At 46.0% G+C, this 249,731-nt stretch overlaps 1 protein-coding gene across 1 annotated transcript; it reads right to left on the bottom strand.

The window, feature by feature from the left end:
• Positions 1 to 56,993: 56,993 nt before the first annotated feature.
• Positions 56,994 to 217,394, bottom strand: MTA1 (metastasis associated 1). Its single transcript, XM_065409048.1, has 20 exons — positions 217,358 to 217,394; positions 170,904 to 170,971; positions 163,719 to 163,812; positions 148,933 to 149,059; positions 148,698 to 148,761; positions 137,395 to 137,512; positions 134,239 to 134,341; positions 128,539 to 128,638; positions 126,163 to 126,351; positions 125,720 to 125,794; positions 123,095 to 123,153; positions 102,031 to 102,146; positions 100,835 to 100,986; positions 99,491 to 99,680; positions 98,983 to 99,072; positions 94,995 to 95,147; positions 93,802 to 93,837; positions 70,075 to 70,106; positions 66,861 to 67,012; positions 56,994 to 57,132 (listed from the first exon to the last, which is right to left on the bottom strand). The coding sequence occupies exons 1-20, from the start codon at positions 217,383 to 217,385 to the stop codon at positions 56,994 to 56,996; spliced, it is 2,085 nt and encodes a 694-aa protein (XP_065265120.1). The 5' UTR covers positions 217,386 to 217,394.
• Between the last annotated feature and the right edge of the window lie 32,337 nt (positions 217,395 to 249,731).

Here is a 249,731-nt window from a genome sequence, read left to right as displayed (position 1 = left end):
GACCCACTGATCATTTCATACAATTTAAAACAAATACAAGTTGTTTAATTAACAATTAATCTAAAGAAAAGAATAAGGAAAAATGGGAAAGGTTAAAGGAAAACACATCACCCTGCTTTGTGGCAGGGAACATCACAAACAGTGTCTCTGGACATCAGGGCACTTCGCAGTCTGTTCCTTGTAGGTCCCAGATTTCCTTCTCAGGCCCTGGCTGTGCTGCAGGTATGCTGCGGGTTGGACACTTGCAATGGTGGTGGCCACACACCTCCGGGCTTTGAGTGGTGGGACCCTTCTTCCCAGCGTCAGCCCCCTGTCAGGTTAAGGTCCCCCTCCCGGTCTGGCCTGCAAGGGCCCTTGTCTGGGGGTGTCTTTCTGTGCTGGGCCCTTTGCCCAAGGTCCCCCCTTGGCTGGCCCCACTTGCTCACCACACCTGGCTCTGTGGCTGCAGCTCTGCTCCCAGCACAGGATCTGCTCTCCCTGGGCTGCGTCTCTGGCTCTGTGGCTGTGGCTCTGCTCCCAGCACACGATCTGCTCTCCCTGGGCTGCGTCTCTGGCTCTGTGGCTGCGTCTCTGCTCCCAGCACTGGATCTGCTCTCCCTGGGCTGCGTCTCTGGCTCTGTGGCTGCGGCTCTGCTCCTAGCACAGGATCTGCTCTCCCTGGGCTGCGTCTCTGGCTCTGTGGCTGCGTCTCTGGCCCCTCTGGATCTGGCACGGTTCTGCTCTCCGGCTCAGCTTGGGCCCCTGCTTTCTCCTTAGCTCGGCCCCACTCAGTCTGACCCAGGCAATTCCAGCTCATACGGAGGACGGGATCTCCCTGGCCTCCTGACCCTCTGATTAGCCTGTCAATCAGGCTGATCTGGAGCACTGGCCTCTTCCCATTGTTCCTGGGGACTGTCAGTCTCAGGCTCCTGATTTGCCATCGACCCTTCCCCTTTTAGTGCTGGGAGCTAGCCAACCAAAACACCCCCACTGAATGTTAGTAAGGGGGCAACAGTCCCCTTACACAAAGCTCATTGGTCCCAATGAAGGAAAATCAATATATAAACAGGGTGCCTTGTCATGAAACTTTGGGTTCATCCTGCCAAGACTTCCCTGGAGCAACATGTCGCGACCAACGGATCCCGGCTCCTCCCTACCCATGATCAACCTAGCTGCCCACTGGGTTGATCCAGACTCTGGACTGATAACTATAACATCGACTGGCGGGACAGTGTGTGTGTGTGTGTGTGTGTGTGTGTGTGTGTGTGGTGTGATTGAATGCATATGCTAATTGTTGTATCTTCAATAAACGCGGCATATTGCCTTTTCCCCTGAAAAAGATCCCGTGTGCTTCTTATAAGCATAACAGCCATGCTACCTCTAATTGGCCCATGAGGAACCTAGTCCAAAGGAATCCAGAAAACGAGCCAGCCCAGGTTCAGTGAAAGGGGCTAGCCTGAGTGTCCTGACAAAATGTCCCCCTGAAACCCAACCTGAGCTCCTGACAGGAATGCACACCGGTTCCCGTCAAGTGGCACAGCATCTACAAGTACAAATCCTGGGTCATCCCCAACCACTTCCTCCACCACAAGCCCTTATCGATTCAGGCGCAGCAGACAACTGTATCGATGCAGAGGCAGCCCAGCCACTACATATTCCCCTGTGGCCCAAACCAGATCTATCTGGATCTGATAGAGATGATCAACAGTTCCCTCTTATCCTCTGGCTCAGTGGCTACAGAAACCATTCCTCTCAAAGTCACTATCCAAGGGCATCTAAGGGCCATCCATTCCCCACATTTCCCTCTGATCCTGGAGTTGAACTTCTCTCAGAATTCTGCCAGCTGCACTGCTTGACCCCAGGAAGTGCGCAGTAGTTCCCCAGAGGTCGCATGCCAGGGTAGCTGGCCCTGCAGAGCCACCTGCTGAATCTGGTCTTTGACTTCCATCCAAATACAGTGACTACAAAGATGTCATCTAAAAAACAGAAAGCAGAGACTTTGCTGCCACACAAGGACTATGATTGGCCAATCGAGCTACACCCAGGGGCAGACATTCTGGCCAGCCTTATATACGCCATGTCAGAGCCTGAACTAGCTGCACTATGCACATACCTTCAGGAGAACCTAACCAAGGGCTTTATACGTAAATCCACTTTGCCTAAAAACTTTGCCTTTATATGTAAATCCACATCAGTCCTCTTTGCTTAAAAAAAGATGGAAGCCTCTGATTAAGTGTGGACTATCGGGACCCAAGTCATGTCACCATTAGAAACCGATACCCGTTACCACTAATCCCTGAGCTACTGGACCATGTGAGCACTCCCCTGCTATACACAAAGCTACCCCTGCGAGGTCATACAACCTGGTACGTATTAGAACTGGGGACAAATGGCAGGCCACCTTTTGAACATGTTATGGTCACTTTGACTATCTCGTGATGCCCTTCACTTTGACAACTGCAGCCACAATGTTCCAGAAGTCTATTAATGATGTACTCAGGGACATCCTGGACCAGAATGTGGTAGCATACCTGGGTGACATGCTTATTCCTTTTGGCCAACACCAAACACCACAGGATGCATGTCCATTCCCTCCCAAAGAGGCTGCACCAACATGGCCTCTATGTGAAGGTAGAAAAATGTGCCTTTGATAAGTCCTCCCTAGAACTCCTGGGTTCATACATTCTCCCACTGGTATTTGAGGTTTTCCCAGCCTCAGAAACCTGGCCAACTACCACATCAGGGTGCAATGTGAGGGAGCACGGGGCCCACGGCAGTACTCAGATCACAGCCACCACCCAGCAGCTCACCTGAACAACTGACGGAGAGGGCCAACAAAGCTCTAGCTCCCAAAGGGCGCTTGTGACAGATTTTTGTTACCAATCTGCCTGAGGCGTTAGGTGATTAGGCTGAAGCCATAGGATCTTTAGGGGAGGAGATGATGAAACACACCAAGGGTCTAATTTAAAGCTTTAGTAATAAAATAACAGCGGAGAGTGAGGGGTGCTCCCCACGTTACTTAGAGGAAGGAAGAAAGCATTAGTGCCCCAAGCCCTAACCCACTTTTATACACACGCTTTACCCTAGGCTGGCTAAGCCTGGGTGTAACGTACGAAGAAGAGGGAGAAGGGTGGACGGGAGTTTTGTTTTGGGCCCAGGTTGTTTGGGGGTACGCTGCGATTTTCGAATTGCTCCAGCTTTTAGGAGGGTTTTAAAGTTTAGGGTGCCTTTGGGGGTGTTTTGCTTCGTGACCTTTGTGTTTGGTGTTTTTTGTACCAGTTTAAACCGGCTTTTTGTGGTTTTTAAAAAAAAATTTAAATATACCAGCTAGTCTTTGTTGGGTTTTTTTGTTTGTTTTTTTTGTGCTGGCCTTTACTTGTTTTGCTTGTTATGGGCTGCCTTTGCAGGTTTGCTTAGCTGCCCTTTTTTTTTTTAATGGCTGATTGGTGAATTCCGGGCCCCCCTCTTTTTTGGCAGGCAAACGAGAGTTAGATGTTTGTTGTGGCCTTGAGAGGGCAGGAGTTAGCATTTTATTTTTGGGCCTAGCAGGAGTTCAGAGTTAACCCGTTTTTTGCCTTTTTTTTTTTTTTTGGTTTTACGTGACCTGCAAAGGAATTTATTATTTTACATTTATTTACACCTTTGACCCTTCCCGAAATGCCCTGCGATGCTTGCAATAGCCTTAGCAATATACAATGCTGATTTGCCTTCCCCAGGGGACCCCTTGGGCCATTGGGGTGTGACAGTCCCCTCCTTGACCCCGAATCAACATTTTGTTGGGAGGGGTTACCACTTAGGTTTTTAATTTTTTTAATATTTTTTTGAGACGGTGGCAAGGGTTACTGTTGGTTTTGTACATAAAGAGCAATATAGCATGCACAAAATTATTAGGGCAGCAACAATTGCATACACAAGCCAATAATGATTTTTGGCTTTATTAGTAACATAGCATAACATTGACATAGATGCCCCCTCCAGATGGCTGTTGCAAAGGCAGCTTTTTTAAAGTTGAATGTGTGTTGCAACACCATGAAGGAGGAGGCATTTGTCTGGAATACGGAAAGTTGCTTTTGGGTGTGCGTTAACGGGAGGAACACATTGGGCATTATTTATGAAAAATTAAACATAACATAATTAGAAACATTGACAGTTTGATGCATAACGGCGGGCCAATGCACTGACAAATTTTGTGTTTGTGATTTTAACAGCAAGTTGAGAGGCACCCTGGGGTCGGTGGTTCTCCAAACACACGCTGAGGAATTGGTAAACAGATGTGTTGCAGTGGGGGCATATTTTGATGCCTCCCCTTTTCAACAGATGTACTGACCCACCTTATAAAAGCAGCTTGGCACTGCCTTTTTTTTACACACCATTTGAGGGGGGTTATAGGCCAGAGTTGCCAGGTGTTACCCTTTGCAAATTATATGTGCTGATAGTTCGGGGACGTAGTCAGCACATACCGCTTGGCCGTGTTATTTGGGGGAGCCACCACTTTTTACCCGTTGCGATGGACTACCAAGTCCCAGAGGCAACCTTCCCAAAGGCCTGGTTGGATTTTTATAGCAGGGGCCCATACTTTTTTTATGGGGCTGAAGGCCGTGAAGGAGCAGGCAGAGGTGAGCACCCGCTCTATTTCCTGCTGGGACAAACAAGCAACCCCTCTCCCTGCAAGTCGGCCACCGCGGTTTTTATGGTGGAGGCCAGCTTCGGGCTGGCAGAGGTGAGCACCCGCTCTATTTCCTGCTGGGACAAACTATTTACATGTATGATGTTCCAGAGGGAAAGGAACCAGGTAGCGGCCTTTTCCGTTTTGAAGGGGCCAAGCTTGCGAGCCAGCATGGAGATGTCCGCCAGGCCCAGCAGACTCTGAATTCTGGCTGTAACACGCTGAGTCTGGACCCAAGTCCCCGCCTGAAGTTGTTTAGTGGACCTCTCCTTGGTCTTAATGAGGGCTGCTATGGGGGTGCAACAAGAATCCACCCACCCTTGGGGATCCTCGCAAAGGGAGAAATCAAAGCCCTCACATGGGTCACCTGAATCATCCCCCGTGAGGCTCACCACCTGGACCAAACGCACGGTCAACTGACGTTTTAACTGCTCAATTTCCTTTTCATGACGAGCACACCGGTAGGCTGCTACATTGGCCCTGCCTCCCAGCCTGTTCCTGATTTCTGTCCTCCTTATCCCAGACCCTAGTTTATTCCCAGTTCCTGTCTCACTCCAGGCCCCTGCTCCTACATCCTGCCCCCAATGTTGACTCTATCTCTGATCCTGGCTTGGTACCTGACTGTCTCCAGTTCAGAACTTTGGCTTGGCAATCTGCCTCTGACCCAGCTCCATTTCCAAGTGCCTGACCCTAACCATTAGACATGACCACCCATCCCCCGGTCCCTACAGGTCCCTTCCCTCCAGTCCTGGTGTTGCAGGGAAGGCGGGGTGGGGGGGGGTGGGCAGGCACAGAGCAGAGTGACCCATTGCTTCCGAGAGGGAGGGGCAGGAGGGAGCACAGGGCAGACTGATGCATTGCTCACGGGGGGGTGGGGTGGGGGGCAGGACTGACCCATTGCTCATGGGGGTGGGGGAAGAGGAGCGGGCTCTTTCTGCTCTCTCCTTTCCCCTCCCATCCTGTGAGAATGGTATCTGCTTCTCCTTCCCCCTTCCTGACCCAAAATTTCTCTGGGCTGCCACCCCAGGCAGGGCAGGTTAGGGCTGAAATGCCCAAGAGAGCAGGTGCTCCTGGTGTCACTGCAAGATGGGCAGAATTCCCCCATGTTGGTTAGAAATAGATAATGGTTAGAAATTCCAAGGGTGTTTTAGTCCTCCAGCACATGTCGCTCAGTTTGAAGTCCCCCATGATCACACAGTTTTTCTCCCTACACACTGTAGATAGGGGCACAAGGAGATGGTCATCCTGTTCCCTAGCACAGTGGTTTTCAAACTTTTTTCATTTGCTGACCCCTAAAATATTTCGATGGAAGTGCGAACCCCTTTGGAAATCTTAGGCATAGTCTGAGGACCCCCAGGGGTCAACAGAATCACAGGTTGAAAACCGCTGTTCTATGCTAATGACAACCTTTTGCAGACCCCTTAGACATAGTCTGGGGCGATCCCAGGGGTCAGCGGACCACAGGTTGAAAACCATTGCCTTAGCATGATTTTGTAGTCTGTAGCAGATACCAATTAATGCCCCATCTTGTGCTTTAGCTGCGAGGACACAGATCCATACGCATTCAAGATAGTTTTCTTCCAAGTTATCAGAGACTCAGAAACAGGTAATGCCATTTTTGACAGAGTGTCACTCCCTCTCCCCTTTTGCCCACTCAATCCTTCCTAAATAGGTTATAACCATTGATTTTAACATTCCAGTCATGCAAATCATCCCACCAGGTTTCACTAATAGCAACTAGAGCGAATTTATGCTCATTAATGAGCAATTCCAATTCCTCTCATTTGTTACCCAGGCTCCAAGCATTGGTGTACAGGCTATTCAATAATTTCTTCTCCATATCCTTTAATTTCTCTGTCAAGTTTGTTCTCAACATCTCAATTTTGTGCTGAGTGCTCATATCTTCCCTCTTTTTACCCTCTCCTTTTACTATTAGTTTAATTGTAAGGTTAAAGGGCCACAGATTCTGTGCGAGACATCCAGACTGTGTGGAAAAGAGGGACTGCTAGATTGTCGTGGGAGAAGGGGGCTGACCCAAAGAAATGGGGGTTGAGGCTGTATATAATTTCCTAAAGTGAGATCAAGATATACATCCCTTGTGGAGTTTGGGGCTAACACAGATACACATGGCAAATGGTGCCAAAATCATGCATGTTATGAGCTACTGAGGTATACCCATGCAGTGTGAAACCCTCTCTGGTAAGAGGCAAAGGGACCTTGTGCAGTAGCTACAGCCAAACAGTCATTAAGGGGATTGTCTGCAGATGCCTCAGATCTTTCTGTGGCTTCTTTTTGGTGCAGAACAGCTGCATGAAAGTTAATGCCCAGGCACCTCTGGCGTCCTGGGAGAACAGCTTTGGACTAGGGCTTTCCCAGGTGAGGGGCACTAGCCACACAGAATTAACAGTGTTTTTAAGCAGACAGGATCAGGAGAGTGGTGACAGCTTGAGGTCTCTGCAAAAGGGACCTGACAACGTTTGTGACCACTTCTGGTCCAGGTAAACAGAGCATGTGTCTATCCGGTAAGTAAATATGAAAACATCCTGACTGTGCAACCCATTTCTCCTCCAACAGGAAACTCACCTCCTGCCAGGCCCCCAAATCTGCCACCACTTGGCAACTGGACAGCAATGCATCTCATTGTCTATAGGTGCACTAGAACCGCTCGGAAGAACCAACCACTCTAAGACCAAAGATCAGGTAGAAAAACCTTTCTGCATCCTTAAACAAATGACAGGTACCGCTGCATATTAAAACCAACAGTTAGGCAATTGATTCTGTCTTCTCTTACCTGCCAAGACCTGAGTGAGAAGTCTGGGTTGCCCTAGCAACAGCAATTGATGTTACATCACAACTGCTCTTTCGGGCCTTTTTTTCCTTCACATGCAGAGCAAATTCCAAAACTGGCATCCTAGGCCACAAAGTAAAGAATAGAAAGAGGCATCTTCAGCAACACCTCAGCCCACCACCCCTGCTCACAGGACTGGGAAGGAAAGTACAACACTGTTCAAGGGACATGGATCTAGCATAGCGTTTCTCAAATGCAGCCACTGGGGCCTTTCGTACGATCACAGCCTCCTGGGCGGTGATTGGGGGGGGGGGGGGAGGGGAGCAGTGTTAACAAACATACAAATATCACTTTTCACAGAAACAGACTCACTAGCTAGCAAGTCTTTTAAAAAAGCAACCAAAAATAAATAAATAAAAGAAAAGAAATAACAAAAAAAGACAAGAACATACAAAGCACCTTATTTGTTTCTGTTCTGTTTAGGTCCAGTAAAGAATAGAGACAACTGAACATTATTTTTATTATTGAGTCTGTAATAAAAACCTACATAAATAAATGACAATGATCTGGACATGGATCTGTGCATATGTATTTTTTTTTCCTAAAGTTAATTAACTATTTTAGGAAAAATTGTCAGAGTGGCCACCAGCAAGAGTTGGTGGCTGCACTCTGAGGCCGCCAAAAATTTTCCTGTGATCCCCCCTGATCTAACACATCCTCCTGATGGCTCTCCAGTCTACCAGTCCTAGCATGAGCTTTCCTAGCACATGTATCCTCTATGGCAAGTCAGTGGGAAAGTGAATTATTCCCCTGATAGCTAAGTGACCCATTTTCCACCAATTATACAGCACGATAGCCTGTCAGTTCAGCCTCTTCTCATTAGAAGATCCACCATGAACAGCAGCCAGATTTTCTGAGCAGCTTCCACTTTACAGCTTTGCTGGCTGAATAAATATGACAGCATGAGGCATTAATATTTGATATTTATTGATTTCTGTATTCCCAGAATTACCCAATTACACATGCGCACCAAAACAAGGGGGTATTCTTTATGAGCTGCAGCCTGCATAACTTCTGCACAAAGCAGCAGAGTGGGCGAGTTTGCATTGTTTTTCAGGCTGTGTGTTCAACAACATAAATGGCTGCACAAGGATTTTCACATGTTAATTTTAATATTTTAAATACTGAAATATAAAAGACATCAGACAGGGTGGAAAGGGAAATGGCAGCCAGGGTTGGAGCAGAGTCCTGGGTTCTAATCTTGGGCAGCTCCTGATTTACTATCAGACTTTGGGCAAGTTACCCAGCCTGTATCTGCCTCAGTTTCCCCACCTGTAATATTTACCGGCTTCATGTGCGAAGGTTAATGTTTCCAAGGCACCTTGAAACCCTTGGATAAAGAGACTCTATAAATAGAGTATTATTATTAAGGATTGCAAATTAAATAACAAACCAGCCAGCCCTACTCAGCCAGCCAAATCGTAATCAGCCAATAGTCAGATTTCCTATATTTGGGAGCACAAATGTCAAAGCACAAATGCCAAGTCTCCTTAAGAGCATTGCAGCTGTTATGCTGGCAGCAGACAGAGAAGTTAGAATAGTTTGTTTTTATCTTTCTGGAAGGTTGTGTTGGTGTCATTAGGCATAACCCTAGGTAACTCGGGAGGGTGGAAGACCACGAGTGTCGATGAAGCCTTCCTGCAATAGGCCTAAATGAACCAAAGTCCTTCCATGTTTAAACTCTAATCGACCTCAAAAGCCAGATGCAGAAATTGGAATGTGTAACAGGCAGTTATCAGGTGCAGCACCGCTCATACCGGTGCCAAGCGGTAATAATGAGGCCTGCATACTTCTGGCTGAAAGGCAAAATAACAAATCAAAGGAAAGGGACAAGATAATAATTCAAAGAGAAGTTACTAACAAGCTGGACTTATAGCCGCCAAGATGATTTAACTGCTTAAATGTAATTGCTTGCTACTTGCTTAATGTAAACTATTACGGGGGGGGGGAAGGCGGGGAGAAGGAAAAAGCTTAGCTGCAAAATGTATAAAAAGAGAAAAGCTGCTTATGATGGTGAGCTTGATCTGAGACATGCCAGTCTCCTTGCACCGCTTTGAGATCTCAAATAAACCTTGATTGCTTCTCCACCCTGGTGTGTTCATTGGCGTGAAGCACACCGGGCAACGAACTCCGCTGTTGCTTTCCTCGGGCACTCTGTGCCGGCAACAGTTGCATTAAAATCCAGAACGTTAACACAGAGAGAGAAACAGGCTGCTCCCTAAGGAGTGAGACACAACTCAGCCCACCTCATTCTCGGCTGGCTCTTTGCAGGCTGTCTGCTGAAAGAGACACAGGCCACACACTTCCTTACAAAGCCCCTTAGTCTGCAAACTGGACCAGGAAACCCCCTGAGAATTTCAAGTGATAGCTTACAATTTTAACAGAGTTTTCAATACACCACACTTACCAGTCAGTCACGTGATCATCTCAGAGTCACTCTTTGAGTCTTGGCCATTGGGGTACTTGTGGCTAGTATTTCACTGTGTACTTAGCATCACCTAGAGCAGAAGCTGGAACTGCTCTGGAAAGTGACTGTAAAAAATAGCATCTAGGGTTTCATATTTTTTGCCCCTCAGAAACACCAGAGCAAAATGTGCTCAGTTTACACCTAAAAGATGTTTTTTGCTGACAAACATGGGAGTTGCCAGCCGAGCTGGGTTCTTTCTGGCTTATACATCAGCAGAAACACAAGACTCCGCATTCAGAAATTTATTAACAAACTTATTGATGGTGCATGAGCCAGAGTAAAACTATTGCTGTGCAGGCTAGGCTGAGCTAACTGGAGCAAAACAACAGGGAGACTTTTTAATCACTGAAGTAAGTAGGTGGGACTCTGAAGACACACCGGAGCAGGTTTGTGGAGTAAAAAGGGTCATTTTTGTGTAATTTTTCAGACACCAGAATCTCAATCAATGATTTGTGTTGTCTGATGATGACAAAAATCTTCCTTGTGTAGTCATGTGTTCTGTCCGGCCACAAGAAGAGGGCTTCTCGGTGATTCAAATATTGGTCTTTGTGGCCAGGCCCCATTGATAGCAATTATGGCTGCTTGTCATGTAAGTGGCTCGTGAGTGGCAAGGGCTGGATGATAGTCTGTTCAACCATTTGCACATTTGCTTGTTCAATAAAGAATTTGAGGTTTGTTTTCTTTAACCAAACTCTTGCCTGTGCGGTCACCTGCAGCCTTCTGGCTCTGGAGAGTCTAGTTGGCTGCTCAGGCTGGAGGGTGACGGGGAACCAATTGCAGATAAAGTCACAGCTCTCGGGAGCTGGTGATTTATGTGCCCACATTCTCTTCCTCAAAAACCGAGATGTATCACCGGGTGACCTGGCCCTTAAAGGGGGGTGGGGCTCAGCCTCACCTGGGCCAGGTTTAGCCCACCTCCTCAGGGCAAGGCAATGAGAGTTCAGGGTCACATCTGACTAAGAACCAGGGCTGCTGGGATGGACAGCCTGTCCTGCAGGAGAGAGACTCCAGGGACAGCAGATCCAGGAGCGCTACTGAAGTGCCATGGAACAACAAAGAAAAGGCTACTAGGAAGGCCTCGGCTAGGGGTGTAGGGAGTTGTCTTGGGAAGGAAAAACAGGCTGGTTTGGGGTGTGGGTTAAGCAGTCAAGTTATTGAGAGTCCTAGGGCTGGAGACCTGTAGTAGAGGGTGGGTGTGAGCCCTACTTCCCACCATCAGCCTGCTCCCCCTGTTACCAAGGGGACGAAGGAATTAGCAGGAGCCCACCAGGGCAGCTAAAGATTGTTAAAAAGAATGGCGCCACAAGGAAAGGATGTGCCGGGTGAGAGCCTGGGGTAAAAGGCTACTCTTGTTTCCCATAAGACTCTGATTTACTTTGGAAGGGGTGAGATCGCTGACCGTGCTGGAGAACTCATAGTTGTACCATAGAATCATAGAAGATTAGGGTTGGAAGAGACCTCAGGAGGTCATCTAGTCCAATCCCCTGCTCAAAGCAGGACCAACACCAACTAAATCATCCCAGCCAGGGCTTTGTCAAGCCTGACCTTAAAAACCTCTAAGGAAGGAGTTTCCACCACCTCCCTAGGTAACCCATTCCAGTGCTTCACCACCCTCCTAGTGAAATAATGTTTCCTAATATCCAACCTAGACCCCCCCCCCCCCCACTGCGACTTGAGACCATTGCTCCTTGTTCTGTCATCTGACACCACTGAGAATAGCCTAGCTCCATCCACTTTGGAACCACCCCTTCAGGTAGTTGAAGGCTGCTATCAAACCCCGCCTCACTCTTCTCTTCTGCAGACTAAATAACCCCAGTTCCCTCAGCCTCTCCTTGTAAGTCATGTGCCCCAGCCTCCTAATCATTTTCATTGCCCTCCGCTGGACTCTCTCCAATTTGTCCACATCTCTTCTGTAGTGGGGGGACCAAAACTGGACGCAATACTCCAGGTGTGGCCTCACCGGTGTCGAATAGAGGGGAATAATCACTCCCCTCAATCTGCTGGCAATGCTCCTAATAATACAGCCCAATATGCCATTGGCCTTCTTGGCAACGAGGGCACACTGCTGACTCATATCCAGCTTCTCGTCCAATGTAATCCTCAGGTCCTTTTCTGCAGAACTGCTGCTTAGCCAGTCGGTTCCCAGCCTGTAGCGGTTCATGGGATTCTTCCTTCCTAAGTGCAGGACTCTGCACTTGTCCTTGTTGAACCTCAGATTTCTTTTGGCCCAATCCTCCAATTTGTCTAGGTCACTCTGGACCCTATCCCTACTCTCCAGCATATCTACCTCTCCCCCCAGCTTAGTGTCATTTGCGAACTTGCTGAGGGTGCAATTCATCCCATCATCCAGATCATTAATAAAGATGTTGAACAAAACCGGCCCCAGGACCAACCCCTGGGGCACTCCACTTGATACCGGCTGCCAACTAGACATCAACCCGTTGATCACTACCCGTTGAGCCCGACAATCTATCCAGCTTTCTATCCATCTTATAATGTATTCATCCAATACATACTTTTTTAACTTGCTGGCAAGAATATTGTGGGAGACCGTATCGAAAGCTTTGCTAAAGTCAAGATTTATCACATCCACCGCTTTCCCCATATCCACAGAGCCAGTTATCTCATCACAGAAGGCAATCAGGTTGGTCAGGCATGACTTGCCCTTGGTGAATCCATGTTGACTGTTCCTGATCACCTTCCTCTCCTCCAAGTGCTTCAAATTGGATTCCTTGAGGACCTGCTCCATAATTTTGCTGGGGACTGAAGTGAGGCTGACCAGTCTGTAGTTCCCCAGGTTCTCTTTCTTCCCTTTTTTAAATATGGGCACTATATTTGCCCTTTTCCAATCATCTGGGACCTCCCCCGATCGCCACAAATTTTCAAATATAATGGCCACTGGCTCTGCAATCACGTCAGCCAACTCCCTCAGCACCCTTGGATGCATTAGATCTGGACCTATGGACTTGTGCATGTGCAGCTTTTCTAAATAGTCCTTAACCTGTTCTTTCACTACTGAGGGCTGTTCATCTCCTCCCCATACTGTGTTGCCCAGTGCAGCAGTCTGGGAACTGACCTTGTCTGTGAAGACCGAGGCAAAAAAAGCATTGAATACTTCAGCTTTTTCCACATCATCTGTCACTAGGTTGCCTCCCCCATTCAGTAAGGGTCCCACACTTTCCCTGACCTTCTTGTTGCTAACATACCTGTAGAAACCCTTCTTGTTACCCTTCACATCCCTTGCTAGCTGCAACTCCAATTGTGCCTTGGCCTTCCTGATTACACCCCTGCATGCTCGAGCAATATTTTTATACTCCTCCCTAGACATCTGTCCAAATTTCCACTTCTTGTAAGATTCCTTTTTGAGTTTAAGCACACCGAAGATTTCACTGTTAAGCCAAGCTGGTCACCTGCCATATTTGCTATTCTTTCTGCACTTTGGGATGGTTTGTTCCAGCGCCCTCAATAAGTCTTCTTTAAAATACAGCTAGCTCTTCTGGACTGGTCCTGTGATGCACTGAAGGCTCATGCATAAGGATGCTCCAAAGGCCAATCAGCCTAGGACAAGCACAGTATGTGAAGCAGTGGCGAGGCCTGGAGGCAGAGTGAGTGCAGGGTGTGTCTGAGCAGGGCCGTAGCAACAAAGAACGTGGCCCCCTCCGAACGGTGGCCCCCTCCGAACATATGTCCGGGCGGGGCCCCTTACAATGCAGAAACTGGAATGCGGTATTTATTTTGCCACTTTTAGGGGCCCCCTTCCTTGCGGGGCCCCCTCCGGTCGGAGGGTACGGAGGGCGCTCGCTACGCCTCTGTGTCTGAGTTAACTTTTCCAGTGATAACCGAGTAGCATGAATGCAGGATCGGTTTCCAGTGGAATCCTGGCACGGAGGAGGTGATGGTGTCCGTCACTTACAGAATCTGCTCAGTGTCTTTGAAGTCCTGGCTCTCCAATCACACAGGGCTGTCCTCTCCATTCACCTAGCTCTGATTTTGCAAAGAAAACTGAAGGTTAAATGTAGGCCTTGATAATAAAGGGTCTTGGTACACTTGGGGCCAACCACACTACTTCAGCTGTGTAAGCGTGTATCCTCACCTTTAGAGGCGTGTGTACCCCCCTCATGCGCAGATGCAGCGTTGCAGGGGACTTCACTTCTTTCATCCCCCCTCTGGCCAGTTCCTTGACCCACAACAGCCTTTCACAGACTACATCTTCTCCCAGCTCCCCGTCAGGGTGTTCTGTGGCTGGGCCCTGCGGCCAAGTCACATGAAAGTCTAAACACCTTCTGGGGCAGCACAGACAAATCCCAAATGAAAGTCCAAACAAATCTGCAAACTAACAGCCCTTTGCTGTAGCTCCCTTACCAGCCCTCCCTCAGGGCTTCCCCTGCAGCCTCCTATCTTGCTCCTGTGGGGTTCTTACTCTATTGTATTCAGCCTGTTAAAGCTTATCCCAGGGCTCCTCTTCACCAGAGAGACCTGTCGCCTCTGCAGCCTCAACTCTTTCTCCAAGTAAGCCCCCCTGACTACTTATAGCTCTACCCCCTCTAACCAGGAGACTATGGCTCACCCCTCAGGTGCAGAGCATGACTAACTGGGTTCCTGCCCTTGCCTGGCAGGTGATGGGGGGTTATGCCCCGTCACAAGCTGATATTGCAAAGGAGCACAGAGTTTCATCACTTAAGCAAAACTAGAAATAAACTTATAACAAGCACCATAAGACTACTTAGAGACGTTCAGAGAAATAGGAGTGTTTTAACTACCCAGCACTTCCCATACTGGTAAAAGATGTTCTGTTCTGTATGGGTATTCATACCACCCTCATCACTACAGTAGCTGAGTACCTGCCAATCATGCATTGTACGACGTGACTGACATCTGCCTATGGTTCGTTCTCTTGTTCACTCTCTCCATAGGCCGGAGAATTTTATTTTTGGTAGGGTTTTTTAAATGTACACGTGGTGTTTTTATTGGAGAAAGAAACCAAAGAAATGTGCCTTGCACTTGGTGCTCAAATGTTGAGATTTGTGATGGTCCTTGGTTATTGTGGGATTCTGTTCCACAGTCTCGGTCCAGCCCCCAGGAAAGCTCTGGCATCCACACAGATGAGCTGCACCCTTGTGGTAGAGCTCCAGGGGGCCAGAAAATGGAGCTGTTGACCCAGGCTTCATTCCAGAGCCTTAGGCTATTTTAGATATCATGGGCCCAGGCCATTGAGAGAGAGAGAGACCTTCAACTCACCTCAGTATTCAAGGGGAAGCCAGTGTAGAGCTCAGAGAAGGTGTGATGGGCTCATGGTAGCCCACATGAGGGAGAAGATGTGTTATAATATTTTATAGAGAGAAGTTTTCCTAAGTGCCGAAGGTTTCGCAGCCAGGTATATCATATGGCTGTAGTCCAGTTGGGAAGCGACAAACATGCGCATAACGAGGCCAGTTGATTGTCTTTCGGGATGGGACGGAGTTTCTTAGCCAGCCAGAGATGGTAGAAAGCATTGGTGGATGCTGCTATGTGAGAGCTCAGCGTCAGTGTGGAACCCAGGAGCACTCCTAGACTACAGACTGAACTGACCAATTGCAGGTATGAGCCTCCCACCACAGGAGGCTGCACTATGGTTGCAAACTCGTCAAAACACTTTCCTCTGCCCACCAACATGGCCTTTCTCTAGTTCAGGTTCAGCTTAAGTCAGCTGCTCTGCTTCTTGTCCGCTCTTATAAAATGGGTCAACACATCTGTTGGGAAGGGGAGGCATTAAAATATGCCCCCACTGCAGCACATGTGTTTACCAATACCGCTGCGGGTGTTTGGAGAACCACCAACCCCAAAGTGCCTTTCAATTTGCTGTTAAAATCACAAACACAAAATTTTTCAGTGCATTGGTCCGTCATTATGCAACAAACTATTAATGTTTCTAAGTATGTTGTGTTTAATTTTTCATAAATAACACCCAATCTGTTTCTGCCATTAGCGCACATCCAAAAACAGCTTTCAGTATTCCGGACAGATGCCTCCTCCTTCATGGTGTTACAACACATGTTTAACCAGGAGAAAGCTGCGTTTGCCACCACCATTCGAGTGGGGCATCTATACCAACAAAAAAATGTGTCATGCTATGTTACTAATAAAGCCAAAAGTCATTACTGGCTGGTGTATGCAATTATTGCTGTCCTAACAATTTGATGCATGCTATATTGCTGTGTAGGTAAAAGACCAACAGTAACCCTTGCCACCGTAGCGGGGGGAGGGGGAAACCTAAGTGGTGACCCCTCCCAACAAAATGTTGATTTGGGGTCAAGAGGGGGAATGTCACAACCCAATGGCCCCCTCCCTCAGGGAGCCCCCAGGGAAGGCAGATCAGCATTGTATGTGGCTAACGCTGTTGCAAGCATCACAAAGCATTTTGGGGCAGGTCAAAGTTGTGTGAGTGGGGAGTGGAAGTTTTCTCAGCAGGTATGAGAGGCCGAGAGGGGAGGGAGAAAGAAGAGAGCAGAGAACGAATCAATTCAACACTCCAGCTAGCTGAATCCGAAAATAAGAGCTGGCCCCAGCCAGCCCAAGGACACAGCTCAGACCAAGGCTTGGCTGCGAGCCAAGAAAGACGGGGGCTTAAACACTTTCTGAGCAGCTGTAAAAAAGAAAAATCCTACTGCCCAGACCTGCAAACCGGCAAGGTCAACTAAAAAAAATTACCAGCAAAGTGTAAAAACACAGACGAGACGACAAGAGGGGGGCACCGAGCCAGGCTTCCCTGAAGCCAGGATGTTTTTAAAAAGTTGAAGAGACCACTGAAAGCCAGTTTGGACTGGCACAAAGAGCACCAGAAACAGAGGTCATGGAATGAAACACCCCCAAAGGAGCCCAGGACTTAAAACCCTCCTGAGAGCTGGAGCAATTCAGAGAACAGATTCTTGGACGACCTGGGCCCAGGACAGCACTCCCCGTCCACACCCCCACCCCCACCCCCACACCCCTTCTTCTAATGTTACACCTAGACTTGGCCAGTCTGGGTCATGCGTGGTGTGAGTATAAAAGTGGGTTAGGGCTTGGGGCTCTAATGCTTTCTTTCTTCCCCTAAGTGACGTGGGAATGGTCCCAGCACTCTCTGCTGTATTTTATTATTTTATCAATAAAGCTTTAAAATTTAGACACTTGGTGTGTTTCATCATCTTCCCCCAACGATCCTGCGGTGTCAGCCTAATCACCTGACACAAGGGATAGATTGGTAACAGAAATCTGTCACACTGGGCCATCTTGGGGGTAGTACTTCATATATGGTGAAAGATAAGTGGAGATCTGTCATGTTCTGAGCGAGTGCCTAGGAGAACAGACCGGGTGGGATGTATTAATATGCTACTACTGCTGAGGTGGCTAAAGTTGGGAAACTGCCTAGTGCAATGAATAGAGAACTAGAAGGGGGAGTCAGGAGACCTGGGTTCCATTCTGGGCTCTGCTGGGTGATCTTGCACAGGTTACTTTTCCTCTCCCAGCCTCAGTTTCCCTATCTGTAAAGTGTGAATGATACAGACCTTCCTTTGTAAAGTACTCTACTGTCATCATATGGACTGTGCTATATAATAGCTAGGTACCATTCAAGTTATTGCTCTACATATTCCAGGTTATGGTGCCTAATGAAACATTCAGAGATTTGCCAGAACATAAGCATACGTAATTCCATGCCTCTGGGTGGGTTGTTGGTAGCAGGAATCCAACCTGGGACCTTGGGATCTTAATCCATGAGTCTCTGTTGCCTGAGCTAAAAGACCCTGCTCTCGCTCACCCAAGGCTGGAGCAGGCTCATCAACAGCAAGTTGATCTAGTCACCAGCAGCAGGGCACAGAGCAACACCCCAAGTGGGCATGACTTACCCAAATACATTTGAAATTCTGCGAAACTTAGAGCAACAGAGATTCCAAGGCCAGCAGGGACCACTGTGATCATCCAGTCTGCGCTCCTGTGTAACACAGCCACAGACCTGCCCCACAATAATTCCTAGAGCAGATCTGTTCAAGAATCTATAAAGGAAACAGAACAATGAGCTGGAAGCTCTTGGCTTCACACTGTATTCCTTAGCTGCTCCTGAATGGAAAAGAATGTAGTAGAAAAGTGTTCTATTGGGTCAATGAATTACCTTACAAATTTTAACAGGAAATAACATTCCCTGCTATATAGTTATCTAGGAGGTTTTTTAAAACAAAACAAAAAAACAAAACACCAGGAAGTCTATCTAACATTCCCTCTTAAATCCTCTCCTGGCTAGCGTAATTTAATAGGGCTCTATGGAAGTTACACTAGAACACAACTGGTTTCACTCCTCTAAAGTTGAGGAGGACACTTCCCAAAAGGGCAGAGATGGCGGAAGGGAATGGAATACAGGCTACCCTGACAGTTAAGCACTGGATATTTTTAATACATCTCTATTAGTTTTAAGCAGCGAATTTTATTGGGTTAAGTGAACTAACAAATCTGACAATAACCTCATCATACAGATACGCTGGGAGATGGCAGATAATGCGTCTTCAGTGGCATGGATCTTTTCTCTCAGACAGCAACAGGTAGCTGCAGGCAAATGCTCCTCCCAAAGAGCTGCCAGTGTGGGGTACCACAGGATGTCATGCTCCACTGGTACTTCTGAGACATCTCTCTCATCACCCTAACCAGTTCCCATAACCCATTACTTCTCACCATCTGCTGGCCCTGACTCCCTTCCTAAACTCTTTCCTACCCTTTCTCTCTCCACCCTGCCTCTGTTCCCTCTCTATTCAAGCATGCTCTGTCCTATCTCGAACAAGCCTTCCCTCAGTCCTACTTGTCTTTCCAACCACTGTCCACTCTCCGTTCCTGCCTCCCTGTCTCTGAAATCATGGTGAGGCTCTTGGCTCCTGCTACCTAGAATTCCCCTCTCCTGTCTGGCTTCCATCCTCCCACGCTGTGAAGTAGCCTCCCAGGTATTAAACTAAGGTCCTGTAGACTAACATGTTCTGAGTAAAGTAAATATTACAGTAAAGCACAACTGTTTTTGTCAGTAAATTCAGAAACTGACAGTATATATTTGGAGGTTGGCAAATGCCTGTTAAATGGCTTCATCACCTCTTGAATGGCCCTTTAACAGTTTCAATGTTGTGCTAATAGGTCTGGCAGGCTGGAGGCTTTTTCACTTTTAAGTACTAGATCCCCTCTGGAGGAAGACTCATCAGGCTGCAGCAGCCAGCTGTGGTGGGAGCCTGCAGGAAGGGTCAGAACAGGGATAGGAAGAGGCGGAAAGGTGGACACTAAGACCCAGGGGTGCCCCAAATTTCCAGGTGTTCTACACAGCCTTTTATGCTGCATATACCTAAACATGGCCCTAATCCCGGGGGAGGAGGGTGGTGACCACAGCCAGCCCAGAGCTGCTATGCCAGGCTCTTCCTACTTCTCCTCTCCCTATGACGTGTCAGCCTAGGAGAGTTCCTCCCTCCCACAGTCTCCTCACTCTGGGATGCAACTTGGCTCCTCCCCTCTCATCCCCCTGAGAAGCTGCAGCAGTGACACAGTTGGAGAGGAAAGGGGAGAGCCACATTCACCGTGTACTGGGGTGAGGATGGGGTGTCAGCTAGCCCTGGAGGCCTGGTTTAATTGTGTATGTGGGGGGGTGTAACTAATTGGTGGGCAGCCTGGAGAGACCCCAGTCACTCAAAAGTTGGGAAGCGACCTGCATTATGACAGTGTTTAATTACATGAGCGCATGCTAATTTTTCCACAGGACCCCTGCCTCATTTAGTGCATGGGATGGGGGGCATTCTGGGGTGAATCAGGGGGGCACTATTGTCTGTAGGACCCCTGCCTCATTTGTTGCAAGTGTTGGAAGGTGTGTAGTGAACAAGGCAGGGAGAGTATCTCCCCTGGTCTCAGATCTTGTGCCTGGCACCATGGTGGCCCACCAGTTATGCATAGGCAGAATTGCAGGAAAAGTCCTACTCCAGCCCTGCAGCTCTGGAAAGGATGTACGCTCTCTTCCTCGGTGTAGATGACATATAGCCTGGGTGGCACATAGAAGTCGTGCAGGGACTGAGCATGCTCAGTGCGGATGAAACCTTCAAAGAACAATGCTTCCAGCCTCTAACTACGCATATATGAGCTGTGACTTTCAGAGGCTTATAACTTGGTCAAATTTGGATAGATTTTCATAGGGGAAGGAAAAGGCGCAGCTTGATATCAGGACAATACCGCACCCCAAAATTAACTTTCATGTCAATAGTGGATGGATCACTCGATAATTGCTCTGTTCTATTCAGTCTCTGTGAAGCACATGGCATTGGCAACAGTCAGAAGCCAAGACACTGGGCTAGATGGACCATTGGTTTGACCCAGTATGGCCATTATGGTCTTATGTCCCTCTTCCAGAGCATGGAGCCTCTAGAGCAGGGGTTCTCAAACCCTCCCCCTCCCCCTCACATGCTATAAAAACTCCATGGCCCACCGGTGCCACAACAACCGGTTTTCTGCATATAAAAGCCAGGGCCGGCGTTAGGGGGTAGCAAGCAGGGCAATTGCCTGGGGCCCCATGCCACAAGGGCCCCCACAAAGCTACATTCAGCCCTGGGTGATGGGGCTCAGGGCCGAGGGCTTCAGCTGTGTGGGGCCCCAGGCTTCCCCCCCCCCACCAGGGTCTGGGAGGGAGGAGCTGTGGGGGGGCCACTTTTGGGTGCCCACAGGCCCAGAGTGGCCCAGGGGATTAGCATGGGGCTGGGAGCAGCCCGTTCCGCTTCCCTCACCCCGACCCCAGCTCAGTGGAGGGGGCTTGGGGGAAGGGACCCCTCCACCCCACTCATCAGCAGTGGCGAGAAGCGGAGCAGCCTGGCCCCAGCCCGCTCTACTCTACCAGCTCCCAGCCGGTGGCGGTCCTTTCCCCAATCCGAGCGACATGGCTGGGGCCAAGGCAAGGGAAGCGGAGCGGGCTGGGGCCACGTCTCTCCGCTTCCCACCGTCGGTGAGTGCGGGGGGCGATCCTTTCCCCGCCTCACCGGCGGCAGGAAGCGGAGCACCGTGGCTGGGAGCTGGCGGAGTAGAGCGGGCTGGGGCCGGGTTGCTCCGCTTCCCGCCACTGCCGGTGAGTGCGGGGTCGCTGGGGGAAGAGGTGGAATGGGAGCGGGCCGGGGCGGAGCAGGGGGGAAGGGTAAGAGGCAGGGTGGAGGGAGTTGTCCGGGGCCCCACACCCCCCTAGGATGGCCCTGCTCCTTGCAGGGGGGGCCAGCCGAGGGATAGGGCTGGACTTCACCGGGGCTGGTGCTGCTGCATATGCAGCAGGCAGCTGCCTAGGGCACCATGAAATTGGGGGCAATTTGGTGTCCCAAATTTCATGGTGCCCTACGCAGTTGCGTATGCCTAAGGATGCCCCCGCCCAGACCCCTGGTTGAGAACCACTGCTCTAGAGCTTTTCAGTTGAATGGCTATAAGAATTTAGCCCGGGGTAAACAAACGTTTTCCTTATCCTTATTCTCAGAAATGGCTGAACCATTTAATCTGAAACTTTCCAAAAACGTTCAGCTTGAGACAGAAACCCGCTCTATACAACTTCAACCCAACTGGTTAAAGCTTGGCAAAGTTTATAGGTAACTGAAAACAGGGTCTTATAAGTGTCAGACAATCTTAACTTTAGATAATGCTCCCAAGTACTGCCTATAATCTCTCTGAACTCTTCAGTGTGCTCTCCCCACTTTTCCGCCTTTAATCTAGTTATTTCCTCCTCTTCTGCCCCCTTCCCCCTCAATCCACTCATACAGTCAGTCATCAATTGCTTCCATCCCCTCCTGACTAGAATGTTCAAGACCCTTCTGACCTCACCTCCAGCAACTCCAGACCCCTACAAACACACATCTCTATCCACCCAAGCTTCTCTTCAGAGCTAAACTTTCCATAGCTCAGATCCACTGCCTCTGCTCTGAACCCTCTCCCGACCTACACCGCCTGGCTTGGAAGAACTCCACCTCCCTGCAACCCACACAATCCTCTGTGCTCAAACTCTTCCCCCTCCTACCTGACACCCACCAGCAGGCCTGCCTAGGGAATCTGTATGATCTGATTGCATTAAAAATAAAAATCTCCCCTTAAGGCCTTTTTGAGAAGCCTCACATGAATAAGGCAGGCAGCCGAGCCCAGGAGAGAGATACCATGTATTACACAAGGCTACTGTTCCTTCCAGCCTATGAGGACTTAGAGAGGTCCAGGGCTATTGCTGAAGGAAAGGGTTTAGTTTTCTGCCTTGCATAGACGGAGAGTAAAAATTAGTAACTACTTCTTGCAGCTGCAGCCACCCCAGCCACCCTCTGAAGAGGCTGCAAGCTGAGCTGGGGTAGATGGGACAGAGTGGAGTCACTCCCAGCTGGAATCTGTCATGAAGCACATGCCACAATTTGTCAGCTGTTTCCAGGCCCAGGAAGGGGCAGGGGGAGAAATATGTCATTGATTTATCACTTCACTACTTATATTCAGAGTTACAGAAAGCTGCTTGTAGCTTGTTTCCTTTAAAGGCATCTGTGTCCGAGTTGTTATCGAGGTAGGCAGCGACAGCAAACCTATCACCCTCTGGCCAGAGGTGGGTAATGTGTCAACAGCTGGGGCAGGGGGAAGATGGAGGGGAAAATGGCCAATAGGATGGAATAAATAGATCTGAGTTAGAGGCCTATGACAAATGCCTCCTAAGTTGTTTGAATAAATTTCCTGGGTCTGGTTAACCAAGAAATTGTGTTCTGGTCCAATTACTGGCAGCGATGGAGGGCTGGATTAGCTTCTAAATGCACAGCTTTGGAGTCTCCTGCTTCTAATTCACTTGCTATCCAAACACAGAGGAACTGCAGCTAAATCCAGAGCCAGTTTGGTACAACAGACTGGCAGAGATGCCACAGAGCGCATCCAGGCATGAGCCCGCACTCTTCTGAACTCTAACCTGCTTGGTGAGGGGGACACTACCCCCCACTGGGCTCCCTACAGCACATCCATATTGGGAAAGGGGGGGAAACGCGCTCTCGTCTGGGCCCTGCGCTGCGCCTGGCTGTGCGGAATGTATTTGATAAGAGCGCACTTATAGCCGGATGCCTGTGCTCATGCTATCGCTGCCTCGTGAGTGAGATTTACAGCTCCAGTCACCACCGTAATCTCCCCTTCAGCTCCGAGGTCACGATGATGATGATGAGAGAGGAGAACCAGGAACAGCGATAAGGAGGGAAGAAAAGGCCAGAGGTAACAGCTCTGCCAGGAGTCTAGAACATTGAAGATTTACTGCTGCAAACAGAGCTGTGCCCTGTGCCTGGGAAGGCAGGAGGGAGCTATTGATCCCTGGGCAAGTGCCATATCTTAAATACTGGAGCTGCTCCCAGGTGTCCTGGCCATCTATTGAAGATGAGTTCCAGAAAGCCACATGAAAGCTATGGGAGCAGGAGCTGAAGCTGGTGCACAGCTCAAGCATCACAAGCATCAGTGATATTCAAATTTGGCCACATACCAGGGACCACATACAAGAGCAGCAGGGTGGGGGAGTGCAGGTCTTGGAGCATCACTGGGTCTTGCAAGAACTGCCTAGTCAATCAGTATCTGGAGTTCAAGGGTTAGACTGAGGCAGATGGCCGAGGAGAGCCCCATTGGCATGACAGCTGATGCACAGACTACCTATGAGGAGTGTGGGCGCGTGCTGGGCACGGTAAGGAGAGGACTTCCATGATCAGCACCTTCTTTCTGCTTTCTAAACAGGACAAGGGCCTTGTCTCGCTTCGTCTGAGGACACAAACAGCCCCAGGCTGGGGCCTGGACCTAAAGTGGAGGGGTGGGGGACGGGAAGGGCAGAGTCACAATGTTGTCAACTCCTGTGATTAATGGGAGTCTTGTGATTTGGACGCATTGTTAAACTTCTTAGGAGTTTCCAATTTCTTCCTCGGTCTGTGGAAGTTTTGCCATTGGACACAATGGCCACCTCCTCCCTTTGCTGGCAGTAGGCCTGGAGCCACAGGCTGCCCTCAGCAAGATGGCTGCCATAGTCCTTGGTAGAAGAAATGGAGGCTACACTACCAAAAATGGATGCCATTTCCCATTGTTCCCAGTGGGGCTAAGGCCAGCTGCCCTGAGGGAAGATGACAGCCCTTTACTCATTATGTGGGGCCAGGCAGGGCACAAGGGAAGGTGGAGGTGCTAGAATGGGATGGTGAGGGCAGCAGAAAAGAGGAAGGGCTGGGGCACAGGATGGGCAACTGAGGAGTCAGGGGAAGAGAGGGTGGACAGACCGATGGGAGGGTGTGGCAGGGAGAACATGATGGGCAGGAAGCTGAGGGGAAATATAGGGGGGGTAAGTGAAGGTAGGGGGTTGGTGGTGGATGGGGAATATGGAAGGAGACTGTGTGAGGCAGCTGCCTGTCCTGCCTTGGTGGGGAGGGCAATAAATAGGAGGACAACTCCCCTGACCCTAGTGAAGGCCCCTCTGAGCAGTGACCAAGGAGTGTACTGGTGCACGTGTTAAAGGCTGAATTTTGACCCTGATCCCACACAAGCTGAGGTGTGGCTGCCCCAAAGGTAAATACAGGAGAAAAATCTATGACTGCCTCAAGAGTTCTCAGTCCAGAGCAAATGCATCTTCTGTTCTGGCACTCAGCAAGTTTGCCAACTGCAGTACCTGCATTGCACAGTCTGAGCTTGTTTAGCTCAGACGTGAGCCGGAGCATGGCAGCAGCAGCTCTTTTGGGACAGTGGCAATCATTTTCTAGGTTTGTGAGAGCCTAGTTCACTGGGGCCCTGATCTGCCTGGGTTCCAGGCATCACTGTGGTATAAATATTTTATAATCATGGCAGGCCTCTGAGTATAGCACATTAGCATAATTTTTGACTGTCTGCTCCAGTGCTGCTCAGTCCCACATGCAAGCGGAGCAGCAAAGGTGCAACTGGCAAGAACTCTGACGTGTTCCTCTACCCACGTAAGACAATGAGCTGGTGTGGATTCTATTGTGGGCTCCATGTATGGCGACTGCTGTCCAGACAGCACCTCCTGAAGGTGGGTGGATGTAAGTGGCTCTTCTCATGCCTGCTGCTTGGTGTGTTCATGTTGACAAAACAGGCCATGGCTTGGAAAAGTTCTGGTTGGTGACCTGTAGGAGGAGGATCTCAGCCTCAACTAGGAAAGGAATAGGACTCTGTTGGAGTTAAAGTGTTGCTGCTCGATAGTAATGGAATGGACAGTTCCTCTGAATGTTAAATCCCATCCCTACAGCTAGCCCATGCTAGAAAGCACTGCCGGTGTCTTTGGTCCCAATGCTTAGGGTCATGCATTCAAAGGAGACATATATCTGGCTTTGGTGGATGGTACGAGGACAGAGGAAGTTGGGCTGGTCACTGAAACACTATATCAAATGGTTTCAGAATAGCAGCCGTGTTAGTCTGTATCTGCAAAAAGAACATGAGTACTTGTGGCACCTTAGAGACTATCAAATTTATTTGAGCATAAGCTTTTGTGGGCTACAGCCCACTTCATCGGATGCATGCAGTGGAAAATACAGTAGTAAGTTTTTATATATATATATATATATATATATATATATATATATATATATATACACACACACACACACACACACACAGAGAGAGAGAACATGAAACAATGGGTGTTACCATACACACTATAAGGAGAGTGATCAGTTAAAGTATCATATAATAAAAGCTCACCTTAACTGATCACTCTCCTTATAATGCACTTCAGCAATCCCTCCAAAAGTCTGTGCTCCCCCGCGCCTTGGCTCTCACAATACTCCTTAGCTGTACGAATTACACAACCCAGGGTGGGGAAGAATCCGGCCCCACTATGGGGATTAGCATCTAAAGTATTAGTAAGGCTTTAAGTTGTGGAGAAGGGCAGGGCTGATCATTCTGGGAAGGACAGATGCTTTCACAACCCTCTCTTCAGATGGCTAAATGCTTGGCACAGAGTGCACATTCTCTGCATGCCATTCCCCAAACCCTTTGTGGTACTTGGGTTAACCCTTTCACCATCCCCCCTCACTACCCTGAGCTTTTCAGCATGGAACTGGGCACAGCGGCATGAAGCCAACCCCCCTTGTTAGCCCTCCTGGCAGGAAGGCTAACCCAGTGCTTCCCCATGGTGCTGAGCAAGTGCCTCCTCCTGGTTCCTGGGAGGGAGCCAAGAACCCCTGAGCGGCTGTCACCATCATTATCTGCAGTGGCAGAGCCTTGGGTGAACCTGTGGCATGACATGAACACAGGCCTGCCATTGCATCTGCTTCGGCATGTGCTCAGCAGCATGGGGCCGAGTGACACTAGAGCAGTGACCTTTTAAGTGTCATGGGCTGCTGCTGCTGCTGACACTCTGGTGGTAGTCCTGGGCCGGGCTGGAGCGCTGTGAGGAAGAATCCCACTTCCTTTCTGAGGCTGAAGGCTAGCTGTGACGTTATTGATATAATCTGGGACCATATAGACCATTGTTGCAACCAAGGTCCTGTAGTGGCACCCAAATCTTGTATAAAGGGGGTCAAATGGGGTGTCTAAGACAAGGTTATGGTTTACTGGTTATGATTATGCTGTCTATATGTGTGTATCAATTTTGTAGTTGAAGTTATGAATATTGGCTCTATACTGTCTGTATTTCAAACTTATGCTATGCTGCTGGGTGACATCCCAGACAAACTGGTGTTAGCTCTGCCTAGCCTGCTTGATGGCCCATTAAGGACCATCAGCTATACAATGGACCCATTGAGAGAAGGCAAATATGCCTTGAGACTCAGCAAAGTATGCAGGAACTTGCCCATGTGACTCCAGACTCCATTTTGCTGTAATTTTCCACAGTAAGAACAAAGGTGTTCTTACACCTGGAAATAGGGTGACCAGATGTCCCGATTTTATAGGGACAGTCCCGATTTTTGGGTCTTTTTCTTATATAGGATCCTATTACCCCCCACCCCCCGTCCCGATTTTTCACACTTGTTGTCTGGTCACCCTACCTGGAAAAGACTATATAAGGCTGATGCCTCATCTCCATCTTGTCTTCAATCCTGCTTCATACCTCTAGAGGAACTTTGCTACAAGCTGAAGCTTTGAACAAAGGACTGAGGACCCATCCCAGCGGGGGATGTATTCCAGAGACTTGATTTGAACCTGCAGTTTATTCTATCGCTGCTGCAAGCCTGAACCAAGAACTTTGCCATTACTGTATGTAATTGATTCCATTTAACCAATTCTAACTCTCATCTCTATCTTTTTCCTGTTATGAATAAACCTTTAGATTTTAGATTCTAAAGGATTGGCAACAGCGTGATTTGTGGGTAAGATCTGATTTGTATATTGACCTGGGTCTGGGGCTTGGTCCTTTGGGATCAGGAGAACCTTTTTCTTTTACTTGGGTATTGGTTTTCATAACCATTTGTCCCCATAACGAGTGGCACTGGTGGTAATATTGGGAAACTGGAGTGTCTAAGGAGATTGCTTGTGAGACTTGCGGTTAGCCAGTGGGGTGAGACCGAAGTCCTCTTAGTCTGGCTGGTTTGGTTTGCCTTAGAGGTGGAAAAAAACCCAGCCTTGGGCTGTAACTGCCCTGTTTGAGCAATTTGTCCTGAGTTGGCACTCTCAGTTGGGTTCCGCCAGAACCGCATCATCACAGTGGCGTAGTCATGCTTGGATCCACAGAACCAGGTCAATTAAGCTTTGGGTCAGAACCCCACGCTATCCAAATTTAAATTTTGGGATTGAGAGTTTGTTGGTTAAAGATCAGTGACCATAAGCCCTGATGGACAGCCTGCAATTTAAACATGAGCAAAAACTGGCAGAAATTCGAAGGAAAGAGAAACAAGCCTTGGCCCAGCTGGAGAAAGAGGCTGAGGAGAGAAAAGAAAAAGCACGTAAGGGGCGTCTGGAGCTTCTGGCAGCTGAGAAGGAGATGGCTAGACTCCAGCTCCAAGTCAAAAAAGCAATGGAAGAACAGCAGAAACTGTATCCTCTTGAAAATCCAGTTTATAACTATGTTGATATGTGGTATTACTCTGGGCAGTTTTCTGTACTTAACCAATTTTGCTATGACCATGGAGAGGGGGATTCTAACCTGGTGGGTAATAGCTGTTTGTCTGTGCAAGAAAGCAGTGGGTCTGTAAAGGGAGTTTCTGAATGTCTGTCTAATGTCTCAGAAGTGAATCTGGAATTAGATCAAGCACAGAAAGATCTCATTGGTCAGGAAAATGTTTCTCAGGAGCAGATTAAAGTAAATGGTCAGGTTAAAGCCCTAACTGAGGAAGGAAAGGGCAAGGTTTTGATGGGTAATGAATTGTTTGCTAGTACAGCGTGTAACAGTGAACCTGAAAAAGGTAACTTGGGCTGTAACTGCCCTGTTTGAGCAATTTGTCCTGAGTTGGCACTCTCAGTTGGGTTCCGCCAGAACCGCATTGTCACACTAGCTCATGCACTCCCTGAGAGGCAGGGATGGAGTGGCTACTTCTCTAAAAAGGGGTGCTAACGTATTAGAGGAAGGAGGGACCAGCACTGCCACAGACTCCGTGAGACCTTGGGCAAGTCACTTAGGGTACGGCTACCCTGCCAAAAAACCTGACGGCCACACGTCTCAGAGTCCAGGCCACCTGACTCAGGCTCCTGCTAATTTTAGCCCCATAGCACTGGCGACATTTCGCCTTGGGCTCTTAGATTCACCCCTTTGCCAGGGTTCAGAGCCCAGGCTCCAATCCAAGCAGGAACATCTACGATGCTACTTTTAGCATGAGCCTCCCTGCCACGGGTTTTACTTTGCAGTGTAGACCAGGGGTCAGCAACCTTTCAGAAGTGGTTTGCCGAGTCTTCATTTATTCACTCTAATTTAAGGTTCCGCGTGCCAGTAATACATTTCAACATTTTTAGAAGGTCTCTTTCTAGAAGTCTATAATACATAACTAAACTATTGTTGTATGTAAAGTTAATAAGGTTTCAAAATGTTTAAGAAGCTTCATTTAAAATTAAATTAAAATGCAGAGCCCCCCGGACTGGTGGCCAGGACCCGGGCAGCGTGAGTGCCACTGAAAATCAGCTCGCGTGCCGCCTTCGGCACCTGTGCCATAGGTTGCCTGTTGTCTACCCCTGTTGTAGACAAACCCTCTGCCGCTCTCTGCCACACTTCCCATCTCTACAATGGGGATAACAGTGCTGCCCTGCCTCCCTGGGAGTGGGGAGGATACATCCATTGACAATTCAGAGGTGCTCAGATAATACAGTAATGGAGGGTGTATAAGTGCCATAGATAGAGAGGCAAGGGGAAGAGTCACACTGAGAATACACATGTCTCTGGAAACTGTATAAAGGCAGGGAACTTTCCAGACAGGGCACACAAGCATGCTCTGTGTCTGAGAGATCAGCCCTTGGGCAGCCAGGCTCCTTTGTAGGAGTATGGCAGCCTCTAGCAGCCAGTCACTTCTGCTATGCCAGTTTAGAGGCTGGCTGCGTGGCTTTGGTGGGAACGAGCCATCGTATCATCCTGTGCTCTGGTGCAAAGCTCCCGGCTGGCTTGCAGGGCTGCGAAAGTCCTCACAGGTGCTGGAGGCAGATGAACATGAGCCAAGGCAATGCAGAAGGAATTCCCCCCCCCCCACCCTTGTCCCTCTGCAAGCCCTGCTCAGCTGCCATTCAGCAATGAGCCCCAAGAAGTGGCACTGGCCAAGACATGACTGGCACCTGGGCATCAGACACCTGCTTTTCTTGTTCAATTTATCTGCACATTTTCCAGCTGACAAAATGTAAGGCATGGATCCAAGTCCACTCAAACAGATCAGCGCCTCCTGATATGGTCTTGCGTGCACGAAGACAAGTGGGAGTAAGGAGGAATCCATCTCGCCAGAACAAGCTGAAATTGTTTTCTGGTTTGACTTGCAATTTGACTTTGGCTTGGTTTTGACCCTTCCAGTGGCTGTCGTTAGGCCCAGCATGGGCTTTGCTGGACTGGGGAAGGGAGGAGCAGCCTCAGCAGGGTAGACCCTCTACATACTGGCCAGGGAAAGGCTGGGGAAACAGCTCTAAAACAACAAGAGCACCAATAACGACTGCTCTGCAGCTGCACTGCACAGGAACCATCCCCACCCCAATCCTACAAGGTCCCCATTCAATACTGCAGAGCCAGGAAGGAGGAAATAGCTAAAAATGCCTACAAAACACCCTTGAAAGGATTTCCTTCCTGCCCCCAATCTGATCAACATGACCCACAGCAACTGCCATAATTAAGCATTAAGGACCCAATGCTGCAAGGTACTGCTCATCCCCTAACCACATGGAGCCTGGGGGGAAGGGGTACTGCTCTGCTCAGGGATGTTTACAAGATTGCCCAGCAGACCAGAGAGGAGGCTGGTGTCAATATTCCTTTTCCTTATGTCAGTAACATGGATCGTCAGCACATCCGAGGTCCAGAAAACTGGACTGGCACGGTGCCCACTCATCACAGGTGGTGCAGCCTCCAGGCCGCTCTGGGGATTAGCACTTTCCAGGCCCAAGGTGCCCCCTTCTGCTGCTCGCTCTCCGAGACTCAGCCCTCCAGCCAGGTCACTGTGTGATTCCCGCTTCTGGGGTATCAAAGTCTTTCCTTACCAGCAGTCTTCCCATTCACTGCCCCTATGGTGCCACTTCCCCCATGGCTGGTAGAGGAACCTGGACCCACCCTCTACTCCGGGTTCCAGCTCAGGGACTCTCTAGTCAGCAACCAAGCTCTTTTCCATCCCAAACCTTTTCCCAGCTCTTCCTACCTACTCCTTCCGGCTCTCCCTCCTTCTCTGGGGTCGTCAGCCCCACAACTCCATCCTCCCAGAGAGTAACTGTAAGCTACTTGCCTCTGCAGTACCTCCCTTCCCCCAGGGAGGTACTGCAGACTCCTTCCCTGCAGCCCCTCTCTGCTATCACTTCCCTGGCTTCAGAGAAGCCCCCCCACTTGTTCTGGCACAGGTGAGCTTCCCCTAATCAGTGCCTTCCTCTCAGCCTTAATTCCCCCAGCTTGCAGCCTAATCGGTTAATTGGCCCATCTGTCCTCCATTAACCCCTTTGAGGTGAGTATGGGGTGAACTCCCACTCACACAGACACCGTTACCTTTGGGGGGAGGGAAGCACATGATGCTAACATTTTTAATTTCCAGAAGTGCCCTCCCTGTGTAGTTCAAATGGGGGTCTCCTCCATGACCCCCGTTGGCTTCTATGAGTTACTAAAAGGCTGTAACTAAAGGATGGTAACACAGTTAACGGGGGGAGGGATAGCTCAGTGGTTTGAGCATTGGCCTGCTAAACCCAGGGTTGTGAGTTCAATCCTTAAGGGGGCCATTTAGGGATCTGGGATAAAAATCTGTCTGGGGATTGGTCCTGCTTTGAACAGGGGGTTGGACTAGATGACCTCCTGAGGTCCCTTCCAACCCAGAGATTCTATGATGAATGCCAAGCAGCATGGGTTTACAGAAAACCAATCTTGTCAAACTTTTTACCCTTTTGGATAAGATTAGAAGTTTAGTTGATAAAGGAACTGATGTAACATACCTAGACTTCTGGAAGATGTTTTACTTTGTGTTGCAGGACATTCTGATTTTACACAGTGCTAATTTTTAATCACTGTCAAATATTCAAAACTAAAACTATCTTAAAACATTACTGTAAACTGGGAATTCTCTCCCTTTAGTGGAGTCCCCCAGGAATCTGTTGACGACATAATGCTAGTCAATATTTTTACCAGCAACAATTTTACATTTCCTTCCAAATCCTTGATAAAGTTTGGTGGAGTGGCAAACGACGTGTCAGTTCTACAGAGTGATCTGAATCAGTTGGGAAATTGGGCTCATTTGAACAAGATACATTTTAATACAGCAACATGCAAGGTCATGGATCTAGGAACGAAAAATTTAAGTCATACTTGCAGGATGTATAACTGTATCCTGGAAAGTTGTGACTCTGAATAGAAGTGTCATGGTGTATAACCAACTGAATATGAGCTCCCAGGGTGATGCTATCCTGGGATGTATGAGCAAGGGAATGTCAAGTAGAATTTGGGATGACATATTGCCTCTGTCTATGGCATTGGTGAGACTATTATTGGGAAAACGGTGTCTGGTTGTGATGTCAAAATTTCAAAAAGGATGTTGACAAATTGGAGAGAAGTTCCGGAAAGAGCTACAGGAATTACTTATGTTCTGGAAAACCTGCCTTACAGTGAAAGACTTTAGCCTTCACTTGGATAAACTAAATAGACTGAGCTCCTTAGGGACTTGATCAGTCTAGAAATATTTACATGGGGAAAACTTTCTGTGAGAGCTCTCCAGTCTAGCAGACAAAGGCGTAACCAGACCCAATCGCTGGAATCAAAGGCAGACAAATTCCGGCTGGAAACAGGGAGTGTAAGTAACTGTTGGAACAATTTATACAGGAATGTGGTGGATTCTCAATCACTTGAAGTCTTTAAATTAGGATTGGATGTCTCTTTCTAATACAGATGCTGGAGCTCATCCAAAAGATATGGACTTGATCCAGGATTTGCTAGATTAAATTCTCTGCTCTGTGTTATACAGGAGGTCAGAAGATATGATTATAATGGTTCCTTCTGGCCTTAATATCTATGAATTAAAATACCTTATAGCATCCTCTTTCCCAAATTGTCCAGTCTTTAACCCAAGCCTAGCCAATCATCATAGCCAAGATCTCTTATACCTTTGAGCAGTTGAGTAGCTTTTTTTAGATACAAAATATTGACAATTTACTAATTATTTTCCTGTAATAGACATTTCCTAACCAAAACCTCATTAATTTTAAGCAACCTACTGCTGCACTGTAGCAAAATGCAGTAGCACTGAGTAGTGTCAGGTGCTGACAATTAAACCAGCAGCAAGAGCTCTTTCAGTAACCACAGCATGCTGTTTTCATGAAGAGAGAGCAATATAAACATCTTTCTGGCTCCAATCTGTCAGTGCTTATCCAGTCCAAACTCCCATCTGACTTCAAAGAACTGCATGATTCAACTACTATTAATGTACTGTTCAATACAAAGAAATAAACATTTAAAAACACACATAACTTCTGTCCTTAATCAGAAAAAAGCTAGTTTTCATGTCAGTTTAACTGTTAAATCCAGAAATAGATTTAACTAGAATCAATTATGGGAGGGATAAACAAGGGCACAACAAATCATATGAAACCATTTGTTTTACCATATTCTAACTACATCCAGTACTCACAGAATCACATACATATCTAGATATAAGACATAAGGCCAAATCCCCACAGGATAAACTGGAACAGCTGCCACTGAAGTCAACGCTGACTTACACCTAGCCCACTGGAAAGCAAACAGGATTAGAATACCCATCCTGCTAATGCAACTCTATAGGACTGGTGTGCTCATTTAACAGAACTTCATCCATCTAACTTCAGTGGAGTTCTTTTGTAAATCCAGTGTGAGTTAGAGGCAAAACAAGCTCTGGGAGTATTTCTCTGAGCAACATTCAGAGTGAAACTGGACCCTCCTGCTGACCTCCGGCACAGGCATGAATTTCACCCTTAGTAAACCATTACACCAATTAGTAAAATACTGCTCAGAGTAGCTGCTGCACCCAAAGAGGGGAAGGGGAAATTATGATCAGGTGAGTAAGTCGCATTGCACAAAATTTAAATACACTTAATACGAAAAGGTCTTGTTGTCTATTATGTATATAAGGGCCTGATCCAAAGTCCATAGAAGTCACCAGGGCCGGCTCCAGGCACCAGCGGAGGAAGCACGTGCCTGGGGCAGCACATGCTAAGGGGCGGCATTCCGTCCATTGCTGGGGCGGCACAGTCCGGGCAGCTTTTTTTTTGCTTGGGGCAGCAAAAATGGTAGAGCCGGCCCTGGAAGTCACTAAATTGGGCTTTAAGTCATTAAAGATTACCATTGTGCATAAGGATGACACAAATAATAGTAGATCCTACATGTACATAGAAGAGACTACTACTTACAGTATAGTATGTAAAGACTGAGTAATGAGACATAGGCAAACTTCAGGTTGTGCGTTCATCCTTAACATTGGCACTTCTTTACTTTTGGAGTGCTTCTCTGGGCAATCTCCATATTGTATCAAGGGGGGATTTTTTGTATGCGACTTTTATTGTATTAAGCTACTTTCAATCAAGAAATTTTTATATAATTTAACACAATTTCTTGAGGTCGCTTCCAGCCCTACATTTCTATGATTCTAAATTCTGAACTTACTTTATTACAATAATTATAGGTCGAGCTAACAGTGGCTCCTACAGTTAAGGTTGCCTACTACTTTTTATTCTAGGACTGTTTTCAGTTGCTTATAACTTGGCCTAACTTTAAGCATTTGCTGGGATTTAACCCATGCTGGGTTTCTGCTAATAGAGCAAAGTTTTAGCTAAACTGGTACAGCCATTTCCAAGAATGAGATTAGGGAAAAATATTTTGCTTTGTTAAATTTTCTCAGGGGTTCCATTGGAGGCACTAGAACTGTTCGTGCTTTGGCGCAGGGACTCAGTTTGGCAGTGGGAAGGGAAGGGGTGCCCTGGAGTTGATGTGTCTTTTGATGGCCTGTGAAAGTCTGGCCAAGTCAAACTTCTGATAATAGTTTGCATATGCGCTACGGAGGTTTGCATGAGTTTGGTAGCATTGTTCATTCAATCAATCTGCACTGAGTGCCGAAGTCTAGGGCTACAGGGGACAAGTCAGACTTACCCTGGAATTGCTGAGCCCAATAGCCAGGAGAAACTGTGATGCAAGGCACAGAAATTAAGTGCAGGGAGACGCTCCACTTAGGGTTGAGAATGGGGGTGGGAAGGAGAAGAAATTGAGGGACATAACTGAGGAAGAGCGAAAGCGATGCTGGGGAGAAGTTTTTATAATCACTAGAGGACTCTCTCCTCTAGAACCTAGAAAACAATCCAGGATTTCAGAGTCCAACATCCCTCTGCTGGTCAGCAAGCAGCTGTGAAACCCACTGGCAAAGTTTGGGTGTCTTAACCTCTGTGAACAGACCACTAGCAGTGGATAACAGCCTACTACTGCTACCAGTTACTGTTAACTCAATAGGTAGATGTTTGTGCTGTGGATCTAAACATTCCAATCCTGCTAATTACCTATGTGAGATCAATATGCTGGATTTTTTTTTAAGTTTGCTTTTCTAAAAGCTTAGGAAATGACATAAATAATTGTTAAAACATGAAGATTGCAAAGTCAAGCACTCAAAAGTCAGGAAATGCCAGAATTAAGCACGCCCAAGTAACATTCACTGTACCCCTTTGTGCATATGTTAGTCTTTAATTACATGATCATACGGGGGCTGTACATAACAGAATCTGGTTTTATCTTTTTTCCTCTTTAAAACCTAAGAAATTACACACAAAAAGGTATGCTAAAAGAATGTTTGCTTGTTTAGGTTGCAAGTGAAGCAGTCAAACGTTGGAGTACTTAGCATTTTTATATAGCAACTGTGAGTACCCAGCACTCTGACAGATCTGGCACTCTCAAGCCAGGCACCCAGAAAATGAGGAACACAATTAGTGTGAAAAGTCTAGTTTAAATGACTTCCCTGGCATCATACAGTAACATTGCAATAGTCTCTAATTAAATGATCACATAGCATTTTTAGACAACTGCAGACCACTGCCTCATTCACTGCACAGGGTCGACAGTGTACAGAGGCTGGATCAGGGTTAGGCAGAGAAGGGGATTGTAAGATTTCTCCCTCATTTGTTGCAGAAGGCATGTGATGAACGAGGCAGGGGGTTTCCGGAAGAGAAAGGATAGGGCAGTCGAATGTTGCCCTGGAGAATTGGATTCTCTCCCTGCCTCTGCCACAGAGTTCCTGTATGATGCCAGGGAAGTCATTTAAACTAGACTTTTCACACTAATTGTGTTCCTCATTTTCTGGGTGCCTGGCTTGAGAGTGCCAGATCTGTCAGAGTGCTGGGTACTCACAGTTGCTATATAAAAATGCTAAGTACTCTAAAAAAATCAGGAGCTAGGTGTCTCACCCGAAATTAGCATACACTTGACAATTTTGGCTTCAATCTCCCCGACTCAGTTCCACAGCTGTCCAAGAGGGACCCACCACCACACAAGGGTGTGGTGAAGATAAATTAGTAGTTTTAGAGCACTCAGATGTTTTGAGACCACCAGGAAACTAAAAACTGCATATCCAGTGCAGGGTTTGGATGGTGTGTGCGGCAACACAAGCTCTGATGGTGTAGGAGCTACCAAACTCCATGAGATGGGAACCGCAGGTAATCTCTGCTGAGCAGGTCAGCTTTCCAAGTGGTGCCCTATAGCTGAATGGCCATGCCCTGAGGCACCCAGCCCCCACCCCAGTACCAATTTGACTTCTTAGGGAATCATGGAGCAGCCTCAGACGTTTATGAAATCCAATTCTGACCTTTGTGGATCTGACCCAGGCAGGCTCACTCACTGCTCTCTGTCTCAATCACATGGCCAGCCACACCCTGCTCTTAAAGGGGCAACTCCCATTAACCACCTACAAATAATAAAAGTGCAACAAAGAAATATTAGCCCAACACCCAGATTCAGTCTAATTAAAGTGGCTAGTGACATACACCATTCCAATAATCACACCAGGGTCCTTACAGTAACATTAATACGCAGTTTGGTTTTCACCCCCCATGGGCCATCAGCACTGGGTATGAACCCACACCCTTGAAATTCACAGTGTAGACTTTTCCCACATCAGCTAGTGAACTAAATGTTGAGGTGAGAGTGTGCTGTCTATAGCATGTAGTTTCTATGCTACATCTGCAGCACAATAGTCCCCAGGCTACACACTTACTACAGTAATTCTTTTCTTCTGGAATTTTCCATATGGATCCTCATTCTTGGGGAAGTAATAAGCAGTGAGCCATTGAAAAAGGTCTGGGGTATACTGGAAGGGATTCAAGATAGCTGATTCCAATGGACATCTGCCCTAGAGGCCAAGCTGTGTAAAAAAGTGCCAGAGCTCCATGTAATGGCCTTACACATACTGGTAATGTGCACAGTGCAACAGCATACTGTGGAGGCAGACATAGACCTACTTGAGTGGGCTGTAATATCACTAGGTGGCTGAAAACCTGCTAGACCATGAAAACCATGTGGACTTAGTCTGATCCATTTGGACAGCTTTTGAGCTGAGATGGGCCAATCCCTGCTCTTACCCTGGCTGAGGTTTGGGGTAATTGTGGACAGGTGTGGTCCTATATCAACAACGTCATAAGGCCCTGTGCATTCCGTGAAGTACGGGGATCCTTGGAAGCAAATGAGGCTGAGAGGAAGAGAGGCAGCTAGTGGACTGATTTCTGATGGAAACTGGAGACAACTTAGCCAAGAAGTTGGGGTGAGGACACAGGACCATCTTTTCCTTTTAGATCACAGTGTGGGGAGGATCAGCCATTGGGCCTGTTTCTCTCCAACTCTCTGGTGGCAGCTATTGTATGTTTTCACAGACAAGGTGTAGAGAACAGTGGAAGCTCTACAAGCTTATCCAGAACAAGGGGACAGTCTCTTAGAGATGGCTCACACAAGAAGGAATCATGAAACAAGCCTTTCAGAAACATAGCTGCTGTCAGGTAAGTAGAGACCATCGGCCTGTGCAGCAAAATGGAAGAGTCACCATTGGACCCTGATAAATGGTTTTAACAGTCCAAGGCAAAGGCAGAGGCAGAATATCTCAGATCTGCTCCCTTTAGAGCTGCCCAGATGCAAAGTCTGCCAATGTACTGAACAGGTAGGTGTGGCTGAAATCCTCTCGTTTCCCAAATAGGATCTGCAGGCTTTCAGTAGAGAACCCCCAGCCTAATGCTCCCTGCACATTAGGAGAATGCGGTCAGCCTGAGATGCTTTGGGTCTGGGTGAAGAATCTCAATCCAACCCAAAGAGGGCAGAGCGGGTGTGGATGGGAAGCAGAACTACTGGTTCTGACATTCGTTCCAGGAGTTTGGAAACTGTAAAGTCTGAGCCATGGCTATCAACTGCATCTTGGCTCTGTCTTTGCCTGACTTTGTAGATCAACAGAATCTGAGGGTATGCAAAGACCTTCCAACTCCTGTCCAGCATCAGTAGCAGCTGCTTCTCTGCTGAGCCCACCAAGAGCAGAAGCAGAGGCCTTCGGTGCTTTTCTGTGGCTGAGCACACTAAATGCAATGCTAGCTTGCTGCATGCCAACCATCAGATGGAATTGGAGGGTGACTGGAGCCATGACCCCACTCATCCAGTGTGATGGGAAAGACTACAGAGGTGAGCGACCCAATGTGGACACAGGAGCCCCACACTTGAGATGAGCACAAACGAAGCACAACAAGCTCAAACTGGCTGTTTTCCAAGGGGGAGTTGAACTGATGAAGCCACACACGGGCCAATGGGAGCTGCTGGGTGCTTGCCACCTATCAACCTATCAGAAGTGGACACTTCTTTAAGGGCCTGAATTCAGGCCAAAACTTTCAACCCTGAGTTAAGTCCTGAGGGCTGGAAAGCTATGCCCAAGAATGAAAATCGCCGCCATCAGAAGACGCTAGTTATGATAGAATCCAGAACCTGCACAACCCAGCCAGAAACCTCTCTGGATTCAGTGAGAGCAGACTGGACAAAACCATTGTCATGAGGCAAATGAATAAACCTCATCTGTAGGGCCAGCTCCGTTCAACCTGGTGAGCTCTTCAGAAGTAGTGGAAAATTGGATCCTTCTGAGCAATGCAAGCCCAGGCTCCAAGGACCAGAAAAATGCTAAACATTTGTTCAGAGAAAACACCAACTGCCTCTGCAGATATGCGGCTGGTGGACAATAAAAGAGAAGAGCACTCTGGAACCAGAGTTAGCTTCCACGCCCCCTCATCTGCATTCCTGGGGACATGTCCAGCCAGTATAGGCTTCTGTGCACTTCAACTGGCTGGTGCCGAGATTTCCACTTTTCCTCCAAGCTAGATGGTCAAAGCTCCCATTAAAGGACAGGGCTGCTCGCACTCTTGGATTTCAGGGTATGGAGACTGCTGCTGGTATGTGGGCTAGCTACCAGCAAGTGTTGCTGTAAATTGGTATCCTAATACCAGTAGCCTTGCAGCTGCTGCAACAGAGCAGCAGCATTTTATTTGCCTTTTGAAGGGGATACCACTTGTTAAGACTCATGCAAGCTTCCAACCAACCTGTGCTTGAAGAAGGGAGGATGATCTGAACTAGGCTAATTTATACCCACCAAGGACCTAGCACAGCATCTCTAATCTGGGCGTTCCTGAGGCAATGCTGAACGAGGCCAGGGTGCAGAACTCAGCTGGTGGATGAGCCAAACCTCGCTACGATCCCTGCTCCTGGAATTCTGAGAACTAGTGCAACGCACCGTTGGAAAAATAACTCTCAACACTCTGCAGAGAACATAGGGCCAGATCTTCAGATGATGCAAATCAATTCAGCTCAATTAAAGTCAGCTGAGAGGCTGACTTCTACTGGCTGAAGTCTTGGGCATTGTGTCTTTATCTTGGGTCTGAACCATCTACTCACAAAACAAATCTGACTCCAATTATTTTCCCTGCTCTACATTTCACAACCAATGTCTTGTGCAACCAAATTTACAGCAATGGATTGCCAGCAAACAGCCTGCTGCAAGTGCTCCTTCACGTGTTCAGTATTCACAATTCCACTAGTGGAGCCATGTGAATAGTCACCAGAATTCTCCTCGGTCCTCTTCCCTGACTGTGCAGCCTCGCCTTCAGAAAGCCCTTCCTCCCAAATTAAACTGAGTTTCGTCATCAAGTGCATTTGAGTTGTGCAACTGAATCTCTCCGGGAACTGCGGTTCCCATGCTACCTTTTTTATACATATGCAAAACACAGCCGGAGTGAAAAATCGATTTAGAAATCACAGCAGCTTTTATGAACACCCCCCCCCCCCCCCACTGTTCACCCTGCCCTGGTACTATGTAATTGCAAGCTCTCTGCACTGGCTGCAAACCCAAAACAAGGCTAGGTCTACACTGGGGGGGGGGGGGGGGAGGGAGGTCAATTTAAGATACGCAAATTCAGCTACATGAATAGCGTAGCTGAATTCGACGTATCCGATCCGACTTACCCTGCTGTGAGGACGGCGGCAAATCGACCGCCACGGCTCCTCCGTCGACGGCGCTTACTCCTACCTGGGCTGGTGGAGTACGCGCGTCAATTCGGGGATCGATTGTCGCGTCCCGACGAGACGCGATAATTCGATCCCCAAGAGATCGATTTCTACCCGCCAATCCAGGCGGGTAGTGAAGACAAGCCCCAAGATCAGACTCCCTGCAAAGCAATATACAGAAAAAGAAACCAGTTACTAGGACTTGATCAAAGTAATAGAGACCCTTTCCCCCACAAAGCACCAAACGATCTGGTACATTAAAACAAAAGTCTGATTTATCACATACTCCACTCCCACATGGCCACATTTCCCAGAAGTCAAAACCTGAAATTAGTACAAATAACCCTATTCAAAAGCCGTGCTCAAGATACTGGACTTAACCCTAGAAAGACTTCATTCTGCCTACATGCTGAAGAATGCAGCAATTACTACATAGAAGTGTCTTGCTAGTAAATCTCCTGTTGCCATCAAATATACAAAACAAGCAACAGTCTGTTACCAAATGCAGAATGAGTGAGGCTATACTGGGAGGCACAGGGGGATCCCAGGAAGGGCAGTACAGCCATCATGACTGGAGAAAAATGAAATGCAGACAGACGCACTTTCTGCTTTAGGGTATAAAATGAGTCTTAACCACCCAGAAAGGATAAATAAAACTCTGCATAACTTGGGGTGGGAGGATGGGGTGACTGGAAACTGCCCCCGTATCAGAAAGTGATAACAGTGATTTTGGGGAAGAGAGGGAATGAGTTGTATACACTGTGCCAAACTTCTCGCAAGTCTCTAAACGTGTGCAGGCACAAATCCACAGGTGTATATACAAACTGGTTAATTGTGCATGCAGATAGGTAGTTGCATATGCCAATGTACATTGTGAGAGAAAATGCAGATTTTTATGCACACAGACACACCCATGAATAGCATAGGTGCCTTTTTGAGAGGCTCGTTTACAGTACAGGCCAATGTACACAACCCATTGTCTTTTGCTGCTACTCTGAAATCTGTCCCATCCAGAGACATTCGATGCACTACCATTAGCAACAGCTGAATGCCTCGTCATGTCAACATCTCTCTTTTTTTCCCCTCTCTCTCTAAACTGGGTGAGCTAGAAATGCACAAGGGTCATCTTCAAAATCCGACAGCTGTCGTAAAAGGGGAGACTAAGGGTGCGTCTACATGGCAAAAAAACCCTGCAGCAGCAAGTCTCAGAGCCCTGGGGGAACTGACTCAGGCCTGTGCTGCAGGGATAAAAACAGCAGTGTAGATACTCAGGCTCAGAGACCCCCGCACTCCCTGGATCTCAGAGCCCAGGCTCCAGCACGAGCCTGAACCGTTACAATACTATTTTTAGCTCTGCAGCGCAAGACCCAAGGCCCCGAGTCAGTTGACCTGGGCTCTGACTTACTGCGCAGGCCTTTGTTTGCTGTGCAGACATACCCTTATTCGTGTTTTCCTAATATTCCTTCTGCAGAGTCAGTATTGGCTATGGAAGAGGCACCTGGAATTTATTTCCTCTTGTGCATCATCTTACTGAATTTGATTGGGAGTCAAACACACCTGTGAAGAACCACTGAGAAAGGTGCCAATAAAGGAAGAAATAGATTTGCAGGGGTGGGGCAGAAGGCAGAATTCAGGGGATCCATACGCAGCAAAGAATCCTGGCGTGACCCGATCCTCAGATCCCAGCTTGAGACTTCAGGGCTGGAAGTTAGAAGAAACCATGTTTTATTTGCAGATGGAGCCTGTTGTGTCTCAGTGAATCTAGCGCAGTGATTTTCAACCTGTGGTCCACGGACCACTGGGGCTCCACAGACTATTTCTCAGGTTTCCAAAAGGGTCCACACCTCCATTCAAAAAAAATGTTAGGGGTCCGCAAATGGTTGAAAACCACTGCTCTAGATGCAAGCTGGTAGGTCTTTGCTGACATTTTTCAGGGCAGAACAGCAAGCCAAGCAGGGTCCTCATCCAACGGCCATGTTCTCTTTCTGAGGGCAGCAGGGGCTCTCTACTGCCTGTATGCTTTGGGTGAGGGGGGCCATTTTCCTATAGGGATGATCTTGCCCATTTCCAGTTGCTTGGGCCACATGATGCAGTTTTCCTTCTGCTTCCTGCCCCACTCTGCCAACTCACACACATGCCTACCATATTGTTGTCTCTTTCTTTTCCCATAGTGTGTTCAGTCTCTCTTTACTCTTGCTTATTTTAGCTTCCTCCCCATGTTTTTCGCTTATTTCTATTTTTTCAAATTGTCTCTAGTTTTGTCCTTTTAGTTTTCTTCCCTTCCTGTTTTCCATTGTCTGGATTTGCCAGACTATCCAACTTCTCTCTATAAACTAATGAATATTTCAATATTTTCCTTTCATCAACTTTTATCCCCTCCCCTTTAAAAGCAGCCGGTGCCCCTCAGCACAGTATAATATAAAGAGAACACACTTTGATCTGTAGTCTTTAAATTTATTAGGACCAAAAAGAATCTTGACATTGGCATTGGTCCCTTACTAGATAGAAATGTTAGAATCATCATTAATAATGCAGAAAAGGTAATTACTCAATATTTCTGTTCTGTATTTGTGGGGGAGGAAAGATGATGAAGTCTCATCATATGGTGATAACACTCTTAACATCCAACTAGCATCTCTGGAGGATGTTAAGCAGAAGTTACCAAAGTCAGACATTTTTAAATCGGCAGGTCCAGATACCTTGCATCCATAAGTTTTAAAAGAGCTGGCTGAGGAGTTTGCTGGACCAGTAATGTTGATTTTTCAGTAAGTCTTGGAGCACTGGGGAAGTTCCAGAAGACTGTAAGAAAACTAATGTGTCAATTTTTAAAAAGGGTAAACAGGGATGACCCTGGTAATTATAGGCCTGCCGGTCTGACATTGATAGTAGGCAAGATAATGGAGTGGCTGATACGTGACTCAACTACTAAAGAACTAAAGGAGGATAATGTAATTAATGCATATCAATATGGGTTTATGGAAAATAGATCCGGTCAAACTAACTTGATTTTTTTTTTTGATGAGATTACAAGTTTGGTTGATAAAGGTAACAGTGCTGCCATAATAGACTTCTGTAAGGCGTTTGACATGGTATTGTGAGGCATTTTGATTAAAAAAGGAAAAAGGTATAAAAATAACATGGCACATATTAAATGGTTTAAAAATTGGCTAACTGATAGGTCTCAAAATATAACTAAACGAGGAAACATGAAATGAGTGAGTTTTCAGTGGTGTGTTGCAGGGACTGGTTCTTGGCTCTATGCCATTTACATCTTTATCAATGACCTGGTCGAAAACAAAATCATCACTGATAAAGTTTGCAGAATACATGAAAATTGGGGAGAGTGGTAAATAATGAAGAGAACAGGTCATTGATTCACAGCAATCTAGACTGTTTGCTTGTACCCAGTTTATCAAGCAATGTGTTTTAATACAGCTAAATGCAAATGTGTACATCTAGGACCCAAAAATACAGGCCATACTTACAGGGGAAGCAGGTACTCTGAAAAGGATTTGGGGGTTGTGGCAGATAATGAACTGAACATGAGCTCCCACTGTGATGCTGTGGCCAAAAGAGCTAATGCAATCCTGGGATGCATCAATAGGGGAATCTTGAGTAGGAGCAAAGATGTTATTTTACCCTCTGTATTTGGCACCTGTGCGACCACTGCTGGAATCCTGTGTCCAGGTCTGGTGCTCACAATTCAAGAAGGATGTTGATAAACTGGAGAGGGTTCAGAGAAGAGCCACGAGAATGATTAAAGAATCAGAAAACCTGACTTATAGTGATAGATGCAAGGAGCTCAATCTATTTAGCTGAACAAAGAGAAAGTTGAGGGGTGACTTTGATTACACAAGTCTATAGATATCTACACAGGGAGCAAGTATTTAATAATGGGCTCTCCAGTATAGCAGAGAAGGTCTAATACCATCCAATGGCTAGAAGTTGAAGCTAAACATTCAGACTGGAAACAAGTATGATCTTTTAACGGTCAGAGTAATTAACCATTGGAACAACTTACCAACGGTCGTGGTGAATTCTCCATCACTGACGATTTTTAAATCAAGATTGTTGCTTTTCTAAAAGACCTGCTGCCTGTGCTATGCAGGAGGTCAGACTAGATCACAGTGGTCCCTTCTGGCCTTGGAATCGATTCATCTATGGCTGGGAGGTAGCAATTTGTATGAGGGTGCATTTAAAACCACCTCCATTGCATGAGCATGTGTAGTAGGAGAAAGGGTTTCATGCTGTGTAGCTAAGGGTAGAAGAAAAGAGACGATCTGAACTTAGTGTCTTCTTGTAACAGTGGAGGGACTTTTCGAGCCAAAGAACCAGGGCCAGTAAGGGTGCTCAGAATTGCCCTCTATGGCTTGATCTTCCTGATGACTGTGGAGAGGTAGGGGGCCATCAGACAGTCTGAGCAGCGGAATGAGGAGGCAGGACACCTAGAAGCCGGATTCTTCCTGTCTGAACCTGAATGCTTCCAATGCCGCAAGATGTCATTTAGGGCATGGATTCTCCCTGTGCCTGCAGCAAAAAAAAAAAAAAAAAAAAAAAAAATCTAATTTTTTAGATTCTGTGGGAAGTGAACAGGCTGACTGGGGCAGCACCCATCTGAAGAATCTCATGAGAATGCTTTGCTGTTCCAATCCTATTCCACTGGCACAGCAGCAGAGACAACTGGCTCCTACTATACATTTGCCTGAGTTGTCGCCTTGGCAGCAAGTGAGCCTTCCCTTCCCAGGGGGTGGAAATCCAGGGTGATCCCTATCACTGCAGGCTCCGATAGCTTTCCCACAGGTGAGCTGGGAGCTGGAAAATTTTGATTTGCTTACGAGCCCCTGGAAGGACCTATGTTAAAAAAAAACAATTAACAAGGTAAAATCCTTCTGTTTGTGCCAGATCTGAGCTTGCCTAAATAGTGGAAACATCTTTCCTTCTCATTGTTTATGCTGTTATTTTGTTACAAGAGTTAGTGATAGCATGTTTACCTTTCATTCACTTACTGATAGAACTCTCAAGAAATCAGCACAGGCCTGCTGGGCTCCACTTGTCACAACAGGCACCCAAAAGATGCTTCCCTCAATCCGAGGATTTGCTACAAGAGACCGTATTCATCCTGATGTTCTTAAATGCCATGGTCTTAATACACTTCGACTATTAATGGTCTAAGTGTAAGATGCAGCGTATCCGCAGCATTTTCTCATGCTCCCTATTCAATAGACTAATGGAATTCTCCTCCTCCAGCACTCTAGCTCAGAGATGAGTCTAAGCTGCTGAAGCTGGGCCGATCACCATGTAAAACTGACTCACCTGCTTATTGATGTTTGACCTACACAACATCGCTGCACTGGCTAAACAAATACTTTGAGGCTGCTTGTCCTATTACAGTGTGAAACAAGTTTTGAGCCTGACATGCTCCACTGAAGGCGAAGTGAGGCAGTTAAGGGAGTCTGAGCCCCCCACACTTTGGCTGAAGTTTCAAGCCCACTGCATGCCTCCCTCCTTGCTCTCAGGAGTAAAAGGTAAAACAGGCAGAGTACGGGCAAAGAAAGGGCACTCCGCCAAAAGCTAGCAGTGACCTGATGGCTGCACAGCAGCACTCAGGGCAGGACAGAATCACATTGTAGATGTGTGTGCATGAACACACACCATCAGTCTGAGCGTAAGTTGGTGCTACTTGTGCAGAGGGGCCTGTAGAGGATTGTAGCAGGGAAAGAAACTAACTAACCTCACATTTTAATGGTTTGTTCCTACTCCATCCCCCAATGCCCGTTCCTTGGCATCAAGTTAGACTGCAAGTAACCACCAAGCTCCTACAACAACGTGACATTAGCCAACATCCTGGATGCCTAACAATCAGGGCCCAGACCAGGCACTGTACAGAGACAGCTGTAGTGGCACGAAGAATCTGCTCAGGGCCATGGACTCAGGTAAGATCCCTGTGCTCACGCTGCTGGGCCTCTCTGCAGACTTGACACAATGGACCACAGGGTACTACTCACCCACCTCAAGACACAGCGAGTGCATGGCCCAGCTCTACAACAGCTCCATTCATTTCTCTCCCGCAGGGCCCACAGTGGTGATGGGTAACCACGCCTGCTCTCGCAAGGCCCTCACCTGCAGGGTTCCAAGGGATCTATACTATCCCCGCAATATCTACTTGAGACCAATGATGAACAGACTCCAACTGGTACAGAACATAGCTGCCTACCTTCTCCATGGCTGAGAGCATCAGGCCTGTATTCAAGTCCCTCCATGGCTCCTAATCAGCTTCCAATGCCGGTTTAAGCCTTGGTCCTGAGCTTCAAAGCAATTAATGGATCAAGCCCCAGCTACATCAAAGACAGAATTTAGATCTATTATCTGTCTGCTTCCCTGGGGCAATGCATCACACAAAGCAACTGAGAGCTGAGACCAAAGCTTTCTCAATCAAGGGGACACAAGTATGGGACAATTTCCAGAGGAGATCAGGTTAATCCAGAGTCTGACCAGCTTTAGGAAATGCTGCCAAGCCTTCCTCTTTGAGACAGCCTTTCCACCATAACTGACACTCAAGTCAAACATCCTTTTTATTTCCAAACCCCTCCCAACTCTAAAAACAACCTACCCCCAATGAGAATGCTGCTGACCTCATCAAGGGAGAAATGCTAGAGACTCCATAAACTCCACTAGGGACTTTGCTATTGATTTACATGGAAGGTGCTCAGATACTATGGTAATAGGCAGCAAAATAAAATTTAGAGCAGTGGCTCTCAACCTTTCCAGACTACTGTACCCCTTTCAGGAGTCTGATTTGTCTTGAATACCCCCAAGTTTCACCCCACTTAAAAACTACTTGCTTACAAAATCGGACAAAAATACAAAAGTGTCACAGCACACTGTTACTGAAAAATTGTTTACTGCCTCGTTTTTACCATATAATTATAAAATAAATCAGCTGGAATATAAATATTGTACTTACATTTCAGTGTATAGTATGTAGAAACAAGTCATTGTATGAAATTTTAGTTTGTACTGATTTCATTAGTGCTTTTTATGTAGCCCAGGGGTCGGCAACCTATGGCACGCGTGAGCAGGGCCGGCGGCTGGGACCCCAGCAGGCAGCAGTGTGCCATTAAAAATCCTGCCCAGCCCGGCCTGCTCTTCTCCGCCCCTCCCGCTGGCATTTGCACATGCTTTGCTGACCTCTGTCACTTCCGGCGGGAGGTTGTGTTTCCAGATTAGTGTGTCTGGGAAGCAGCCCCGCCGGCGGGGACAAGAAGAGGGACCCTGCCCCACAGGAGTCGCAGCGCCCGTGAGGCCTGTAAGTGGGGAAGGGTCTTGGGTCCCAGCTGCGCCGTGCACCTGCCCCGAGCACGGCCGGCCCCGCTCCCTGGACTCAGGCAGGCTGCCCCGGGGTTGGAGCCCCGGTGCCGGGATGAGCTCAGCTCTGTACTGGAGCAGGCCGCATCCCACAGCCCGAACCCGAGCCCAGGGGCTGCAGCTCACCACCTGCTGGACTCTGGGAACAGCTGGGTCGCGCCTCTTTCGCTACCCCAGGTCACTGGACCCCACTCCCCTCCGGCATTGAGGGCAGAACCCAGGAGTCCGGAGCCCTAGTCTCCATCTACCCCCCCACCCCCTCGAACAACTAGAGCCCAGCTGGAAACCTAGGAATCCAGAGTCCTCGCTCCCAGCACTCCTCCCCCGAGCGTCAGACACCAGCCCCTTCCCAGAGCCCAGGAGTCCCAACTCCCACCCCGCTCCCCGCCCTACCCCCCCTCACACACCCCCAGCCCTCTACCCTGACCCCTGCACCCCCTCACACACCCCCAGCCCCCTGCCCTGACCCCTGCACCCCCCACAATCCCAGCCCTGACTCCAGCCCCCCCACACATACCCAGCCCCCCCACACCCCATGCCCTGACTCCTGCACCCCCTCATATGCCCCCAGCCATCTGCCCTGACTCCTGCACCCTCCTCACACACCCCCAGCACCCTGCCCTGACTCCTGAACCCCCCCACATCCCCAGCCCCACCCCCAGCACCAAATGGGAGCTCCTGCACACACCCCCACATTCCCACCTGCACCCCTCACACCAAATGGGAGCTGCCCAGGTAAGTACACCACACCCAATCTTTCTGCCCCAATCCTGAGCCCCCTCCTTCATTCTAGCTCCTGGCCAGACCCTACACCCCAACCCTGTGCTTAGTGCACTCCCACCCTCAGCTCAGTGCAGAGAGGAAGAAAATGGGCTAAAACCAGGGAGAAGGTAGGTACCCACTCTATGTGGGCAGGGCCGGGACCCCAGACCGGCAGCGGGCTGAGCAGCAGCGGGCTCAGCTGCTCAGCCCACTGCTGGACTGGGGTCCCGGCCACCGTCCCCACTCAGCCCGCTACCGGTCTGGGGTTCTGGCTGCTGGCCCCTTGCCAGCCGGGGTTCTGGCCGCCGGTCCTACTCAGCGCCCGCTGCCAGCCTAGGTGAACGGAACCCCAGGCTGGCAGCGGACTGAGCGGGCTGGCGGCATAAGATCAGCATTTTAATTTAATTGAAGCTTCTTAAACAGTTTGAAAACCTTGTTTACTTTACATATGACAATAGTTTAGTTATATAATATATAGAGAGAGAGACCTTCTAAAAGAACGTTAAAATGTATTACCGGCACGGGAAACCTTAAATTAGAGTGGATAAATGAAGACTCGGCACACCACTTCTGAAAGGTTGCCGACCCCTGATGTAGCCTCTTGTAAAACTAGGCAAATATCTAGATGAGTTGATGTACCCCTGGAAGACCTCTGAGTACCCCCAGGGGCACACGTACCCCTGGTTGAGACCCACTGACTTAGAGGGTGCCAATCACAGAGATATGACATCATCTCTAAATGGTTGAGTCTAATTAGGTCATGTGATGTAATTTGCAGCTAGCTCCCTTAAGAGTCTCTTTAGAACTTGACCTTAAGAACATAGCTCAGGAAGGCATCTGGACAGCAGTCCCAGTGGCTGATTAGGGAAGTGGCCAAAGTCCAGCAGCTGATTGGGGTAGGGTACGGACAGGACTCCAGTGATGAATCACTTCCCCTGCTTACGAGGCCCTGACAAGAACCACTGCCCTGCATAACTACTTCTGGGGAAGAATGGTTTTCAAAGCCCCCTTCGAAGGGGAGAGAGAGACGTTGGCGAGATGCGGGAAGTGGATCACAATGGGAGATGGCCTGACAGGGTTTTGGTAAGGGCAATCAGGCTGTTAAGGAGCGCTAGAGCTGAGGATGCAGACTGTGAGATCTGCCCCTCATGAATCTCAGCATAGTTCACTTACTGGGATAGAGCATGACCCACCAGGTGCTAAATTAAAATCTTATTCTGCCCTCTCCCAAGACCAGGCTAAATGCAGTCTGCCACAGGAGAGCAAAGATTACAGAAAAGCCCTATTAAGCAGCAGCCATGTGATCCCCAGAGGCCAGTATACTATGGGATATCCTCCAGGAGACTGACCAGTCTGATTTTAAATAATCAGAGTAACATTCTAGTAGTCACATTAATGTGTTCACACTGTTCCAGTTACTGAAACTGCAGACTTGGCGCCCTCAAGTGGTCACTTTAAGCTACTTCATATGTGGTATCAGAGGGGTAGCCGAGTTAGTCTGTATCCACAAAAACAACAAGGAGTCCGGTGCAGGGGCGGCTCTATGTCTTTTGCCGCCCCAAGCACAGCAGTCAGGCGGCTTTCGGCGGCGCACCTGCAGGCGGTCCGCTGGTCATGTGGATTTGGCAGCATGCCTGCGGGAGGTCCGCCAGTGCCGCGCCATCGGCGTCCCCGCCGCTGAATTGCTGCCTAAGCTGCGGGACCGGTAGACCTCCCGCAGGCAAGCCGCCAAAGGCGGCCTGCCTGCCACCCTCACAGCGACCGGCTGGCCGCCCCCCCACGGCTTGCCGCCCCAGGCACTTGCTTGCTGCGCTGGTGCCTGGAGCCGCCCCTGGTCCGGTGGCATCTTAAAGACTAACCAATTTATTTGGGCATTAGCTTTCATGGGTAAAAAACCCCACTTCTTCAGATGCTTGGAGTGAAAATTACAGATACAGGCATAAATATACTGGCACATGAAGAGAAGGGAGTTACCTTACAAGTGGAGAACCAGTGTTGACAAGGCCAATTCAGTCAGGGTGGATGTGGTCCACTCCCAAACAGCATCACTTGCCCCATAACCTCAGCCGTATAGTACACAATGCCATCCACAGCCTCAGAAACAACTCTGACATTATAATCAAAGGGGCTGACAAAGGAGTTGATGTAGTCATCATGAACAGGTCGGATTATGAACAGGAGGCTGCCAGGCAACTCTCCAACACCACATGCTACAGGCCACTATCCTCCGATCCCACTGAGGAGTACCAAAAGAAACTACACCATCTGCTCAAGAAACTCCCTGACGTGTGGAGGGCCGTCTGCTTTCCAGGAGGACGCGCTGAACCCCTTCCGAGCAAGTCCTCCCGGCCTAACCATTGAGCAGCCATGCCGTGAGGTGGAGTGCTGCTAGGTTGGGGTGGATGTGGCGGCCCTGGTCCTGGGAGAGCAAGTCTGGGCGGGATGGTAACAGCCGGGCGACTGCCAGGCTCATGAGAGTCCCATACCAATGTTGCCTGGGCCATGCTGGGCGATCAGGAGGACCCGGGCCCTGTCCGTTTTTATCTTCTCCAAGACCTTGCTGATCAGCGGGATCGGGGGGGAAGGCATAGAGAACCTGGCCCGACCAGAATAGGAGGAAGGCATCGGAGACGGCACCTGTGCCCAGCCCCCCCTTGGAGCAGAAGTGGGGACACCAGTGGTTCTGCTGTGTCATGAAGATGTCCACCTGGGGAGTGCCCCACTTTTGGAAAATCCTGTGCACCACCTCTGGGTGTAGCGACCACTCGTGCTGAGAGGAGAAGTCTCGGCTCAGGCGATCCGCCCACGAGTTCCGGGCACCCAGTAAGTGGTGGGCTTGTAGGCAAATATCGTAGGCTATACAGAAGTCCCACAGCCTGAGGGCTTCCTGGCAGAGAAGCGGGCCCTACCTTGCCTGTTGATGTAAAACATTGAGGCAGTGTTGTCTGTGAGAACCGTGACCACTCATACTAGAATCAATTATGGTAGGCAGACTAATCAGACACCTGGTTTAAAAAAAAAAAAGGACCTCCCATCAGTTAGTGGAGGACGAGCAAGGAGTGAGACGGCGTGCTGCTGGAGGACTGAGGAGTACAAGCATGATCAGGCTTCAGAGGGAAGATCCTGCAGTGAGGATAAAGAAGGTGCTGGGAGGAGGCCATGGGGAAGTAGCCCAGGGAGTTGTAGCTGTAACGCAGCTGATACAGGGGACAATGTAGACAGCTGCTATCCACAGGGCCCTGGGCTGGAACCCGGTGTAGAGGGCGGGCCCGGGTTCCCCCCAACTCCTGATCGGATACAGGAGGAGTTGACCTGGTCTGTGAGCAACACCAGAAGGGAAGGTCTAATTTGGAAAGGGATCTGGCCTGTCCCCGACCCACTAGGTGGAACACAGAGACTGCAGGGATTGTTCTCCATTTCCCCCATTTGCACAGAAAAGGGCTAGAAAAGCATTTGTTAAATAAAAAAATATTCAAATTATGTTTCACTTTTTTTGGTGCCTTATTTTGTTTTCGTGTGTCATTTTTTATTATGGCTGGGACCTCAAAAGCTGGGGACATCTAGCCCAGTATCCTGTCTTCAGGATCAATACCAGTGGTCAATACCAGATGCTCCAGAGGGAATGAACAGAACAGGTAATCAATCATCAAGTGATCCATCCCTTGTTGCCCCTCCCCTGCTTCTGGCAAACAGAGGCTAGGGACACCAACCCTGCCCATCCTGGCTAATAGCCATTGATGGACCTATCCTCCATGAATTTATCTAGTTCTTTTTTTAACCTTGTTATGGTCTTGGCCTTCACAACATCCTCTAGCAAGGAGTTCTACGGGTTGACTGTGTGTTGTATAAAATAAAATAAAATTTTAAAAAAGCCCTTTTCTTTGTTTTAAACCTGCTTTTTCATTTGGTGACCCCAGTTCTTGTGTTATGAGGAGTAAATAACACTTCCTTATTTACTTTCTCCACACCAGTCATGATTTTATAGACCTCTATCATATCCCCCCTTAGTCGTCTCTTTTCCAAGCTGAAAAGTCCCAGTTTTATTAATCTCTCCTCATATGGAAGCCGTTCCATACCCCTAATCATTTTTCAATTCCAATATATCTTTTTTGAGATGGGCTGACCACACCTGCACACAGTATTCAAGATGTGGGTATACTATGGATTTATACAGCAGTAATATGATATTGTCTGTCTTACCTATGGATTTATACAGCGGCAATATGATATTGTCTGTCTTACTATCTATCCCTTTCTTAATGATTCCCAACATTCTGTTTGCTTTTTTGACTGCCGCTGCACATTGAGTGGATGTTTTCAGAGAATTATATCCCCAATCTCTCTTTGAGTGGTAACAGCGAATTTAGACCCATCATTTGATTATGTTTTTCACTGTGCATTACTTTGCATTTATGAACATGGAATTTCATCTGCCATTTTGTTGCCCAGTCACACAGTTTTGAGAGATCCTTTAGTAGCTCCTTGCAGTCTGCTTGGGACTTAACTATTTTGAGTAGTTTTGTATCATCTGCAAATTTTGCCACCTCACTATTTACTCCTTTTTCCAGATCATTTATGAATATGTTGAATAGGACTGGTCCCGGTACAGACCCCTGGGGGACACCACTATTTACCACTCTCCATTCTGAAAACTGACCCTTTATTCCTACCCTTTGTTTCCTGTCTTTTAACCAGTTACCAATCCATGAGAGGACCTTCCCTCTTGATCCCATGACAGCTTACTTTGCTTAAAAGCCATTAGTGAGGAACCTTGGCAGAGGCTTTCTGAAAATCTAAGAACACTATAGCCACTGGATTCCCTTGTCCACATGCTTGTTGACACCCTCAAAAAATTCTAGTAGATTGGTGAGGCATGATTTCCCTTTACAAAAACCATGTTGACTCTTCCCCAACAAATTATGTCATTTATGTGTCTGACAATTTTGTTCTTTACTATAGTTTCAACCAGTTTGCCCGGTACTCAAGTCAGGCTTACTGGCCTGTAACTGCTGGGATCACCTCCGGAGCCCTTTTTAAAAATTGGTGTCACATTAGCTATGCTCCAGTCATTTGGTACAGAAGCTGATTTAAATGATAGGTTACGGACTACAGTTAGTAGTTCTGCAATTTCAGATTGGAGCTCCTTCAGAACTCTTGGGTGAATACCATCTGGTCCTGGTGACTTATTACTGTTGAGCTTATCAATTTGTTCCAAAACCTCCTCTAATGACACCTCAATCTGGGACAGTTCCTCAGATTTGTCACCTAAAAGGAATGGCTCAGGTTTGGAAATCTCCCTCAGGCGTGAAGCCAATGAAAAGAATTAATTTAGTTTCATTTAGTTATCATCCTTGAGTGCTCCTTTAGCATCTCAATCGTCCCCACTGGTTGCGTAGCAGGCTTCCTGCTTCCGATGTTCCTAAAAATTTTTTTGCTATTACTTTGAGTCTTTGGCTAGCTGTTCTTCAAATTCTTTTTTGGCCCTCCTAATGATAGTTTTACACTTAATTTGCCAGAGTTTATGCTCCTTTCTATTTTCCTCACTAGGATTTAACTTCCACTTTTTAAAGGATGCCTTTTTTGCCTTTCACTGCTCCTTTTACTTTGTTAAGCCAAGCTACAGTGGCACTATTTTTGGTCTCTATGTTTTTTAATTGGAGTTATACATGTAAGTTGAGCCTCTATTATGGTGTCTTTAAAAAGTTTCCATGCAGCTTGCAGGGATTTTATTTTTGGCATTGTACCTTTTAATGTCTGTTTAACTAACTTCCTCATTTTTGTGTAGTGTCCCTTTCTGAAACTAAATGCTACAGTATTGGCCTGCTGTGGTGTTTTCCCCACCACAAGGATGTTAAATTTAATTACATCATGGTCACTATTACCAAGGGGCCCAGCTATATTCATCTCTTGGACCAGAGCTTGTGCTCCACTTAGGACTAAATCAAGAATTGCCTCTCCTCTTGTGGGTTCCAGGACTAGCTGCTCCAAGAAGCAGCCATTTAAGGTGTCAAGAAACTTTATCTCTGCATCCCGTCCTGCGGTGACAAAATGAAAATAAGGAGTATTTTCAAAGCGGCCTGCAAGGACTAAATTTTGCAACTTCCAGAGTAGTCCCTTCAGGCTGTTCTCCTCCTCCTAGAGGAAAGTCACATGCCACTGGACTTGAGGCCTTCCTGTAGCGAACAGCCTGAGGCAGTCTCTCTCATCACATCTCACATGCAAAGGGTGGAGTTGTGCCATATGTTCATGAGAAACAAAGGAAAACTGTTAGTGCAGGACGTGGTACTGCAGGCACAAATCCGCATTACTACACCAACACTCCACCATGGCCTAGGACATACAGTGCTACTGGACATGGCTGCCTTGCAAATCTGACGTTTCTTTCAGCCCCTGCCTGTCCGTTCTGGTTTTTCAAGTTGGGGGTCAGCAGTAAAGGGAGAATATAAACTGTGTGGCAGCAGCACAAATAGTACAAGCTACAGGAATCAGTTTGTCCCCACTCTAAAGCACTGCAGCTGAACTAACTTTGCTTGTCTTGGTAGTGAGTTAATGCGGAAGGGAAATATTTAAATGGCCACATATTCAGAAGTTAACCCACTGGGATTCTATCCTGCCATGTCACACTTGCACCCCTGCTTTGTGTGATGGTATGGGTCACACATACAATAGGCTCATTCAAAAGCTTCAGTGTCAAATCTATTGTTTGCATGCAGGGCAGTTTTCAGAGTCCTGTACTCTCATCCCTAAAAGAGCCATGGTGCAGTAGAGAAAAATAATTTAACCTTTCAGACTCTAAAAGGTTAGCAGTAGCTCAGACTATGCCTATACTGCATTTTAAAACCCCCGGCAGCGAGTCTCAGAGCCTGGGTTAATGCTACGGCACTAAAAACAGCTGTGTAGATGTTCAGGCTCAGGCTCTGAAGGCCGGGGAGCAGGGTGAGTTTCAGAACCCAAGCCCGAATGTCTACATATCTGTTTTTAGCGCCGCAGCGCAACCCTAAGTCTTTAGAGCTGGATTCTGAGTTGCTGCTGCAGGTTTTAAAACGTAGTTAGACATATACTGAGTATATTGGTGGGATCAAACTATGAATTAGGTTTGCCCAAAATAACAGACTGACAGGCCAAACACACGTGAAGAAGTTATAGTTCACAGCAGCACAGTTATCCAAGCACTTTTCAATCAAAGCAATTTCTAGGAAGCAGGTGCAGCTCCACATTCTACAGACAGATGGTGCCTTGGCAAAGGTCAAGTTTGAGTTAACATTTCAGAACAGACAAAAAACAGCAGTTTCACAAAAGCTCAGGTTCCAGGTTTATTAAGTAAAGTTAACTGAACTGTTTTTGTTCTATGGAGATTCCTTTCGACCTCACCCAGAGGGGTAGCAGTGTTGCACAGAATCACGGCTGGACTGTGATAACCCAAATACAACTTTGGCTCATCTCACTGCTGACACATATGGAATGACTTGGGGATTATTACGTGCTGTGTCTGCTTGAGGCAGGTACATGTACAGATCAATACAAGTTGCAAATGATAGTTTACAACCTGTCAAAACAAAGCAGGGCATTTTGCAAATGCACTGCCATGAGAAGACCTATGAAAAAAATTACATACTTGCTAATACATAATATGTTCAGTAGATGCAAAAAAAGAAAAACCTCAAACACAAAGATGTCAAGGGGAAAACACAATTTCAGACACAGTCTGTTCTAATTAAAACCCAGTTGTAATTTAACTTTAAATTCCCTTCAAGATGGGAGATGTACAGTAATGTAATTTAACAGAAACCAGGCTTCCCGTGGAGAGGTGTGTCCAAAAACACTGATGCACAAACAGATTTAGAATTCAAAGCAAAATGTCCCTGGGCATTGGTGGACTTGACTCTTGGAGCCGGAGCAAAGCAATTCATTACACTAGTTGCACTAGAGGGCCTACTGCTGGTCCTTGTTGTTATAATAGCACGTAGGATTCCAGAAGCAGACAGAAGGCAGCACACAAAATTCTGGTTACTGTAAAAAACGCCACAGGCCAGATCTCCCTGGGACTGACTGGAATAAAACAGCCAGTTCCAGTAACCTGGCTTCAGTTCTTCAGTGTTAATGTAATGTTCTGCAAGATTCTTCAGTTCTTAGCTCACTCCTTTTTCAGCCTGAGTTGTTTCTGTCTTGTGCCTGAGCACAAGCAAAATTGGCCATGCCAAATTATCCAAAAAACACAAGGGACAGGACCAAGAAAACTAGCTGAACCTGTAGCTGGCTTTCAAATCCTCTATTTCCAAATATCTGAGTTACAGATCAGAACTTTATCTACAAAAGAAATAACAAAAATGAAATAAAAATGGCACCGTCCACAAAAGAAAAAAAAAATCTTACAACACAGCCTCGTAAAAACGGTTCGCAACAAGAGCTCAGTCACAAAACATAGGATTCTAGCTCTTCAAAGGTCAGAGGAAACAAAGCTAAAAATTACTATTCCATGTTCTCTTAATAAGTTAAACTGATCTTCCCTCCCACATGTCTACAAAAAGGCAGTAATCTACAAGCAAGAGGGGAAAATAGGCTACCAAAAATAAAAAAGGGAGAGGAGAGGAGAGGAGAGGAAAGAGCATGCGCAAGAGAGAGCGCGCAGTCTGTGGTCATCAGGGCTCAGATGGGGCTGAGTTCCTTTTAGGGGTTTAAAAGATGCAAAACAGTTCCTTACAGGTTTCCAATCTTCAGCAGTTAGTTCAACACTGTAGCCATAAAAACTCAAGTATGTATCAGAGGAGAGATTCTTTCAGGCAGACCCACTGGCATTGTGAGGGCTGCTCAGTTTGTTTTAATCCTCAATTATGATGGGTTCATCGTTCATAGGTTGTCGTAACTGGACTGCCTGGACTGGCTGGAGGATAATGGGCTTGTAAGGGCGTCTGGCGGCTCGCTTCGCTTCAGAAGATGAAAGCAGCTTGCGAATTTTCCTACAAAAAGTGAAAATAAAAAGGAGTTTGTCACAAAGACAGAAAATCCTGGCATTTATTTCCTATTTTGCGAAGTGCTCTCAGGAGGCCGTACACATTAATAGGCTGGGCTGATTATGTTTATTTCAGCTAAATCTTCTCAGTTTGTTCTTTTATTAACCCATCAAAAAGAGCATTACCATTTCTATATCTTCTCTTCTCCAAAGAGCCCAAAGCTTTCTATTCTGACTTCAGTGGGCTATTTGCATATGGAAGTGTTTGCAGGATCAAAGCCTCTATTGTAGCAGATGTACGGAATGTCTGCAATAGTTACAGAAACCCAACATTTTCCATTATAAACTTGTGTATACACCCACACCCCCAGCAATAATAGCCACTGATAAATTTCAGAGCCATGTTACAAATAAATCATCATTGGCCACCTCACCTGCCTACAAAGCCAACTCCCTCCGACTTATTCTAACATTTCAAACTTCGGAACAGGTTCAAACAGCTGCCAGTTAAAAAAAAAAAAAAAAAAAAAAAAGCCAAAGAGATTCTCTTTTCCCCTCAAATGTGGAATTTCTCTGCCAAAATTACACAGGCCCAAGCCCAAGAATGGGTAATATTTAATCTTGTGTTTGTAACAGCTTTCCTATGTGTAAAAATGTCATTACCTGGATATTTGGTATCTTGTGCTCTGCTAGAACTAGAAACAAGAGGTGAAAACCTGATCAACTCCAACAGAAGTTTTGCCATTGACTGCAATGAAGCCAAGAATTTTATCCCATTGGAAAAGGGAGATTCCCACATTTTTATGTATAGAAATGTTTTTATAAAGTTGGTCACACACACATTTTCTTCCTAAAAAAAATTTCTAATGAAAAATTTCGATTTGAATAATTTTGAATTCAAGTTTTCATTCCAAATCAATAATTTTTATTTAGTATTCAAAACCTGGTATTTCTGAAGTTTCAATTTTTGTTTTTCTCCCTTCTGGCCATGCAATACAACAGCATGAATATTACAGAAAGAGCTTCCACTGAAGATGATCCCCTGCCTCAGCTGCCCCCACAATCAGGTGCTTCCACAAGGCAGCAGATTTGACGCCAATGTGGAGAGCCTGACAGAACCACCCAAGGATATTTTCCTTTCTACCTCTCCTCCTTTGGTAACCCCTCATGTTTTCAGGAAACCTGAACTGCAATCACCTCGGACCACTGAGTCCTGGTGCTTGTGAAGAAGCAGTATTCTATTCAGTTCCAGTCCCTTCATACCCTTTCTCCTCCTACCTTCCCTCTTCCTTCTCAGGGACCCTTACAAGATACTGTTAAAGCAAGAAATGGACTTCCTTCAACACCTGAGAGCAGTAGAGGAGGTGCCCAGAGAGTTCAGGGTCAGGGGATTTTATTCCTGTTATTTTTTCATTCCAATGAAGAAAGGAGGCTGTCCCCCATTTTGGATCTTCAACATTTCAGGTTCATCCATTGTTTCAAACTCAGGATGGTGACTCTAGCCTCCACAATTCCCCTAAAGCCTCAAGACTGGTTTGTGGCTTTCTACCTGCAAAATGCCTATTTCAAGTATCCATTTAGCCAGTCCACAGGAAACTCCTCAGATTCTTGCCGGCAAGTTAAAGAAGTATGGGCTGGATGAATGGACTGTAAGGTGGATAGAAAGCTGGCTAGATCGTCGGGCTCAACGGGTAGTGATCAATAGCTCCATGTCTAGTTGGCAGCCGGTTTCAAGCGGAGTGCCCCAAGGGTCGGTCCTGGGGCCGGTTTTGTTCAATATCCTCATTAATGATCTGAAGGATGGCGTGGACTGCACTCTCAGCAAGTTTGCAGATGACACTAAACTGGGAGGAGTGGTAGATACGCTGGAGGGTAGGGATAGGATACAGAGGGATCTAGACAAATTAGAGGATTGGGCCAAAAGAAACCTGATGAGGTTCAACAAGGACAAGTGCAGAGTCCTGCACTTAGGACAGAAGAATCCTATTCACTGTTACAGACTAGGGACCGAATGGCTAGGCAGCAGTTCTGCAGAAAAGGACCTAGGGGTTACAGTGAACGAGAAGCTGGATATGAGTCAACAGTGTGCCCTTGTTGCCAAGAAGGCTAACGGCATTTTGGGCTGTATAAGTAGGGGTATTGCCAGCAGATCGAGCGACGTGATCATTCCCCTCTATTCGACATTGGTGAGGCCTGATCTGGAGTACTGTGTCCAGTTTTGGGCCCCACACAACAAGGAGAATGTGGAAAAACTGGAAAGAGTCCAGCAGAGGGCAACAAAAATGATTAGGGGGCTGGCGCACATGACTTATGAAAAGAGGCTCAAGGAACTGGGATTGTTTAGTCTGCAGAAGAGAAGAATGAGGGGGGATTTGATAGCTGCTTTCAACTAGCTGAAAGGGGGTTCCAAAGAGGATGAATCTAGACTGTTCTCAGTGGTGGCAGATGACAGAACAAGGAGTAATGGTCTCAAGTTGCAGTGGGGGAGGTTTAGGTTGGATATTAGGAAAAACTTGTTCACTAGGAGGGTGGTAAAGCACCGGAATGGGTTACCTAGGGAGGTGGTGGAATCTCCTTCCTTAGAGGTTTTTAAGGTCAGGCTTGACAAAGCCCTGGCTGGGATGATTTAGTTGGGAATTGGTCCTGCTTTGAGCAGGGGGTTGGATTAGATGACCTCCTGAGGTCCCTTCCAACCCTGATATTCTATGATTCTATGATTCTGGTAGGAAAAGACAGTTACCTTTTCCGTAACTGGTGTTCTTCAAGATGTGTTGCTCATGTGTATTCCACAATAGGTGTGCGTGCTCGCCACGTGCACCAGTGCCAGAAGTTTTCCCCCTAGAGTACCCATAGGGGGGCGCGCTGCCCACAGCCCCTGGAGTGGCACCTGCCTGGCACGGTATAAGGGGCACTGCACGCTCCCCCCACCCTCAGTTCCTTCTTGCCAGACAACTCCAACAGAGGGGAAGGAGGGCAGGATGTGGAATGGACATGAGCAACAGATGTCGAAGAACACCAGTTACGGAAAAGGTAACTGTCTTTTCTTCTTCGAGTGATTGCTCATGTCTATTCCACAATAGGTGATTCCAAGCTATATCTGTTGGAGGTGGGTAGGAGCTCACAAGTTCCCAGGATGGAGGACAGCCCTGCCAAACCTAGCATCATCCCTAGTCTGGGGGACGATCGCATAGTGCGAGGTGAACGTGTGAACCGAAGACCACGTGGCAGCCCTATAAATGTCCTGGATGGGGACATGGGCCACGAAGGCAGCCGACGAGGCCTGCACCCGAATCGAGTGTGCCCTCACAATGGGTGGCGGGGGAACACCCGCCAGTTCATAACAGGAACGGATGAATGAAGTGATCCAGTTGGAAAGCTGCTGAGTGGAAATCGGCTGGCCCCTCGCACGCTCAGCCGAGGCGATGAACAGTTGCTAGGACTTTCTGAAAGGCTTAGTCTGCTCGAGGTAGAAAGCCAGAGCCCACCGCACACAGGGGCGGCTCCAGGCATCAGTGCAGCAAGTGCGTGCCTGGGGTGGCAAGCTGGTCGCCATGAGGGCGGCAGTCAGGCAGCCTTCGGCGGCATGCCTGCGGGAGGTCCGACGGTCCTGCAGCTTCAGCAGTAATTCAGTGGCGGGTACGCCGAAGGTGCGGGACCGGCAGATCACCTGCAGAAACGCCGCGGAATCCGCGTGACCAGCGGACCACCTGCAAGCGTGCCGCCGAAGGCCGCCTGACTGCCGTGCTTGGGGTGACAAAAAACAGAGCCGCTCCTGGCCAAACATCGAGCGTGTGGAGACGGCACTCCTCACTGGATGCGTGAGGCTTGAGGCAAAGGACCGATAGAAAAGTGTCTGACCCATGTGGTAGGCAGAGACCACCTTCGGGAGGAACACGGGGTATGGGCGGAGCTGGACCTTGTCCTTATGAAAGACCGTGTACGGTGGCTCGGCGGTCAGGGCCTCAGCTCCAAGAGTCACCTGGCCGACATGATTGCAACCAGGAAGGCCACCTTCCACGAGAGGTGAGGCCAGAAGCACGGGGCCAGTTGTTCAAATGGGGGCCCCGTGAGACGAGCCAACACCAGGTTTAGGTCCCACTGTGGGACCAGGTATCTAGAATACGGAAAAAGATGGTCCAAACCCTTAAGGAACCGGCCAGTCCTAGCATGGGAAAATACCATGTGCCCTCGCACCGGTGGATGGAAGGCCGATATGGCTGCCAGGTGCACCTTACCTGATGAGGGCGCCAGGTGGCCCTCAGGTGGAGGAGGTAATCAAGGATAAGCTAGATCAGCGCGGTCACCGGGGAGACACCCAGGTCTGCCGCCCACCTAGAAAACTGGGACCACTTTGCCAAATAAGCACAGCGAGTGGAGGGCCGTCTACTTTCGAGGAGGACGCGTTTAACCTGCTCTGAGCACGTCCTTTCCTCTCCACCTAACCACTGAGCAGCCACGCCGTGAGGTGAAGAGCCGCTAGGTTGGGATGTAGGAGGCGGCCCTGGTCCTGAGAGAGCAGGTCCAGGCAGAGGGGCAACGGCCACGGCGGAGCTACTGCCAGGCCCATGAGGGTCCCGTACCAATACTGCCTGGGCCATGCCGGGGCAATCAGGAGGACCCAGGCCTTGTCCAACTTTATCTTTTCCAGGACCCTGCTGATTAGGGGGAACGGGGAAAAGGCATAGAGAAGCCGACCTGACCAGGACAGGAGAAAGGCATCAGAGATAGCGCCCCTCCTCAGACTCCCCCGGAGCAGAACCGGGGACATCGCCGGTTCTGCCAAATAGCGAATAGGTCCACCTGGGGAGTTCCCCACCTTTGGAAGAGCCGGTGGGCCACTTCTGGGTGGAGGGGCCACTCATGTTGCGAGGAAAAGTCCCTGCTCAAGCGATCCGCGCTCTCGTTCTGGGAGCCCAGTAGGTGGAAGGCCTTCAGGTGGATGTGTGGGCTATACAGAAGTCCCACAGCCTGAGGGCTTTGTGGTAGAGAGCAGAGAATCGGGCCTCGCCTTGCCTGTTGATATACAACATCGAGGCCGTATTGTCTGCGAGGACCCTGACTACCTTGCCCTCCAGGTGTGAGCGGAAGGCCGTACATGCCGGCCGCACCACTCTGAGCAACTTGACGTTTATATGTAGGGTCAGGTGTTGAGCCAACCACAGACCTTGGGTCTGAAAGTTCCCACATGGGCCCCCCAACCCAGGTCCGACACATCGGACACCAGCTCCAACAACGGGGCCCTGTCCCTGAACGGGAACCCTTGGAGCATGTTGTTTGGGGCGGACCACCAACGTAGGGAGGCGATCACAGAGTCCGGCACGGTGAGGACCTTGTCTATCCTGTCCATGGCCTGGGAGAACTTCGAGGCCAACCAGAGCTGGAGGGGCCTCATCCTGAGTCTGGCGTGACGGACCACGTACGTGCACGCCGACATGTGACCCAAGAGTTGTACGCAAACCCTGGCTGTTGTCACCGGGACCCTTGTGACTGAGTCTATGAGACCTTTCAGGGTCTCGAACCTATCTGGCGGGAGAGAGGCCCTGGCCGATTCTGCGTCCAGGAGCACCCCAATAAACTCTATGCGTTGGACCGGGACTAATGTAGACTTGGTGTTGTTTACCAACAGGCCCAAGGCGGTGCACGTGGACAGGAGGAGCACCACGTGATCCCTCACCCGCGACCGGGAGGTGCCCTTGACAAGCCAATTGTCCAGATAGGGGAATATCTGGACCCCCCGCCGTCTGAGGTAGGCCGCTACCACTGACATGCATTTTGTAAACACCCAGGGGGCAGTGGACAGACCAAACGGAAGGACCGTGAATTGGTAATGATTCTGTCCCACCACGAAACGGAGGAAGCGTCTGTGCCCCTCAAATATGTGGATGTGGAAGTACGCATCCTGTAGATCGAGGGCAGCGTACCAGTCCCCGGGATCCAGGGAGGGGATGATGGAGACCAGAGAGACCATGTGGAACTTGAGCTTCACCATGTACTGGTTCAGACCTCAGAGGTCCAGGATGGGCCTGAGCCCCCCTTTGGCCTTCAGGATAAGGAAATAACGGGAGTAGTACCCCTTGCCCATGAACTCCTCGGGTACTGCCTCTATCGCTCCTAGTCCTAGGAGCTGCCCCACCTCCTGCTCGAGCAGAGCTTCATGTGAGGGGTCCCCCAAGAAGAACGGGGGCACGGGGTAGTTGGGCAGGGAGGAAGTAAACTGGAGGGTGTAACCTCAGGAAATGGCGTTGAGGACCCATCGGTCCAAGGTTAGCCGCGACCATTCCAGGAGGAAAGCACACAACTTGTTAGAGAAGGGAAGCTTTATTGGGGGTGGATCCCTGATGAGGACTGGTGGGGTGCCCCCAAGCGTCCCGTCAAAAATGCCTTTTCCCCGTCTGCTTGCCCTTGGAGGACCCAGTCTGGGGGGCAGGCTGAGACTGCCTCTGAGTGCGTCTCTTATAATCCCGCTGCTTCTTATGGGCGGCCTCGTACTTCAGGAGGGCGGCTTGGGCGGGAGTCTTGAATTTAGGTTTTGCCGGAACTGGGACATAGAGGCCCAGAGTCTGGAGGGTTGTGCGGGAGTCTTTCATGCCATGCAGCCTTGTATCTGTTTCCTCTGCAAACAGAGCTTTCCCATCAAACAGGAGATCCTGCATGGAAGACTGCGCCTTGCTGGACAGCCCAGAGAGTAGGAGCCACGACGCCTGTCTGGACACTGCGGAGGCCATCGATCGTGCGGCCGTGTCCGCGGCATCCGAAGCTGCCTGCAGGGACGCCCTAGCAGCCCCTGTCCTTCCTCCACTAGCGCCTTAAACCCCTTCCTATCGCGCTCCTGGAGGGAGTCCTCAAACTTAGGCAGGGAGCCCCACAGATTGAATTCGTACCGGCCCAGGAGAGCCTGATGGTTCGCCACTCGTAACTGGAAGCTCGAAGATTAATACATTTTCCTTCCGAAAGAGTCCAGGCTCCGAGAGTTTTGTTCTTTGGGGTCGGGGCTGACTGACCCTGCTGTTCGCTATGGTTGACCGACTCGACCACCAAGGAGTTGGGTGCCGGGTGGGTATACAAGTACTCGTGCCCTTTAGTGGGTACAAAATACTTACGTTCCACCTTTTTAGAGATGGGGGCCAACAAGGCTGGTGTTTGCCACAGGGCATTTGAAATTTTAGCCACCCTACCCGGTGCCAATGGGGATAACACGTTAAAAAGAGAGTCTGAGGGCTCCTCCATCTCCTCTGCCTGGAGGTGTAGGCTCGCTGCCACCCTCTTTAAGAGTTCTTAGTGGGCCCTAGAGTCCTCCTGCGGGATATGGGGTGTGGTGGGGCCGCAATTGCCTCCTCCGGGCAGAGCAAAAAGGCTGGTGCTGTGCTCTGGGTGTCGGCCGGCAGCAGAGGGTTCACCACCTGGTCGGACTCTGGGTACGGTGCCAAGGACGTACGTCCCACCGACTCCTTCCTCGGGGGTCTAGAGAGGGAGGCCGACGGTGCCCACTGGTACCATTCAGCCGGCCATGACGCTCGGTGCCACTGCACCTGATGTGGCACCAGCGGGACCGACTGTCCGGGTTGGCCAGCCTGACCCATCGAGGGACGGCTACAGATGGAGACCGGGCTGGCGTAAGATCTGCTGCTGTCCTTGGACCGGGAGGAGTGGCGGTGCCGGGATCTATGATGGCCACGAGACCGCGATTTCGACGTGGAGGACTACTACCGACAGTAATGGCTGCTCTGCGAATGGCCTCAACGGGCAGACCCGTGATGGCGAGACGCCCGCAATCGACATCCGGGGCTGCGATGTCTTGGCGGAGACTTGGAGCGGGAGGCCGAGCGGGAACTGCGTCAACGATCGTGTCATGACCGACTGCGGTACCCTCTCCGAGACAAGGACCAACAGCGACGCCCGCCGCGGTCCCGTTGATATTCGCTCCTTGAGGACGAGTGGTCCCGCGAGTCTCGGACGGACGGAACCCAGCCAGACAGTCTGGTTGGCGTCGAGGGTGATCCACCTGGACGCTGCCCTGAGCGGTCGCTGGGCAGTGATCGGCGTAGTGAACGTTCCCTCGACCGAGACCGGTACCAGGCCAGAGGCGGCTGCGGGGATCCCAGCGGCGGCTTGCCTCTGGAGCACGGGGCCAACATCAGCGGCGCTCCAGGCATGAACATGACATCCCGGGTTGCCTGGAGGGCTTCAGGCGTGGAAGACATCCGGACATCTGGAGAGGCCTGTTCCGAAGGGGCCGGGCTACTCCACTCAGCTTGAGTGGGAGGCCAGGGGTCCGGTGGGGATCGAAGACTGCCCAACATGGGCCTAGCCTCTGTCGCAGATTTCCCTCGGTGCCGCTGCAAAGAGGGAGTCTTCTTGGCCCTCTTGGCGTGCCCCGTGGATGGGGAGCGGTGCCGACTGGTCGATGATACTGGAGGGTCGCCGCGTACCGACGCTGTGGTGCCGGGTACCGGTTTGGAGCGGCGTGCCGGGGTCGGGGTCAGCGCCGACTCCATCAGGATGGCCCGGAGCCTAATGTCCCTTTCTCTTTTGGTCCGAGGCTTAAACGACTTGCAAATCTTGCACCTTTTGCTGTTATGGGTTTCTCCCAAGCAGCGCAAACAGTCTGCGTTCGGGTTGCTCCTTGGCATAGAACACCTGCAAGAGCCGCACGACTTAAACCCCGGGGCACGGTGCATGCCCTGTCCCAGGCTCATTGACTAACTAAACTAACTAAACAGCTAACTAACGACAGGTACTAAAATTAAACGAACGAACAGTTCTGGGGACAAGCTACAGCAAAGCTGGAGCTGAGCAGTTCTGACGCACCTTCACTGGCGGCAAAAAGGAACTGAAGGTGGGGGGAGAGCGCAGCTCCCCTTATACCGCGGCAGGCAGGCGCCACTCCAGGGGTCGCTCCCCCCTACGGATACTGCTAGGGAAAAAACTTCCGGCACTGGTGCACGTGGCGAGCACGCACACCTATTGTGGAATACACATGAGCAATCACTCGAAGAAGAACATGTCACTCCCAGTACAGGCTTCTACACCCTTTGCTCTTTCCACAGCACCAAAGATATCCACCAAAACCTTGGCAATCATGGCAGTTCCTTAAAGAAGGCAGAGAACCCAGGTGAACCCTTGCCTCAACTACTGGCTGATTCAGGGAAGATCACCTCAGCAGGTGACCAAGTCGATCCAAGTAACCACAACGCTCTTCACTGCACTGGGCCTCAAAGTCAGAGAGAAATCCACACCTGCTCCAAATCAAATCAAAAGCATTCATAGGAGCAGTGTTCAGTTCCAGGGAGAAGGTGGTTTCTAACCATCAGAGGAGTGAGCTTCTGGAAAAGCTTCCCAATAGGAGGAGGAGCAAACAGCTTAACTAGTTTTGAGATGCAGCTTGATAAATTTATGACCAGGATTATATAATGAGTTGCCTGTGACAGCAAGGGACTGACTTGATGACCCAGGAGGTCTCTTCCAGTCTTATGTCCCTATGAATCCATTTTCCGTTGAGTGCTGCAGTGGCACACAGTCAGCCAGAGACCCACTCTATTGAAACATCTTAGGCAGCTGTTTGAGTTTTAAATATGCAACACCAGGCTTGGTGAAGAGACTTTCTGAGCAGTCATACAAATGTCATCAGTGTGCATGAACAGTGCTAGGGGTGATAAATGCAAAGTAGAAACCAAAAGGAGTTACACACAGGCAGCCTCCCCAGTGAGAATCAATTGATTGGCATATATTCCCTACCTGGTTTCCTCAGTGGCCATATAAAACACATCATCCGGAGCATCAATCCAATTCATCCTCCTCCTTTTCACTGGAGGCATGGATCCACCACGAATTAATCGGACTTTTGTTGGGTATGATTTCCCATTGAGCAGCAAGTTTCGGCTTGGTCCCTAACAATATATAAAGAAGTAAAATTATGGACTGCAGCTAATCCATGGTGGCATGTGACAAACAATCAAACAAGAGGAGAGAAGGATTTAAAGCTGCCAAATCAGATATTAAAGTTCATTGCAAGTTCTCCCCCTCCTGCCCATGAGTGAATGTAAATTTCATGAAAAAGCAACTGGCCACTAGTACTAGAAGTTGAGGCCCTCTTAAAATTACAATAGGACAAGATTGTAGTTTAAAAAAAAAAAAAAAAAAAAAAAGGAACAAGTCGTATGGCCAGTAAACCTACATTTGTACACAAAAGGATCACATCAAGTTTGGAAGACCGAGTGCAAGATGCAGCTCTCAGTCACACTACTGTAAATGTAGAGTAATTCCATTAAATTTCAGAAGGAAATCTGGATTTACTCCTAGCAAAATTTAAAAATCTGACTCTAAGGTTATACCGAGCTCGCGCACTCACCCGCATCCCTTTTGCTTTAAGGATGTTCATTTTTAAGAAGGGCAATATATAGTTAAAAATTCTTTTAGAAAACCTAAAATCACAGACCTTAAGGTGGACATCAGAAGGTCTCGCTGTGATATTTGTCTTATTCTGATGCCCCCATGTATACTGAACTTGCTTCATGAAGTTAGCCCCTGCCACTCCATTGAAATTTATAGTTCTACCTTTATAAAGATGCAGGTGTGGGCATGCAAGGAATTAAACTACTCAAGTATGGTTGTCCTGAATCACTTGGGGCCCAGTTCAGCCACCTGTACTCATGATAAATACTATTTAGAAAAATCCCACAGAAATTAACAGTGCTCATAACAGACTGAAGTTGCAGAATCAGGCACTGAAAGTTTGAGGTGTGCAAATTAGAACTGTTCAGAAAGTTTTCTATACGGGTAAAGAAAATTTTGATGAAAGTGAAAATAAGTTTGTGAAAACTAAGTTGTCCATAGAAAATTTTGATTTGGGGGGGAAAATTGGAATCCTGAAAAATTGTAGCCAAAAAACAAAAATTCTGATTAGGAAATTCAGCCCCAGTGCCTCACGGAGGACAACATCTCCCATAAGGCATGATGATCATCCCTCTTGGAGAGGGGAGATGGTGTATCATGGGAGTCCCCGGCCATGGTGCACCATAGGAGATGTAGTCTGACTGGGAAGCCCACCCTGTACAGGAGAATGCGAACATGAAGCACCTAAATTACAACTCCCAAGAGGTACTCTGCCAGCATACCCAAGTTGAAATATTGGGCAAGGGGAGGGAATCTAAGGGTTTTTCTTGACAATTAAAATTTTCTGCAGAAACCAGATACTCTGTGAAAATTTCATTTAGTCAAAAACCCAATTTTTCTCAAAAAAAGGTTTGACAATATATCCTAGCAGCCCTAGTATAAATGCCTTTGGCTGCTGTAGAGTCGGATGCATTTTCCTATTTTTCTCTCTCAGCCAATACAAGTCTATAAAAGAGCTAAATCTTTTTTTCTTAACTCCTTGAAAACTGGAAGCAGGTGCTACACTTATATTATATAAATGGCATAGACAATTTATTTTCTCAAAATTTTTCTGCCTCCTTTGTATTTCAGACAATTTCAGCACCAAAACAAGCCATCAAAATACATTAAGAAATTCAGCTTTTACTTTTGTGGTGTGGGGAACAATGTTTGAAATATGGTGTTGCCAGATTTCTGAAGGAGAGTCCTTTTCATTGCTGCATGAAGACTATTTTCTCCATTGTGTTAAGTGTCAGGAAAACAACGGCAGTGAAAGTTCTCAGAAATGCTTGGGCGAGAGTAGGAACTGTGTTTGGAGTCTAGCTTTTCTCTCCCCAAACAGAGCAATCACTTCAACTGTTACATCCTGAAACATGGACCTTTCATTTTCAGTAGAACATTTTATCAAGCAAGCAGAGCAGCGAGACATTTCAGCGTTTTTATCCCTGCAGGTGATTGGGGTTTGGCCATTTCTTATTTTTCTCCCACTACACTGTGAGTTTGTTTACACAGCAGACACAAACAAGTAGCCAGTCTCCTCTGCAGTAAGAGGTGAAACTGAATTCAATTAAAAATACAATTCACCACTTCTTATCAAATGCTAATGTGACAAACAAAGTGATCTGCTTCGTTATTACAACTAAAATAGCATGACAAAATGAAATCCTGGCCATAAGATATACTCTACCCAAGACAGAAGCATTAGATTTGATAATACTAAATCATTATTCAATAGCTGTCATTCAGACCTGCTGCAGATTTACTAATTTCTGAGTGCCTCCATTCACACCAGTACATTGTGGCAATTTACCAAACAGGGCAAATTCCACTATAGCAATACCATGAAAGGGTGCTTTGTGGCAAAAATTCCAGGGTGCAAAATTCTTCCCACTGAAGAGGCCTAGAACAAGGACCATGTGCTATTAAATCCCATTTTGATGGCTTAAAGTGGCGCTTCACCCTTGTGCTGTCCCTCTGAAAGGGGGCGAATTGCACCCCAGGAGCACTCCATGAAAAGCACTTTGCCAGAAACCCATCAATTAGACTGGCTATTTGCTTCTGTCACCTGATAAAGCTCTCAGCATAATGGATGAAAGGCTAAGATGATTTTTTACTTTTAAAAACGCACACATTCTCAGCAGACAACTTTCACGCCAACTGTCTAAAAAATAAGAAACCATTTGCCAAACAAAAACCCTTCCGTCATGTCATCCCTTCCTCCTTCAATGAAACAGACTCCACCTAAAACACATTTCATCAGGGCTTTGCTGTAAACAGCCACGCTCTTGACTTCTGTATGAGTGGACACACCAAATGTTCCATTCAAAACAGAATTTCACTGATACACATTGCACTGTGTCTTTTTTCATTTAAACACCCAGATCTGTTTTTTATACACAAAACCATCCTGGCTAATTGGAAAAAAAAAGTGATAAAGTATGAATAGCTGTGAACAGCAAAAGCAAAAAAACCAAGATTGCCCTTTTAAAACCTATCTAGAGAGTTACGGTTTGGGGTTTTTTTTCCCTTCTCTCCTCCTCCCCCGACCCCTTTTTGGTTTAAATGAACATTCTCTTACCATTTGTCTGGTTTGTCCGTGGTTAGGCAGACCTAACAAACAGGAAAGAGAATAGAGCTCGTAAGACAGCAGTGATTTTCCAAGACAGAAAAAATACAAAATCAAACAAACACAGCTATGTTTGCATTTGGGTTGATTTTCTGATGTGGCAGTTTTCCATCACCCTAATCTCTCCCCTCCTTGAGGGATAACTGAGAAGATAGCATCCCTAACAACGCGATCTAAAAAACCAAGGCCAAAAAGCTTAAATATGCTACCCACTTTATTCTCCAGTCACTCATGCCTTACTGGACAATACATGGGAAACCATCACCAAAATCAAATCCCCTCTTTCAGATCTGGAAACTACTTCTCAATAGCTTGGGAACAGCTCCAGTTTTCAGATTTTATGATGGACTTAAGGAAAAGGACAGTATTGCACTATCAAAGGAGCAAAGAGTAAAATCTTTACTATCACCTGGGAAAATCCAAGGAGCTATTTTATCTCCTGGATGTACAATCAGATTGCATCTACTGAACTGCTCAGTCCATAAAACCCTGTCACAAGTAAAGACTTCCAATATCTTAGCTCCGACAGCCATAGAGCTCAGCAATCTCTCCATCACACAAGGTGATACTCCTGTAACACAAATATTACAGGCACAATGATCTGATGTAGTAAATGGTAGTCTAGTAACAGTATTAGATATTCCATTGCATTGCGAAAGGTCCATGTTTTAAGTGCAGAGCAAGTCTGTAAACTGAACCAGGGCTCTAAACAAACAGGAATACTACTGGACACATACAAGTATCAGTATGTAAGAGAATGAAGTCCTGGTATAGAGCTGCAGCAAAGGTATGGCAGGGAATGGCCTAGATAATCCAATACATTTTTTCCATCACCACCTTTTTACTATTTTATGGTCAGTTCAAATGATTTTTTTTAATATTACCTACATCAGTTAATTTGTACCAGCATGCACATTCCCAAAACTTTAATCACATTTCATCAACTGCAGTGCACATGAGCATCATTGGGCCCCTTTTTGGCCCAGAAAGGAATTGTTCTAGACATAGAGAGAATATGTATTATAACAGGCAGCTACTGACTGCAAAATGGATTTCCATTATAACCTTGCTTTCACACACACATAACTTTTCTAAACATTATCCTTTTAGCCTGAAATTTTCCTTGTTTGGTCTTTGACCAAAGATGAACTTTTATTTAAAAATATATGTTTGAGCAAAGTCCCTGCTGCTATTTGAGAATTCAGCAACAATTTTCTCTCTCACACACACACCCACACCCACCCCTCCTGTTTTAAAAGATTCTAACCGTAATACTCAGATAGATGCCTACTTCAAAACTGGCTACATCTGAAGATTCCTTTGTATACTGTAAACCCTAAAATACTTAGTAAGTACACCGGTAAAACATATAGGATATAAAACAAGGCCAAGTTAATGTTTCAGGAAAAAAATACAACTGTTGGACTTTCCTATTTTTGAGTGCTTGGGTGGTCTTAACTGTAATATTGCCGTAAAATCAGTAGTTTGCATCATTCATGGTAACAGTGCACCTTTCTGCAAAAGGGCAGATATAAGATAATGTTTTCACCCCTCGGCCAAAACTACCAACATATGAAGACAAACGCACACATTCACACATGCAGGGGTGCTGTGCTGGAACAATTTGTATCGGGGGATGCTGAGAGCCACTGAACCAAACTGTAAACCCTGTAGATGATGGAACCCACTTCAAACCAAGGGGTGTGGCAGTACTCCCAGCACTCCCAGTTCCAGCACCTATGCACACATGGCTTCATTTTCTGGCACTTCAGTGCTCAAACATCCACCTTCAGAGCTGGAGATCACCTAATGATTGTTTGCAGTATTGTTGCAGCTGTGTTGGTCCCATGGTATTAGAGAGAGACAAGGTAGGTGACCCCAGACCTGAAGAAGAGCTCTGTTTAGCTCGAAAGAGTGTACCTTCCACCAACAGAAGTTGGTCTAATAAAAAAATATTACCTCATCCACCTTGTCTCTCTAATGAAGGAGATGTCAACCAATGATACATCCAGTATCAGGAAGGAGCTTGGTTGGTGAAGGGAATGTAAGTCTCCACCTAAGCAGCAGTCACATTCAAAAGGCAGGAGCAGGAATGGCTAGTTGATGTAGACAAAGAGCTTGACACAGCTGTTGGGAGGAGCATGGTCATTAGGTTGCAAGTTGGGACTGGAAGTCAGGAGACCGAGTTCTAGTCACTGCTCTGCAATTTTATCCATTATGTGACTGTGGGTAAGTCACTTTATCACCTCGTACTTAGGTTTCCCTTTCTACAAAATGAGGATAATACTGTCCTTGCTCACAGGGATATTGAGAGGTTTAACCAACTGATCTTTGTGAAAAACTTTGAGCTCTGTGGATGGAAGGCACAGGGCTCAATACGCTTGATGCCAAGGAAGACAGGGCCATAGGGGCAGCTGGTGTCAAAGGATTTCCATTCAGCGAGGAGAGGTAGCTACTGGGGCAAGGAGGATGTTGGTGTACAGGTAGTAGTCAGTAGCAAGGCTACTCCCAAGTTCCAAGATCAGTAGTAACTCAGATCCTCCATGGTGAGAAGACACAGATGTCACATGTTGAGAGTGACAAAAGCAAGACTCAGAGGTGAACGCTACTGGTTCCAAGAGTTTGTGCTTCAGGTCCATAGACAACAGCAAAAAAAACCCAACAACCACCCCAAAACCTGTTAATCACCCAGCATATGGACTCAGCCTCAAAAATAAGCTGCTCCTTCCAGGAAAAAGTGAGCCACATTATATAATTGATTATGTCACTGATCCAGTAATCAGCAACATAAAATAGATACATTTTTCAAAGCAATTTTTATAGCCTTGCTATTACACTATGTTTGATGTTAAGATATCTGTAGGCAATACACCAATACTTAACTATTTGAGATTGTTCCCTTTCAACAAATTTATATACCTGGAATGTAGAAGACAAGAAATAATACAGCAATAGCCATTTAAAAAAACTAATTGTGTTATGACAGAAAATTACATTGGAAATAATGGCTGGCCATTTAAAATACACCATTTATCAATAGTTATTGCTTCACAGTAGCAGAGATACAGTACCACAGCTATAACATATTCCAAATATAATTTCAGAGCTGCTGTTCAACTTTTCAGGGGTTGAGAATGGAACAGACACCCTTCTCCCCTAAACACACACACAATGAGGCAGTGAGGGGGAGACACACACACACAAGTCTTAGACCTAAGTATATATTAGGGACAAAAATGCAGAGGGCTCTGGCAGCCCTTCTACAGCCCTCTATATTTAAAAGGAGACTTTTTCTCTTAACAGTGTCTCATTACAGGGATCCGAGAAAAGGGACAGGGAAGGGGGTCTGGGATAACCCTTTTCTAAAATCCAACTGTCTGAAGGTATAGACTTCCATGCCTGAAAACATGGCATTGACTGCTACCAAAAGCAGAGAAACCTAGGAAAATACAGGGATTTATTTCAAGTTCCTCTGGCATACCGTCAAGCTGCGTGCTTCTAAGGGATATTCAGTGACAATACAAAACTGAGGAGGAAGGCTGTTGATGACCATAAGTTTTCCCCTGACTAACCAGATTTTCCCTCTTTTTAGAGATGAAAGCTACAAGGCAGATGGCTACAGAAACTAAGATGCTTTCAGAAATCTCAAAGATTAGGATTTATTTCCACAGAACAATAAGAAAAAACTCATCGCCCTGGAGAGTGATCTGCTGTCTTTAAATTTTTCTAAAGCCTCAGAGTGAGATAAATATGACCACCACAGGAACTTCAAGAGGTCAAATTAATTCAAGAACTTGACTGCACATCTGCAGGTAACCTAGAGTTCCTTAGCCACAAATGACCCTGGAATGTTACTGAAATGGCTATAGAACAAGCCGCCATATTATAGACAGTGCATGAAGCCCTCAAAGTATGTCTCAGCTCTTGAACAGTGCACAGGCATCAAAACCTTTGATCTCTAGCACAAGATATATTCTGCAGGACAGCTTGCTTCACAGGGAGTAGTCACAATCGGTTATAATGATCTTATGACTGGCCTTTCTTAGAGTGTCAGAGCTGCAAGGGGATATATTTCCAAGATGATCGAGGAGTCAATGAATTTCTATTTCACTGCAGCTAAATTCCAATTCTATTTAATTTACTCCAATGAAATAAAGGCAAGTTTAAAGCCTAGATTAGATCTCATTAAAAAAGAGCCACCACACTAAAACATTGCCCTCTTTGCACCAACCCTATCCCTCCTTTTTTTAATTAATCTAATAGATACCTGACCTGAGGGAGTTAATGACTCCAGGGAACACTCAACTCAATCTCCTGCAGTGCTTCTGGGGCCAAGGAGTAGTTGGCACTCACCACTACACCCACCTGACTGCACAGCATCAGAGTGAGATGTCTAGCTTCTGTCATACTACAGAGAAACCTGCTAGCATGGCTGATTTCCTGAGGAAATCTGCAAGAGCACATAAGTGCACGCTCTATTTGACACAATCCCTATTTGTATGGAGTCCAGCAAGCCCTTATCGTGCCACAGTGGTGGCATCACAACTCCCCCAAATTGCCTACCAGTTGCAGAAGTGCAAACTCCTTCCGCAGCACCTCTACAAAATGCACTCCTGTCACTGCCAAAGGTGGGAGAGCCAAATCCCCTAATCTAATCTCTGAAGTATTCATTCACACCTGGGTGTCTAACAAATGGAGAACCTTCCAACATATCACAAAGCCAAAAGTCAGGAAGCGGCAGAATAGAAAATGAGCACCTCTCCTTCTGCTAGTCACCTTTTCATCTAACTAGAAATCTCTAAGCCCCTTTCTGTTCCTCTTTTCTTACCCTCATTTTAGATAAACTTTACCTCAGCACCACAAAATCTTTGCCTAAATCCCTCTCCTCCACCAGCAGATAGCATGCAGCTCCCCACAAGCAACCCCTGAAGCACTGACTTAGTCCCAAGGAAAACCACAGTCCAACACCAAACCATTTAGGGCATGCCTTAGTGTAAGGGGACTGTTGCCCCTTACTAACATTCAGTGGGGGTGTTTTGGTTGGCTAGCTCCCAGCACTAAAAGGGGAGGGGTCGATGGGAAATCAGGACACTGAGACTGACAGTCCCCAGGAACAATGGCGAGAGGCCAATGCTCCAGGTCAGCCTGATTGACAGGGCGGGCAGGCTAATCAGCATGACAGGAGGCCAGGGTGGGTCCCGTCCTCCGTGTGAGTTGGAATTGCCTGGGTCAGACTGAGTGGGGCCGAGCTAAGGAGAAAGCAGGGGCCCAAGCTGAGCTGGAGAGCAGAACCGTGCCAGATCCAGAGGGGCCAGAGCCGCAGCCACAGAGCCAGAGACGCAGCCCAGGGAGAGCAGATCCTGTGCTGGGAGCAGAGCCGCAGCCACAGAGCCAGGTGTGGTGAGCAAGTGGGGCCAGCCAAGGGGGGACCTTGGGCAAAGGGCCCAGCACAGAAAGACACCCCTAGCCAAGGGCCCTTGCAGGCCAGACCGGGAGGGGGACCGTAACTTGACGGGGGGCTGACGCTGGGAAGAAGGGTCCCACCACTCAAAGCCCAGAGGTGTGTGGCCACCACCATTGCAAGTGTCCAACCCGCAGCATACCTGCAGCACAGCCAGGGCCTGAGAAGGAAATCTGGGACCTACAAGGAACAGACTGTGAACTGCCCTGACGTTCCAAAGACACTGTTTGTGATGTTCCCTGCCACAGAGCAGGGTGATGTGTTTTCCTTTAACCTTTCCCATTTTTCCTCATTCTTTTTTTAAAATTAATTGTTAATTAAACAACTTGTATTTGCTTTAAATTGTATGAAATGATCAGTGGGTCAGGGAGGTGCCCAGTGCAGAGAGAGTACCCCGGAGTGGGGACACCCTAGCCCCTGTCCTGGGTGACCACAGCAGGGTTGGGGGTCGAGCCCCCCAGGAATCCTGGGCCCAGCCTTGTCGGGGTTTACGAGGACTCTGCCAGACAGGAGAGTGGAAGGGGAGTCCTCAAGGGCAGGGAGGCCTCTGGGTAAAGGAAGTGGGAGTGAGGACTCAGATCCTTTCGCTAGCCCACTTCACCGGGGTAGTGCAGAAGCCAGGAAAGTTCCCCACAATAGCGGGACCATTCCCCCGCTTACATTAGGATGGCCTAATTTATAACATAGAACTTTTAACTCCCTCCCCTACACTTTGGCATGGCCAACCACATAATGCACCCACTAAAGTTTGCTCCCCCAAAATGCACATCCACTTCGCGTAGGCCCAAGTCCTCTTTTTGTCAATCAGCACAGCAAACAGTTAATCTTCATATTTATTTCTCTTTGCTGAAGAGAACTATCATGCAATACATGCAGTGTGAAAAGTCATTCAGAAATGTTGCTGTGATAAACTGCAATGTACATAGAAAACTGAAAGGTACATTGTCAAGACTACAAAAACAACAAGGAGTCTGGTGCATCCGAAGAAGTGAGGTTTTTACCCACGAAAGCTTATGCCCAAATAAATCTGTTAGTCTTTAAGGTGCCACCAGACTCCTTGTTGTTTTTGTAGATACAGACTAACACGGCTACCCCCTGACACTGTCAAGACTAGTTAGTTTAAAATCTAAGCTACCTTTTAAAATACATAGATTTGTTTTCAAAGTCCATGTAATATTTTTACACACATTTTCTCCCTCTTCCTGCCCCCCTCCAAAAACAGAACCAAACCCAAAAAACAAATGCCTTTCCCGGGATCTTGTTCTTCTCAACAACAACAAAAACATCAGCAGTCCCACATTCGTGAGCGAACCATAACAAACCAGTGTGTGCACATGACCGAATAAGTATTTTCTGATAAGGAAACAGACTTCATTTTCAAGTTGCGAAACGAGTTTCAAGCTTAACTTTAAATAGTGAAAGGGGGAGAGGGAGAGTGGGTATGTGTATAAATAAATAATGGAAATTATATCGATAACTCCTTTAATTGTTGAGAAAATAGTGCCAGTATTTTACATAGTTGGAGCTGTGAGCAGATTGTTAGATGTCTATCACCTTAAAAGTGCAGTGGGTGAACTTGCAGGAGTGTAAGTACAGAAGTGCAACTAGCAGAACAGTATGTAGACTAGACTAATGGTTTCTTATAAAAATCTGTTGTGAATACCATGTTAAAATTGTAAGTTACTTACCTAAATAAGTTCCTACCAAGATTGGCAAAGGAGAAGGGGGAAAAAAAAAAAGATTTAAAGTTAAAAAAGGAAAGATTATGTGAAATAAAAGCAGAAAAACAAAGTAACTATTTTGATTGTAATGGAGAGCAAGAGTGACTGAGTTTCTAGAATGTCTGATATTACACTAAATGAGGCAAGATTAAAACAGAAATTAATTTTCTCCAAATACGTGATAAAGCAAAGGCCAGACTGGATTCTCTCGACAAAAAAATAGTTGTTTTTTACCCACATCCATTCACTATCCTTGCATATTATGTATTTATTGGCCTTGTACACTAGATCCTGAAATGCTCAGTTCTACAGCTGTTTACACTGAATCAGTTTGCTACCAATACACTACATGGTCATGTTCCGATGCCCTCGCTCATACTGGGTCACACCCTGCTCCACAAGTAGTCCCACTGACTCTGATGGAACTCTTTGTGAAGTAAGGTCCTATTCCACATGAGAAAGGCCACTGGTGATTAGATGAGATTAGTCCATAATGGGTCAGCAGTAGTCAGCTTCATCCCTAAAATATCATTCTTATACTCTGTCTAGATGTGAGGTCCTGGAGGAAGAGAAAAGTTCACTTTAAAACCTTGTTTCTTTAGGAGCTGTCAAATCTGGATGACAGAAACTGTAAGCAGCTCAGTTACCTGCTACTCTCCAACCTGGGACAAACATATGGAACCCCATATAACAAATATGAGTCCAAGCTACCTGTTGTCATCTTCAAGGCCATTCACAACTTTGTCCCTTCCCTACTGTTCACTCATCTCTTATACTGTCATTACCCTGCTCCTTAATTGCGTCAATTATGCCAGCCCGTCTTCTAGATATGGTCTAAAGCAGGGGTCGGCAACCTACGGCATGTGTGCCAAATACGGCACGCGAGCCGATTTTGAGTGGCACGCTGCCTGCCCGGTGAGAAGAGGAGGAGGAGGGGCGGAGGGGCCGGAAAGTGCTACACTGGGGGAAGAAGCGGGGGAGGAGGGAAGCTTGGCTGCCACAGGACCAAGCTTCTGCCTCCTGCCCCCGCAGGGGAGAGCAGTGGGGGGGGGGGTGACCTGCCCCCCCACTGCTCCCCCGCCCACCGCTCTCCCCTGCAGGGGCAGGAGGCAGAAGCTTGGTCCTGCGGCAGCCAAGCTTCCCCCCTTCCCCACTTCTTCCCCCAGCATGGTGCATTCCGGCCCCTCCTTCTCCCCCTCCCTCTCGGCGATGGCCCTTGCGAGGGGGAGGGGGAGCGGAGCAGAGCCGAGCGTGCTCCCTGCTCCATAGAGCAGGCAGAGAGGTAGGGACGGGCCTTGGGGAAGGGGGTGGAACAGGGCATATCCCTCCCAGCCCCCTGCCCTGAGCCGCTCAGGGCAGGGAGCACCCCCACGAGTCGAGCACCACAGCCTTCTGCCCTGCACCCCCACACCTCCCCCAGCCCTCTGCCCTGATCCTCCCCACACACACCCAGCCTTCTGCCCTGCACCTCCACACACCCCAGCCCTCTGCCCTGACCTCCCCCCAACACCCAGCCTTCTGCCCTGCACCTCCACACACACCCCAGCCCTCTGCCCTGACCTCCCCCCAACACCCAGCCTTCTGCCCTGCACCTCCACACCCCCCCCAGCCCTCTGCCCTGGCCTCCCCCCAACACCCAGCCTTCTGCCCTGCACCTCCCTCCAACACCCAGCCTTCTGCCCTGCACCTCCACGCACACCCCAGCGCTCTGCCCTGACCTCGAGTCGCCCCCAACACCCAGCCTTCTGCCCTGCACCTCCACACACACACCCCAGCCCTCTGCCCTGACCTCGAGTCCCCCCAACACCCAGCCTTCTGCCCTGCACCTCCATACGCCCCCCAGACTTAGAGAGAGACCTTCTAAAAAACGTTAACATGTATTACCGGCACGCGAAACCTTAAATTAAAGTGAATAAATGAAGACTCAGCACACCACTTCTGAAAGGTTGCCTACCCCTGGTCTAAAGAATACTTAGTCTTGCCATGAGTGGAGGGGACTGGACTAGATGACCTCTTGAGGTCCCTTCCAGTCGTATGATTCTATGATTCTCTTCAAACAAATCTAGGGCAAGTATACATCCCAATGTTATTGGGACCGTCATGAAAGGCTTTGTTTTATATAGTCAACTAGACTCCCCCTCCCAATTTTTCACACTTGCTATCTGGTCACTCTAAACAAACCTCTCTGTGCCTTTCTCCACGCTGTCCCTTATATGCATGGAGTGCCCTCCCTGAATAGATCCTTGAAATTTGGAGGAGAAGGTGGCAGTCTCTCTCCAGACCTACTTTTACCACACTACCAGTAAAAACCTAATCAGCGTACAATGGCTAGGCTGAGGGCAGGTGGGAAAATTCATCTATATATCTCACCATTTGCTATAAATATAAAAATGATATACTTGTCTCCACTGCCCCTGATCTTTTTAGACTAAGCTCTCCAGGACAAGGCTTATGCTTAACTTTGTACAGAGTCTAGCACAACAAATCTGATCAGGGCCTCTGTGCACTACTGAAATATAAATATTGTACCTTGAGGACATGCAGTTCAACTTGCTTCTCACAAAGTGGCTTATCTCCTAAGTGCAGATGTGCAGAGGAGAGAAGAGGCTTCTAAAGGATAGACTGTGCTTTTAGCATGCAACTCACAGCAAGGGGTGGTGCATAGGCTCATCTCCCAGCAGGAAGCACTGGGAGGCAGCATGAACAATGCTGCCTGGATCGCCCCAGTTGTGCTGGTGGCAATATTCACTACATCCCTTTAGAAGGGTATAGAATACTTGCCCTCATGAAGCCAGCCAGCTCCACTAACCCATGTGCAAGCGGGTGAAGCTATGGCTCCACCCATTCTCCCCACAGTAGCTCCTTGAGGAGAAGCATCTGGGATGCAGTCCTTGTGCTCCCATGAGCACACAGGCTGCTATTGTGGCTAGACCCTTACTTTCTCCTATGCCCCTGCATGGCTACATAAGGGCACAGCCCAAGCTATCCCTCAGTGAGTAAGAGTTTTCCACCTCTCATGGGAGTTCTGCTTTGGGCACAATAGTCTTCAGGGCTCATTCAAAAACCAGATCTAGAACAAACAAATGAGATCTACCAATATTCTTAAGAGCAACCACAAACTCTATTCCTCATACTAATTTGAGAATAATTAGATGATTTTAAATAACTATAGCTACACTGGCTTTATCTGGTTAGCATATGTAAATCCATCTCCTCAGTAATACTGAAGTTACATTTTGAAAGATTTCCTATGGTTCAGAACTGCATTTCAGTAAGAGAGAATGCCAGTGGAATCCAGAATCAGAGAACACTTGTATCCCACTGCTATCTAACTACCAAGACTTGCTGAGTAGTTTATTTTCAAGGCTGGGGAAATTTGCCCTGAAACAATGTTCTACTCTCTTCAATGTTTGCTTTATTTCTACTTGGCCAAATAGAACATGCTCTTTTCTGAGGATGAAAATGCTTCTTTCTATTCCCCCCTGCACAGACTCAGCCCTGCTGTGCAAATGCAGCTCACTAATCTCCACTGAGTAGAACATTAGGGGGGGGGGGGGGCGGGGGGGGAGAGAGAGAGAATGGGAACCCAGCATGCTGACTTCCTTTATGTTTTTGAATCTGCCTGACCTTCATTTCAAACTGTGCTCTGTGCAGCTGAACAGTCTTTTTACCAAGCCATTATTACATCTAACTGATCATGTAAGCTTTTCACAGTATTCAATATTCTCCTCCATCCAACTGATCCCTTCCCCCAACTAATTTTCCATCCTAATTAAATCTCACCTTTCAATCTTTCCACAGTATTGCATATTTGCGGAGTTTCCAAGATTTTTAGTTTATCTACAGAATTACCGAGCTGCATAATCACTGCCCAAGGCTGCTCATTACTAGCACTCTGAGCCCAGTCTAGATTCAGCCCTCCAGTGTCTACACATCAGGCCAAGCTTCCCAGTTTCAAAAAGAATAGGGAGCTCTCCTCCTTTGTCTTCTGGAGGCCTCACTGTGGGGAAGGGATTTCTTCCATTTCTCTTCGTGCATCTGAATGCCTTTTCCCTATTTCTTCTGATTTTCTTTCCAGTTGCTGCAATCTCTTGTGAACTCACAGACATTCATCTTCAAGGAAAGAAGTCTTCATTCAGTCCCCCACCACTTTCCATGCACTTATTTTGCTTGCTAGCAACTGTATTCACCATTATGGACACTGCAGAGATTTTAGGGTCAATGGCTGTAAGCCACTGCTGCAGGGATTTTTGAACCCAGATCTTTGACCAGAGTCAGATCTGTTTAATAATTAATTCTTGGCATATAGCTATGTCTCCAAGACCTGCCATTTCCTCCTTTTGTTCGGGGTCTGAATCTTTTTCTACTTCTCTGTGTGGTTTTACACCACTGACAGCTTCAACTAAGGGTTCTCTCATGTAGGCATGCCGTCGTGTACCACCAATGCTGTTATGGCCATCAGGGTCAATATCTGCACTAAGGTATCTGCAAACCTTGGAGGACCACTGCATCCAGGCTCCTGTCCGGCAGCAGGAAGGTTTGGAATGAAGTGGCAGCGAGCAGGGCTCTGGTTTATTTAAATTGTTTCTGGATGGACAAACTGAGACTTTGGGTAGTTCATCTTGAATGACTGTGTTTTTGGCAGCCCAACGGTGGCTGACTGCCCTTCCAAACTTCTCTCTTTGATCCAGATAAGCACATGGCCATATCTTTCTGTAAGATATATGCTGCACAAAAGCCAACCCAAAAGGCAATACATGTAGTTCATAGATTTTTGGGGGGCCAGAAAGAACCATTAATCACAGAATCATAGAAGAACAGGGATGGAAGAGACCTCAGGAGGTCATCTAGTCCAACCCCCTGCTCAAAGCAGGACCAACACCAACTAAATCATCCCAGCCAGGGCTTTGTCAAGCTTGGCCTTAAAAACCTTTAAGGATGGAGATTCCACCACCTCCTTAGGTAACCCATTCCAGTGCTTCACCACCCTCCTAGTGAAATAGTGTTTCCTAATATCCAACCTAGACTTGCCCCACTGCAACTTGAGACCATTACTCCTTGTTCTGTTATCTGCCACCACTGAGACCAGTCTAGCTCCATCCTCTTTGGAACCCCCCTTCAGGTAGTTGAAGGCTATCAAATCCCCACCCCCCTCACTCTTCTCTTCTGCAGACTAAGATTAAGATCTACACTGACTTCCTGCATAACAGAGGCCACAGGACTTCCCTGAATTAATTCCTGCTTCAAGTCCCACAGCTGAGGTTGAACTATGGCATATCCATTAGAAAAACATCCAATCTCGATTGAAAGATTTCCTGTGATGGAGAATCCATATAACCCTTGGTAAATTGTTCCAAGGGTTAATTACTATCACTGTGCCTTATTTCTAGTCTCGATTTGTTTAGCTTCAACTTCCAGCCATTGGATCTAGTTATACCTTTGTTTGACAGATCAAACACCCCTATATTATCAAATATCTGTTCCCCATGTAGGTACTTATAGACTAAGCAAGCCCCCCCCCCCCCTTTAACCTTCTCTTTAGCTTAACGAACAGATTGAGCTTCTTGGGTCTTTCACTTTAAGACATGTTTTTCTATTTTTAAATCACAACTTTTTTCTGAATTTTCTCCAATTTTTCAACATTGTTCTTGAATTGTGGACACCAGAACTGGACACAGTGTTCCAATACTAGTCACACCAGTACCAAATACAGAGGAAATATAACTTCTTACTCCTACTCAATATTCCCATTTATATCTCTCAGGATTACATTAGCCCTTCTGGCCATAGCACTGCACTGGGAACCCACATTCAGTTGATTATCCTAGGAAGCAGTGACTCTGGAAAAACAGTTGGGGGTCATGGGGGATGGAGTCCCCATCTAGGGAACTGTTAACATTGTTCAGTTATTAGAAATCTGCAAAGCAGACATCTTCAAGGTAGAGAGCCCAAAGTCAGTTTTCTTCCTGTAAGAGAGGTAGGATCCCCCCCCAGAAATACTAAAGTCTCGGAGATCCAGGCTGGGCATAAAGCCTCCATCTTTTGGGGTATCAGAAAGAGCAAATTCCATGTAGACCCACTGGAAAATGATCAGGACATGTGTCTAAGGTACCCTAACAGCCTGTAGTTAAGGGGCCTTCATCTTTCTCAGTGGGGAGTTTTACTTGCAGTAGATATTGGCAGGCTATTTATTCCAGAACATTAAAAAAAGCTACTAAAAGCAAAAGATAGATGACAAGTTAATAAATTTGTAAATACCCTAGTGAACCTGGGGCATCTCAGACTCCGAGTACTTTAAAATGCTGAAAACAGTGGGATCTGCAGAGTGATTCCAGGCCCTGTGCTAACGAACAGGGAGCTGGGAAGGTCTCCTATGCTCAGAAGTTGCCTCCAGTAGGATCCGAGGGAGAACAGGTTTCCCAGAAACCACTCCTGGAAATAGAACCACTAAGCTTCTCCCACAAGCTAAGGGTACGTCTATACTTACCTCCGGGTCCGGCGGTAAGCAATCGATCTTCTGGGATCGATTTATCGCATCTTGTCTAGACGCGATAAATCGATCCCGGAAGTGCTCGTCGTCGACGCCGGTACTCCTGCTCCGCGAGAGGAGTACGCGGAGTTGACGGGGGAGCCTGCCTGCCGCGTGTGGACCCGCGGTAAGTTTGAACTAAGATAGTTCGACTTCAGCTACGTGAATAACGTAGCTGAAGTTGCGTATCTTGGTTCGAAGTGGGGGGTTAGTGTGGACCAGCCCTAAGAGTATTGAAGGTGGCAGTGGAACAGGTTAGCCAAGGCCTGTGGGTGAAGAGTGGGAGTGTTGTGTGGGGAAGGGGAGTGAACTGCATTGTAGTGCTTCTAGAAGGTTTCCTATAATTTCAGTGGCAACTAGTTTTTGATGCTTAATCAGGTGAATCCATATTCTGAACTTTACAAAGTTTGGCTGTAACTAAGACAGAGATGCTGGCTAGATTGCTAAACTGCATCTTTTCCCCCATTTAAAGACTCAGGTGAAATTTCAGTATTACGAGGTTGACTCTCTAATTCTTAAATGTCTAGAGTTAAATTATCCCATCAGGTTTGAGGGGCAGAGCTGAGATAAAAGTAAAAGAATATAAATTTAATTAAATTGCAAGTAAACCCAACATTAGATTTGCTGATGTGGAAATGATATTGCTACCACCAATCATATTATTAAATGTAGACCTAAGCCTTCAATAAACGTATCAAAAGGATTCTGGTCCTGAAAAATCCAAAGTGCTATTACCACCTCATACTATGAGGGATTTATTAGTTGAGGTTAATACAAATTTACATTCATTTCCAGGGGCCAACTGAAGCAGCTTTGCCTGTCCACAGTGGCTGGAAATACATTTCACAAATGGCCCCTTAAAGAGTATGTTAAATGGGGAGAGATAGGTGATTTCACTAATATGAATGTAGGTGGCTCTAAGTACATATCTCACTGAAAAGCACTAACCCAGAGACCAACGTAACAGGTAATTTGGAAGCAAGTATTAGTTATGTTAGCCCCACTACTTCTGCAGTACTGTTGTTACAGCATCTGAAAATGCCATCTGTTTCTTTCTGTGCCTCTTTCTAGCACAGACCCAAGACATAAAAGTCTGAACCAGCCTAGCAATCTATATAATGGACCATTAGAAAAAAGGGACTGCCAATAGTAAGATGTTCACAGTTCCAGTATGTCTCTTTATTTACAAGGGATATCCTGCCTGTCTGTTTCTGATAATACAGGATTTGCAGTAACCCTATCTTCACTTTCCTAAAACCTTTTCCAATGTTTTCTTTTTGGGAGTGGCCTCAGTGTAAAAGTGATTCCTTTTTTAACTTTGGGCCTATCCCAGTCCCCGGCTGCTCTAAATTACACTGGGACCAGCTCACAGAATCAGGGAACCATGGTTGGCTCCATGATGCCACCAGCCCTCAATCTCCTATGCCAAGCAGATCTGGTCCACATTGTTTAGACCCTGTTTTCTTACTGGGGTTGAGGCGTCCATTGTCCTAAAAATCAGAAAATCAAAATTTATAAATTGGAAAGTCTCCAAAATATTTGTCCTATGAAAACTAAGTCTAAACCAACAACGTTAAACTACTTTTAACTAGACCACAAGATATATAAGCTAACAGAATGCAGAAAGGGTGCAGGCAGGTTCCAGGAGCGAATCATTGAGCTACTTAGAAGCTGCAGATAAAAAATGATACGAAATTAAATGATGGCTTGTGGGCATGCAAGGTGCACATCTGCTAAAATTTTAATAGCATCTAATCTCAACGCAGCCCAGTGGACATCACAATGGGGGAAAAAAGAACCACAAAACACTCTTTTGGTCCAGCCTGACCAGGGACTTCGCTGCTGGGGCAATTTGCAAAAGGGAGATTTTAAGTGTCATTGAAATACACACAGTAAAATCTTCAAACCAAAAAGGGGACACTTTGGAACCCTACCTCAGGGACTCTCCACCTCTAATAGCAAAACATTATCAGAGGCCGCACCTTATAGGAGGAGGAATTGATTCTCTCTTCTTCCACTTCCCACCCTGAGGCCAGACAACCTTGGTCAGGGTTTCTGAAGTTTTTCAGCTGCTGAGTGACTCAGCAGTTCCCTCACTGATGATCAGCTGTTTAGCAGGGAGTGGAAATCATGACCACAACCATCTTATCAACAGGAGCTGTAGAAAGTCAGCAAGCTACTCAGCACGCTGGAGCTCCCCTGGACATCCCTTAGTTCTGGCATGGAGAGTGAGGAGGCCCAGGAGGAGGAGGAGACTTAATGGGTGAATGGGGAGAGTTTTCTTTATTACTTTATTTAAATTCACCCTCAAATCCAAGAACATTAAAAATGACATTGACGGCTACGTTAGTGCACAGTTAAGAATCAGAAAATAGATTCTTATGCTAACTCTAATGTACCCACACTGCATGTTTATATTTTCAATTATGAACTAGGCTGCTAACGTAACCTTAATATTCAAGGGATGTGCAGTGTGGCTGAGTTAATATTTATTGTGCAAACCTTCACTTTTGCATTGCCTGATTTGTGTTGAACATAACCTAAACTTGCATTAATAGGCTGGTTTCACTGCACTGTCTACAGCAGATGCCAGTCACTCTTACGAAATATAGTTTTTCAAATTATTCCAAAACAAAAACAAAAAAACAAAAAAACCTCTCCATGGTTGGTTTCTCACCAAAGGAGATGAGTTTTTTCTCAATCTTTAACGTCGGGGGGGAGGGGGAGGCAACGACATTTTCCACCTGCTATGACCAGGGCGGAAGTGAGAATCTTCCCATGCTTTTTTAAAAACAGCTTCAGTAAGAAATGGAAGTGTGAAACTTGAGACCTGGCACAGACAGTCTTTAGAACTTTTGCTTAGTAGGAAAAATGTTTTTATTTAATAAAGTCAAGATCCTTTGAAAATCCTGTTCTGTACATGCACAGTAGAACATGTTGTTGTCTACATGAGCAATGTGGTGTCATGGCAGGGACAACAGACTGGGAGTCAGGATACCTGGGTTCTATTCCCAGCTCTTACGTTTTCTTGGTGTGTAGGCACATCACTTAAGACCAATTTGGCTCAGTTTCTCCATTTGCAAAATTGTGACAAGAAGTTACTTACCTTATAGTAACTGAAGGTTCTTTCAGATCTATAGTACCTGTAAGTATTCCATTGTGGATTTGCATGTGCTCCACACACCCAGAACCAGCGAATTCTTGCAAGCAGTATCTGCTGGTCCATGCATGAATCCTTGCCCTCCTCATGATTCCAACCGAGAGCATAAAGAGCCAAATGGACTGATTACCTCTCCAGTTCCTGCTCTATTGTGAATCCAGTAAAGATCCAAAGCAGAGAGGAAGGAGGGTGGGTTGTGGAACACAGATATGGACCACACATCACAAAGAACTTCATTGTGGTATAAGGTAAGTAACTTCCTCTCCTTCAAGTGCTGGTCCCTTTGCGTATTCCAGCGTGGATGACTGACCAGCAGTACTTTGCGTAGGAGGAGGGTGCAAAGATGCAGACTGCAGAGCCGTCTGGAGGACTGCTGTCCCAATGGATGCATCAGTGGAGATATTCTGCACTAGACCATAATGCCTTGCAAATGTGTGGCTGGAACGCCATGTAGTTGCCCTGCAAACATCAAGTAACGCCACTTCCTGAAGTGATGCCACTGAAGTTGCTTGCAGTCTTGCAGAATGAGCCCTCACCCCATGAATGGGAGGAAGATGCAACTGTTAAGAGAGCAGGATACAGCCCAAGATCCATATAGAGAATCTCTGGGATAGCTTGACCTTGGATTAGTTCTGATATAGAGACCCCTCTAGGTCTGGGGTAGGCAAACTACAGCCCCTCAAGGCTTTGGATCCGGCCCGTGGGATTGCCCCCCATGGTGCGGTGGGCCCCGCGCCGCTCTCAGAAGCGGCTGGCATCATGTCCCTGCAGCCCCCAGGTGGGGGGGCAGAGGGCTCCGTGCATTGCCCTTGCCTGCAGGCCCTGCCCCCCGCAGCTCCCACTGGCGGGGAACACGGAACCGCGGCCAATGGGAGCTTTGGGGGAGATACCTAGAGGCGCAGCAAGGGCAATGCACACGGAGCCCTCTGCCTCCCGGGGCCGCAGCGCTTCCTGGAGCGGCGCGGGGCCGGGGACACGGCAGGCAGGCTGGGAGCCTGCCCTGGCCCCAGTGCGCGCCGCTGCCACCCCTGGAGCCACTTTAGATAAGCGGTGCTGGGCCGGAGCCCAAACCCCTCCTGCACCCCGCCCCCCAACTCCCTTCCCTAAGCCCCCTGCCTGCACCTCGCACCCCCGCTGCACCCCAACACCCTGCCCGGAGCCCCCTCGTATGCCCCGCACCTCTCCTGCACCCCAACCCCCTGCCGTGAGCCCCCTCCCGCAGTCTGCACCCCTGCCCTGAGCCCCCTCCTGCACTCCACACCCCTCCTACACCCCAACCCCCTTCCCTGAGCCCCCCATACACCCCGCACCCCTCCTCTGCCCCAATCCCTTGCCCTGAGCCCCTTCCTGCACCCCAACCCCCTGCCCCGGCCCTGCATACAATTTCCCCACCCAGATGTGGCCCTCAGCCCAAAAAGTTTGCTCACCCCTGCTCTAGGTGATTTTCTGATTGGTTTCATCTTTTGCGGGTAGAAAGTGAGAGCTGGGGGAAATTAAGTTTCCTCTCCTCCTTTGGGGGAGGGGGAATTTCCGATATAAATGCAATTAAATTTTGTCCTTTCAGAATACAGCGTATGGCAAACCTGCCATTAGAGCTCCCAGCTCACCTACCCTTCTGGCTGTGGCGATGGCCACAACGAATGCAACTTTCATTTATACCTACTCCTTTGATGTCTCACCTTATGGTTTGAAGGAAGGCTTTGAGAGTGCCAAAAGTACAAGATTTAAGCCCCATTGAGGAGTAGGTTACTCTACTAGTGAGAAGGTTCTAATTAGGCCCTTCAAGAATCTGCCAGTCAATGGGTTATTGAATAACCATCTGATGGTGGATGGCACGCACCGATTGCTGCCATGGGGACTCTCATAGAACTGAGGGAAAGAAGACATTCCCCTTATTTTGGAATATCTGCTGACTCAGGAGATATGTGTTTCTGCTGTGTCCCGATGGGAAAATGCTTCCACTTGGTGAAACAGCATTTCCCAGTGGAATCTTTTCTGCTGTTAAGGCTGATTTGTAAGGATTCACAGCAGCAATGTTCTAAGTGATGTCCATCCGAAAACCAAGCCATGAGATGGAGTGTTTCAGGGCTAGAATGCTTGATCCTGCCCTTCTCATGGGTCAAAAGATTGGGAAAGGACTGGAAGCTAATCAGAGGGCAAGTTGACATTAGAAGGAGATTTGGGAACCAAAACTGTCTGGGCCAATAGTAGTTGATGAGGATGATATGTACCCTGTCCTGTCAAATCTTCCTTAAGACTTGAGGCAGGAATAGTAAGAGAGTAAAGACATAGGTAAGATGTTCCGACCAGGGGAAGGAGAGCATTTCCTCGAAAATGTAGACCCAGAGCTCCTCTGGAACAGTAGACGTTTCATTCCCTTTTCGTTTGGGGGAAATGTCCTGACCAAGGGAAGGAGAACATTTCCTCGAAAATGTAGACCCAGAACGCCTCTGGAACAGTAGATGTTGCATTCCCTGTTTGTTTGGGAAGAGAACAGATCTGAGGTGGGGGTCCCCCATTGAGCGAAGATTCTGTTAACCACTGAATTATGCAATCGCCACTCATGATTGACCACAAAAGGCCTACTGAGGGTGTCCACCAACACATTCCGAGTTCCTGGAAGGTAAGCTGCTGACAGGATGATTCGATTCCTGACACACCAATTCCCTAAGGTGACTGCTTCTACACAGGGAGGTGGATCTCACCTTTCCCTGCTTATTGATGTAAGAGGTGGTTGTCATGTCTGACATTATGAGGACATGGTGGGACTGGATAAATTGCAGAAAAACCTTTGAAGCTGCTCTGACTGCTCAAAGTTCCAGAAGGTTGGTGTGCATCCTGGTTTCCAAGTGCTCTGTGCCATATGACTGTCCACGTGGGCTCCCCAGCCTAAGAGAGAGATGCCTGAAATGATCATCTTGTCTGGTAAGGAAGGTAGGAAGGGGATGCCCACACATACCTGATGAGGATCTTCCACCATGTTACTCGAAGGAATTGTTACCATGGTAATTATGCTGCATTTGGTTGGTGAATACACTGTGTGGAGCCACATCTGAAGGAAACATAGGTGGATTCTGGCAAATGGGGTAATGTAAGTGCATGAAGCCATGTGCCGCAGGAGGGAAAGAAAAGTTCTCACTGGAGCTTGAGGTTTGCGCATAACCTGGTCTATCAAGTTGCTCATAGTGTAAAACCTGTCCCTTGGTAAATAATCTCTCACTGTGAGTGCATCTAGAAGTGGTCCCCATGAAGTCTATAGTCTGCATTGGAGCAAGGATAGACTTTTCCAGGTTCAGACAGACTCCTAAAAAAGCGGCTGAAGCATTAATGAGGTCAACTCATAGGCTTCTTGACACGTCCTAGCAACAAGAAGCCAGTCATTGAGATAGGAGAAGATGGTGAAGCTGTTCCGTCTGAAATGAGCTGCTACTACCAGAGAGACCTGTGCTGGAAGTGGTCAGTGACCACCATGAATCTGAGAAAACACTTGTGGGCAGGGTGAACATTCAAGTGAAAGTAGGCATTTTTCATATCGAGAGCTGTAAACCAAATATCCTTTTCCAGGGATGGGATTATTGATGTCAGAGTGACTATTCGCAGGCTAGAATTTCATGTGAAGTGGTTGAGATTGTGGAGATTGAAGATAGGTCTCCAGCTTCTCTTCTTTTTGGGGACTAGGAGGTACATTTCCTGGTGCTGAAGTACCACCCGCTCTATTGCTCCTGGATGGAGGAGGGATTCCACTTTCTGCCTGAGAATCCCCTAATAAAAATAGTCCCTGAAGAAGGATAGCGGTTTTGGAGACATAGGGAAGTAAACTCAATTGCATAGCCAGACTGGATATCTAATACCCACTTGTCTGTTGTTATAGAATTCCAGTTGTGAAAATGGTGCTAAATGACCTCTGAAGGATATGAGGGGATGGGATCGAGGTGGTTTCATTAATGGTTTGCAGCTATCTAACTCCTATCAAAAATATCTTTTAGCTGGGGGAGGGGGTTGAGATGGTGCTGTAGACATAGAAGGTTCAGGAAAATTAGACTTCTATATCCTTTGTCTCTTATCAGGAGTGATAAAACTGTCAACTCGCCAGTCTAGGTTTGTAAGATCACTTGTGATACTTCCTTTTTGGGGCAGGTGTATATATTCCCAAGGAGTGAGGGTGGCCCTGGAGTACTTTAAAGTACATAAGGACTCATCTATCTTTTCAGTGAAAAGGTGAGCTCCACTGAAGGGCAAGTCCTCCATGGTGTTATGGATCTCCCTGAGAAATTCTGAAGCATATAGTCATGACTCTCAGGGCATCACAATGGCTATTCCATCAATCTAGAAGCTGTCTCTGCTGCATTAACTGCTGATTGAAGTGCAGTTCTGCAGAGCCCTGCAAAGCCACAAATATCTGCAGACCGTTTTTTTGGATTGGATGCGGATACAAATTTAGTATCCACACGGGGCTCTACAGTTCTGCCCTCAGCTTACCCTCTTCAATAAGAGCATGGAAGCAAGCTGTCTTGCTGAGGTAGTTTGTCTACAAAGTCTGTGAATAGCTAGTTGACTGGACCCGGTCATTTGCAAGATATCCAGGTGTTTGTTTTGAGAGTCCTGGATCTCATCTAGGGAGCTCTGTAGTTCCTCTGTCACCCTACACAATAAATCTTGTAATTGTTTATGGTCGTCCAGAGAGGATGGAGATGCCGGGTGACTGCTTCATCAGGAATGAAGAAGGCAAGCTTATCAGTAATGGAGAACTCGTTCACAGTCCTTCTCTTTTGTGGGATAAGGAGGAAACTCTCACGGTTCCCTCAGAGGAGAATGGTGAAGTGATTCCCTGGCAAAACACATGGGCTCTTTATATCTGGCATATGGGTCCCATGGTCCCCAGTATGGACAGTAAGCTGGGTCAGGAGGAGGTTGTGGGGGTCCCCAAGGCATCAGGTACCAATGCTGCCAAGGTAAATGTTGAGGTGGAGGTTGGTACCAGGAAGCTCTGAATAACATTTCTTGTAGGATAAGATGATGGCTCCTCTAGTGGTTCAGATTCTCCTAAGGAAGAGAAAAATGGGTCCAGATCCAATGGTGGTAACGACGGTTCCAAAGGAGGAAAGGCACAGCCAGTAGATGGAAGAGGATATAGGCTTCTGTCATTGGTAACACCCTCTAGTGGAGTCACAATCTCCCTAGTGAGAGAAGGTTCTGATGTTGGGGGAAACTGAGGCTCAGGAAGAGCAAAGTTATCCTCCGATGTAGTACAAGTCTCTGACCTCTCTAGAATGCGTAGGGTCCAATCTGCTCTCATTGATAGGGTCAGAGAAGGGAGGCTCCATGTGAGAGACAGAACCAATGGTACGGACGGTGGTTGAACCGATGGATCCTGACTTTTTGACTTGCATGGTAGCAGTTGAATTGGTGTCACTGGTACGGGGCCAAGTACTGATACAACTCTGGCTTTAGGGGTTTAGGGTCATGGCCCTGAGATTTAGTACATCCTAAGTCCTTAGGGGTTGAATGAGCAGACCTGCTCGATTTAGGCAGAGCTGTGTTTGACATCTTTGAAGCAGACTTACTCTTATGTTTCTATCAGAGGGGTAGCCATGTTAGTCTGGATCTGTAAAAAGCGACAAAGAGTCCTGTGGCACCTTACAGACTAACAGATGTATTGGAGCATAAGCTTTCGTGGGTGAATACCCACTTCGTCAGATGAATGTAGTGGAAATTTCCAGAGGCAGGTATAAATATGCAGGCAAGAATCAGTCTAGAGATAACAAGGTTAGTTCAATCAGGGAGGATGAGGCCCTCTTCTAGCAGTTGAGGTGTGAACACCAAGGGTGGAGAAACTGCTTTTGTAGTTGGCTAGCCATTCACAGTCTTTGTTTAATCCTGAGCTGATGGTGTCAAATTTGCAAATGAACTGAAGCTCAGCAGTTTCTCTTTGAAGTCTGGCCCTGAAGTTTTTTTGCCATCCCAGGCCATGCAGCAGTAAGAAGGAATTGGAGAGGCAGCCGGTCCGTTTCACCCTTTTATGCCTTCAGTTGGAAACACAAGGCGGAAAAGGGCGCACGTGAAGATAAATGGTTGCTGCTTGCAAGAATTCTGACTCCAGGTGCATGGAGCACATGCATATGCAGAGTGGAATATGCATAGGACCAGCACTGGAAGAAGAATAATTCTTACTAACCTTGTAAAGCACTTGGAGATCTATGAATTAAAAGTGCTATGTACGAGCAAAGTATTATAATTACAGGTGCTTGCTTGCTAAAGATGGATATGCACAGCAGCGCTGGCTAATCAAACAGCTAGCAGTGTCGCTGACATTATGAAGGGTCATGACTAAAAGGCAGAGTATATCCTACTAGATTTTGCTTCTTTTTTGATCTGTATGTGTTTGATATTTAAATTCATATAGAATATTTGAAGCCTACATTTCCTAAGGTTAAATAGTGAAATCAAAAACCCACCCAAGCTATCGTTACATTCCTAAACTTTCAATAGCTTTTACAAAACTGCTAGAACAATGTTGGATAATTTGGGGATTTTAGTAGCATAAAGTGAATATTTCATTTCATTACCACTTCCATGCAACAACTATGGTTGTACCATTACTAGCCCCACACGTGAAAAAGGCTGAAAAATAATTAGCAGTGCATAGACCATGGATACAGAGGTTATCCAAAGAACATTTAGACACCAACACAAAATTTACACACAGCATTAGTAGCCACAAAGCAGACAAGCAAACTAGAGAAGCCAACAGATGAAACTAAAAATCACAGTCTCCTAGCATAAGCTGAGCGCAGCTTTGAGGTCTTACCCCTGCTAGGCATCAATAGGCGCTTCTTCACGTTGCCTGACAGAGCACGAGTGAACAGAAAAGAGAAAAAACACCATATCAGCAATCTGAACAGTAGCATTTTTTTAAAAGCTAAATATTAAACACAAACAGCAAGATGTCCATTGCTGCTTGTGTAATTTGCATTCAATATAAATGCTAATTTAATCTAAGAATAAATGTGAAGGGGAAAAACCCCGGTGTGGCTGTATTGAAATGCAATGGCTAGATAAATTTACTGTGCTGTATTAAAGCTATGGGGTTGGAGCAGAATGGGAGACAATCTAGTCTCACTCCCAAAGGAGGTCTTTGAAGGCATGACAGTCAGTTTTGCTCACCTCTGGGAAAGTTGGAAGCTACTACGTTTTTCTCCTCACCCTGTCACAATCACTGTTAAGTGCCATGCTGCAGATGCTCCTTCTTTTAATTGAGCCATTCCCCACCTTCCTATTCCTGTTAAGGCCATTTGAATAGGCCATCTCATTCTTGACTGAGGAGCCAGTGGCACTTTCCCTGCTTTGCCGTTCTCAGCTGATGGCTAGCTCTTCAAGACAGAGCCCTGGACTCCATGCCAGGAGAACCGTACCTCCATCTCCTGCTGCAAGCACATGCTGCCTTTACCCATGCTGTTTACTGGGCTGAAGGAAGGGGTGAGACCCATCAACAGTGAGAGGAGGACTCTCAATGAGAGGGCCAACCAGGGAAGAAACAGTAAATTCTTAATGAAAGAGGAAAAAACATTTGGGAAATTTTCTGTAGTAATTCCCATGGTAGTAATAGTAATAAAAAAAAAAAAAAGAGGTTTGTCTTATTCTCTCATGTTTGCCAGGCTGAGACCAGCCTGACATCAAGACATGGTCAAAGTAGACAGAGTTCCACTAGCCTAGCAGCTCTGTATCAATGTACTACTCAGACCGTACACATCCATGCCTGCACAAGCAAAATCAAATCAGCCTTTGCCAGAAGAGAAAAATAAACCATAACATTTCTTGTTCAAAACTATCAAGGCCCCTAAAATAAAAAAAGCAATCTCCCCTGGAATAAGGACTGATGCTCTCCATCTGGCAATACTCTTTACAAAATACTGAAATGGAAGTAATTAACAGGAGCACTTTGCTTGACGACACAAGAAACACCCGACAGATGACAATGTACATGTAATAGAAAATATTTACCATCCATCCCATTGTGTTGCTCATAGCTTCTTTTTCCCAAGATAGTTGGGGATCCATTGTTTATGACAGGTGTAAACTTGGCAGGAGTCAGATTGTTAAGAGAACTGGACAAGCTCTTTACGGGGTCTGGTTTCGGAGGACATGGATGAGATTCTGTTGTAAAACAGCAGTGTGTTATTTTTATTAGTAGATACATGGAGACTATAAACCCAAACACAAAGGGCAAAATTCAGAGATAATGTAAGGCGCACCCCTCTTATATTAACAGAAACCCTTACATTCAAACTGCCTTATACTGACTTAAGCCTACTCTACTGATATGCAAAGGAATCTGAATGAGTGAAAAGAGGTCTGAAAACAAATTGCCACATATATCACTTCTGAATTTGGCCCCAAGTCTAACAGAAGATTGCTACTTATATAAAGCATTGTAAATATACTGCTGAATTCAACAAGGATGTTTAACCTGTGCTGTAATATACACTGCAATATAATCCTAAAATAGGTGCTAGAAGGCTGTTTTGTATCCTTTTCTAAAACTATGTTTTCCACTGATTATGGATAATTTCTAGGCTGCTCTATATTAGAAGCCATCTTCAAGAAGTCATGCAACACCCACAGGCTACCCAGAAGTTACAACTTTGCCAATTTCATCAGTATTCAATAAATGCAGTTCCTAAACTGGCCAAGCCATTGAGGACTTAAAACAAAACTATCAAGAACATGCACATAATTTAAATCTAACCTTTTGGCTGAGGCAGAGATCAAGCATGGCGTGCCGAAGGAAAAGATGTTGAGAAAGTTACAAGCAACTGAAAACAGGGGTTTAAAATGAGTTGCTTTTTCTCAGCCCTAACTATGGATTCACAGCTTTGACTCTGTAATAGCAAGAAGTAGCACAACACTCCTGAAGATAGTTACATCAAAAGGAGAGTGGCCCTGTTTTCCAGTTTAAGAGCCACACTGAAATCTGTCACACCACTGAAGCATTTGCTTTCAAATGAGACATTAAAAACCAAGGTCCTATTCTGTGTGAACATTAAAGATCCTATGGTACTCTTCATAAAAAGTGACAGGTTTCAGAGTAGCAGCCGTGTTAGTCTGTGTCTGCAAAAAGAACAGGAGTACTTGTGGCACCTTAGAGACTGAGCATAAGCTTTCGTGGGCTACAACCCACTTCTTCGGATGCATCCGAAAGCTTATGCTCTAATAAATTTGTTAGTCTCTAAGGTGCCACAAGTACTCCTGTTCTTTTTTCATAAAAAGTGTTTTTTTCACTAGGATTCCATAGCAAAATTTCCTCTCCCTTTAGTGGCTACATTTTGGTTGTGCTGCATGCATACAGTTTGGGGATTTTTTGGGGATATTTATTATTACAGAATATTTTAATTGTTAAGTACTGTACCTAGAACAAAAGCAGACAAACCATATTTAATGAGTATTCAGACAATAGACACACAGAAGCTTATCTTTTATAAATAAAAATATTCAAAGAAACAAAACTGACTTCACAATTTCTTATCAAAGTTAACAGATAATTAGTTTAATTGCTGAAATGGGAGCCTTAAAGTAACTCCCAAATCAACTCTCTGGAATTTAGAAGCAGTTGAACAGTGCTCTAGATACTAAAGCCAATCTCCACTTCCCCATCCCTATCACTCAGCAAGACTAGAGAAGTGGCCAGAGGATGCTTTTAACATTAGAGCGCTGTTCTGGGTGCTCATTTAAGGCTCCTAAATTCAGTATTTAAACTAACCAGGCAAGTTTGAAGGAGGCTGTGTAGTGTCTGTTGGAGGAGGAGACCAGGAAGAAGCATGACAGTTTTACAACTGCCCCTGACCCCACCTGCACAACCTGCCAGTCCCTCAGGAGCAGTTTGTGGTCTCTGGTCCCTTTAAACTCAATGGTTATTTAATTACAAAATTGGGAGTCTTCAATTTCAACTTCAACAAAAAGTGAGTTGACAGTGGCTGTCTGGCCACAGACTGCAGTGAAGAGAGAGCTAGTTCATAGGACACTAGAGAGGGTAGCAGGGTCAAGGAGTTCAGTTACCTACAAAAACAAACATTAAGTACACCTCTACCCAGATATAACGCTGTCCTCGGGAGCCAAAAAAAATCTTACCACATTATAGGTGAAACCGCGTTATATTGAACTTGCTTTGATCCGCTGGAGCGCGCAGCCCCGCGCCCCTGGAGCACTGCTTTACCGCGTAATATCCGAATTCATGTTATATCGGGTCGCGTTATATCGGGGTGGAGGTGTAATAAGAGAAGAGGAAGTTAAAATAACTGATATAAAAAAAATCTACATAAAAAATATTACAAGAAGCGCTTTTGTAGCCTTTCCCCCATTATTCCTCTTATCCTTATATTTTGAATAGGAGAAGGATGCAATACATTAAGCACCGTATTTTTTTTAAATACAAAAGAAACAGTTAATAAGCCACTCTGATGCCAGCACGGGCTGTGGTAAAGTCATAGAGCCTTCACCATTCTGCCCCATAACACACTCAAGGCATGCACCAATAGCCAATTAATGCACAAATATCATGGGTTACTGCAATATTCATTTGACAGCATTCCCAGATATGGGATCTTTCTTTAAGGCAATGTATGGTTCAGGTGTGATTATATAACAACTTGCAGAGAGCAATATATTTATAGGAAACAGCAACAGATCAAATTAAGCACAATTTTAGTTCTATTAACTGAAATACTTGGATAAAAGGTGCTAATAAAATATCAGCCATTTGTTTCAAAGATCCCAAAGCACTTTTCACATTGCAAACTATACACACCTGAAATCATGCCATCCACTCTTAAGGAAGACTGTGTCGGATGTTTAACAGCACAAAACAATGCTAAACTACTTAGGACAGGAGGAGAAGAATGCTGTATCCAAACAAAACTGCAGAAGGAATTTTTGGACAGGATACAAGAATTAATTCCCCTACTTTTGTAAAAGAGGGAAGCAGTCTGGGGTTTTGTTTGGCTGCTTTAAAATGGTCAGAAGTGATTAAGACCTTTCTTTTATGTGCAATCTGAAAGACAGAACCTCCAGCAGCACAATACATACTAACTTCACCCTGGGATCATGATTCAAACTCACTCGTGAGGAAGAGGACTACCTACTGAACCCCTCTGGCACCTAAATGTTTTTTTGAGATCAGTAGTTGGATGCAAGAACTAACAATCTAGGAATTATTTTGGGGAAGTTCTGTGGCCTGTGTTATGCACGAAGTCTGACTAGATGATCACAATGGTCCCTACTGGCCTTGAAATCTATGAATCTTTCACTGACCATAATTTCTGCACTTAAACCTCTTCCACTACAGAATCTTTACCCTCAAAGGCATGAAAGGTCAAGCAAGCAAATGCCAACTCATTTTCTGTTAAACTCTAGTGACATCCTTCTCAGACGTTTGCCTACTGTGCAGTAATTATGATGCTAAGGAGAGGCCCAAAGCAGAGCTGCATAACACTTACTATAAGCACTTCATGGAGAAAGCTCTGTATCCTTAGGCCTTTTAGACTTGAGAAGAGGCTGCACAGTGGATCCCATTGTAGGAGTTACATTAAGACTGTACCAGAGTGGGATTGTGGACCAGCCAACTGCATCCCACCAATCACATTTATGGATTGTAAGCAGAAGGTCTCTCACCCAGACACCGGAGGCTGCCTCATGACTGCTAAAGAGGATTTTCGCATATAGGATGGAGGGTGGGTAGTAGGCTGCTGAGCCACCACACCTCTACATAGTGTGAAGAGGAGAAAGGCTGCAGGGGCCATTTTGAACTTTCCTCTGTTCCAGAGAAGGACACAATAGTCTATAAACTGAACGTTTCAGGACCTTACCAAAGGTTATTAATTTATTTCTAGAGATGGGCAACATTTTGGGGGAAGCGGATCCTATTTTTCCAGATCAGTTTACCCAGCAGTATGAAAATACGCAAGCAGTTAGGAGAATTAGCCTGTAGCATATTTACCTAAATACCGGAGTACTGCTTCTAAAGGCTTTCGAACAACTTGCTTTAACAACAATGGATTTTCTGATGCTTCTGGTAAGCGTGCTGTGCCTGTGAAGACAATATCGGGATTTGGGAAAACATTTATTTTCTTATTAAAAATGAATGGAGTCTTGGACATTAACTTAGTCTAAAACAACTTTTCTCTGGAGAGCTTTCTAGTAAAAAAGGATGTTTACAGAGTAGGTGCATGTTTTGGCAAGTGTACACACAGGCAAGGGAATGTGCTGCATACTGGCAAACAAGTGACACAAAAAAAAAAAAAGCTGAGCAATTTCAAATGTGTTATTTGATAATAGTGTGATGAGTTAAGGCCATTTCTGTAAAGGAAATAAGTAACAGCAGGTCATCTGTGCTTAGCCACAGTACCTCTGAAAGATTTAACTCAAGTCTTTCCCAAAGGAATTAATCTCAAATTCTGGTTTCCCAATTTCATAGTAAGTAGCTGGATGTCTGGATAAATACTCACATTCTGCTTTGATTGCTGCACTGTTGATGGGCAGGTGGGGATGTCTTGCTGCATGCCAAGGACGCAAGATCTCTCGACACAAGCGTCTGGCAATCCTTGTCAGTTTTGTTGTATGCAGATAGAAAGCTTGTCGTGTTTTCATGGCAAATTTGGGGCTCCCACTGTTTCGCACTGGCACACCATGAAGACTCTGGGAAAAGGGAAAAAGCACAAGCACTTTTATTGTTCACAACTGATTTTTATTAGAAATTTGCAGAACACCAGAAACCAGCATCAGTTAACACCACATACATAGTCCATTCTAAAAGTCATTTCCACCTACACCCTCCTATCCAACCCCCGCTTTCCTAAATTTTTAAAGGATGCTCACTCAAAGTAAAGTATTTGCTTCTACTCAGTTTCTGAAAGGCTCCTGGGGACAGAGATAGGAGCTTGGAGTTGATACAGGCTGAAGGAAAACCACAGATATAGAGGTAAGGACAAGAGTGGGAGGCAGAGATTAGGAGGGAAGTCTCAACAAGCTAAGAACACAACACAACCTACTATCTTCTCCCATCTGCACTGCTGCTGCTCTTCCCTAGCCACTATTCGTTTTTGAAAACTTTGGCCCTATACTTTAATGTGGACCAATTTAAGCATTCAATATCTTGGAAGGTTGGCCTTGGGCTAAGGTTTACATACTTAACTACATGTGGACAAAGATGACTTATCAATTATTGCACAGGCCAGACCCTTACCATGTCATAAAAAAGCCAAGTTCTGACTAATAATTCTGTTGGTTTAGGCTTTAAACAGTTGTACAGTAGAACCTCAGAGCTATGAACACCCGAGAATGGAGGCTGTTTGTAACTCTGAACAAAACGTTATGGTAGTTTTCAAAAGTTTACAACTGAACATTGACTTAATACATCTTTGAAACTTTAGTATGCAGAAAATAAAATGCTGCTTTTAACCATCTTAATTTAAATGAAACAAGCACAGAAACAGTTTCCTTACCTTGTCTGTTTTTTTTGTTTTTGTTTTTAAACATTCCCTTTTTTAGTAGTTTATGTTTAACACAGTACTGTACTGTATTTGCTTTTTTGTGTGTGTGTCTCTGCTGCTGACTGATTGCGTACTTCCGGTTCCAAATGAAGCATGTGGTTGACCAGTCAGTTTGTAACTCTGGTGTTCATAACTCTGAGGTTCTACTGTATATTATTTGATGTGGTTGTGTGTGGCAGGAATAAGGGATACTTTTTCCATTACTGTTCATTGGAATGAGCATTCGGTTCCCTGACCTGCAGTACTGAGCCTCCTGCAATGGATGTACATACCATATTATTTTACGCTGGATGCACATACCATATTATTGCGGTTTGGTCCTGGTCTCTCTCCATCTAATCGCGTCGGCATTTTCAAGCCACCATATTTCTTCCAGTATGTCCAACAGGATGCACAGAGGCGACACTGCATGTTAGGGGGACCCCAAGAATACCACTGGTAAGACTGTGTGGCTAGGGATAATAAAGGTGGAAATATATATATATATTCTTAAACAGAATTGATTTTCAAAGTTTATAGCCTTTACAACCATCTTTACAATCTCAAAGGAGAAAAAGACCTTTCAGCTTCACAAGGTAACAAAACTAGATCATAAGCCTGTTGTATCAAAAATGAGGCAAATTCCATTATCATTAAATGTTTTATAATGGCATTATGCAGTGTTGTTATAGCCGTGGTGGTCCCAGGATATTAGAAAGACAAGGTAGTGAGGTAAATTTTTTTATTGAACCAACTTCTGTTGGTGAGAGAGAGAGAAGCTTTCGAGCTACACAGAAGAAAAGCTCTGTATAAATTCAGAAGCTTGTTTCTCTCACCAACAGAAGTTGGTCCAATAAAAGATATTACCTCCCCCACCTTGTCTCTTATAATGGCCTTAGCTCAAGTAATTATATTCTGTAGTATATCATTTGAAACAGTAAAATGAGTAAGAGTCATTAGGATGGGGAAACTTCCTGGTAATGCCTTTGAGATATTTTATGCTGTAACTCCGAAACACAACCACCCCTTTTGCATAGGTGGGGGGAACTGTAACTTTTCCCCTCTATTTTAGAAATCCCCTCCCCAACTTTACTTAGGGAAGAGAAAGAGAGTCAGTCATTTTGACTCTCCATACAGTCCTATGTTTTAGCACATCTAAAAGGCTCTCCATAAAGGAGAGGGAAGCCTATCAGACCAAGACATATTAGCCGATAAGACCATAGTGAATACAAGGATGTAACCATGCTCTTTGGACTTTCCACTACCATTATAAAGCTGTGAAAACATTATAAAGCTCTCCAATGAATTAAATACTTGTCTTCACTCAGGAGCCATCTATTATTTCACAGGAAACATCAGCTCTTACAGCTATTTACAATAAAATCCACCCACTCTAAAAACTTAGAAACATTTATGTAAAGAAAAACCCTGCCTATTTCACCCACCCCATTAAAGCTTTACTTTAGTCTTAGTGCTAGAGTACTTCTGCTGCTCTTGCACAATTGCAAATCACTTACTATAGCAGCTTTCACAGGCCCGTCCTGCTCCCGTGTTCTGTGCCTGTCCTCCTGTACCATTTACCACTCCTGGTTTGACATTATTTACATTGATCTGGTTGGGGTTTGGCTTGTTACTTAAAACACAAAGCAAAAAAAGGGAAAAATTAATTGATTGTGACATGTAACTTTCCTATGTGACAAAAAACGTGGCCCAGAAGATTAAAACTGAAGACGTACATTTCTCACATATTTATGAATTCCAAAACAAGAAACATTACTTACCAGTACATAGAGTTTTCTGAATACATTTCCTCTGCAGATCATACTGTAGAAGTCACATGCCATTTCTCAGGAGTCCCAGAACCACTTAAAAGCAGTTAACCATTCTGGTCATGAGTACACCTTAATTACTGATCTGAAAACATTCTAATCTAGGTGACAAAAGGGCCATATCAACAGACATCCCTCTGCTCCGCTCTGCCTGAACAATATTCTGCTTAAGCCTCTAAAGAGGTGAGGAAGGAGGGCAAGTCAAGGTGGATCTGCAAGGGCAATAGATTCACAGAATTCCATGGTAAAGTAGCCTTCCTTTCTCCTTCAGAAAATTGCCTCTTCAAATCCCGTCTCTCTGTAGTAAACTGGCAAGCTTACAGGCAAGAGCTCAGAAGTACTAATTCAGATTCAAAGTTTGCCCTCCTGAAACAAGCACCTACTGCCACTGCAGTATTAAAGAACTGCAGAGAAAAAGGTGTAAACTGAATCCTCAGATAACCCAAATGGGAACACCTTGTACAGACAGCAGTCTTCCCCTTCTGATTCAGAGGTATTTCCTGTGCAATTTCCTAAGAGAGATGTGAAAGGAAGCATCTTAAAAGGTCAAGAGCGCCATCCCATCCCATTTAGCATAGAGATTATGGCACTCCAAGCCAACATGTAGAATCAGATTTATTTACAGACCTTATTTTACCACTCCCTTCAACAAAACCACAACAGAATTAGTTAAAGTACCAGACTGCAACACAGGGGATCTGGGTTCAATTCCAAGACTTCCTGTGTGACTTTTGGCTAGTCATTTAGGGCTTGCATCAACAGTAGGAGAAGACACTCTACTGGGATGCGATTTCTAAAGCACACTCGTGCTGTGCGTTAATGTGCCTGTGTAGACCATTGAGCTGCATACCTTTTTATACAGCAGTACTGCTCTGTATATTCAGCACTTCATCGGCTGACTTCAGTGATACAGTTTACCACATTTCACTAAGTGAAAGCCAACACAGCAGAGAGCCAGATTCTATTCCTTCTGATGCAGCATCAACAAAGATTTAGTAAATTCCAATCAGTTATATCTGTATAAACCCATCAAAGGCAAAGAGGTTGCATATGAAATTATTCTTGAGACAATGGCATTGGGCAGGCATAAATAAGATAACAATTTGGCCTAGAGAATCTTTAAGACAAGTGGGGATATGAGGGAAAGAAAGAAAACTCCCCAGTCACTGTGTTTCCAGGGCTGTTAGAAAAACGCATCTTTTTACTTGGAACCAATTACATGTGATTGGGAGTCACTGAGAGACAGAGAGAGCCCAGACAATCTTTTTTTTTTTTTTTTTTTAAATAAACAAAAAGTGTTACATGCAGATTCTGCTACAGTGGCACACAAGGACCATAAAGGCTCCACAAGTGGCCAGGGGAGCCTTTTCCAAGAGCAGGAGAAGCTTCAGACTGACCTGTGTTGCTCTCTTTTATATAACATGGTGGGCTTATTGAGAGGAAGAAGTGTGGGTGAGGGGGAAGGTCTGTGTACTGCTAAGTGCTACAGACATTCTGGACTTCTCTGGTCTGCAGGGCTCCCCAGGCAAGGCAGAAAAAAAAGAATAAATAACTGGGGCCTTTTTACAATCGTGGTTCAATTGTTCTGTTCTTCAGCTGATGCACTGTCATGGCCCTAATGATTGATTATTAATGGATTTGAAATGGCTCTAGGATTTGTAAGTCACTGCATGACGTTCCAACTCAGGGAGACTTGCAAAGGCAATTTTGCGAAGGAGAAGAATGGAATACGGTACCTTTGCATGAGACCGCATTTTGTTGATTGCTGCCATATTAAAAATTACCTCCAAGTAGCTTCTACTTCACCAAAAATTCATTTTGTGCAAATATAACTAGATTACTTAAGGTAGCTGGGGTTCTCCAAAAGTATTCTCTCTACAGAGTTACACTACTGGCAGGCAATGCTGCATAGTGGATAGAGCTCTGGACTAGGGCAAAGAGACCTGGGTTTCTATTTCCAGCTCTGCCACCCGGCCTGCTGGGTGACCTTGGGCAAGTCATTCACCTCTGTGCCTCGGTTTCCCCCTCTATAAAATATGATCCTTTCTAAAGCCCTTTTAGAACTTCTGATGAAAAGCACTACAAGAGCTTGGTGATATTATTATATTACTATTACTACTGTAGAATGCTATACTGCATAGTTCCAGAAATCACATATAATTAACTAGGAACAAGACTACACGCCTTGATATATGCATCCCACAGTGCTAAGATCACATTTAGAAAGGGAAACATGATGGCCAAACTCCTTCACTCCTGGCTGTCTTTGCGAAACTGACCTACTGAAAAAAAAACATGGGGACGATCTGAACATCTCTCTCTCAACTCCACTTACGGTAAATAACGTAACTTTTTCTTCATAAGCATGCTACCTCAGGCATCTGAATAATAAAATCAATTGTGACTTAAGTACTCTACCTTAAGCACTTAACCCTTATATTTCTTCAAAGACTGGTACAAACAGTCTAAGTTAACTTGTTAATCAATTTATTAGTTACTTAATGAAGATGAAGTCAGCAAAGTTCAAACTGCAAATAAGATGCACATTTTACACAGATTACCAATAAGTATGGTAAGCTTTCCCAACACTTGGAGTCTTTAAATCAGAACTGGATGCCTTTCTAAAAGATCTGTGGTTGAATTGGAGTATGTGTATTAGATGCAAGAATCCTTGGGTGAAATTCTCTGGCCTGTGTTATACAGGAAATCAGACCAGGTGATCATAATATAGTCTCTTCTGACATTTGAACCTACTAAAGTGACAAGATCCTTGTAAGAAGTGTTGGCTCCCAGCTTCCCTTAGATCATGAATTGACAAACAGCTCACAAAACACTGACATTTTTCCAATGTGTGACCAACCTTATGCACTTGGTTGACAGCACTAAATTAACATGGGAGCAGGAACTGAAGTCTTACTTTTCTGAAAGGAGAAACTTGTGTGCCCAAGACATACGGTAGCTAAAGATTAAACTGGTTTTATTGGTTAGAAGACTGAGTATAATACCACCAATGTACACTGGAATGGTTCCAGTCATCCAGGTACGTACAGCCAGATGTTCTGGTCCTGTCATGAGAAACGCATTTTGGAATAACATTGTGATAAAAGAGAACGGCACTTCTCCCCTTACTGCACGTAAAGCTTTGTCAGGCCATTACTTCGTGTATCTGAAAACATGTGCCTAAAACTATTTTGTGCCCACTTTTGGGGAGGGGGGGGGGGAAGTCTAATGTTTGTTAAAAGGATCCTTAGGTATTGGTAAGATCCTTCTCCACCAACATTAAAAGTATAGATCACTGTTTTAACATACTTATAAAAAGGGACAGAATATACTCATGCATGGACATTTTTCTAGCCTATACTGAATCTCCAAATAGTCCTATCTAAATGGGAGGAAGACGGTCTTGGGGTTAAGGCGCAAAATGATGAGTCAAGATACAGAGGGTCTATTTTCAGCTATGCCACAAAGAAATTTTACTTGCCCTGTGCTGTGACTATGGCTCTTCAAGATGTGTCCCCCTATGGGTGCTCCACTTCAAGTGTGTATGCACCTCTTGAGCCCTTGATGGGAGATTTCTAGCTCTAACAGTTTGATGTGGAGACTGGTTTTGTGGGCTGTCCATCTGCCTTGAACCATGAGGGTGTCGAGGTGGGTCCCGCATCCTAACAGGGAAGCGTCAGAGTTAGTCACTGTTGGGGTTGGGTGACAGAAAGGGATAAACGCACAAACGCTGCGTTGCTCCTACCACCAGTCTAGGGAGTTTTTTAAGTGCAAGGGGACCGTCACCTACCTGTCCAAAGTGACCCTGTTCAGAGAATAGGGAGTTTTTAGCCAACCCTGGAAGCAGCAGAGGTGTAGCCTTGTGTGATTGGTCACAAAGATACAAGCTGCCACACAGCCCACGCATTGAAGACGGTACTTTATTGTGACCCAAGGGCTTCCCTGAATTGTCCCTACCAGACCAAACAAGGTCACTAATCTGTCCAAAGGGAGGTACAAGTACACTCTTATAAACTGTATCCTTTGTACATGTACCAGCATGGATTTCTTTACATTCAGCTGTAGGCCCAACTCTTGGAACAGAGCGAGGGTCATCTGGGTGGCAATAACACAGCCTCGAAGGTGTTGCTCTTGAGTAGCCAGTCGTGGAAGTACAGGAAGACCAATATCACTTCCTGCCTAAGGTAAGCTGCCACTACTACTAGAACCTTTGAAAATACTCTTGGAGCTCAGGATAGGCCGAAGGAGAGCACGCAATACTGAAAATGATCTTGACCTATGATGAATCGTCAGTATTTCCTGTGTGATGGGTGTATAGTTATATGAAAGTAGGCATCTTGTAGGTTGAAGGACAAAAGCCAATCCCCATTCTCTAGTAAAGGAAGAGAAGGTTACTCACTTTGCAGTAACGGAGGTTCTTCGAGATGTGTGTCCCCGTGGGTGTTCTACTCCAGGCGACTGTGCATCCCAGCGCCATTGATCGGAGAGCTTCGGTAGCAGTGCCTGGTCGGGACGCATGCACTCAGCTGCTGTTTCACGGCATCGTTAGGGTCTGCCTGAGCGTGCGCATTCCGCACCCCCCCCCGTCAGTTCCTTCTCTACCTTAGAGTTGTCTGATTAGTACTCCAAAGTAGAGGGAGCACCCACAGGGGGACACACCTCGAAGAACCTCAGTTACTGCAAGGTGAGTAACCTTCTCTTCTTCGAGTGCTGTTCCTGTGGGTTCTCCACTCCAGGTGAATGTGAAGCAGTACCCACTATGGTTGGTGGGATTTTGGAGTTGCAGCAGTGATAATGGTAGACAGTACAGTGTGGCCTACTATGGTGTCTGCTGTGGTATCCTGTGTGGTAGCATAATGTTTGGCGAATGTGTGGTCAGATATCCACGTGACCGCCTTGCATATACTGGTAATAGGTACGTTGTGGAGGAATGCAACGGATGTTGATATCACCCGAGTAGAGTGAGTTCTGATGCCCTTGGGTGGTTGAGCATTCTGAGTCTGGTAGCAGGATCTGATGCAGTCAGAGATCCACTTGGAGAGTCATTGCTTAGAAATAGCAGCACCCTTTGATCTCTCGATAGTGGACACAAATAGCTTAAGGGATTTACGGAATGCCTTAGTTCTGTCTAGATAAAATGCAATTGCCCGTCTGACGTCGAGGTAGGGTGACCAGACAGCAAGTGTGAAAAATCGGAACAGAGGATGGTGGGGTAATAGGAGCCTATATAAGAAAAAGCCCCAAATATCGGGACTGTCCCTATAAAATCGGGACATCTGGTCACCCTACGTCCAGGGTACATAATGCCACTTCCTGTGGAGTCTTGTGAGGTTTGGGATAGAATGCAGGTAAGTGTATTGGCTGGTTAAGGTGGAAAGTAGACACCACCTTGGGGAGGAATTTGGGGTGGGGTCGCATTGTAACCTTGTCTTTAGAGAAAATCGTGTCGGGAGGGTAGGCCATCAGGGTGCTTATTTCACCGACCCCTCTCACTGACGTTATGGCAACGAAGAAAACTACTTTCATAGACATGTGGAGCATGGATGAGGAAGCCAGGGGCTTTAAGGGAGGCCTCGGAGAACTAGGGTGAGATTCCAGGAGGCTGCTGGTGGGTGAATCTCAGGGTAGGGATTTTGAAGGCCCGTGAGGAAGTGTGTTATGGTGGGGTGGGCAAAAAGTGAATATCCGTTCAGCGGATCATGGAAGGTGGTGAGAGCCGCAAGGTGTACAGAGCTGAGCGAGAGCTCGTCCTGTTTTAGTTTTAAAAGGTAGTCTAAGATGTCAGGGAGGGTCAGGGTCTGGGGTGTCAAGCATCTGTGGAAGCACCATATGGAGAACCACTTTTGCAGGTAAGTCTTACAAGTAGAGTCTCTTCTACTGTGCAGGACAACGTACTGGACCTGCTCTGAACAAGCTAATTCGTGGGTTTGAAACCATGAAGGAACCACGCCGTCAGTTGGAGTTTCTGGAGCTGCGGATGGAGAAGCCGACCGTTATCCTGGGAGAGCAGGTTTTCTGGTTTTGTCCACCATTGTAGGATGGCCAATACGTTTGCTAGAAGAGTTAGTGTCATGCAGAAGCTGTGTCTGCTGGGTTTATAGTTGGAGTTGAGCCAACCCTGAAGACATTTCATGTGCAGTCTGGCATATTTGACCACAAAGGTGGTGGCTGCCATGTGGTCAAGAAGCTGTAGGCAGGTTCGTGCCCATATTCTGGAGCGAACAGAGAGCGTGTGTATGAGATGCGTAATAGCGAGGAATCTGTTGTGTGGGAGCAAGGCTCTGGTTCGAATTGAGTCCAGGTGAGCTCCAATGAACTCGATCTGCTGTGTGGGTATCAAGGTGGATTTTTGGAAGTTTATTTGCAGGCCTAGACTGTGGAAGAGGGAGATGATAAAACGCGTCGCCTTTAATGTCTTGTCGTATGAGCCACCTTTGATAAGGCAGTCGTCTAGGTAGGGGAAAAGTATAATCCCGTGTTTGCAGAGGTGGGCCGCAACTACAGCTAGGGTCTTGGAGAATACTCTCGGTGCTGTGGAGAGTCTGAATGGAAGCACTCTGTATTGAAAATGGTTGTGTCCGATTGTGAATCGCAGGAAGTGTCTGTGTGCTGGATATGTGAAAATAGGCATCTTGTAGGTCGAGGGCTGTAAACCAGTCCCCTTGTTCTAGCGCGGGTATTATTGTGTCCAATGTGACCATCTTGAATTTCTGTACACGTACAAATCTGTTCACTCGGCGTAGGTCCAGTATAGGTCTCCATCCCCCACTTTTCTTTTGGGTCAGAAAGTAGTGGGAGTAGAAGCCTTCTCCCCGACGTTGCATTGGTACAGGTTCCACTGCACCTAGCTGTAAAAGATGAGCCACTTCTACGCGAAGTAGGTGCTTGTGAGCACCCTGAAGAGGGACAGGGAAGGGTGTGCGGGCAGGATATGAAAGGGATGGAGTAACCTGATTGAACTATTTCCAGGACCCAGCGGTCCTGTGTGACCTGTTGCCAGACATAGCGGAAAAACTGGAGGTGGTGGCCAAATAAGCGGCAGAGTCAATGGGCGGTTTCGAAGACCCCCGACAAACACTTCAAAATTGCTGTTTGTTTCTCGCTGAGTGGGAGGTAGCTGGTTGCGCATGGTTTTGTCTGCGCCTACAAGGTCTGTTGTGGTGCTTCCCATCATCATATGGTCTGGACTGGGGCCGGTGATATTGTTGTGCGCAAGGCCTCTAATAAGGTTAATGATGTTGTCTCCTGGGGAGGGACGGGTATATGCCCAGTGTGCGCAGGGTGTGTCTAGAGTCTTTCATAGTGTGAAGGACTTAGTCAGTTTTTTTAGAAAAAAGTTTATCTTTGTCAAAGGGCCGGTCCTCCACTTTGGTCTGCAGATCTTTGGGGACACCGGATGCAGACAGCCAGGAAGACCTGTGCATCACCACCGCAGTTCCAGTAGTGTGGGCTGATGTGTCTGCCATGTCCAGGGATGCTTGTAGTGCCGTCCTGGACACCAATTGACCTTCGACAAGGACTGACTTAAAGTCCGCTCTCCTGTCCTCCAGGATATGATAGGTAAAATCAAAGAGCTTGTTGTAATTGTCATAGTCATAGCTTGCAAGGAGGGCAAAGTAATTTGCAATTCTAAATTGCAAAGTGGAGGAGGTATAAACCTTGCGGCCAAGAGGTCAAGCCGTTTGAGGTCCTTGTCTTGCGGAGTGGGCCGGTATTGTGGCTGTTTTGTTCTGTGTCACTACATCCACTACAAGAGAGTTTGGTTGTGGGTGGTGAAAAAAAGTTATCTACACATCCTTAGTGGGAACATAGTATTTACGTTCAGCCTTTTTCCTTGTTGGTGGGATGGAGGCAGGGGTCTGCCAGAGAGTGTCAGCTGGTTCTAAGAGGGCTTTGTTTATGGGTAGCACGATCTTTGAGGGCGCAGAGGGTTGGAGGATTTTGAGGAGTCTGTGTTGTGTCTCCTGGACTTCCTCCAAAAGGAATGTCCTGGCTGAGTGCCACCTGCTTGAAAAGTTCCTGGAATTGCTTAAAGTCCTCCACATTTTGTGGCGGTGGAGGCATGAGGACTCCATCTGCAGCTGATGGAGAGTTAGGAGCTGGTGAATCAGGGAAGGGTTCATAGCCCACCTCTTCAAGAGGGGGTCCAGGAGCTCTAGATGTAGATGGAGCTGGAGATAGAGGCGCAGAATGGGCTTGCGGTCTGGTGGAAGGGCCGCAAGGAGGAGTGGCAGCAGGAGCCGACCAAGGGTACCACTGAGGCCAAAGCACAGGGTAAGAAAAGTGAGGCCCTGCCCACGGGGGAACAAAGTAGGGAAACTGAGGCTGGTTCTTGTGAGGTGCCATGCCTTGAGATAGATATGGCTCTGGTGGAGGAGGAGAATCAGGCGGGGAGAACTCTGCCTGCTGCTGCATGTCACTCTGTCAGTGGGGGTAGCCAGGTTGGGTGGCGAGAATGGCTGTTCAAACACTGAGCGCTGTGTGTCAAGGAGCAGAGAGTCAGGCTCAGGGGCCACGGAGATGTCATCTTGATGCAAAAATTGCTGCTGCTCCATGGGCTGTGGTCTGCAGGGCATGGAGCGTGAGCGGAAGCCCGCAGCGACTTTTGTTTAGCTTTCATGGGTGCCGTGGGCCGTTTATAGGCACCCTGCATGGGGTCTGCATCTGCTGTGGGGGTGATGGGCAGACTCGGTGCCAGGGTAGAATGCGCTGCCAGTACCGGGTCCATCTTCAGTGCCGACAGGACCGGTGCCAAGGAGAGCTTCCCTCTGTGGGAAGTCGGGTCCCTGCTTTTGCGCCCCGTGTAAGCCATGGCTGAGGTGCTGGGGCGGTTGGAGGTGCCTGCTTTTGGCGCTGTCAGCACCGAGGGTAAAGATCTCGCCGGAGACCCTTTACCCTTTTGAAAGTCTCTGTGCGGAGACATTGGGGCTTCCTGCCTCCTCACTTGAGAGGGTGAAGCCGCGCTCCTGATCGGTTCCGACCTACCAGGGGCGCGTGAGGGAGAGGGTTTACTTGTGCCCATCTCCATAGACAGCTGCAGAGATTTCTCTATCAGGAGCATTTTTAGCCACAAGTCCCTGTCACGACGAGCCCTGGTTTTCAGGCTGGTACAATGGATACACTTAGCAGGCACGTGTATCTTGCCGAGGCACTTCACATACCGTGAGTGTCCGTCAGACCGCAGTATAGGTTCCTTGCAGGAGTCGCATTTCTTAAAGCCCGGGGACCCCAGCATCATTGACTATGATTGCCTGGGGGAGAGTCTCAACGGGAGTCGAACGGGAGAGAAAACGTTTTTTTTCTTTCTTTTTTTTTTTTTTTTTTAAACTAACGAACTATTCTAAAAGAAGGGAGAGAACTGGGATATTTCTGTCTAACTATTTCTATTTCTTTTTACTTATTTCCTTCAGTGACCAGGGAAGAGATTCAGCACTGCCCCGAGTCTCATCTTCAGCCGAGGACGGCTGAGAAGGAACTGAGGGGGGTGCGGGACGCATGCGCTCAGGCAGACCCTAACGCCGCCGTGAGACAGCAGCTGAGTGCGTGCGTCTCACGTCTCACCAGGCACTGCTACCGAAGATCTCCGATCAACGGTGCCGGGACGCACCGACACCTGGAGTAGAGCACCCACAGGGACAGCACTCGAAGAAGAATTAAAGTGCTAGAGTCACCATCCTGAACTTTTGAGGCTTCACGAATTTGTTGATCAGTCTCAGATCCAAAATCAACCTCCAACCTCTGTCCTCCTTTGGCCCTAGGAAATATTTTGAGTAGAAGCCCCTAACCCTAGAGGAAGGGTTCTATCGTTCCTAGTCAGAGGAGAAAGTCTACTTCTTGCCTCAGTATAAATTTGTGAGGGGGGTCCCTGAAGACAGATGGGAAAGGGGCGGGGTGGAAGGGAGGAGTGACACACTGGATAGTATATCCCGATGTTATGACCTTCAAGAATCATCAGTCCATGGTGATTCACTCCCAAGCCTGGTCAGAATGGACAAGACAGTCCCCAAAGGCAGGGAGGTAGGCTAGAGCACAGAAACTGTAAATCCAGAGTCATCGTCGAACCCTAGACCAACCCATCAAAACTGTTTAGATGAAGCCTGGGTGGTCATGGAGGGCAGCTGTGCAGCCCTCTTCCTCTGAAACCTGTCTCTCTCTCTGGGAGGTTCTGGGGTTCTATGGTATTCCAAGACCTGAGCAGGGCATGACCTCTGGGCAGCCTGAGACCTACTAAAACATTTCTTGCTCGTAGGTGTGTAAATGCCCAAGGAATGTACGGTAGCCCCAGAGCCCTTCAACGTGTGCAGGGAGTCATTTGTGTCTCCAAGAAAAGCTTATGACCATCAAAAGGAGGCCCTCTACTGTTTTCTGAACCTCTTTAGAAATTCCAAAAGTTGGAGCCATGATACCCTATGCATAACTACTGCAATGGAGATGGATGTGGCAGCACTATCTGCAGCAACTAGAGACTCTCGGAGAGCTGTTCTGGCCAACAGCTGACCCTCGGCAACGACAGACTGGAACTGCTCCCTGCAGATGTTATAATTAGTAAAAGTTGTATGTTGACCATACTTGGTATGGTATCTTGCGATCCAGAACTTCTGCAACCCTGCCAAGTAAGACTTTTGTCCAAAGAGATCCAGCCACCTTTGTGGCTTGTCATAAGGGGTAGATCTTGAAAAATGCTGCCTACCCCTTTCATTCACCACATCCACTACTAGGAAGTTAGGAGGGGATGGGAAAATAAAAAGACAGAATCCTTAAGGGGCACATCGTACTTATCAATCCTTTTGCACCTTGATGGAATAGTGGCAGGCGCCAGATAGTTTTCGCCAGATCCAGAAAAGCCTCATTAATAGGTAGCATCACTCTGGAGGGTGTTGCAGACTGCAAAATATCTAGCAGCTTGTGTTGTGGATCTTTGGCCTCCTCCAGAGGGATCTGCAAGGTGTCTGCTTCCATTCTAAGGAGGCCCTGAGACTGCCTAAAGTCAGCTGCCATAGAATGTGGTGAAGGCTTCTGGCAAGCAGAGGCTAGGGACACCATCCCTGCCCATCCTGGCTAATAGCCATTGATGGACCTATCCTCCATGAATTTATCTAGTTCTTTTTTGAACCCTATTAGGGTCTTGTCCTTCAAAACATCGTGTGGCAAGGAGTTCCACAGGTTGACTGTGCACTGTGTGAAAAAATACTTCCTTTTGTATTTTGTACTTCCTGCTGCCTGTTAATTTCATTTGGTGATCCCTAGTTCGTGTGTTATGAGAAGGAGTAAATAATACTTCCTTATTTACTTTCTCCACACCAGTCATGATTTTATAGACCTCTATCATATCCCCCTTTAGTCGTTTCTTTTCCCAGCTGAAAATTCCCAGTCTTATTAATTGCTCCTCACGTGGATAACCCTAATCATTTTTGTCATGCTTTTCTGAACCTTTTCCAATTCCAATACATCTTTTTTGGAGATGAGGCAGCCACATCTGCACGCAGTAATCAAGCTGTGGGCGTACCATGGATTTATATAGAGGCAATATGATATTGTCTGTCTTATTATCTATCCCTTTCTTAACGATTCCCAACATTCTGTTTGCTTTTTTGACTGCTGCTGCACATTGAGTGGATGTTTTCAGAGAACTATAGCTCCAATATCTCTTTCTTGGGTGCTAACAGCTAATTTAGACCCCATCATTTTACATGTATAGTTGGGATTATGTTTTCCAATGTGCATTACTTTGCATTTATCAACGTTGAATTTCATCTGCCACTTTATTGCCCAGTCACCCAGTTTTGAGAGATCCTTTAATAGCTCCTTGCAGTCTGCTTGGGACTTAACTATCTTGAGTAGTTTTGTATCATCTGCAAATTTTGCCACCTCACTATTTACTCCTTTTTCCAGATTATTTATGAATATGTTGAATAGGACTAGGCCCACTACAGTCCGCAAGGGGACACCACTATTTACCACTCTCCAGTCTGAAAACTGACCCTTTATTCCTACCCTTTGTTTCCTATCTTTTAACCAGTTACCGATCCATGAGAGGACCTTCCCTCTTGATCCCATGACAGCTTACTTTGCTTAAGAGCCTTTGGTGAGGGACCTTGTCAAAGGCTTTCTGAAAATCTAAGTACACATAACCACTGGATCCCCCTTGTCCACATGCTTTGCCCCCTCAAAGAATTCTAGTAGGTTGGTGAGGCATGATTTCCCTTTACAAAAACCATGTTGACTCTTCCCCAACAAATTATGTTCATCTATGTGTCTGACAATTTTGTTCTTTACTATAGTTTCAACCAGTTTGCCTGGTACTGAAGTCAGGCCTGTAATTGCAGGGATCACCTCCAGAGCCCTTTTTAAAAATGTGTGTCACATTAGCTACCCCCCAGTCATTTAGTACAGAAACTGATTTAAATGATAGGTTACAGACTAGAGTTAGTAGTTCTGCAATTTCACATTTGAGTTCCTTCAGAACTCTTGGGTGAATACCAACTAGTCCTGGTGACTTATTACTGTTGAGTTTATAAATTTGTTCCAAAACCTCCTCTAATGACACCTCAATCTGGGACAGTTCCTCAGATTTGCCACCTAAAAAGAATGGCTCAGGTTTGGGAATCTCCCTCACATCCTCAGCTGTGAAAACTGATGCAAAGAATTCATTTAGTTTCTTCGCAATGGCCTTATCGTCTTTGAGTGCTCCTTTAGCATCTTGATCGTCCAGTGGCCCCACTGGTTGTTTAGCAGGCTTCCTGCTTCTGATGTACTTAAAACATTTTTTGCTATTACTATATCAATATCCTCATGTAATACGAGGCACTCTAGTTCACCCATATTATTTAGACTTTGGCTAGCTGTTCTTCAAATTCTTGCTGGCTGGAGCACCCAGGGAAAAAAATTAGTGGAGGAGGCAAACCGCCGCTCCGGTGCTACATTCACGAGCAGCCGGTTCTACAAAGAGCTGGACGTGATACTCGATGGTGACCCGACCTCCACTGCGAAGTCCCCTGTGGATACTTCGTTGGCTCCATTGCCAGTTGAGAGTAGCAGGAGGAGCCAATCTTGGATGAAGAGGGGGAGGTGGAACCAGAGGCAGAGGATGACTCGGAGGCCAGAGATGCATACAGTTGGGAGCTCTTTTCTACCCTGGAGGAGCCTAGCCAGTCACAGCAGTCAGATATTGGCGAACCGCAGACAGGAGAGGAGGCCCCTGGTAAGTGGATGTGATTTTGGGAATTGCTGAAGCGAGTTGTTGGGGTCAGGAAGGTTGCAGACAGCAGGCTTGTGTCCCACCTCATGCCTAGTTTGAGCGGCAGAACAGGCTGTTGATACACTCCCTCACTTCACGGGAATCTCCCTCAGAAGATTTCCAGGAAACTCTCATGGCGATACTGGGCAATCCGCTCCCGCAGGTTCCTTGGCAGAGCTGCTTTGTTTCTTGCCCCATTAATTAACTTTCCCACGCCACTGTGCCGTCACGGGCGGGGGGGAACCATAGCTGCACATAGGCTAGCAGCATAGGGGCCAGGGCAGAAGCCGCAGGCTTGGAGAAGACCCTCCCTTTGATTCTCTACTCACCCTCAGCAGCGAAATATCTTCCATAATGATCACATCCTGTGGAAAGTGTGGGGACAGGAATGATTATCAGGCTCCCCCTACAGTGCTGGCTCTCCCCAAGTGCCCAAGAGCCATGTGCCCAGTGTACAGGAGGGTCCAGGAACAGTGATTTACCCTGCCCCTGCAGCTACTCACCATTTTGGGGGTCTTGTGGCTTATGTGTGCTTGCCTGGGGTCAGCCAGTTAGTGTCAGGTGTGTGAGTACTGGCTGTGTTTTAAAGCACTGAAACAGTGTTGTTTGTGTTGCAAACAATACTGCTTCTGTAAAATGTTACATTTAAACTTCTCAGAGATGACCTTGGGAGGCCAGCCTCCCCTATCGGCGGCAGAACGGTTGCGAAGAATTCAAAAGCAGCCAAGAAGAACTAAGGAGGACTTTATGCGTGAGGTTATAATGCACTCTGCCGCCGAGAAAAAGGAATTGAAGGAGTGGCGGGACAGCGAGAAGAGGGAACGAAAGGAGAATGCGGCACACCAGAAAGAAGCCACCGAGCGGCTCTTAACAGTTATGGAGTGCCAAGCGGACATGCTCCAGGCGATACTAGCTCTTCAAACCAAGCAGCTCCACGTCCACCCTCTTCTGCAGCCACTGTCGCAAAACTCTTTCCCATGCACTCCGCCCCTCTGCCAGACACACACATATAGTCAACACACTCTTATCAACCTCCTGGCTCCACTCTTTACCCGCATCATTCCACTCCTCCCTCCTCAGAGTCCAGCAGTTTGGACTCTCAATACCCACTGCACTCAACACCCATCCATCTGCAGTTTGGCCCTGCTGAAGTACAGCACCCACCGCATCATACTCCAAAGGAGAAGGTTGGGTATGATCCCTGGACATACACAAATCTGTAGCCATCCCGGGACCCCTCCTCCTCTTGAGACCTTCCATTTCCCCCTTTCCCCCATCCCTGCTGATGATTTTTTCGTTTGACTCTCTCCTCTGATTGTTGTGTTTCAATAAAAGAATTGTGTTTGTTTGAAAGCAATCTTTATTTTATTAAGTGAAAGCAAAAAGAGCACTGCAAAGCAACATACATAAAGCTATGTTAAGGCCCCTTCTTGCATCATGTGCACCAATCACCTCCTAGCATTACAAGCACTGCAATCCCGAGGATAGCAACAAATATTACTGGCTTTCAGCTTCAAATTGCTGCCTCAAAGCATCCCTGATCCTTATGGCCCCATGCTGGGCCCCTCTAATAGCCCTGGTCTCCAGCTGTTCAAACTCAGCCTCCAGGTGCTAAGCCTCTGCGGTCCAGCCCTGAGTGAAGCTTTCACCCTTCCCTTCACAAATATTATGGAGCGCACAGCACGCGGCTATAAGCATAGGAATATCATCATTGGCCCTGTCCAGCTTCCCATACAGGCATCACCAGCGGGCTTTTAAACAGCTGAATGCACACTCCACAGTCATTCTGCACTTGCTCAGCCTGTTGTTGAACCACTCCTTGCTGCTGTCAAGTTGCCCTGTGTATGGCTTCATGAACCACGGCATTAAGGGGTAGGCGGGGTCTCCCAGGATCACAATGGGCATTTCAACTTCCCCCAGGGTGATCTTCTTGTCCGGGAAGAAAGTCCCTGCTTGCAGCTTCTTGAACAAGCCAATGTTCCAAAAGATGCGCGAGTCATGCACCTTTCCGGACCAGCCTGCGTTAATGTCTGTGAAACGCCCACAGTGATTCACAAGCGCCTGAAGAACCATTGAAAAATACCCCTTGCGATTAGTGTACTCGGTGGCTAGGTGGTCTGGTGCCAGAATTGGAATATGCGTGCCATCTATCACCCCTCTGCAGTTAGGGAAGCCCATTTGTGCAAAGCCATCCACAATCTCATGCACGTTGCCCAGAATCATGGCCTTTCTGAGCAGGATGCGATTAATGGCCCTGCACACTTGGTAGCCAGCTTCCACAGTGCAAATTGCTATGCGCTTCTCCAACGGCAGGGCCGCTCTCATTCTTGTGTCCTTGTGCCGCAGGGCTGGTGCGCGCTCATCACACAGTCCCATGAATGTGGCTTTCCTCATGCAAAATTTCTGCACCCACTGCTTGTCATCCCAGACGTGCATCACGATGTGATCCCAGCACTCAGTGCTTGTTTCCTGAGCCCAAAAGGGGCGTTCCACAGTGGTCAGAACCTCCATGAATGCCACAAGAAATCTCATGTCGTAGCTACTACGCGTGGCGAGATCAACGTCGCACTCCTCTTGACTTTGTAGTTTAAGGAATAACTCCACTGCCACTCATGACGTGTTGGTTAGTGCAAACAGCATTCTTGTCAACAGCTCGGGATCCATTCCTGCAGCCAGAAAGAGGCAGGGCAGGGCGCACAGTACACAAACCGTTGAAAGATGGCGTCAAATGCGGATGGAAGCACAGGGATTGCCGGGATGCGAAGCAATGCTTCACAGGGCATTGGGACAGGACCCAGGATGGCCTGTGATCCCTTCCGCCTTCCCACAAGTCTTAGCAGCAAGAGAAAGAGGTGCTCTGTGGGAATAGCTGCCCAGAGCGCACCGCTCCGAACAGCGCCGCAAGTGTGAACACGCTATTGCGCAGGCAGCTGTCAGTATAAACACACAATAAGGGTTTTCCTTTGGCGCTCTCTGAGCGGCGCTGTAACTGCTGGCACTGTAACTTTGCCAGTGTAGACATGCCTTAAGAGGCACCTCTGCCTATTACTTTGGTAATGGGGGCCATATAAGAACCACAGATAGTTAACAACACACCACAGCTTTGGCTCTATTTTCTCTTCCTACCATCTCTCAAGTGCCTTTCCCACTATCAGCACAAGAGGAAACTAGGGTTCCATCAGCTGAAGCTCCCAGAGACCAAGAGAAAAGTGTCCTGAATTAACTTAGGGTACCATGCACTCAGTGCAAACAAGCAAGCAAACAAAACCCGGGCAGATCAACTGTCTCGGAGCCCAGATCAACTGACTCGGGCTTGCGCTCCAGGGCTAAAAAGTAGCACTGCAGATGTTCCTGCTCAGGCCAAAGCCCAGGCTCTGAAACCCAGCAACGGGGGAGGTGGGTGGAAGGGAAGGTCTCAGACCTCAGGCTCCAGCCCAAACAGGAAGATCTACACTGTTTTTAGCCCTAAAGCATGAGCCCGTGTCAGTTGACCAGGGCTCTGAGACTCATTGCTGCAGGGTTTTGTTGTTGTTGTTTTGCAGTGCACACATTCCCTAAGGGCTTTCTAGATCACTCTTTGCAGTGAAATTCTAGGGCAAACACTGACCAGCTTTACTTGCTTCTAGGTGGGTCTTGTGTCAGCACTGGAGCAAGTGACAATCGTTTATTCCTAAGATGACAAACATGGATCATTATTGTTAAATCTTCAAACTGAAATGGGCCCAGTAGTTTAACCAGCCAACGCCACACCAGGTCCTGTTTCTATGCATTTAGGTACTTGTAGTATGTTTATCACTACAGCATGAGTGGAGCCATTCAACTCCTCCCACACCTACCATAACCTAATGAACCACAGTGTCCAGATGTAGTAAAAATCCATCAGAACAAGCACTTGACCACTACCCATGGCTAGGAAGACATAATCCATCAATGTCATGAGTTGTCTCGGTGCCATGTCTTGATCTGAAATTTGACAGGCAGGCAGTAATAGCACTTGGGGGAGACAAGAGGGCTGTGCACAGGACTGCAGCTTTCCCTGATACATGCTGAGAAGGTCAGAAGTGGAGGACAGTGTATGTTACACTTGCTTAAAGACTTACCATGTAAATTACAGTACATTACCATTCAAGTCACCTGTGCACTCATCCCTTAGTATTGTGTCAAGGGGAGAGGGTGAAAGGCATCTGCGAAGCAGAGCTGAAGGTCCCCGCTTTGCAGACTGGACTCTTCCACCCATCGTCTGTCCCTTCACCAGAACGCTGCATGAGTGCTTGTGCTGAGGGTAACAAGCGGAGTAGGGAATGGGGTGTGAAAGCCTTCCCCAGATTAGCTGACTGGTAGACCTGGCTGTAAAATTTAATGGAAAATTTTGATTGTGGGAGAAAATTCATCACCACAAATTGGGATAAAGAGTCAAAAATCTGAAGTCTTTTGCAGGAGGAAACATTCTGAAAAGTTCCATTTCAGGAGAACTGGAAGAATTTTTTGGCTTTCTCCAGGCTGCTCAATTCTCTGTGCTGCCCAGCTCCCTGGGAGTCAGACTGCCCAGGCGCCGGGGGAGCCCAGGCTGGCAGGAAACAGCTCTCACCAGTTTACCTGCCACATTTCTGTGGGAAGACACAATTTGCATGGAACATTTCTTCCATCTAAGCAGCATTTTCCAACAGATAAGCATTCTGTCGGAAAATTTTCAGCCAGCTCTGACTACCCAATGAGCTCCACCATCTTCCACAATGCATCAAAGCACCATGGGGCAGAACAGGGCTTCTCCCCACTTGGGCAAGCAGAACTGTGATGGCAGGCTTCAAAGTGTGAAGTCCCACCAACTGCAGACTGAGGTTACAGCCCTGACCAAGAGAATCAGATTTTAAGGAATGAGGCTCATGGTATTTAAAATTCTTAGCACATCAGAAGAATAAGAACATACAAGTAAGGAACCTACAGATGTATCCTGCACGGTATGACATCAGTGTCATTGCAAATAACAGATTACTTTCACGTGTATGTTTGAGGCTGGGAAAAAGGCAAACCGTTCACACAAATAGAGAAAACTAACCAACCCATACAGAAAACTACGAACAATTTCATTTATTATGTGTCCAAAGCAACTGAGAGGGGGAATAATTTGTCTTTTCTGTTAATATCCTTTGTATCTACAGTCCAAAATGGCACTTGTTTTGCTGTCTTATCATATTATGCATTTATGTCTAATTTGATATCCAGTGTCACCGTGAATAGTATCAGCTTCCATAAAGGATATTACCACTGAATAATAATGGGAGAAAAATTCTATTCAACTTAATTCTGAATATTACATTCTATTTTGGACATTGTTACCAGATTGATATTGGCATGTTGCAAGGAATTCAGAAGAGAGCAACAAAAATGATCAGGGATTTGGAGATCGACTTGCAAGCGCAATATATAAATTTTGATTTAGCTATGGCTGAAAGGACACATGAAAAAAGAGTTCTTAAGTATTTGAAGGGTAAGAGGGAGAGGAATTATTTAGGGTAGCACACATGGGAGTACGTCTAGGAGTACAGGGAAGAAATTAAGAAAGGGAAAATTTGAGTTCCTCATCCAAAAGCAGCTTCCTAAGAGTAATTTATACTATGCTGTGGAACAGACTCCAAAGGGAAGTGGCAGAAGCCCCACTGCATTGGATTTTAAGAATTAAATTAAACAAAGCACTAGGAAACACCATTTCTAGGAGTCATCTCCCAGCCAACAAAATCTAGAGGAGGAAGAGACCTATTATTATTCAGCAACTACTAGCTACCCCTTTTTGTCCATTACACTCCTGATCTAACAAAATCACCAATCCATATTTTATGTGAAAAATAAGACTACGAAAAACTTTGTATTTTTTAAAAAGGCTCAAAAATTTTAAGAGCCAAGTTATTTCCAACCCTGTGTCAGTGTGCTATATTGGGGTGAAGAGAACACAAAGAGCCCCTCCACCCACAGTGCACCCATGCACGAGGCAACCTTAGCCTTGGGAGTCCAAGGGGGAAGCCCACCAGCACTGTCTAAAGCAGGGGTCTCAAACACGCGGCCCGCGGGGTGATTTTCTGTGGCCCGCGAGCCCCTCGCAGCCCCCCCCCCCAGTGTTTACCAGAGCGGCCGAGCACCGGGAGCAGGGCAGGCTCCCTGCCCTGCCCTGCCCAGCTCCGGGAAGAGGCTGGAACGTGGGGAAGGGGGGGTGAAGGGGCTGTGTGTGGCTGTTACTTTAGGCAGCGCCCCCAGCAGCTCCAATTGGCCGGGAACGGGGAGCTGCTGGAGGTGGTGCCTCAAGCAACAGAAATGCACAGCCCCTCCGCCCCCCCTTCCCCATGTTCCAGCCTCTTGCGGGGGCAGGGCAGACAGGCAGGGAGCCTGCCCTGCCCCCGGTACACGCCGGGCCAGATCCTGCCCCCCGAACCCCTCCTGCAGCCGAACCCCCTGCCCTGAGCCCCCTGCCACACCCTGCACCCCGACCCCCTGCCCTGAACCCCCTGCCGCACCCCAACCCACTGCCCTGAGCCCCCTGCCGAACCCCGCACTCCTCTTGCACCCCAACCCACTGCCCTGAGCCCCCTGCCGCACCCCACACTCCTCTTGCACCCCAACCCACTGCCCTGATCCCCCTGCTGCACCCTGCACCCCTCCTGCACCCCCTGGGGGCAGGGAGGGGGCAGAGTTGGGGTGGGGATTTCGGGGAAGGGGTTGGAATGGGGGCAGGGAAGGGGTGGGAAGAGGCGGGGCAGGGCCTCATGGAAGGGGTGGAGTGGGGGCGGGGCCGAGGGCAGCGGGCAGGAGAGGTGTCAGTAATGCGGCCCTCAGGCCAATGTACTAGTCCTCATGTGGCCCTCATGGTCATTTGAGTTTGAGACCCCTGGTCTAAAGCATTCCTTGGCCAAGTGGTCTGGCAAGACAGGAGCATGGCCTTGCCTTCCATGGATGTGCAAGCAGCAGTATGATTGCACTAGGAAGAGCAATGGATGCGCACTCCTAGCCAGCTCCACCCAGAGCACAAGAGGCAATTAAGCTTTCCTCTGCAGCACCTGCTCCATGCATTCCCCTGGCTCTTAGCCATCATTTTGCCCAATGTGTTTGGTAAGAAACACACAACTCAGACACTTAAAAGGCCAGACATATCATTTACATGTACATTCAATCCACTGGCCAATAGGCTGCAAAAAATAGCTAGAGATGGTCATTTTCTGGTCAGTCTGTTACAATACAATGCCTTCCATTGGACTCAACAGATGGCTTATTGGGTACAGGTTCCAGGTGATGAACATATATCCAAGTTAGACTGATTGCTAATTTATTCTTCGAAACCAGAACTCCTCCTTACTCACCTATTTAATAATCCAGTTTGTTAATTCTTCTGACATGGACATTTGATAGCTGCTCTATTTCAATTTTACAAATAAAATCAGTGCATCATACTGCCAGGCAAAGGAGAATGCTACTATATAAAACATCCATAATGAAATGGGAAATTCATCAATAAGGAAAGATACTTACTAGTTGGGTATATACACTTGTTTTAGCTTGCTTTCTGCTTCCGCTGCTTTCAATCGTTTCTTAAACACAAAAGAGAAAGTTAAAGTGAAAAACAAAAAATAAAAGAAATGTTCACACCATTTTAACTGGGAGTCTGGCAATTCAACCCCTAGCACCTACAGGTCTGTTAATGAACAGGAATGAAATTCACTTCTTGGCATTAGCGGCTGTCATGTATTCCCTTTCTGATACAGAAATATCCATTGAAAATCAACTGTTGCCATCACGAGTCAACCAAAGAGTCTTCTGTGAATTCAACCAATCCGTTTCCAAAACTGCAGTCAGACAACTTCTCATAAAGGACACTCATTGCATCCTCTTTTAGTCCAACAGGAATGTGTGTGTTCAAAGAAAGATCTCTTAAGCGTTCTGGGCTTGTCCTCCTTGTTAGCTCATACCCAACCAGAATGTACCTGAACTGGTACAACATCTTATTCACTCACTCTCCTGACCAGCTGCATCATTTCAGAAACTGTGAAGAGATTTTGTTAAAAAAGGAGATGCTATGCCTATCCTATGCATGTTATCTATCAAAGGAATGGAAACATGCATTGTTTCCAAAACATATACAAACTCCGTTCGAGACCTTCCCAAAATAAGTTTGTAGCATAGGGTTATCACACCATTTATCTAGTAAACAAAAGGTCTGCAGTTTGTAAATCAAGCAGAAGTACACACATTGGAGATTTTAAGATCAAGGGCTAGACCCAAGGGTTTGCAGTGATCTTGGGGATTCTTCACCTTGCCCTGCAACACATGGCTGCAGGTCACTTGCCAGGATTGTCTGGCTATATCTCACAATCATTTCCCTAACACTGTGGGGACCTCAGGCACTGGTGCACCTTGGTGCCTCCTATTCTCTGACTGTGGCACATAAAAGTCTAGTCTGCTGTGATAGCTGAAATTAGATCAAAGTCTTGGGTTCAGTGTGCGGTGCAAGGTAGTGTTAGTGGCCAGTGATACACAAGAGATCAGACAGATATACAGTTTTGACTCTAATAAACTAGGGAGTGGGCAGCACAATTTTCATTGGTTGACAGACTTCTCATAGAGAACAGCCACCTTGCCCCCACTTCCAGGGGGCTGAGTTTTCATTGTATAATCAAGGAGTACCTTACAAAAGGAAGGAGACAAGCAGATTCCCCTCAAAGCAGCTGCCTTATCAGCAGTACAGGGAAAGTGTGCCTATCCAGTATCTATCCCCATAATGATAGCCACACATAGCAGTAAAGAAGCAGGCAACTACTGTGCCAGTGGTGCCCACAGTGGAGAGAGAAAGAAAAGGATAGGTTCCTGTCAACATTTCCCCATCACACCAGCTTCTTTCATTGTCCCAAGTTCCAAGTGCTTAACTCTTTATCGGGGGGGGGGGGGGGGAGGGAGGGGAGGGGGAAAGGGTGTGTGTGTGTGTGTGTGTGTGTGTGTTCCATCTGTAATACCACAATGGAAGTGTTCTACTCTGAAAAGGGATGGTACAGATGGCAATACAGGGCCACAACCCAGTCATCTATCCTTATCCTCAGGCAAAGTCTCCATTGGAGGGAGTTAGCAGAATATGACTGTTGTGCTCTTCTCTCAAGTACAACTGGATTGTAAAATAGAGTAAGTGTATTAGATCTAAATATTACGTCAAATATCAGAGGGGTAGCCGTGTTAGTCTGTATCCACAAACACAACGAGGAGTCCGGTGGCACCTTAAAGACTAACAGATTTATTTGGGCATAAGCTTTCGTGGGTAAAAAACCCAAAATAAATCTGTTAGTCTTTAAGGTGCCACCGGACTCCTCATTGTATTTCTAAATATTATGGTGATGGGTATATCAGAAATACTTACACTGATCCACCTTTATCTTCCTTTGCAAACTAACCTTTCTGCCACTCTACCCAACTCTTACAGCTAGTTTTCAGTAACCAGATTTCTACAGAACCCATTTTTATGTTTCTGTATTGTATTCTATTTAAGGGATCACCTTATCTTCACAGTTAGACAAAGATGGATGAAATGAGCGCAACTAGTGGCCAAAACTGTCTGGTAAGTGTGTGGGTTAAGGAATGCCAGGCATCAACCTCCTCCCACAATACTCTGACTGCACGGAACCACCTCCATATGAACAGCAAGCACTTTGCCTCTTCATGGCTCCCAGACTGGAGAACCGAGGTAAGGAACAGTCAAGGGAGGGCTGTTTTACACAGCATCCTCCTCTCACACAGAAATTCCTGAGTAACTTCCTGCTAAAATTAATGCTGACCTTAAATACAGCAATATACAAAGATTTTAGTTTTGTTCCCCTTCCCACACTTTTGAGACAAATTCTAAAGAGTCATTTGAAAGCTCCTCTAACATAGACAGGAAATTATGGGGCATACATGATAGGAACACACATGGCAACCCCACATATTTCCCAGACTTCTATATGATGGCTGAAGAATTCTGTGGCAAGGGAGATATTTCTAGTGCTTTGGAGCACTGTGAAATCCACCTGCTGGACTGATTCCCAAGGGGAAGTTCAAAGCATCAATACTCCTCCTTTAAAGACAAAAGCAGCTCCTTTTAAAATTCAGTGGGCTGTGCTGAATCTCTCTTACCTGCTGAACATATCTATCTGTAGTTTTCCACATGTAGTAATATTCTATTATGCTGGTTAAGGACTTCCATGGAAGCTAGGGATATGAAGAAAAAGCCACCGTCATCACAAGAAGCTGGTGTCTCATTGAAATTCACAAGAATCTTTTGACAGAAGCCTTTCAGCTAAGTGTTTTATAGGTTATAATTCCTCCTAACAGAGAAGCCAGTCAGTGCCTGCTAGAGGCACCAACCATTCTTGGTGGCCATATAAAATAAATGCCTTTCAAGTACAGTGCCTTCACTTCAGAAGTGGGGCGGAAGGTAAGTAAAATCATGCTGTGCTGGCTCCACTTCAGGCCATTGAAGGAACAAAAGGCCAAGTGCCACTCTAGCTCAGACTCTGTTTGAGATGAAGTCCCAGAGCAGAGCACAATTAAATTGCACTGCCTCAATTTATACTTACAAAATCTTGTTGAATGTCAGTGAAGTCTTTTCCATATTTTTCCAGTGCTTCCTCAAAGAGATTTGCCTCGGAAGCAGACCACTCTTCCATTTCATCCCTACACAGGACTGGCCCACCCTGTGGCACAAGGGCAGAGATCGCCTTGGAAATGTCATAGACATTTCTGTGCAAAGTGTCCATAGCGTGGAACTAAACAGAAGTTTAAAAAATAAAATTAACAAAAGATGGGCATACAAATAGTAAAACGCTTAGAAATGAAACCAGTGACAAGAATCAGATATGTTATACATATCCCACATGCTGTAATTGTGGGGGCAAAATATTCCACTACTATACATTAGTAAGAACTTCCCCAGTCCTAGACTGACCATTCACTACTAGTAAATGGATGCTATGGTCATCTAGTAATGGCGCTTTTTTGGAAAAGTTGATCCCACGCATCCACAATTTCTACTCATCTACTCCCAAGCAGTAATCTGATTCAGTCACTAGATGTAAAAACCTAATGAAATGGTACAATCGTAAAAACTGCAAATGGGAAAGCCCTGTTAGATTCCATCCATGGATGAAGCAGGCCTTTGAGGACATCACACACAAACTCAAATTTATTGTGCATCTTCTTTTACTCACAATCAATAGCAACTACATTACAAAAAAAATAATAATAATAATAATAATATCAATGCACCTTACTAACTGCAACCTAATATAGAACCAAAAATCCCTTAAAAACAGTTGAAGTTCCAAAGTGCAAACACCACCCCAATCAAAACCACACCAACTAGGGCAGAGTTAAGCTTGTCTGTGGTTGATAACTGATGCTTTGCTTGGGGTAGGGATGTGATGAGTGAGAGAGATGATACAGGGTGAAGGCTTTACTCTATTTCCGGTGGTTTTAAGTTACAGGTTATTTGCCCGTAGTAACCTTAACTGTTCTTACAGTTTTGTGCCTTATGGATTTATTCTACAGTGCTTTGTCCTGTTCAGTTGAAATGATCCAAGCACTGGGGCTTCCAATACTTTCCTTTGGAGACTCTTCAACAAGTTCATGCATTTCGCTGTCAGGAAGTTGATACACAGCTTGAATTTTCCTTTTTGTCTCATTAAATACTAATCATTGTGATATAAGTAACGTTTTACAATACCACCACTTTGTGAACTTTATTATAAATAGAGCCCTACTAAATTCACGGCCCATTTTGGTCAATTTCATGGTCACAGGATTTTTAAAATCATAAATTTCATGATTTCAGCTATTTAAATCTGAAATTTCAGGTGGTGTAATTGTAGGGGTCCTGACCCAAAAAGGACCTCAAAAAGAGGTCTCAAGGTTATTGTAGGGGGGGGTTGCGGTACGGCTACCCTTACTTCTGTGCTGCTGCTGACAGTGGTGCTGCCTTCAGAGCTGGTCAGCTGGAGAGCGGTGGCTGCTAGCTGGGAGCCCAGCTCTGAAGGCAGAACCGCCACCAGCAGCAGCACAGAAGTAAGGATGGCATAGTATGGTATTGCCACTTTTACTTCTGCGCTGCTGCCTGCAAAGCTGGGCTCTCAGTCAGCAGCCGCCACTCACCAGCCACCCAGCTCTGAAGGCAGCAGTGCAGAAGTAAGGGTGGCATGGTATGGTATTGCCACCCTTACTTCTGTGCTGCTGCTGGCGGGGCACTGCCTTCAGAGCTGGGCACCTGGCCAACAGCCGCCGCTCTCCAGTTGCCCAGCTCTGAAGGCAGCTCAGAAATAAGGGTGGCAATACTGTTACCCCCCTAAAATAACCTTGCCACCCCACTGCAACTCCCTTTTGGGTCAGGACCCCCAATTTGAGAAACGCTGGTCTCCCCTGTGAAATCTATATAGTATAGGGTAAAAGTACACAAAAGACCAGATTTCACAGTCTGTGACGCATTTTTCACGGCTGTGAATTTGGTAGGGCCCTAGTTATAAATAACTCAATATAGAGAAGGAACAGGCTGTACTGAAATTTAGCAAACACTAGTAGGGAACAATATATTTGATAGCCAAGTTTTCTGTTCTGATCTTTTTCACCCACTGATGGCTAGAATATTCCCTGATTTTTTTGGAATTGATCAGATGCAGTGTTCCAAAGCTATCATGTTACACACAGCCAACTAATCTGTTGTTTTCAAGACAGCTACTTAGTGTGTGTACCACAGGAGATGACTGAGAAGCACTGGGCAGAAAACATTGCAATAAAATTCAAAAAAGGTTGGCAGTAATCTAATTGCAGCATTTACCTAATTGTACCTTTACAAAAGCAGTAGCTGAATCTCAATCACAATCCACCTGCCCATCCTTTCATGTGCCTATTGCCGTAGCAGAGGTGCATATTTTACATTTCTCTCAAAATCCTCTTAATCTTACCAGTGTGATGTCCCTGGAAGCTGCAGCAGCACTCATGTGCAAACTTGGCTGTCTGACAGAACTACTGCAGTCTAGGGCCCGGGCAAATGTACCAACAGAGCTGAAAAGGATTAAGAGAACATTAACCTTGCATGCAAAAGTGAATACAGGAAAATCCACACGCACGATTTCTGAGGCTAGCAGGCTCACAGTGAACAGCTCTGGCATTCATCTCCATTACTTTGTGTCTCCATTACTTCATATCAGGACTTACTGTTATGTTCTGGCTCTGAGCCAGAGAGCCCTTTCATCACGTGGCTTGCTATTACATATGCTTCATTCTGCTTAGCTCACAGGGCCCTAAGTTACGTTCATGCATGCATAGCAGAAAGCACAAGGAGAGAGAGAAACTCTCGAGGATCACATTGGGACACATCCTTGTCTCCCCACCCCTCAAGAGATATGGATAGGTCAGCCTTGAACTTGGAAACCTGATCTACATCAAGTTTCAGGCACATCAAAACCTTTCCATGAAGATAAGAGCAGTTTTTAATTAACTGAAGGCACAAAGGAGAAGAGATAGCTGCCAAGATAACAAGTGGAAGGAGGAACAGCAGTGATCCACTTATCGTTCCTCTAAGAAAGTTTCAGAAGACTTCAGAGGAAATGGTTGTAGGGGACAACCTTGGCTCGAGTGACCATGAGCTAATTTGGTTTAAACTAAATGGAAGGGTTAACAGAAATAAAACTATGACTGTGACTAAGGTTTACGATTTCAAAAAGGCCAACTTTAATAAATTAAGGCAACTACTTAGGGAAGTGGATTGGGCTAACATACTTAGAGAGCTAAAGGCAGATGAGGCCTGGGATTATTTCAAGCTGAAGTTGCACGAGCTGTCCGAGGCCTGTATCCCGAGAAAGGGGAAACGGTCAGTAGGCAGGGGAATTAGACCCAGCTGGATGAGCGGGCGTCTCAAAGGGGCGATTAAGAAAAAACAGAAAGCGTACAAAGAATGGAAGAGAGGAGAGATCGGCAAAGAAACCTACCTTATTGAGGTCAGAGCATGTAGGGATGCGGTGAGAAAGGCCAAAAGCCGTGTAGAGTTGGACCTCGCGAGGGGAATTAAATCCAATAGTAAGAGGTTTTATAGCCATATAAATAGGAAGAAAACAAAGAAAGAGGAAGTGGGGCCACTGAAGCTTGCAGATGGAGTGGAGATTAAGGACAATCTAAGCATGGCACAATATCTAAATGAATATTTTGCATCGGTGTTTAACAAGGCTAATGAAGGGCTTAGGAATAGAGGGAGCGGGACAGAGGGGAATAAAGGAGGGGCAATTGACATTAAAGTATCAGAGGTGGAAGCCAAACTTGACCAGCTAAATGGGACTAAATCGGGTGGACCGGATGATCTTCATCCTAGAATATTGAAGGAGCTGGCGCGAGAAATTGCAAGCCCCTTGGCGATAATTTTTAATAAATCTGTAAACTCGGGGGAGGTACCGATGGACTGGAAAATAGCTAATGTGGTTCCTATTTTCAAGAAGGGGATAAAAAGTGACCCGGGTAACTACAGGCCTGTTAGTTTAACTTCTGTAGTATGCAAGGTCTTGGAAAAAATCTTGAAGGAAAAAGTAGTTAAGGACCTTGAGGTGAATGGCAATTGGGACAAATTACAACATGGGTTTACGAAAGGAAGATCGTGCCAAACCAACTTGATCTCCTTTTTTGAGAAAGTAACAGACCTTCTAGATAAAGGAAATGCGGTGGATCTAATTTACCTAGATTTTAGTAAAGCGTTTGATACTGTGCCGCACGAGGAATTACTGGTTAAATTAGAAAAGATGGGGATCGATATGAAAATCCAGAGGTGGATAAAGAACTGGTTAAAGGGGAGACTGCAGCGGGTAGTACTGAAAGGGGAACTGTCGGGTTGGAGGGAGGTCACCAGTGGGGTTCCTCAAGGTTCGGTTTTGGGTCCGATTTTATTTAATCTATTCGTTACTGACCTCGGAACCGAATGTAGGAGTGGGCTGATAAAGTTTGCGGATGACACAAAGTTGGGAGGTATTGCCAATTCGGAGAAGGATCGGGATATTTTGCAGGGAGACTTGGATGACCTTGTAAATTGGAGTAACAATAATAGGATGAGATTCAATAGTGGGAAGTGTAAGGTGATGCATTTAGGGATGACTAACAAGAATTTTAGTTATAAGTTAGGGACGCATAGGTTGGAAGTGACGGAGGAGGAGAAGGACCTCGGAGTCCTGGTTGATCGCAAGATGACTATGAGTCGGCAATGTGACGTGGTTGTGAAAAAAGCTAATGCGATCTTGGGATGCGTTAGGCGAGGTATTTCTAGTAGGGACAGGGAGGTGCTGCTTCCGTTATACAAGGCGCTGGTGAGACCTCATTTGGAGTACTGTGTGCAGTTCTGGTCTCCTATGTTTAAAAAGGATGAACTCAAACTGGAACGGGTACAGAGAAGGGCCACTAGGATGATCCGAGGAATGGAAAACCTTTCCTATGAAAGGAGACTCGAGGAGCTCGGTTTGTTTAGCCTAACCAAAAGAAGGCTGAGGGGGGATATGATTGCTCTCTTTAAATATATCAAAGGGATTAATACCAAGGAGGGAGAGGAATTATTTCAGCTTAGTAGTAATGTGGATACGAGAACGAATGGATATAAACTGGCCGTGGGGAAGTTTAGGCTTGAAATTAGACGAAGGTTTCTGACCGTCAGAGGGGTAAAATTTTGGAACAGCCTTCCGAGGGAAACGGTGGGGGCAAAGGACCTCTCTGGCTTCAAGATTAGGCTTGATAAGTTTATGGAGGGAATGGTTTGATGGGATAATGTGATTTTAGTCAAATAGGCATTAACGGGCCATCGCGGGTAAAATGAGAGTCCGGCTGTAGAATCTTGCCTGTATGCTCGGGGTTCTGCTGATCGCCATATTTGGGGTCGGGAAGGAATTTTCCTCCAGGGTAGATTGGCAGAGGCCCTGGAGGTTTTTCGCCTTCCTCCGCAGCATAGGGCAGGGGTCGCAGGCTGGAAGATTCTGTTGTGGGTGAGTCAGCTTTTGTGGCCTGCATCATGCGGGAGGTCAGACTAGATGACCATATTGGTCCCTTCTGACCTTAAAGTCTATGAGTCTATGAGTATGAGTAAGACAGTCTATTCACATTTAAACAGTTTCACATTCTGCAATGTATGTCATACATGCATAGTTTTGGCAGAGAGGGGTGGCGGTGGAGGAAGATAGCAATCCAACTCTTCATGCCAGCCTCTCCAGCTTACCATGCCCATTATACAAAAACTCATTAGGCCCCCCAAAGTCCCATGACCTTCCTCATTCCCAGCCTTCACCATATCCACATTCACCACTTGTCACACCCAGCTTGTCACATCTTTCCAAATTTCTCAGATATATCAACGGGTGGGAGTCTTGGCAAGAAGCATATTTTTTAATATATTATATATAAAAATATAAATATAAATAAATAAATAAGGGTGTGCTCCCCTTTTTCCTCATCTGCCTCCCCTTATTCCCCACCAGCTGTTACTCCCCAATTATCTGTTCTCAATTTTCCTCCCTCTCACTGTTCCAGTAGAATCCACTGTGATGTGTCCGAGGCACTAGCTTTAATAAGTTTTGCTTCTCTACTCACACACCTCAAAGAAAGTAGAAATGCTGTGGGAGAATCAACACAAAACTTACTAAAGCCAATGAATTCCACAGTGAATTCATCTTAGCTCAGCCACAACGCACAGGACTAGAAAGGGTATGTCTAGATAAGGAAAAACATGTTAGCCAACAACAAACAAGCATTAGCTAACCCTGACATTTTCTGTAGTATAGATACAAGCTAACATTTTTACTTCAACTTAGCCAACTGAGGTCAACCCTTGGCTCCCCAATAGGTCTGAGCAGTCAGTCAATCTACCACTTTAAGCTCTCTCAAACTGGACAAGCAAAAATTGCTAGTCATTTTTTAAAATATTGATGAAAGTTCCCTTCAATGGCACATTCAAGAATCAGAAAAATAAACCATTTTGTGCACTTTGAGATGAGTATGAGCCCTTTCCATCTTGCTTCTTAACAATATTTGGCATTTTATTTTAGAAGAATTATTTCCCTTTACTATTTCACTTCACACACTCATTTGTTCCCTACTATGTCCTTCAACAGCATCTTACTCAACATGCTAAATTCCTTCATTGATGCTTTTTCTTCTTGCATGTGATAACTGCATCAAATGGGGTCCACTCTACAAGTCCTTCAGTCCAAAGAGCGCTCTTCAATGCCATATCCTCACATGTCTTCCTTTATGACATCCCACTATTTCTTTTTGAGTTGGCCTCTTTTTCTTTCAGTCTTGATCTGTTAGATGCTTATCCACATAGTTGTCAGGACTGCATTTTACATGTCCAAACATGTGAACCTGCACTCCCTCATTTTTTCCATTTATTAGTGTTACTTTGAGCTTGTCTCCTACATCCTCATTCCTCATGTGGACTCTCTTGTTTACACCGCTCATCCATCTCAACATTCGTATTTCTGTGGATGCGATCATTTGCTCATTTTTCTTCTTTGTTGCCCAATACTTCCAGCCATACTTTCAAACTGGATGGACCACAATTCTATAGATTTTCCCTTTTAATCTTATTGGTATCTTCCTGTCACATATTACACCACTTCTCTCTCTCTCTCTCTCTCAATTTGAGCCAGGCATTTATTATCCAAGCTCTAATTTCACCGTCCTTTTACCCAGAGTCTGGAGCCCATATACTTGAAACTTTGCGTTTTTGGCATTGTCTGCCCACCTAGTTTCAACCATTATTCTTCAGTGTTCACATTATTCACATTCACAGTACTTTTTTTCCCTCCTCTGCTAATTTTGCATCCATGTCTCTCCAACACGTCTCCATTTATCAAGATCCTCTTCTAAACTATATTTCCCCTCCCTGCATAGAAGGATACAGGAGGGAGGGACAGCTCAGTGGTTGGCGCATTGGCCTGCTAAACCCAGGGCTGTGAGTCCTTGAGGGGGCCACTTACGGATCTGGGGCAAAAATCAGTACTTGGTCCTGCTAGTGAAGGCAGGGAGCTGGACCCAATGACCTTTCAGGGTCCCTTCCAGTTCTATGAGATAGGTATATCTCCATATATTTTTATATTTATATCATCTGCAAACAACATGCATCAAGGTGTCTTCACCTGTATGTTCCTTGCAAGGGTACCAGGATGAGTAATGAGATCAATGTACATTTTCAACATCTACTAACTGTACAGATTTTGAAGATTTTGCCCAAAAATAAATTGCATCTACATAATCTAGCAATGCTATTTGAAAACCCTTACCCCACTCCCATCAAAATGTTAAAATAGGTATTTCAGTAACCTCCCAGGATACAGTTGTCCATAATTCCTGTATTTTGTTTGTATTTTCTGTCTCAGATTGGGAAAAACAATTCAGTCTCATATCTTGCACTTCAAGTCACATACCCCATTTAGGTAAGCGAAACACATCTTTTTTTAAAAAGGAGCAAGTGAACCAGCAACCAAAAAAGTTCATACCAGAAGAGAGAGAGAGAACATGAACATTGGGTTCGGGATAGGAGAAGGTGAAACAAGAAATCACCACCAAAATTTACAAAAAAGGGAAAAAAAGTTAAAGTTCTTTAGTTTTTCCCCCCAAGGAAAGCCAAATTTTCTTACCGTGCTACCACCAAGAACTGGTCTATCTGTTTGTCTATTAGCGGATTAAATGCTTCCCAAACTTTTGTTTCAAGTTTTGATTGATCTCTTCCATCTTCTTCACCTGGTTGAAATGCAAGTTAGAAATGTTTTGGCATAGCAGCTTTCAGAAAGAATAAAAGTGTTTTTCTTCTGTATTTCATCTCACCCAAAAAATATGTAACTGCCAGGCCCTTGGTCTATTAAAGCACATTATCTTGCTGTTTGTGTGGCCGTGGCAGGAAAGCCTTTCACCCAAAGCCTTTCACCCAGTCTGAACAACTTTTTCACCGTCATGCAGAAAAAGTTGGCCTATATGCTTAGTGTGTTATGTCTATAGAAAGATATTGCATACTTTAATATTTTTTAAACAAAAATGTACTCTTAAATACAATCACTATCTTCCATTCTAAAAATGACCCAAGCAACCCCTGGAAATACTAGGAAGTTCATGCTGCAGCATAAAGTTGAAACATACCATGTGATTGACAATGATAACAGAATGCTGAGAAATTGGGATCTTTCCACACAGTATGCGTCTGACGAAGTGGGTATTCACCCACAAAAGCTCAAGCTCCAATACGTCTGTTAGTCTATAAGGTGCCACAAGACTCTTTGCCGCTTTTTACAGATCCAGACTAACACGGCTACCCCTCTGATACTCCACAGAGTATGAGTATCATACTCATTTGGCCATTAAATACATTTTTAAATGCACACCTTCATTGTGATTCTTCCTTCACTTCACCTCCACTTTAAGGCTTGCCACATTTTACAGTCTCTATATTAGTGTACCTCTTTTTCCCCTCTATTAAATCTTTTACTTCCACCTTCCCTGTGTCATTTGCCCCACTGTTCCCCCACATTTTTTACCTTTCTTCCTCCCATTCTTTTTTCTCTCCCCTCATCCCAAACACACTCTCCAGTCCCCCAAAATCCACAACTCCTCCTCACACAGCAGCCCCAGCAATACACACATTAATCAGCTGATCTGGGGAGGGGGGCAGAGTGGAGCTGTATGAAGGACATCAGAACACTGTTGGGCAAATCTTTTCCTCGACCATCTTCCCTCTCTATAATTTCTTCTCTTCCCAGCCCAGTGAACATTGGCTTCCCTTTTATTCTCTACAGAAGATCTGAAGATTCTTCTTCCGCCTACCCCTGTCTTCCCAATGTGTGGAGAGGGTGGTCCATAAAGGTTAACTCGTCCTCCTGTAATGTTTGGAGGCTAGTCCAGTTGCAGCTGAAACATGCCAGTTTCCCAAGCAGAGAAAATAGAAACCCTGATCTGTGATCCACCCCCTTCTGCCTGGTCTAAAACTAAGCTAGATAATGTCAGCAACGCACAGATCAAAGCACCAATGTTACTGCACACCTCTGGCCAGAAGAACAGCACAATCAGAAGATTTGACGAAGATCCTTGTACTGTGGTTCGCAGCTGTTCCCCCTCTGGAGAAGGGAAGGCACCCCCCAGAGGCGCGTGAGAGAGAGAAAGAAAGAACGAGAACTGGAGGGGATAAGAGTGAATATCTGTTTGCTTCCCTTCCTTCATGGCCTGAGAGTGTCGGAAAGCAAAGATCCCCAGAGCTCCAGCTCCCTCTTTCCTTGGGCTTGCAGGAAAAGGGACAGTGATTCCTACAGTTCTCCCTCTCCCTTACATGCATCAGGAGACAGCAGTAAATCCCCACAATTTTCTTTGTCCTGGAACACAGTTCATGCCAGCAAATCCTTAATCGCTCCTGCTCTATAAGTGAGAGTTCCAGCATCACAAGTTTGCAGATGACACTAAACTGGGAGGAGTGGTAGATACCCTGGAGGGTAGGGATAGGATACAGAGGGACCTAGACAAATTAGAGGATTGGGCCAAAAGAAATCTGATGAGGTTCAACAAGGACAAGTGCAGAGTCCTGCACTTAGGATGGAAGAATCCTATGCACTGCTACAGACTAGGGACCGAACGGCTAGGTAGCAGTTCTGCAGAAAAGGACCTAGGGGTTACAGTGGACGAAAAGCTGGATATATGAGTCGACAGCGTGCCCTTGTTGCCAAGAAGGCTAACGGCATTTTGGGCTGTATGAGATGGGGCATTGCCAGCAAATTGAGGGACGTGATCATTCCCCTCTATTCGACATTGGTGAGGCCTCATCTGGAGTACTGTGTCCAGTTTTGGGCCTGACACTACAAAAAGGATGTGAAAAAATTAGAAAGAGTCCAGTGGAGGGCAACAAAAATGATTAAGGGGATGGAGCACATGATTTATGAGGAGAGGCTGAGGAAACTGGGATTGTTTAGTCTGCAGAAGAGAAGAATGAGGGGGGATTTGATAGCTGCTTTCAACTACCTGAAAGGGGGTTCCAAAGAGGATGGATCTAGACTGTTCTCAGTGGTACCAGATGACAGAACAAGGAGTAATGGTCTCAAGTTGCAGTGGGGGAGGTTTAGGTTGGATATTAGGAAAAACTTTTTCACTAGGAGGGTGGTGAAGCACTGGAATGGGTTACCTAGGGAGGTGGTGGAATCTCCTTCCTTAATGGTTTTTAAGGTCAGGCTTGACAAAGCCCTGGCTGGGATGATTTAGTTGGGGATTGGTCCTGCTTTGAGCAGGGGGTTGGACTAGATGACCTCCTGAGGTCCCTTCCAACCCTGATATGCTATGATTCTATGATCTCAGCCAAAAGTGATGGGTGGTTAGATGGCTGTTGGGAGTGGGCACCCAGGAGTAATGAGCAGACAGTATTTAATGGGTGATTGGTTGGGAAGGACCCTTGGTGTGTGGAGAGGGTTGATTCAGAACACAAAAACACCTTTCATGCGCGTGGTGAAAATTTGGGCTCCCCAAATCTCAATTAAATAAAAAAAAAAAAAAAAATAGGTTCAGAGGGAACCAATTAATCCAATTTGTTGCAACAGCTTTTATGACCTGGACAACTGCCCACTTGAGCTTGGACTGAAACCCAACTAATTGCCTTCAGCTGGTAACACCACATTAGCCTCTAAGAAACCAGGACATAGTCCCCACCATGTGACCTAGAAGTGAAAGAGTCCATAACCCATGAGCCAACAGTCAATTAAAAAAAAAAAAAAAAGCCATTTTCAACATGGTATCTTGACAATTCTAATGAAAATCATGGAAATTACCCTCTTTTAATAAGTCTGTTATATCTGCCTGGTATCTGTTTCCAACGCGAATCTCTCCTTTATCAGCCAGGAGAGTCTTTTGTTGTGGATCATACACTAGTGAATAAAAGAAGAAATCCTAAAAATAAAACAAAGACAAAAGGCAAGCAACATTATTAACGTTATTGGTAGCTAGCGGCCAGTTTTTAATTACAGATTTATTTATTTTTATATCAGGTGGATGAACTATGAACCAAACACCAGTCTTAAAAAACAAAATGAAATACTAGGACTTTCTTCTGAAAATAAAACAGTACTCCTCCCAAATGGCTTCATTTACTTAGGAACACATATACAGTCATTACAGCTAACATGAGCACAATTTCCTCTTGTGTGATACAAATGAGGCTCTGGCACCACAATGACCAGCATCCCAGAACAAAGTGACACATACACAGTATAAGGATCTAAACAAAACCATTAAAATTAATACCCTATGGTGGTGAATTCTCCTCCTCTCGCAGGAGACTACACCACATGGCACTGCTGAGGCAATTAAAAATGCGACTGTGCCTTGCAATATTCCAGAGAGCAACCAATGAGCCCTTTGGCAGCTACCTACACTGTGAGGGTATGTGGACTCCTCCCGCAATATACATTCCTCGCTGCCCATACATAGAGGTGTAGAGGGCAGGGAAAATAAAGCAGTGCTGCTGAATGGCGGTATTGCGCACTCCAGCTCACTTTGAGCCTCAATGGGGGACAATAAGTTGTACAAGCCCAAGGAACGGAAAAAGCCATTGCTAGGTCACAACACACATTCAGCCACATGGTAGACTACTGTAGCCTAAAGGCTTACAACTGCAAGTCACTTCTGCTTCTTGAGCCCCACTTGCAGGCGCATCCAGGGTTGACAAGAAAGTATCAGTGAAGTTTTCCCCTTCCCGCTGTATTTCTATTGCTCCAATAATAATGGTATCCAGTTACGAAATCCAAGAACTTTAAACTTTTGAATAGTCTCGATAGCAAGGAAAGAGTCCATCCTGATCTCCTGCAGCAGAGGGAGCACCAATCCTATTTCCACTTTAGACTGAACTCTCCAAGCCTGTTAATAGCCTTATTTTGTGTCTTGCACAGTATGGAGCATGATGCTGGTGCTTAACAAAGGCCTGATCCTAAGCCCCGTTCACAAAAATGGGAGCCTTCCCATTGGACTTGAATAGGCATTGGAGCAGGGCCTACATGAATCTGAATGAGAATATTGGGCGTAATTCTCATGCACACTAACGGCGCTTTACATCACTCTGACAGTATAAAGGGGCCGCACTGTGGGTGTAAATGTAATTGATGCCAGAGCCGTGCAAGGCAGCTTTAGTGCTGATGAGAATTAGGCTCATCATCTTGTCAGTTATAAAACATTTAAGTCAGTATTGTCACAAACAAAAGTAAAAGGGGTTTTTGTTTTGCATCTCTCAGTATTACAAATGCAAGTGTTTTATTTGTGTTTTAGCCCCAGAGTATCCATCTCTAGGGCTGCAGTATATCTAGTGTAACAGTTGTCATTCTCAGGCAGATTGACCAGCAAATACACAAGCAAAGCAATGTAGCATGTCATGCTATCAGCTCAGGAGGCCAGATACTCCAGTCCACTCCTTAAAGCAGTGAGATGGCCAGCGAAGAATACTGCTTGTGCAGATTAACTCTCTTCTAGAGTGAGCTGGTTCTGCCACCTCTGCTGCCACCTACCCTCCACCCCTGCCAATAAGGAAAAGAGGGGACATGTCAACAGTAGGGCATAGGCAGAATGTACGTGCAGAATTCTCTTACAACACAGACTCTAGTTCTGATTTGTAAAGTTTCTTCAGTCAAGATTTTCAAAAATTGGAGTCTAAAGGCTTCTAGCTGTATATTTCAGCACATAAGTAAACAGACAGATTTTCTGAAGTGCCTTGTAACCATCGCCTCCCATGACCTCTATAGGCAGCATTTGGGTGCTCACCACTTTGGACGATCAGATCTCTGATCCAGAAGCCAACTCCAAGCATCCATTTTTTAAAACTTTAGCTTTGGAAAAAATGGTTTGTCATGTGGGATTTGCATTTTTAGTGTCCTGTTGTAACTCTTCTACATTCCTTTCCCTCTAACAGTAAGTTGGCTACTGTATGTTTCGCTGGCTAGAGAACGTAGATATTTACTTACTGAAACTTCCAAACAAATTTCTATTTAAAAAAAAAAAAAAAAATCTTTCTATTTCTGTTTAGGAAGAAAAACCCAACCCTCTCTACTGTTCTCATCCTTGTTCCCAAAAGAAATATGCCAAGTTTTGTTTTTCTTAAGTTTGGTAGCAGATTCATCAACATAAAAGATCTCAAATACTGAAAATTGTCTTGACTTACGGTCCTCCTCTCAGCCATTAGAAGGAAGATAGACACCTGGGATCCCTGAGCAAGGTGCAAGGGAGCCTGTTGCCCCAAGCTGTGGTGCAAAGCCCCTGCCACCTTCCTCCAAGACATTACTAGGAAGAACGCAAGTTCTGTTGTATACTGCTCTTTAAACAGGCTTTTCAAAAAACTACTCCTATGGAATTAAGTTTGTAGCAATGTAGTCTTACTCTTACTAGAGTCCAAATGCAAAGAATACTCCAGGGAAGCTGAGAGTTCCGTAACCTCAAAAGGCCAGCTAGACTCTCCTCACCACCTGGTGGTGGAAGTCACATTAGACCATCTCCAGAAGAGTCAAAATGCTGGAAAAAGTTATATTCAAACCTACATAGGAAATGGCATAGGCCTTTCACAAAGTCTGTGCTCATTTTAGCTGTAAAAACTGTATACACCTCTTTCACAACACTGCTTGAAAGGAAGAAAAGAGAAAATTAAAAATATATAAAATATAATTTATGCTCAACATGTTTAGAAAAAATCAAAATGGATTGCTGGAATTAGAACGGAACTATGAAGAAAATGAGGTGTGGCACATGTGTTCTGAATGTCCCTTTCTGATCCTGACCCCACCCTAATTTGTCAGTAACGTTAGCCAAAGACCAAAGCCAAAGGAATCTACAGAAAAGGTAGGGAAAGAGAAATGGCCAGAAAAAAAAAAAGGCTGACATGGACAGGAAAATATTTTGTTGTTTGCAGTGTTATTGTGGCTGTATCGGTCTGAGGATCTTTTACTGGACCAACTTCAGTTGGTGAAAGACACAAGCTTTCAAGCTTGCACAGAGCATGAAGGAATGCCTCTTTCAGTAGCAAAAGTTGGTCCAATAAAAAGATATTCTCCCCCTTCCCCCCCATCTCTCTAAGGAAAATACAGAAATCAAGAGATGTTGGTCAGTTGGGAATTCGTACCAACTAATCTAAGGTCAGAAACACTAATTAGCTAACTGTCTTGGCAGTCTGTTAATTGGATTTTGCCAGCTCAATTAAAAACACATTTGAAACATACTACAGTTTATTTTTCCTTTTCAGGGCCATTCACAGACTAGTAAGCAGCCTGGGCAGCCACCCATGGCGCAAAGTTCTCCCAGGCTGCTGGACGCATGCTTGCAAGGCAATGAAATAGTTTGGGGACATAAAACATTGCGTGGAGTGGAGGAGGAAGTGTTCTGTGTTCTCATCCCAACCCTCTTTGGGATCAACGACTACAGTAAATTCAGATTCTCCCCCTGGCTTCTCTTCCTTCTTATTCTCTCCCTCTTCCAAATGCAATCTGAACCAGCAGTGGTGTCAGTGCTAGCCTGCCCCAAGGAGTTTAACAAAACCTTCCACTGGAAGGGGTATCTAAGGGTATGTCTACACTACGAGAGTAGTTCGATTTCACTTAAATCGAATATGTGGAATCGATATTACAAAGTCGAACGTGCGTGTCCACACTAAGGACAGTAATTCGACTTTGTGAGTCCACACTAACGGGGCAAGCGTCGACATTGGAAGCGGTGCACTGTGGGCAGCTATCCCACAGTTCCCGCAGTCCCCGCTGCCCATTGGAATTCTGGGTCGAGCCCCAAATGCCTTCTGGGTAAAAAAATGTGTCGAGGGTGCTTTTGGGTACCTGTCGTCATCCGTCCGTCACTCCCGCCCTCCCTCCCTCCCTGAAAGCGCCGGCGGGAAATCAGTTCGCGCACTTTTCTGATCAGTGACAGCGCGGACGCCACAGCAGTGCGAGCATGGATCCCGCTGCGACCATCGCTGCAGTTGTGGCCGTTCTCAACGCCTCGCAGCTTATCATACACCTTTCCCTGAGGCAGATGCAGAGAAATCAGGAGAGGAGGCTACGGCACCGCCGTGAGGGCCTGAAGTTGGAGAGTAGCACAGAGCTGTCAGAAACCACGAGACCCAGCGCCCAGGACATCACGGTGGCAATGGGTCTTGTGGATATTGTGGAACGGCGATTCTGGGCCCTGGAAACAAACACGGACTGGTGGGACCGCATAGTGCTGCAGGTCTGGGATGAATCCCAGTGGCTGCGAAACTTTCGCATGCGGAAGGGGACTTTCCTCGAACTTTGTGAGTTGCTGTCCCCTGCCCTGAAGCGCAAGGACACCCGGATGCGAGCAGCCCTGACTGTCCAGAAGCGAGTGGCCATAGCCCTCTGGAAGCTTGCAACGCCGGACAGCTACCGGTCAGTCGCGAACCACTTCGGTGTGGGCAAATCTACCGTGGGGGTTGTTGTCATGCAAGTAGCCAAGGCAATCGTCAAGGTACTGCTCTCAAAGGTAGTGACCCTGGGAAATGTGGAGGTCATCATAGATGGCTTCGCCACGATGGGATTCCCAAACTGCGGTGGGGCTATAGATGGGACTCACATCCCTATCCTGGGACCGGACCACCAGGCCAGCCAGTACATAAACAGAAAGGGCTACTTTTCAATGGTGCTGCAAGCACTGGTGGACGACAGGGGACGTTTTACAAACATCAACGTCGGATGGCCGGGCAAGGTTCATGACTCTCGCGTGTTCAGGAACTCTGGTCTGTTTAGACGGCTGCAGGAAGGTATTTACTTCCGGACCACAAAATAAGTCTTGGGGATGTGGAGACGCCTACAGTGATCCTCGGGGACCCAGCCTACCCGCTAATGCCCTGGCTCATGAAGCCCTATACTGGCGCCCTGGACTCAGAAAAAGAACTCTTCAACTACCGGCTGAGCAAGTGCAGAATGGTGGTGGAGTGTGCTTTTGGCCGTCTCAAGGGGAGATGGAAAAGCTTACTGACTCGCTGTGATCTCAGCGAAACCAATATCCCCAATGTTATTGCAGCTTGCTGTGTGCTCCACAATCTGTGTGAGAGCAAGGGGGAGACCTTTATGGCGGGCTGGGAGGTTGAGGCAAATAGCCTGGCTGCTGATTACGCCCAGCCAGACAGCCGGGCGATTAGAAGATCCCAGCGGGACGCGCTGTGCATCCGGAAGGCTTTGAAAGCTAGGTTCCAGACAGAGCAGGGTAACCAGTGACTGTTAAGTTTGTGGACACAGAAGCTGAACCTGCCCCCGTTTCTTTACCCAGTTAATGTTGACTATCCTTCCAAGTTACATACCCCCTTCAGCACCTTTCCAAAAAACAAAATCTGTTCTGTTTTGTTAATGAACACCGTTGTCTTTATTACTGTTTTCGCGGGAATGTTTTAAACCAGGGACGCAGACTGTGGCGGGGGGCGGGTTTAGTGTTCTGATGCAAATGATGCTTCTAAACTCCAGGAATGACAGGCTCCGCAGTGGTGGACTGGTTGTTTCTGCGGAGCCTGCCAGCACTCCTGGGCGGGACTGCGTGTATGTGTCGGCTATGTGACTTTCTGGCAGGGGGAGGAGGGTTACAGATCCCCTGCTGCGTGGCTCTGTGATCCAGGATAAGGACCGCGGCATAAGATCTCTAACTGCCCTCCCCCACCACAAAGTCACAGATTCCCCCCCCCCAGAACATGAAAACCACCTCCCAGAGTGACCAGGGCAACTGGTGACTGCACTGTGTATGTGTCCTGATGCTGTGCCTGCCCCCGCCTCTGTACCCTGCTAAAGGTGACTGTCCTGTCCAAGTACCAAGCACCTTCCCCCCCTTCAGACAGAGTCTCCTCCAAAAGAAAATCGTGGAAACAGTAATTAACAGAAACGAATATTTTATTATGAACCACACATGAAACGGGGGGGGGGAGGGAACTTGGACGGGGGCTTGTGTGAGGTGGGTAGGAAAGGAGTTTTCAAATTTTGGGGAATGAGAGCCTTCTAGTGCTAGAGCAGTCTGCAGGGGTTGACTGAAAGTTTTAACGGCCCTTGCCGCCCCTCCTTCTTTGGACTTTGGGTGAGGGGGGTGTGGGACTTGGTGGCGGGGGAGGGCGGTTAGAGATAGACTGCAGCGGGGCTCTGTCCTCCTGCCTCCGGTCTTGCAGAACATCCACAAGGCGCCGGAGCGTGTCCGTTTGCTCCCTCATTAGTCCAAGCAGCGTTTGAGTCGCCTGCTGGTCTTCCTGACGCCACCTCTCCTCCCGTTCCATGATTGCTCGGTGCATTTGGGACAAGTTCTCCCTCCACTGTGTCTGCTGGGCTGCTTGGGCTCTGGAGCAGTCCATTAGTTCTGAGAACATGTCCTCACGCGTCTTCTTCCTCCTCCGCCTAATCTGCGCTAGCCTCTGGGAGTGTGATGCCAGGCTGGATTGGGAGACAGTCGCAGATGTGTCTGTGGGAATGGGAAAAAGGGAGTGAATTCCTGAGACAGATAAATGAAGTTGTGAACAAAGAACATAGTCCTTCTCTGTGAACCAGACCATGCACTGCACCTCTCACATGCGCACTCAGGACAAGGTCGAATTTTCGGCCCTCGCCTTCAGTGCCTGGGGTCTTGCATTTGCGATCTGAGAAGCGTGGCAGGACACCTGAACTTGTGTAGCAGGCAAACATGGTAAGCCGTAGACTTGTGGCTGCTTAAAACTTTAATAGAAGCACTGGGCTCCTTTCGCATTGAAAGCAATGCCAGTCTCTGCTGGCAGCAATCAGGGAAGCATGAGCTCTGCCCCTGACCCACCCCCTCGCGGCTGTCCCAGGGAAAGATCCCTGTATGCTGCCCCTCTCCCGCCTCCACCGCGTGGCTGTAAAGCAGTCCCAATACTAACATTCCCCTCCCTAATTCAAAGCAGGGCATCATGAGCGACATCACCCTGATGAGGATCTCGGAGAGCGACAGGGAACGGATGCTTAGGGAGAGCATGCAGAAACCAGGGCCGTATGCCGCCATGCTCTGCCGTGCAATGATCCCAGAGTACTTGATAGAGTCCTGGCGTGGAAACGTGTCGTACCATGGTGGACCTAATAAGATCGCCCTGCCAAGGAACCTGATGCACAGGCTTGAACATTACCTACAGGAGAGCTACGTAGAGATCTCCCATGAGGATTTCGTGTCAATTCCCGGACATATAGACCGGATTTTGGTGTAGCTGTACTGGAAGGAACTACAGAGTGGAGCGTCTTGGGCAGCAAAATCATGAAAATCCGGACATTGTTAGATTTTTTTTACATAGTTGGGACTAAATAGTTAAGCGCCTAAGGCAAAGAAATCATGAAAAACCAATTGTTGATATTATAAAGATTCCAGTTCTGTTACAAATAAAAGTTTATATGTTTAAATGACTTAATGAAAACCCCATTGTTAATATTATAAATATTCCAGTTCCGTTAAAAATAAATATTTAGATGTTTAAAGCACTTACTGCTTGATCCTTCCCCTGATTCTGTGTCCGGGGTAACGGATGGGGACGGTTGGTAGGGGATCTCGGTAAGGGTGATGAAGAGCTCCTGGCTGTCGGGGAAATCAGCGTTGCAAGCGCTGTCGACTGCCTCGTCCTCCTCATCTCCTTCCTCATCTTCCCCGTCCGCTAACATTTCCGACGAGGAACCGGCCGCGGACAATATCCCATCCTCAGAGTCCACGGTCAGTGGTGGGGTAGTGGTGGCGGCCGCACCTAGGATGGAATGCAGTGCCTCGTAGAAACGGGATGTGTGGGGCTGGGATCCAGAGCGTCGGTTTGCCTCTTTGGTTTTTTGGTAGCCTTGTCTCAGCTCCTTGATTTTCACGCGGCACTGCGTTGCATCCCGGCTGTATCCTCTCTCTGCCATGGCTTTCGAGATCTTCGCATTCCTTCTTTTGGAGCGCAGCTCGGAAAGCACGGACTCATCGCCCCACACAGCGATGAGATCCAAGACTTCCCGATCAGTCCATGCTGGGGCCCTCTTTCTATTCTGGGATTGCACGGCCATCTCTGCTGCAGAGCTCTGCATCGTTGCCAGTGCTGCTGAGCTCGCCACGATGTCCAAACAGGAAATGAGATTCAAACTGCCCAGACAGGAAAAGGAATTCAAATTTTCCCGGGGCTTTTCCTGTGTGGCTGGTCAGAGCATCCGAGCTCGGACTGCTGTCCAGAGCGTCAACAGAGTGGTGCACTGTGGGATAGCTCCTGGAGCTATTAGCGTCGATTTCCATCCACACCTAGCCTAATTCGATATGGCCATTTCGAATTTAGCGCTACTCCTCTCGTTGGGGAGGAGTACGGAAGTCGAATTTAAGAGAGCTCTATGTCGAACTAAATAGCTTCGTGGTGTGGACGGGTGCAGGGTTAATTCGATGTAACGGCGCTAAATTCGACATAAAAGCCTAGTGTAGACCAGGCCTAAGCAAACCTCCGCTACCCAGCTGAAGATCACTTCTGTTTTGCCCATGACCTCCCCCAGAAGTTTAGCCTGTATGTCTCACTTACTACCGGGTACACAGTCCCGGGTCTGACTCCACCTCTCCCAGGAGCAGGCACCATGTGCGGGGGCCAGATTCCAGATCTCTAGGACACTGTTTTTCCTTTTTCAGTGCCATGTTTGAAATTGAAAGTGTAGTTTTCAGGGATAGGGGGGAAAAGGTAAGGAGGTTGAAAGGGACAGGCAGGTATTACACCACCTATTATGAATTTATGGGAGGGCAATTGTCTCCTATTCTCCCCACTCTCTTCAGCCCTTTCTTTTCATTGCTCTCTCCACGCTCCACACCCACACGTTTTCTAAAACTCTCCATTTCTCTCCATCTTCTATGTCTACTAAGTTTGTTAGCACTAAAACAGGTCCTTACTGTGGTAACAGAACACCTTCATGAAACATCTCTTATTGTGTGAAGTTTCTTCCCAAAATGCCTGCTCAGTTTTAAAAATAGCCAACATCACTCAGCCCAGAATTCTGACAGTTCAAAGGGAAAGTTACCAGGGTTCTAATCCCAGATTTGCACCTGAACTGCTGCATGACTGTGGGCACGTCAGTTCACCTCTGTCTCAGTTTACCCATCTCTATAATGGGGATAAATATACTTCTTTCCTTTGAAAAGTGTCTCAAGATCTGTAGGATGAAGAGCACTAAACAACTAAGTATTATCAAATAATGAAACTAACTAGGCTTTCTAAACTTGCGCTTTCAATTGGCATTTTCTCAGCTACCTGCTGCTGGTGATCATTTTCTGAATTCAATGGGCCTTGTTTAACACCCTGTCCATTTGGCAGCCTTAGGTGAGACTCGCCATGTTTCTAGTTTAACATTCTGAAAAGAAAATTGAATATTCAGCAAGTAAGTCACTTTTTAAAAAAAATCTTAAACATGAATATCAGATTCAATTTAATTTTCTGACTATTAAACAAGTATTAAAGGAGGTTAGAAATGTATTTATAAGGAAGCTTGATCAAGGAACAGATTCCAGTTTACAATTTGCAAGACCTGTTTTGTTTTTTTAAACAAATTAACAGCTGTTGCCATAATATTTTCAATCAATAGATTTTTCCTGTCTCTCATACTTATGTAACATTTAAGTCTGCTCAAAGGACATCACCCCCTCTTACAGATGTTTGTAATACTACTATCATACAAAATTCACTTTTACTTCTCCATATAAATAAAATTTAAGAAAAACTTGCTAATAATCTCTGAAACGAAGCTCCCAGACTGTCAGGTCAAATTCCAACAAGATTGCTGACACCAGGGGGCAGCTCAGAGATGTCAATTGTAACTAAAATTAAACACACATAAATGTGTTAATATAAGATTACGGCTGCACAGTTTAAATTCACAAAAATACCAGAACGTAAGGACCAAGGCCTAAATCTTAAGGAGATACTAGTGGTTTGGGATGCCCCAATTTTTAGGTGTTCAGTTGGAGACATCTTTAACAGGCCCGACATCCAGAGGGTGGGTGCTTGACATTTCCTGAAAGTCAATCTGGATAACCAAAAATTGAGTCACTATCAAAAATGTAGGCCTAGGGTTCCAATATAATGTTAATTCAGACAACTTAAATAGCTTCTATATCCTATGATGTATATATTCTACAGCATCAATAATATAATAAGAGGTGCATTTAAATCAGAAAAATAAGAATATAAAATTTTCAGTTTGCACAATGACAAACTGTCTTTGCATCCATCAGGCTAGAAAGGGAGAGTATGTGCACTAACATCATAGAAGAGATGAGGCTCCAATGACCTCTGCTAAAACTTCAGCAGATGTCCACTGAGTTTGTTCACAAGTAATTTTCCAATTGTCTAAAATCTTTGTTCTCTCTTTCCCAGGCTTACTAGAGCACATGCTCCTCGTTAAGGAGAATGGATAAAGATTTTGAAGGAGTCTCACTACCACTGAAAGTCTAATCCTAGCTTCAAGTCTGACGCTTTAGCAGTTATGCTGTTGCATTAAAAATAGATTGGTTAGAAAAAAAATAAATTTATGAATGGATCCAAAAAAAAGGGGGGGGGGGAGAATGGGGGTATTCCCCCCCACACACACTTTCCTATAACTCAAGAATAGATTTGATTGAGTCTTCCAGAAATTAACTTTGAAGAGATACCAACCAAAATTTCAGCCTCAGTAGATAGTTCTAGAAAATGACCTTGCAAAAATAGGGCAAACTGTTTTGCAGTCTCAACTATAATAGTTGCTAACAGTAACTTCTATTACATATTTCAGTTTATTCCTGTCAACAGGTGAACCCTAATCTTTGAACTTTCAGACTGCTGGGCTGACAAAATAAGTATGGTTTTCTTTATAGGAGGAGGAATGGTTTAGTGTTGTCACAAATATATATTTAAACAATGGGCTTTGCCTGCTAGAGCAACAAAAAATTTTACAGCAAAATGAAAATTGCAGAACCAGACAATTTTATTGACCTTAATGTTTTTTAGTGGCCCTGACAACACCCAGTGAACTTCAGAAATGAGAAAAGAAGAAAACCTCATAATTGGGCTACTTGCAGAAAGCCACCAATACTAAACTGTGGCAAAATAACCCGGTGAAGCTTTGCAATTCACAAAATGGATTCATACCTCCCGTTCCAGATATGATTTAAGGGATTCTGTCTCATTTAACAGAGTAACGCTGCATTTGCCTCTAAAAAAAGAAAGAAATTACATTTTATGAAAAAAATATATTAAACTTATGATATATACAATGGCATTACTAACTTTTGCATAAAGTTTATTCTTTACACAGGAAGAATACTGGACCAATATTGTACTGTTTCTTCTTGACTAAACAGTTCTAGAAGAATTAAGTCATTACCTTATGTGCGTGGCAGGTAAAGATTCCAGCTGTCGTGAGAGAAACAGTTCTCGATGCCTTAGCTGATGCTTCTGTTTCTCTGGTAAATCAACCATTTCTGGGTTTTCCATCTCTTCTTCCATTTCCCCTAGTTACACAAGGGGGAAAAAAAAGCTTAATATCACATATTGCAAACGGTACCTCTTAGCCAATCGGAATGTATTGCCACAAGACCACGATTAAACCATAAATAACCACAATACATGGTACCTAAGCCATTTTCCTCTTTGTCTCTTACTGCTGCAGCCAAGAGCTGCAGCCATTGAAGTAGGCAGCTCACACCAACCACAGCATTAAGTAGAGTCACAGAACAAGTGTGGAGATGCCAACTAAATGTCTAGGGCCAGCCTTGCCAGCTACTGTAATGGCACTACTAATATCCAACAGCAGGCAGTGCTACCCCATTTCAATGGCTCTGACCCATAAAATATGGTCATGACCCATTTTACTTTTTGATCCATAATTCTTTGGTACCACAGATATACTGTCCCAAATTCACATCTACATGCTAAACTACATCCACGCTGATACGTAACTTATCTGCAAAACAACTGGATCCAGGCAATGTCCCAGTGGGAAATGGTTGCTAGAGGGCATTGTCATTAGTGACATCATCTTTCACTTATGTTAGATACAGCATTTGGAGTCAAACTACTCTAGGAAAGGGCACAGCATCCAATCATGAGAGGCTGCAGAAGAGGAAATTTTTCCCTCTACGGAATTCAGATCAGCTTCTGCATTCGTCATGGGAGAATTTTTGGATTGTAGCAGACTGAGCTGTTAAATCTTGTATATAACAAAAACTCTTTACACTGCTACTCTCAAAAAAAAGTTGAGCAATATTATGCCTGCAGCTTACTCCAACAGTTGTTACCAAGAAATATTCCTTCATCCCTCCCTACTCTTAGAATTTACATGCACAAATCTGACTGCTGTATAGAAACATTGCACACTCAAAAATTTTAGTAATTTATAATCCTCAAAATTATCCCAAACCAAGGCAAATATAAAGGGAATATCTTAATTTTGTAAAATGTTAAGTTGCACACTTGGTTTTAAACTGGCCATTCTGCTAAAGAGACTAGCAAAAATCACATGCCTCTCAGATTCTATACAGTTTATTTCACTTTATTTTACCATTCTGAAACAAGAGCTGGTGTTTTATATACCCATCGAGTAAGCTTCTCTAATGAGAAAGGAAAATGCAATAGTAGCATAATTAAACCAGGAGTGTAATAGTTATTACACTACATAAGCTGTTAAACATACAGCAGTGGGCATTTATACCAGAGGTGGGCAAACTACAGCCCGCGGGCCACATCCAGCCCGCAGGATTGTCCTGCCCGGCCCTTGAGCTCCCGGCCGGGGAGTCTAGCCCTGGCCCCTTCCCCGCAGCTACGCCACCGCACGGGCAGTGCTCTGGGCAGCTGGGTTGCGCGCTCCTGCCAAGCAGTGCGGCAACGTGTCTGCCTCCGGCCAGACAGCGCGGCTGCCAGACATGCTGCTCTGAGCAGCATGGTAAGGGGGGGTCGGGGGGTTGGATAAGCGGCGGGTGGTCCCGGGGGGCAGTCAAGGGACAGGGAGCAGCTGGATGGGGCGGAGGTTCTGGGGGGCGGTCAGGGGATGGGGAACATTGGGGGGGGTGAATAAGCATGGGAGTCTCAGGGGGCAGGAGCGTGGATAGGGGACGGAGAACAGGGGGGGTTGGATAGGCATGGGGTCCCGGGTGGTGGTTAGGGGCGGGGGGGGGTCCTGGGAGGGGGCGATTAGGGGACAAGGACCGAGGGGGATTGAATGGGTCATGGATTCTGAGAGGGGCAGTCGGGGGGAGAGGAAGTGGGAGGGGTCGAATAGGGGGGAGGGGCCAGGCTGTTTGGGGAGGCACAGCCTTCACTACCCGACCCTCCATACAGTTTTGCAACCCCAATGTGGCCCTCGGGCCAAAAAGTTTGCCCACCCCTGATTTACACTGTAATACTTTCCTAGGAAATGGAACACAGGATTTACATTTGTGTCACAGTTGTATGGTTTCACAATTTATTCACTTAAGTAAACTCTGTTTTAATAGAAAATTCATACAATGGCTGGTGACCCACATTATCAATACACCAGCAGTAATCCATAAACACATCAGCAAGTCATAGGCCAAACTGTTTGAAAACTAGTGAACAGAAAGCATTAAAAGAAAACATGGAAAACCCCCATCATGCTTACATTTGAGTGTGTGTCTAGAGAACAAGAAATCTGAGCTATTGAAAACACTCCAATTCTAATTTTCCAAAGCAATATATCCTCATACTAAAAGGCATCTTTTAAAGAGTTTGGAGACAGACGTGCTATGCTGAAGAGCTCAAAATAATTCTCAATGCCTCGAGTACAGTGGTTTTCGAACTGGGTCACGGAATGGAAGAGCGGCAGCGGCTCTGGTCAGCACTGTCAACCGGGCCGTTAAAAGTCCCGTCGGCGGTGCCGCCCAGCTAAGGCAGGCTAATCCCTACCTGTTCCGACACCGCGCTGTGCTCCGGAAGTGGCCAGCAACAGGTCTGGCTCCTAGCCGGGGGTGGGGAGGGGCGCCCCCACGGGGCTCCGTGTGCTGCCCCTGCCCCAAGCACCATCTCCACACTTCCATTGTCAAGGAACCAGCCAATAGGAATTGGTAGGGGGTGGGGGTGGGGAGAGTGCCTGCGGGCGAGAGCCACGCAGAGTCATTTGCACACCTCTGCCTAGGAGCCGGACCTGCTGCTGGCCGCTTCTAGGGAGCAGCGTGGTCCATGGTGCCAGGAAAAGCGGGAAGCCTGCCTCTGCACCCTGGCTGCGCCGCTGACCGGGAGCCACCAGAGGTAAGCTCGCGCCCCAATCCCCTGCCCCAGCCCTGAGCCCCCCTAAACCTGGAGCCCCCTCCTGCACCCCAAACCCCTTATCCCCGGCCCCACCCCTGAGCCTGCACCCCCAGCCTAGAGCCCTGACCCCCTCCAACACCCCACCCCCTCTCACACCCTGAACACCTCATTCCCGACCCCACCCCACAGCCTTCACCCCCACACCCGAACCCTCTGCCCCAGCCCTGAGCCCCTCCCACACCCCAAGCCCCTTGTCCCCAGCTCCGTTGGGTCACAGGCATCAACAATTTTCTTCAACTGCGTCACCAGAAAAAAAGTTTGAAAACCACTGCTCTGGTGTATTTGAAAACTTCACGCCTTTTTAAAAAAATGTGTATTGATCACTATTTGTCAATCAAATCTACAACACGCAAAAATGAAGCCTAGCAAAACAAATTTAATCTCAAACTGCAATTTTCTTCATCTTCAACCAAGAACTTAATCCAAGTAGTGTTTTATTTGTTTGGCTCATTTTTGTAATGTAACATGAAGGCTGTGAAGCACACATTTCCTTTTGCGCTCGCCCTGCTGTGCACAGCCTTTCAAAATAAAAAGGCACAATACAGTACATTTGAAAGAAAGACTTCATATAAGGTAACAATGAAGAAAAGCCCAACACAAAATTGCTAAAGCTTTTGAGCATAGAAGTGGGTAGGAACTCTCTGAATAAAATAAAGCTGTATGCAAATATATTTGCCCCTCTTGCTGAGACCCCTTTAATATCGAAAAGCATGAACCTGATGAATTTAGACATAATAAAAGTGTAGAGAACGTAGGATGAATTCAGTACTAGTATAAGCAAACGGTCAACACAAAACCCTCAGCACCACACTGAAGTTGTGCAGGGTTGGCCATGGGTTCAGTGACCACACAAAGGTACCTTTGCACACCCTGCACATGCAGAAAGACTCAGCAACTGCACTGGGGGCTGTCCCTGGCCACAGATTGGGAAGCAAATTTCACCTTTGAAGCCTAGGTGTGCTTCACCCTCACAGCTCAGTTACTCAGATGTTACATAAATGCCGTGGATTACCACCCTATAGAATGACTAAATGAGGAAAAGGCACTATTATAGCCTTTTAAAGAACAAATCTTCTCAGACAAATTTGACTGCTTTTATGGTAGTTACAGAATAAGTGACTATGGAACACAGTAGATGCAATATACTTGGATTTTAACAAGCATTCGATACATGGTCACACAGGATTGGAACACTCAGACTGAAAACTAAAAACAAACACTTTACACAAACAGGAACATGCAATATAGCAAGTGTAGGGAGGTGCCCAAAGGGGTTCTGCAGGGATCTGTATTAGGTCCAGTTTTATTTAACATCTGTATTAACGATTTGGGAAAAGGATCATTACTAGCGCATTAAAAAAGTTTGTGGTTACTATGTTGGAAGGAAACTTGAACACTAGTGAAGACAAAGAAATAATAAGGTGAGATACAAACAGATTGTCACTTCTTCTATCCAAGTTCTTAATCAATTTGGAAGAGTGAAAGCTAATACATGTAGGGGAAATTAATTAGAAAATGCAGATCTACAATTCGAAACGCAACAATTATAATTATGAGAGACCTAGAGGCAGTGGGTGGCAAATGAAACATCATCATATGTACAGTGCCACTGTAATAGTAACTATAAAGAAGAGAGAGACAGGCTTGCAATGCGATATGGATCAATGCATGGTGGAGTATATATAAAAATCAGAGAGGGAGGAAGGGCTAAACACCTTTATATTCTAGGTGTCACATTACTATAAAATATTAGCAACTGGAAAAAAGCTCAGAAAAAATACAAAAGCAAGCACAAGATGGACTCGAAGATTAAAAGAGCTAACATACATCTTGGCTAAGCAATAAGAAAAAGGGAGGCGGGACTACAATATTTGGAGAAAAGGAATTTAGCATAATATTCTTAGTTTAAGTAAGAACGATAGGATGAGAAAATAATGAAATAAGAGAAAAAATGTAGGCTGGATATCTGGAAAACGCTATTTAAATCAGTGCTATTAACCTACGAAATCATCTAACAAGTTCTGGAAGCCCCATCACCTGTGACTTTCATAACCAGACTGGACAAAAACATTAGAAGACACACTGAAAGAATGCTGTATTTGCATAGATAATCCAATAGGTCTTTTCCATGTCTAATAAGCCTATAAAAAAATCACATGGGACCCTAAGTGGTGTGTAAGCAGGTGGTTATTTTGTTTTTTAATCTCTACTGAGATCATCAACACAGTTATACTACATAGGATTTTTTTTTTTTTTTTTTTTAAAGGCATAGTTCTACTGGGGGACTTCAACACTCATGTGAGGAACGATGGAGATACCGGGAGGGGAGTGATTGGGAGGAACGGCCTCCCTGGTGTGGACCTGAGAGGTGAGTTGTTATTGGACTTCTGTTCTAGTCGTAGATCAGGGGTCGGCAACCTTTCAGAAGTGGTGTGCCGAGTCTTCATTTATTCATTCTAATTTAAGGTTTCGTGTGCCAGTAATACATTTTAACGTTTTTAGAAGGTCTCTTTCTATAAGTCTATAATATATAACTAAACTATTGTTGTATGTAAAGTAAATAAGGTTTTAAAAATGTTTAAGACGCTTCATTTAAAATTAAATTAAAATGCAGAGCCCCCCGGACCAGTGGCCAGGACCCAGGCAGTGAGAGTGCCACTGCAAATCAACTTGCGTGCCGCCTTCAGCACGCGTGCCATAGGTTGCCTACCCCGTCGTAGATTCTCCATAACGAATACCATGTTTGAACATAAGGTTGCTCACAAAAGTACTTGGTACCAGAGGACTTTGGGCTGAAGACTGATAATCGACTTCATAGTCATCTCATTGGACCTAAGGCCATATGTTCTGGAAACTCGGGCGAAGAGGGGCAGAGCTGGCAACCAATCAACACTTGGTGGTAAGTTGGATCCGATGCACAGGACCCCAGACAGACAGACAAACATGGGAGGCCCAAACAATCAATGCGAGTTCCCTGGGAACATCTGGTGGAAGGACTTCAGTTCCCATCTTCGGAGGAACATCTTCTGCATTCCGGGTGAGGTCTTGGACATTGAGTCCGAATGGACCATGTTCAGGGCCTCAATCGTTGAGGCAGCCATGAAAAGCTGTGGCCTCAAGGCGGTTGGCGCCTGCCATGGTGGCAACCCTAGGATCCACTGGTGGACTCCAGTGGTGAGGGAAGCTGTCAAGTTGAAGAAGGAGATCAATGCTCCAAGCAATGCCCACAAACCGGACTCCTGATATGGCTGAGAGGTACTGGCTGGCTAAGAGGGCTTCAGCTGTGGTAGTAGTTGAAGCAAAAACCCAGGCTTGGGAGGAATTTGGAGAGACCATGGAGAATGACTACGGTATGGCTTCAAAGGTGTTCTGGCAAACCGTTTGTTGCCTTAGGGGGGTCGGCAGGACGTTGCTCACACTGTACTCAGCGAGGGTGGTGAAATGCTGACCTCAGTTGAGGAGATCATTGAGAGACGGAAGGAGCACTTTAAGGAACTCAACTCGATGGACATGTAACCCCTTTCAGGATGCAGCACCAGAAACCTCCGGTGAGGCTGGATCTATTTCTGATGCTGAGGTCCATACAGTGGTAAAATGCCTTCGTAGTGGTAAGGCAGCAGGGGTCGACGAGATTTGCCTGGAGATGTTGAAAGCACCAGATAATGTTCGGGTGTCATGGTTAATGCGTCTCTTCAATGTTGCGTGGAAGGCAGGTGCAGTACCTCTGGACCAGGGTGGTGGTCCCAATTTTTAAGAAAGGAGACCAGAGGGTGTGTTCCAACTACAGGTAAATCACACTCCTCAGCCTCCCTGAAAACGTATGCCAGACTGATGGAGAGGAGCTTATGACCAGCTCTTGGCTCTCTCAAAGATACTCAAGGGGACGTGGGAGTTTGCTAACCTGGTCTACCTTTGCTTTGTAGATCTGGAGAAAGCATATGGCCATGTTCCCTGAGATGTCTTGTGGGAAGTGCTGTGGGAGTATGAGGTGCCGGTGCCGCTTTTGCGTGCTATCCAGTCCCTCTATTCTCGGGAATAGAATTGTGTTTGTATTCTTGGCATTAAGTAGAGTTCATTCAAGGTGGGCCTTGGACTCCACCAAGGGTGTGTCCAGTCCCCACTCCTGTTTGTGATTTTCATGGACAGGATAAAGGCGCAGCCGAGCTGTGGAGTGCATCCGGTATGGTGACTCGGAGGTGGCATCTCTGCTGTTTCCAGATGATGTCGCCCTTCTTGCTTCTTCAGACTGCAGTGTCTGATGTGCACTCAAACATTTTGCTGCTAAGTGTGACGCAGCTGGGATGAGAATCAGCATCTCCAGATCAAAGGTCATAGTCCACTCCCAGAAGAAAGTGGACTGCTCTCTCCAGGTTGGGGGGGGGGGTCAAGGAGGAAAGCAGCTGCCCTTAGTTGACAAGTTCAAGTATATAGGGGGTTTGTTCACGAGTGATGGGATGCGGTAGCATTAAATCAACTGGCAGATTGGTGTGGCGGCAGCAGTACAGATCCATAGTGGTGAAGCGGGAGCTGATTACTCAGATGAAGCATCCCTATCCTGACCTAGGATCATGAACTTTGGGTAATGACTGAAAGGATGAGATGGGTACAAGCGGCGGAAATGAGGTTTTTACACAGGGTGGCTGGGCTTACATTTCAAGACAGGGTGAGGAGCTCAACTATTCGGGAGAGCTTTGGGAGTAGAACCGCGACTTCTCTGGATCGAGAGGAGCCAGCTGCGGTGGTTTGGGCACCTGATAAGGATGCCCCTGGGAGGCTTCTGTTGGAACTATAGTGAGCACGTCCCACAGAGCAGAGGCCAACCCAGGACGTGCTGGAGGGATTATATCTCCCAACTGGCCTGGGAACGCTGGGGAATCCCCCAGGATGAGCTGAAACCTGTTGTGGAGGAAAAGGAGGTCTGGTCCTCCCTACTCTCCACACGACCCTCACGAGGAAAAAAAAAAAAGTAAGTGTGTGTTTGTGTACACACACACATACCCACACCCACACACACCCAATGGTTAGGAAGAAGTTTCCCCTATGGGCAGGTAATGTGTTATTCTATAATGGTCTATAATGGGGTTTCTTGCATATCGTCTTAAGGAGCTGGTATTGGCCACTATCACCGACTGGACATTGGAATAGATGGAGTACTGTTCTGATATAGTATGGTGTAATAAATGAAGGGGGGGGGGGGGTGACGTTATTGACATGAACTGTGACCGTATAGATCATTGTTGCAACCAAGGTCCTATAGTGGCACCAAATCTTGTACAAAGGAGGTCAAGTAAGGGGTCTATTAAAGGTTATAATTTGCTGGTTATGATTATACTATCTGTATGCAGGTACCATTTTTGTATATTTAAAGTTATAAGTATTGGCTCGATCCTGTCTGTATTTCAAACTTGTGCTATGCTTCTGGGTGACACCCCAGACAGTTTGGTATCAGCACTGCCTGGCCTGCTTGATGGCCCATTGAGGACCATCAGCTATACAACTGACTCATTGAGAGAAGGCAGATACACCTTATGACTCAGCAAGGCATGCAGGGGCATGCCTACGGAGAAGACTCTTAAGGCTTTCAAGCCATGCGCTGGGCAGCTTGTGTCTGGAACAAAGAAAGCACAGGCCGCACGGCAAGAGACTATAAAAGGCAGCTGCATCTTCTCCATTTTGTCTTCAATCCTGCTTCTTACCTCTGGAGGAACTTTGCTACAAACTGAAGCTCTGAACAAAGGACTGAATGACCCATCCAAGCTGTGGATGTACTCCAGAGACTTGATTTGAACCTGCAGTTTATTCCATCACTGCTACAAGCCTGAACCAAGAACTTTGCCATTACTGTATGTAATTGATTCCATTTAACTAATTTTAGCTCTCCTCTATATTTCTTTCTTTTTACGAATAAACCTTTAGATTTTAGATTCTAAAGGATTGGCAACAGCATGAGTTGTGGGTAAGATCTGACTTGTATATGACCTGGATCTGGGGCTTGGTCCTTTGGGATCGGGAGAACCTTTTTTCTTTTACTGGGGTATTGGTTTTCATAACCATTCATCCCCATAAGGCAGGGATGGACAAACTTTCTGGCCTGAGGGCCGCATCGGGTCTCGGAAATTGTATGGAGGGCTGGTTAGGGGAGGCTATGCCTCCCCAAACAGCCAGGCGTGGCCCGGCCCCTGCCCCCTATCCATCCACCCCCCTACTTCTTGCCCCCGGTGCCCCCCCCCAGGACCCCTGCCCCATCCACCCCACCCCCACCCCCTGTCCCCTGACCGTCCCAAGAGGTAGATCCAAGTTCTTCCTAGTAATGATGAAACCAAAAATCTCATTTTAGATTTTGTTTCAGATGAATTCTGAACTGATGATCCAGGCACTTCCAAACTTTGGAGAGGCAGAGTCAATTAAGACCTCATTTATGAGGCTATACTCAAAATGTATTCACACTCGCTGCTGGTGTAGAAACCACACAGACTTAGCAACTTCCTCAGGCAAGCAAACGTCAGGCACCTAACATATTGGTCTGATAAGGACATCATCCTGCTATAAGATACTTATTTTTAGAAGCTTTGAAACTTCAGAATATACCATCGTGTAGGCCTGACAACTGAACAGTAGCTGCTGAAAGCAGATAGCAAAACTGCCAATAACTACTCAAATTATTCAACTGGATGATGGGATGGATTGCACCCTCAGAAAGTTCGCAGATGATACTAAGCTGGGGGGGGGAGAGGTAGATACGCTGGAGGGTAGGGATAGGTCCAGAGTGACCTAGACAAATTGGAGAATTGGGCCAAAAGAAATCTGATGAGGTTCAACAAGGACAAATGCAGAGTCCTGCACTTAGGACGGAAAAATCGCATGCACCGCTACAGGCTGGGGACCGATTGGCTAGGCAGCAGTTCTGCAGAAAAGGACCTGGGGATTACAGTGGACAAGAAGCTGGATATGAGTCAGCAGTGTGCCCTTGTTACCAAGGAGGCTAACAGCATATTGGGCTGCATTAATAGGAGCAGATCGAGGGAAGTGATTATTCCCCTCTATTCAGCACTGGTGAGGCCACATCTGAAGTATTGCATCCAATTTTGGGCCCCCCACTATAGAAAAGATGTGGACAAATTGGAGAGAGTCCAGCGGAGGGCAACGAAAATGATCAGGGGCCTGGAGCACATGACTTATGAGGCGAGGCTGAGGGAACCGGGCTTGTTTAGTCTGCAGAAGAGTGACGGGGGGATTTGATAGCAGCCTTCAACTACCTGAATGGGGGGTTCCAAAGAGGATGGAGCTCAGCTGTTCTCAGTGGTGTCAGATGACAGAACAAGGAGCAATAGTCTCAAATTGCAGTGGTGATGGTCTAGGTTGGATATTAGGAAACACTATTTCACTAGGAGGGTGGTGAAGCACTGGAATGGGTTACCTGAGGAGGTGGTGGAATCACCATCCTTAGAAGTTTTTAAGGCCCAGCTTGACAAAGCCCTGGCTGGGATGATTTAGTTGGTGTTGGTCCTGCTTTGAGCAGGGAGTTGGACTAGATGACCTCCTGAGGTCTCTTCCAACCCTAATCTTTTATGATTCTATACTATTAACAACTATTCATTTATTTTTATGAACTGGGACAAACTAATGAAGCATTGGTTCTGTGACCACTGTTGCCAATGGCAAAAGATGAAGTTGAGATGGTTAGGAGAGGGTCTTTTACAACTGTTTGGAAATGTTCCAGTAAATGATAAATGCATACATGCTCCCTACCACTTTATTGCTTTAAGTGTTTTCCTCCTAGTTTGTTAGTTGTGGCATACAATCTTTACTGAGGAGACCAGCAGAGTAAGTTACCTAAAACAGACGTGTGTTCTGACTTCCTGCGTTCTCCCTGCAATGTCAATTGGATAGAATATTTATTCTTTGTTTCCTGTCCCAAACTGTTGTGCAGTTTTGCTGTAGACCTGTTAAATAGGAATTGTGTTCCACCCCTGAGGCAGCTACATTTCAAGCGATTCCTCTGAATAATTTATGAAGTGATTATGGAATCTAAAGAATGGAAAATGTGAGAAAAGGTATAGCAATCATCATTATTCAACCATAACCCCAGACAAGTTTCACATCAGATGGTAAAAAAACCTAAGTTTGCAGTTCAGACATAGGAATCATATTCTATACATTAGGTACAAACTTATAAACATCATTGCAGAAGGCACGTCACTTCTCCTCTTGGAAAATGGCTGCAAAATAAAACCCCTGCATCTTTCTTTTAGTTTCTGCAGTTTCAAGTATCTGATGGATTATACTGAAAATTTAATTTTATTCCTATTTATTTTACTTAATGACATTTATTTACTTGAATATCAGCGTCATTTTTCTCTCCATCCCTCTATTTTAAGTGAGAAATAGATAAAGGTTTTCCTAAATTGCACATTTGAGTTTGACAAATTTGCCCATTATTAGTTTCTTTTTCATAATTATATCATTAGTAGGTCTAAAATTATAAAGGCATCAATAGCAGACGTACACTTAGAAATTACAAGACTGATTGAATCCAGAAGGGTCTGCAGTCACACAGCTTCATTAATCAGCTGAACAAAGGCAGTTAAAATATCAGTGATGCAGATACGTACATCTACTGCGAATGCAACAAAATGAGGCAGCAGGACACACTATGAAAAGGGATCATTATGCAATCAATTCAGAAATCAGTGACAATGTTGATTCTCTCTGATCAAGTATTTGTATTAGAATTTTTGTAGGAAATTACTCCTAATTTCATTACAACATGCAGGCTATTTATAGTCTTTTCTAACATAATATTTTTATTATAAATTATATTTAGAAAGTATTGATTGCTAGCCAAAAGCATATTTTTACTTTTTAAAAGGAACAATTGAAGCCACAGAAAAAAGACTGTTAAAAATATATATTTGGGGGGTGGGGGGGAATGAACTGGTGCCTCTACCAAAATAACAACACAGAACAACTGTAGAAAAGGAAATCTAAACTGACATATATTGTCTCTGTTTCTGTGATGTTTCCATTAATAGCACTGCTTTATAGTTGGATCTTCATGCCAGTCTTCCAAATAGCTATGAAAGTGAAGCAATGCTCTAGTTTCCATTTGGATCAAAATTGTTCATTTCATTTCAAAAAGAAAAAAAAAAAATCTGTACTTGCAGGTTCAAAGAATGGCTAACGGTGGCTAAGAGCAAGATTTCTCATCTTCATCCTCAAAGTTTCAACAATTCTTCTCACTTCTTTTACTAACGTATTGAACTGACACACACATTAATGAGTCACCATATTTAGTTTGTTTGCAGGGAGGTTTGTATTAAACTTCAGCATTCCTAAGCAATGGAACAGCTCTGGCACTAGAGAGAGAGAGAGAATCAGTAAAACTATGGATTGTGACCAAAAATAAATAAATAAAATAATCACCTAAAACAGGGGTAGGCAACCTATGGCACGCTGATTTTCATTGGCACTCACACTGCCCGGGTCCTGGCCACTGGTCCAGGGGGCTCTGCATTTTAATTTAATTTTAAATGAAGCTTCTTAAACATTTTTAAAACCTTATTTACTTTACATACAACAATAGTTTAGTTATATATTATAGATTTATAGAAAGAGACCTTCTAAAAAACGTTAAACTGTATTACTGGCACGCGAAATCTTAAATTAGAGTGAATAAATGAAGACTCAGCACACCACTTCTGAAAGGTTGCCGACCTCTGACCTAAAACATAGCCAAATCTCATATCAGTACCATATGAATACATAGACCAAGATGTAATTATATGAGTACAGCACACAGATTTCATTTCATTTCATTCAAACCTATTACAAACAATATGAAAAAAGCTATTTTGAAGGCAGAGAGCATGCCCAGGTCTAGTTTTACTGGGTCTTTCCAATGGCATGATGGCAGTATTCAGAAGTGTAGTATTCAGATTTTTGGCTTCATCATTACTAGGAAGAAGATGGATCTGTAAGGTACATATTTTAATACTTTTGTCAGTACTCATGTCATTAAACAGGTTATTTTTCCTCCTTTAGAGATAGAGGCACGCCTTCACAGTAACGTATTGCATCTTAGTCCTAAAATTTAAACTCACTTAAAAAGCACCCATCCATTGTAGTATTTCAGCTGTTTTGGAAGGAAGTCAGATTTTCATTACTAGTAAACATTTTTGTTATTTCTTGTTTGACCGAGGACTTAAGTAGATGGCTAGCTAATCTGTAATTTCCATATCTATACTTATGCTATTTTAGGGAAATTCAAATGAGACATCAAATACTGGGAAAAAAGCATGGTAAAATATTGTTAAACTGTTTCTCTAACAAGCGCACAGAATTTGTACTCTATTGATCCGATAGTTCATATAGGCACAAGTGAAAATAATTTCTCACTAGATGACATTGAAATGTACGCACATTTCAAAGTGCTTAGTATCTGATGTTATAAAACAGTAATAGAATATTTAAAGACAGATAATAGTGACAACTGGCATCGATATTGAAAGATTTTAAGTTGTAATTTAAGGAAAACCTATGTATAAGCTTCTCCCAATAACTCAAACACTTCAGCCACAGTTTAAACTACTTTTTTTTTTTTTTTTATAAAAATGACAAGGAGTATCTCTCTGGAATATGCAGAGTAACATGATACTAGAAGAAACTACACATGCAACTAAGCTCCATTGCTAAGCTGGGTATCTTATTTTCTTTTTAAATTAACTTCTCTCTGTAAGTAAGTAGATATGCCACACATTCTGCCTATGAATCTCTGTTATAAACAGATGAGCATACAGTACTACAAGATGATACATATGTGTAGTTAGAAGGCTGAAGGGAAAGACTATGGCATAGCATACTGAGGAATAGTTTGTGAGCATGCAAGTAAAGATTGTCATAAGGCACGCACACAGGGGAGGCCAAGTGAAGGTTGCATGAACAAAAAACACTTTGAAATATCAGAAAGTACCAATGCTTAATCATGAAACTAAAAATTCTCATCTATTTTTAAACAGAATTATTAGTGTGTTCAAATCACTAAGCAGTAACTAGCTCTCTTCAGACCTCCATCCAGCTGGGAAATTATTAACCTCCTAACAGAGGCCATAAATTCAAGACATCACATAATGGTGGGATGTCCCCAGATCACTAACTTTTAGAAGTTGTACTAAACATGCTCAAAGGCAAATTTGATGATATTCACAATTTTAACTAATTTTTTAAACCTGTCAAAAGAAAATTTCTGATAGAAAACTAACAGGCCATGTTTTAATGTTCTCAGATTTCAGTTATTGGCAAACAAAGTATGACCAGTTTTTGTTGTTGTTGTTTAAATGTAAGGAGTGTATTTCCCTTTCCCAAACAACTTAATAGTTGGTGTAATTTTCCTCAAATGTTTTCAAGAAATTCACCTTCATGTAGACAGAGAGACAGGCACTTTTATTCAGCCCAAAGGGAGAGTGTGAGAAAGTTATGTTTAATAATAGACGTTGCGCTCTTTATATATATATATATATATATATATATATATATACACACACACACACACACACACACACACATATATATACACACACACACACACACACACACAGACCCCCCCCCCCGTGACAACCAAATGACACCCAGTCAATTGACTTTTCAACAGGCGTTTGTTTCTTAAATGAAAAGGTCAGAACTCAGCCAACCAAATGATACAACTAATTGTTGGATACTACTTAGTTGCTTAGGATGGGGATCATAAATTTAAATTAACCTAGCTCCGAGATACATGCATCTTTAAAATAGCATCACCACATCATCCAAATGTAGAAATTAAAATCAATGTTTTAAAATAAACAAGCTTACTTGCATGTTTGTCAGCCAATACAATAAGCGTACTCGATATGTCCCTTCTTCTATAGAAACACACCACCTTTGCTTCCACATTTCCATTGGCCGTCTGTAACAGTGAGCAGAAAAATTATTCTTGGGCATAAATAAAAAACTGGATCTCAAACTACTAAACTAGAAATCCATTAAAGTATTTAGAAATTTTAGCCATAAGTACTCCAATCAAATACATGAACCTTGCTACGAATAGAATGCATTTCTATAGAAAATGAAACACTAAGCAAGTGTTCTGCAGTTCTACAATATTGAAAAATAGAAGTTACCATACCAGAACAGACCATTGTTCTAAATCCCATTTCTTGTTCTCAATCATGGTCTATACTGGATGGTACAGAGGAAGAAAAAGAAGATCTCACAAGGCTTCTGAGAAATTAGACTGGGCTGTACACAAAGGATGTCGGCAGGAAACTCCTTCCTGACCTCACACCCACTTATCTTGATTTCCTGAGGCAGGCGATTTTAATTAACCTTATCTGTAGATTAAGCAAGGATTTAGCCAAATGGACTGGATGACCTCTTACAATAATGAAGAAAAAAACCCTACACAGGATCAGATTCTGATCCTGTCTCAAACGTAGTAGAACCTTATTCCACAAGTGTCCCATTTACTCTAAAACTGATCCAAGTGGTGTCAGGTACTATTCAATAGGAGTAAGGAGATCAGAATCTGGTCTTTTCTTTGTAATTCTACTTCTCCTGCAGAACTGTCACACCGAGGTCTCAGGGCAGCAGTTTCAGTAGGAGAGCAAACCAGCCTCACACTGGGGATTGCACACTGCCCGAAAGAATAATTTACCACTCTTACAACTTTCCAGTCAATTCCTAATCTAGTGGGAACCAAAAGCTTTGCAGAAAAAAAAAAAAAAAAAAAAAGGTTAGCCAATCAAAGCCAACTTTTGAGAAGTTAATGTCTCAAAAAAGTACAATAAAAAAAATTAAGTTGCAAAGATAACTAACAACTCCAAAAGGTTCCCCTTCTCTGTCCCTTCAGAGTTTGAAGGGATAGAAAGAATCAGTCAAGTTCATAGCACATGCGCAAGGTTCTCCCAATTGAAGAGTAAGTAGCTCAAGGGTAGTTCCAAAAAGAGCAACAATAAAAATGCAACAGGCAGCAACATTTTTGTCAATGACAACTATATGAAAAAGGGTGAGTTTTTGTATTTGTCTCTTTTGTTTTCCTTAAAATAAGGTAATATTCCTAACCATTTTTGAAGTTGACTGTATATTTCTGTTCGTAACAAACAGGCTTGCTCGCATAGTTTTATCTATTTGCATGAACTCTGAGCAGATCTCAATTCTCTTGTAGATTTCTCCCCAAAATGCCTGAATGATGAAAACAAAACTTAAGCTACAGTATCCCAGAGCAGTGCATTGATGAGTTCTGCAAGATCTAGATTTAAATCTCAAGGCTGCTTAGACCAGCAGTTTGGGGAATAGAGATGTAAAAGCCCACCCAGAAAATCAAAGGTGAATGAAGAGTGCCATTCCACGCACAAGAAAATAAAAGGCCAATATATAAGGTAGCTACTAAAACCTTAATGGTGGAAGGACAACAATCAAGATCTTTAATTTTATCAAATGATCTAGAATTAGAAACATCAGGCAACACTTATGTGCACATGTAAAAATGATCCCAATCAGAGGCATAGAGGTCTCTGGTGCTAGGCTTGAAGACTTTGACCAAGTTTATCTTAAATATTTAACAATTTTGGATTATTCTGAAAATGTGAGGACCCATAATCCAAGGCACAAGATGGCAGATTTCTAGATCTGGGTTGAGAATTTGACCCTCTTTGTAACACTGGGAGAAAGGAGGAAAGTTTCCCAGGAAACTGTCAATAGATCCAAATACCACACTTGGTCTGGAGCCATTAAGATCTCAAGAATCCTGACCCACTTACTTTCCTCAGAACTAGAAGTGTTCATAGTAGTGGAGAAAATGCCTCTCTTCTTGATAGGGATTATGACTTGCTATATGCATCTCCCAGAAATTTAGTTCCCTGACCATTCTAGAGGAAAGACTTCAGACACCGATACTGCCGCAAGACAAACAAGTCTATCTTTGGGTATGTCTACATTGGCAGTTACAGCACCGCTCAGAAAATACTGAAGGGAAACTGCTGCTGTGTGTTCACACTGTCAGCTGCCTGCGCATTAGCGTGTTCACACTTGAGGCACTTGCAGTGGTATTCGGAGCAGTGCACTCTGGGCAGCTATCCCACAGAGCATCTCTTCCTCTGGCAGAGGGGGTCGCGGGGCATCCTGGGTCCTATCCCAATGGCCCGTGATGCATTGCTTCACATCCCAGCAATCCCTGTGCTTCCCTCCGCATTTAGTGCCATGTTTCAACGGTTTGTGTACTGAGCGCTCTGCCTCTTTGGTCTGCAGGAATGGATCCCGCACTGTTGACCAATATGCTGCTCGCTCTCACTAACATGTCACGAGTGGCAGTGAGGCAAGAGCAATTTGACATTGATCTCGCCACGCCTCCTAGCTACGACATGAGATTTCTTGTGGCATTCACGGAGGTGCTGACCACAGCAGGACGCCACTTTTGGGCTCAGGAAACAACCACTGAGTGGTGGGAATCACATGGTCATGCATGTCTGGGATGACGAGCAGTGGCTGCAGAACTTTTGCATGAGGAAAGCCACTTTTGTGGGACTGTGTGATGAGCTCACCCCAGTTCTGCGGTGCAAGGACATGAGAATGGGAGCTGCCCTGCTGTTGGAGAAGTGCATAGCGATTACACTGTGGAAGCTGGCTACTCCAGACTGCTACCGATTGGTCGCTAACCAGTTCGGAGTGGGAAAGTCGACCGTTGGACTCATGTTGACAGAAGTGTGCAGGGCCGTTAATCACACCCTGCTCTGAAAGACCGTGACTCTGGGCAACGTGTGTGACATTGTGGATGGCTATGCACAAATGGGTTTCCCTAACTGCGGAGGGGCGATAGATGGCACGCATCTTCCAATTCCGGCACCAGACCACCTAGCCACCGAGTACATTAATCACAAGGGGTATTTCTCAATGGTTCTCCAGGCGCTTGTAGGTCACCATGGGCATTTCACAGACATTAACGCAGGCTGGTCTAGAAAGGTGCATGACACACGCATCTTTTGGGACACTGGCCTGTTCAGGAAGCTGCAAGCAGGGACTTTCTTCCCGGACCAGAAGATCACCGTAGGGGAAGTCGAAATTCCCACAGTGATCTTGGGAGACCCCGCCTACCCTTTAATGCCGTGATTTATGAAGCCATACACGGGGCACCTTGACAGCAGCAAGGAGCGGTTCAACAACAGGCTGAGCAAGTGCAGAATGACTGTGGAGTGTGCTTTTGGCCGTTTAAAGACCCGCTGGCGCTGCCTATATGGGAGGCTGGACCTGGCAGATGACAATATTCCTATGCTTATAGCCACATGCTGTACGCTCCATAATACTTGTGAAGGAAAAGGTGAAAGTTTCACTCAGGACTGGACTGGTAAGGCTCAGCGCCTGGAGGCTGAAATGGAACAACCAGAGACCAGGGCTATTAGAGGGGCACAGCATGGGGCCATAAGGATCAGGGATGCCTTGAGGCAGCAATTTGAAGCTGAAAGCCACTAATATTTGTTGCTATGCTTGGGAGTGCAGTGCTTGTAATGCTAGGAGGGGATTGTGATTGGTGCAGACGATGCAATATGAAGGTTTAAGAAAATTGCCTGTTGCTTTGCGGGGCTCTGTTTGCTTTCAATTCATGGAATAAAGATGGCTTTCAAACCAAAACAATTATTTTATTTAAAAAACAACAACTGGAGGAGAGAGAGAGGAAAAAAATTCAGCACTGAGGGGGATAGTGGAAGGGAGGGTTTGAGGAGTAGGTGGGGTTCCGGGACGGTTAAAAATTTGTGTATGTCCAGGTATCATATCCAACCTTCTCCTTTGGAGTACAGTGCAGTGGGTACTGTACTTCAGCAGGGCTAAACTGCAGAGGGATGGGTGTTGAGTGCAGTGGGTACTGGGAGTGCACAGTGCTGGACTGTGGCAGGGGAGGAGTACAGATTGGAGCCAAGAGGTTGATAAGAGTGTGTTGGCGGTGTCTGGGGGACGCATTGGAAAGAATTTCGCGACAGCAGCTGCAAGGGAGGACGGGCACGGAACTGCTGGGTTTGCAGTGCTAGTAGCACCTGGAGCGTGTCTGCTTGGTGCTCCATATTTTTTAAGAGCCTTTCCATGGCTTCGTTCTGGCACGCCACATTCTCCATTCGGTCCCTCTTCTCGCTGTCCCGCCACTCCTTCAATTCTTATTTTTTGGCTGCGGAGTGCATCATGACATCACACAAAAAGTCCTCTTTAGTTCTTCGTGGCCACTTTCTAATTCTGCGCAGCCGTTCAGCCAGCGATAAAGAGGGAGGCTGGGCTCCCAAAGTCATATCTGTGAAGCCAAAATGCAACATTTTACAAAAGCAGTATTGTTTGCAACACACAGACCACTGATTCAGTGCTTTAAAACACAGCCAGTACTCACAAACCTGTCACTAACTGGCTGACCCCAGATAAGTGTACATGAGCCACAAGCCCCCCAAAATGGTGAGTAGCCGCAGGGGCAGGGGGAAAAAAATCAGTGTTCCAGGACCATACTGTATACCGGGCACGTGGCTCTTGGGGAAAACCAGTACTGTGGGGTGGGGGCCTTATAATCATTACTGTCCCCACATTTTCCACAAGCTGTGTTCATTATGGACGATAACTTGCTGCTGAGGGTGAGCAGGGAATCAAAGGAGGGTCTTCTCCAAGACTGCGGCTTCCACCCTGGCCCTTATGTGGCTTGCCTTTATGCACCAATGGTCCCCCCCACGCCCCCGGCTTCTTCCCCGCCCCCCGTGACAGCAGAGTGGCATGGGAAAGTTACCCTTAATGGGGCAAGAAACAAAGCAGCTCTGCCAAAGAACCTGTGGCAGTGGATTGCCAGTATCTCCATGAGAGTTTCCTGGAGATCTCTGAGGCAGATTCCTGTGAAGTGAGGGAGTCAATCAACAACCCTGTTCTGCCGCTCAGACCAGGCATGTGGTGGTACGCACATCATACAGACACAAGCCCTCTTTCTGCAACCTTTCTGCTCCCAACAACTCACTTCAGAGATTCCCAAAATCAAAGCCACTTACCAAAGGCCTCCTCTCCTGTTTGCGCTTCACCAAGCTCCGACAGCTGTGACTGGCTAGGCTCCTCTGGGGTAGAGAAGAGCTCCTGGCTGCATGCATCTCTGACCTCAGAGCCTCACTCTGCTTCTGGGGGTCCCCCTCCCGCTCCACATCTTCGTCCAAGATCTCCTTCTCCTGGCTCAGTCCACTCTCGACTAGCATGCGAGCCACCGAAGTATCCACAGTGGCCTTCGCGGTGGAGGTGGGGGTCGCAGAGTATTGCGTCCAGCTCTTTGTAGAACTGGCAGCTCATGGGCGCAGCACTGAAGTGGTGATTTGCCTCCCGTGCCTCATGGTAGTCATTACACAGCTCCTTCACTTTGACCCTGCACTGCAGTGTGTCCCAGTCATGGCCCCTTTCTGTCATGCACCATGAAATCTGTCATTAGGTATAATTCCCACAGCTGGAGTGCAGCTGGGACTGGACAGCCTCCTCTCCCCAAATGCTGATGAGGTCCAGCTGCTTGGCTTTGCTCCAGGCCTGGTGCGTGGAGCAGACATGGTCACCTGGAAAGATGCACTGAGACCACTGCACGCATCACCGAGCAGTCAGGAAGGGACTTTCAAAATTCTCAAGGAAAGTAAGGGGTGGGGCTCACGGTTGGTCACCTGAGGGCAGGGCAGTAGAGTTCAAACTGATGACCAGAGAGGCAAGAATAGGCATTGTGGGACACCTCCCGGAGGCCAATCGCAGCGCTGTAATCGACCAGGGTGTCTACACTTGCACCGCGGCGCTGTAGCCCCAGTACAGAAAGCTCTACACCTCTCATCGGGGTGGTTTTTTACAGCGCTGCAACTGTACAGTTTCTGTGCACTAAGTGGGTTGGCAGTGTGTACACCTTGGGAGTTACAACACAGAAAGCTGCTTTACTGCGCAGAAACTTGCCAGTGTAGACAAGGCCTTTGATAACCTCCTCAGTATGTGCTAAATGTGGTTATCACTGTATCCCCCATTGAGGGGACACAAACTTCCTCCACAGGAGACCTGATACCAAAACAGAGTGATTACAAGGATGACCTGGACTTCACATCCACTATTCCAGATCGCAAATCTACAGGTAACTTTTGAAGGATACAACAACAAAGCAGCTTTAAAAAGGACAAATTTCCCCACAACCACTGAATTTCCTTAGCCAATCTCTGATGGCAACTGGATGATTTGGGTCCAACCCCAAGAAGATGACACCAAGTTCCCTCTGCACAGACTGCAAGGGACTGAATAGAATTGTACTTGGGGTTAAAATCTAAAATGATACTGTGTGGTAGGGACAGCAGTTGAGGGCTTCAGAACAGGCGCTCTGTGTTGAAATTCATCCTCAGTACAAAAGGATTCAGATTCCTTTCCCCAGCCCCCTTATAACCTTTCATCTGCTCTACTGGAATGGCAGTGCCTATCATGCTGCTTTTTCGCCTCCAAGCAAGAAGGAATGTTCTGAGGACTAAGAACACAAACAATACACCAGCTCCAGGGACCATGAGAAGAGAAAGATTTCAGCTGGTTGACTTGAGGATCTGGTCTACTTCTTCCTCATAAGAGAGGCTCTCAGGGAGTTTAAACCACAAGGCTCTTCATCCTCTCTCCAGGTCAACTTATATTTCACCTTTGGATCAAACAATCACAGCACCAAGAGTTTAAGAACTGCAGACTAAACCTTGCCTGACAGGCCAAAGTGGGAGGGTAGGGTCACCATCAGGATGACTTTCAGTTTGTGTTCTCTGGCCTTTTTAGACAGCACATGACAAGCACCTCTTGAATGAGTGACTGCCCCCAGATACTCCAGGCAATGATCAGGTGGTATAATATTTTGTAGTTGCTAGCAGCTTAAAAAAGATACTGCCAATTATTTCAAACGGAAAAAGAGGGAGGTAAAGTAGATGAAGTTATTTTCAATTCAAATAACATCAGAAAATACAGCCAACAGTTTCAGACACCTGGGAAAATACATTAGCACTGCATTACCTTATTGAGTTCTTCTATTCTTCGTATCAAGTAAGGGTTACTTGAAGAATTTTCAAAGTAGACGTAATCTGAAAAAATACAGAAGGAAAGCAAAAGTTAAGAAGTATGTTTTACTTCAAAGTATAAACACTTGAAATGGCATTGCTTAAAAACCCCAAATACACAAAATGGCACTGCACTACTTTCATTTTAGCAGCAAGCACAATTCCAGTGACCCATCTAAATCCAGTAACTAAAGAGATGCATAATCATAATCCAGTTTAACGTCACTTAACATTTAATATAAGAAACCAGTATTAATGACATTTGAAGGCTGTAAAATCCCACCCTCTAAATGGGGTAAGTTACAAAAGAAGTTCTCTTGCTACCTGTGCATTCAGAAAGCAATGTTTAAGATATCTTCCTGAGATAGACCACGTCCCCACGTACAAGTCCCTTTACTTGCCTCTTCTCTCCTTCCATATCAAGTTCTAGCTTCTTGTCCTTGCCTTCAAGACTTGGCTTAATTCTGTCCCCCAGCCTGTCTCATCCTCTCTCCCATTTGCTTCACCTATGAATAATGCCTCATTTCTCTTTTGTTCTCTTTATCCGATTCTTATTTACCCTTATTTCTATGCCTGAAACTGCCCCTATCCACAGACACACCCTCTCCTTCCTAATCTCTCACCAAAATTTGATTCTTCTGTAAACCCCAGAAACATAAGCCATGTCAGTAAAACTGCTGTCACCATGCATATGACTTAATATTAATCCCTCATGGGAGTGCGGTATGGGAACTCCTAACTCTGAGATTGAGTAATAATATCCAGCTCTTATAAAGCACTTTTCATCAGTAGATTCAAAGCACTGAATAGAGGGGGTTAGTATCATCTCCATTTTACAGATAGGGAAACTGAGGCACAGAATGAGACTGTGACCTGACCAAGGTCAGACAGTGGGCCAGTGGCAGAACTGGGAACAGAGCATAGGTCTCCTTTGTCCCAGTCCAGTGATCTGTCCCCTAGGAAAAAACTTCTCGGCACTGTACATTTAGAGAGTTCAAGACAGGAACTGTCTCCAAGACCTTGTAATTTAAGGCAAAATATATGAAAGGTGGGGGAATGGGATACAATCAAATATACTTAATTGTTATATGCTCCTACTTTAAGTTTTAGCAATTACATAAATATATTTTAACTGCCTGTAAGACAGTGAGCTCTCTCACCAGCCCACACACCAAAGAACACTTGCCAGCTACAGGATTCTAGTCCCTCTTTTTTCAGGGCGTTGGTTTTATTTCAAAATAAAACCACTTGGCACATGTTCATATCAGTTATGCTCTTTTCCCTGACTTGGGTCTCCTGCAGGGACCAATCTACTTCCTACAGCAGGACACTCCACAAGCTGTCTGCCTGGGACTCAAGGAGAGCCTCTCTGCTCCCTTTTCCTTCAGGGTCAGCTTCCAACAGGATTACACTATTTAGGCCCTCTGCCTGAGAGTCTCCTATAAATTGGGTTCTTTCCCTCCACCTAGACTACCTCCCTGAATTTTTCCTTAGCAACTGAGCTCTTGCTCATTTTTATGAGGACTAGGTAATCTTCCACCTATCACCTGATCCTTAACCTCTGTGGGAGGCAGTGATTAGTCAGAGATGGGGCTGGGCCAAACTCCCCTTAAAGGGCCAACCATCCTGTGATACTGGCCCTCTGTCCAGCTATTAAGCATTAGTGGATTTCTTGTCCAGGTCCAACTAAAGTAGCTCTTGATATCAATCTACTAAAGCTAAGATGGGGGGGGGGGGGAGAGGAGAATCCAAAAGGAAATTGCGTCTCACCTTTATTTTGATTTTAAACTCAATAACCCCTCAGGGAAGGAACCATGTCTTACTCAACCCTGAGCACGCTGGCAGGACCTGCCATGATGATATGTTTGTTGAGGCAATGGCACTTTCATAGTTAGAGCTGACAATTGTTTTCAGTTATAAGTCTGACTTTGGCCCCCATATTAAATTCTCATAAAAATGGTCTGTAATACCAGAGTTTCTTCTCTTTTTCCTCTTGTTCAAGGGGAAAAGAAGAGTACAGAGGTTCTCTGCCTCTGGAGTGAGACACCAAAGATCCGATGAAATTCCCTGCTGCAACAGTAATCTGGGCTGAATTCAATGGGAGCAAGGGTAGAAAAGAATAGGAGAGCATGCTCAGGCTTCAGTGAACTGAACCCTGGTCCCACAACATTCCCTTCTAACTGCCCACAGTAATGATACTCAACTGCTGATTATACAGCCTTTTTAGGGCACTGCATGTTGGAGTCCACAGGTCTGCAAGTTGTCTAACTGAGCGAATGGAGCACTAATCAGTGCAACAATTCACTTGTCAACCTACGGGTGCTGGAGAACAGTGGGGAGTGCTGAGCTAATAAATCAGAGTTGACTAGATCCCCTCTCAGCAGCTAGACAAGAGTGAGGTATTCTGTAGTCCATGAACCAGTGCATCCCCACTGAAGTCAGCAAGCATGCACCAGAGTACTAAGAGAAAAAAAAACAGTGTCTAGTCTTTCAAATAAAGTTACAGAGATACAAAATGTGGGCAGGACACCTTGACAATGCAGGGCAGTATTTTCACCTGTGACATTGCATTTATGTGATGACAAGAGTTACAATGCTGCATGGGAAGGATCAACTATCACTACATGCACACACTGTGTTGCCTAAATGATTAAAAATCATGATGAACTGTAAGGACACCACAACAACAGCACTCCATGAAATCAAAAAGAGTATCTCCAGTTCCTTAGGTTGGCTACCATTATCTTGGCATGAAGGACCGAGGACTGAACCCTCTTCCTTTCTCTGCAACAGCCACTTCCTCTTTAAATCTTGCATCTATTCGGAGTTTAAGAGTTAGCAATGGACAAACCTCAAAAGTCTGGAATTTGTATTTGGTTTGGAAAAGGATCCAATGTTTGAATCTTATCTGTATTATCTGAACTTCAAAGGGTCATTTTTTAAAACACAAGAAAGCACCAGCCCGGTACATTACATGAAGTAGGAGCGAAGGGTTAAAATGACTGACTGTGACTAATTCTAGAACAGGCAATCTGAAGGAGTAACAACATTTAGCACTTTACAAACATTAAGAATTAATGGAACAATAACTAAATTAGAGGAAACCACCCCCACAGCAGAACTAGTGAATTTTCTTATGAGGGGGCACGCACTGAGTAGGGGGGGGGGGGTGCGTGTGTGTGTGTGCGCGCCACACAGCTCTTGTAGGCTCAGACTTGAAAGTCAGAAGGGACCATCATGATCATCAGTCTGACCTCCTGCATATTGCAGGCCACAGAACCTCATCCACTTCTGAAATAAACCCCTAATCTCTGGCTGAGTTACTAAAATTGTCAAATCATGGTTTAAAGACTTCAAGTTACAGAGAATTAATCATTTACTCCAGTTTAAACCTACAAGTGACCTATGCTCCATGCTGCAGAGGAAGGCAAAAAAACCCAGGGAATCTGCCAATCCAGACCTTCACTCCTCCGATAGCTAGAAACCTTCACCTAATTTTGAGCCTAAGCTTGTTGATGGCCAGTTTATAGCCATTTGTTCTTGTGTCCACATTAACGCTTAACTTAAATAACTCCTCTCCCTCCCTGGTATTTAGGGTGACCAGATTAGTACTATAAAATATCGGGACAGGGGAGGAGCAAAAAAAAAAGGGGGGGGGAGGAGCAAAAAAAAAAGGGGGGGGGGAGGAGCAAAAAAAAGGGGGGGGGGGGAGGGCGGAGCAAAAAAAAAAAAAAAAGTTTTAAAGGGGCCTGGGGCATTAGCAGGCCCCGGCCGCGCGCGCTGCCCTCCCCGCGGAGCCTCCTGCCCCCCGGCCCGCCACGGGCATATGCGGGGCGCGGTGGGTCCGGGCGGGGGCAGCACGGAGAGGGCAGGAGCCGGGTGGGCGGCAGGGGCCGAATCCCCGCTGCTGCCAGGGAGCCCCGCGCCTCTCCCTCCCGCTCGCGGCTGTGGCTCCTTCCCAGCGGGACGCGCCTCCCGCTGCCCCGGCCACATGCGGCGCGCGTCCCCCGCGCCTAGTCTCCCTCCCGCCGGGAAGGAGCAGCTGGACGCGCGCCGCATGTGCGCAGGGCAGGCCGGGGGGCACGTCCCGCCGGGAAGGAGCAGCAGCCGCGAGCGGGAGGGAGAGGCGCGGGGCTCCCTGGCAGCAGCGGGGATTCGGCCCACGCCCCCGCGCCGCCCACCTGGCCCCTGCCCGCTCCGCGCTGCCCCCGACCGGACCCACCGCGCTGCCCCGTGGGCTGCAGGGCTGGAGCAGCCTGCAGGCTGCGCTCCCAGCCCCGGGTGCAGCAGCCCGGGCAGAAGCCCTCTGGCACGGCGGGGGGGTTCACAGCTGAGCCCCCCCGTCTCCCTCCCTTGCCAACCCCCCTTTGCCCGCCCGGTGCCCGGGTGCCAGAGCTGACTCACCAGCTCCAGGATCCACGCACCGCCGCCACCCCCTCCCTCCAGGCTTGCGCCGCCATGCTGCAAGGCTGGGAGGGAGGAGGAATGCTGCGTGGTTGGGGAAGAGGCGGGGCCAGGGCAGGGATTTGAGGAGGGAGCCAATGGGGGAAGGAGGGGGCGGAGCCGGCGCGAGCGCCAGAGCGGAGGGCAAAATTTCTTTTTTGTCCAGTGTCCCGACCAAACATTGGTCGGGACGCGGGACAAAGAAGCAAATATCGGGACAGTCCCGATAAAATCGGGACGTCTGGTCACCCTACTGGTATTTATCCCTTTAATGTATTTATAGAGAACAATCATATCTCTCCTCAGCCTTCTTTTGGTTAGGCTAAACAAGTCATGCTGACCAAGTCTCCTTTCATAAGGCAGATTTTCCATTCCTCGGATTATCCTAGCAGCCCTTTGCTGCACCGGTTCCAGTTTGAATTAATCTTTCTGAAACATGGGAGACCAGAACTGCACACAGTATTCCAGATGAGGTCTCACCAGTGCCTTGTATAATGGTACTAACACTTCCCTGTCTCTACTGGAAATAGCTCGCCTGATGCATCCTAGGATTGCATTAGCCTTTTTCATATTGACGGCTCATAGTTATCCTGTGATCAACAAACAGCCTTAGGTCTTTCTTCTCCTCTGTCACTCCCAACTAAGTCCCCAACTTATAGCAAAAAATCTTGTTGTTATAGTCCCTAATGCATGACCTTGCACATTGCACTATTAAATTTCATCCCATTTCTATTACTCCAGTTTAAAAGGTCACCCAGATCTTCTTGTATGATATTCAGGTATATTCAATACTCTGTACTGGCTATATCTCACAACTTTGTGTCATCCGTAAACCTTATTAGCGCACACTCCCACTTTTTGTGCCAAGGTCAGTAATAAAAATATGTTAAATAAGATTGGTCCCAAGACCAATCCCTGAGGAACTCCACTAGTAACCTCCCTCCAGGCTGACAGTTCACCTTTCAGTACAACCCGCTGCAGTCACCCCTTTAACCAATTTCTTATTCGCCTCTTAATTCTCATATTAATCCCCATATTCTCCAATTTAACTAATAATTTTTTATGTGAAACTATTAAATGCCTTACTGAAATCCAGGCAGATTAGATCCACTGCATTTCTTTTGTCTAAAAAAAATAAATCAGTGAGCTTCTCAAAGAAGGAGATCGGGTTGGTCTGTCACAATCTACCTTTTGTAAAACCATGTTGTATTAATTACCGTTCACCTCTTTCAAAATTTGTTCAAAGACCTTGCATACAATTGAGGTCAAACAGGCCTGTAGTTTCCTGGACCACTTTTTTCCCCTTTGTTAAAATAGGAACTATATTAGCAATTCTCCAGTCATAGGGTACGACCCCCCACGTTTACAGATTCATTAAAAATCCTCTGTGTCGCAGTGGCTCCCAGCACATCAACAGGTTGGCAGAAGGAATCTGCTGCTACGGAAATCCTCCCACTTTGTCTCACAAAGGAGCCTTGTTAGGGTTATGTTGACTACTTCAGAGAAGGCTTCATGACATGGGGAAGGGATGAATGATTCCTTTCTCCCTGTGCCCCCCACACAACTAGCTGCCATTCACCCCAGTTACTTGATTGGCTCAGCAATAGGCTGAGGATTTGGGTCTAAGTGCAAAGAAATTACATTCATGAACTCTAAGACTGAAAATCTGAGAACTCAAAAGTAAATAAATGTCAAAGTTTTCATATGAACACACAACCTCAACACCATCCCTGCATAAGTAGGCATTACAAACCTTCAATTACATTCTGCAAACTATTTCTCAAACAACAGAATGTAAAATAAAATGACAACCTTAATTGAAAAATTGTAATAATGTGCATCTAATACAAGATCTTATTACAAAATCCGGCACGGGTAAAACAATCAGTTTTTATCATTAGAGATTATAGACTTGCCAAAAGCTAGCGTAGAGCAGCCACTAACAGTTTATGGTTGCAAATATACCAGATACAGGATTTCTAGTTTGTTTCTTTTTTAAACTAAAACGAACTATATTTGAAGTGGACAGTACAGCACGATTTACAAGTTCATGATAAGTATCTGTAACCAAATCTCGGCATCACCCACACTAACAAACTACAGATAGGTAGGTGTGCCCTTTTTAGTGGCTACGGAAAGGAAGGTGATGGGTAGCCACCAAGCATCAACAGTAGCAAACTCTCTGCAGATGAAATACTCACTAAGGAGTATATTTAAACCATTGCACCAAAACATTAGTGATACCATAAAGCTTTTGTTCGCTAATAGGTCTTAGATTTCAACTTTAATTTATATACACACCAAACGCTTACCATACATGTTTCAAATCAGTCTCACACACATTAAGGGGCCCACCAAGAATTCAATAGGTGAAGAAGATAAGTGTGATCCAGTCCACATTACTGAAGCTAGTTGGAAATATTTATATTTTAGCCTTTTTTATTATTATAGAGAGTTACGAATCAAGTAAAAAAAAGTCCAAAGAGCAGAGGGTGGAACAGCATTCACATTCTCTCAATAGCTCTTAAGATCTATACATTTCCAACTAGAGTAGAAATATTATTACAAAGACATACTTCAGTGAGCTCATTATAAAAAATTAAAATTCAGTGAGTTCTCTCTTAAAATGGTGCTTTAGAGGACGGGGGACTCTTGTAAAGATGAGTTACTCTTGCTGATGCATCAGACGTTATACATACATAATGTGGTTAAGTTCCCACAGCCTCTCTCAGGAATTTAGAGAGATTAGGAAACAAAGCTCCTTGTCCACATTATCCATCAATTATATGAATCTTCCAGAACACTGGAAGGAAAGGGGGGGGGGGGAGAAGAGAAGGGAGGGTTGACAGAAAAAGAAAAGTTTGAAAACTAAACTAAACTGGTCACATGAATAAATCATCTACCACTAACTTTAATGCTATAGGATTACTAAAACTACTCTATGTTTCCTCAACAAAATTTGCACAAAGAGGTGCACTATTTCCTTATCACCACCTGCCCAACTGCCGACGTTTTCAGAAAACTGTATCTGTACATCATAGAATATTAGGGTTGGAAGAGACCTCAGGAGGTCATCTAGTCCATTCCCCTGCTCAAAGCATCAACTAAATCATCCCAGCCAGGGCTTTGTCAAGCCAGGCCTTAAAAACCCCTAAGGATGGAGATTCCACCACCTCCCTAGGTAACCCATTCCAGTGCTTCACCACTCTCCTAGTGAAACAGTGTTGCCTAATATCCAACCTAGACCTCCCCCACTGCAACTTGAGACCATTGCTTCTTTTTCTGTCATCTGCCACCACTAAGAACAGCCAAGCGCCATCCTCTTTGGAACCCCCCACTTCAGGTAGTTGAAGGCTGCTATCAAATCCCCCCTCACTCTTCTCTTCTGCAGACTAAACAAACCCAGTTCCCTCAGCCTCTGCTTGTAAGTCACGTGCCCCAGCCCCCTAATCATTTTTGTTGCCCTCCGCTGGACTCTCTCTCCAATCTGTCCACATCCCTCCTGTAACACTGCTCTACAGCCAAAATGCTTCTGAAATAAATGTAGTCAAACTTTACTAATTCTGGGTCACTGAGAACGAAAATGATGCTTAAAATTGTTGATTGGCTCTAGTTTTCAAGATATGCTATTGGGTCAGTATATACGACCCTTGACTTGGGAATGGCGGAGGATAAGTGAGTTATGAAGGGAAGGGATCTCAATTTAAACCAGAAATGACTAAAATACATCTTTGACTGGATCTATGAATAAATCTATGACTGGGTTTGGACAGTACTTGCTTTTTAGGCAAAACAATGAATGATGCAATCTGAAGCTGGTATTGCGTCATACATGATATGAATTGCATCATATTATTCCTAGAAGTCATGGATGATGCAATCATAACGAAGCTTACATCACTCTGCTAAACAAATTGCCCTATATCAGCTCTAGAAATCATACAGTGTCGTGCTCTCTTATTTGTCAGTGTTTGATTTTGCAAAGGGACACATTTCTGTTTAGCCAAAGTGAGCAGAGATGCCTCGTACTTGTGTGAACAGTGCAGATAACTTCTGCTATGTTTGTGGTGAAGTGACTTTTGCATCACAAAAGCGCAGTAGAACCACTATGGTTAAGAAAGCCTATCACCTTTATTTTGGCTGCCAAATTGGAGATCAGGACAAGAGGTGGGCCCCACACATATGCTGCAACAAATCTTCGCCAGTGGTTGAACATGAAAAGGAAATCTATGCCTTTTGCAGTGCCAATGATTTGGAGAGAGCCAACAGATCATACCAGCAATTGTTACTTCTGCATGGTGTCTCCAGTTGGGAAAGGTGTGTCAAAGAAGAAAAAGTGGACTGTGCATTATCCAAACATCCCATCAGCTATACGCACAGTACCCCACGGAGGAGGACTGCCGGTTCCTGATGCACCAGAATCACTCTCACTTGAGTCAGATGAGGAAGAGGAAGAGGATGAAACTTCTGGTCCTGAACCATCAATGTCAAAGGACCCACATTTTCTCCCATCCTCCTCCTCTGAACCACACCTCATAACACAAGGTGAACTGAATGACCTTGTCAGGGATTTGGAACTACCCAAGAGTAAGGCAGAGCTGTTGGGCTCCAGACTACAGCAGTGGAATCTCCTGGCAGGTGACGTTAGGGTTTCCATGTTCCGTGACCGTCAAAAGGATCTTGTCCCATTCTTCTTCATGGAAGGTGATCTTGTAGCCTGCAACAACATCGATGGTGTGATGGCAGCCCTCAACATCGTTCACGATCCAGATGAGTGGAGACTGTTCATTGATTCATCGAAGACGAGTCTTAAAGCTGTTTTACTGCATAATGGCAATGTTTTGCCATCAATTCCAGTTGGTCATGCAGTCCATATGAAGGAAACCTATGACAACATGAAACAACTTTTGAGGTGCATAAACTATGACCAACATCAGTGGCAGCTTTGTGGCGATTTGAAGGTTGTTGCTCTCTTGCTTGGTCTGCAGACTGGATACATAAAAATAACAGGAGTACTTGTGGCACCTTAGAGACTAACAAAGTCTCTAAGGTGCCACAAGTACTCCTGTTATTTTTGCGGATACAGACTAACACGGCTGCTACTCTGAAGACTGGATACACAAAGCAATAGTCTGCAAGCATTGATGGGCTCCATTGACAAAACACAAGCAGCTTTCAAGTACCTCCGTGGAAAATTTCCAAGGTTAAGTGAAGCTAAGATAAAGGAAGGTGTCTTTGTTGGTCCTCAGATTCGCGAACTTCTTCGAGATGAAACATTTGACCATGCACTGCGTGGCAAGGAAAAGACGGCATGGAAAGCCTTCCAGTTAGTGGCAATAAATTTTCTCAGAAACAACAAGGCAGACAACTACAGGTTGTTGGTGGAAAACCTCCTCAAGGCCTTGGTTGCAACATGTCACTAAAGACACATTTTTTGCACTCTCATCTAGATTTTTTTCAACCGAACTGCGGAGCAGTGAGCGACGAGCACGGCGAGCGATTTCACCAGGACATTGCAACAATGGAGAAACGCTATCAGAGCAAATGGAGCCCATCAATGCTTGCAGACTATTGCTGGACAGTGACAAGAGATGCTCCATTTAATGAATACAAGAGACAAGCCAAGAAGCGCCGAGTAGACACTGAATAGGACTAAACTATGTACATAATAGTTTTTTGCCTTTTGTTTCATAATAAATTTTATTTCTATAACCCTTTTGCTGATTTTTAAAGTGTTACATAAACAGGACAGGTGAAATATTATCATGTAAAGCAACCATAAACACATGAAAAGACCTAGGTTTACAATTGATGATTAAAACTCTACTATCTACACAATATACATAGACATAAAATGTAAAACCTTAAATATCTTAGAAACAGTAGCCAGTTGTTTTAATTGTCATATTTGAATTCAGCACATCAAAATACATAATAAATAGCACATTTTATCTCTGAAGCAGACGACTTCTCAAAAATTGTAGACCAGTGTAATGGGGGGGGACCAAAACTGGACTCAATACTCCAGGTGTGGCCTCACCAGTCCCGAACAGAGGGGAATAATCACTTCCCTCGATCTGCTGGCTATGCTCCTACTAATACAGCCCAATATGCCGTTGGCCTTCTTCGCAACAAGGGCACACTACTGACTCGTATCCAGCTTCTCGTCCACTGTAATCACCAGGTCCTTTTCTGCAGAACTGCTGTTTAGCCAGTTGTTCCCCAGCCTGTAGCGGTGCATGGGATTCTTCCTTCCTAAATGCAGGACTCTGCACTTGTTGAATCTCATCAGATTTCTTTTGGCCCAATGCTCCAATTTGTCTAGGTCACTCTGGACCCTATCCCTACCCTCCAGCGTATCTACCTCTCCACCCAGCTTAGTGTCATCTGCAAACTTTCTGAGGGTGCAATTAATCCCATCATCCAGATCATTAATAAAGATGTTGAACAAAACCAGCCCCAGGATGATCCTGGGGCACACCACTTGATACGGCAGCCAACTAGACATCGAGCCATTGATCACTACCCATTGAGCCCGACAATCTAGTCAGCTTTCAATCCACTTTATAGTCCATTCATCCAATCCATACTTCTTTAACTTGCTGGCAAGAATACTGTGGGAGACTGTATCAAAAGCTTTGCTAAAATCAAGATATATCACATCCACCGCTTTCCCCATATCCACAGAGCCAGTTATCTCATCACAGAAGGCAATCAGGTTGGTGAGGCATGACTTTCCCTTGGTGAATCCATGTTGACTGTTCCTGATCACTTTCCTCTCCTCCAAGTGCTTCAAAATGGATTCCTTGAGGCCCTGTTCCATGATTTTGCCAGGGACTGAAGTGAGGCTGTAGTTCCCCAGGTTCTCTTTCTTTCCTTTTTTAAATATGGGCACTGTATTTGCCTTTTTCCAATCATCTGGGATCTCGCCCAATCGCCACGGATTTTCAAAGATAATGGCCGACGGCTCTGCAATCACATCAGCCAACTCCCTCAGCACCCTCAGATGCATTAGATAGTGAATAAAGCTCACAAATGGACAATGGAACATTGAGAGCCTAAAGGTTCTGACACAGTCGGGAAAATATCAGTTGGTCTGACAAAGGGGAATGGAGGGGAGAAAGCACTAGTACAGAGCTTCTCTCTCTGCCCCTTCTAGTCTGATCTCCTGTACAACACAGGCCAGAGAACTGCCCCACAATAATTCCTAGAGCAGATCTTTTAGAAAAGCAGCCAATCATGATTTTAAAATGGTCAGAGATGGAGAATCCACCACGACCCTTGGTACATTTTTCTAGTGGATAATACTCTCACTGTTAAATAGATACACCTTCTTTCCAGTCTGAATTTTGTCTAGCTTCAACTTCCAGCCATGGGAACATGTTACATCTGTCTCTGCTGGATTGAAGAGTCCATTATTAAATATTTGTTCCCCATGCAGATACTTATAGACGGGTTAGGCAACCTATGGCACACGTGCCAAAGGCGGCACGCGAGCTGATTTTCAGTGGCACTCACACTGCCCGGGTCCTGGCGGCTCTGCATTTTAATTTAATTTTAAATGAAGCTTCCTAAAACAGTTTAAAAACCTTATTTACTTTACATACAACAATAGTTTAGTTATATATTATAGACTTATAGAAAGAGACCGTCTAAAAATGTTAAAAATGTATTACTAGCATGCAAAACCTTAAATTAGAGTGAATAAATGAAGTCTCGGCACACCACTTCTGAAAGGTTGCCAACCCCTGTTATAGACTGTGATCAAGTCACACCTTAACCTTCTCTTTGTTAAGCTAAATACATTGAGCTTCTAAACTTTAATCATGTTCTTAGCTCTTCTCTGAACACTCTCCAGTGTACCACCATTCATCTTGAATTGTGAATGCCAGAACTGGGAATAGCATTCCAATAGCAGTTGCACAAGTACCAAATAGAGAGGTAACCCCCCTACTGCTACTCAAGTTTCCCCAGTTTATGCATCCAAGGATCACATTAGCTCTTTTGGCCACAGCGTTGCACTGGGAGCTCATATTCAGCTGATTATCCGCTACAACTCCCAAATCATTTTCAGTGACAGAAAAAAGCAGCATGACATCTCAAGTAATACAAGAGGAAATCAGGCACTTCAGATAGGAGAGACCAAGTGTCCTCGCCTACTGGCTTTACCACTTACAGCCCTAAATATAGAACCAATCTACCTGCTCTGTGCTCCACAGAGTAACAAATATAGAGCAGAACGACAGGGAGTCTCTCCTGAAACACGGGCTACCATCAACACATAAGAACGGCCAAACTGGGTCAGATCAAAGGTCCATCTAGCCCAGTATGCTGTCTTCTGACAGGGGCCAATGCCAGGGGCCGCACAGAGAATGAACAGAACAGGGAATCATCAAGTGAGGACATGAGGAGTCTGAAGGGAAAAGCTCAGACTTGCAGATGGAAGCAGGATCAAAGAACTATGAGGGGAGACTGCTGGGTGAGGAAAGTGGACAGTGGAAGCAGGTGACTAAGAGAACCAGGCAGAGGAAAAGACAGGCTAGTGAAGGAGAAAGAGCGCTCAGGAACAGGTTTGCGGAGTCGGAAAATAAAGAAGGGGCACAGCAGGTGATCACTGAAGGTGAGAGGGCAAGGAAGAAGAGAAGAGCAGCTAGTCCTATAGGAAGAGGGGAAGAGTCAATGGAGATAATACCAAATATGAGCCCCAGGAGTATACGGGCTGGGTTGTGGAGGATTGCAAGGGCGAATAGGAATCAAGAGGACTTGCAGCCAGAGGGAACATGGGATAGACTGGAGAATAGCACCATCACCAGGAGAAGGCAGGTCTACGTGATTGGGGACTCCTTACTGAGAAGAATAGACAGGCCTGTAACCAGAGCTGATCCAGAGAACAGAAGAGTGTGCTGTCTGCTGGGTGCTAAGATACGGGATGTGGACCTGAGGCTGAAGAGGATCCTAACAGGAGCGAGAAAGAATCCACTGATTGTCCTTCGTGTGGGAACAAATTATACGGCTAGATTCTCGCTGGAATGTATTAACGGAGGCTATGCCAGGCTGGGGAAGACACTTAAGGAAATCGAGGCTCAGGTGATCTTCAGTGGGATTCTGCCTGTTCCTAGAGAAGGGCAACAAAGGTGTGACAAGATTATGGCGATCAACAGATGGCTCAGGGAGTTGTGCTATAAAGAGGGCTTTGGGATGTATGGCCACTGGGAGGCATTCATGGACAGAGGACTGTTCTCTCGGGATGGACTTCACCTGAGTAGGGAGGGAAATAGACTTCTATGATGGAGGGTGGCACAACTGATTAAGAGAGCTTTAAACTAGGAATTGGGGGGAGATGGTTGGGAGATGTCCAGGTAATCTCCACGCCGGATTTTAACATTGAGAGGGAAGAAAACGAAGTAAGAAATGATACAGCCATGGGTAGGAGAATGGACATAAGGAGGAAGGGTAGTGTAGATACCAGTCTAATAGGTGATAATGGCAGTAGAATGTCTGGGCCTAATCGGGTAAAGAATGTGAGCGAAGCCAAACAGCAAAAACTAAGATGTTTGTACACCAATGCAAGGAGCCTAGGTAACAAAATGGAGGAACTAGAGTTACTGGTGCAGGAAGTGAAACCAGATATTATAGGGATAACAGAAACATGGTGGAATAGTGGTCATGACTGGAGTACAGGTATTGAAGGCTATGTGCTGTTTAGGAAAGACAAAAATGGAGAAGTAGCATTGTATATCAGTGATGAGGTAGATGGTAAAGAAATAAGAAGGGATGGAATGGATAAGACAGAGTCTGTCTGGGCAAAAATCCCATTGGGGAAGAAAGGTACTAGAGCCTCCCCTGGGAGAGTGCTTGGGGTGTGTTATAGACCCCCAGGATCTGATTTGGATATGGATAGAGACCTCTTTAATGTTTTTAATGAAGTAAATACTAATGGGAATTGTGTGATCATGGGAGACTAACTTTCCAGATATAGACTGGAGGACAAGTGCTAGTAATAATAATAATAGGGCTCAGATTTTCCTGGATGCGATAGCTAATGGATTCCTTCACCAAGTAGGTGCTGAACCAACAAGAGGGGATGCCATTTTAGATTTGGTTTTGGTGAGCAGTGAGGACCTCATAGAAGAAATGGTTGTAGGGGACAAACTTGATTTCAGCGATCATGAGCTAATTCAGTTTAAACTAAATGGAAGGATAAACAAAAATAGATCTGTGACTAGGGTTTTTGATTTCAAAAGGGCTAACTTTAAAAAAAAAAAATTAAGGAATTTAGTTAGGGAAGTGGATTGGAATGAAGAACTTGTGGATCTAAAGGCAGAGGGGGCCTGGAATTACTTCAAGTCAAAGTTGCAGAAACTATCAGAAGCCTGCATCCCAAGAAAGGGGGGAAAATTCATAGGCAGGAATTGTAGACCAAGCATCTCAGAGAGGTGATTAAGAAAAAGCAGAAAGCCTACAAGAAGTGGAAGATGGGAGTGATCAGCAAGGAAAGCTACCTTATTGAGGTCAGAACATGTAGGGATAAAGTTGAAAGGCCAAAAGTCATGTAGAGTTGGACATTGCAAAGGGAATTAAAACCAATAGAAAAAGGTTCTATAGCCATATAAATAAGAAAAAGAAGAAAGAAGAAGTGGCACCGCTAAACACTGAGGATGGAGTGGAGGTTAAGGATAACCTAGGCATGGCCCAATAGCTAAACAAATACTTTGCCTCAGTCTTTAATGAGGCTAATGAGGAGCTTAGGGATAATGGTAGGATGACAAATGGGAATGAGGATATGGAGGTAGATATTACCACATCCGAGGTAGAAGCCAAACTCGAACAGCTTAATGGGACTAAATCGGGTGGGCCCAGATAATCTTCATCCAAGAATATTAAAGGAACTGGCACATGAAGTTGCAAGCCCATTAGCAAGAATTTGTAATGAATCTGTAAACTCAGGGGTTAAAGCAATTCTCCAGTCATACGGTAACATAGTTCCTATTTTTAAGAAAGGGAAAAAAAGTGATCCGGATAACTACAGGCCTGTTAGTTTGACATCTGTAGTATGCAATGTCTTGGAAAAATTTTTGAAGGATAATGTAGTCAAGGACATTGAGGTCAATGGTAATTGGGACAAAATACAACATGGTTTTACAAAAGGCAGATCGTGCCAAACCAACCTGATCTTCTTTGAGAAGGTAACAGATATTTTAGACAAAGGAAACACAGTGGATCTAATTTACCTCGATTTCAGTACCGTTATACAAGGCACTGGTGAGACCTCAACTGGAATACTGTGTGCAGTTCTGGTCTCCCATGTTTAAGAAGGATGAATTCAAACTGGAACAGGTACAGAGAAGGGCTACTAGGATGAACCGAGGAATGGAAAACCTGTCTTATGAAAGGAGACTCAAAGAGCTCAGCTTGTTTAGCCCAACCAAAAGAAGGCTGAGGGGAGATATGATTGCTCTCTATAAATATATTAGAGGGATAAAAGCAGGGAGGGAGAGGAATTATTTAAGCTCAGTACCAATGTGGACACAAGAACAAATGGATATAAATTGGCCATCAGGAAGTTTAGACTTGAAATTAGACGAAGGTGTCTAACCATCAGAGGAATGAAGTTCTGGAACAGCCTTCCAAGGGGAGCAGTGGGGGCAAAAGACACATCTGGCTTCAAAACTGAGCTTGATAAGTTTATGGAGGGGATGGTATGATGGGATAGCCTAATTTTGGCAATTAATTGATCTTTGACTATTAGCAGTAAATATGCCCAATGGCCTGTGATGGGATGTTAGATGGGGTGAGATCTGAGTTACTACAGAGAATTCTTTCCTGGGTGTCTGGCTGGTGAGTCTTGCCCACATGCTCAGGGTTTAGCTGATCGCCATATTTGGGGTTGGGAAAGAATTTTCCTCCAGAGCAGATTGGCAGAGGCCCTGGGGGGGTTTTCGCCTTCCTCTGCAGCATGGGGCACGGGTCACTTGCTGGTGAATTCTGTGCACCTTGGAGTCTTGAAGTCCTCAAATTGTGGTTTAAATAGCTCAGACATAGGTTAGGGGGTTGATACAGGAGTGGGTGGATGAGATTCTGTGGCCTGCGTTGTGCAGGAGGTCAGACTAGATTATCCTAATGGTTCCTTCTGACCTTAAAGTCTATGATTCTATGATCCCCTGTTGCCCATTCCCAGCTTCTGCCAAACAGAGGCTAGGGACACCATCCCTGCGCATCCTGGCTAATAGCCATTGATGGACCTATCTTCCATTAACATATCTAATTCTTTTTTGAACCCTGTTATTATCTTGGCCTTCACAACATCCTCTTGCAAGGAGTTCCATATGCAAACTAGATACCATCAATTTAGGTTTGAATAGAGACTGGGAATGGCTAAGCCATTACACACATTGAATCTATTTCCCCATATTAAGTATCCTCACACCTTCTTGTCAAACTGTCTGTAATGGGCTATCTTGATTATCACTACAAAAGTTTTTTCTCTTAATTAGCCTCTTAGAGTTGTTAGGGCAACTCCCACCTTTTCATGTTCTCTGTATGTGTATATATATCTCCTTACTATATGTTCCATTCTATGCATCCGATGAAGTGGGCTGTAGCCCACGAAAGCTTATGCTCAAATAAATTTGTTAGTCTCTAAGGTGCCACAAGTACTCCTGTTCTTTTTGCGGATACAGACTAACACGGCTGCTACTCTGAAATAAGTTGACTGTGCATTGTGTGAAAAAATACTTCATTTTGTTTGTTTTAAACCTGCTGTCTATTAATTTCATTTGGTAACCCCTAGTTCATGTGTTATGAGGAGGAGTAAATAACACTTGCTTATTTACTTTCTCCAAACCAGTCATCATTTTATAGACCTCTATCATATCCCTCCTTAGTTGTCTCTTTTCCAAGCTGAAAAATCTCTTATTAATCTCTCCTCATCTGGAAGCCGTTCCATACTTCTAATAATTTTGGTTGCCCTTTTCTGAACCTTTTCCAATTCCAATCTAAGCTGTCCAATTGTCCTCTAAGCTGTGTGGCCGTGCAGTGGCCTATTAAGCGCCGCGCAGGCACTTCGGGCTGCAGTGAGGAGAGATTCCTCTCCCTCCAGCCCCGGACCTGCCACGGAGCCCCCGGCCTTGACCCAGCCTGGCCCGGACAGTACCGGGTTTATAATGGTGCCAGGCCCACACTCAATAGGGGTCCCGGGGCCTGGCCGGGCATTCCACTTCATCTGGCTCCTCTCCTTTCTGGCCCCTCCCCTGCGCTCCTCTAGGCCCAGGGCTTTACCCCACGCCCCCACCTACCCACACCCACTCGCTCCTCTGAGACAGCTGGTTGAGGGCTTCTCTCTCTGACCCCGCCCTCTGTCACTTTCCACCTCCCGTCACCAGCAGGCGTCTGCCAGTTACGGGGTGGGCAGACATAAAGGAGCCCTTACCCGTTGCTCCGTGCCGCCGGTGAGGGACGGTACGCAGCTTCAGGCTCCCCCTGGACTGTGAACGGACCTGCTGCAGGCAAGCCAGAGGTGCTCCTCCCCCAGCCCAGGCTGCTGCTGGGAGAGAGAGATGGGGTGGGGGGGGGGGGAAGTCCTCTCTCTCTGCTGTAGCCCCAGAGTCCCCTCCTGCACCCCAAACCCCTCATCCCCACCCGAGCCCGCACCCCCAGCCAGAGCCCTCACCTCCCCACTCCAATTCTCTGCTCCTTATCCCCAGCCCCACGCCAGAGCCCGCATGCTCAGCTGGATCCCTCACCCCCTCCCGCACCCCAGCCCTGAGCCCCCTCCCACAGTCTGAACCCCTCGGGTTCACATCCATATTGGTGCACATAACAAAACTCATTCCGCACATGCATGGGAAAAATTAGAGGGAACACGGATTCCAATATATCTTTTTTGAGATGGGGCGACCACACCTGCACGCAGTATTCAATATGTGGGTGTACCATGGATTTATATAGAGGCAATATGATATTTTCTGTCTTATCTATGCCTTTCTTAATTATTCCCAACATTCTGTTTGCATTTTTGACTGCTGCTGCTGCACATTGAGTGGATGTTTTCAGAGAACTATCCACAACGACTCCAAGATCTCTTTCTTGAGTGGGAACAGCTAATTTAGACCCCATCATTTTATATGTATAGTTGGGATTATGTTTTTCAATGTGCATTACTTTGCATTCATCAACACTGAATTTCATCTACCATTTTGTTACCCAGTCACCCAGTTTGGGGAGATCCTTTTGTAGCTCTTTGCAGTCTGCTTGGGACTTAACTATCTTGAGTAGTTTTATATCATCTGCAAATTTTGTCACCTCACTGTTTACCCCTTTTTCCAGATCATTTATGAATATGTTGAATATGACTGGTCCCAGTACAGACCCCCCGGGGGACACTACTATTTACCGCTCTCCCTTCTGAAAACTGACCATTTATTCCTACTCTTTGTTTCCTATCTTCTAACTAGTTACCGATCCATGAGAGGACCTCCCCTCTTGATCCCATGACAGCTTATTTTGCTTAAGAGCTTTTGGTGAAGGACCCTGTCAAAAGCTTTCTGAAAATCTAAGTATACTATAACCACTGAATCCCTCTTGTCCACATGCTTGTTGACCGCCTCAAAGAATTCTAGTAGACTGATGAGGCATGATTTCCCTTTACAAAAACCATGTTGACTCTTCCCCAACAAATTATGTTCATTTATGTGTCTGACAATTTTGTTCTTTACTATAGTTTCAACCAGTTTGCCCAGTACCGAAGTCAGACTTACCAGTCTGTTATGGTTGGGATCACCTTTAGAGCCCTTTTTAAAAATTGGTGTCACATTAGCTATCCTCCAGTCATTTGGTATAGAATCTGATTTAAATGATAGGTTACAAACTACAGTTGTTAGTTCTGCAATTTCACATTTGAGTTCCTTCAGAACTCTTGGGTGAATATTATCTGGTCTTGGTGACTTATTACTGTTGAGTTTATCCATTTATTCCGAAATCTCTGTGACGGGTTCGGTCACAGAGACCCCCTTGGGACTATCACCTGATATGCTGAAGTTACCTCTGAGTGCCTGCCAGCTTGGGACTTCCAGAACCCTGCCTTGTTGAGCCAGACACGTTAGCCTACTGCAACACAGACCCAGATCTGGTCCATGAACCCAAAGCTGCAGTCTTTAACCAAAAACTGCTCAGCAGGTCACCTATCTCCAGAACTCAGACACCCAGTTCCCAATGGGATCCAAATCCCAAATAAATCCGTTTTACTCTGTATAAAACTTATACAGGGTAAACTCATAAATTGTCCGCCCTCTATAACACTGTCAGAGATAGGCACAGCTGTTTGCTCACCCAGGTATTAATCACTTACTCTGGCTCAAACAATAAACAAAAGTGATTTTATTAAGTATAAAAAGTATGATTTAAGTGGTTTCAAGTGATGACAGAACAAAGTAAGTCACCAAGCAAAATAAAGCAAAAAACATCCAAGTCTAAGCCTAATACATTAAGAAACTGATTATAGGTTAAAAAAAAAAAATCACCCTCAGAAATTTTCTAATAAGCTTCTTTCACAGACTAGACTCCTTCCTAGTCTGGGCCCAATCCTTTCCCCAGTACTGTCCTTGTTAGTTCCAGCAGACATCTTAGGTGGAAAACAAGGGCTCTCTCATGACTGGCCTCCCTTGGTTCTGTTCCACCCCCTTTTATAGCTTTGGCACAAGGCCAGAATCTTGTCTCTCTCTAGGTCCCCACCCCACCTTCTAAATGAAAAAGTACCAGATTTAAGATGGATTCCAGTATCTTGTGACATGGTCACATGTCCTGTGAGACCTCATTCTTCATTACCCACAGGCTGGCCCACGTGTACACAGGAAGGCCTGCAGGTAAATAAACCCATTCACAACTAATTGTCCTAGACAATGGAAGCCATCAAGATTCTAAGCCACCATTAATGGCCCACACTTCGCACAATTACAATAGGACCCCAGAATTATACTTCATATTCCTAGCTTCAGACACGAGAATGATACATACATACAAATAGGATGAATATATTCAGTAGGTTATACCACCTTACAAGAGATATTTGCATAAAGCATATTCCAGTTACATTTTCACATTCATAAGCATATTTTCATAAAACATATGGAGTGCAACATCACAACCTCCTCTAATGACACCTCAATCTGCAACAGTTCCTCAGATTCATACACATCAAACCCGTCCTCCACTCTCTACACTGGCTTCTCGCAGAATTGTGTGTTAGAGTTCAAGGATTCAGTCTTCAAGGTGTTCAATGACCTGGGCTTAGGTTACCAAAAAGAGCACCTAATGACTGATTAGGACTGATTGATAACTTCCCTCCTCAGGCACAACGTAGCTTTCTACAGTAAGGGTAAACGGAGCAGCAAATGGAGGACCGCATGTATATATATATATATTAAAAAAATTAAAACAAAAAACACTCCACTGCCCACACCTTACCCCCTGAGGGAGGATGAAAGAACAAACACCACGTGGCAGCTGTTATCAGGTCACTTAATGCACTAGTGGAAGCTACTCAGATACTGGGTGCTGAGCCTATATATAGAATACTTAGGACTGGAACACTGCAGTCTGGAGACCACAGAAGGACGAGTGTTTCAGTTAAGCACCCAAGACTCTGGAATTCTGTCTAATACCAGTATATATAAATGTCTGGTCCATATAATGCAGTCTGCCCAATAACTAAAATCTTTTGGGAGAGAGATTGGGTTAACTGCTGAGATAAATTGTACTAAACAATTACAGATACTTATATCAGTATATAAGCACTACAGCCTGATCTTCTCTGGTAACAATAAGGCAGGCTGATAGACTGATTGGGGTGAAAAATCAATGACCGTCTTTGATAAAAATTTGGGGTAACACCACCTTCTCTTTATGGATACTGTGTAAGGTGGGCCAGCCATTAGTTCATGGATGTCAGAACTCTAAAAAGACCACTAGAAATGAAATCAACAAAAGATGGTGCAGAGAACATCTTAACATTGGCTCAACGGGTCATTTAGTCTATCGTCAAGACATAAAAGGCCCACATTATCTTAATAATTTTCCAGTTCTCATTTTCTTCTGATGTTAATCAATATCCAACTGCCACATTACTAGTTAACTTAAACATCTCAGTCATCTTCTCAAAACCTCCTCCCTCTCACATTTCTCTGCAGTTATTCTAGTTTCCATTATTTATAATATATTCTATAAAAGTAAGCATGAAGCATATTACAGGCTGATTTGTACAGCAATTTGTAACCAGATGACTGAAGTCTAGTTTCCATTTTAATTAGAGGTCTACTGTAAAAAGTCTCTCTCTGGAAAGCACCTCTTCTACCCAATTAACAGGCATACATAATGCAATTAGTGGTATCTCTGCTAGATATTCCATTGACTATAGTATCTGTGGATAACAATTTTCAAAATAAGTAAGCTGAACCTACATCCCTCCACCTTTATAGCAGCCCAGAGGTAAAACAATCAGACCACAGCTGGGGATTTCTGTGTGATTTTCCTCTTCACTACCCACACTCTGCCCCTGAATCCTAACCAGGAATCTATTGTCAACAATGAAAGAGCAAGAGAAAACACCCTCCTTCCCAAGGAGGAACTTAAGATGCTAATTGTGAGTTGCATTTACAAAACTGAACACAGAAAACGTTTGTTCACTTTGACATCTGGGCCACAAGCTGGATCAAGACTTTTGTAGCCAGAAGGTAACTGTGGAAAGGCATATATCAATTTCCCTTTTTTTCTCTAGGGGATAGAGTAATTGTCCCTGACAGAGTAGGTAGTCTATTAGTGCTGTATGCAGAATGCCAGTAAGCTCAGTGTCCACAGAAAACATTTCTACAATTGCCACAATTATTGACTTACCTATATACACGCACACAACACAGAACCACTAAGTTGCCTAATATTCATGTGGGCCAACTGCTGCAACCCTTGTCCCTCTCTCCCTACTGCCTCACCATCACTTTCAGTCACTTCAGAATTTTAGATTAGAAACATTTCAGGCCAGGACCACTATTTACAAAGTCTTCTGTGAACTACCTAGCACATCTCGGGGGTGTTATAAAATGATACTAATACCCAGACATTATGAATGAACCTATCTCCAGAATGCCCAGCTCAAAAAAGGTTGGCTTGACCATCTTCTAAACCAAAGAATTTTCATACGGGTTGTAAAAGATATGGCATCCTAACAGTCCAACTCAGGTTATGTTTTCTGCCTACACGACAAGAAAAGAAATGTCCTGTGGGATACTGCCAGGTCCCACCCCATAGGGCTCCCCTAACAAAATGGTGCAATTCTATTACTCTTTGCTTGTATATGAAGTGCAGATACTTAAGTGTCTGCCTTAGCTAGGACCAGAAGTGCTCTGAAGGTCTTAAAGAGTATTCAGAGTCACATTTTATTTCCAGAACATTCACACAAAGCTTATGGGTTTTTCTCTCTAAAGGATGTTGAGGACTGAAAAACAAGAACACTAAGGCCTTGTCTACACTACGAGAGTACTTCGATTTTAGTTAATTCGACTATGTGGAATCGATATTACTAAGTCGAACGTGTGTGTCCACACTAAGGACAGTAATTCGACTTTGTGAGTCCACACTAACGGGGCAAGCGTCGACATTGGAAGCGGTGCACTGTGGGCAGCTATCCCACAGTTCCCGCAGTCCCCCCTGCCCATTGGAATTCTGGGTCGAGCCCCAAATGCCTTCTGGGTAAAAAAATGTGTCGAGGGTGCTTTTGGGCGCCTGTCGTCATCCGTCCGTCACTCAAGCCCTCCCTCCCTCCCTCCCTGAAAGCGCCGGCGGGAAATCAGTTCGCGCGTTTTTCTGATTACTGACAGCGCGGACGCCACAGCAGTGCGAGCATGGATCCCGCTGCGACCATCGCTGCAGTTGTGGCAGTTCTCAACGCCTCGCAGCTTCTCCTCCACCTGTACCAGAGGCAGCTGCAGATCAATCATGAGAGGAGGCTACGGCACTACCGTGACGGCATGAAGTCGGACACTAGCTCCGACCTCTCTGAGAACATGAGACCCAGCGCCCAGGACATCTCGCTGTCACTGGGTCTTGTTGATACTGTTGAACGGAGATTCTGGGCCCGTGAAACCAGCACGGAATGGTGGGACCGCATAGTGCTGCAGGTCTGGGATGAATCCCAGTGGCTGCGCAACTTTCGCATGCGGAAGGGGACTTTCCTCGAACTGTGTGAGTTGCTGTCCCCTTCCCTGAAGCGAAAGGACACCCGGATGCGGGCAGCCCTGACTGTCCAGAAGCGAGTGGCCATAGCCCTCTGGAAGCTCGCAACGCCAGACAGCTACCGGTCCGTCGCTAACCAGTTTGGCGTGGGCAAGTCTACCGTGGGGGTTGCTGTTATGCAAGTAGCCAGGGCAATCATCAAGCTACTGCTATCTAAGGTAGTGACCCCGGGAAACGTGGAGCTCATCAGAGATGGCTTTGCCGAGACGGGATTCCCAAACTGCGGTGGGGCTATAGATGGGACTCACATCCCTATCCTGGCACCGGACCACCAGGCTAGCCAGTACATCAACCGGAAGGGCTACTTTTCCATGGTGCTGCAAGCACTGGTGGACCATCGGGGACGTTTTACCAATATCTACGTTGGATGGCCTGGCAAGGTTCATGACGCTAGGGTGTTCAGGAACTCTGGTCTGTGTAGACGGCTGCAGGAAGGTCTTTACTTCCCGGACCACAAAGTAACTGTTGGGGATGTGGAGATGCCAACAGTCATCCTCGGGGACCCTGCATACCCGCTAATGCCCTGGCTCATGAAGCCCTACACTGGCGCACTGGACTCAGGGAAAGAACTATTCAACTACCGGCTCAGCAAGTGCAGAATGGTGGTGGAGTGTGCTTTTGGCCGTCTCAAGGGGAGATGGAGAAGCCTACTCACTCGCTGTGATCTCAGCGAGACCAATATCCCGATTGTGATAGCTGCTTGCTGTGTGCTCCACAATTTGTGTGAGAGCAAGGGGGAGACCTTTATGGCGGGGTGGGAGCTTGAGGCAAATAGCCTGGCTTCTGATTACGTCCAGCCAGACAGCAGGGCGATTAGAAAATCACAGCGGGACGCGCTGTGCATCAGGGAGGCTTTGAAAGCCAGGTTCCTGACTGAACAGGGTCTCCAGTGACTTTTTACTTTGTGGACACAGATGCTGAACCTGCCCCCGTTTCTTTACCCAGTTACTGTTGACTATCCTTCCAAGTTACATACCCCCTTCCCCACCTTCCCAACAAATAAAATCTGTTCTGTTAATGAACAAGGTTCTCTTTTTTACTGTTTTCGCGGGAATGTTTTAAACCGGGGACGCAGACTGTGGCGGGGGGCGGGCTTAGTGTTTTGATGCAAATGATGCTTCTAAAGTCCGGGAATAACAGGCTCCGCAGTGCTGGATTGGTTGTTTCAACGCAGCCTGCCAGCAGTCCTGGGCGGGACTGGATGTATGTGTCGGCCAAGTGACTTTCTGGCAGGGGGCGGAGGGTAACAGATCCCCTGCTGCGTGGCTCTGTGATCCAGGATAAGGACCGCGGCATAGGATCTCTAACTGCCCTCCCCCGACACAAAGTCACAGATCAACCCCCTCGCACCCCAGAACAAGAAAACCGCCTCCCAGACTGACCAGGGTAACTGGTGACTGTGCTGTGTATGTGTCCTGATGCTGGACCTGCCCCCGCCTCTGTAGCCTGCTACAGGTGACTGTCCTGTCCAAGTAACAAACCCCTTCCCCCCCTTCAGACAGAATCCCCTCCAAAAGACACTCTCGGAAACAGTACTTAACAGAAACAGATGTTTTATTATGAACCGCACATGAAAAAGGGGGGGGGGGGAGGAAACTTGGACATGGGCTAGTGTGAGATGGGTAGGAAAGGACTTTTCAAACTTTGGAACGAGAGCCTTCCATTGCTGCAGCAGTGTGCAGTGGCCGACTGACAGTTTTAACGGCCCTTGCCGCCCCTCCTTCTTTGTACTTTTGGTGAGGGGGGTGTGGGACTTGGTGGCGGGGGAGGGCGGTTAGAGATAGACAGCAGCAGTGCTCTGTCCTCCTGCCTCCGGTCTTGCAGAACATCCACTAGGCGCCGGAGCGTCTCCGTTTGCTCCCTCATTAGTCCAAGCAGGGTTTGAGTAGCCTGCTGGTCCTCCTGGCACCACCTCTCCTCCCGTTCCATGACTGCTCTGTGCATTTGTGACAAGTTCTCCCTCCACTGTGTCGTCTGGGCTGCCTGCTCTCGTGAGCACTCCATAAGTTCATAAAACATGTCTTCACGAGTTTTTCTCTTCCTTCTTCTAATCTGCGCTAGCCTCTGGGAGTGTGATGCCAGGCTGGGTTGGGAGACAGTCGCAGATGTGTCTGTGGGAATGGGAAAAAGGGAGTAAATTCCTGAGACAGATAAATGAAGTTGCTAACAAAGAGCATAGTCTTTCTCTGTGAACAACACCATGCACTGCACCTTTCACATGCGCACTCAGGACAAGGTCGAATTTTCGGCCCTCGCCTTATGTGTCTGGGGTCCTGCAGTTGCGATCAGAGAAGCGTTGCAGGACACCTCTACTTCTGCTGCAGGAAAACATGGTAAGCCGTAGACTTGTGGCAGCTTAAACATGTAATAGTAGCACTGGGCTCCTTTCGCACTGAATGCAAGGCCACTCTCTGCTGGCAGCAATCAGGGAAGCATGAGCTCTACCCCTGTCCCACCACCTCGCGGCTGTCCCCGGGAAAGATCCCTGTATGCTGCCCCTCTGCCGCCTCCACAGCGTGGCTGTAAAGCAGTCCCAATACTAACATTCCCCTCCCTAATTTAAAGCAGGGCGTCATGCGTGACATAACACTCATGAGGATCTCGGAGACCGAGAGGGGAAGGATGCTGCGTGAAAGCATGCAGAGGCCTGGGCCGTATGCCGCCATGCTGTGCCGCGCACTGATCCCCGACTACCTGATGGACTCATGGCGTGGGAACGTGTGTTACCACGGGGGACCAAACAAGATCGCCCTGCCGTTGAACCTCGTGCGCATGCTGGAGCGGTACCTGCAGGAGAGCTATGCCGAGCTATCCCAGGAGGACTGTCTGTCCATTCCCGGGCACATTGACCGCCTTTTCATTTAAGTTCAGCATTACGGACTACAGAGTGGAGCGTCCTGTGGTGGACTAATCATGAATATCCGGACAGTACTTGATTTTCTATACATAGTTAGGAGTAAATAGTTCACTAAGCCAACTAAATCATGAACAACAAATTACTAATATAGTTAATATTCCTGTTTTGTTATAAATAAAAGTTTCTATGTTTAAATGAGTGACTGAAAAGCCCATTCTTAACAATATAAATATTCCACTTATGTTAAAATGAAATGTTTAGATGTTTAAAGCACTCACTGCTTGATCCTTCCCCTGATTCGGTGTCCGGGGTAAGGGCTGTGGACGGTTGGTAGGGGATCTCGGTAAGGGTGATGAAGAGCTCCTGGCTGTCGTTGAAATCAGCGGTGCAAGCGCTGCCGACTGCCTCGTCCTCCTCATCTCCTTCCTCATCTTCCCCGTCCGCTAACATTTCCGAGGAGGAACCGGCCGTGGACAATATCCCATCCTCGGAGTCCACGGTCAGTGGTGGGGTAGTGGTGGCGGCCGCACCTAGGATGGAATGCAGTGCCTCGTAGAAACGTGATGTGTGGGGCTGGGATCCGGAGCGTCGGTTTGCCTCTTTGGTTTTTTGGTAGCCTTGTCTCAGCTCCTTGATTTTCACGCGGCAGTGCGTTGCATCCCGGCTGTATCCTCTCTCTGCCATGGCTTTAGAGATCTTCTCGTAGATCTTTGCATTCCTTCTTTTGGAGCGCAGCTCGGAAAGCACGGACTCATCGCCCCACACAGCAATGAGATCCAAGACTTCCCGATCAGTCCATGCTGGGGCCCTCTTTCTATTAGATTGCACGGCCAACTCTGCTGGAGAGCTCTGCATCGTTGCCAGTGCTGCTGAGCTCTCCACGCTGTCCAAACAGAAAATGAGATTCAAACTGGCCAGACAGGAAAAGGAATTCAAATTTTCCCGGGGCTTTTCCTGTGTGGCTGGTCAGAGCATCCGAGCTCGAAGTGCTGTCCAGAGCGTCAACAGAGTGGTGCACTGTGGGATAGCTCCCGGAGCTATTACCGTCGATTTCCATCCACACCTAGCCTAATTCGATATTGCCATTTCGAATTTAGCGCTACTCCTCTCGTTTTCGAGGATTACAGAAGTCGAATTTAAAAGAGCTCTATTTCGAACTAAGTAGCTTCCTGGTGTGGACGGGTGCAGGGTTAATTCGATGTAACGGCGCTAAATTCGATATAAGCTCCTAGTGTAGACCAGGCCTAAGTGTGCCTACTATGACTGTATTGGACAAATTTAAAAGTCTTTTTCCAACTGTGGATTATCCCTGGATTGCCATGGAACTGGCTTCGCAACCAAAGATAGCCTCATGCCACACACAGATGGGTTTTGTGGGTAAGTCCCAGGAATATGACTCCTGACACCTGGGTTCAGTTCCAGTTCTGCCAGACTTTGTGTGGTACCTTGGACAAGTCTCTATGCCTGATATCCAGCTGTAAAGATGGGAATTAAATACACCTCTACCTCGATATAATGCTACCCGATATAACACGAATTCGGATATAACGCGGTAAAGCAGTGCTCCGGGTGGGGCGGGGCTGCGCACTCCGGTGAATCAAAGCAAGTTCAATATAACGCGGTAAGATTTTTTGGCTCCCGAGGACAGCATTATATTGAGGTAGAGGTGTAATATTTTCCTACCTCACAGGACTGTTGAAGATATTTTCATTAGTGTATGTAGTATATGAATACCTCACAAATGAGGAGGTCCATGAGTACCAGGTACTGTACAAGTAGTACGACTAATCACCAGATACCTCAGGTTCCACTGATGTTGTCAAATGTGTGCCACATGCCTGCTGCTGCCGCCATCAGACCAACAAACCTGATTAAAAAAAAAAACTTTAGCTCAAATTCCCTCTGCCAGATGTAGTCTTCTGGACCTTGAGTTGTTGCATGAAGTCTCTAAGACCTGGACCAGTCTTTCTATTTCACTGTGACTAAGCACATTAAAAAGACATCTAAGATCAACACTAAAACTAATGTTTTGAGGGTTCAGAGTATTTAAGTTTTAGGATGAATACAAACACTATAAACAGAGTGAGCTGGCTCAGTGACCACTATGTCAGATGGAAAGAAAAACCTAGGATGGTTAGATGATGGAGCAAAGGGACTTTAACCGAAGATTGGAATGTAATAATTGGCAATTGATGCACACAACTTCTAACAGTGTAATGCTTATAAAAGGTTCCATGGCTTGTGAGACAGAGCACAACTCCTATGACTAATCACCTGGTGTGAACACAGCAGTTACTTAGAGCTGGCAAAATGAAGCAGAGTTACTCCCCAACCACCAATTTCACCACTTTGCTGAGATCCAGAAACTTGCTCTCAATGGTTACAGGGACCACCAGGCTTCCATGCTATTGTCTGAGGCAAAAGACTGCAACTTCTCAGATCTGAATTGGCAGTGACTGTCCTCCTCACTGAGCACAAATCCACCCAGAATCCAAATTTAAGATGTTCATAATCACTTGGTATAGCCTAGTCCAAGGACTGATAAACTACCTAACATTCCCACCTAAGAACCCATTGGGCTGAGAATAATCAGTGGTCTCCTGACAGTCATTCAAACATCTCAGGGAATGCCTCTGGGTCATTAACAAATTCCCTATTACTAGAGCAGTCTGCTCCATCTGATATATTAGCTGCAGTATGGGTTGCTGCTACTCAATCACAGCAAGGTATTACTGCTGCATAAATTGTGGCAGCTCTGCCAATGACTAACATCCCACACTCCACTGTGTTAGTTTACAGAGACTCCACTTGGAGTTCTGAAACTTCACAATCCAGAGACCACCTATAAGCAGGTGGAAGAAATCTCTGTTTTCTACCTCCAGGTTTTAGCATACATAAGGGCTTAACTGTGTGTGTGGACATTCTGAGGCCCTGGTCTACGTTACAAAGTTAGGTCAATGTGAGACATCTTGCACTGACTTAGTCGTGCATGTGTCTACACCTAAATTTGTCTCCCACCAATATAAGTGCCCCATTACAGCGATGCAGTAACACGACTTCCCCAAGGGGTGTTGAGCCAAGGTCAACATACTGAGGCCAACGCAACATGAGTGAACATACTTATGTCAACCCTAACAGTCCTTCTGCCATTGTACCACAAAGCTCGACACAGACTGTTCTGGTCAAAATTATGAACTTCACTGCCCAGAGATCATGGAGACCAGAAGTCCATCCCCACTTTTAAGCCTGGAGAATTTTTTAAATGTCTTTTCCTAATTTTTCAGCTTGGCTAGCACACCTAGCAACTCTCCACTGTTGCGTGCAACTGCCCAACTGACCACACACTCCAGATGCACTCTGGCTTGAAGTAGACAGATGTTGGATCTCCTGGGCCTGTGGGGAGAACAGGCTGTGCACACACAACAACGGACCACCCATAGTAATACGGACATGCAAGAGCAGGTTGCATGGGGAATGCAGGAGAAGGGGTACGACAGGGACCAGTAGCAGTGCCACATGAAAGTGAAGGAACTGCTGAAGGCATCTCAGAAGGCCAGGGATGCCAACAATCAATCTGGTGCCAAGCCACAGACCTGCCACTTTCACAAAGAGCTGCAGGACATATTTGGTAGAAACCCTGCCACCAACTTGCAGACCCCTGGCATGAACAGAAAGGAAGAGGAGGTGGGGAAGATTCTGCAGTCATTGCTCATCATACCAAGCCTGCATTATGATGCAATCCCACCAGTGCGTGCTCATTTTCCAGAAGCAGCATTTCACCATCTGCAGCTGCTCCGTGAATGCCACCAATAACCTTAAACTGGTTCTCGCTATGTCCCGCAGCAATCTCTCCTCCAAGAAATCACCATGTTCCTCACTGATTCGATTCTTCTTACAGTTCTGCAAATACCAGAGGATCATGCATCCTGTGCTTGCAACGCTTATGACAATTAGTGCGGAGCCATGCAGGCTCCAGGCTCTCTGTCAGAGATGGTGAACAGCGAGGAGGACTGAGCAGGTTTGTGGGATTTTTTTTAAAAAGGCTCAGAAATTTTGGGATATAGGTGACATTATGGGATGTAAACAGCTGCACTCTGGGAAGTTGAACCCTTGCTCCCAGTCACCCCTTCCTGACTCATTTCTGCCCTACCTTGCACTGTCAAAACTTCCCAAAAAAAGACAGTGTGCTGGATGATGGCAGGTTGCACACTGATACCTACCCATGGTGCACTACACTGTGCAATGACACAAGCACTCCTAATGAGCATGCACACGCACAAGCGATATACTAACTGCAGCAGCTTTATGCCAGTGTAATTTGCATCTATGTTTTTAGTGTAGAATAGCCTTACTCCAGAATGTGTGTGTCCACACAGAATAATTCAGGTATAATTTCATGGGTAGACAGTTATAAGAGAAACAGCAGCCATTTTACATAAAATGCAGCACATGCAACACTTTCACAAATACCTTTCCTTCCAATTAATGAATTGGCATTTTTAGTTTCTTATACTTCTTGCAAGAGTCCAAAGGGCCTTCAACCTTTAGACCTTACATAAGCGTACAGGAAGCCAACACCCTGCTTGCTAGAAGCCAGGTAAGGCAACATTACCATGATATCTAGATGCCAAGTACTTCTGTGTGCATGCATGCACACAAAGTTAGAATAAGTTTTGGTTCTGCAATAATAGCAGTTCTAGCAGTAGTCCCCATTTTAAGTATAGGATGTATCTCAAACTTGTAAAACTAGGATGAGTGTATATAATTATATACAATAAATTCAATATACCTCCACCCCCTAAAACCTCCATTACTTTAAAAGAAAGTTAAGTTTGCAAACAGAAATATTCACAAGTCAAGTAATGTCATGGACTACAGGAATACCCCTAGTTTTGGCTCTTCCTTTATACAAATACCCTAAAATACAGTTTTTATAAACATAATCACACACACGCAGAGAACACCCAGTTAGAGACTATGTACTGCACGAGCAGTGGCTCCCTATGCACACTAAATATGGCAAGAGTGTGGCGGAGCTGTTCCTCATTTTAGGCCAAATTCTATTTGCAATTACAATAGCGTAAACCCACATGATGACATCTACTATGAGAGAGACACCCAGAGGGGAAAAAAAGTTAAATCAGACAAAAAAATTTGGAGTATGTATGTGCACGAGTGAAGGACCCATGCATTTGAGGAGGCCAGGTTTCCAGAAGAGGTGTGTGGAGGAAGATTGAGTAGAAATTTGCTAAGACATGAACATCTTTGAAACATGAGGACAGATTTAAAGTCAACATATTTATGCATGCATGGTTGGTTCCTGAAAGAGCAATTTCTTCTCTCAGTAGGTAGGTTCACTATTTCCAATAAGTCCATCAATAACCAGGGAGAGGCCTCTATCAGTCTAGCTTCTCCCCTTAACTAATCTAAGATTGTGCATCTAAATTCTGAAATATTAATCCTACATCCCCATTCCACTTTCTTCAGAATGAGGAGAATTGACATCTAGGGAGAGATGGCCTGATTAATCTGGCCACTGAGAGAAGGAAAACAAGGAGAGTCAGTTTTAAATCTGTCCAGCAATGGCCTAGTTCACCACTCCCGAAACTAGGGGCATGGCTACACATGCAGATGTAGAGTGCTTTGTGTTAAACCAGCCTTCATAGAGCGCAGTAGGGAAAGCGCTGCAATCTGTCCACACTGACAGCTACAAGCGCACTGGCGTGCCCACATTAGCAGCTCTTGCAATGGCCACAGAGAGCAGTGCATTGTGGTAGCTATCCCAGCATGCAAGTGACTGCAACGTGCTTTTCAAATGAGGGGGGTGGGGTGGAGTGTGACTGGGAGTGTGTTGTGTGTATGTGGGGGGAGAGAGAGTGGGTTTTTGGGGGGCTGAGAGCATGTTAGCATGCTGTCTTAAGTTCAGACAGCAACAGACCCCCCTCCCCACCTCTCATCACACACAGCATTCCACAGTAATGGTTGCTTCGTCTCGGAGCAGATAAGCATGCCAGCTGTCAAATGGAGCTTTCAAAGGGCATATCCAAAACAATGACAAGAGTGGCCACTTCACTTAAGGGGATTATGGGACATTTCCAGAGGCTGATCAGAGCGCAGTAATGCAACACCTCATTCACACTGACGCTGGGGCGCTCCAGCGGGGGCACATCAAACATTATTCTACTTGCCGAGGTGGAATACGAGGAGCGCTCTAGCCGTGGAGTCAGAGTGCTCTACGTGCCTTGCCAGCGTGGACAGGCATTGAGCTACTGCGCCTGGGGCTCCTTTAATGCGCTGTAACTCGCAAGAGTAGCCAAGCCCTTACTCAAAAGGAGTACACAGCGGCGGGGGGGGAAGAACCAACTTTATTTTGTCTTAAGTGGGATTGTTGCAATCCGTACCTCCCTCATAAAGGTAGCATTCAGCAAAGATTGTATATCTAGTTTATAAATGTCTAGAAAATGTATGAACAGAAGCCCACAACCACCTTTCAAATCTCTTCCTTGGAAACATAAGAATTTTCTGCTACAAAAAGAGAGAGTAATCTGGACCACAGTTTTTCCAGTAGGTTGAATAGCTTTGAATTTATAAGCTTTTTAATACACAGCTTTAACAATGTTGCACTGGAGGAATTTGAATGGTTCCCCCCCACCCACTTTTGACTACCAGATAATAGAGAACAAGCAGATCTGTGTACTTTTGCAAAAACCTTTTCCTATCCTAGCAGTGCTCCAAATGCCCTTCTTCCATCCAGTCAATCTCATTTCTTTCCCCCATTGGGTGCACCAGGCAGGGGCAAAAAGGAACCAAGCATGTCCTCTCCATACTCATGAAAAATAGCGGTTTAACACTGGTCCACTCTGAATGGTAGACAGCTATATTAGTGAGATTCCATAAGTAAGGCTCTTAGCTGTGAAATGGTGTAATTGCTACTAGGGATTCTAACTTGAAGGTAAGATAGAGACACTGAGTGTTAGTAGGGTTTTGAAAGAGGACTCTGTGAGGACATTAAAAACAAAATTAAGCTTCCAGGGCACTACCTGGAGAATTAAGAAGCACTTTTCCTCTTAAAAATCATTTATATGGTGTGGTCAGGAAATCAGTCCCTGTTACTCCACTCCCAGTGGCCTAGAGACAGCTGAAGCATGTTTGTATAAGGCATTTAACTTCAGGCTTACTAACATCACTCTGTAGGAAACCTAATATATCAGGTATATTGGCAGATTGGGTTATTATGTCCTTTGTTTTATACCAGGTATTCAGTTTGTACCATATGCTCGTGTATTTCTCAAACTGAAAAGTTTTTATTGAAAACAAGAGGTATTATGATGGAAAACTATCCTTTTCAATGACCTCCCCTCAATGTCCAAGTTACCCAGGAAATATCCATCTAGTATCTCAGAGGAGAAGATGCAAAGGTGAATATGATGCCATCATAATCAGGTTTTAGAACCAAGTCGTGTTGTGCCACAATAGAGCTTCTTAGTGTGCCTTGGTCTTTCATCAAGACTTTGGGGGCTTATTTAATTCATCTCTTAGGCTTACTGGGGCTTTTCCATTAATACTTCATTACTGTCTGGCAACAAGAGGACTGATATACTTAACTTCTTTTTGGAAGCAGACATAAAATCCTTCTGCTAAGCTTTGCTCTCTTGAGAATGTACTGTTTCCAGTAATATATCTAGGATTTACAACAGCCATTTTGAAACCATTTGGACAACCACCTTTCCTAGGTTCCCTCTTCAGCTACCTCAGCCTCAAAGGCAAATATCCTTATTGCCAGAAAAGTGAGTTGAGTGCCTGCTTTTTTGTGACCCTTGCTATTCTTATCAAGTTTTCCCTTTTTTACGGTGGACCAGCTGTTAAGGACAAAGAAGAATTCCTTTCTGACCATGGGCTTCCTTTCTAAAGAGCCTAAAATGCACCACCCTTTGGCTAGCTTAGATGGCCATTAAGAAAATGGTTTTAAATTCCTGAAAGTTTTTTTTCCCCAAAGGCCACAAAAGGAGAGCCCCTGAAGTTATTCAATACCATATTAAAGCACCAAAAGGGGGTCTTTGCTAGGAAAAAAGGTGTCTCATCTCAAATTAACTAATGTCTTAAGTGAAGAGAAGGCAGTTTGTAGTTTTCACACAAGGTATCAGATTGAGTTAAAGACTATGGAGAAGCCTTGCATTTACTGCAGCCTGTTAAATTATGTGTCAATTACAAACTGCCTTACCTTCACTTGGCTTTTACCACCTGTTATTTAACTCAAGATAAGGACACATTCTTTTTCATAGTGAAGACAAGGCCAAAGAGTATAGGAGACTGGACCCTACGTTCCAGCTTCTCTGCTAAACTGAAGTGCCTGATGACATCGAGGGAAGTGCACACAAAGGAAATTATTTTGCCGTGAGAGAGCTCAAACTTCTACCCATGTTAGTGCTATTGGGTGTGCTGGTGTATTGCTCCTATGCTGTTTGTGGGGATTTTCTAGCTTCAAGTTTTCTGCCATCTCAGGTTGTGACCCTCAGAGCAGTCAGCTCACCACTGTCAATGCTGTTGGGTGTGCTGGTGCATTGCTCCTATGCTGTTCGTGGAGCTCAGATGCTAGCTACACCAGGAGAGAGTGCAGTTTGCTGATTCAGCTGACCTCAACGTCACTTATAAAGACAGACCACAGGCTCGGTTCGATGACCAAGGTTGATAATAAACCTGGTCGACCACAAGACACAGTCCTAGTGCCCTGCCTCAACAGTTACAGGTACACTAACATGTATGCCTGCTACAAGGTATCAGCGTAATCAACGGAACAGAATGCTGTCTTATAGGCCAATACAAAGTTGCCCCTCCTATGATTTCTGCTTTTCATACATTGAAACAAACATGTTACCTATTACACTTCAGATATTGTTACCATCCTTACACCTTGTACCTGCTAGTTCAAACAAAACATCCGCATCCATTATCCTGTCATCCCCACCTTATCTTTAGTAGGGGGTCGGTGTAATCTTGTACCATCCTCTCCAGTCAGGAAGTGCTTACTTGGTTAGTTGATACCTAGATGTTACTATTCTGACAAGGCCTACTTTGGTTCACCCTCTTAGCCATGCCTAGGGTTCCAACAAGGCCTACAGTCTACACTGAAAAGTTTTATCAGCATAGCTACATCAGCCAGGGGTATGAAAATACCATGCAGCAATTAACGCAGCTATGCTGACATAGCTATATCTACCCTGAAAAGTTATTTTGACAGAAGAGGGTTTTCATCAACATAGCTATCTTTAAAGAGGTGGTGTTCTTATACCAACAGAAAAACCCTTTCTGTCAGTACAGCCTCCATCTACACTATGGTGCTGTGCTGGCACAGCTATAGACAAAGTGTAGACATACCCCCAAAATAGTCAGGTACATACTTTTGCTCAGTGCCCTGAAGATGCCCCAGGCTCTGTAAGAGACTTATTTTGCCATTGCAGGATTGAATTTTTTGATCATGTGGTTTCCATAGTCTGTTTCACATATGACTGCTCAGTCTAACAGCCAACAGGCTACTGGGGGGGGGGGGGGGGTCTCGCAAAGTCCCTGTGTTAGAAAAGATCTGCCCAAGATGAAAGTCAAAAAGTGATATGTGGCAAGATTCAAAAGCTCTGAATAGAGGAATATTTTCAACCAACTGGGACTAGGTCTAGTTTGAGAAGTTTATGAGTGGGTGAAAGTTGCAACTTTAACTTTTGCAACTAGGAAAGCATATATAAACACAGAACAGTGGGCGAGTTTCTTTGCAGGTTGTATTTTAAATTTCCATAAAGAAAAAAAGAGTAAAAAAAAATGCATCTTGAATTATCCTAGAATACTCTAAAAATTCTCCTGAAAAAAGAGAAAGACATTTCTTGTAGCTTTTGAGAAAGGGTGAGCAACACTTTTTCTTCATGTTAAGTCCAACTTAGGCTTTACCTCAAAATTATGATGTTACTAAAAGAAGTAGATGAGCAAAGGCTTATTAGAAATATTCAAGGCTTACATGTGCTCAGATTTTAATTCTCAACACCAATCAATAGCATCCTGCCATTTATCATTAGCTTCTATCACAACTACTGGATATTTGTGAAAAAGCTTTGTTTCTACTTCCAGCAAGAGAAACTTGCTATCTACTAATGGAAATCACTCATCTAAGCATGATTTTAAAGTATGAAACTTTAATTAGAGTAACCAAAATTACTTTAAAAAGAGACTTTAATACTGAAATGCTTTTTTCAGTAAAAGAAACTTCTCATGCAATTTTCCTAATTGTTTGATCATTAATAAGAATTAAGGAGGTTCTACTATAATGATGGACAGTCCAATTATGGATTAAAAAATTAGTAAGAAAACAAAAAAATTTTAAAAAGCAATGATGTTTCAAAAATACTTCATGGTATTCAAGATCTACTGTAGTTAATTTTGTAAAGTAATGGAGTCTTAGTACTACAAGACCTCATGATACTCAAGACTCTTATTAAAACTTCACTAGAAAAACAGAAAAGACTGAATTTTTTAAGAATCAAGTTTGTAAGTTAGAGGAATAAGATGGTGAGAATCCAATGTATCAAACCCCCTCCCCCATTTGACACTTTGGTTAACTAATTTTAACTTTATGACATCACAATCATATTATTGTCAAAAGATTATTATATCTCTGCAAATAAAAGCAGACACTACACTAGTTTACAAAAAAAAAAAAAAAGGCTGAAGTCCAGCCCAGGAATACACAATACCAAATTTCAAGTTTCTACCCTAAACTACTGAAGTGTTTAAAATATGCTTTATTTTACTTTTGATTAATAATTGTAAATGTATTTTACTCTACTTTTGTCATCTTAAAATCTGTTTTGAAATTACACTCTTACACACACACCCCACTTTGTAAGAGGACACAAATGGAACATTTCTGGCTGAAAAAAGAATGACAAATGTACAAAACTGAAAAGGACCAATTAGAATGAAAATGCTTAGGCAACCTTACAAAGGGGGATGCTCAACTTAATATCTAGTCAATTTAAAAAATAGGAGAGACTTAGGCTACATCTACACTACGGACCTTACAGCGGCACAGCTGCTCTCCTACCAGCATAATTTAAAAAAAAAAACAACCAATGAGCATCATTAGCTATGTCAACAGGAGAACCTCTCCTGACGTAGTGCTGTCTACACCAGCGCTTTTGTCGGGGAAACTTATGTCGGTCAGAGTGTGTTTTTTTCCCCCACACCCCTGACCTACATAAGTTTGACCAACAAAAGTGCTAGTGTAGACAAAGCCTTAGAAGTTTTATCAGGTACTATAATAAAATTTGTAAACCCAGGGTAATTAAGTGTTTTTCTCTCACCCTTTTCGATATACAAAACAGGCTTACAAGCTGTGAAACTATGAAAGACCAAGATGCTAAAAGGAGCACTCAAGGAAGACAAGGCCATTGCAGAAAAGCTAAACAAATTATTTGCACTGGTCTTCACTGCAGAGGATCTGAAGGAGCTTCCCACCTGAATAATTCTTTTTAGGTGACAAATCTAAGGAACTGTCCCACATTAAGGTGTCAGTTGAGGAGGTTTTTGGAACAAACTGACTAAACAAACAGTAATAAGTAACCAGTACAAGATGGTATTCACCCAAGAGTTCTGAAGGAACTCAAATATGAAACCACAGAACTACCAGCTGTGGTATGGGACCTATCACTCAAATCAGCCTTAGTACCTGATACCTGGAGGATAGCTAACATAACACCAATTTTTTTAAAAAGGATCCAGAGGCAATCCTGGCAATTACAGTCCAATAAGCCTAACTTCAGTATCAAAAAAATTGGTTGAAACTAAGAACAGAATTATCAGATACATAAATGAACACAATATGTTGGGGAAGAGTCAACAAAGCTTTAGTACACAGAAATCACACCTCACGCTATTAGAATTCTTTGAGGATGTCAACAAACATGTGAAGAAGGCTGATCCAGTGTACTTGGACTTTCAGAAAGTCTTTGAAAAAGTCCCTCACCAATGGCTCTTAAGAAAAGTAAGCTGTAATGGGATAAGAGGGAAGGTCCTCTCATGGACCAGTATTTGGTTAAAAGACAGGAAACAAAGGGGTAAAAAATTGTCAGTTTTCACTATGGAGAGAAATATAACAGATTCCCCCGAGGTTCTGTACTGGGACTAGTGCTGTTCAACATATCCATAAATGAACTGGAAAAAGAGGTAAACAGTAAGGTGGCAAAGTTTGCAGACAAAACTATCTTGAATAATTTAGTAGAGTCCAAAGCTGACTGCACAGAGTTTCAAAGGGATCTTATAAAACTAGGTGCCTGGGCAACCAGATGGCAGATGAAATTCCATGTTGATAAATGCAAAGTAAAGCACATTGGAAAACATAATTCAGATTATACATACAAAATGATGTGGTCTAAATTAACTGTTACCACTCAAGAAAGATCTTGAAATCATTGTGGATAGTTCTCTGAAAACATCTGCTCAATGTGCAGCAGCAGTCAAAAAAGCTAACAAAATGTTATGAGCCATTAGGAAAGGGATAGCTATTAAGATGAAATATCAATGCCACTATATAAGTTGATGGTACAGCCACAAATATTGCTTGAAGTTCTGGTTGCCCCATCTCAAAAAAAAAGACACATTAGAACTGGAAAACATATAGAAAAGGGCAACAAAAATGATTAGGCATATGGAACAGCTTCTATAGGAGGAGAGATTTAAAAGACTGGGACTGTTCATCTTAGAAAAGAGGTGACTTAGGAGGGATTTGATAGAGGTCTATAAAAATCATGAATGGTATGGAGAAAGTCAATAGGGAACTATTATTTACTCCTTAACATTAAACAAAACCCAGAGGGTCACCTGAAATTAATTTAAAACAAACATACGGAAGTACTTCTTCACACAACACACAGTCAATCTGTGGAACTCATTGCCAGGGGACGTTGTGAACGCCAAAACTATAGCGGTGTTTGAAAAAGAATTAGAGCGTTTCATAGAGGATAGGTTCATCAATGGCTATTAGCCAAGATGATCAGGGATGCAACCCCATATTCTAGGAGTACCTAAACCTCTGACTGCCAGAAGCAGAGACTGGCAACAGGGGATAGATCACTCAAAACATTGCTCTGCCCTGTTAATTCCCTCTGAGGCATCTGGCACTAGCTAGATATCCACTGGTCTGACCCAATATGGCCATTTTTATGTTCTTACTGCTAATGGAATTGACTGGACTCCAAGTGCTGCCAAGTGTACACAACTAATCAAACTGGTGAAAGAAAACTGAAAGAGGTTAGATAACTTATAATAATCTTATGTGATACCATCATCAGTAATAGGTCCAACATTTTCAGAAATAAGTGACTAAATTGATGGTGTCCCCTTCTGAGGATGGCTGTACCTGCATAAACCCTATTTGTGACACCCTCCAGGCAGATGAACAAGTTATAATATTTGCAATGTCAGTTCCAGAAAACTTTTTAGACGTGTCACCTACGCCATGAAAAAACAAAAAACAAAAACAAAAACCCTAGCTACCTTACACCCCCCCCCCCCCCAAACACACACACAAAAAGCTTGAATCAAGAGGTTTTGCAACATATTTTGAAGGCCAGTAACTCAGGCTCTGTAGAACAAAAAAAGTGAAGTCTAGATTTAAAATGCCCCACCTTGAATGCTCTGCACCCAGCTCCATTCATACACAAATCTGGAGCTATCAGTAAATTGCTTCCTAGCTGATCTCAACTCTCATGATAGTGTAACAGGACAGAGTAATCAGGACCAAACCATAAAGGGCTCAAAAAATTAATATTTTGAGTTGTATACAGGAAGATATTTAAAGTCTCTGGAGCATACTGACACAATTGTACTAATATGGCCAATCCAAAAAACACCGCTAACTAAGATGGCAACATATCTGGAACCAGCAGAAGTTTCTAGAAGTCTTCAGGTGTGGCCTAAAACTAAAGCACATTGCAGTAGTCCAGACTGGAGAGGACAAAATCCTAGAACACTGTGGAAAGCTCCACATAAAGAAAAAGTTGCAAGGAGATGATGAAAAACCCCACACTTAGCTACGGCTGAGCCCTGATAATCCAGAAGCAGCCATGAATTGAATAGGACCACTAAACTGCAAAGCTTGTTGGCAAATGGCAAGCCTACCCTCACAGTCCAGGAAGCAGACCTCACTCTCACCATCTCTGCTGATTATTTCACTCCTTCAACCCAACATTTCCTCTGCTCTACCTCAGTTCAGCTTCAACCAAGACTCAACTTCAGCTAAATGCTGGGAAAGCAGACACCACACCACTTGGGTCTGAGGAAAGAGATATGATACAGAGCTGAGTGTTATATCAGTGTATCAGAGGGGTAGCCGTGTTAGTCTGAATCTGTAAAAAGCAACAGAGGGTCCTGTGGCACCTTTAAGACTAACAGAAGTATTGGGAGCATAAGCTTTCGTGGGTAAGAACCTCACTTCTTCAGATGCAAGAAGAAGAAGCAGCATCTGAAGAAGTTCTTGCATCTGAAGAAGTGAGGTTCTTACCCACGAAAGCTTATGCTCCCAATACTTCTGTTAGTCTTAAAGGTGCCACAGGACCATCTGTTGCTTTATATTGATAACACTGCACTCTCACCATCTCCTCTATCAACTTCACATACACACTAAATAGAATGTGTGACAGAATAAGGTATTGGACTGGGACTCCCAAGATCTGCATTCAATCCTTAGCTCTGGCACAAACTTCCTTAATCTGTGTGTCTCAGTTCCCCCATCTGAAAGAGAGTGGATATTACTTGCCTATATCACTAAGGTGTCATGAGGATAAATTCACTAATATGGGAAAGGCGATCAGACACTATAATGATAGGGGCCATAAGAAGAAAATCCTGGAGAGTTCCACAGATTTTACAGGAGGTATATCACATAGGGGAAAACAAAAAAAAAGTCAACTCCTGGTCCCTAGTGATGCATTAACAATATTTTTATTGTAAAGACTGATATGTGGCTTTTTTTCTTTTGTAAGACAGTATGATAGACTCACAAAACTAGCTCTGCTCTATTCTATATCCAGGCCTAACACCTAAATCAAAGGGTAACTCTTAAAACTCCAGATAAGGCAAGAACCTTTCCATTAAGTTTCTCCAAGAAGATGTTATAGACAGGACTATCGTTAGCAGGACTGTCAGTATCAAGAGGTGGCTTCTTGAACATGCACATAACTGTTCTGATACATTGTCCTCCTGAGTGAAAGAGTTAGCACTCAGATAACAGTGAACATAAAACTTATCCACCTCATGACTTCACTAGCCAGCAGGGACATAAATCCAAGCTGTAGGTCACAGCCCAAAGCTCCCCACTATCTTTAGGTGTCACATTTGTCCAACTACATTTGCAGAAACAGGAAATCCAGAAGGATCTGCCATTATACAGGCAGCCAGTCACTGTAAACCTAATAAATCTTGTCAAACATTTGACTGCTTCCAAACAAAAGCAGACCACATTCACCATGCTGTCTACTACCCAGAAGATTTCAGGTTGTTTGGGCTTTCATAGATGCTATGGTAAAGCTTTTCTTCTTCACTTCTATTATATTCAAGGCACATGATTTCTAACAGTTCTTTAAGGATGATCAGTCAAACTCAGTGCTTAATGTCTGCTCCTGATGCTCTGGCAGCTTTACTTTACATTTCATCTGCTGCAGGTCATCTATACACCCTGGTGACTGCGAGGATGGTTTTAAGGAAGATGATATTTAGAAACTACTGTGTCAACATTAGAGGGTAAAAGATAGCTAAAGTGTCCTACAAAGACAGAGAGGTCCACTAGGTGCATTGTAGTCTATATTAGAAAATGCTGTTAGTTTCCCAGGACAGAAATAAAATAGGTTCCACACATCTACTGCAGCAAAGGTGAGCCCTGACAACAGTTTGCACAAGTTTATGACAAGACCATAATAAAGAAATCTTCACTATGACTTCTGCCAATCCCAACATCAAAATAAGTTTAGAAAGTATTGCTACCTATGTCTATTGAGACAAAGACTATCTAGTACACACCCATTATGATTATGGCAGCCATTGGATCTTGAGTCAATATGCCAGGGTCATCATTCCCTACACATGGGGGAATTCTGCACCAAAAAATTAAAAATTCTGCACACAATATTTTAAAATTCTGCATATTTTATTTGTCAAAATAATATAATCATGCAAGTTTCAATTATTTTGGTAATTTATTTCAAAATGCCTGTCAGCAACTATGTCTGTAACAATACAGACAACGAAAAAGATTCAGGAAATGTTTTTTGACAAACAGATTCCTTACTAGGCATATTAATACACAACTCTGAGTAATAATTCATTTAAACTACAATACAGAAATTTATTTACTGAACCCTTCAGAAGCAGCGCAAAGGCTCGGATGAGTCAGGGGTAATGGAGGAGCTGAGGGAGAGGGAAGTCATTACTGGGAAGGAGCCTGGGTGTGAACTTGGGAGGGTGTTGGGTGTGGGTTGGAGAAGTATGGAACAGGGTTTTTTTGGGAGGTGAGTAGGAATTGTTAGGGAGCCTCCACCATGCAGACCCTGGCTGACCCCTAGCCTCTCATTCAGTCAGGTACACTTGTCCCATGTGTCCCTGCACTCGCTCACCCCCATCTGTCCTTGCACCCCCACTCAGCCACCCTCCTCCACCCATGTACTCCCCATGTGGCCCTGCACCCCCACTCCCATTCAGCCCGCACCCATCTATTCCCCCCCCCATCTGTGATCCCCCCAGAAGCCCCATGTGCCCCACACTGTACATCCGTCCACCCCATATCCTGTTCCTGCTGACCTGGCCCCATGGGCTAGGCACTGTGAGAAAGGTAGCCTCTTTCGCTTCCCTATCTGAGCTGGGGCTGCTCCCACCCAAGAGCGGCCGCTCTGTTCTGGTGCCACAGCAATTCCCGGTGAGTGAAAGACGCAACTCCAGCACCTTTCCGGCAGAATGTATTTTCTGCAGGGGAAAAAATTCTGTGTGGCACATGAATTCTGCATGCACGCAGTGGCGCAGAATTCCCCCAGGAGTAATGTCGATGGATGCTAAAGTAACTCCTGACAATACGCTTGGATGACCAAAAACAAGTATTCATCAGGGAACCAGAAACGTATTGAAGATGGCCCTTTCGAGATGTGCACACATAACCTCCCATTTCAAAATTGGCTCTCTCCTTTCAAGGTGATACAACCAACACAACCTCTTTCATTAGCTCAGACTGAACTAATGTCTTCTAATAGTAATAGTCATCTAGAGACTGCTGGATCATCTACATAGGGCTTGTAATGTGTGTCAAGTCAAGGCCACATCCATATGTAAAATAATGGAGAGTGATAACTTTGTCTAATAGCCTTTCCCTAAACAATATGACCCACAGAACAGGGTTCCTGGCATTCAATGCTCCAGAGATGAGATTCCAGCAAGACCTGTGAGACTGAATTAAATGCCAAACAAATGGTCAATCCCTGTGAAATAATCAGTTTTATAAATCACAACAGGAACCAAGAGACACAAACCCCTACAATTTATCTCCTTCAGAATCCTGCCCTCAATAAACCCAATCCATAGCAGTTATGCTCAGCATTCTCTGAAGCCAAAGAGGCAAAGTTAGGACAGATGGGAGCCACATCATATCTCCTCACCAAGCCAAATACAATCAGAGGCGTGGGTAGATGTGACAAAGTAAGAGGCACCTAATGAGGAGACAAAAGCAAGGGAATATAAAAGCGAGGCCAGGGGTAGGCAACCGGCCGCACACGTGCCGAAGGCGGCATGCGAGCTGATTTTCAGTGGCACTCACACTGCCCAGGTCCTGGCCACCGGTCCGGGGGGCTCTGCATTTTACTTTAATTTTAAATGAAACTTCTTAAACATTTTAAAAACCTTATTTTCTTTACATACAACAATAGTTTAGTTATGGGGGGAGGGATAGCTCAGTGGTTTGAGCATTGGCCTGCTAAACCCAAGAGTGTGAGTTCAATCCTTGAGGGGGCCACCTAGGGATCTGGGGCAAAATCAGTACTTGGTCCTGCTAGTGAAGGCAGGGGGCTGGACTCAATGGCCTTTCTAGGTCCCTTCCAGCTCTATGAGATAGGTATATCTCCATATATTAATGTAATATATTAATATATATATTATAGACTTATAGAAAGAGACCTTCTAAAAACGTTAAAATGTATTACTGGCACGCGGAACCTTAAATTAGAGTGAATAAATGAAGACTCAGCACCCCACTTCTGAAAGGTTGCCGACCCCTGAGCTAGGCCAAGGTGAGTGGAGAGAGATTAGCAAAAAGGACAATAATTGGAAGCCAGGACTAGGACTTGGTCTCCTGCCACTCTCTGCTTTGCCTGTCATTCCTGCCATATCTTCTTCATTAATCCATTTTTCCTGGAATTGATAGCACCATAATGGTCTCTGGATGCCAAAGGAAATGGGGCATTCTTAGATGCAGGGGGCTGATTCAGAACAGAACCCCCTTGCACTATTCCTCCCCACCTCACTCCCAGGAATAAGAAAGCTCCACAGCACAGCTGTCATCCAGGAAACCATCCACACCAGGCCACCCTTTCAAAGTTTAAATTCCCTATAATTCAACCCCATACTCCTGTATCCTCTTCTTTCTCCTCACATGAGTTAAACATGGGACAGTCAGACAGAAGTGTGGGACTCTGAGCAGGATGCCTAGAAGGGAAGAGGTAGGAGTCAAGCAAACGCCACCATAAAACAATGGTGGGGAGAGAGAAGACAGAAACCAGCAGAACTATTTCCACAAACATCCATACTCCATGCACCCATAGCACCCCACCCACACTGTACGAACTACTGAGAAAGCCTCTCCTGGTCCTCCACCTCAGCCCACGCAAAGCCACACTAGCACCTCTTCACTCCTACATCCCCCAACTCTGCACCCCCCACATACCTATCAACCCACAACCCTACTCTGAAAGCCCATCCCCAACTCTCAGCCCACAACTCTGCTCCACACTCCCCCACCCCCAACTCTGCCCCCATACATCTCCCTAGTTCCACAACCCCCAGCACTGCACCCATCCAACCCCACCCCCTCCCAAGCCCTCATCCCACACACACCCCGTCAACCTTCCCCTTCCAACTCCCCAGCCCTAATACCCTCTCAGCCCCATGACACTCATCCTCTACCAGCACCAGAGCCCCAAACCCCACCCACACACCCCCTCCCCCAACTCCACACACACTAACCCTCCCCACGTCATCCCTACAACCCCCTTCCCACCCCAGAGCGCCCATCCCATGCCAGCCTCCATCCTACAATCACCAAACATATCCAGCCCCCACAGTCCCCTTAACCCCAGCCCCAAATTCTACCCCCACCCCTACAATCCCTGGCCCCAGAGCACCCATCCTCTGCCAGCCCCCCAACTCCACCCCCCCATTTCTAGCCCCAACTCTGCCCCCACCCCAGCCCCATCCCACATTCTACTCCCACCCCTACAATCCCCCCGGCCCCACAGCACCCATCCCCTGCCAGCCCCCAACTCTGCCCCCAGCCCTACAACCCCCAAACCCACCCAGCCCCGCCCAACATCCACCCCTTATTCTACTCCCACCCCTACAGCCTCCTGGCCCCACCGCACCCGTCCCCTGCCAGCCCCCAACTCTGCCCCCCCCGCAACCCTGTCCCCGCCGGCCCCCTGCCCGGGCTGCCCCTGCTCCCGGCGGGGTGGGGGGGGGGGCCGTGACGCGCCGCTAGCCCACGGGGAGGAGCGGCCGGCGGGGGGGAAGACTCGGGCCCCCGGGGAGGGGGGGCTTACCTCCGACCCGGTACATGTTGGCAGCCATGCCCGGGCTGGGGGGTCTGGGCCGCTCCCGCCGCCGCTGCCTCCAGGTGCCGGATCCGCTGGAAAATGGAGGCTGGAGCGGCCGGGAGGGGGAGGGGAGCGAGGGAATTAAAGGGGCCGCGCCGACCGGGGAGCGGGCGGCTGGACTAAGGCGGTGCGAGGAAGGGGCAGATCAGAGCCGGGGGGACTGTGCGGGCAGGGGGCCGGTTAGAGCTGTGGGGAGGGGGGCAGATTAGAGCCGAGAGGGGAGGGGGGCAATGTGAGGAGTGGGGGGAAGATTAGAGCTGCGGGAGATAGTGGGCAGAATTGGGAGGGCGGGGGCAGAAGGTAGGAGCAAAGTGGGAGTATGTGGGAGCCAGAGGCGGGAAAGGGAGTGGAGGGGAAGGGGCAGCAGGGGGGCTGTGAGCGGGTGGGGGGCAGAGTGGGATATCAGAGGGAATTGGGGGATGGGAAAGGAGGCAATGTGGGGGATGGGGTAGGAAGGGCTGGGAAAGGGAGGCAGGAGAATGGGGCAAAGGAGGAGAGGCCATAGTGGCAGCGTTAGGTCTACTCATCCACTCAAAGGGCACCAGCTACCATCCACTGCTGTCTGTCAAATCACACCTCCACACCCTGCAGCAGATAGTGAGTAGGGTTCAGAGTTAAAGCAAGAACAAGTCCCTGCCGCTGTGTGGGGACTTTCCTCCTGAGGGAGGCAGCAATTCTGGGCAGCTGGGGAAAGGGAACCCCTGAGTGAGGGAGCACAGAGTTGGAAATGAGGAGAGGCACCCAGCAGATCCCTGAAGAGGGCAAGGGTTGCAGTAGCAACAATATGGTGGTGATACTAAGCACTAAGTCTTTTGTCTATGTAGTTGTACTATACAACATCATTATTTTCCCAATCCCTGACCAAGATAGAGCTCTGGCTGAAGGAGAACTGACTACACACAATCCAGATGAGATGGAACAAAAAGGAAAGCATTAAGATGTATGTATGGAGGCTTGGGCTGAACCATCAATTGAAGGAGTATGACTGACCTTTGCCAAAATATATTGCTGCTTTAGGGGCCTACTGGGTCCACAGCTGATCCTAGCCTATTATTAGATTACACTGCTCTACAGCCAAAATGCTTCTGAAATAAATGTAGTCAAACTTTACTAATTCTGGGTCACTGAGAACGAAAATGATGCTTAAAATTGTTGATTGGCTCTAGTTTTCAAGATATGCTATTGGGTCAGTATATACGACCCTTGACTTGGGAATGGCGGAGGATAAGTGAGTTATAAAGGGAAGGGATCTCAATTTAAACCAGAAATGACTAAAATACATCTTTGACTGGATCTATGAATAAATCTATGACTGGGTTTGGACAGTACTTGCTTTTTAGGCAAAACGATGAATGATGCAATCTGAAGCTGGTATTGCGTCATACATGATATGACTTGCATCATGTTATTCCTAGAAGTCATGGATGATGCAATCATAACGAAGCTTACATCACTCTGCTAAACAAATTGCCCTATATCAGCTCAAGAAGTCATACAGTGTCGTGCTCTCTTATTTGTCAGTGTTTGATTTTGCAAAGGGACACATTTCTGTTTAGCCAAAGTGAGCAGAGATGCCTCGTACTTGTGTGAACAGTGCAGATAACTTCTGCTATGTTTGTGGTGAAGTGACTTTTGCATCACAAAAGCGCAGTAGAACCACTATGGTTAAGAAAGCCTATCACCTTTATTTTGGCTGCCAAATTGGAGATCAGGACAAGAGGTGGGCCCCACACATATGCTGCAACACTTGTGCAACAAATCTTCGCCAGTGGTTGAACAGGAAAAGGAAATCTATGCCTTTTGCAGTGCCAATGATTTGGAGAGAGCCAACAGGTCATACCAGCAATTGTTACTTCTGCATGGTGCCTCCAGTTGGGAAAGGTGTGTCAAAGAAGAAAAAGTGGACTGTGCATTATCCAAACATCCCATCAGCTATACGCCAGTACCCCACGGAGAAGGACTGCCGGTTCCTGATGCACCAGAATCATTCTCACTTGAGTCAGATGAGGAAGAGGAAGAGGATGAAACTTCTGGTCCTGAACCATCAATGTCACAGGACCCACATTTTCTCCCATCCTCCTCCTCTGAACCACACCTCATAACACAAGGTGAACTGAATGACCTTGTCAGGGATTTGGAACTACCCAAGAGTAAGGCAGAGCTGTTGGGCTCCAGACTACAGCAGTGGAATCTCCTGGCAGGTGACGTTAGGGTTTCCATGTTCCGTGACCGTCAAAAGGATCTTGTCCCATTCTTCTTCATGGAAGGTGATCTTGTAGCCTGCAACAACATCGATGGTGTGATGGCAGCCCTCAACATCGTTCACGATCCAGATGAGTGGAGACTGTTCATTGATTCATCGAAGACGAGTCTTAAAGCTGTTTTACTGCATAATGGCAATGTTTTGCCATCAATTCCAGTTGGTCATGCAGTCCATATGAAGGAAACCTATGACAACATGAAACAACTTTTGAGGTGCATAAACTATGACCAACATCAGTGGCAGCTTTGTGGCGATTTGAAGGTTGTTGCTCTCTTGCTTGGTCTGCAGACTGGATACACAAAGTACTGCTGTTTTCTCTGCGAATGGGATAGTCGTGCAAGAGATTCCCACTACATCAAGAAAGATTGGCCACTCCGACAGTCATTGGAGCCTGGGAGGAAAAGTGTTCAGCATCCACCACTTGTTGAATCAAGGAAGATTTTGTTACCACCCTTACACATCAAGCTGGGTCTGATGAAGAACTTTGTCATAGAATCATAGAATATCAGGGTTGGAAGGGACCTCAGGAGGTCATCTAGTCCAATCCCCTGCTCAAAGCAGGACCAATTCCCAACTAAATCATCCCAGCCAGGGCTTTGTCAAGCCAGGCCTTAAAAACCTCCAAGGAAGGAGACTCCACCACCTCCCTAGGTAACGCATTCCAGTGCTTCTCCACCCTCCTAGTGAAATAGTGTTTCCTAATATCCAACCTAGACCTCCCCCACTGCAACTTGAGACCATTGCTCCTTGTTCTGTCATCTGCCACCATTGAGAACAGCCGAGTTCCATCCTCTTTGGAACCCCCCTTCAGGTTGTTGTAGGCTGCTATTAAATCCCCCCTCATTCTTCTCTTCTGGAGACTAAACAATCCCAGTTCCCTCAGCCTCTCCTCATAAGTCATGCGCTCCAGACCCCTAATCATTTTTGTTGCCCTCCGCTGGACTCTTTCCAATTTTTCCACATCCTTCTTGTAGTGTGGGGCCCAAAACTGGACACAGTACTCCAGATGAGGCCTCACCAATGTCGAATAAAGGGGAACGATCACGTCCCTCGATCTGCTGGCAATGCCCCTACTTATACAGCCCAAAATGCCGTTAGCCTTCTTGGCAACAAGAGCACATTGTTGACTCATATCCAGCTTCTCATCCACTGTGACCCCTAGGTCCTTTTCTGCAGAACTGCTACCTAGCCATTCGGTCCCTAGTCTGTAGCTGTGCATGGGATTCTTCCGTCCTAAGTGCAGGACTCTGCACTTGTCCTTGTTGAACCTCATCAGGTTTCTTTTGGCCCAATCCTCTAATTTGTCTAGGTCCCTCTGTATCCGATCCCTACCCTCTAGTGTATCTACCACGCCTCCTAGTTTAGTGTCATCAGCAAACTTGCTGAGAGTGCAGTCCACTCCATCCTCCAGATCATTAATGAAGATATTAAACAAAACCGGCCCCAGGACCGACCCTTGGGGCACTCCGCTTGAAACCGGCTGCCAACTAGACATGGAGCCATTGATCACTACCCGTTGAGCCCGACGATCTAGCCAGCTTTCTATCCACCTTACAGTCCATTCATCCAGCCCATACTTCTTTAACTTGGCAGCAAGAATACTGTGGGAGACCGTATCAAAAGCTTTGCTAAAGTCAAGGAATAACACATCCACTGCTTTCCCCTCATCCACAGAGCCAGTTATCTCATCATAGAAGGCAATTAGGTTAGTCAGGCACGACTTCCCCTTGGTGAATCCATGCTGACTGTTCCTGATCACTTTCCTCTCCTCTAAGTGTTTCATAATTGATTCCTTGAGGACCTGCTCCATGATTTTTCCAGGGACTGAGGTGAGGCTGACTGGCCTGTAGTTCCCCGGATCCTCCTTCTTCCCTTTTTTAAAGATGGGCACTACATTAGCCTTTTTCCAGTCATCCGGGACCTCCCCCGATCGCCATGAGTTTTCAAAAATAATGGCCAATGGCTCTGCAATCACATCCGCCAACTCCTTTAGCACCCTCGGATGCAGCGCATCCGGCCCCATGGACTTGTGCACGTCCAGTTTTTCTAAATAGTCCCGAACCACTTCTTTCTCCACAGAGGGCTGGTCACCTTCTCCCCATATTGTGCTGCCCAGTGCAGCAGTCTGGGAGCTGACCTTGTTTGTGAAGACAGAAGCAAAAAAATCATTGAGTACATTAGCTTTTTCCACATCCTCAGTCACTAGGTTGCCTCCCTCATTCAGTAAGGGTTCCACACTTTCCTTGACTTTCTTCTTGTTGCTAACATACCTGAAGAAACCCTTCTTGTTACTCTTAACATCTCTTGCTAGCTGCAACTCCAAGTGTGATTTGGCCTTCCTGATTTCACTCCTGCATGCCTGAGCAATATTTTTATACTCCTCCCTGGTCATTTGTCCAGTCTTCCACTTCTTGTAAGCTTCTTTTTTGCGTTTAAGATCAGCAAGGATTTCACTGTTTAGCCAAGCTGGTCGCCTGCCATATTTATTGTTCTTTCTACACATCGGGATGGTTTGTTCCTGCAATCTTAATAAGGATTCTTTAAAATACAGCCAGCTCTCCTGGACCCCTTTGCCCTTCATGTTATTCTCCCAGGGGATCCTGCCCATCTGTTCCCTGAGGGAGTCAAAGTCTGCTTTTCTGAAGTCCAGGGTCCGTATTCTGCTGCTCTCCTTTCTTCCTTGTGTCAGGATCCTGAACTCGACCATCTCATGTTTTTGTCAAGGCCATTGACAAAACACAAGCAGCTTTCAAGTACCTCCGTGGAAAATTTCCAAGGTTAAGTGAAGCTAAGATAAAGGAAGGTGTCTTTGTTGGTCCTCAGATTCGTGAACTTCTTCGAGATGATGCATTTGACCATGCACTGCGTGGCAAGGAAAAGACGGCATGGAAAGCCTTCCAGTTAGTGGCAATAAATTTTCTCAGAAACAACAAGGCAGACAACTACAGGTTGTTGGTGGAAAACCTCCTCAAGGCATACAAAAGCCTTGGTTGCAACATGTCACTAAAGATACATTTTTGCACTCTCATCTAGATTTTTTTCCACCGAACTGCGGAGCAGTGAGCGACAAGCACGGCGAGCGATTTCACCAGGACAATTCATAAAGGACTTGGCCTTTTGAGAATGATGAAGTGTGAAGATTCTCCAGCATTCAGCCATACAGAGGAACAGCCCCAGTTCTAATACATTATAGGAGGCAACCTTTCAACTATGGCTTTGTTTCTATTGCTAACCTCACCCCTTCTTTATCAATCCTATGTCCTAAGAACCATAGCCAGTTTGTTGTCGCATATATTTTTATCTTTTTAATTTTAGTCCCGCATCCTCCATAGCCTTCAGAACTTGCTTTAGCCTTAGGTTAAGTTGTTCCACAGGCTTCCCTTACCTATGATGTCATCCACATAAACCTTCATTCCCTGCTGGCTGCATCGAATCTCATTTATCTTTGGATGATTTCTGAGACATTTGAAATGCTGAACAGGAGGCAGTGAAAGCCATATCTGCCAAGTAGCGATACAATTGTCAGCTTGTCACTGCCAGGATAGAGCTGTACTTGCCAGACTCCTCGAGCTGTATCTAGTGAGAAGAATACTATTGCATCTGCTCAGTTAGAGAGGAAGCCCCTAATTCTCCCCTTCAGTACAGCTATTTTGTGTTGCTCTGGTGGCACCACACAGCCGGAAATCAGGCGTAACCATCTACCTGGGAATGCCCAGGTGGTTCAGCACTGGGGCAATGACTCTACACTGACTCCCCCATTCCCCTCCCACCCAAGGTTCCAGTGTAGGGGCATTCAGGCAATCCCCAGATGTTGGAACAACTTCTTGGGATTATAAGCAGCAGGGTGTCATTGACACCAACTTAGACTGCTCTATGTTGCACCAGGAACTAAAGTGGCCCTGAGCCAACTCCACAAGAAAGAGGCTGCAAAGGTGATGAAAACTTAAGCCACCTCTCTCCCCGACTTCCCATCATCCCTGGTCCTACATCAAATGAGAAGAATATACCTCTCCCCCCACCTCCAGTTTTATTTAGTCACTTCTGTACAAATAACAGTATGCCTCTATCTTTTCATAATAGGCACTATAGTTGCACAGCACTCTGTTGGCTCAGTAATGCACGATCACACTATTCTCTCTCATTGCTCATTCTGAGAAACAGTGAGATTTCTTGTGTGCATTTGTGTGGGGCCTTTCTGAACAGACATGGCTTAGTCTAGGTGGGTACGGATAATGGGCCCTATAACAAAGGTGATTCCCCCACACACACCTAGACTCCTTGCTGTTGTGGCTAGTATTGGCTTTAAATTGCCCAGACAACTTATGTCTCCCTGCACTAATGAACAGGACCCTGAGTTTCTCTAACTTAACTGTAATGATCTTACAAATTGTTACAAGTCATCTCCACTCCTGAATTAGTTTTAAATTTAACACTAGTGCAGCTCTTGACTTTAACAGCACCACTCTGTTTATAAGTGCTTTATTTGGATACAGATCCCAGGAAATCAGCATCACCAATCACAGTGCTTGGGCTATCTCCCCAATAATTGCATGTCCATCACAAACTGATACTTCACTTTCCCCAATCATTAAACTATTTAACACCACCAGTCCTCCTAGTACAGATGCTTGTGGGCACCCATTAACCTCTTTTCAAGTTGCAAATGACATTTGTTACTACTGTTCGATTCCTACCTCCTCGCTGATTTCTAATCCTTGACAAACATCATCTGTGGACCCTATTCCCTTTCACTATCTGCCTCTGTCCAGAGACCTACATCCATTCCTCTCCAGTGAAGATCCAACAACTCTCATCTACATCATGTCAGCTCCATCTTGGATTGCTGCAGTGTGCTCTACTTGTGACTACTTCTAAAGTCCACTTGGGAGTTCCTTCTAATGGAGAACACAGCTGCCCATCTCCAGAGAGTCACAGACAACATGGATACATAACACCTGCACTCAAGTCTCTGCCCTGGCTTTCTTGCTTTCAGCTGCAGCTCAGTGGGGGGATCTTGTTATCTGAGAGGTGCCTCTCACTCCATACTCCACCATGGCAGTTAAAATCAGTGGGGATGTTGTCACCATAAGTTCCCAGAGCTGAACTTGCTTATCTGAAAGAACCTGAGCTTCCACTAAAATGCAAGATAAGGTTATTTGGTTTAGCTTTTATATGAGTTTTGTTACCATACGTTGGACATTTGCTCCTGGAAAAGTGATAGTATTATTGCTAATATCCACTTAACCTACTGCTGGTGCTATACACCTAGTACAATTCCTGTACGCAGTAGCAGTGGGTGAGAGTGGTATTCATTTTGGGCTGTTTTATGTCAGCTATTTGTTAAAATTCTGTAATAAAACTCCTAGCTGGCATGACAAGACGTGTTTAATACTTTTTAGCAAGCACATGATCACTCTTGTCATACCAAGGAGGAGGAGCCAACACCATGTTACCTGCCACCTCTTCATTTACTGCTAGCAAGTGCCCAGTGACCACTGTTTTGAAAATCTTTGGAAGGATTTTTCTGTGCTGTTACCACAGGTATGTTATACAATTGCAAATGAGAGGAGCTGGTCCCTGTGCTTATCAATGGAAGGGAAGGCTGTTCTTGGGCTAGGGGAATCCCCTGCTGGCCTGTTGGACAGGGCAAAAGGGCATGGCCCAGTATTTGCCATTAAAGCTCTGTTGACAGAAAACATTCTGTTGAGACTTTGTATGTGGAGTCTCATACCTGTGAATTTTTTGAAAGGAAAAAACCCGTGTGTTTGGCCTTTTTCATAGAGAAAATGAACGTGTGCACCTCCTGGGGGAGGACTATTTTGTGGATAAGTGTTAGACAAAAAATACCTTCTCTCTGAGAGCCCCTTCCAGAGTGAACTCTAGACATGAAACCTTTCCACAGTGAAAACCGTGCATGCACACCAAGGTGTTTGTGTGGAGAAAGCTTTCAGGTAAATTGACTCCTGCCAATTAACTGCAGCACCTTTGTTATGCATTGACCTCCATATCCCTCGTTCCATCCCACCCCTCAGGCAGAACCAAGCTTATGGTCCCTGCAGTACATGCCCCCCCTCCTGACCCAATCCATGTTTCTTCTGACAACCCCAAGGACAGTTGTCCATTCATTGTTCCTAAGGCATATATCATTTTATGCTGAATGTCTGGACTACAGTAGCGGAGAGGGAGTGTGTACTGACTTTTGGATGGAAAATGGAGGGCAACGAAAATGATCAGGGGCTGGGGCACATGACTTACGAGGAGAGGCTGAGGGAACTGGGCTTGTTTAGTCTGCAGAAGAGAAGAGTGAGGGGGGATTTGATAGCAGTCTTCAACTACCTGGAGGGGGGTTCCAAAGAGGATGGAGCTCAGCTGTTCTCAGTGGTGGCAGATGACAGAACAAGGAGCAATGGTCTCAAGTTGCAGTGGGGGAGGTTGAGGTTGGATATTAGGAAACACTATTTCACTAGGAGCATGGTGAAGCACTGGAATGGGTTACCTAGGGAGGTGGTGGAATCTCCATCCATAGAGTTTTTTAACGCCCAGCTTGACAAAGCCCTGGCTGGGATGATTTTATTGGTGTTGGTCCTGCTTTGGGCGTGGGGTTGGACTGGATGACTTCCTGGGGATCTCTTCCAACCCTAATCTTCTATGATTCTATGAAAGGCCTGGCCACCAGACGGGAGAGGACCAGGCACACTTCGGTTCAGGATATTTTTAAATGCCTAGGTCAGTATGCACTGAACTCTCTTCATCACTTACACTATATCCAAAGCAAGACAGAGCACTGGACAAAAAAAGCCAGAACTCTGATTTGGACTCCATGTACGGTGTATATCCAGGGAAGAACCATGGCTGACACTTTCAAGAAGCCCAACTCCCATTAAATTTTAATGTGTTTTGGTGCCTAAATCCCTTATGCTCCTTTGAAAATCTCTGCTCATATGATTTAGGCTTGAGCCAGTCATCAAATTTAAAGGAACTACAGCTTTCACACTCTTACAGGGAATGTCCAGAATTTGAACCCCACACCTGAATTTAAGGTCTTGTCTACTTGAAGAAGATGCTCCAGTTAAATTCCAGCAAAGTGTGAATTTAACCTGATTTACTTAAATTGGTGCAATCCCTGTGTGTATGGATACTTATTTTGGTTTTAGAGAGGCTTATTGCAGTTAAGCTGAAATTTCATAGAACCATAGGGTTAGAAGGGACCACAAAGGTCAGCTAGTCTAACCTCCTGCCAAGATGCAGGATTTGTTGTGTCTAAACCATCCAAGACAGATGGCTATCTAGCCTTTTTTTGAAAACCTCCCATGAAGGAGCTTGCACAACCTCCCTAGGTAGTCTGTTCCATTGTCCTACTGTTCTTACAGTTGGGAAGTTTTTCCTGAGATTTAATCTAAATCTGCTGTGCCATAGTTTGTTCCCAACGGACTTAAGCTAAACTGGAAAAAAAACATTCTTATACTGAAAAAATAGTAGTCTAGATAGCTGTTGTCTAGCATTTTTGATCAGTAGGTCTCAACACACTTTACAAAGATCAATATCATCATCCTCATTTTACAGAAGGGGAAACTGAGGCACAGAGCAGTTAAGTGGCTTGCCCAAGATCACCCAACAGGCCAGTGAGAGAGCAGGGAATAGAATCAGGTCTCTTGAGTCCCAGTCCAGTGCTCTATTTGCTAGGCCACACGGGGTTTATACAAATTTAACTCAATCCGTTTTAAAACCCATTTAAGTTAAAACAGTGCAACTTTCCTGTGTAGACAAGGCCTAAGACAGACTGGTTTATCAACAAGACACTGTATTGGAGCCTATGTCCCCCATGTGAAGGATTTTATAAATTAGTCTGGAGAAATATTTTATAAGATTTAAAGGTACCACCTTCCCCATCTCAGATGGTTTGCCCAAGATTTAATCTCAGGACCCCTGGCAACCAAGGTCCCCTGACACAAGTTGCTCCCTCTCAAAAGAATGAGACCAGTTTTTCAACTGGCTATGTGTGCTCCTCAGTTAGCTTCAGCAGCAGCAACCTTTGGCCTTGTGTAGCTTCAGTGAATTACGCACTGCCTATAATCTTTTAAGTAACCTGGAGGTGATAATTAGAGAAAACTAACATCACTCTCACCTGTGAGTAGCTAAGGTTGTGGTTGCTTTGTTATAAGTCCTATTTTGATTCTACTTGAACAGTACCAGAACAAACTCCATCCACCTGAAATATTGGTCATACACCTCTGCTGGAGAAGTTTTAAAATTTGCTTTTGCAAGTGTGAGGCTTGTTGGACAACAACATATTCTTGATTTGTACATCTGAGAAAGCCAAGTTATTTCAATATTTTGAAAACGGTTTGATTTTTTGTTGTCATGGGAATATTGTACCTTGGAAACGGTTGTCCTCCATGAGGACTGGTGCCTTTTACAATGTATTGCAGTGTTTGGGAAATTACTCTTAGAATGGGTCTATATGTTTTCCCAAATTCTCAGCAATCCATGAGCATCCTGCAGACTTTAGAAGCCATCCAGGTGAAATCCTAAAAAACAAAGCAAGCAATCTAGACCATTTCCTTGTGAAGAATCTTCAATCCAGACTGCCAAGAGCACTTCAGTTCATTTTTCATTAAGAAAATCCAGGAATTCCCCCATCACACACACACACCTAGCTGTACTTTTGCTCCCTTCCATATCAGTCAATGCTTGACAGACCTCGGACTGCATTTCCTATACCTTAACTAGCAATTTCTCCTTCCTCTCACCCGATGATGCCAGGAAGCAAAGGTGAGTGAGTTTTCTACAGCCGATATCATTGGCTCTGTCAGCAGCACCATTCAGAGAACTGACATGACCCCTTCTGTGACTGAATACACCTCTGTATTCACACCTTGCATAGTAGTGTAATAATCTTTGTACAAGGTAGGCTTTGTAAGGTATTTTCTGAAACCTCAATTTGCTGGTTCATATTGTCCTGATAAAATATGTGTGGCAACACTGTATGTGAAATTACAAGATTCCCCAGTATGGAGGGGACAGGCAGAGATAGCTCAGTGGTTTGAGCATTGGCCTGCTAAACCCAGGGTTGTGAATTCAGCCCTTGAAGGGGCCATTTAGGGAACCTGGCAGAAAAATCTGTCAGGGACAGTACTTGGTCCTGCTGTGAAGGCAGAAGTCTTTCAAGGTCCCTTCCAGCTCTATGGGATAGGTATATCTCCATATAATAAAAAAATATTAACCTATGTTCCAAACCCCACAGCCCTGCCCAGGCAGAAGTCAGGTCTGCCCTAAACAAAGGAAGGGTTGTGTGCTTGCCTTAATTTGCATTTAGGTAGTAAACAGAGTCATCAAGCAGGAAGCTCTAACAGGTAAAAAAATCTGCATGGAACATCCTTCCACATAGACTCTTTGTCCTCTGGTACTCCAATGGAAATGTTTTACAAGAAGGGAACTGAAACTATAAAAATGAGGAACAGCACCCCTCTCTCTCCCTGTCTGCCTTTGGCATTGCACCTAAGATGACAAAGGAGAACCACCATTGGATTCTAGGGCAGAGGGGTCCTGACCTGAAGAGTTTGGTCAGTAACGTTGCTGGAAGCATATAGTGAGAAGTTTGTCTTGAATCTAATATAGTTTGCTAAATTAGCACTAGAAAGCATTTTAATCTATTTTTCTTGTAACCATTTCTGACTTCTATGCCTCTTTTACTTGTACTCTCCCTCTTTGTAGTTAATAACTTTGTTTTACTGTTTTATCTAATTCAGGGTGCTTAAGTTGAAGTGTCTGGGTAACTCCATTTAAAGTAATAAGCAGATATATTATTCCCTTTAAGGAATAATGGACTTAAAATATTTGTACTGTCCAGGAGATGGCTGGGCAGTACAGGACATACATTTCTGACAGAAGATCCAGGACTGGGGCTGTGTTGGGGTCACCCTGCAGTATAACCAAGATTGGGGAGAGACAGGGTGTAGCTGGCAGGCTGCAGTTACACACAGACACTCAGAGTGTGGCTTGCATATGGGAAGGCTGTTTGTGAGTGGCCCACGTGGGAGCTACTTCAGCAAGCCATTGTAAGGCACCCAAGATTGCAGGGCAGGGATGACGCAACCACCCCAGTTGTCTGAATATCCTCCCTTTGACACCTGAGTCAATAGAACATACCCTACTCCTCCTGGAGGAGACAAAGTGCTAACATAAGGGAAGGGGAAAACCCTTGCAGGTACTCCTGGGTGCCGAGGAATCTGGTCTAAAATGTGAACCCTGCTCTGCCTAGAGAGGGAGGGTGAAGCATCCTCCCCCATCCCCAATAAATGTCAACCTTTGTCAGACTTGGCTCTCTAGTCCGGTACAGTGAGAACAGCAGGTGCAGTGCCCTAAGCATCCGAACTAGATCGGCTCTATTGCAACACAAATACTCCATGATATTTAATGTATTTTATTCCATCACAAAAACACCCCATTATAGAGGAGCATTAAGGCTGCAGAGTAAAGCACTCATAGTCAAATCGCCAGTGTTAAGGTGGCCCATGCAGCTCCTGTCCCTGACTCAGTCAATATGCAAATTGGATGGTACAGAGTAACTTACTAAACAGTGAGGATCAAAAAATCAATTAACACATGGCTAGAAAGGGTTAAACATCCTGAAAAATAAATAACTCTCAAAAGACATGTGGGGAGAGAATGTTTGTGTTTTTGTGTGTTTACATATTGTAACAAAGTTCCTCCTCTGCCTTGGTGGGTCCTGCACTTTTTGGCGGATTTGCTTGCCTCAGAGGTTCATGGCAGCCCTCAGTTTGGCCGCTTCTGCTAGAGGCTCAAACCTGCCATTCACTCGGTTAACCTTATCACTGGCCAGCATGGGGGGAATGGAGAACAATCCCCGCAGTCTCTGTGTCCCACCTAGTCGGTCGGAGACAGGCCAGATCCCTTTCCAAATTAGACCTTCCCTTCTGGTGTTTCTCACAGACCAGGTCAACTCCTCCTGTGTCTGATCAGGAGTTGGGGGGAACCCGGGCCCACCCTCTACATCGGGTTCCAGCCCAGGGCCCTGTGGATAGCCGCTGTCTACAATGTCCCCTGTATCAGCTGCGTGATAGCAACAACTCCTTGGACTACTTTCCCATGGCCTCCCCCCAGCACCTTCTTTATCCTCACTGCAGGATCTCCCTCCTGAAGCCTGATCACGCTTGTACTCTTTAGTCCTCCAGCAGCACGCCCCCCCGCTCCCACTGATGGGAGGTCCTTTTTAAACCAGGTGTCCTGATTAGCCTGCCAGTATATTTGCCTTCTACCAGACTCCTGTACCCCACTGGTCTGGGTCTGTCACAATATGTAATCAACAGTCCTGGTCTATGATGTATTCTGATAATTCAGAGGTCAAAAGAAGATCCTATCATTTAAATGAATTGTAAACATGGGATATCTCTGTATTCATCTCTCTTTGATAGGTATAGCAGATAATCTGTGAATGGTAGAGGAACACGCAAATTGCTTTATGTTAATTCTATGAGCTAAGTACCGGCCATGGACCTCCTTCAAAGTCATCCTAATTACCTTTTGAACGCCCAATTTGTCAAAAGACATGAAATTGTATAAAAGATCCTTGGGTCCTGATTCTGTCATCTCAGATCTGCTTCGGCTTCATCAGGGGAAGTCTGAGTCGCAAAACTGAGGTCCCAGTTATGCTGGTAGGACCTGAATATGATATTTGGACATTGGACCTGTGAACTATTTCTGAAAGAACTCATTGCAACTACAAAGCTCACCATCTCTGCTATGAATCTAAATCTCAATGAATTGAACTCATGTCTGTATGTATATTGATCTTTTTACCAAACCCTCTCTTTTGTGTTTTAATAAAGTTTAGTTTAGTTAATAAGAATTAGCTGTAGCATGAATTTGGGTAATATCTGGAATATTTAATAACCTCGGAGGTAATGTGTCCAATCCTTTGGGATTGGTAGAACCTTTTCTTGTATATGATGAAATAAGATTTACAGAAATTTTCATCATATTTGATGTGGGTACCTGGATGGAAGCCTGAGGCTAGATCACTTAAAGGGAACTGTGTTGTTTGGACTTCTGAGTAACCAGTAAGGTAATAAAAGCTGTTTTATGCTGGCTTGGTGAATCTAAGTATTGGAATATCCACCAGCTTTATGGGGATTGTCTGCCCCATTCTGTGCAGTTCACCCTAACTGAATGACCATAGCTGGCCGCCCCTAGGACCCCGATCACATCAATATTGACCAGCTGCCTCATTCAATGTGCACTGTCCAATGTACGTGTGGCATGAGCCACCGCCTCTCCCTGAGCAACATCACACTGTCTGAGCTTTGTTCAGTCACCATTCCCATCCAGGAACTCTAGTTCTTCCAATCAGGCAACAGAAACAATACCATATGACTTAGAAGACCAATCACAGCCAGAATTGTGAAGGGCAAACACCAGCAGACATTGCAAGAGGAATCTATAGGCACATGTCAAAACAATTACAGACACATTTTGTGGATACCTTGCGCACAGAGAAATGGACCAAACCTGTCTGATTGGCTATTCATTACACAGTTGAAACTAGCTCCCACCGAACACCATTCAGCCCTGTGTTTTAAATGCTGGGGCCAGAACCTCCACTGGTACAAATCAGAATAGTCCATTGCCTTACACAGAACTATGCTGATAAACAGCATAAGTCCATTAGCTTCTGAGGGCTTGGCTACACTTGCGAGTTAGTGTGCATTAAAGGAGCCCCGTGTGCACTAGTTCACTCCCCGTCCACACTGGCAAGGCACGTAGAGCGTTCTGACTCCGCGGCTAGAGCGCTCCTGGTACTCCACCTCGGCGAGTGGAATAATGTTTGCTGCGCCCCTGCTGGAGCGCTGCGGTGCCAGTGTGGATGACCTGTCCTGTTAATGTGCTCTGATCGGCCTCCAGAAGTGTCCCACAATGCCTGTTCGAGCCACTCTGGTCATCACTTTGAACTCTACTGCCCTGCCCTCAGGTGACCAACCGTCAGACCTGCCCTTTAAATTCTCTGGGAATTTTGAAAATCCCCTTCCTGTTTGCTCAGCCAGGTGTGGAGTGCTCTCAGCTAATCTTTCCAGATGACCATGCCTCCACGCACCAGGCGATCCCCAGTATGGAGCAATGGCGAGGTGCTGGATCTCATCAGTGTTTGGGGGGGAGGAAGCTGTCCAGTCCCAGCTGCACTCTAGCCGTAGGAATTACGATACCTTCAGGCAGATATCAAGGGACATGATGGAAAGGGGCCATGACTGGGAGCACTGCAGTGCAGGGTTAAAGTGAAGGAGCTGCAGAATGCCTACTGCAAAGCCCGCAAGGCAAACAACCGCTCTGGTGCTGCCCCCGCGACCTGCCATTTCTACAAAGAGCTGGAAGTGATACTTGGGGGCGACCCCACCTCCACTCTGAATACCACCATGGACACTTCAGAACCCAGTTCAACAAGGCAGGAGGAGGAGGAGGAGGAAAGCGGGAGCGAGGGTGCTGAGGAGGAGGAAGACACCTCGGAATCCCTAGATGCATGCAGCCAGGAGCTGTTCTCAAGCCAGGAGGAAGGTAGCCAGTTGCGGCGGCCGGTGCTTGGGGAAGGACAAACACCAGAGGAGGTTACTGGTAAGCAGCTTTTATTTTGGGAAGGAAGTTATTCGGTGCGGGCTCTTGGGGCGAGGAGGATTACGGCTGCATGCATGCCTAGATGCGGAATAGGGCGTTGATGTGTTCTCTCATATTGCGGTAATCGGCCTCAGTGATCTCTTCAAAGGTCTTATCCAGAACTTGGGCAATGCGCTTGTGCAGGTTTCTCGGGAGAGCCACTGTGGTCCTTGTCCCAGTAAGGCTAACTTGTCCGTGCCACTGTGCTGTGAGGGGCAGGGGGACCATTGCTGCACACAGGCAAGCTGCATATGGGCCAGGGCGGAAGCCGCATTGCAGTAGAAGACCCTCCCTTACTTCCCAGGTCACCCTCAGCAGGGAGATATCTTCCAGGATGAACTCCTGTGGCAAATGTGGGGACAGTGTTCGGTATAGGGGCCCCCTGCAGCTGTAGGCTCTCCCCAAGGAACAGAAACCCAGGGGACAGTACAGCCGTGAAACAATCAGTCACGCTTGCCCTGTACTTACTCACCATTTTGGGGCTCCTGTGGGTTATGTGCACTTGCTTTGGGATGGGCAAATTATGCTATTGTGTAGACTGTGCTTGCCCTTAAGTACGGGGGAATCATTGCTCTGTCTGGTGTGAACAATGCTGCCTCTGTTAAGAGTTGCATTTTGCCTTTACAGATGCAACCTTGAGATCTCAGCCGCCCGTGCTATCACCGGCCAAAAGACTCCAAAGAATCAGAAAGAGGCCACGTACAAGCAAGGAAGATGTTGCATGAAGTAATGCAGCATTCAAGTAATGAAAATCAAAAAGTGCAGGAGTGGCGGGAGAATGAAAGGAGGATCCACCAGCAGAATGATGCGTGCCGGCACAAAAGTGCGGTGCTCCGGCAGCAAAGCACAGATTGGCTGATAAGCATAATGGAGCGCCAAGCAGACTCTATTCAGGCGCTCGTAGCCATGCAGCTAGAGCACTACCGTGACCGCCCCCCCTGCAGCCCTTGTCCCAAAACTCTTTCCCTTGTGCCCCCAATTTCACCTCCAACCCACTTTGTCCAACATCCAGGTTCTTACTGCAACCAGCTGCCTCCAACACCTGTAGCTTTACCACCCAGCCCTGAAAACTACGACCCTTACCCACTGCACTCAACCCCCATCACCATGCACTATAGCCATCCTGAAGTGCAGCACTCATTGCACAGCACTCCAGACAGGACATACGCAAATCTGTGATTGTACCGTTCCCCACCCCACCCCCTTGCCCTTTCTGTTTCCCAAGCAGTTGTGTTTCTTTTCAATAAATGGAATTTTTGGCTTTGAAAACATTCTTTATTATTGCATAAAGTAAAAGATACCTTAGCCCAGGAAAGAAACAGGCACTGCAAGTCAGCGTAGCAAACACAGATTCCTACTAACATTGGAAACACTGCACTTCACTCCCATGCAGGGCACTAGACATTACTGGTGGCTTTCAGCCTCAAATTGCTCCCTCAAGACATCCCTAATCCTTGCAGCCCCGCGCTGGGCCCCTCTAATAGCCCTGCTTTCTGGCTGTTCAAATTCAGCCTCCAGGTGTTGAACCTCCGAGTTCCATGCCTGAGTGAATCGTTCAGTCTTCCCTTCACAAATGATATGGAGGGTACAGCACGTGGATATAACCGCGGGGATGCTGTTATCGACCAGGTCCAGCTTCCCAAACAGAGAGCACCAGCGGCCCTTTAAATGGCAAAAAGCACAATCCACAGTCATTCTGCACCGGCTCAGCCTGTTGTTGAACCGCTCCTTGCTGCTGTCAAGGCTCCCTGTGTAGGGTTTCATGAGCCACGGCATTAAAGGGTAAGCAGGGTCTCCAAGGATCACAATGGGCATTTCGACTTCCCCTACGGTGATCTTCTGGTCTGCAAAAAAAGTCCCGGCTTGCAGCTTCCTGAACAGGCCAGTGTTCTGAAAGATGCGTGCGTCATGCACCTTTCTGTGCCAGAATGCATTAATGTCAATGAAACGCCCCTGGTGATCCACAAGCACTTGGAGAACCATAGAGAAATACCCCTTCCAGTTAACATACTCGGAGGCTAGGTGGGCTGGTGCCAGAATAGGAATATGCATGCCATCTATCGCCCCTCCACAGTTAGGGAAACCCATTTGTGCAAAGCCATCCACAATGTCCTGCACGTTACCCAGAGTCACGGTTCTTCTGAGCAGAATGCGATTAATGGCCCAGCAAGCTTGCATCAACATGATTCCAATGGTCAACTTTCCCACTCCAAACTGGTTAGCGACCCATCAGTAGTGGTCTGGAGTTGCCAGCTTCCAGATTGCAATAGTCACCCGCTTCTCTACCATCAAGGCAGCTCTCAATCTTGTGTCCTTGCGCCGCAGGGTGGGGGCAAGCTCCTCACACAGTCCCATGAAAGTGGCTTTTCTCATCCAAAAGTTCTGCAGCCACTGCTCGTCATCCCAGACTTGCATGACAATGTGATCCCACCACTCGGTGCTTGTTTCCCGAGCCCCAAAGCGGCGTTCCACGGTGCTGAGCATGTCTGTGAATGCCACAAGCAAACTCGTGTCATATGTGTTACTCGAGTCGATATCATTGGAGCCCTCACTGTCACTTTGGATCATAAGGAATAACTCAACTGCCAAACATGACTTGCTGGTGAGATTCGTCAGCATACTCCTCAGCAGTTCAGGCTCCATTCCTGCAGACCGAAAGGGAAGACAGAGCGCGCAGTACAAAAAAGTTGAAAGATGGCGCCAAATGTGGACGGAAGCACAGGGAATGCTGGGATGCGAAACGATGCATCACAGGGCGTTGGGACAGGACCCAGAATGCCCCGCACTCCCCACCCCCTTCCCACAAGCCACAGCGCCAGAATGGAAAGAGGTGCTCTGTGGGATAGCTGCCCATAATGCACCGCTCCCAATGCCGCTGCAAGTGCTGCAAATGTGGCCATGCCAGTGCGCAAGCAGCTGTCAGTGTGGACAGATTGCAGCGCTTTCCCTACTGTGCTCTCCGAAGGCAGGTTTAACTCACAGCGCTCTACATCTGCAAGTGTAGCCAGGCTCTTAGCAGAGTCCTCATCTCCCTTACTTGCTTATGTTATTGCCTGGGGGCCTGCTGATTCCAGTGACTCATGGCTTCCTGTTTCTCATTTACATACAACATTTCCTGTTATGTTCTGGGGTGTTTGCTCTTCAGGTTGTCTCTTCGCTCTCCCCTCCTCCATCTTACAACCTACTCAGCATACAACATAGGTCAATGGGAGCTCTGGAGCCAATGTTTCCGAGATGGGCGTCTGACTGTGGGTTCTGCATTTTGTGTGTGCCCAATCCCCCACACTGTCCATTTCACTAGGGGGTGCAATTCTCAGCTGCACTCAATAAACACAGCTAAGAGGGGGAAGCTGCCAGTTCTGTGTTGCCCTTCCCCTGGTGTAGGTTACAGCTGCTACTCTTCCCCCCGCCCCCAACAAAAGTGATTACAGCTTCCCAGTGCATAGGAGTGGGACCAGAACAAACAGGCTGTAGCCTCCAGACCCAGTACCATGAGCCAAGGGAGCACTCCGGTGTTGTCATGACAGCGAGCATTGTCATTGTCTTTTTTATACCATCAATGGCTTACCTGGAGCATTGGAGATGATCATCTAGCCTGGCTGAAGCAACTCCGGGGACTAGGCACATCCGTGAACATTTAATGACTGACAACCCTCCTCCCCCGGCACAATATGACACTCTTTAGGAGCACACATGGCAAGCTTATAAAGCACTCTGGCTCAGGCAGGGGACACAGTTTCAAATGCTCAGAGCTCAGTTAAACAAATTCAGTTTCTGCTGAATGAAGCCAGACACTCTCCTCCTGAGGACTATCTCCATGCTCATCTCTCCTCAAGTATAAGGTTACAGGTTGAGTCAGCCATATTTGTTGTGGGTGTGGGGTTAAGCAGTTCTGAGGGCTGGTTTGCCTTAGGCAGGGGACAGGGATTTGCATACTTGCTGACTACATGTAAAGGAACACTCAGCCATTCTCTAGTGCCTTCCGTCTCAAGATTTCAACACACTAAACGGCAGCTGCCACCCTCTGAGCTGGGCCAGTATTATCCCCATTTTACTGATGGGTAAACCGAGGCACGGAAGTTAAAGTGTTCTGCCCAAGATCACCCTCCAAGTCTGTAGAAGAGTCAGGTTCAGAATGCAGGTCTCTTGAATCTCAGTCCTGTTTGAGACACAAGAGCAGGTGTGCATTCCACAATTTATCCATCCACTGAAGTTCAAGGAATTGTACAGCTAAGAAATAAGCATATATTCACAGATAACAAATGCCCGGCATCCCTGCGGACAGGCAGAGATTCCCATTTTAGTACAAGAGAAAATTTCATTAGCAGTTGCAATCCTGAAAGGAAAAAAAAGTTTGAATTTTTGAAAGGTTTCTTTCTACAAAAGAAACTTATTTTAAAATACAACCCAACTTCCCCTCTCCCCACACAAACTCCTTGTTAAAGGCATTGTAATAATAGCACTGCAACCTCTGATAACAGGGCAAGACATAATTATGCCATGGGTGTGTAAGCTGACAGACCAAAGTTAGCTTTTCTTCCTACTTCTACAAAAAGAGGGTTCTCAGACATAGGTCACATCTGCCCCCTAGTGGATGTACTGTAGCTAAAGTACAAAAAAACTATCTTCCTACAGCATGAAAGCCGTACAATTCATGTTAAAATTAAAAAATCACCAGGTCATGCAGATGCTCAGGTTCTTAGTGCCACATTCACTTGGCCATGCTCTCTCGTAGTCTGCATGTTAGTATGTGCAGGGAGAAGCATTGCCATTTTCAATCTGGAAGCCTATTCTTAGTTCCAGCTTTCCTTCTTTCAATGAGAGACACAAGGTGGGGGAGGGAATATCTTTTATGGGACCAACTGTGACAGTGTACCCCATAAGGCTTTATGGGGGGGTGGTGCTTATAAATGTATGTATGATATAACTGGAATAGGGTTTTGCTACATATGCCATGTAACATATCTATGTAAAGGTTATGATCTACTGGTTATGTTCATCCTAGTTGTATGAAGGCACCATTTGTGTGTTCAAAGTTAAGTATACTTGCTTGATTTCTAAGTAAGCTTTGTGAGGCATTTAGTCAGCTTCTTTAGGAAAGAATTCGCAAGGTTAAGTACCCGATCAGGAAGTATTTGGGGAACAATGCCTCCTGGAATGCTCCAATCCACATAAGAAGTCTTCCTGGAGACATACAAGATACCATGTGGACAATGGCTTCTGCTGGACTTCGCATAGAAGTGAGGAGGGGGGTCTCCACCCACAAGAGAAAGTCTATTTAAACTCATGGGAGACCCCTCCATTTGGTCTTCAGCTGGCTAAAGAAAGAGCCTCTCCACCCCCCAGAATACTGGAAGGAAACTGGAACAAAGGACAGTAACTACAGGGGGTGTGAGTGATTGCTGGACCCAGGCTAAAAGGAGATTAGCCTGTAAAAGGGAGCATTCTGGAACTGGTGAGGATCTTATCTGTATTTAGTTTGATTAGACACAGATTTGCGCATTTTATTTTATTTTGCTTGGTGACTTACTTTGTTCTGTCTGTTACTACTTGGAACCACTTAAATCCTACTTTCTGTATTTAATAAAATCACTTTCTACTTAGTAATTAACTCAGAGTATGTATTAATACCTGGGGGAGTAAACAACTACGCATATCTCTCTATCAGTGTTATAGAGGGCGAACAATTTATGAGTTTACCCTGTATAAGCTTTATACAGGGTAAAACGGATTTATTTGGGTTTAGACCCCATTGGGAGTTGGGCATCTGAGAGCTAAAGACAAGCACACTTCTGTGAGCTGTTTTCAGGTAAACCTGCAGCTTTGGGGCAAGTAATTCAGACCCTGGGTCTGTGTTGGAGCAGATGGGAGTGTCTGGCTCAGCAAGACAGGGTGCTGGAGTCCTGAGCTGGTAGGGAAAACAGGAATAGAAGTAGTCTTGGTACATTAGGTGGCAGCTCCCAAGGGGGTTTCTGTGATCCAACGCGTCACACCAACTTCTGGTGGTCAATGAGACAAGCTTTGGAGCTAAACAGAGCTCTTCGGGTCTGGGAATGGTGCCTGAAGAAGAGCTCTGTGTAGCTCAAAAGTTCTCTCTCACCAACAGAAGTTGGTCCAATAAAAAACGTTGCCTCCCCCACCGTGTCTCTCCAAAATCCCGGGGCCGATACAGCTACAACAACACCGCAAATGGCCTATTTTACCCCATACATATCCGTACTGATGTTAACCTTGTCAGAAGTTCTGCCATAGACCAGACTGGATGTGCGATGAGGCCAAGTTAGCGTTGCTGAAGAAACTTAACTCTCACATTCCTAACTCTTCTCCTTGGGTCGCAGTAAGGTCCTATTATTCCATCTGATACTTGGGTTAATAAAGGGAAAAAACTGGGCAATCCTGTGTTTTAATAAGGTGAGCATTTAAAAGGGTCAAGCTATGCTTTGAGGTCCATGCCTTACCAAGGTGAATTGGGAGGCAGGGACTAGAGTTCACCCCTCATTCGAGATGAGCTCCCACCTTTGCTACCATAATGTTTGGCTGAGACAGATTTATGCAAAGGTGCAGCAGTTGCCCTGGTCAAGGTGGTCAGAGATCTGCTCCTTACTCTGACAAAGGAGGTCCCCCTAGCTCTCCCCTACTCACCTGGCTGGGTCTCTCTGCTGTCTGACACAGTTGATCAAAGTATCTCTTCTTCCACTACCTCTCTTTCCCATGAGTCCGTACGTGTGTTGCTCTCTCCCCATGCCCCAACTTAGCAAGCCATCCCTAGTCAGCAATGCTCGTAAGCAAGTGCTGAAAGCATAGCCCAAAAACCCCACTCATCTTGGCGGGATTTGTGCATGTGCTTGAAATGAAGGTTGTGTGTAAGCATTGGGGCCTTGCTGGCCACACCATCAATCTTGCCTCTCGCCCAGTTGTTGGTGGTTCATGGTTCCGTTCTCCTTCCTCCCCCTCCTGATAATCTTAACTTCTTCCAGGACTTCAGTTGCTCTTTCCAACCTTGTCAAATTCACCTCTCCACCATCAATCTGTCCCTGTCCCTCTACCCCCAGTCTCATGTGTCTAGCTGCCTCCAACATCTTTTCTTGGATGTCCACACCCCACCTACAGATGTTCAGGTGAGTTCACTCCTCACCTGAACTACTCTCTGCCCCTGTCAAGGCTCCTTCCCCACTCTGAACTTTAGGGTACAGATGTGGGGGCCTGCATGAAAACTTCTAAGCATAACTACCAGCTTAGATCTGGTCCGCTGCCACCACTCCCAATGTGCTAATTCCCTTCCCTGGGTAGCCTTGAGAGACTCTTCACCAATTCCCTGGTGAATACAGATCCAAACCCCTTGGATCTTAAAACAAGGAGAAATTAACCATCCCCCCTCCTTTCTCCCACCAACTCCTGGTGGATCAAGATCCAACCCCCTTGGATCTAAAAACAAGGAAAAAATCAATCAGGTTCTTAAAAAGAAGGCTTTTAATTAAAGAAAAAGGTAAAAATCATCTCTGTAAAATCAGGATGGAAAATAACTTTACAGGGTAATCAAACTTAAAGAGCCCAGAGGAACCCCCTCTAGCCTTAGGTTCACAGTTACAGCAAACAGAGGTAAACACCCTAGTAAAAGGTACATTTACAAGTTGAGAAAACAAAGATAAAACTAACACGCCTTGCCTGGTTGTTTACTTACAAGTTTGAAATATGAGAGACTTGTTCAGAAAGATTTGGAGAGCATGGATTGATGTCTGGTCCCTCTCAGTCCCAAGAGCGAACAACCACCAAAACAAAGAGCACAAACAAAAACCTTCCCCCCCCCACCAAGATTTGAAAGTATCTTGTCCCCTTATTGGTCCTTTGGGTCAGGTGTCAGCCAGGTTACCTGAGCTTCTTAACCCTTTACAGGTAAAAGGATTTTGGAGTCTCTGGCCAGGAGGGATTTTATAGTATTGTACACAGGAGGGCTGTTACCCTTCCCTTTATAGTTATGACAGCCCCCTAGCCTCTTCCTCCAACAACCACCTCACAGTTGTTCTTCCTATCTTAGGCTCACAGCCCCAGCTCAGTTGTTGGGTCACCTTTCCCTTCCTCATGTATCTAGTCTCTCCCTAGGGCCTTTGACTTCTTCCTTCTGAATTTCTCCAAAATCCAACTTTCATCCCTCACCCCACTATTAAAATATCTCCATGCCCCAGTCATCTCTCTACTCGATTACTGCACCCTTCTGTCTGGCAGCACCATTCTCAATGGACAGGAGTGATAAGAGGCCAGTCATCTCCCTGCATCACATTCTCTTTCAATCCCTCTGTTAGCTTCCTACTGCGTCAGATCAGAGCTCCTCAGCCTCCCAAGGCCGTGCATAATCTCAGTGCCCTTCCCAGCCATTGCCCTCCTATGCTCAATTCTCATTTCCACTATCCGTATGCTGGCCCGGTCACCTTGCTCTCTTTGCCCACCCTGGTTGATACCTTCCACCATGCATGGAACTCTGTCCACATTCGTCTCCTCTGGTTTAGTGCATGAAACGCAAGAAAGAGCCCATCACCTAGGCCCCCAGCTCCAGAGAGGCTACTGATTTTTTCCATGGTCTCCTTATTTCAACATATGTTTAGGGTCAGAACCCTGTATCTGGTGTTACCAGTTGAAGTCAAGCCAGGCACGGACTAGAATGTGGTTCCAGGTTATGCAGACTGCAGTTCAGCACAGACACTATTTAAAAACTGCCCTGTATCATAAACATCCCCAAATGATTTGTTGTATTGACCCTCACACCAGCATCTCCCAGCAGCCTGGGTGCTCCCACAGCTTGCAGTAAGGAATCCACACTGTAGAAGGAATGCTCTTCCTCAGGTGAGTCCAGCCATGTTGGGGTGATGACGTCAGCTCAGTTAGCTAGGAGTACTCAGGAGAACGGGGAAAGAGGAAAGCTACTTGTCGAACGAACATTCTGCTTTTATTGTATTTGTTGCATTGGGTTTCTCAGTGAGCTCATGCGTCCTGTTTCTATAGGTACATGCCACAGGGAAAGCTTCACACATGAAGTGTGGTTGGCTGGCTTTGAGAAGACCACAACTTTCCTTGAGAGTCCATTCCAAAGACCGATACTCCTCACCATGAGGAACTTCCCCTTATCAACCAGCTATATTAAACTTTCCTTTCTTCCCATTAATGTTTGTACTTCCATACATAGTCCTCCTCCCTCCATGCTATTCAGACCCTGCAAATATTTGTAGACTGCTCAGTCCTTATCGTGTCACCAAGAGATCCATAATTAGCTCTTCTTCTCTCAAATTAACCCCCCCACACACACACTTTTTTGTTTGTTTGTTAATTCTATGCTCTTGGCTGCATGCTGGGACAGACTCAGGCTGTTCTGGGCCAGAGAGCAGAGATAGGGCCAGGAGCTCTGATCCGGTCACAGACTACACAGCAGCTAGATAAGTCACTGATAGAGCTGGATGCTGCACTAGTGGCAGAGGTTGGGCAGTGCTGCTTTCAACAGACAGTTTATCTTGTGTGGTAAATAGCTACACTTTAAAGAGTTTTCAATCACTTTAAATTCTATGGAGACTTCCTGGTCCTGCCTGCAGGTTAGGGGGCTCTGTAGGAAGCCTGTGTTTTGGGTCTTTAGCAGTCAGTCTGCAAAGAACCAGCTTAGAGCAAAGTGGGTGGGTTGTTCCCCTCTGCCTTAGGGAGCAGCCTGCTTTGTCTCTCTCTCTGCTTTGGGTTCTTGTGTGTTAGGGTTCTCCATTTTAAGATATACAGTCATTCTTTCTGGAATGTTGCAATATAACATTTCCCTCCCTCTAATTTCTCTGTTTCTATGCTGTGAACATAACAGCTTGTACAGCAGAGATGTAGAGCTATTTCTCCCCTTCTGTGCTGCTGTCCTGTTAGGCCCTTAGCCCCAAACATCTTTGCACTCATCACTTCCTTCAACTGTAGCCGTGGATCAACGTGGCCACTCAGCTGACCTGGTCTTCACCATGCACTGCTCCCTCATCTTTATCGCCAAGGTCTCCCTGTCCAACTGTCTCAGCATCACTCACCTGCCCCTTCCACCTCACGCTGGTTCCATCTCTCTCCATGTCTACCAGGCCTCATTCTCATGCCTGTCAGCTCAGTCACTGGCTCCTTACTCTGTGTTCTCCCCTAGCGGTGGTCCATCCCACCAATGCCCTACCCTTGGCTGAACCCCAACGCCCACCGTTCCTGTTCTCAGTGGTCTCTTGCAGGACTCCCATGGCTATATCGACTTCCCCAACAATGAGTTCACTCTCCTCCTCCAGCGCTGCCATTTTCGTGGCCCAGCACCTGTACTTCTCCATCCTCAGAGGCCTCCAGATAGATCTCCACGCAGCTCCAACTCCCTGCTTAAACCTAGAGCTGGACAGGAAACTTCTGACAAATCACTTGCCAGGAAATGGCTGTTCACTGAAACCAAAATGTTGTATGAAAATACTTCGGTTTCACCAAACTCTGGCCAAACCACAGGCTGAGTCCCAGCAGATTTCTGCCTCGTTTATGGCCACCTCACCTGGTGGGGAGGCTGGGGAGGTCTGCTGCTCCAGAGCCAGGATGCCCCAGCTTGAACCGGGGCTCTCAGGGCCTAGGGTCTCTGCTCTGTGGCAGGGGTAGCTCAAGGAGTTTCCCACAAAGTAGGGGCAGCTGGCTGCTGTTCCATAAAAATGAAATAAAAATTTTGGGGGGGGAATTTCCTTTGCATGGGAAATTCTGACATTTCTAGTTTTTGTTCTGAATCTGAACAAAATAGTTTTTGAAATGTCAGATGTTTCCACTCAATGGAAATTCCGAGTTGACAAGATCTACCTAACGCTGCCCCCTCCCCTCCACCACCACACACCTCCAATTTTTCAAGTGTAAAATGACCAAATTCCAACAAGTCCCTCCTACCTACAATCTTCTCTCCCACCTCTCCTGTCACAGGTAGATTTCCTCTCTTTATACCCACAAACCCAGGATTCAACATTACCCATCTACAACTAAAACTTGTCCATCCCTCATCATCATCAGCATGGGTTTAGAGTAGACTATTATTATCTCACCCTCTGCAGTCATGAACACTACAGTTTTGCTCCCATCCAGTCCATTAAAAATGCTGCTACTAAGAATCTTTTTGGCTTGTCACCTCTTCCTTCTTTCCCCTTTCTTCATGGCATCACACCCAAACTGATAGTCTTCAGCTTTAGGGCCTTCCTGGCCAATCCCCTCCCTCCCAACAACTCACGCCATTGAGCCACTGACTCCTACCTTTGCTCTGCCAATGCCACCAGATTGTTGTGCCCTAATTCCAATTTCTCCTTCTGTGCTTTTGCTCTCACAGCCCCTATGATTGGGAAGCTGCCCATAAAAATCTGCAAAGCCAATATATGCTCCTTTCAAATTCCACCATATTGCCTACGGAGCCCTCTACAATGGCTCAGTAGCTGGCCTGCCAACACTTCTGTTTATGATGTTAATCACAGTGGTTTACCTTGTCCCTCCCAATCCCATTGGTTATATGCAGCTGTTCCTTTGTCCGATGTATTGAGTGAGCTCATTAGGGCAGGGACTCGTGTGTGCACAATGCTTAGTGCTCTTCATCAAAGCCACTAGGTGCTACTGTAGCAAAGGTTTGGTTAGTAATTTGGCATGCACTTGAATTGAGTGGGACAAAACCCTCAGCCTCATTGTTGAGCACCAATAAAAGAATGTCTTAGTGCAGGGGGCTAGACTGGATGACCTCTTGAGGGTCCTTCCAGCCCTACATTTCTATGATGTCGTGTGCTCAGACAGAGCAAGGCCTGCCTTCCTTCCCACTTACCATCCTAGAAACGAACACACACTCAGCAACTCACTTCCTGGCCAATCTGGCATCTTGGGAGCATGCTCTGAGAGGCTTCGCTTCTCTGACTGTGTGCAGCTCAGAAACAAACTGGAGGAAATACTCTGGGATTTTGGCTTTTGCAAGATGGTGGAGCTCAGGTCCATCATGGAGGGCTGGGGATGTGCTTTGGCTGTAGGGGCTGAATGTGGCCATTGAGATGGAAGGGGTGACAAACAACTAACCAATTAAGCATCTTCTGGATGATCTCCAAGAAACACTGTTTTCTGATTGTGAGGGTGGTGATGATGCGGAAGCTGTGTTGTCAAGAGACAGGGTCACACACATTGCTCTCCACACTCCTTGCAGGAAAAGAGCTCAAGGATCACAACTGTTTCAACACGGGGAAAGGGGATGGGATTGTGGTAATCCTGCTCTATCCTGGGGTGTGAAATATTGTTGAATAACATCATGTGGGCACAAAAAAAGCCACTGGTGTAAAGAAGCCAGCTCAAGTGCAGTTTGACCATCAAAAGAAATACTTTGGTTTTGTCAACACAACTGGTAGCAGCAATGGTTTCCCTGAGCCAGTGCTGAGAATGCTGCTAGCATAGGCAGTACCAGAAAATCTCCAGCTGTGTCAAAGCATCCCTGAGACTTGCTTCCACCCTGTCTCACTCTTACGTACTGTACTGGTGAAAAATATTTTTTTCCCCATCTACTCTAGCAGCTAAACCATTCCAAAGCATCTGTTCAAAGGACTGTCCGCTAGTAACAGATTTCCAAAGCAGGTTAATTTCCTGGTATAGACAGATCCATCCCAGGCATACAGAACTACAAAATGCAGCCATTTCAATTCAGGCCAGGTCACGGGCACAGAAATGGATGGCCGCTCCCACGCAAAGGAGACGCCTGGGACGTGAGTGTGCTTTCATGTCCAGTTTTATTAGTGTTGCATTAGTACCATAAAATAGTTGATGAGGTTGCGCACATTGCAGTTCATTCCAAAAAAGGCTATTTATATTTAATTTGTCTTCATATAAAACCTAAAACCCAAACAATACAACAATGAAACAGATGGACAACTTAGAAATCTACAGTGGTAACATCCCTTCATTTGACATCGTCTGAGCAGTGCTTGCTGCACATGTGACAATCTCACACACTAATGTACCCACACTTAGCAAGGTGCTTCCTAAAGAGTGCTCTGAGTAAAGACGCGCTGCATGCGAGTCAGACACACTAAGTTCTGGGATTCCTTCTGTCAGGCTGTATGGAAGGGGAAGCCGACCTGACAGGGATTTTGATGTGCTTCCTTTTAAAGGAATTAATGTCCTGCTACTTGCAAAACTATGGCTCCTCCTCCTCTCTAGCATCGAGTCCTAATGCCTTCATGGAAACCCAGGAGAGCTCATCACTCCAGTTCTCCCGTGACTTTGCAAGGAACTTGCCAAAGGAGCCTCATGAAGGTCTGCGGGAGATGCTGTGCTCAGATGGTCACCTCTCATACTGGGCATCCTAGTGGGAAGATCATGCTAGAGTTTTAGCGAGTCCCCACAGTTCTAATGGCCAGGATACAGAAATGCACTGAATGGAGGGTTTGTAATCTCAGCATCTCTAAGCAAACAATATGAAGAAAGAAAACACCCCAAGATGTTCCTATTGCCAAGATCTTTCAGACCTTACATTCCTGGGATCCAAGCTGAAACAAAGCTCCCATCTGACAGTGAGAAGCCCCCGTCTTTTCAGTACTTCAAACTACAGGGAAAGAATAAAAGGCTCTCTATTCTCACCAAGATGTTTTGCTTACAAGGGTTCAAGGCATCTGGTACTATTTCTTGAACCCTCAAAATGAACAATTCTTAGAATGTTTTCTTGGTACTAAACACCTGGCCAGACTGATCCAAGATGGTAACGATAGCTAGCCAAAGACTAACAGGACATACATGCCAATAAGAGTGTTTTAGTGACATTAATGGAACAATGCTGGTCAGTTTGGTTTTTAGCTGGGTCAACGGCCTACAGGTGTGTATGGCGATTCTATATGAAACCACAAAAACTTCCCATTCTACTACTCCACCCTCAGATATCCTCTCTAGGACATGACAACAAGGCTTGCTAATTAAAGCAGCAAATGAAGCCAAGGGGAGGTTGATAAGTATCCTCAAACTAAGGTAACAGAGGAGTTTTATACTGAAATTTGAGATATGAACAGCTCAATGGGGCTATTGTTGGGTTGATCAGAAAAATGTGATTGGATTATATGCAATTGATAACTGCAGGTTAAATTAATGGAAAGCCAGAGGTTAAGTGAATACTGCTGCTCCAGCAGCTGTTTTCTTTAGGGCAAAGAAAAACAAATGAAAGCCCAGCAAGCATTCAATATGGGTAAGGATATTCCCTGGCTTGCCATGGTGGACTTCTGCATTTCATTTAGCCATGGAAGTGTAGAACTAGAGCTCCAGTTCTTGGCCAGCATACTAAGGATGCCTCCTTAGATCCCACCTCCAAGGAAGGGCTGGGGCCAGTTTCCCAAGAGAACACCAGTACAGGGGAACATCAGCTTTGCCAATAGGAAAGTGCTGGAGTCGCAGTTTGGGGCTCCATGGAGAAGTCAGTCAGTATCGGGGCCTGGATCAGTGTGTAATGGGAATCAAATGGATCTGCTACTACAGTACATTCCCACCTGCGTTGGGACTGCTGCAGTCTCCTGGCCTCCTGCAGGGAAGGCGGGGGGGGGGAGGGTTTACAGGTGGCAAGGTGGCATGAAACCAGCCAAAAACTAGGCAGTCAGCTCTGTCCCCACCCCTCTGCCTGTTCACTGCTAGAAATCCAGGGGCCGAAGTAAAAGTAACATCTAGATTTCCAGTTAAAGCAGGCTGATTCAGGCGAATGAGATAAAGCAAATGAGTTTCCTTCTTGGAGTCACACTCTGGTGGAGGCCCGTGGAGGTCTCTTTTCATTATTCCATAAAGAGTTTTAAAACTGGGGCTGTGCTGGGTTTCTTGCTCCATTAGGGTCAGTCTTCTGCACTCATCACGGCAAAGGCAATTAAGCAGCCCCCCAATATCCTGATGGCCCCTTTTCAGGCACAAGAACTGGCACCTCTCCCCATTGGTCAGCTCTGCCCCAGAGTGTACAATGGTATAGTCACAGCAAGCTGGCACACAGACCAGTTCTTCAGAATGACTTCCTGTGAACCCTGGAATTGGTGGTTGGTTGGAGAGCACCAAGTGGGAGACCCAAGCTCAGCTCAGCTCACCCTGGGAGGAGGCTCCTGCCACTGCTTTATCAAAATCATTTCCTATGAAGCAGCCCATTGTCTTCACAGCTCAATTGCTGTAATACTCGGTTATGGCAGAGCTTTGGCTCTCAGACTTCCAAAATGTTTTCCCAGTGGTCAGAGATGAAGTTAGTTGTGTGAAGAAGCTCGGAGAACGTAACCACTGTATAAAACATTAACAAACATTCCCAGGAAAAGCCCAGGGAATCTAACTCCAACTGTTGGCTGGGAGTCAGGGCAGCCCCATGATGAACCACCAAGAATGAAGCTTTCCCAAGATCAGTGCAGTCCTGCCACCTGGCAAACTCCAGCCTGAAGATTCAAGGAGAGTTTCCTTGGAAGCCTTGCTACCACAGAGAGCCCACTGCAGATGGCTGTGCTGCCAAATAGCAGCTTGCCAGAGGAAACAAACTCTGCTGTCTGCAAGTGCTTGGGTACCAAGCAGGCAGAAAGTTTCCTGGTGAATTAGATTTCATAAAATGTAATTAAAATAAAGAACTAACCCACATGAAACATTACACATGGTAAGAAGAAAGGGGGCAACATACATTTGACAAGCAGGAGCCATGAAGTCCCATACTGGCTACAGTTTGTCTCTCTACAGTAGGTTGAAATACAAAGAGGAGCAAAGCGTCAAATCCTTCATTGCCCCTGGTAAACAAAGTTATTGCATATAGCCAGTCCAAGCCTTCTCCAGCGCTGCAGGGGCCATGAAAGTCAGTCAGGCAAGGATCTCGGTCAGCGCTGGTGTAGAATAAGCTGTGGGACTGAAATCAGACTGGATTTCAGTCACTCTACTTGCACAGGGAAGAGGGATTTAAGGAAGAACCTGAACTGCTGACTTCATTAAAAGGCTTGTCCTGAGGCAACAGCTTCAATAAAGAGCACTGATGTGCTCGTGTGCTCATTCCTAAGCTGTGGCTGCCAGGCAATGCTGCGCTATCCCAGAGCAAGGCGCAAGCCTCCTTGCAAGTTCCTAAGCGCCAGCCGCCACTATGCTGAAGCTAGAGATTCTTTCTGCCCCTGTTACAAAGCGTTAAAGGGAAACCTACCCTCTCCTCAGGGCTGCCATAAGCAAGTGAATAGTTTACAGTAACCCCCCACCAGCTGCATCAGCGTTCGCGTGTGGATCTGTGCGCTGACCTGTCCGACTCCTCACAGGAGTGCATTGCTGGGCTGCTGAGGACCCTGCGAGTCTGATGAGAGTTGATTCCTGGACATGGCTGAAATCACACTAGAAAGTTTCTCTCTTATTAAACACGCATCTAAACCAGTAGCCTGAGCAGTGAGGGGAAGGTGC

This window comes from Emys orbicularis, chromosome 8 (genome assembly GCF_028017835.1).
Source record: "Emys orbicularis isolate rEmyOrb1 chromosome 8, rEmyOrb1.hap1, whole genome shotgun sequence".
NCBI lineage: Eukaryota > Metazoa > Chordata > Testudines > Emydidae > Emys > Emys orbicularis.
Note: the sequence above shows the minus strand (reverse complement) of the source record. Positions and strands in the feature narration are given on the sequence as shown.

Bases quoted from the DNA above. Each gene is read 5' to 3' on its own strand.
- MTA1 (XM_065409048.1), bottom strand. From the start codon at position 217,385: ATGGCTGCCAACATGTACCGGGTCGGAG. The intron at 99,073-99,490 runs GTGAGTATTTAT...TTGTCTTCACAG, and splicing joins TGCAGCAATCAAAGCAGAAT to GCACAGCACGCTTACCAGAA. The intron at 93,838-94,994 runs GTAAATATTTTC...GTGCTCTGTCAG, and splicing joins GCAACACAATGGGATGGATG to GCAACGTGAAGAAGCGCCTA.